The sequence below is a fragment of the Equus przewalskii genome, chromosome 9 (genome assembly GCF_037783145.1).
Source record: "Equus przewalskii isolate Varuska chromosome 9, EquPr2, whole genome shotgun sequence".
Classification (NCBI taxonomy): domain Eukaryota; kingdom Metazoa; phylum Chordata; class Mammalia; order Perissodactyla; family Equidae; genus Equus; species Equus przewalskii.
This window is the reverse complement of record NC_091839.1, coordinates 1203216-1484314: the sequence shown is the minus strand read 5'-3', so window position 1 is coordinate 1484314 and position 281099 is coordinate 1203216. Positions and strand designations below refer to the sequence as shown.

The 281099-nt window shown below is 53.7% G+C and overlaps 2 protein-coding genes and 8 long non-coding RNA genes across 24 annotated transcripts; 5 read left to right on the top strand and 5 right to left on the bottom strand.

The window, feature by feature from the left end:
- Positions 1-1882: 1882 nt before the first annotated feature.
- Positions 1883-6947, bottom strand: LOC139085415 (uncharacterized). The gene is made up of 2 exons (XR_011543671.1): positions 6376-6947; positions 1883-4046 (listed from the first exon to the last, which is right to left on the bottom strand). It is a non-coding gene; the product is annotated as an uncharacterized lncRNA (long non-coding RNA).
- A 14286-nt stretch (positions 6948-21233) lies between these two features.
- Positions 21234-30390, bottom strand: LOC139085414 (uncharacterized). 3 transcript variants are annotated; one of them, XR_011543668.1, is made up of 7 exons: positions 30119-30350; positions 24797-25067; positions 24383-24658; positions 23126-23960; positions 22618-22758; positions 21732-21987; positions 21234-21427 (listed from the first exon to the last, which is right to left on the bottom strand). It is a non-coding gene; the product is annotated as an uncharacterized lncRNA (long non-coding RNA). The 3 variants fall into 3 exon arrangements; XR_011543670.1 differs by having other exon boundaries at positions 24419-24658; XR_011543669.1 differs by lacking the exon at positions 22618-22758 and having other exon boundaries at positions 30119-30390.
- A 9009-nt stretch (positions 30391-39399) lies between these two features.
- On the bottom strand, positions 39400-48711 carry POP4 (POP4 homolog, ribonuclease P/MRP subunit). Of its 11 annotated transcripts, none has more exons than XM_070632462.1 (9): positions 47547-47975; positions 47135-47225; positions 46596-46792; positions 45876-45928; positions 44047-44270; positions 42690-42767; positions 42451-42512; positions 40749-40850; positions 39400-39902 (listed from the first exon to the last, which is right to left on the bottom strand). In XM_070632462.1, exons 5-9 carry the CDS (start codon positions 44205-44207, stop codon positions 39766-39768), a joined length of 540 nt encoding a protein of 179 aa, XP_070488563.1. In that variant the 5' UTR covers positions 44208-44270; positions 45876-45928; positions 46596-46792; positions 47135-47225; positions 47547-47975; the 3' UTR covers positions 39400-39765. The 11 variants fall into 11 exon arrangements, with proteins under 11 accessions (XP_070488563.1, XP_070488566.1, XP_070488562.1 ...); XM_070632465.1 differs by having other exon boundaries at positions 44409-45928; positions 47840-47973; XM_070632461.1 differs by having other exon boundaries at positions 47840-47973.
- On the top strand, positions 48465-50443 carry LOC139085410 (uncharacterized). Of its 2 annotated transcripts, XR_011543663.1 has the most exons (3): positions 48465-48604; positions 49021-49097; positions 49969-50443. It is a non-coding gene; the product is annotated as an uncharacterized lncRNA (long non-coding RNA). The 2 variants fall into 2 exon arrangements; XR_011543662.1 differs by lacking the exon at positions 48465-48604 and having other exon boundaries at positions 48746-49097.
- A 7336-nt stretch (positions 50444-57779) lies between these two features.
- LOC103556274 (uncharacterized) lies at positions 57780-65354 on the top strand. Its single transcript, XR_546152.2, has 3 exons — positions 57780-57916; positions 59791-59982; positions 64157-65354. It is a non-coding gene; the product is annotated as an uncharacterized lncRNA (long non-coding RNA).
- Positions 65355-78490: 13136 nt separating this feature from the next.
- VSTM2B (V-set and transmembrane domain containing 2B) lies at positions 78491-105248 on the bottom strand. Its single transcript, XM_008528299.2, has 6 exons — positions 105111-105248; positions 104069-104694; positions 103331-103515; positions 102346-102375; positions 100478-100958; positions 78491-79197 (listed from the first exon to the last, which is right to left on the bottom strand). The coding sequence occupies exons 2-6, from the start codon at positions 104148-104150 to the stop codon at positions 79109-79111; spliced, it is 867 nt and encodes a 288-aa protein (XP_008526521.2). The 5' UTR covers positions 104151-104694; positions 105111-105248; the 3' UTR covers positions 78491-79108.
- On the top strand, positions 105214-215109 carry LOC139085411 (uncharacterized). Of its 2 annotated transcripts, none has more exons than XR_011543665.1 (4): positions 105214-105336; positions 212983-213332; positions 213413-213550; positions 214257-215109. It is a non-coding gene; the product is annotated as an uncharacterized lncRNA (long non-coding RNA). The 2 variants fall into 2 exon arrangements; XR_011543664.1 differs by lacking the exon at positions 105214-105336 and adding an exon at positions 200824-201091 and having other exon boundaries at positions 214257-215095.
- LOC139085413 (uncharacterized) lies at positions 212509-215972 on the bottom strand. Its single transcript, XR_011543667.1, has 2 exons — positions 215808-215972; positions 212509-213436 (listed from the first exon to the last, which is right to left on the bottom strand). It is a non-coding gene; the product is annotated as an uncharacterized lncRNA (long non-coding RNA).
- A 256-nt stretch (positions 215973-216228) lies between these two features.
- Positions 216229-218263, top strand: LOC139085412 (uncharacterized). The gene is made up of 3 exons (XR_011543666.1): positions 216229-216524; positions 216824-216999; positions 217624-218263. It is a non-coding gene; the product is annotated as an uncharacterized lncRNA (long non-coding RNA).
- Positions 218264-255107: 36844 nt separating this feature from the next.
- Positions 255108-269268, top strand: LOC139085409 (uncharacterized). The gene is made up of 4 exons (XR_011543661.1): positions 255108-256703; positions 257079-257223; positions 263943-265868; positions 266179-269268. It is a non-coding gene; the product is annotated as an uncharacterized lncRNA (long non-coding RNA).
- Positions 269269-281099: the final 11831 nt, after the last annotated feature.

The following is a 281099-nucleotide window of genomic DNA, read 5'->3' as shown; positions in this document are numbered from 1 at the left end:
ACCCATGGAGAGACACTGACCCCTCCTGGAATTCCCCCTCGGCAGGCTGTGACGGCTCCCAGGGTTGTCCTGAGAGCCTGGTGTTACAGAAGTTACACAGAACTAAAACAGCCCGTTGGGACTGGCTCCCGCGTTACCTAAAGGCCCCTGTAGAGTGTGTGTGTGTGTGTGTGTGTGTGTGGTTGAAACTTTAAAATACTTGTTGTTGTAAAACAAGCAACAGACAGAACAACAAACCCGCAAATGTTTCATCCAATTAAATCACAAACTTTAAAAAAAGAAAGGGGGCCAGCCCGGTCGCATAGTGGTTAGGGTCATGTGCTCCACGTCGCTGGCCCGGGATTCGCCGGTTGAGACCTACACACTGCTCATCACGCCGTGGGGTGGCGGCATCCCACAGAGATGAACTAGGAGGGCTTACAGCTAGGATATGCGACTAGGTACTGGGGCTTTGGGGAGGAAAAAACAAAACAAGAGGAAGATTGGCAGCAGATGTCAGCTCAGGGCCATTATTCCTCACCAAAATAAATAAAGAAATAAAAATGAAACAAACAAACGAAACAGTACCCAGGGCTTACCTTGAAGTCCCTCCCTCACGTCTCCTTCCCTCCCCCAAGCCAGCCACTGTGGTCTCCTTAGCTGATTTGTCTCAGCTATCTAGGCTTTCTAAAAGCCTCGTGGTCAGTCTCAGGCGGGACTGAGGGCTCCGAGCACCTCGGAGCCCAGGGGGCTGTGCACGAAGTCAGACTGCCTTTGCAGCTTCCTCAAGGCAGAGGTCAGCCGAGGTCAGAGTGGGTGGATCAGTGCAGGAGGAATGTCTGAGGCAGTGCCAGCACGCGGCTCCCGATGGTGCTTTCCACATTGTGACCAGGGAGTGGCTTGGGATTATCTATTTCCTGTTTGAGAACGTGGGTCCCTTCTGGTTTTCATTCTCTGTTATTAAGACTGCCTTGAACCTCCTGTCCTCTCCCCCGCCCCTCCACAAGAGCATCACGGGCACATGGGGCCTCTGGCTACACTCAGTGTCAATCAGAAACAGGGTTTCGCCTGGCCGAAGGCTGTTTGATTATCTGGAGTCCAAACCTCCAGAGTCCGTTTACATTTTTCCTGAATTCATCATCTAAAGCACAGAATGGACTTTCCCAATGGGCAGTACTGCATCTAACTGAAACTCGGAAATTGTTTTCTTTTGGTTCGAGACGTTCCCTAGTTCTGAGCCCAGAGGGGAGCTTTCTTTTCAAGGTCGCTGCAGGTTGTTCACTGCACGAAGATGCTCAGCAGCGACGAGAGGGGCTGAAATCCAGCCTCCGCTCCACTTGCCCAGCCGTGTCCTGTGGCTGCGCCAGTCCAGAAGGGGCACAGTTTTTTCTTTTTTTAAAGATTTTATTTATTTCCTTTTTCTCCCCAAAGCCCCCCAGTACATAGTTGTATACTCTTAGTTGTCAGTCCTTCTAGTTGTGGCATGTGGGACGCCGCCTCAGCATGGCTCGATGAGCGGTGCCATGTCCGCACCCAGGATTCCATCTGGCGAAACACTGGGCCGCAGCAGCAGAGCGCGCGAACTCAACCACTCGGCCACGGGGCACAGTTTTTAAGTCGTCAGTCTACACGAGGAGCGTGCAGGTTCCAGAGACCCTCTTTCTACCCACTGCCCACAAAACAACCCCCTTTGACTAATCACAGGCGCTCTCATGGCACAGAGCGATCCTGAGGCTCGGACGGGCAGCGTGGGCTCTCGGGTCCCGTGGAGAACACCCTGGAGACGCTCCTCGTGAGATTCATGTTTAAAATTAATGGTCCTCCACTGTGGGTGCCTTTGCTCCCTGAGGGACATTTGACAATGTCTGGAGACTGTTGACACAAATAATCCATAACCAACCCGTAAATCAAAATTGTGGTGAGTTTATTATGAGCCAGATCTGAGGGCTAGCCCAGGGCTTTCCTTCCCCAAGGAAGGAAGGCCACCAAAGAAGTGGGGTGTACAGAGTGGTTATATACCATCTTGGAACAAAGAGCACACGTTCCATATGATAGGAATGTCCCTTTTACAGCAGTAAACGAGCTTGCCCAGCCGACACAGCTATTCACATAGCAGGAAGCTATGGACACAGCAGGTGGCAGGTCTGTTGTCTCAAGCTGGGTGGTCACAGGTGAGCATGGCAATCAATTCCTAGGCTAAAGAAAGATCCTTATCCTTAAGGAAATGCCAGTGTGGGGGAAGTTTCATCTTTATCTTCTCTCTTTTTTTTTTTTTGAGGAAGATTAGCCCCGAGCTACCTACTGACAATCCTCCTCTTTTTTCTGAGGAAGACCTGGCCCTGAGCTAACATCCGTGCCCATCTTCCTGTACTTTATATGTGGACACCTACCACAGCATGGTGTGCCAAGCGGTGCCATGTCCACACCTGGGATCCGAACCGGTGAAGCCCAGGCTGCTGAGAAGCAGAACATGTGAACTTAACCGCTGTGCCACCGGGCTGGCCCTGCATCTTTATCTTAAGGCCATTTGTTCTTGTCTTTGGGACATAGCAAATGCCTAAAGCAGATGTACAATACATGCTCAATGGCCACGTCAGGCCCTTTTGGAAAACAAGGTCAGGCCGAATTAGGTTTACACCAAATGGCTTCCTCGTCTACTCCAATATATCCTATTGCTTGCCATTTGTTTATCATCATCCCCCTTTTGATCTCTAATCTTTCGACAGAAAGTGTGGATGATCAAAATATTGTCCCTCGGTGCCAGGGTGGTTGCTGCCTGCCCTGGGTCCATCATGTCCCTCAGTGCTGGGCTTTCATCTCCTTTATATTTGCCCAGTTGTCCCCACTGGGGGGAAATAGTCAGATATAGTGGACAAGCATAGAGGTATATATATTAACACAGGAAGCATTTCATAGGTTATATCATTTTCAATTAATTTTAGATTGTTGCGCAAACATTGTACGTGTGCTTTTCTATAACTCCTTATGTTTACATTCTTCACAATTATAGAACAAGAACAGTAACAATGATAATAATTCAACATATTTGAAAACATTAGTTCAAAATGAGTTCTTAGGCATATCAGAAAAGGAAATTTGTCCAGGGTTGTAAGATCGATAGACCATCTCAAGTCACTGAGCAACTTTTACTCTAGTTTGTATGCCAGTCTTACAACACTGAGTAAAGAAAACAGCAATTAGTTTGAATGTTATTATTACTACAAGAATTCCAAGAAGTACTAGAGATAGGAATTGCAATCTGGATCTAGAAAAGCAACTGATCCTGGAAGGGAGCCAACCAAACAAATCAAGACCGGGTGTAGGATCGCATCAGGCATCCACCTGCTTCTTCATGTTCTTCCGCAGAGATGACACATGGGAAGATTCGTCCGGACAAAAGCAGAGCCTTCAGTTTGAGTGATTGCACATGTACTGCCTTGGGATGCAGTTAAATATCTAAAGCCATTCTATTTTGAAGGACAGCCCTTATTAAAGACATTCAGTATTTAAGAAGGCTATTTCTGCTTGACCATCCTTAAGGGCTTGTTGAGTAAATTTAGTCAGAGCTTCCGTATGTGATAATGACATCTTTCAACCCCAAAGAAGGAGCAAACATAGCCGCTTGGTGGCCATACCAGTGGAAGTGTGACTCCTTCCCTGCATCCAAGGGAAACTCAGGGTGCGGTGTTTTAGCCATCCAGGCAGTAGCCAAGCCCAGGAATTTGTCCCACATAACCACTGAGTTCCATTAGGAGCCACCCGATAAATGCCTGTCTGTTCCAAATCAATCACATTGCTTAAGTATGATAGTATTTTTAAACCTTAAATGGGCAATTATAAAATAATATACGGTTTAAGCATGACAAAGGTTTAAATGACAAGATATGAGGTCAGGAATACAGGCCTGGTCCGGAGTCTTGGGACAGCTGTCTACAGCAGACGCCGTCTTCTTCTCCTCCTGGTGTGGTCCTTTCCAACACGGCTGCAAACGGTCTTTTATTTGATGCCTCTTCTGATAAATAAATTCTCCAGGTTGTAGTCCATGATGCTTAAGGTCTGGGAGCTCTCTGTGAAAAGCATCGGCTACTAACCTTTCGTTTCTCTCTCTTTTACTCAAGTGTCTCAGTGAGACCTTGACAATAAGATATTTCCTTTAAGCAGAGTTGGTTCCTACACTTCTTTGTCTAATCGCACAGGCTGTCCTATTATTACTTCAAAAGGAGACAGCCGATGTTTTCCAAAAGTTGTAGATCTAAGATTAAGGAGCACTAACGGAAGAGCTTTAGGCTGTGAGAGAGTAAATGCTTCTGAAAGCTTTGCCAATTGAGGTTTGTTTTTAAAGATTGGCACCTGAGCTAACAACTGTTACCAGTCTTTTTTTTTATTCTGCTTTTTCTCCGCAGATCCCCCCAGTACATAGCTGTAAATTTTAATTGTGGGTCCTTCTAGTTGTGGCACGCGGGATGCCACCTCAGCATGGCCTGACAAGCGGTGCCATGTCCGCGCCCAAGATCCAAACTGGCGAAACCCTGGGCCGCCGAAGCGGAGCCTGCGAACTCAACCACTCGCCACGGGGCCAGTCCCTGGAAGGAAACCTTTTACTGCGTTAGCACAGTTAATAGAAAGTGGCAGGCATTCTGGAGGCCGGACAGCACATCCAGCTTGATAACATCCTCGCTGATCGTTTAAGTAAGACCCATTTGTAAACCAAATTCAATAATAGAATGCAGTCATGGTCTTCTCATCTTGTGACATTGAAAACAAGGTAGCGAGGTCAAAATAGTGAATAATATTTACCTCCACAATATAACCTAAGAAGCTTTATCATAATTTACTTGACAATGCTACCCCTGCAATTTAGCATCAAACAAGTCTAATTAGTATCCCTCCTTTATAGGAAGAGACAACAAATTTCTTTGAGAAGTCCCAGGGGCCCTCTGGAAATCCTCAAAGATGAAGGTCAAAATAAAGACTTCATTTAGGATATGAATTGTGAGGAGCCTGTCAAATATATCAAAAGTTTTTAAAACACTTGGTCAAACAACATCAAGTGTCTGCTGACCTGGTTGCTGTGACGCAATGCTGAGTTATCCATTCAGACAAAGTGACCACAGAAACAGTCTGCGGCAAACAGAGCATTAAAACACTCAAAGCCTTAACACAGAGACCTCATTTTTTGAACATAGGAAATTGCTTTAATAAAACATAGATTTTCTGTCTTTTAGGTAAACTTACTCAAAAGTAAAGAAAAATCTTTTATAACCTCTTTATCAAGAGTAGACTGACAGTTCAAGAAAATTATGCCTTTTAAGAGAGAAAGCCAAATTCTAATTCTTGTACCAGCTTACCGTTTATATTACAACTCATTTACTTAATTAGATTCATTTCTGTCCTAGCCAAGTTGACCATGTACAAAACTCCTCATGGTTTTTCTTCCATCAGCCTCTGTCACTTCCTTTTTACATTCAGAATTTGTCCCATACCTTTCTTTCTCCTCCTCGTACTTTGGGACAAATTTATCTTTCTGACAAAACAAAGAAAATATTTCCATTCTTTATATCTTCTTTACTAAAAATATGCATCTTTACGTCTTACTTTCTTGAATACAAATACATGTATTTTAAAATTTTGAGTAGCTTTAATCACATATCAGAATTTTTAATCCTTAGAAACCTTAGTTTCTAAGTAAAAACTAAGTAAGCAATTATAAACTTTCTTTTACATTAGCATTCTGTGGCCTGACAAATTTGTAAATACCTTTTATAATTTCTAAAAACGTTACTTCATAGTATAATCTTTTCAAAAAATACAAGATATATTTACTAATAGCCCTAAACACCTTTTAGCTTTTCTGTAATAAGAAGCCAAGAGTAGATAAACTTATGTTTAATAATTAATGTCTAACTTTTTATCTTATTTAGAGATGATCTAGATATTTAATGAATTTTTATCAATTAAAATAACCTAGCAAAACTTCAAAGTTTCAAGTTACCAAAGGGATTTTGGAAGCTATTTTAAGCACATACACTATAACATGCAATTATTGTTAAAAGTTCACCCAACACTCAACTTTTTCACATCTATTTAGTTACTTGTTCCCAATAATTATTTAGATTGCCTACAAGGCTGCATGAGACATTAGACAAAACATCATTGTAAGTTATTATTTTTGTTAACCAGTTTTGTAATAGAGATAACATCAGCTTATATGACCAAGAAACATAGAATAAAGGCCACATGTCTGCATTATTCCAATGCTGATAGCTTTGAGGAAATGCCTATTTTAATCAAACCAACAAACTTAAATTTTCATTTACCAAAGATTATTTCATATCACATTAACTTGAAAGACATTTGGGTTAGCTGTATTTAGAAAAAGTTTTTGTAAGCACTTACCTTAAGTCAGTTGAACTGAACTCTTTAGAAATCACACCCTCCAGGGGCGGGCCCAGGGCCAAGTGCTTCAGTTTACGTGCTCCACTTCAATGGCCTGGGGTTTTGCTGGTTCTGATCCTGGGTGCGGACATGGCACCGCTTGTCGTGCCACGTTGAGGCGGTGTCCCATGTGCCACAACTAGAAGGACCCACAACTGGAATATACACAACTATGTACTGGGGGGCTTTGAGGAGAAGAAGAAGGAAGAAAAAAAGAAAAGAAGATTGGCAACAGATGTTAGCTCAGGTGCCGATCTTTAAAAAAAAGAAAAAGAAATTAAACCATCCAGAGGTAAAATATCACACATTTATAACATACATATATAGACACACACATAAGCAACAGACAGACACAATGAAGATTTGTTTCAAAGATTTTCCTTAGATTTTTGGGCCAGAGTGTTTTCATAGCAGACTGCATCTGCAAAAACTTCTTTTCTCATTTTCTTTTTCTTTTTTTCAGTCTTAGGAATCTGGGATGGGAATATTCCCCCTTTTGTTAAGCAATTGCAAGTCACAGCATGAAGCCATCTGAAGTTCAGAGGGAGGATGCCATTCGGGAAGTGGACGGGCTATTTTTAGAAGCTCCATTTCCCGATTTTCTTTTTGTTTTGCTATAAAGTCCAAACGACTTCTAAGGACAGTGTAGTGGGTCAGAAGTGTGCTGCTTGTGAGTGTCACTCCCTGAAGAAAGGTCATAAACACTCTCTTATGTGTCTTGGTTTCTCCTGCTGGCAGGCTAAAACTGCTGTGGGGGCTTGGGGCTCCCGTGACCAACCCTGGAATGAGTGTCCCTGGGCGAGCCTGTTATTAATTACCATGAGTGATAGTGGAGTTCCCTATGGGACCGCTGCGCGTCATGAGGCCTTTGATCCTCCAGCACTCCCAATGACGTCCTCAGTCCCCTGAGAACGCCTTTCAGCCGGGAGGAGCAGTGTCCCTTCTCTTCAGAGCTGAACACTTTCAGGCTCTCATTTCTTTAACAAGCAATTTGTTCAGACTTTAGAAACACACTTCTCTCCAATTTAAAGCCACATTAAAAAGGTCAGCCTGCCCCATTCACTCCCAAGTTCCTCCTAGGCTCCCCTGGCCTAGGAAGTACCCCCTAGGTTCCTCTTGCCTAGGGTATGTACTGATACCCCCTTAAGACACCTAGTCTTAAGGTTTGAAACAGCTCATATAAACTCTTGGACTGTCAACTGAAAATAAGGAGGTCTGGGTGATGAGGATTTTTAGGCTGCTTAATTTTAAAACGGTTTATGATGAGGATTTTTAGGCTGGTTAATTTTAAAACTGCAGATGAGAACCAGGGTCCAAGGAGTGGAATTTGCTTGCCCTTTGATCAGAGACAGCTGCATTTGTGAAGGAAATCTCCATGCCTCCCTCTCTGTGCCAGGAGGAAGGGGGGATGGCCTTATCTCTGGAAACTCTTAAAGGGGAAGGCAAGAACTTAAGTTGTTTACTGTCTGGCAACCTCATGTAACTGACCCCCCACCCCAAAATCCTCCTTTGTCTTTAGCTGAAGATAATATTTGAGCGGTGACTTCTGCCATTTACTCAATCCGGTTTGATTCTTATCTAAAAGTTGTGGGACTGCCCAATGGCCGGACCCTACCGGCACTGGTACCATTTTAACTTTTTTTTCTTTGTCCCGTAAAGAGATAACTCACATACCTATGCCTTAAATTTGGCTCTAACCCTCAACTTGGGGCAGCAGCAGCAGCAACAGCCGCAGCAGTGGCTCCTCCTGCCCGTGGGTCCTGTCCCCACGCAGCAGCCTGACTGCCCATGGGTCTTGTCCCCATGCCGGCAGCAGAAGCTCTGACTGCCCATGGGTCCTGTCCTCATGCTATTCTATACTATTCTCTAAATAAAAGAGCACTACTGCCAGACCTTAAGAGTCTAAGAAATCTTTCTTTCGACTCCTCGGCTCACTGACCCGGCATCATGGGTTTCAGAGAACTCACCAGGGTCACCTGAAGAATGCAGTGATCTGGGGGGCTCAATGGGTCCCTATTGGTACCGAATGCCAGTTCATTGTAGATTCCAGGTGCTCTGCAGTGGGTTTCTCTGAAATCCTGCTGTGACTACGCCAGGAAATGTTGACACAAATAATCCGTAACTAATCTATAAATCAAAATTGAAGTGAGTTTATTATGAGCCAGATCTGAGGGCTAGCCCAGGGCCTTCCTTCCCCAAGAAAGGAAGGCCGCCAAAGAAGTGGGGTGTACAGAGTGGTTATATACCGTCTTGGAACAAACAGCACACGTTGCATGTGACAGGAATGTCCCTTTTACAGCAGTCACGAGCTTGCCTAGCGGACACAGCTATTCACCTACCAGGAAGCAGGTGTGCTGTCTCTATGGACACAGCAGGTGGCAGGTCTGTTGTCTCAAGCTGGGTGGTCACAGGTGAGCATGGCAATCAATTCCTAGGCTAAGGAAAGATCCTTATCCTTAAGGAAATGCCAGTGTGGGGGAAGTTGCATCTGTATCTTGAGGCCATTTGTTCTTGTCTTAAGGACATAGCAAATGCCTAAAGCAGATGTACAATACATGCTCAATGGCCTCGTCTGGCCCTTTTAGAAAAACAAGGTCAGGCCGAATTAGGTTTACACCAAATGGCTTCCTCGTATACTCCAATGTATCCTATTTCTTGCCATTTGTTTATCAAGACATTTTTGGTTGTTGCAACTCAGGGGGTGCTCCTGACTTCTCGTGGGCAGAGGCCAGGGATGCTGCTCAGCCTCCCACCGTGCACAGGACGGCCCCTCATTACAGAACACGATCTAGCCCAAAATGTCAGCAGTGCCGCTGCTGAGAAAGTCTGTCCAAAATGAACGTAACAAAGCCGTCGGGTAAAGCCGATTGTCCCATTCGAGGCTACCACGTGCCTGGCTTGACCCCAGCTCCAGAGAGACGGCAGCAACCGTCGTGATGACTGCGTCTGTGCTCACTTCCCTTCTGTTATGGCGCAGCTGTGGGGAAGGTCTTGCCTCCATGCCGGGGCACCTGGCAGGTCTGAAGGTGAAGCTGCCTACCTTGGGAGCTGACCTTCAGATGAGGCCAGAGGGCTGAGCTGGGGTCAGCCAGGGAAAGGGACGTCCTGCTGAGGAACCAGAGGGTAAGTGGGGCCTGGGCGGTGTGGGCTGGCTTCGGCTGGAGGCTTCAGGCACAGGGCAGGGCAGGGCAGGGGAAGTGGGGTCAGGAAGATGAGCCAGAGGGGCCAGAGCCAGGGCTGGGAGGCCAGCAGGAGGCCTAGACCCCAACACCAGTGTTGGTGTCAGGGACGCACAGAAACAGGTTTGAGCACTGCCCACAGCACCCCACAAACAAGGCCTGGCTTCTCAAGGCCCCCGAGCCTCCACTCACAGCCAAGAGGCCTGTAAGGCCAGAGCCCAGCTGGGAGAGCCAGGCAGTGACAGAGGGGCTGGGAGCAAGGCAGCGGGCCCAGGGGGCAGGAGGAGGTGCAGCCCAGGTCTTCTCAGAGCAAAGAGGAGTAGGCAGGGGGGCAGGGAGCGGGAGCGGGGGGCGGGGTGCAGGGGAGGCGGAGAAAGAAGGAGCCCTCGGGAAGCCAGAAGTGAGGAGGCTGGCAAAGCTGGGCCAGGGATGGGCAGTGCTGTGGGCACGCCTCCAGGGGGCCCTGACGCGGCTTGGCTCTGTGACCCAAGGCCAGCCACCCCTCTCAGGGCCTCCCGGTCTTCACCATAAAACAAGCATCATGAATAAACCAGCGAACTGAGTTTACTGTGTGGTAGCTGTCACCAGAAAGCTCGGAGAGTTCCCACAGTGTAGGGTCTCATTTTCCAGACGCGAGGCCTGTCGCTTGTCACAGCTGTGCGCTCTGTGGCCATGCTCTCGGTGGAACCTCAGCACTGGGCGCCCGTGCGCTGGCCAAGTGAGGTTAGTTCACGGTGGGTCACGCGGATAGGCTATTCTTCTGGAAATCAGCTATTCTTCTAGAACTCAAGGAAAGCTCCCTTTCCTCCTGAATTTCAAGCCCCCTTGCCTGCCAAGGTGAGGACAGGACTGGGTTTTGCAAGGTGGGAACCCCTGCCAGCTCCGGGCTCCTGGCGGCATTTGCTGTAGGATTTAAAGGCTGCAATAACTATTGAACACCCTATTACCAGCTGCCTAATTAATGTAAATGATCGTTACCGTCCGCTCCCCGAGGCTGATGGGCCTCCGAGGAGGCCCTGCCAGCCGCCCGGGCCCCATTGCAGACGCATTTATGGTGGCAGCCCCGTTCTGGCTTTGTTGAATGAAAGGTAAGTCGTGGCCCTAAATAATGAAGACAGAGGGCTAATGGACCCCGAGCAGCCGGGCAGCTCAGGATGCAGGCCCCCAATCAGAGGAGAGAGGCGCTCCCTCCCAGGTTCTCTCCTCTCAGACCCAAAGGCTCACCTGCTCCCTGCAACCCAAGTGGCCACATTCTCTAAGCCCTCCTGCAGGCAGCCAAAGGGGAGTGTCCCAGCCCCCAGCACGGAGAATAAAATGCTGAAATCCCTGCCTCCCTCCAGCCCCACCTCACCCCGTGCTCCCTCCTGTCCTGTGGCTCCAGGCTCTCGCGGCACCAGCTCATCCAGGCCTGCCTGGGACCGCCCTGGTTTTAGCACAGTTCCAGGCAAGCCGGGACAGTTAGTCATCCTACTCCAGCCCTACGTGGATGGTCCTTCCTGGTCAATGTCCGGCTTCTTTTAGCTCCTGGGGATGAGGGAGCAGACTAAACACCACCTCTCAGAGAGGCTTTCCCAGACCCCTACCTTAGCCAGTCTCCCCCAGCCCCAGTGCTGGGGAGCAGAGCTGCCTGCCCCTGGCCGCTGCCCCATCCTGTGGGAGAGGGCGGGGCCTGCAGCCACAGCGGGCTGCCGCAGGCCTGGGCGGGGCGCCTGGTATGCGAGGGCCGGCCTGGTGGGAAGAGCTGCCTCCAGCTCAGTGCGGCTCAAGCCTGCCTGCACACTAGGACCGCCTGGGCAGTTGTTCAAACAGCGCCCGAACTGAGACCTCCTCCCCAAAGTGAAACCAGAGTCCGGGAGCAGGGCCCTGGTATCTGTATGTTTTTCATCAGCGGCAGAAGAAAATCTGGGTTCAGACACATCCAAGCTGCGTGGCCTGGGGCTTGCTGTCCAGGAGTCGGGGCTTCGTCTAAAATAGCAAGACTTCCCGGTACGGTAAGAAATAGGGGGCCAGGCCCAAAGGAAGTTCAGGACTTGCTCTGCCCTGGCTTTTCCGCTGCTGGGTGGATAGGCCATGGGCTCCAAGACCCAGTCTGAGGCCTTGGGCAGCACACAGCAGGGCCTTGCCGTCCCGACCTGTCCCGGTCTCCAGATCACCACGGCCGCGCACACGGCTGGGCCTGGGGGACCGGCTGTGTCAGGACCTTCCCTGCTGCCCTGTGAACGCGCCTGCCCGCTGACCGTGGTGCTCGGAGGTCCTCCCCAGCGCCAGGCCGGCAGTGCAACCACCCCGCCAGAGACCCGCCCACCCGGCGCGTGTCCCGCCGGGCCCATGCGGGGCACTTTTCACCCATGTTTCCGGAAAGTTGTTTCCCGACGATGTTGATGAGTCTCGTAGTCGACGCGGTGGGTGGTGACCATCACTCCTTTTTTCTTTTTGATGAAATAGACTAGATTACAGTACAAAATACGGTATAAAATCGCACGCAGGTCAGGTCACCCTCTGCTCAGTTTGTTTCAGTTACGCGTGAAAATGGAGGACTCCGGCCCCAGGGAGCACCGGGTTCGGCTGCACCCGGGAGCTCGGCACCGCCGCCCAGGACAGGGACCAGGGAGAGTGCGCATCCAGGAGGGAGCTGGGCGGAGCGCTGAGGGCAGCCCGCGGGGCCAGGACTGTTAGGGGAGCAGGACCCCTGCCCAGGTTTCAGACCCGTTACCCTGCTCGGGTTCAGCCAGCCCTCCCAGGAGGCCCAGGGCTCCTCTGGCTCGGGAGCACTGAGGCAGGCGTGTCCTCTCCATGGTGTCCTGTGTGGACAGCTCTCTCTCTGAGCTGCCGCTCCAAGAGACACCGACTCTGGCATATGGCCGTTGGGTGCACCAGTTGGGACTATTTTGGATACAAGTAACAGAAAACTCAACCCAAACAGATTAAACAAAAGGAATTTATTGGGGGGCCGGCCCGGTGGCACAGCGGTTAAGTGCACGTTCCACTTCGGCAGCCCGGGGTTCGCTGCCTGGATCCTGGGCGCAGACATTCACACCACTTCTCAAGCCACACTGAGGCAGACATCCCACATATAAAGCAGAGGAAGATGGGCACCGATGTTAGCTCAGGGCCAGTCTTCCTCAGCAAAAAGAGGAGGATTGACGGCAGATGTTAGATAAGGGCTAATTTTCCTCAAAAGAAAAAGGGGGGATTTATTGGACCCCATAACTGAAGGTCAGAGTAGACTGCCTCAGGAATGGTGTGACCCAATGAAGCAACATCCTCGGGACCCTCCTCTTTGCTCTATGTCGCTTCCTTGGGCAGACAGTTTCCCCCTTTGTTGCTCAAGCCTTGCATTCTCTCAGTCTAGCCGAAGTCTAGCCAGAAAGAAAAGGAACGTTTCTTCCCGGTAGCCCTTCCTCCAGGCCCAGGATTCCTTCATCAGGCTTTGACCATTTGGATCAGGTCCTCACCCCCGCACTGAGGCGGGGCATGCAGGACACTGATTCACCCAGCCTGGGTCACGTGCTTCTGGCCTGGCAACACTTGGATTGAGTGGGAAGGACCTGGTTCCTCCTAAGGCATCAAGGTGCTGCTTTAAACAGAAGGGAGGATGCATGATGGTACAGTAATCACAGTAATAGATGCCCACTGCCCTGAGCGGGTGCAGTAAGCACAGTAATAGATGCCCATTGCCATGAAGGGTGAACTGAGCACAGTAATAGATGCCCACTGCCCTGAGTGGGTGAAGTAAGCACAGTAATAGATGCCCACTGCCCTGAGCTGGTGCAGGAAGCACAGTAATAGATGCCCACTGCCCTGAGAGGGTGCAGTAAGCACAATAATAGATGCCCACTGCCCTGAGCGGGTGAAGTAAGCAGAGTAACAGACACCCACGGCCCTGAGCAGGTGAAGGAAGCACAGTAATAGATGCCCACTGTCGTGAGCGGATGAAGCAAGCACAGTAATAGCCGCCCACTGCCCTGAGAGGGTGCAGTAAGCATAGTAATAGCCGCCCACTGCCATGAGAGGGTGCAGTAAGCATAGTAATAGCCGCCCACTGCCATGAGAGGGTGCAGTAAGCACAGTAATAGACACCCGCTGTCCTGAGCTGGTGAAGTAAGCACAGTAATAGACGCCGACTGCCATTAACGGGTGAAGTAAACACAGTAGTAGACACCCACTGCACTGAGCGGGTGCAGGAAGCACACTAATATATACCCACTGTCCTGAATGGGTGCATTAAGCCAGCAATAGATGCACACTGCCCTGAGCGGGTGACGTAAGCCCAGTAATAGATGCACACTGCCCTGAGTGGGTGAAGTAAGCCCAGTAATAGATGCACACTGCCCTGAGCGGGTGACGTAAGCCCAGTAATAGATGCACACTGCCCTGAGTGGGTGAAGTAAGCCCAGTAATAGATGAACACTGCCCTGAGTGGGTGCGCTGGACCCACTCTGTCTTCCACTGATATGACCACCTTGCCTCAGTCTTCCTTCCTCAATTAGGAATCGAAAGTGTCATCTGTCTGGCACATGGAAGCTCTAAATAAATTTACTATGAAAGCATTAAATGATACACAACATAGCCTTTTGCTGCTTGATTTAGAAGTATCCCAAATGCGTAAGGCAGTCCTCCAAAACCGAATGGCACTGGATATCTTGACAGCAGCACAAGGGGGCACTTGTGCCATTATAAAAACTGAATGTTGTGTTTATATTCCTGACTACCATCAAAATATCACTGGCTTCCTATCTGATGTGAACCATCAAATTAAGTCCATGTCTGACCCTACCCTATCTCTAAATGATTGGTTGAACTCTTGGTCAGGACCAGGTTTCTGGACTACTATGAAAACCTTATTCATTGGGTTAATCATATTGCTTGTATTTCTTATTATAATTTGTTGTCTATTTCGTTGTTTGTCTTCCTCAGTAGTGCTCTTTTTCTCATCTCCTGGACCACCTCTCGTCAAATGATTCTCTCATCTCCAGAGGCTCTGTATACCTTGTCAGCCTTGGACTCCACAGGCACAGCCTTCCAGTCTGCTGAGCCTCCTACCTGTACCCATGGCCCCGTTTAGGGACAGCTCTATGACCTTGTACAGCCAACAGCAAAATGCAAAACCTCCCATGCCCGTGAAGAAAATAAAACTACAAAAAGCAAACCAGCAAAACCAAACAGAACAATCCAGGCATAGAAATGGCTTTACAAGGGCCAGGGCAAAATATCACGCCAACAATTTTCCTGAAGGGACCACTAAGTTAAGACAAACGAGATTTCAGAAACGAGCCTTGTGGGCCGGCCCTGTGACTGAGTGGTTAAATTCGCGTGCTCCACTTCAATGGCCTGGGGTTTTGCTGGTTCTGATCCTGGGTGCGGACATGGCACCGCTTGTCGTGCCACGTTGAGGCGGTGTCCCATGTGCCACAACTAGAAGGACCCACAACTGGAATATACACAACTATGTACTGGGGGGCTTTGAGGAGAAGAAGAAGGAAGAAAAAAAGAAAAGAAGATTGGCAACAGATGTTAGCTCAGGTGCCGATCTTTAAAAAAAAGAAAAAGAAATTAAACCATCCAGAGGTAAAATATCACACATTTATAACATACATATATAGACACACACATAAGCAACAGACAGACACAATGAAGATTTGTTTCAAAGATTTTCCTTAGATTTTTGGGCCAGAGTGTTTTCATAGCAGACTGCATCTGCAAAAACTTCTTTTCTCATTTTCTTTTTCTTTTTTTCAGTCTTAGGAATCTGGGATGGGAATATTCCCCCTTTTGTTAAGCAATTGCAAGTCACAGCATGAAGCCATCTGAAGTTCAGAGGGAGGCTGCCATTCGGGAAGTGGACGGGCTATTTTTAGAAGCTCCATTTCCCGATTTTCTTTTTGTTTTGCTATAAAGTCCAAACGACTTCTAAGGACAGTGTAGTGGGTCGGAAGTGTGCTGCTTGTGAGTGTCACTCCCTGAAGAAAGGTCATAAACACTCTCTTATGTGTCTTGGTTTCTCCTGCTGGCAGGCTAAAACTGCTGTGGGGGCTTGGGGCTCCCGTGACCAACCCTGGAATGAGTGTCCCTGGGCGAGCCTGTTATTAATTACCATGAGTGATAGTGGAGTTCCCTATGGGACCGCTGCGCGTCATGAGGCCTTTGATCCTCCAGCACTCCCAATGACGTCCTCAGTCCCCTGAGAACGCCTTTCAGCCGGGAGGAGCAGTGTCCCTTCTCTTCAGAGCTGAACACTTTCAGGCTCTCATTTCTTTAACAAGCAATTTGTTCAGACTTTAGAAACACACTTCTCTCCAATTTAAAGCCACATTAAAAAGGTCAGCCTGCCCCATTCACTCCCAAGTTCCTCCTAGGCTCCCCTGGCCTAGGAAGTACCCCTTAGGTTCCTCTTGCCTAGGGTATGTACTGATACCCCCTTAAGACACCTAGTCTTAAGGTTTGAAACAGCTCATATAAACTCTTGGACTGTCAACTGAAAATAAGGAGGTCTGGGTGATGGGAAGGTGTGGCAGGATTTTTAGGCTGGTTAATTTTAAAACTGCAGATGAGAACCAGGGTCCAAGGAGTGGAATTTGCTTGCCCTTTGATCAGAGACAGCTGCATTTGTGAAGGAACTCTCCATGCCTCCCTCTCTGTGCCAGGAGGAAGGGGGGATGGCCTTATTTCTGGAAACTCTTAAAGGGGAAGGCAAGAACTTAAGTTGTTTACTGTCTGGCAACCTCATGTAACTGACCCCCCCACCCCAAAATCCTCCTTTGTCTTTAGCTGAAGATAATATTTGAGCGGTGACTTCTGCCATTTACTCAATCCGGTTTGATTCTTATCTAAAAGTTGTGGGACCGCCCAATGGGCGGACCCTACCGGCACTGGTACCATTTTAACTTTTTTTCCTTTGTCCCGTAAAGAGATAACTCACATACCTATGCCTTAAATTTGGCTCTAACCCTCAACTTGGGGCAGCAGCAGCAGCAACAGCCGCAGCAGTGGCTCCTCCTGCCCGTGGGTCCTGTACCAGAGGCTGCTGCCCTGGGTCCTGTCCCCTGCCGGCGCGATGCTCTGACCGCCCGTGGGTCCTGTCCCATGCTATTCTATACTATTCTCTAAATAAAAGAGCACTATTGCCAGATCTTAAGAGTCTAAGAAATCTTTCTTTCGACTCCTCGGCTCACTGACCCGGCATCATGGGTTTCAGAGAACTCACCAGGGTCACCTGAAGAATGCAGTGATCTGGGGGGCTCAATGGGTCCCTATTGGTACCGAATGCCAGTTCAGTGCAGATTCCAGGTGCTCTGCAGTGGGTTTCTCTGAAATCCTGCTGTGACTACGCCAGGAAATGTTGACACAAATAATCCGTAACTAATCTATAAATCAAAATTGAAGTGAGTTTATTATGAGCCAGATCTGAGGGCTAGCCCAGGGCCTTCCTTCCCCAAGAAAGGAAGGCCGCCAAAGAAGTGGGGTGTACAGTGTGGTTATATACCGTCTTGGAACAAAGAGCACACGTTGCATGTGACAGGAATGTCCCTTTTACAGCAGTCACGAGCTTGCCTATTGGACACAGCTATTCACCTACCAGGAAGCAGGTGTGCTGTCTCTATGGACACAGCAGGTGGCAGGTCTGTTGTCTCAAGCTGGGTGGTCACAGGTGAGCATGGCAATCAATTCCTAGGCTAAGGAAAGATCCTTATCCTTAAGGAAATGCCAGTGTGGGGGAAGTTGCGTCTTTATCTTGAGGCCATTTGTTCTTGTCTTAGGGACATAGAAAATGCCTAAAGCAGATGTACAATACATGCTCAATGGCCTTGTCTGGCCCTTTTAGAAAAACAAGGTCAGGCCGAATTAGGTTTACACCAAATGGCTTCCTCGTATACTCCAATGTATCCTATTTCTTGCCATTTGTTTATCAAGACATTTTTGGTTGTTGCAACTCAGGGGGTGCTCCTGACTTCTCGTGGGCAGAGGCCAGGGATGCTGCTCAGCCTCCCACCGTGCACAGGACGGCCCCTCATTACAGAACACGATCTAGCCCAAAATGTCAGCAGTGCCGCTGCTGAGAAAGTCTGTCCAAAATGAACGTAACAAAGCCGTCGGATAAAGCCGATTGTCCCATTCGAGGCTACCACGTGCCTGGCTTGACCCCAGCTCCAGAGAGATGGCAGCAACCGTCGTGATGACTGCGTCTGTGCTCACTTCCCTTCTGTTATGGCGCAGCTGTGGGGAAGGTCTTGCCTCCATGTTGGAGTCTTGGCCTGTGTCCATTCTCAGGTCGCAGAGTGCAGTGTGTGACCAGGGCCCTTCCTTACACTGGTCCCCTGCATGGAGGGGCCGCAGGGGCTGGGCAGGACCCTCAGGGGAAGTGGGCCTCTGGGGCGGGGGTGGCAAGGCCCAGCTCCTTCCGCCATGCTGGCTTTCCACCCTGGAGCCACCTTGCATACCCAGGTTTGGCGAATCAGGGAAAGCTGTGGTTTCCACATCGTCGCCCTTGAGGCAGCTCCTTCCTTGGCCCTGAGGCTTTGAAGACCAAAGGTCTGCCACTGGGTTTTGGAGTGGGTCTTTGACACTGGGGTCAACACCCAAGTCGTCATTCTTTCCCAATGTGCAGGCTGTCAGCTTCCTGGCTAGATGTGGTCTCTCTCTCACATCTCTGGATCTTTGTTGCTTCCTCTTCTGGAACACCCTTCCCTCTGAGTTTCACCTGGGAAATCCAGCCTTCAGGCCTCAGTTGGACCATCCCTGTCCCCGACCCCCACAAGGGCTCCCCAACTCCCACATTGAGTTGAGAGCACTTCCTCCTCTTCTTTCCTGCTCCCGCAGCATCCCTGCTGATCCCTGTGACTGCTCTGTTGCCCCACATCATGGGACTCTCTGTGATTCTGCCTCCCCAGAGCCTGAGGCCTGAGGACAAGGGGCTTGGGCTCAGTCCCCATGTGCACGCCCATGGTAGCCGCTCAATGCTTGTTTTTGTTGGTTTGAGTCTCCCCTCAGGAGCACAGGCTGGAGTTGGGGAGTGTAACAGGAGTGTTCTGATGCAATGAGGGTGACTTCTGCCTGAAGTTGCAGCCACAGTGGTTTCATTCATAAACTGTTTTCTTTACGAGGCATGTCTCTTGACTGTGGATGTCGCCATTGCATTAGAAAGTGTTTGCACGTGCCCACTGTTTATGGGGCCTCTTTCCCTTTGGAGTTTTACGATGGAGAATGAAGTTTAACCTTTGAATACATCTGTAACTGTGCTCATTTTACGTGCAGGTCCTCGTTCTCTGAGGACAACGCTATCAGAGAAAAACCCCTTAAAGTGAATCGACTCAAGATGGGGACACAATAAGAAAGAACAGAAAACAAAGGAAAAAGTGACTTGATCTTCAAAAATTAAACGAAATTATGGAAATGTTTGTCTTCCATTTAACAAAACATAGATTACACTCGCAACTACCCAGAGATTCTTAAAATGGACCAAGCGTGAGTCCTGTTGGTTTGGAGAAGGCATCCATTTTCAGACAAAATGTGTGACTTCTCGAAAGGACCGCCTTCTGTTTACATCTGCCTTATGTGGCTTGGTCATCAGAATCAGTTTTGCAAAATCATTTAATTATTTTGTCATTTTCTTAACCCATTGAGATTCAAATCATTCTCTTTTGAAGCCTGTCATGTGCCTGTCGTGTCATTAACCTGGTTGATTTTCTCTAACTGTTAACTGGTTTATTACATATATATTTTTTGATGAATTGTTCATTTAATCAAAATGAAACATCTTTTTAAAAGCATTTTACCTTGAATTCAATTTTTCAATGTTAACATCCTTACACTTGCCCCTCCTATTGGTAGTGTTTGCTGAATGATCTTTAGGCGCACAAATCTTGCCTAAGCAATCTTTTTCCATTGCTTTTTTTGATTTTTTTTCCTAGCATGAAAAGTACAATGAATTTCTCACCTAAAAGCCCCTTTCTTCATCCCCATTCTCCACTCTAGTCCCACAGAGGACAGCACCAAGGAGAGAAGACTCCTCCTAAACGCTCCCATCTTCAGGGGAGCCCAAAACAGATCTTGTGGCTTCTGAGGTCACATAGGTATGACCTCTGACCTGCAGGTCAGAGTTTTGGGCCCTTTAAAAACAGTGTTTGAACAGGGTCATCTTAGGGCACCTGCAGCTTTCAAGGAGTCGTAGCGATGCCAGGGGGCACCCGCGGGCCTTCTCTACCTGCTAGGCAGCGTGCCAAGAGCCGTTGCAGGTTCACGGGAGCCTTACAACATCCTGTCAAGCGAGTCCCAAGGTTACTCCCAAGATTTGTCTCATCTCACCCTAGAAAAGTCAGACTTGGAGAGTTGAAGGACTTTCCCGAGTCAGCCAGCTAGTGAGTGGCAGAGCTGGCACTGTATCCAGAGCTTCCTGACCCTGGAGCACCTGCCCTTGGCTGTTCCTGTGCGTCAATTCGTCTGTACCTTACCAGGATCCACCTCTGCTTCTCTCCGGCTGCTTCCTATGTTGTCATTCAGGTCTGTCTTTGTATGGAAGCCAGTTCAAATCCTTGGCCCAGGGATTCCTAGGCCTGACCTTTTTCCCTTCCCTTCCCCATTCTGCCTCATCCTTGTTAGTGTAACCCAAATACGACTGGGATCCCAAGTAGCTCAGTCTGTGGATGTTTTGTAGTCGAAGATAGAACCATAGCCACAAAGAAATCTAAAAGGCTTCCAGGCCTACACTCAGGCCCTTGAGGGAACACCACAGGAGAAAACACATTCTTCAGGTTCTGCAAATGTCTAAAACTCCTTCCTGTCTGTCACTGCTAATTTCATCCTCCTAGTAGACAGTGACAGCTCTCCAAGACTCCCTTTCTCTCCCACTCTTGTCGCCTGGTCCTCCAAATCCGCCTGGCTCTCAGCCAGGGCAGCTTGCCTCCTCTTTTCTTCTTCGTCTTTCCCCTCTCAGCTTTTTATTGTGTAGACCAACTTTACCTCTCTGTTGTCTTTAGTTTTCTCTTTCCTTTGTCTATTATCCAGACCCAGCACAGCCAAGGACAGGTCAGCATACCACCCAGAAAGCAAGAATCCTTTCCCCTGGTAAGCCAGAGAGAGAGAGAAGGTTGAAAATCCCGGACATTAATACCATCAGTCTCTGTAGCACCCGTGGGATGCACTGAGCTGCCTGGGAGTAGGGGCGCTTGACGCTCCTGTTGGGAGAGGAGAAAGTATCTCTGAGAGAGGTTTCCTTGTACCCTGCCCCTTGCTCCCCTGTGGAAACCTCCTAGTCCCTGTGTACAGGGACCCATTTATTGTGAAAGATGTTAGCATCCGGCCACCCATGGGTTCCCCCACGTGAGCAGGTGTGGCGAGGGGGAGTGAGGGCAGCTCGGGCCCTGACGTCTGCCCTGACAGCCAGAATCGGCGTTTTCATCTTCTCCAAGCAGCAGAGCAGCTCCTCTCCCTCCTGCCCGCAGACTTTTTATAATAGCAATAAGCCAACTCCGGGGAAGAGCATCTTGTGCGAGCTCCGGGGAGTAATCATCTAATCACATTCCGGGCTGATTTGAGGCACTCATCTGGACCAAATGCCTCCCCACGCCCTGGGAGCGGCTTTACGAGGCAGCAGCCAGGCCTCATCGAGCCTTATTGCTTAATTAAAAACAAATTCCCGAGTAATTTATTTTTTTGTTTTTTATTATTTTTTTATTTTTTGTCTTTCCATAAAACTTCCAGCCGCCCAGAGTGATGGAGAAGCCGGGGAATGGGGAGAGGAAGCTGAGATTTACAGCTCTGGCTGCTGCACTAGCCGCCTTGCGCTCGGGGCTGGTGCGAGATGGAAAGCCATCCTGGGGACCAGGCCCTGCCGGCTCCTAGAGAGTGAGGGACACAGGGGGAGGCACGTGGGCCGGCCGGCTGGGTTATTAAGTGTCATCATCCCTCAGCCTGACTTGGGGTTTTAGTGGGACTGCTCTGGGCTGTGACAGACCCTCCAAAATGCCACCACCCTAACGGGGGCCTTAATGTCCATGCCCAGGTCTGCTGGGGAAGCCCTCAGTGCCGCCCAGCCCATGCCCAGACCTGCAAAGTACATCCTGTGCCCCAGGGGAACCTGGCGGGGACCGGACACCCACCCTGCCCTGCTTCCTACTCCCAGGATGACTCCGGGCCACTCACTTTTTCTCTCTGGGTATCAGTTTCTCCAACTGAACAGGAACACAGGTCCCACCCTCTTCAGGAGTCAATGAAGGGATCAGAGTGGCAGTGGCGCTGGAACAGCTGGGGCGTCCCTCCCACTTGAGGGATGGAAGACAGGGCGGTGCCCGGACGGTTTTAAACAAGGAGACGAGGGTCCTGGCTTCCCAGCAGAGGCTTCGCGGGCAGAGGCATCTTTCGCTCCTTGGTACCAGGACTCGCCGGGAGGCAGAGAGGCCTGGACGTGGGAGAGAGCCAGCAGAAAGGAGTGTGTGTGCTCGCACATGCAGGAGTGCTGGGGGCACATGTGCGCCTGTGGGTGGGCGTGAGTGTCTGGGTGCCAGGACGTTTGTCTGTGGATGGAGAGCTGCACTAAAGGGTGTGTACTCCGGGCCAAGCTGCTGTGGCTAAAAGCCCAGCTCCACTTTGGGCAAGTGACTTAATCTCTCTGGGCCTCAGTTTTCGTATCTGCCAAATGGAAATAACATCAGCATTGACCTCATCGGGCTGGGTGGGGATTAAGTTAGGCAATGCGTGCAGAGCGCTCAGAGCGCGCCGGGCACGTGCTTCACAAGCGTGCCTGCAGCTAGGAGAACATGCACGTGACTTCTTGAAAACTACATGTAATACAAACTTCTCCAACTCAAGTCACATTTTCCTAAAGACTTTAATTTTAAAAATTAGGGATGAGATTTCTGGAGATAATTTTGTTCCTATGATAAAATAAAATCACCAAGAAAAAGCGGCAAATCTTTACATGACAAGTCATGATTTATGCAAGAATGACTGTGGCTTATACTGGGGCACAAAGCAGGGATAAATCATGCAGAGAAGTGAAAAGAAAATGGAGCTCTTTTCTCTTCCTTACAATTGTGATTGCCTGAAAAATTGCCTCCCGAGACTGCAGTTTCTGTAGAAGAGCTGAGCTCCAGAACCTTTTCCTCTCCTCACTTTCCTCTCCTCCCGCGCCCATCAGCACTTCAGAAATAAGAGCCGAGCTCTGGGAAGCCTGCAATCAGGAGTGGAGATCATGAGGCACTTGGGGAAGAGGCAGCCTTTCCCGGGAAATGTAAGGGGCACTCATTAGCGGCCGCAGAAAAACGTTCCTGAGAAGAGACTCTGCCAAGAGCGCTGCCACTGAAGGAAAGGCGATGCTGCAGATCGCAGTGGGCACGCAAGGCGCCCGGAACAGGGGGCCCCGGAGAGTGGCCTTTGGCAAGGCAGGCCGCTCGAGGGTCTCTGAAGTGGCCGCTCAGTTTTCCTTCTCTGAGAAGTTGGCAGGCTGGGCGGTGGCCTAGAATCCCCTTGCTGAATTTGTGGGGCTTTGTGGGGAGAGCAGTGGCTTCTGAGCCAGCCATCCAGGGTTCACACCCCACCCTTCCATCTTGCCAGCTGAGGGCCGCTTCCTGAGGCTCCTCGTGGATCTGGATGTTGAGAGCTGCCTCGCAGAGCTCTTGCTGGGATTTGAAGTGCTTACTTGGAGAGCACACGTGGTGACTTAAACAGTGTTGGTTCCACAGCAGACACTCCTGGGGCCCTGCCATAGCCTGCAAGTTGAAGTCCGACAGCCAGTCCCTGCATCTGTGTACCTGCCTCCTTCCTCCAACGCTCCGGAACACACCTGTGTCCACCTGCACGGCGGTCCAGTCATGCCAGGGGACCAACCTGCGGGGACAGCCCTCGCCCCCTGGCCTTGGTGGCTGGGCACCCCAACTCCCCCAGCCTTTGGGTGGGATAACTCTGAGGCGGGGTCTCTGCAGTCTCGCAGGCCCCCTGTGGGATTGGGCTTCACTGCCCACAGCTCCGACGCGCCTGAAACACGCCCCTGCTTGGCTGCCTGCCCTTTTCTGTCTTGTGTCCCCTCCCTGCTGCCAGTGTGTGTCCTTCCCCTACCAGATAGACCCCTTCCATTAACATCCTTGTCTCTGGCCTTTTCCTGGGTGAAGCCAGGGGAGACAGTGTCTTCCCCTGGTCATATCCCTCCCCTCCTAGCTGTTGGGTTGGCACACACTGGACATAACAGTCGTTTCACCTCCCCCCAGCCCAGCCGCCTTCTCCTGTAAACCAAGTACCAGCCCTGAACAGACATCTTTATCTACTGCGTTTGCCGGCCGGGTGTCCTCCTTTCTGGCAGAAACACTTGTTTTCTTTGGGGGACTGAACCTTTCTCTCTTCACTCCTTTGGTTCAGAGAGGACGAGCCCCGTCTTGGCTGCAGAAAGAGACCTGAGATGAGAGTCCGGACAAGCAGAGCACGGTTCCCCAGGCCAGGCCGATTGCTCAGGGCCACGAGCACGACTCGTGCTGGGCCAGTGAGAACCCAACTCGGGCCCTCTGCTGCGGCGTTGAGAAAGAGATATGCTGCCGCTGGGACGTTCAGGCTGGTCGAATGTGAACCAAATACTCCCCAGGATCCTTTGGCCAGAGCCTGAGTGAGGGTAAAGCTGACGTGGAAGGAAATACAGTTAGGAGATGAGAAAGGCAGATTCCTGACAACATCGTGGAGCCCCTGAGTCCAGCCATGCCTGAGGTTCCAATTGCCCCCATCCTTTCTGGTTACATGAACCAACATAGTCCCGCCCTCCCCTCCTGCCCTTGTTTTCCATAGGCCAATTTTGAGTTTGGTTTCTGTACCTCCAGCTGACCAACACGTCGTCCAAACCTGCTTACTTCTCTGGTCGGGAGGAGACGATGTGTGGCCTTGGTTGAGACTTTGCATCTTTCTTGGGTGGAGGTTCTTTACGGGTAAGTTGATTTAAAACTACTCCATCCAGGGGCCGGCCCCGTGGCCGAGTGGTTAAGTTCGCGCGCTCCGCTGCAGGCAGCCCAGTGTTTCGTCGGTTCGAATCCTGGGCACGGACATGGCACTGCTCATCAAACCACGCTGAGGCGACGTCCCACATGCCACAACTAGAAGGACCCACAAAGAAGAATATACAACTATGTACTGGGGGGCTTTGGGGAGAAAAAGGAAAAAAATAAAATTAAAAAAATAAATAAATAAAACTACTCCATCCAAAGGTGTCTGAGGAAGAAATCTATCCCCACCATGTATCAGTTAGGGTGTTTTCAACTGAAAGTAGAAAAAACTCCGACTGAAACTGGTTTAAACAAGAAGGGATTGTGTATCTCATGTAACAGGAAGTGGAGAAGAAGAGAGCTTGCAGAGCTGGTTGACCCGGTGGCCATGTCCTCAAGGACCCCAGTTCTCCCTGTTCCTCTGCCACAGGGTCTTCACGCTGGTGGCTTTCCCTCAGACTGGCGTCTGGTCTCAAGATGGCAGCTGAGCTCCAGGCTTCTCATCCCTCCACAGCACCACCTAGAGGAAGAAAAGGGACTTATCGGCTCTCTTTCTGTACCTCATTCCTAGAGACAGACACTCTCCGCTTACCCCCAGTAGAATTTTGTGACAGTCAGGATAAATTCGGTTACACAGAAATAACAAAAACTCTCAAAGTCTCAGTGACTTGAAACAACAAAGGTCTCTTTTTCACTTATGCTACATGCCATAGCTGGTCACTAAGGGGTCCTCCCATTCAAGTCGCTCAGGGACTCAGGCTGAGGGAGCAGCTGCCATCTTGAATGTTGTTGGTGACTGTGCCAAAGGGAAAGAGAGCTCTGGAGGGTCTGGCGCCAGCAGTTAAATGCTCTGGCTTAGAAGTGACACACATGGCTTCCTCTCATGACTCATTGGCCAAGGTTAGTTTTATGACCTCACGTAAAAATTCCCCTGCCAGTGGGAAATACCCGATAAATAGCTATTGGCTACTAACTAATAGCTGTTGGCAAGTAACTATTGCCATAACTGCTCTCATTGGCCAAGATAGGGCCACACACCTATTTCTAAACCATTTTCTAAATGCCTGTCAAGGAGAGCAGGATGACCACGATTGGCTTAGAGCAGTTGTTTGGATGGGGCTGGATTCCAGCCAGTCAACCCTAAGACCTCTGCCATCTGTGCCTGCATCCATAAATAGTGAGACGCACGCAGTGAGGGTGTTTCTGTTGGTATAAACTGGGGAGGTGGAGTGGCTGTGGGGAGATGTCTCAGCTCACATGGTGCTTTGTGTCCCCATGGAGTGACTCAAATCCAGGTTTTTTCCCAGGGCCAAAGCTTCTTCCAAAATGGACTTGGGTGCCTGACTGAAGTGGACTACAGATGGTGCTTGGGGTGACCCTGGGAATCTTCACAGGCAGGGATGGAGGCTCCTCCCGGCATTGGTCCCAGGTGCCATTCTTGTGCTTATCAGGATGTCTCAGAGCAGGCAGCTCAGGGGCTGTCCCTGCCAGGGTTCCATCAGAGGAGCAGAGCCACCGGGAGATTGCACATCATGAAGGATGTAGTATAGGGGTCTGACCTTATCCCATTGTGGGAGGTGGTCAAACCGTCTACACAAAGCCATTGCTTCTGTGTCTGGTCCTGGAGCCTGGAGCCTAGCGATTGGGAGGGGAAGATGGATCCAAGGTGGAGGACGCAAGGACAAACTGGGCCTGGCACCGCATCAGCCTCTCAGCTTCTGCCGGCCTCCAGGTTCACCCATGAGGGTGTCCTGCAGGAGCAGCCGGCAACCTTCTTCATGGCCCAGCACTGGAGAAGCCAAAGGAGGACCCAGCAGTTGCTGGAGGGGCTGTGGGCCTGGCTGCTGCCACATAACGCCAGTGAGCCAGCAGATCTGCCCAGTGGGAGCCCCAGAGATGCCTCCTATGTGCACCGACCTCCAGAGCACTGAGGAGACAGCCTCCACTGCCGCTCCGCCTGCCAACCTAGGGCAACATGTCCCTTGTGGCCCACACGTGCTAACTGAGAACTGTGCAGAGAGGCGAATGCTGGGAAAGGAAGTTCCAGTTCAGCTGAGTTGATGTGCTCCCCATCCATTGCAGGGACCCCTGGTTATGTGCTCCCTCCTTCAAGAGCTGAGGGCAGTGTGCATCTATTACTGGGCTTACTTCACCCGTTCAGGGCAGTGTGAACCTATCACTGGGCTTACTTCACCCGTTCAGGGCAGTGTGCACGTCTTACTGCCTTAATGCACCCATTCAGGACAGTGTGCATCTATTACTGGGCTTACTTCACCCATTCAGGGCAGTGTGCACGTATTACTGGGCTTACTTCACCCGTTCAGGGCAGTGTGCATCTATTACTGGGCTTACTTCACCCGCTCAGGGCAGTGTGCATCTATTACTGGGCTTACTTCACCCGCTCAGGGCAGTGTGCTTCTATTACTGGCTTAATGCACCCATTCAGGACAGTGGGTATATATTAGTGTGCTTCCTGCACCCGCTCAGTGCAGTGGGTGTCTACTACTGTGTTTACTTCACCCGTTAGTGGCAGTCAGCGTCTATTACTGTGCTTACTTCACCAGCTCAGGGCAGTGTGCATCTATTACTGGGCTTACTTCACCCGCTCAGGGCAGTGGGCATCTATTACTGTGCTTACTTCACCCGCTCAGGGCAGTGTGCATCTATTACTGGGCTTACTTCACCCCCTCAGGGCAGTGTGCATCTATTACTGGGCTTACTTCACCCACTCAGGGCAGTGTGCATCTATTACTGGGCTTACGTCACCCGCTCAGGGCAGTGTGCTTCTATTACTGGCTTAATGCACCCATTCAGGACAGTGGGTATATATTAGTGTGCTTCCTGCACCCGCTCAGTGCAGTGGGTGTCTACTACTGTGTTTACTTCACCCGTTAATGGCAGTCGGCATCTATTACTGTGCTTACTTCACCAGCTCAGGACAGGGGGTGTCTATTACTGTGCTTACTGCACCCTCTCATGGCAGTGGGCGGCTATTACTATGCTTACTGCAGCCTCTCATGGCAGTGGGCGGCTATTACTGTGCTTGCTTCATCGGCTCAGGACAGTGGGCATCCATTACTGTGCTTGCTTCATCCGCTCAGGACAGTGGGCATCTATTACTGTGCTTGCTTCATCCGCTCAGGGCAGTGGGCATCTATTACTGGGCTTACTTCACCCACTCAGGGCAGTGTTGATCTATTACTGGGCTTACTTCACCCGCTCAGGGCAGTGTGCATCTATTACTGGCTTAATGCACCCATTCAGGACAGTGGGTTTATATTAGTGTGCTTCCTGCACCCGCTCAGTGCAGTGGGTGTCTACTACTGTGTTCACTTCACCCGTTAATGGCAGTCGGCGTCTATTACTGTGCTTACTTCACCAGCTCAGGACAGGGGGTGTCTATTACTGTGCTTACTGCACCCTCTCAGGGCAGTGGGCGTCTATTACTGTGCTTGCTTCATCCGCTCACCACAGTGGGTGTCTATTACTGTGCTTACTTCACCTGCTCAGGGCCGTGGGTGTCTGTTACTGTGCTTTCTTCACCCGCTCAGGGCAGTGGGCATCTATTATTGTGCTTACTGCACCCTCTCAGGGCAGTGAGCGTGTATTACTGTGCTTCCTGCACCAGGTCAGGGCCGTGGCCATCTATTACTGTGCTTACTTCACCCACTCAGGGCAGTGGGCATCTATTACTGTGCTTACTTCACCCACTCAGGGCAGTGGGCATCTATTACTGTGCTCAGTTCACCCTTCATGGCAATGGGCATCTATTACTGTGCTTCCTGCACCAGCTCAGGGCAGTGGGCATCTATTACTGTGCTTACTTCACCCACTCAGGGCAGTGGGCATCTATTACTGTGCTCAGTTCACCCTTCATGGCAATGGGCATCTATTACTGTGCTTACTGCACCCGCTCAGGGCAGTGGGCATCTATTACTGTGATTACTGTACCATCATGCATCCTCCCTTCTGTTTAAAGCAGCACCTTGATGCCTTAGGAGGAACCAGGTCCTTCCCACTCAATCCAGGTGTTGCCAGGCCAGAAGCACGTGACCCAGGCTGGGTGAATCAGTGCCCTGCATGCCCCGCCTCAGTGCGGGGGTGAGGACCTGATCCAAATGGTCAAAGCCTGATGAAGGAATCCTGGGCCTGGAGGAAGGGCTACCGGGAAGAAACGTTCCTTTTCTTTCTGGCTAGACTTCGGCTAGACTGAGAGAATGCAAGGCTTGAGCAACAAAGGGGGAAACTGTCTGCCCAAGGAAGCGACATAGAGCAAAGAGGAGGGTCCCGAGGATGTTGCTTCATTGGGTCACACCATTCCTGAGGCAGTCTACTCTGACCTTCAGTTATGGGGTCCAATAAATCCCCCCTTTTTCTTTTGAGGAAAATTAGCCCTTATCTAACATCTGCCGTCAATCCTCCTCTTTTTGCTGAGGAAGACTGGCCCTGAGCTAACATCGGTGCCCATCTTCCTCTGCTTTATATGTGGGATGTCTGCCTCAGTGTGGCTTGAGAAGTGGTGTGAATGTCTGCGCCCAGGATCCAGGCAGCAAACCCCGGGCTGCCGAAGTGGAACGTGCACTTAACCGCTGTGCCACCGGGCCGGCCCCCCAATAAATTCCTTTTGTTTAATCTGTTTGGGTTGAGTTTTCTGTTACTTGTATCCAAAATAGTCCCAACTGGTGCACCCAACGGCCATATGCCAGAGTCGGTGTCTCTTGGAGCGGCAGCTCAGAGAGAGAGCTGTCCACACAGGACACCATGGAGAGGACACGCCTGCCTCAGTGCTCCCGAGCCAGAGGAGCCCTGGGCCTCCTGGGAGGGCTGGCTGAACCCGAGCAGGGTAACGGGTCTGAAACCTGGGCAGGGGTCCAGCTCCCCCAACAGTCCTGGCCCCGCGGGCTGCCCTCAGCGCTCCGCCCAGCTCCCTCCAGGATGCTCACTCTCCCTGGTCCCTGTCCTGGGCGGCGGTGCCGAGCTCCCGGGTGCAGCCGAACCCGGTGCTCCCTGGGGCCGGAGTCCTCCATTTTCACGCGTAACTGAAACAAACTGAGCAGAGGGTGACCTGACCTGCGTGCGATTTTATACCGTATTTTGTACTGTAATCTAGTCTATTTCATCAAAAAGAAAAAAGGAGTGATGGTCACCACCCACCGCGTCGACTACGAGACTCATCAACATCGTCGGGAAACAACTTTCCGGAAACATGGGTGAAAAGTGCCCTGCGTGGGCCCGGCGGGACACGCGCCGGGTGGGCGGGTCTCTGGCGGGGTGGTTGCACTGCCGGCCTGGCGCTGGGGAGGACCTCCGAGCACCACGGTCAGCGGGCAGGCGCGTTCACAGGGCAGCAGGGAAGGTCCTGACACAGCCGGTCCCCCAGGCCCAGCCGTGTGCGCGGCCGTGGTGATCTGGAGACCGGGGACAGGTCGGGACGGCAAGGCCCTGCTGTGTGCTGCCCAAGGCCTCAGACTGGGTCTTGGAGCCCATGGCCTATCCACCCAGCAGCGGAAAAGCCAGGGCAGAGCAAGTCCTGAACTTCCTTTGGGCCTGGCCCCCTATTTCTTACCGTACCGGGAAGTCTTGCTATTTTAGACGAAGCCCCGACTCCTGGACAGCAAGCCCCAGGCCACGCAGCTTGGATGTGTCTGAACCCAGATTTTCTTCTGCCGCTGATGAAAAACATACAGATACCAGGGCCCTGCTCCCGGACTCTGGTTTCACTTTGGGGAGGAGGTCTCAGTTCGGGCGCTGTTTGAACAACTGCCCAGGCGGTTCTAGTGTGCAGGCAGGCTTGAGCCGCACTGAGCTGGAGGCAGCTCTTCCCACCAGGCCGGCCCTCGCATACCAGGCGCCCCGCCCAGGCCTGCGGCAGCCCGCTGTGGCTGCAGGCCCCGCCCTCTCCCACAGGATGGGGCAGCGGCCAGGGGCAGGCAGCTCTGCTCCCCAGCACTGGGGCTGGGGGAGACTGGCTAAGGTAGGGGTCTGGGAAAGCCTCTCTGAGAGGTGGTGTTTAGTCTGCTCCCTCATCCCCAGGAGCTAAAAGAAGCCGGACATTGACCAGGAAGGACCATCCACGTAGGGCTGGAGTAGGATGACTAACTGTCCCGGCTTGCCTGGAACTGTGCTAAAACCAGGGCGGTCCCGGGCAGGCCTGGATGAGCTGGTGCCGCGAGAGCCTGGAGCCACAGGACAGGAGGGAGCACGGGGTGAGGTGGGGCTGGAGGGAGGCAGGGATTTCAGCATTTTATTCTCCGTGCTGGGGGCTGGGACACACCCCTTTGGCTCCCTGCAGGCGGGCCTAGAGAATGTGGCCACTTGGATTTCAGGGAGCAGGTGAGCCTTTGGGTCTGAGAGGAGAGAACCTGGGAGGGAGCGCCTCTCTCCTCTGATTGGGGGCCTGCATCCTGAGCTGCCCGGCTGCTCGGGGTCCATTAGCCCTGTCTTCATTATTTAGGGCCACGACTTACCTTTCATTCAACAAAGCCAGAACGGGGCTGCCACCATAAATGCGTCTGCAATGGGGCCTGGGCGGCTGGCAGGGGCTCCTCGGAGGCCCATCAGCCTCGGGGAGCGGACGGTAACGATCATTTACATTAATTAGGCAGCTGGATAATAGGGTATTCAATAGTTATTGCAGCCTTTAAATCCTACAGCAAATGCCGCCAGGAGCCCGGAGCTGGCAGGGGTTCCCACCTTGCAAAACCCAGTCCTGTCCTCACCTTGGCAGGCAAGGGGGCTTGAAATTCAGGAGGAAAGGGAGCTTTCCTTGAGTTCTAGAAGAATAGCTGATTTCCAGAAGAATAGCCTATCCGCGTGACCCACCGTGAACTAACCTCACTTGGCCAGCGCACGGGCGCCCAGTGCTGAGGTTCCACCGAGAGTATGGCCACAGAGCGCACAGCTGTGACAAGCAACAGGCCTCGCGTCTGGAAGATGAGACCCTACACTGTGGGAACTCTCCGAGCTTTCTGGTGACAGCTACCACACAGTAAACTCAGTTCGCTGGTTTATTCATGATGCTTGTTTTATGGTGAAGACCGGGAGGCCCTGAGAGGGGTGGCTGGCCTTGGGTCACAGAGCCAAGCCGCGTCAGGGCCCCCTGGAGGCGTGCCCACAGCACTGCCCATCCCAGGCCCAGCTTTGCCAGCCTCCTCACTTCTGGCTTCCCGAGGGCTCCTTCTTTCTCCGCCTCCCCTGCACCCCGCCCCCCGCTCCCGCTCCCTGCCCCCCTGCCTACTCCTCTTTGCTCTGAGAAGACCTGGGCTGCACCTCCTCCTGCCCCCTGGGCCCGCTGCCTTGCTCCCAGCCCCTCTGTCACTGCCTGGCTCTCCCAGCTGGGCTCTGGCCTTACAGGCCTCTTGGCTGTGAGTGGAGGCTCGGGGGCCTTGAGAAGCCAGGCCTTGTTTGTGGGGTGCTGTGGGCAGTGCTCAAACCTGTTTCTGTGCGTCCCTGACACCAGCACTGGTGTTGGGGTCTAGGCCTCCTGCTGGCCTCCCAGCCCTGGCTCTGGCCCCTCCGGCTCATCTTCCTGACCCCACTTCCCCTGCCCTGCCCTGCCCTGTGCCTGAAGCCTCCAGCCCAAGCCAGCCCACACCCCCCAGGTCCAACTTACCCTCTGGTTCCTCAGCAGGACGTCCCTTTCCCTGGCTGACCTCAGCTCAGCCCTCTGGCCTCATCTGAAGGTCAGCTCCCAAGGTAGGCAGCTTCACCTTCAGACCTGCCAGGTGCCCCGGCATGGGCCCCACCCAACCCTGCAGTCCCCATGGCCCCTGTCCCCAGCACTCACTGTCTATCTCCCCTGCTAGATTGGCAGCCTCATGTGGGTGGGGACCAGAAGGTCTGTGGCAACCACACCTAGTGACAGTGTGGCTGCCCTCTGGGTCCCTAGAGGTCCAGGGCAGAGAAAGAGCCAGTATTTTGAGAGGTGGGGGAAATGCTAACATTGTGAGTTTGGTGACATGCTGCATTTCTTAGGACTTCCGATTTCCTTGTTTTAATTCCGTGATTCTTGGGCAAGAGCTGTTAGGGTGACCCAGGCTTATGGTTCCGAACAAGGCTGCGTGGAAGATGCTGAGCCTTCAGACACTTATCAAGCGCCACTTACAGACTTATCCGCAGAAAGAACACGACCCTAAGTGCACAGTCCTGTGAGCTCTCAGCCAGCAAATGCGCTCGCGTTTCCAGCCCCCAGCCTGTGTGCAGAGTCACATCTCCTGTGGGCTGCGTGCCACACACAGCACGTCAGCCCAGATGGTGCGGTCCAGTCTCCTGGGGAAGGCGTTGCAGACAGACCCCCTCCCTCAGGAGGGCGCGCTCCCGGGGCTGGAACTGCCATTGCTGCTCCTGCCCGCAGAGGAGTTGACTCGTGTTTAGGGCGGGAGCGTGCTGGAATAAGCTGGAATAAGCCCTGAATTGTAGCGTGGTTTAAGTCCCCCAGGGTGGCCGGGTGCGAGGTGCCGACATGGGCGGCACATCAGGAAGCGATGTGCACACTGGTGGGCGCCTCCAGCACACCCCCGGCTTAGGGCCTGTGTGATTATGAGCAGCTCACAGTCAGACACTTTTGGGGAGACAAGGGCAGCTAAGGATGCTGTCCCTGTCCCCCACTGCAAGGCAAGCTTCCACTGAAGGGACGGGCAGGCGTGGCAGGCCATCTGCGATGTCGTGTCCCTCCCTCCCTGTCTTCTGGCAGAGGGGCCATTCAATTTGTGTGGATTCAGTGACCTACCACAACGCCACGCTCCCTGTGTTCACGTCCTTTGTGGTGGAACCTAAAGGTTAAGAGTGAGGTGGGCCTTGGACTCAGGTTTCCTGACGAAGTCTCCTGACTGGCTTCTTTAGCTCGGCCTCTCCCGGAGGGTCGCCAGCACCAACCCCCCAGTCCCCACGGCACTGGGGTCCATTGGGCAAAGCTGGAAAGGGCAGAGAAGGGCCGGCACGCTCGCTCTGTGTCACAGCTGTCTGGGGAGTGTAAGCTCATCCGGCTGAGTGGCCAAGAAGGGCAGGGCCCAGTGACGCCCGCAGGGCTGCCTGGGGCACTTGCCAGTCCGGAGGACAGGCAGGCTGTGGGCCTCAGGACACAGTGCTGCTCTGCTGTGCACAAGCCACGGCGATGGGGCTTGTCTGGGCCAAATGGGGGTCACTGGTCGGCGTCATGCCTGCTGTGCGTGCCAACCCTTATCCATCATTAGGGCCACACCCTTGGCTGATTGTTTTTTTTTTGTCAGACAACAAATATTTAACTGAACACATTATGTGCAGGCAGTGGTCTAGACTGCACAGAGGTGACAATGGTGACAATGGCCAAGAAGACAGGCCAAGTCCCGGCATGCGTTAGAACTGACATTCTATTGGAGGAAAATGACCAAGCAGATGAGATTCTGTTAGCTCCCAAGAGGCGCTGCTGGAATGGGGACGGGCATGCAATGGAGGGCCTGGGCTGAGGCCTCCAGAGCTGCGGTGGGAGGGGCTGCCCTGTGCTTGGTGGGGAGGGAGCGAGTGGCAGCTGCGGCTCTGCAGAAGCAAGGCGGTGCAGGCCGGGGAGGTGCTGGCTCAGGATGCGGGGCCCTTGATGACCCGGGTCGGGGACCAGCTGTAACTCTAAGTGCGCTGGGACGTCACGTGTGGGTTTTGAGCAGAAGACACGATCTGAGTCACGCTTCATACAGGTCACCTCGGCAGTGGCGGGCCACACATGATGGGGGGTGCAGGGGAGCAGGGGCTGCGGTGGCTGAGACGAGACGGTGGGAGGGTAGTGAGTATTGGAGTGGGACACAGTGAGAGGGCTGGAGGGGGAGCCAGCAGGACTCAGTGAAACTTGGGACGGGTGCGTGAACTCAGAGGACTCCAGGATGACCCCCGGTTCCTAGCTTAAGTGACTGACAGAGACACGGTTCACTGAGGTGGGCTGGAGGGGGAGGGGGCTTGTGGGGGAAAGGCAACAGCTCTACTTGCAGCCACATCAGGTCGGGACGCCATGAGATGTCCAGGTGGAGATGTCACCGGGCCTGTTTTCATCCCTCAACAAATATTCAGTGAGTGCCTATCAGGGGTCAGATGGTGCTTCTAGACACTGGGGGTGCAGCAGTGATCGCACAAAGCTGCTCCTCCAGGAGTTCACAGTGGGATGGAGGGAGGCAGACCATCAAGTTACAGATGCAGAATGGGGCTGGGGAGTCAGGCTGCCAACGCGATTTTGAGTCTTAAGCATATGTGAAGTTGTGGACGAGGCCACCTAGGGAGCGAACGTGGAAGAGCTCACAGACAGAGTTCAGGGCTAGTCCAGCACTCAGATGCTTGGGAGAGGAGGGCGATCCATGACAGACGCTGAGAAGGCGGCCACTGAGAAGGTGGCCCGGGAGGCAGGAGGAGACAGGCAGTGTGGGGCGACAGGAGTGTGTCGAGAGGCAGAGCATGGTTAACCGTGTCAAACGCTGATGAGAGGCCAGACAGGACAAAGGCAGGGAATTGACCACTGACCTGGGAAGACGTGCTCCGCTGGAGAGAGAGCCGTTCAGTGCAGTGGTGGGGCCAGCAGCATAACGATCCCCACTTCTCCCATCTCATCCCAGCCCTCCCTCCCGTCCCAGAAGGCACAGCCTGTCCTGGTCTGTTCCATCTCACTGGATCCATGCACCTGTGGGGTGCGGTGAGGGCCTCCGGGAGCGTCCTATTTCCTCTTCCATCTTCCTCCCTCGCCACGCCCTCTCCTCATCCAGGAGCTCAGTCTAAAGGACCAGGCCAGCTAACTTTCCCACGAGGGGTGTATGAAGGGGCAGGTCTGCGCTCCCGAGAGCTGCCTCCTGTGGCTGGACAGTCATGCCTTCTTTGGGCACAACTGACCAGGACACAGAATGGCTGAGCCCCACTTGGGGCCGTGTCCGTTCTGGATCCCTGCTGGGGATGCCAGCTCTACCACTTCTCTGTGCAGCCTAGATCTCTCTGTGTCAGTCTACTAAGCAATGCTCGTCCTTCACAGCTCAGGAAAAATTACCAAGAATGTTATTGACGCTAATTTTAATTTGTCTGGCACTCTTGTTAATGATGTCTATTTAAGACATCCATTAAAGGCCCATAAGGTTAATTAAATGGACAATTCCAATACAGTTCTATCAGAACCCCCTCTATTAAATTAATATTATAGACATTTAACAGATGTCTTAATTAGGCATTATAGCTAAGAAATGCAAACTAAATTAGAACTAAAGCCATTGTCCAGAAAGCAAGCTTTTTATCATAATTTATGACTTTTTGGGGGAATGTTCATGTTTACTCTTCAGAACCTCAGAGATCAGACATTTGACAATCTTTTCCAGCATCCAGAAAGCGGCATCCCGAGAGTCCCAAATCCTAAATCATAGTCCAGATGTCAGAGCTGGAAGAGACTTTAGACCCATCTGGAGCCCACGGTCCTCGCACACCATGAGTGGAGGAGCCAGCTGGGGTGTTGGAGAACCACGGCGCCTCCTCCCTGAGTCTGACTGCAGCCCAGGTCTGACCGCTTTCTACACGCATCCTGCTGACTCTGATCCAGGAAGTCCCAGAGTCCCACTTAGGACACCCTGCTCTAGTCTCACAGCCCCGCTTGACAGATGGACATTGAGGCCCCAAAAGACTCCAGGACTGGGTGACTGGACCAGCAGAATTCCACATCCTGCCCACGGGTTAGAACTTTTCTAGCAGCTCCTGCCATCTCTCCATTTCCACTAACGAGCTGGGCGTCTCCTATGGGTTTGCAACCAGCAGCCATGGCCCCGCAGCCCTTCCCCCCTTTCTCCTGCTGGCCCTGAGCCCAGGGGGCAGATGACTTCCTGGGTCCTCCAGGATGGCACTGCAGGCCCCTGCCCTGAGCCTGAGTGTAACCACACTCTTCACATCCCAGCCCTGCCCAGATCCAGAACCCCCTCCTCCAAGGAGTCTCCCTTGACCACTCTGCCCACCTGTGTGCACAGGTCCTCCCCCAACCAGACTTTGCCTGGCCCCACTGGAAGGGCAAGGGGAGTTCAGCTGGTTGCAGGAATGAAAGGGAACCTGGCAACCCCAGGGCTCCTGGTACTGGAGGGAGCAGCTGGACCTCAGTCCCTGTCTGAGCAATCATGGAACCCAGTGATGCTGAGAGCTCAGGGTCTAGCAGCTGGGCTGGTTGACCAGGCTAATGGTCCAAGCACCCCATACTGGGGTGTGGGAAGGCAAGGGCAGTGGCTGAGGATGGGGGCAAGACTGGGCACTAGAGCCTTTCTGGGGGGCCACAACAAGTCTGGGGGACAGCTCCATGGTTGTATGGACTGAATTATGTCCCCCTTTGAATTCCTGTGTTGAAGCCCTAACCCTCAATATGCCTGGACTTGGAGACAGGGTCTTTAAGGAGGTAATTACAGTTAAATGAGGTCACGAAGGTGGGGCCCTGATCCCATAGCACTGGTATCCTTACAAGAGGAGGAGAGACACCAGAGAGCTCTCTCCCCACAAGTGTGCACAGAGGAAGGCCACGTGAGGACACAGTGAGGTGGCCAAGGATAAAGCTCTCAGCTGACACCAACTCTGATGGCACCTGAATCTTGGATTTCCAGCCTCCAGAACGGTGAGAAATGCCCAGTGAGGAAGCCGCCCACTGGCAGTGTTGTGGCGCCAGCCCTGGCCACCAGCGCTCTGGCCACGACCTCGGCTGCCCTCCCTCCAGGTGCTTCGGCCTCCTCCCCCGGAGGCTCTGGCCCTGCCACTGTGTCCTCCAGAGTCGGACCCAGGGAATTAAGGGTCACAAGCCCACTAACTCTGCGAGACAGCAGGTCACTGGGCTGAGGTCTCCTGGTCCCATAGCCTCCTGTGCCCCGTCCGAGGTTGGCCACTCTGCTGCTCCATGAGCCTCTTGGGCCCAGGTTTCTCCAGTGCACGGTTTCCCCATGAGGCAGACTTAGCTGTGTCTCACACTTGCCTGCATGCCCAAGGGCCCAGCTATACTGGGGTCTTGCCCCTGGGCAGTGAAGACGGAAGTCCCACACTGCCTTCTAAGACAAGCCCCGAACCGCCGTGGGGACAGGGCCAGCCCTGACCCATCTCCCCTGGCATCCGGCCTTGTGCTGGGCAGCAGCTAGTGCAGCTTCATCAGGGGCACACTTAGAGCCAGTGCGCTGCCTGGCCTGGGCCTCCTCGTCCCTTCCTGCCCAGGGATGGCGTGGCCCTTGGGGCACAGCACCCAGTGACCGCAGGGTGGGCATCCTGGGAACAGGCAGGCAGGCAGGCACAGCAGCAGCTGCATGGCAGGCGAGCGTTCTTGCCCAGTCTCCTTGGGGAGCGGGAGAGAAGTCTACAGATTCAACAGCCACTCACGGAGACTTGAGTCTGCGCCAAGTGAAAAACAGATTTCACATGGCAAGTGGTACCAACAACTTTTCTGGAAAGCGACTGTATATTTACACAATATTGGCCGCCTTTTGCACTGCGGAGGGGTTGGCAAGAGCAGTGTGGTTAGAAGTTACAGCACCTATGCTGTTACCAATGTGGCACTTTCAGACGGCCGGAAGAACAGAAGCCACTTTACATGGAAGACAGATTTCCTCGGTGGGAACCACGCTATACACTTTAGAACAGTGTCCGCTCATCCTTGCGGGCATCCTCTAGTCAAAAGCCCGGCTCTGGAGCCAGACCATGGGCTTCAAATCCAGCTCTACTTCTCTCAGCTGGGGAGGTCCTGGGCAAAGGAGAGCTTTGAATGTGAGTCTCCTTGTAGCAAAACAAGTATGTCACACCCAGGGCTGTTGTTGGCCCCGGCTGCCCAGCCCAAAGCAGTGCTGGGACTCGAGCTCCGCACCACAGGCAGTGATGGATAGCCTGGGAGAGCATGGAATGAAGCCAGCTGACACCCGTCCTGGAGAGTGAGGGATACCTCACACACCGGGGGTGGGGTCGGGCTGCCAGGCCCAGTCCCTGTGAGACTCTGGGCTCATTCAGCCTTGGAAGCGCAGTGGCAGAGCTGGGCCTCCCGCCCTCCTGTCCTAAGTCAGGGTTACATTGCCCTTCTCCGCCACTGCGTTCCTCCTCCACGGCGGACTCCACCTGGGCAATACCAAGAAAGCCAAGCCTCTAGCACTGCGGCTTCTCCTGCTGGGAAGGAAAACCATGTGCACTGGCTGCCAGCTTGCCGCCAGGAACGCTCCTGCGCTCACCCTGCTGCTGGGCAAATACTCGCTTCTGAAAGGAAAGGGGCACTGGGTCCTTCTGAGCCCTGTGGCTCCTCTAACACCAGACGCTAGAGGCTGGCCCGGCCAGTCCTCACTCGGTCCCTGCCCACAAGGGCCTCACCCACTGGCCTGCAGGCACACCACCATGCAAGGTTGGGGCAGACGAAGCGCCAAGCCTTTCGGCTGCAAAAATGGAACGGAAATGTCAACTGAGCCCACTGCTGGGGACGCTGGCTCTTCCGGTTGGTGAGGCCTTGGCAAGTGTGGCGGTCTCCGCTTCCTCTCAGCCTACCTTCCGCTGGAGCCTCCCAGACTCAGAGCGAGAGGGCTGCTGCGGGTGAAGCCCCCGCCCGGGACAGTCACTAATAAGCACAGCCAGCCCTGGTATTGGCTTTTGTGCTCATCCCAGTGCCAATTCCCGGGGAGAGCGAGCCCCAGGTGACTTAGCAACTTCCCCGTTCCCTCCTCTTCAGCGTTCCTGAAACACCAACGCAAACCTTGGTCAGGGAGAGTTCACAGCAGGCCCGATCTAAGGGCATGTGTCAGAGACGCTCTGCACCACGGGACCATGGAACGCGGCAGCTGATGGCAGGCGTCACAGAGCACAGGGAACACAGTCCAGGCGCAGCCTCGGGGCTCCCCGTCCCTTCCCACTTGGCTGAGCCACAGGAATTGTTTACGCCCCCATGTGTATTTTATTATGACACAAACAACTGATTTAGCACAGGGCATTCAGACAACACAGAAAAGTAGGAAGAAGAACTAAAAACCAAACCACCCCACTGTTCAAGTCAACCCGTGTGAATGCCGGTGTTCTCTGCCAGCCCCTCCTCTCACGGGAGGCACACGGGCTCAGCGCCGGGGACATTTGCCCGCTGCTCCCCACGTCCTCACTCAGCACAGCGCGTTTCTCCCCAGTCAAGGGTCCTTCTCGCAGCTTTTAATTGGCTGGAGGTGCTCGACCAGCAGAACGGGCCTGAGCGTCTCTTCCCTGAAAGGCGGCTGTTCGGGTCACACACCAGCGCCTTTGGCAGCAGGTGCTCACAGGTCAACCGTCCCCTTCGCTTTGAACTTCTTCGCAGACCGCTCACTTGATCGAAGCTGGAATTTGCTCCCGTAAATGTAGGAAATGAAGCCGTCGATTTCCACAGTGAACACACAGTTTAGCTTGGGGATAACTGAACAAAAGCGGGAGAAAAAGATGAGAGAGAAAAAGACGAGGAAGGAAACCCTGGCAGTTGAGCTCACTTTCACGCAGAATATTATTCCTAAGATGTCTGTAACAGAAAATAAGCTGACAAGAAACAGGGGCCACAAAGGGGCCAGCGCAGGACCGCAGGCTGACTCTGCCGGGAGGCCAGTTCGATACCACTCGACGCCTGAATTTCAGGGTCAGAGGCTATGAACCAAACTCCCAGGAAAGTGCTAGAACGACTGTCCCACATAACTGTCAGGTGGACTCACAGCTCTGTGCTCAGTGGGGACACGTGGACACCACTTTCTGAGGTTTGAAACGAGAGCAGAATATACAGGGAAATGGGTGGAAGCAACAGGAAAAACCAAGCTTAAAAATGAAAGGAGCAAACCCTTCCGCTGTGCTTCTGCAGTCTCTGGATGCGTGCGCGAGGCAGGGGTGTGGGAACCTGGCAGCTGGCAGCCCAGCTCGGCTCTCCAGAGCCAGGAGTGCATCGAGCCGACGACGAGCCTGCACTGGCTTCCCCTGAAGCTGAGGGCTCCCCCACAAGGGCGAGGATCTCGGGACTCAGGGACAGGCACGACCGTAGCTTCCTTGCTGCTGTCTGTTTAGCGACATTCCTCTGGGCAGGTGGAGGGTCTGGGCTCAGCAGGCAGCCCTGCCCTCCCTGGCTATATGGGGCCGTGGGCAGCTGGGGGCAGGGTGGGTCTCTGCAGGCTCAGGCTGTAGGTCAGCAGGAGCCTGTAATCTGTGCGGACACGAGAGGCCAAGGCGAACCCTCAGAGCCGGGAGGCCACGGGCCCGTGTCCTGGGAGACACAGTGACATACCTTTCAGGCGGTCTTCTTTGGTGATGATTTTGAAAACGTGCTTTGTCTCCTGTAGAAGGATTCCTGTGACACCCACATAGGAGGGGCACTTGGATTTGGTGACTGTAGAGGAAAGGGGAAGCTCAAGGCTCGGGCCTCTGTGGTACCAGGGGCCCGCCTGTGGGGCCAGGGCTCTTGTCCCACCCTCACGCCCGTGGAGGGCGAGAGCACCAGAGGGGCAGGCCAGGCGGAGGGCCTCAGCTAGGCAGGGCCGCCTGCACGGGAAGCCAGGCTTCCCAGCGCCTGCCGCGGCTCTGCTGCCTCCGGGCGCTCTGACAAGGGGGCCTCTGGAGGGCCTGCAGCCCTGGGCCTGGGCAGGACTCTGGAGCCAAGGGGGTACATGTGTGTCCAGCACCACCAAGACCCCCAGTCAGGCGGCTCACTCACAGGATCTGAAGCAATACCCATCCAGCACTGTCTCCCCATAACCTCCCGGACTGTGGCCAGGGCGCATCCTGCCTGATGGTGCGCGGCAGCAAGATGGCAGCAGGTCCCTCCACCCTTGCCTACCCTGAGCTGGCCCCAGCACAGGCAGCAGACATTTGCTGAGCACCGCCTGTGCCTGGCACTGTCCTGGGTAGGTGCTGGGCACAGCGGGGGACAAGACAGTCCTGGGCCTGCTCTCACAGAGCTGATGTCCTAATGCAGAAGGGATGACGCGTGCCTAACCAGACAGTTCTACTTCCTGATAGTGGTGAGTGCTCTGGGGTAATGAGTACGGGGGTCACCTTTAGCAATGGCAGACACTCAGGGGAAGCATATGAGGCCTAGGGACCTGAACAATGAGTCAGTTTGTAAACACACAAAACGTTCTGGGCAGAGTGAAGGAGCACGCGCAAAGGCCTCCTAGTGTGTGAGCAGCAGAAAGCAGGCCAGCGTGCTTAGAGCTGGCGCCCAGGGAAGTCCGAGAGGCCCTTTGGACCACAGGAAGGAGGCAGAGGGCACAGAAGATGATTTCTATCACAAAACCTTCGCTCTGGCTGCCTGGTCACAGGAGGAACAGTGTGTCGGCAGGGAGAGAGTCTGGCGGCTTCTGCAGTAACCCAGGAGAGACGGTGGCAGTTTAGACGTGGAGTTAGGGCGTGCTGATGGATCGGAGGGGAGATTAGGAAGAAATGGGGATGCTCCAAGGTTTTTGGCCTGCACAACCAGGGTGAGCAGTGGTACTAGGAACTGAGATGGGGAAGACCGGGAAGGGCGACATGACGGGAGGCCTGGAGCTCGGTCTGGACGGGAAAGCCTGAGGCCTACTGGATGGTGGGTGGCCCTGTCCAGTGGACAGCCGGGTGACTGCAGGAGTTCCAGGGGAAGGTGTGTGCTGGAGATGACACCTTGGGAGCTGTCAGTCCTCAGCTGACATTTAAAACCACGGGATTGGATGGAAGGGACTTTCTGCTCACGATTCCGGGCCATGGGTGAGTGCCCGCAGCTGCTGTGCCCTCTGGGACACTAGCAGGGGTCCCTGTGCGGGGAAGGTACACAGAGGCCATTTAGAGCACCCCACAAGCGGCCAGAACTGGCTAAGATAGCCACAGTCACCTCCAACCCTACGTGCTGGTGACCTGAGGATGTCCACGTGGCAAGGACGGTGTCTAACGGAGACACAGCACCACGCTGCCCGAGTGATGGCCTGGGAGGCAGCATGTGCTCGCGGGCAACTCACCAGAAACAATGGCGCCGTGAAGATCTGCCTTCAACAGCTTGGCCTGAATCAGCTGTGGCTGCCTGCAAGGTAAACACAAGCCCTTACTGTGCACCACCACAGAGAGTTCTGGAAGACACACATGGGTCTACAAAGTTCTGCAGCCAGGCAAGGCAGGCCGTGGGCTCCTGAGGCTGCACTTACAGATCCTTAGACTCAGGTTCTGTCCCAAAGGGCAAGGCTTTGGAACTGCCACTCACGTGTCTGGCTTGAGACCATTGCACAGGTCCCGGATGTACTGTTTCCAGAGTTCATGGAGAGGGAGAAAAAGACTATACCTGTGTCAAAGTCAGAAAGAGGTAGAAAATTAGACACTGTGAGCTTGGCTTGATGCCAATGCCCATGACCTGGGGTCACTGGGGACTGGGGGCCACCCAGTTCTATTGTGGGTAACAAATCCATTACTTTCCCCGTCCAAACCTCAGCTTCCTCACTGGCTGAGCCCTCCTGAGGCTAAGTGTCTGCTAACGAGAAAAGGGAAGTGCTGCCTTTCTCTGACCTTTCATCCTTCCTGCCGGCAAGATGCAGCCGTGAGAGCTGGAGCTCAAGCAGACATCTTAGACCAGGAGGCAACATCTAAAGATGATGGAGCAGCAAGGTTGCACCCAGGGCCATACTGCCTGGGCCTCTGATGGCTGTGGAACCGCCTGCTACACCAGCCCAGGATCGTGTTCACTGGACGTCTGCTCATCTTCATGTCTAAGCCATTGTTATTTTCAGGTTTTCCGTTACAGGAGGCTGAACTTGGTAAGCCCTCAGTGAACAGGAGTTGCGACTGTCATACAGGTCCCTGTGTAAGGTAACAGGTCTGTCTAGAAGGTGAGTGAGGACCCCCGAGGCTTTCCACTGGAGCCATTACCACTTGTCCTGGCACCTCATAGGGAATCCACTTACCAACAGAGCTGTCGGTTAGAGAAATGAGGACCTCAAGCTCACAGCCCCCGGGGACTCTCCCGGCGGGGCCAGCAGCGAGGCAAGCCTGGCCAGGCGCTGCTTTCGTGAGGGGGCCACGGACCAAGGGACAGGCTCTACTCGCCTGTTGGGATGTGCAGGCTGCTTGGCTACAGATCTTGAAGCGAAAGTCGACAAACAGCCCTAAGACAGGCAAATGCAGAACTGCGGCCAAGGAGAGAGGGAGTGGCAGCCAGGGAGGAACAAGTCCTCCCACAGTGGTGCGTCCCTCTCAGAAACTTCCCAAACACGTGGGCAGCATGTTCTCTGGCAACAGATCGCCAGAGGGTCATTCTGTCCAGTGCTGCTAAAAGCTACAAACAGATACACATTAAAAATACCAGTTCCCCTTTTACTAAGAAAGCTGAAAAACAAACAGCCTGTTACCACAGGCAACTGACTCACGGATGGCCCGGGTCTTAGAAGCCAATGCTAGCACAGACACCAGTCAGCCCCGCCAGGCTTGCTGTTAAGAGCCCAACCCAACAGCCTGCATTGGTGAGGGTGGGCTGCCCCCTGGTGGCAGAAGCGGGAGCGGCTCCCCCAACCCACATCCAGACAGGAGGATGCTGCCGCCGGGCAGGCAGCAGGACAGGCCTGGCGTACCTCTGCTGCTCTGGTTTGATGTCAAAGAGCCGCAGCGCCCTCCTCTGCCTGGCAGAGAGGCCTCTGGACTTCCTCTTCCTCTCCTTCCGCTTGCGGCGAGTGCAGTACTCCAGAACCACGGCCTTGCGCTGCAGCTGGTCCTCGCGGGCCTGCTGGCTCATGCGGGGCGTGCTGCGCTTCAGGAAGGCCCTCACGAAGGCCCCGGCCCGCTGGGCTCCCGGATGCTGTGCGGGGACAGGGCGGCATGGCGCTCACTGCTCTGGCTGCGGCAGCCTGGGACCGCAGGCCCGCCCACACACTGCCGCGATGGGCTGCCCTCGCTGACCCTCCATCCATCCCTCGAGGCTCACACAGCCTCTCACCGGCTGAGTGTTCACTGGAGAGCCATCCAGATGTGCAAGTCACGTTCAAATGCCAATTCATGACTGCCACCCAGAGCAGCCGCGCAAACTCTGCCTTCCTTCCCTGCTTCTCTGAGGTTTCTCTGATGAGGATTAAAAAAACCAGCTTTATCTTTGGAAGAAAAGACTTCTCTCATCCTTGGAAAGGAGGAAAGCTTGACAAATGTATGACAAGGATATTTAATCAGTCGTGACCATCTGAAGACAAGCTCAGAGTAGAACCAAGCTATAGCCTGAAAGAAATGATCCCAGCACTAGGGAAAGTGGCAAACCCAGAGAGCCCCAGGCTATGCCGAGCCTCGGGGGAGGGAGTTTGACACTGCAGCCACGGGGCAATTCTCTTCACTTGGGTCTCCAGCCCTGTGGACGCAGCGTGGCTCCTCTCCAAGTCTGTTTCCACATCCCTCGGGGAAAGGAACTGTCACTGCATCTTGGCCCCCCACACTCACTCTCTCCCACACAGAGCACAGTGTCGCGTGGCTGTGACTGAGCACAGGCTCTGGGAGAGGACTTCTGGGCACAGCCACTCTCATAACTGTGTGTAATTCCTGAAAGGACTCTAAGCATCACTGCCTCTCAAGTTGGAATTCCACCACTTTATTCCTCACTGGGGTGCCTCTGCCCTCTGGCCTGCCACAGCTGGGGAGCACTGTCTACTGACACCCTGCCTCTCAGCTGGGCCCTTTCCTGGACCCTTGGTGCACTAACCAAGCTGAAGACACCTTGAGGCTAGTCTGTCAATGGAGATCAAGCTCTCCCTTCATGGGGAGTGGTGTAGGGAAAGGAAGATGTGAGGCACAGAATCTTCAAGGGAGCTCACAGTAAGGTAAGGAGCCTTCAGATGCTAACTAAACAGTCATTATCGTCATTATTATTACCCTGAGAGAACAATTACTTAATTCTTTTGAATACCTAAGTGGCCCCTCTTTCATGGAGAAGCCAAATAAAGGTAAATTGGTCTTTTAAAATTTTGATTTCAAGGTGCTCTCTCCTTCGAGTGAGTCCCCAGTGGAGCTTCCGCCAAACTGACACAGCAGGTCTGCAGCATCCACCTATGACCCAGAAACTCCAGCCAGGAAACGCCATCTGCCCGCCCTCTTCAGGAGTGGAGGGGGCACAGTGACAAGGTCAAATAATGCTGCCTACCAGACTGGTTTCAGGGGGCATAGCCTGGTGTCCCCTACACAGTGGGAGATGACACAGATCAAGAAGTCCCAGATAACCAAACCAGACTCTGGCAGAATGGAGGCCAGCACACAGAAACAGCCCATCAGAACAGCAGACCTTGACAAGAGCATAGCACGTCTACTGGGGAGATGAGAAGACAGACATAGGAAATGACGTCCAAGGCAGCACTAAAGGCTTCGCAGCCACCGAGCCATCTCTGTCGTCACCTGTCGCTCCCAGACCTCCTGCCAAGCACTGTACCTGAACATCCAACTCCTTTGCCTCTTTCTGAGAAAACGCATGGTAGATCACACCTGCAGGATTAAAAAAGCAAACAAAATGATCAATTCCTGTTGGGTATAAGACCCAAGACTTTTCTGACTATGAAAATAACTGCTTATTCAGAGACAGGAGAAGAGCCGGTGGTACAAAGGGCACAGCTTTAAAGCTTTCCTGGACGTCTCTTATCCTGCCCTCCGAGAAGTTCCAAGGGGGTGCTTTAAAACAGTGCTTCTCAAACTTCAATGTGTGCCAGACTCTCGGAGAGCTTAGTAAAATGTGGAGTCTTGAGCCCCACTCCCAGATCCTGTTTCTAACGAGCTCTCAGACGCTACTGCAGGTCAGCGGAGCACACTTGGAGTCACACTGGTTTCAATACCACAGGTTACGAGCTTGAGTTCTGTAAGCCTAATGATGTAACTCACTTAAAAGTTATATGATAGAGCTTTCTGGGATGCAGATGATTGGAAATATTACGTTTTGTTAACTGTAAGATGTTTAAAAAAGATTTTTCATGTTTTAATATCTATGAGATTGGGGTGTGTCACACAACTGATGCGCTGCGTCCACAGGGCTGGAGACCCAAGTGAAGAGGATTGCCCCGTGGCTGCAGTGTCAAAATCCCTCCCCCGAGGCTCGGCCTAAACTGATCAAATACAATATGTCATTCCTCAAACTCAAAATGATCAATGTGGTTTCAACCTTAAAAACTTCCACACTGGACTGGCTCCATGGCCGAGTGGTTAAGTTCATGCGCTCTGCTTTGGCGGCCCAGGGTTTCCCCCGTTCAGATCCTGGGCGTGGACATGGCAAGGCTCATCAGGCCACACTGAGGCGGCGTCCCACGTAGCACAACCAGAGGCACTCACAACTAGAATCTACAACTATGTACTGGGGGGCTTTGGGAATAATAATAATAATAAAAAAGGTTGGCAACAGTTGTTAGCTCAGGTGCCAATCTTAAAAAAAAAAAGCTTCCACATTCCTGTTTCTTATTTAATTCGTCTGAAGAAGAAAACCATTGCACTGGAGACAGAGCATAGGTGTGAACGGAATAAAAATGAGACAGAGGCCTGATTTAGGGGCCAAAAGACTAGAAATTTGGTTCACACTACATTTTATAAATTCCTGCCCAGCTCCCTTGTGCTTCCTTGAGTACACCTGAACAAGCAAACCAAAGTGGTTACAAGTTCTAAATACAGAGTCTGGTTCTCCCTCAAGTGGAAGACGGGGATTAAAACCTGTTTGCAGAGGGCAACTTGCAGGGCCTGGAACCCCAGGAATGACTGCTTCACTGTCACAGGTGCCTAGCGTTAGACTTGGAAGTCTTTTCTGTAACAAAACACATCTAATGGTTACTGAGCACTCATTACCTACCATGCACCCGATTAAAAGCTACACGTATTTTATCTCATTATACTTTCTGAACAATCCTTTAAAGGAGTTATTATTCCTATAATGCATATAAGCAAAGTGAAGTTCAGATACGCTGAAACAGCTGATCACATGGGAGTAGCAGAGGTGGAACTCGAAATCTTGACCTAAAGCCTCGTTTTAACGGTGTCTACACCCCTCTGCCTGGAACTGCCCAGTGTGCCTGCTTCCCTCCTTAGCACATGTCTCTTCCGCTCAACTCCCAAAGCATTGGGTTACCAGTGTCATTCCCCAGCGGGCTCCCCGCGCTTTACACCAGACGAGGGTCGTTACGAACAGCAGGCTGGGCAGGCACCATAATCAGAACCTCACAGAAGGGGAAACCAGGTCGGGAGGAGCAGGGCCCCGAGCACGGTCATCCAGAGAGGCAGCGGCCAAGCTCGGCCAAAGCCTCGGGCCCTCCTCCAGCACTCCCCACCAGTGAGCAGCCGCCCCGAGAAAACCCTCGGCTCGGACATCAGTCCGACTCAGAGACTGAGCCAGGCCAACGGGGACGCTGGGCTCAGCCTCACTTATTCAAGGAGGAACAACTCCCATGGCAGGCCGTTCGGACTCCGCAGCGCCCTTTCACCCGCCGCCCGGAGTCCCCGACCCTTCACATCCCGTCCCTCTCCGATTTCGTGGCCCTCAACCCCGCTTACTCTGCATTCTCAAGCCGCTTCCGGTGCGCTCTGATGACGTCTCCTTCAGGAGTCGCTCGCCCTGTACCTCGCTCCACCGTCTTCCGCAGCCTCGACTACCACAGCCTCTCTCGTCGGTCTGTGGTGGGGAGGTTCCTGGAGCCCGAGGCCGCACGGCACGCTAACCCGATAGCGGACGCGAGCCAACTTGCAGCTGGGGTCCCGAGCGCGCGGAGCTGGTAGACGGCGCCCCCACCATGACGTCACCGACGCGCGCCGCCCCAGGCTGGCGCATGCGCATGGGCGGACTCCGCCGGCCGGCGAGGCTCGGCGGTCGCCGGGCTGCGCGGCCCTTCAGCCTGCGTGTGTAGCCGGCGGGGAGAGGCGGAAGCCGAAGGGCTGACGCGGGCGTGTGGGAGGCTTGGGAAGGCCTGCAGCGGGGCGAGGCGAGCCGACTCGGAGAGACGCGAGGGCGGCCGGGGCCGGGACGGTGGTGGTGGCGGGAGTGGGGGTGCGGGTCCCTCGTCAGCGTCCCCGGGGGTGGCGAGGCCCTGGCGCTGGGGTGGAGGCCGGGCTTCTCGCTCGTCTGCGCCGCCGACTCGCTGTGTGGCCGCGCTGAAGGCCCTGCCCGGCCCTGGGCCCCGCTTCCCATCTGCTGTGAGTGGGCTTGGTTTTCTTGAGACCCAGAATGTTCGTTTCTGTCAGAGATAAAGGCACGGACTTGATTCTCCCTGCTGTGGGCGGGGCCAGGCCGGTGTGGCTGCGGGCCGGAGCCCGCGGATGCGCGCGCCCGCCACCGGGGGCCGGCCTGGGCAGGCTGCCGCGGGGAGCGGCCCCCCGTGCTCTTTCTCAGGGACCCGGAGCTGGGTCTGCAGGTCCTAGTTGAGAAGCATTGGTTTAAGTTTGCTTGCGTGGTGACCTTGAGCCATTTCGATTTGGGACGGGAGGCTGCAGGCCCTGAACTTGAGTGGCTGTGGGGTGGCATGCCCGGGTGAGCCTGAGGCCTTCACGGTGTGTGTGAATTACCATGAAAGTGGAAGCGCAGCGTTTAACGCCGTGTGTGGCACTTGCAGATGCCGGAGCGTAGTTAGGAGTCTCTGGGACTGAGTTTGAGAAACTGCACCCGGGGATCCACCATGTGAGCTACCAGGTGTGAATTTTTAAAATGGCTGCGTGAGACAGCAGGAGACGGGAAGAACCGAATTCAGGGCTCTAGACCGGGGGCCCTTTGGAGCAGGACCTGGTGATTGCGGAGAGAGGGGAGGAGGCAGACTCTGTCTGAGAGCTGCTCTCCTAGGTTGTCAGCCAGGACAACCTTAGCTCCCTTAGCTCCCGGTTGACCCTAACTCGAGGGGCCAGGGGGATGCCTGCCCATCTGCCCAAGAATTCCCTGATTAGTGGTGGGGGGGGGGGGGGGGAGGCGCTCCCAAGCTGCAGTTACTCCTAGTTCCCTGATCATTAACATCTTTGTAAAAAGCAAACAAGCCACTTTATTATCCTCGTTATTATTGTCTATGTATGCAGAGAGATACCTGTCCCTGTAGGTGTCGGTATTAGTGTGATGGTTGCTTATAATAGCAAAATATTGGGAACAACTTGATATTTGACAGCGGTGGATTAAATAGCTGAAGTATGTGCTAATTAATTACGTTAATTAAATGCATTACAATCACAGGGTAAACTTCAAAAGTTCAACTTCCTTGGCTTCATCCCTGAAGATTCTTATTTTGTAAGTGGGTGCCAAGAATCTGTATTTTAAAAAAGTGTTCCCAGGTGATTTTGTCTAGTAATTATGTTTGAGAACTATCGTGGGGTACACTTATATAACGTATATAATGGAATACCGTGTAGCCATTAAACAGATCACATACAATTTTTAAAAAGGTTACAAAATGTTAACAAATAAAACCAAATAAATACACAAAAAGGATTGGAAAGATGATTTTTTTTTCTTTTTGTCTATTTTCTAAATTTTATTCAGTGAAAGTAAGGCTTTCTTAAAATATTTTCCTTTTTTATAGCTATCAGTGACAAACTTTGCAACGTGGATGTGTGTGTTTTCCCACTAGTGACTGGAAGTTCCACGGAAGTCAAGGTATGGTGGCGGCGTTGGAGATGACTCCCTCCACCCCCGAGCACCTTATGACAAACTCCAAAAGAGACACAGAAAAAGGGAAGGAATGCTGCGGCGAACCCCCGGATGCTTTTAGGTTGGCCACTTAACATTTTGCTCTAGTTGTCCAGGTTTCTTTTGACTGCCGCTTTAAGACAGGCCGGCTGTTAGGGGAGCACGCAAGGGAAGTTTCATAGAGGACCACGGAAAGATTGAGCCTCCACCATTAAGTGCATATCTGAAAATTAGCACCCTCCTCCTAAGTAAACAACCAAATCTACAGAAACCATTCACCTAGTAGCCTCTGACAATACACTGGAAACATATTTTTCCTACACCCTTTTCCTCCACATTTGGATTAAAGAAAAACATGGTTTCTAGTAGATTTCCTGCCATTGCTTTAAGTTTAAGAAAAGGTAATGATCCTGAAGAAATGCCAGCGTGCCTGCAATGAGGACGTGGAAGGCTTTGTTTTCAGTAGAAGTTGTAAGCCTCCAAGATAAAAAAAGTCAGTCTATTATTTTATGTATTACACACATCCATACACATATACACATAGGGCTGTGTGTTATATATATATATATGTAGATAGAGGATGTTTTCTTCTGTTTCTTTTAAATGATTCTATCTGGTGCATTTGCGAGCGATGAGGCCGGTGCTGCTTTTCTACAAAGGAAAGCCTTGTCTGGAACGTGGGGTTGACAACAGGACCTGCTTCCAAGGGGGACTTGGAGCTCTCAGTGCGACGAGGCCCAGGTTAAAACGGGGCCTGGCGCAGGCAGCACGGTGTGAGAGAGGAGACCCATCGTCTGCATCCTCACAGAGCCGGCGCAGTCCCTGAGGCTCAAGATTGTGAACTTCCATGGCCTTGCTTTGCCCTTGATCCGTACGCTGGTCCAGACGTGTACTGGGAGGGGAACCGGGAGTGGTGGTGGTGGGGTCCCTGCACACAGTTGCCCCAGCAGTTGTACCTCAGGCTTATGAGTGCCACAGTAAACTGTCCACTCACACTGAAGACTAGACAGGGAGGTGCCAGGGCTGACACTGGCCGTTCCCACTGGGCAAGCCCTCTCCTGCTGGGTGAGTGGGTGCTCTGGCGACAAGAATCAAAGCACTTGTGCTTACGGGAGGACGACATGTCAGTCCCCCTGGTGAAGAGGCTTCACTGTGCTCTAAGTCCATTTAAGACCCATCATTTGGAATTCCAAACAGCAGAGACTTAACCCTGGGCATGTGTGGCCAAATAGCAGCTTCTGAAATCTAGGTTTCTCAGTCTTTCAACCTCCAAATATCACTGTTCAAGGTTACCTCGATTCCAAACGTCTAAAATACAACTACGTAGATTCTTCCAGTTCCCTGAAGAAGCTTCCCTCTGAGCTGGGGCCGCTGTGGAGAGCTGGGTTTGAGTTTTCATGGCAGTGTCTGAACAGGGGCCTCTGCAGGTCCTCAGAGATCTCCTCCCTGCATTGATGGTGCTTGAGGCCCTCGGAGCGTTTGCCGGGAAGTCCCTGCAGGCTGCACGCCCCGTGTGCATGCAGCTCGCGCTTCCCCCTCGCTTGTTCTGGCCTGCGCTCAGCTTTGGGGAAGCAGCCGTTGGCTCCAAGCCTGAGAGCTGTGTGTTTACATATGTGTGAGTCCATTCTGGTCCAAAGTACGGGAAAGTGAGGGGGAGAAGGAGCTGATAGAAAATCAGCCCGCGCTGGACCTGGGACAGGGCTGGAAAGCAAAGAGACCTGGTGTGTGGAGTTTGAACCCCAAAGCCCTGCCAGAGGTAGGGCCAGGCTTCCCCTTCAGGATGCTCGAAGCCAGAGGGGAGCTGAGGCTGTTTAGAGATCTGATTCAGTGAAGAGGCCAGGCCCTCAGCCCGGCTGCCTGACAGGAAAGGGGGCCCTCCTGGGAGGTGGGCAGACCTTTTGGCTTCCCCAGTCTCTTCTGTTCTTTAATACCCAACATCCAGCTTAAAACTTAACAAACAGTATATAAGACATGCAAAGAAGCAGGAACTGTGACCCACAATCAGGAGAAAAGAATGGTCACTGGAACACACCATAGATGGCCCAGGGGTTTGAATGGGAAGAGAAGGCGTTTAAAATGTTATAAATACAGCAAGTAACTTAGAGGAAAGGAGGGACAAAATGGATGAAAAGATGAGGAATTTCAGCAGAGGCTTGGAAAATTATAGAGCCTTCCAGTGTTCCTCGTGATGGCAGGTGCCTGCGTGTTCAAATGTCCCCCCTGAGACCTCACACACCCTTCCTTTTTGATCATCTGAGAGACAAATGTTTATCTCCTACAAGCCCCGAGGCCTCTCTGGGGCCCCCTGTCTTGCTTGTCAAGCGAAGGTCACCCTGGGGACTGTTCCTGGCCCCCTTGCAGCTCCTGTGCTGCCCGGTGCTGGAAGGGTCAGGTCCCGGGAAAGGTTCTCTGTGCGCCAGGTCCTGAGAGCCACTTCACGTGGCCGGGACTCCTCTGAGGGGCCTCGGGCATCTGAAGGGCTGGGGCGTGGAGGTGGCCAGCTGGAGAATGGCTCCAGGTCCAGGCTGCACTCTGCACCGTTCTCTATCTTGGTGCCACGTGAGCCCTTGTCAGTGAGGCTCCATCCCTGCCCGTCAGTTTGGTGACAAGGAGGCCTGGCCGCAATTTACCCGCAGTGCTGGTCTGCAGAGCAGTTGGGGCCTGGGGAGGGGCAGCAGCCCCCTTGTGAGCTTGGAGCAGCTCCTCTATTTTGGGTCTTTGGACTCAGCGGGGCCCCCCAGGAGCTTTGAGTGTATCAACAGAGGATGCAGCCCCAACACGCCCTGGAGGCCTGTTGATCTTTGCTTTTGGAGCAGTGACGGCTGTGAGGGAGGCCCCGCACTCCCCCCATAGGAGTCAGGAGGAGGGCGTCAGCCACCTGATACGGGATAGGGTGGTGGGAGGATGTGAGGGGCGGGTGGCAGGAGGTGCCAATGTCGGGGCGTACTTCAGATTCTTGACAAAGGTCGAGTCAGCTGTAAAATCTGTTTTCCGATACAGCGAGGTTCCTTGATGTCTGAAGAAGAGCTGGATTTAATATTAATTTGGCCATTTGGACTATGAGAGGTTATCCTGGCATTTATTATTTATTGGCTTACATTTTGTTTCTGGGGAGGTCTTGGAACATAAAAGCTGCTCCCGGTTTGCAGCAGGATATCCTGGTTTGTCATGAGATGGCAGCCTAACACAAGGATTGATGTGGTGGCATGCAGCTTCTTCCCTGAGTCTTGGAGTTATTTCCCTTCAAGCCTGTCAAAAATCCCGTTTTACAGCCGCTACAAAGAATCGCAGCCCTTGGTGCTGGAAACCACGCACATCCAGGGGCCGGGGTTATTTCTCTATAAACAGTGTAACTTGATTTTGATCAACACCCTCCCTGCCAGAAGGGACGCTCACAGAGTCAGGTGGTTTAAGTAAGATAGAGGTTAAAAGGAGAGAGAAATTATGAGACCCTGGGGAAGAGGCATGATCGTCGATGACATTCAGAAATTGATGGCGCGTCAACAAGGTGGAAGGAGAGGAGGCGAGGAGCAGCTCCGCTGGCAGGATTCTCGGGGAGACTGGCCTGATAGGGATGGGGCAGTTCATGATGAGGGAGGGGTTTCCACTCCTGTCGGCTCTGTTTGTTTTTGGAGGTGCCCTTTTCCCCTTTTCCCGTGAAATGATTTTCTGCCCGGTGACCTTGTTACTACCATGGGGAGAGACACTCATGCCACAGAGTAAATGATACAGCGTTGGGCAGTGGTGTATAGACGTGAGCTCGTGAATTTCATTGTGACAAGTGTCCTTTTTTGTGTTTATAGAGGTAGAAACTGAGACAAAGGGAAATGAAGTTACTTGACAAAATGACCACCAATTAAGCTGTATTTATTTTTTTGACATCAGAGGCTCTCTGGTGATATTTACTCATGACGTCTGGGTTAGGAACCACATGACTGTAGTTTTCCCCTCTCCTCATCAGGGAGCAGGAAGTGCTTGTGGAGGAGAGGGCAGCAGCAGCGGTGAACTGCCCTTGTTATTACAGCGCTGCCTGTCAGAATCGCCAGCGTCCGCAGCACTTGAAGCTGAGGGCAAGCAGAGCGTTTGTGAAAGGCACGAATGGCTAAATGTCCACTGAGAGGCACAGAGAGGGGCCGCCTCATGCTTAGGCAGAAGAAATGGCCCCATAAAATGCCCCTGTCCCCTCCCTGCGACAGTGTAGTCACAGGCAAGCTCCTGCCCCGGAACCGCAGCTCCTGGAATGCCAGCAAGGAGAGTCATGCTTCCAGGGAGAGCAGTCGCTGTCTCCAGAGTCTTATTTTGAAATGCAAATACCCTGGCGAGGGTAATAAATACCCTGCCATGTGACAAGGTGAGCCAAAACTGAAGAGGCGGGAGGGGCTGAGGTGGGCTGGGGAGCTCCCAGAGGAAATGAACAGCGAGGAGACTTGGGGCGACAACACTTGTGGTTGATGTCACCCTTTTGCCTTCACAATGAAAACCTGGACTTGGAATTTCCTCGGATGTGGACAGAGGCCCGAGAGCCTGACTCTGCTCGCCTGGGTGTCACTGGGGAGAAGCAGATTGCTGTCTGTCTTTATTCTCCTCCCTCCCCTCCACTGAGGGTCTCCATAAACCAGTGTGCAAAGACTGCTGGAGGGGCTGGTGTGGGGGCCCATGGTGCCAGCTGTTTCTGAAGAGTGGGCGCCTTGCTTCCCCAGCTGTGGCAGGTGCTCGGTTCTATTGGCCGAGGCTGGTAGCTGTATGAGGTGCCCGGCTTCCCCTCCCTCCCGGAGACACACCTGCTTCCCTTGAAAGCAGAGAGCACAAATCTTTCATTGTGCTTGAAAGGTTATCTGTTATTAATACAGAATTCCGAACAGAGAACCAGCCCTGAGGGATATGAGTGCTGCATGGGAGGAGGCACGTAAATTCGCTCTGATGCTGGGGAGGCCCTTCCTTTTTTTTTCCTTTTATTAGGTAATTGATCAGAAACATTGATCAGAAAAAATTATGCCTTGTTGACCGTATTCTTGGATGAAGATCAATGGCGTTAATTTTCAGTATATCAGTTCCCAATTGGGCACTAATGGAAGGGATGGAGTTGTATGATATGTCACTGAGCGGGACCCAGGACAACTGCGTTCTCAAAGGGCGTCCGGGAGATTTGATTTCGCCAACCTATTTAACAGATAATAAAGTGGGCAATCACACCTGGTAGAAAGACTCTGCAGACATAGGTTTAAAAGCTGTTCCTAGTCCTTTACTCCAAATGCTGTAGCGTGCTCCCTGAGCTGCCTTCCTGAGAGGGGAATGACACAGCAGAGCTTGGGGCGCCCCATGCCCCTTGTTCTCCAGGCGTGAGCCGCCTCCTTCCCCTCCAGCGTACCTTTCCTTTTCTACACCCCATATCTTGTCCTCAGTGGGAGAAAACTTTGAGTTGAAAGATGACAGTTGACTGTATCAGATATAGAGAAAGCCAGGAATAGTCTATCAGCAAAGGCTTCTGGGGTTTGCGTTTGAGTGTTGGCCTCTTGCCTTATTTTAATGTCATGGTTTTTTGTGTTTCTGTCTTCTTGAAGATGGACCTGAGTAATATTCGTCTTCATGAGAAATGCTGGTTGTGGTGTGAGGAAGGTGCAGAGTTTTTGGCTAGGAAGTGGATTGGAGAAGCATTGGCTCCCCGGCTTCTGGGAATCCCGAGGGTGGGAGCCTCTGCTGTGGAGCCGCTGTGTGGGCCTGTGGCGGACGAGGCCATGAAGAGGAGGAGATGCTGCCACGGAGGGGGCCAGCTGGAGTCACGGACTCTTGTCCAGCCTGGCCGTTGCTCTGGAGGCTTTTCTGCGCCCAGGTGTTTGCTGAAGCTTCTGGCTTCTCAGACTCCAAGCCAGGGCGGTTCCTCACCTGTGACAAGTCAGCCTTTACCGCGTCCGCCTGACGTTGAATGATAATGGAAGAATATGCTACAATTCTTGAGCGTGGGCGCCTTCGCATTTCCATTTTCCAACTGCTCATTTGATTCTAAACCACTTCAAGGGGAGTTTTCAGCAGAAATTGTTAGAATAACCACGTGTTATTTTTAGCGGGACCAGAAAGTCAAGAAATGGGGCTTAGATGAAATCAAAAGGGAATGTGGTCAGATGGTTGACCAGCTCGACCACCACAGTCCGCTGCGTGGTTGAGAGAAGGGGTGAGGAGGGGTCCTGGTTCCTTGAGATTTAACAAATGGAAGACCAGCCACCACTCCGGATAGTGTTGCCGTTTCCCACCCAGTGACAGGAAGCTGACCTAGCTGGTGTCCGAGGTTCCCTCGGCTTGAGGACTTGAGGCTCCATGAGTGCTGTAGGATAAATCAGTGGCTGCGAGTGTGTCCTGAGAGCTGTTGGGGTCAGGCCCCCAAGCTTCCTGCTGTCGACTGAACTGTGTCCCCCAGCTTCATATGCTGAAGCCCTAATCCCCAAGCTAAGGCCTTTGGGGATGTGCTTAGGTTTCGATGAGGCCTGAGGGTGCGCTCTTAGGATGGCGGTAATGCTCTTATAAGAAGAGACTAGAGAGCTCCTCCCTCTGTTTCGGCCATGGAGGACACAGGGAGAAAGCAGCCATCTGCACGCAGAGCTCTCGCCAGGACCCAAGCATGCTGGCGCCCTGAGCTCAGAACTCCAGCCTCCAGAACGGTGAGAAGATAAATGTCTGTTGTGTAAGGTGCCCCGTCTGTGGTATTTGTTATGGCAGCCTGAATGGATGACGCTGCCCAAGGAGGTGCGGCCTACCTTGTCTGCGGAGGAAGTGGTGAGCGGGTCAGGTGCTCTCTGTTGTGGGGGCTGGGCAGCCTGGTGAAGCGTGCCACAGCGGCCCTGAAGACCCGGGTGGCTCATGGCCACAGCATGTCTGCTGGGGTTCGGCACACCAGGGTCCTCCTCCTTCCTCTGTGTAGACTCTTACTTCACTCCTCCTGAGAAAAAAATGATCAGAGGAGTTTAACTTTTTCCTTAAGAGATTTCCGTATATCTTGGAAAAAAATACAAAACAACCCAATAAATAGCCCTTTATTGGAACACCCTCCTGTGCTCCCAGCGGCATTCTTCTCCAGCTGAAGACATATGTGAATTTCCTGCTCCAGAACCAGCAGGATAAACCCTGGAATTCCGGGTCTCCTGTCAGACTGTGCTGGGCCTGGGATCGCACCCTACTGCACATTAACTAGTTAGCCTGCCACAGTTCCGTGGGTGCTGGCAGAAGGCACAAGGGGCCTGGCTCAGAGAGCAAGGACTCCATTCTCACAGCAGTAGCAGGGGCCAGAGACGCAGCATTTTCTTGTACTGGTTCAAAGCAGAGGGCCAGGTGACACCCGCACATGCAGCGGGCTGTGTTATGGGACAGGAATGCTCCTGGTCCCTGAGTTGTTATAAGGGGCGGTCAGTGTGCCTGCCCTTCGCTGCCGAGGGAGAGCACATCTGTCTCTCTCTTCCGTGGCTGTCCGCCATGAAATATCCTTGAAAGGTAGTCCAGAGCAAAGGCCTCTGCTCACAAGATGTGCAGAATGGGAGAGACCATGAGGAACTGTCTCCCGACATCTCCATGACCTGTGTCCCACCTTATCTGTCATCACCCCTGCCTCACACTTTATGCTCAGTCATAGCAAACTGCTTGTCATCCCTGCTGCGTGGGCTGTTCATTCACGATACGTCCGCAGCTCCAATTGTCCTTTCTTCCTTCCCAGCCGCTTTTCGCTCATCCTTTAACAGTCAGCTTGAGTGCTGCCGGAGGAGTAGAGGGCGTGGCCCATTTCTCCTGAAGTCCTTCCTCGGTTCTCCAAGACTATATAGTCATGGCCACTCTAATGATTCCAGGTGAATTCAGATGTAAGTACGGCTAATTTTTCCATGCAAATACCTCCCCTAGCCAACTGCAAGCTCCCTGAGGACAGGGCCCTGCCGCGGATGCCTCGGCAGGGTGCAGGCAGGCAGTGGCACACGTTAATTCCTCATGGACCGGCGGGCTGTTCGAAGTCTGTGACTCGGCAGTGGCCATGCAGACGCATGCTGCTGAGCTGTGCTACAGTGAGGTCCTTTTGGGATATTGAGGTTGCCTGCTGGACGTAATTCCCTGAAATTGGCTGCATTGACTTGTGGACTCTTTTATAAGTAGCTGTTGTCTCTGCAAGAAGCAGCCCCCGAATCATACCAGGTGTGTTGGGATCTGGGTTCTGATGTGTTCTGTTAATTGAAGCAACTGCATTTCTCATTCTGACCTACGGAAGGGACTTGCTGGGAGGGGGAGGCACCTCTGTGCTCACGAGGTCTCTCCCACACAGAGAGGCGGAAGTACAAGTTCCTCCAGCAAATGTTTACTGAGCATTGACAGTGCACGGGCAAATTAGAGATGTGGAGAGGAAGGGGGCATTAATGAAAGCCTGGTCTCTGCCCTCTGGAAGCCTCCATCCAGCAGGGTGGGATCATGGCACTTAGTGAAGGCAAGTCATGCATGCGAGACAGATAACAAGGAGATGAGACTTCGCATGCGACTGGATGTGGAGCTACATCATTTATTACTGCATACCAAATTACCCCAAACTGAGTGGCTTAAAAGAACGTTTATTATCTTGTTTCTGTGAGTTAGAAATTTAAGAGTGGCTTAACTGAGGAGTTCTGGCTCAGGGCGTCTCATCTTGTAGCCCAGACATCAGCCAGGGCCTCAGTTCTCTGAAGGCTTGACTGGGGCTGGAGCATCTGTTCCTGAGAAAGGCCTGTCCACATGGCTGTGGGCCGGGGCCTTGGCTCCTCGCCACATCTGCCTTTCCATTGGGCTCTTTGAATTTCTTCACAAACTGGCAGCTGGTCTCTCCCAGAGTCGATGATCCAAGAGAGAGCAAAGCAGAAGCTGCAGTATCTTTTATGACCTACCCTTCAAAGAATGCATCATTTCTGCAGTATTCCATTGATTGCGTAGGCCAGTCCTACTCAATGTGAAAGGGGCAACAATACTAGGAGACAGGGATCATTGGGGACCGTTTTGAAGGCTGGCTAGTGTAGGATTGTCTCCTGCTAGTAAAGGGACCCAGCAGTGGAGAACAGAGCCCCCGGATTCCCTGTGTCTGTCTTTATTCCTGAACAAACTGACAGCCTCTGCGGGGACTACTTCTGGAAGCTCTGCCTCGGGCCCCAGGCAGCGGGAAGAGCTCTGAGTCTGGCCCTGGAGATGTTGCTGGTGCCTGCTTGTGAACACAGAGACGCCCCTGTTTCAGAGAGGTCTCCTGGCAGGGCGGCGGGGAAGCCATGCTCCGCGCGCTCCTCCTGAGCTGGCTCCCGAGGGAGTACTCTCTCTTCTTCGCTGTGCGCCTTTGGGGTGGAAGCTTCCTCCGCCCTCCGTCCAGGCTCTGGCTTGCCTCTCTCAAAAGGAAGCATTTGAATTGCTGACCCAGATTGGTCTCAGCTCAAGCAAGATGCATTTTCTCCCCGGGCCCAAGGCAGTCAGCCCCCAGATGAGGTTTATTTAATAAAAGAATTAGTTCCAGTTGAATTCTCGAGATGGCATTATGGGTTCATTTGAAGCAAAGTGGAAGGGGCAGGAAGCCCAAAGGTCGAGGAGAAGCTAATGGACGCTGTTTTCTGAGCATGCATGATGCACCATCTGAAAAATGCAATGTTTCCAGAATGACATTTTCATTTTCCACGCCTGTGGCTTGCTGTCACTCTCCTCCTCACACATACCCTACGAGGACTAAATTCTGTTTCAGATGCACATTTAGGCCATGGCTCCTTGTGTCTGTGTTTTCCATCCCCGGAGCAGACCTCCAGCACTGATGGCTTGGAGCGGGCCTCTTCAGAGCTCCTGTGGAGATCTAGCTGTTTCTGCCTCCTAGCATGCACCCCACTCCTGAGAATCGCTCACCTGATCTTCACTCTCAGCCCGTGAGCATTCAGCGAAGGTGAGTCCATCCTGGGCTCACCCAGTCCCCATGGTCCCTCTGGCCCTGGCGATTGGTTCCAAATGAGCATATGACCGAGGCCAGGCTGGTCAGAACCAGGATTCAGCTCTGGAAATTTTGTTGAACTTGTGGACTCGCTGCCATCAGCTTACCACCTTACGTAGCCACCTGTGCATCAGGCAACCTGGGAGACAGAGAAAAGAGGCCGGGCCTTGACATGTCTGTGCTCTGGAGCCAGCTCCAGCCAAACCCAGCCATACAGGTTCTCTTTTTGCCTAAACCAGTTTGGATGCCATATTCTGTCCATACGATATGCTGCTGCTTTGTGGAAGTCAAGTGTCCCACCGCTCCCACATGGAGCCTAGTGCCTGGGGTGCAGAAGCCGTGGGAATGGGTCTCTTAGTGTCTCGTACATGTCCACCATTTGAGGGACCCAAGGCAGTCCAAACTGGCCTCGGCACCATGCACAGATGCCCACCAGCTGGGGCTCAGGTCTCAGGATTGCAGGCTTGGGCTGGCAGAAATGAACCTGAGGCTTATGGTGGGGCTGTCGCAGTCTAGCTTGCTACCTGCTTGTGTCTTGTCAACCTCTCTTGGCAAACAGGGAGAGTGTACCTGCACTGCAGACTTGCTCTGTCTCTGATCTGCAGCCTTCTCTGCGTCAGCGCCCGTTCTTCCGGCCTGCTCGGAGCCAGACCCTTCCCCTCCCCACCTCCTGGGGTCTTGCTCTGTCAATTTTCTCAGGCTCTACCTGTCAATTGCCTTTTTCTCTTCAGACTATATACAGATTTCAGATCTGGACACTGAGCAGAAAGTGCCGCCACCGTTTTGGTCCTGCCCTCCCTTCTAGCTACTAATCTCCTTCCCTTCTCAGCCAAGCTTCTTGAAAGTGTGGTCTGTACCCTTTTCTCCCATCTCACTCACTCCCCGCCACCTCAGTGTCTGGTAGAGGAGACCAGTTTGCAGTATTGGCATGAACAGTGGAACCAGCGCACACGGAGCCACAGCACCGTGTGCTCACGGCGTGGCTGGCATGGTGCCTGTGTGTGCCCTCCTGACGTTGATGCCCGGGGTCCCTGAGGTGTTGGACAGTGTGGAGCCGTCAGTTTCTTAGAACTCTGAAGCTGTGGGTTCCAATCCTCATTCTCTGAGGTGTTTCCTTCTACTTCTCCGCGTCTTGGCCTCCTGGTGCCCCCCACGCCTGCGGGTTTTGTCTTTTATGTACTGGCCTTCTGCCACCAGCCCCCTCCAGCTCGCTCATGGCTTTAGTTACCAGCTCTGTGCACTTGCTCCCAGATATTTATCTCTGGACCCAACCTCTCCCATGGCTGACCACTGTCTGCTAGCTATTCCGCAGGAATCTCAAATTCAAGATGTCTGGAACGGACTTGTGCCTCTGGCCATGACAGAACAGGAGGGCTGAGTTTACCCTTCCATCACGAACACCTAAAAAACCAGACAAAATATATGTCACAGCTGTTCTCAGGCAGTGAACGATGGGCAGCCAGGGCGGTGGCCATGAGAGACGGAGACAACTGGGGTAAGGCCTGGCTCATCTGAGCTTCCTGCCTGGAGCGAGTCTCCAGGGAGGAGGGTCCTCACAGAGCCCCATGGCCTCCCTGCGACGGGGAGACCGGGTGGAGGATCTGGGGAGGCCAAGGCGGCTGGCACTGCAGGCAGACCACCAGAGGAGGGAGAGCAGGAGAGCTCCCTGGAGGCCCGCAGGCCCACTCGAGCCTTCGGCTGAGTGCCCATCGGTGCCTCGTGTGAGGGGACAAAGCTTGAGGCTGCTGAGAGGACCCCAGGGAAGGAGCAGAGAGAAGGGTCTCTGGAACTCACACGTTCCCAGTAGCTGAGTGGAGAAACCTTGCAATGCACAGGGCATCAGGAAAATACTCAGTACCCACAACTTAGGTAAAATGGACACATTTCTTGAAAGACCCAAATGACCAAAGCTTACTCAAGAAAGAAGTAGATAACTCAAATAGCCCTATATCTATTAAAGAAATTGAATTTCTAGTAAAAAATCTTCCTATAGGGTCCGGCCTGGTGGCATAGTGGTTAAGTTCGTGCTCTCTGCTTTGGCAGCAGAGGTTCTTGAAGGTTCCACAAGGTTCTTGGAGGTTCTCGATGGCATTGGATCTTGAAGTTTCGGATCCTGGACGCAGATGTAGCACTGCTCATCAAGCCACGCTGTGGCAGCATCCCCCATAAAACAGAGGAAGATGGGCACAGATGTTAGCTCAGGGCCAATCTTCCCCACAAAAACAAACAAAAAAACCCCCAAAACCTTCCTACAAAGAAAACTACAGCCTATGGTGGCTTTAGTGGGAAATTCTACTAATCATTTAAGGAAGAAATAATACCAATTATATCCAAACTCTTCTAGAAAATTGAAGATGAGGGAACACTTCCCAATTCATTCTCTGAGGCTAGTATTACCTTTAATGTCAAAACCAGAAAAAGACATTACAAGAAAAGAAGACTGCAAATTAAAATTTCTCATAAATATAGACGTGAAAATTTTTAACAAAATTTTAGCAAATTGGATCCAACAAAATACAAAGAATACATCGTGACCACTGGAGTTTATCCTAAGAATGCAAGAGTATTTTAATATTTGAAAATAAACCAATGTAGTTCATCTTTAACAGATAAAAAGGAAGGAAGATCTTATGATTATCTCAATAGGTGCAGACAAATTATTTGGCAAAATCCAACGTCCACTCATGATTAAAAATCCTCAGTAAAGTAGGGATAGAAATAATTTTCTCAACTTGATAAAAGGTTTCTATTCTCTAAGATCATACTTAATGGTGGAAGATGGAATGCTTTTGCCATAACGTCAGTAATAGGACAGGGATGTCCACTCTTGCCACGTCTGTTCACTCCTCTGCTGGATGTGCTAGTTAGTGCAGTAAGGCATGAAAAGAACAGCATACAATTAGTAAAGGAATAAGCAAAACCATCTTGATTTGCTGACCGCATCTTCACCTATGCAGAAATCTACATAATCTTCGCCTAAGAAACCTACAAAAAAGCTACAGGACTTATAAATGAGTTTAGTAAGGTTGTAAGAAAAAGATCAATATGCACAAATACATTGTATTTCTATATACTAGCAACAATCATAAATTTAAATTTAAAATAATACAATTTACATTAGCATCAAACGTTTGAAATACCTAGAGATAAATTTGGCAGAAGATGTGCAAGTCCTATAGACTAAAACCTACACAACACTCTCTGCCAAGAGAAATGTTGAAAACTTAAATAAATGTGGAGAGATATACCATGTTCAGGGATCAGAAGACTCAGTATTGTTAAGATGTCAATTCTCTTCAACTTGATCTAAAGATTCAACATAATCCCAATCAAAATTTTCTGGAGAAAGTGACATGCTAATTTTAAAATTTATATGGAAGTGCAAAGGTCCTAGAAATAGCTAAAATAATTTTGAAAAGGAAAACAAAATTGGAAGACTGGCACAACCAGAAAGGGAGCAGATAAGTGGCTAACTGTGCTTGGGGTTTAATGGCCAGGCCTGGATTTGGCAAATCTTCCATCCAAGGCTCGAGTTACTTCACGTTACAGACTGAGTGTAAAGCCCGCCATGATCCTCTGGGGTCACTCTCATTAACCCTAGGGACCTATCCCCAAGCATCTATGTGCTTTCTGCTAACTGACTACACCTGCAACTTTCCGTGGGCTGATTTGGGGCATCAGAGCCTCCTCTCCTGCTTGTAGAGAATATGACGTTTTCTCACCCCGACAGCCCACAGACGCGACCAACTGCTGCGGGAGGAGAAAAGCCCAGCATCCTTGCTTTGAGGCAGGTCCAACTCTGAGGAATCATTTATGCTCTGGAGCCTCCACGGGCTCAGGCTGAGTCTGAGACTTCAGGCGAAATGGAATCAACGCCTGTTTGCCTTCTCTTTTCTCCATCCTGCTTCCTCCCTTCTCCCTTAGTGGCTTCTTCAGCAGCACTTTTTCAACAAATCAATTGCCCCTAAGAGAAGCAAGGGTGGCTGAGCACCCAGCGAGTCTCACAGCCCCTTATTTATCTAAGTTTTTCTTTTAGAGACTAAGTCTAGGCTTCCTTTCGCGAAGAGGCCTCCTCAGCTTGTCTCCATCGCTGAGTGGCTCTGTTGACCTATCTTCTTGCCCTCTCTAGGCTTGTTCTCCTGCAGCCAGGAACGAAGCCATGTGCATCTGTGCATCCCTGGTGTTCACACAGCCCAGGGCGGGCATCCAGTAACTGCCAGACACACTGTTTCTAAACTGCACATCTCTTCACGAGGACCTGCTGCAAGGGTGGCGTGAGCTGTGACCCAGGGGTCTTTGCTCTCTGCCACCTCCCTGATGTGGAGAGAGCTGAGATGTCCAAGCAGACGGCTAGAGAGGGAGGCTGGACCCTTGCTGCTGTCCTCAGGCCAGTTTCCCAACTCTGGGCTTTGCATGAGAAGTTGAGTCTCCCAGCCCCCCAGGCATTACAGCTCCCAAATTACACACTCTATTGCTCTGCAATTAAGCAATAATGCAATTAAAACGAACGCAGCAAAGATGATGATCTGTGGGGTCCGTTGATGAAAATGCTTCATTTAAATATTGAGCTCAGTGCGGAGAAAGAATAAACATTCATATCTCTATTTTTTTTATTACATAAAAAGGAATTGGTCTCAAAACAGTTGTGAGTTTTATGAGTCATCACTTCTGTTCAGCCCTCAGCTTTCTGCTGTGAGATGCGCTGGAGGAATCTTTCCCTTGTGGTATCCACTTTGTTGTCTCCACCATGCAGTGGGGGTGGTTCTGCAGGCAGATCATGTCCCTTGCCACTTGTTTGGCCCCTCTGATGCTTTGCTATGACTTGTCTGGGGACCTGCTGACAGTTGCCTCGTACTTTCCACCCTCTTCCTTCTCCTAGGGCCGGGGAGCGGCTGCTGAGTCAGTTCAATGGAGGAGGGGCCATGGAGGCGGAGCTCCATCCCCGGAGCACAGGGTTTCCATGGCACGGCCCGAGGCTGGGTTTCCTGGCATTTCTTTGTCAAGTTGGGGAAAGTCAGCCCTGGAGGTTCCAGAATGACATGGCTCCTTGGCTCTGAAGTGTGACACAGACAGCACAGCGAGTGCTCCACAGAGCACTGCGTTCTGAGATGGAGGCCTTCTTATCTTTTTGGTTAAAATGGTCTTTCCTATTTGAAATGGTGTAATAACGGAGTTCTTTCCTTGGTGTTCTCGCTCACTAAATTCAGTTTCCCAAATTGCTTTGTATTAGGTTGAACCATGGGAAATGGCTAATATTCAACTGTTTTGACCTATAAAAAGTGCTGTTATTTGATCTTTTTGACCAATAAAATGGCAGTTGCAGATGGTTCAGTCTACTAATTTTACTGATTCATGAGAAACCAAACCTCTGGAACCGAGTGGCATCGTGGGAAGACCCTCCTGCTGGGCCCCGGGGGGTTCAGAGTTGAGCCTGGTTTCTATGCTTTTCGGCGACCGTGGTGACTCCCCTCGCCTGGACAGGGCTCAGCCCCTGGTCTGTGGAGTGGAACTCGGGACCCGTGTCCTCTGCGGCTCGTGGGGTCATGTGAGACGGTGGGTATTACATTGCCTCTGAAATGCCAAAGTGCCATGTGCGGGTTGGGTTGTGGGCTGCCCGCCGGGTGACTTGTGTCTGGAATCATATCCTCCACTTGGGCGCTGGGAGCAAAGTGTTCCTTCTTCAACCCCCAGTTTTTATCTCTTTGGGTTGAAGACACTTGGGGACAAGCTCAGGGGACTGGCCAAGGTAACCCGTGAGAGGCTAAATCTTGTATTTGCTGTGGCGACAGAACAATTGGGTTAAAAGTGCAAAAATCAATCTGTCAGTTACTTTGTCTCCAGAAGGTTATGCAACCAGTTTGGATCTTTTAAAGAAAGAAACTGACTTTTGAAAAAACCTGGAAATTCAGTTTTCTCTTTTCAGGGTGGCTTCGAGACCATGTTATTTATAAAATGTTTTGAAATTCTTAGAATAATATCAAAGAGGAAAAAAGTATCATTCTCCGACAAGATATTTCTAACTTGTAAACCTCATAAAGTGACTTTACTCAACATTCTACCTACGCAAAATCTCTGCTAACTACATTTTTGTAAAGGGCTTGACGCAGTGGTAAATGACGTTCCTATTATGGACGGGAAGGAGCTGCAAGATTCTCGGGTGACTCTAGGACCTCCAGGACAACGTACCTCAGTGTAGTTAGTCTTTGGAAATTGCAGGTGCTGTGGGGTCCCTGCCCGTATCCTGTCCCCCTTCCCACCTCGGTGCATGTCAGCCCCACTGCCAACAGCCAGCACCTGCATCTCTTTCCTGAGGGCTCCTTGTCACAGGGCACACCACCCCAGAAAGGCCAGGGCCGCAGCCGCTCCAGGAGCGGTTCTCAACAGAGACGGACAGGAGCTGGTGCATAAACCCCCAGGGGGGGATGACTCAGCTGTGGTCTCCAGGCTCCGAGAACTCCCCAGTGGAGCTGTTTCAATTCTCACGGTGGCACACAGCCTGGTAATCCCTCAGTGTTGGCTGCCTTCCCTTCCCTGTCTCCTTCCTTCTCCCCTCCAGATATTTCAGGATCTCTCAAACAAAAGACTTTTGCTCAAATCTTCATCTCAGGATCTGCGTCTGGGGCAACCCAAACTAGACAGTCGGGGATCTAGGTGTGGGGTGTGTGTGGTCCCACCATATTAACCAGAAGTACAGGACTATCCAGGACGTGCCATTCCTCGGGCATGTTGGATAACTCCTTAGTGTAATATTATATGTAATAATCGCAACTGTAAGAACTTACGCATTATTTCCAGAGATTTAGTTGTTTTAGCCAAACTGTAGTTTGCTTGTCTTCTTCTATTAGCAGCCCCCAACTTCCCTTTGGGGAGCACCCTTCTCCCAGCCCCGTCCTTAGGTCTAGTGAGAGGCTTATGACTCATGCCCAGCCAACGAGAGTGCCACGTCTCCCTGGCCTCTGTGATTGGCTCTCAGTTTGGTGCATAGCCCAAGCCAGACCAGTGAGAGGCAGCCCCAGGACTTTTGCTGGAGCTTTAAGGAAAGAGGTGGTCTCTTTCCACTGGCTGCTGAACTAGTGGGATGTGAGCCTGGAGCCGTGGGAGTCGTCACACGGAGGGGCCTGCTCAGGACCCAGTCAGCCCCAAGGACAGCAGAGCTGGGAGGTGGAGGGAGAATCGGGCCTGGTGATGGTGTTTGCATCCTAGATCCAGCCACACCTGTCTTTCCAGTCCCATGAGTTGTTTTTCTTACTTGCATTCAGACTGGTCCTCACCCTGCTGCTGACCTGGGCAGAGGGTTTCTCTGGGGGCACACAGGCTTCCCTTCTCAGAAACTGCTTTCCTGGTGGGGTCGTGGTACTGAGAAGAAAACTCCTGGCTCCGGTGCCAGGCCCCCCTGGAAGATCACCCTCCGTGAGGACCGTAGGCTGGCTCTGGTCTTCATCCTGGGCGTGGGTGTATTGGGAAACTTGCTGACAAATAAAAATGGCAAGCAATAGGATATATTGGAGTATATGAGGAAGACATTTGGTATAAACCTAATTCGGCCTGACTTTGTTTTTCCAAAAGGGCCTGACTGTGCCATTGAGCATGCATTCTATATCTGCTTAGACATTTTGAGATAAAGGTGCAACTTCCCTCCCCCTCCAACGTTGGCATCTCCTTAAAGATTAAGCATCTTTCTTTAGGCTGGGAACTGATTGCAGCGCTCATCTGTGACCACCCAGCCCGAGGCAACGGACCTGCCACCCCGTGGCGTTCACTGAGACAGCAGACCTACCTGCTGTTTCCATCAGTCGCTGTGCTGACAGAGCAGCCTCATGACTACTGTAAAAGGGACATTTCAATCATATGTGAAACATCCTCTTTGAGGGTATATAACCATCCTGTATACCCCCACTTCTTTGGAGTGCTCTGTTCCTTTGTGGAAAGACTCTCCCGGGTTATAATCCTCAGATTTAAGCTCAGAATAAACTCACCCAAATTTTCATTTATAGATTGGTTATGGATTATTTTCGTTGACATTGCCTTTGGTGGTCTTTTCCAGAAGAGAGGTGAGCAGAGTTTGGATGAAGGGTAGGACACAGCAGCAGTGTGAAACACCGGGTGACAGGTGTCAGGCCTGTGCTACTCCTGCAGTCTCACACTGGGAGCATGGTACCACGTGGTCCTCTTGGCCCCGTGGAGCTCACAGACAGACCCTGCTGCATTCAGCGGGTAGGGTCTCCCTCAACATTGTGTTGCTGCCCCAGATGGGCTCTGCCCTAGACCCCATGGGTGGTTTGGTCAGAGATGGTGGCCGTCTTCCAGCTGACCAGTGAGAAGCGGGGTCTGGTGTGGAAGGCAGCACGGCCACAGCTGGGAAGAGCAGTTGAAACAGGAGGGTCTGGTCCTTTTTGCCGCTGAGGCCACAGACATGGCAGGACAGGACAGACACAGATGGGGACGAGGGGTGGGAGAGGGAAGTGCACGGCCTGTGTGGGCCAGATCCCATCACAGCTGAGGGCGGGAGACACCAGGGCTGTAGGGAAACGAGATTTCCAGGAGGCTGGGGCGCCAGGATGGACGGCTGAAGACACCCTGGGGACTGGGCAAAAGGGACGATGCAGCAGGCCGCTTTGACACAGCCGGTTGATGCAACTGCCTGGAAATGCTGTGTCAAAATGTACAATCACTGTTTTTAGTTAATCAGTAATGTTCCCGTCCCGTCCCTGGCAGATGACGGGTGAGGCTCAGGACTGCGGTCCCATTTGATCTGATTGGATCATTACTTGGTGAAAAGAATTACACGGCTGAAAGTTTCATGGTTTGGTGTGTAGGCTGAGTTAAATGTCCCTGTGTAAAAAAAGCCCCATCCAAATGTCATTGACAACTCACTCCTTATTGTATCTCAACCAGCAAAAATCTTCCTTTGAATCTTTGCTGTGGAGCAAGAGGTTTCTCCTGTTGGGTGTGGGCGCTCCCTCAGCGAGACTGCAGAGGGCTGAGTGTGTTCTCCTGGGTTGGTACCGCAGTGCCTGCTACTCCAAGCACGGGCTGTGCACATGTCAGCACCACCTGAGGGCTTGCTAGAAACACAGACTCTCAGACCTTACCTCAGACCTGCATTTTAACAAGACCCTCTGGTGACTGGTGTGCCGAGACAAGTGTGAGAAGCACTGATATCATGGCGGTCCATTACAGGACATTCTCAGAGGACAGTGGCCCCTGTTCCCGCACCAGCAGCAGCGGGTGGAGCTGGCAGCCACCTCGGATAACACGACCCCACTCCTTGTCATATTCGATTGGATTGGGGCTTGTCCTATGGCCCAAGGTTGGCCAGTCAGAGCCCTTCTCTGGGAATTTGGATTAGGACTCTGTGCATGTGTGTGTGTGTGTGTAAGAGAGAGAGAGAGAGAGATGCACACCTTCTACTTGGACAGCTGGATGCACTCCACGTGTTCTCGGGAGTGGGTCATATTTCAGCAGCTGCAGAGCCCCGAGCAAAGGGAGCCAGTTGGTAGGGAGAGAAGACTGAAGCGCGTGTGTTTGACCACGGTCAGTGATGGCTTTTACGGTCTGGCTCCAGCCCCCTCCTGAAGCGCAGCTGCAGTTCCACCCTTGGGTTCCGTGAGGCTCCTCTGTATCCTGAGAAATCCCCCTTGTTGGCCTAGGGTGGCCTGAGTTTGCTTGTCTCACCCCAGCTAGTTTGTGGTGGCAGCGATGGAAGCTGCCTCTGGTTATCTTCAGTTGGGGAGAATCTCTTGGTGGGGGAAGGTGTTAGGGGTTCCTGGGAGGCAAGTGGCACCAAGGGGGCTGGGTGGGTGGGCAGCAGAGGCCACAGCCCGGGCGTGCAGCAAGGAAAGTCAGGTAAACACCTGACACTGGAGTGGCTGAGAGCTGCCCTCTCAAGCTGCGTCCCCACCCCCTCAGACTCGGTGGCTCCGAGGCCACCCTGAGGTGGGGAGGGGGGAGATCTCGCCACTGCAGCTCCCTCCCACCAATCTGCACACCCAGAGCATGGAAATCCCCAAGGAAACACCCCATTTATGCCCTGATGAAGGAGGAGTGGATGCTGGACAGCCCCAAACTGCAGAGCTCCGTGTCTTGCTCTGAGCCAGGGGCAAGGTCTTGTGTGGAGGCAATTTATTTGGAGGTGATTCCAGCAAGTGGGAGGCAAGGAACAGAGAGAGTGAGCCTGGAAGGAGGAAAGCCCATAAGGATGTGCTGTCTAGGTTGCTGCTGTGGGCAATGGCCTCAGTGGTACCCTGAGAAGCAGGCAGAATGAATGTCTTCCAGAATGATCCACTGAGCACGGAGACGCAGGGGCCTTCACCCACGGGATCCTTCAAGCGCCGCACCACCCAGCGTGCTTCCGCCTGGCCTGCTCTTGAGCTGCACAGGCTCTGCGGCTTGGAGGGAACCCCGGGTGGAAGAGCAGAGAACACAGGCTGCACCCTTGAGGTGGGGCCTCAGTCAGCGTCCAGAGTGCCCACCACAGCTGCGAGAGGTCAGGGGCTGAGGGCATGGCCCAAAGAGCGTCTGCTCCAGTCACAGCACACCCACAGGCCACACCTCCAGCTCCCGGTGCCACACAACCCAGATGCGGGGACATGTGGACGCCCCCACACTGAAAGGGCCGAAGGAAGATCTCAGGTGGCATTTGGGAATGATATTCCAGGGAAAATTCTCCTTTCACTTTCTACTAATGGCACAGATTGGGAACTTTATTTATAGTGACAAGCGAGGACAAGATCTCGGAACTCTCTCTGGTTTCCTGGACTTCCTTCTACCATTTCTATTTTGTAGAAAACACACAGAGTTGCATGCCAAACCCCATACGTCTCTAATATATAAAAATCAATTGCTGAAATATTTCCTGCCTGATAGATCATTTTCTTAGTCTCTGCCTCATAAAATTTAGGGGGGAAATGGAAAATTTCTCATTTGTTTGACTGATTTTCGTTTTCTACATGGTCAACAAATGCATCCTTTGGACCCAGAGCTGCCTGTACATTTATGAAATCTCCGCTCGGCACCGTCCCGGGTGCCGCTCCGTGCACAGGACGCCCGGCTCTGCCAAAGCGAGGAGCTGACATTTCTTTAGTTTTGTTTGACCAGAGTTTTCCTTGTTATTTTTGATTTGTGGTGTGCCTGGCTCCCCCCACCTCTGCCTCCATCATGACAGGCCCTCTGATTCACGCGGCAGGTCCGTCTCCCAGGCACCGCCTGCGTGGAGTGGACGCGCCGCTCCCAGTGGCTGACTCAGCTTTCGGCAGATGCCGCGTGTCACAGCCCTGTCCAGACAGCTCTCCCTGTTCACACACGGGCTCAGAGACTCACATGGGTGCCTTTGCCAGACAACCCGAGACTCACTGGTTCTTGTTTCCACATCTTGACACACCTCAGAGAGAAATGCAACAAGGTTGCCACTTCTGTGACAGCTGCTTGTGCAAAGGCACCGAGTTTTGCCCAAATGATGGTGGCTTCGGTGGTAGCGGAAGTCCCAATGTGTCTGTGTCTGTAGGGCTCTCCAAGCACCAGGGCGACTGAGGGAGGGCTCTTAAAGGCCCGATCAAATGCCACTTCTATTCAGTTCCACGAATGGGTGATGACCCCTGCTATGCCTCGTCACAATTAATTATTCCTCCCCCAGGTCCCTTTCTACCCCACTTCTGTGCTTGTCATGGTCCAACTTGAATTCCAGTTAACTGTCGGTGTGTTTATCCCTCCTGCTGGACCACCAGCTCCTCTAGGGGTGGGGGGCATTCTCCCATGGTCCTCCTTCTCCAATGCAGGGCTGTTGATGGAATAAGTCAATGTGTGTTTGTCAAATGAATAAAAGTGGCCAATGTCCAGCCTCTGCAGACCTTGTGGGTGCACAGCCCATAGGGCACCCACCCTGCCTCCCCTTCCTCTGAGTCCTGGTTGCCACCCCTCTTGTGCTTGGGCCGAACAGACCCATCTTTTGTGGTGGTGGGACGTGGTGGGTCCCCCAGTCCAGGAGGACCTCAGGCTCCCTCCCTAAGGGCTCCGCTCCACGCCCGCCAGCACAGGGCCGGGGCTGAGCAGCCGCACGTCCCCGGGGAGCCTCTGCAAATGCTCTTCTGAAAGCCGCTGGGAAGTTACATCTTTGTCAGTGAATCTTCCTTTTTGTGTATATGAAATTGTCTTTCCTTTAATTAAAAAATATTTTATTGCTTTTACCTTATTACAGAAGTAATAAATGTTCATCCCAGAAAAGGCGAGCCTCACAGCTGGGCACACGAAGCCCGGCCGCCCAGACGTGAACCTCCAGCCTCGATTCCTGTGTGTGCTTCTCTTCCTCTACAGCAAAACTGGGATTCAAATCCCATTTTAAACATGCTCCAGGAGCTTCTACTTAAAGGAATTCTAAAGCGATTCCTTTTGGGATGTGAATAATTCCCCTGGGATTCATTTGTGCTACTGGCTCAGGCAAAATCTGGAAGTCATAAAGTGTTTACGGTTGGGTGTGTCTGGGTCTGACAATCTTTGAAAATTTCTATCTCAGTTTCTGCCTCCATATCCGTCCATCCGTCCATCCATCATCTGTTAGCCTATCATATAGCTCCTAATTGAGTGTTGAGAGACTGACATGAAGAGACAGGCAGAGCAGCCAGGTGGGGTTGGTGAGCACCCTCCGCAGGGAGCCTCACGCAGGCAGTGCCACATATTTATGGCGTTCCCCGAGGTCTGGATTACACGGCAAAAGATTAACATCCTGCTGCACAAATTAAAAATACTCTATTATTTGCAGCATGGAGCGGACTAGCTGATCAGCATCTTCTCTTTGAACAACATAATTGAATGTCTCTCAGCCTGAACCCCTCGCTGTATTGATTTGAATTAATTACTTGTGCATTTGTAATCTCCTGGCTTCCCCAGCCCAGGGGTGCCCCACATTGCAACACTGCGTGGCTGCCTCCTCCCAGCCGTGCCCCCTCGTCTGGAAGCCTTTGACAGTTCTAAGGACAATTAATCAGTCAAATGGAGTCAGTTTTTGCTGATAAAGAAGAGTTTTCCCTGTAACACTGACACTCCATTTTATGGGAACGAACGGTGTTCTGCCTTAGTTAAAAGCACCGATCCATTAGGACCCAGTTCGGAGACGCTGTGGGAGGTGGTAGTGGTGGGATCAAATGTTTACCCTCGAGGGGCTTAGAGCTGGGCCAGTGTGCGGCGGTGGGGGGCTTGAACATGCCAAGCCTTTTGGTGATTAGGGAGCAGCAAACGTCCAGCAGCAGCCAGGGCATTGGTCTGTTACGCAGGTAAGAGTATGTCAATGGACCATGTTGTAGACACACCGCAGACCTTCTCCCAAAGCAAAATAGAAAATTTTGTATACTGTAATTTACTGGCAAAGAAAAGGCACAGAAAAATCAACATTTGCCAGGAAAGGAAAACTCAGGTTATCTGCAATCCAATTCAGCTTCTTCAAAAACCGGATCTATGTTATTCGACAACATCAGTTATCCGCTTTGGGAATAGGATTCTGGTTACCTGTAAGCTTCGTTTGCTCCAGCCCTCTTTGAGGAGCATTCTGAGTGGCTGCAACGCCTTCTGGCCCTGTAAGGCCGGTAAAGAGGCCACAGCTGTCAGAGGCTGCTGAGGGCCGAGGCGGGATGGAGACGGGCCAAGGACCTCCTGGGGGCACACTTGTTGCCCACAGGTGTTCGCAGATCGTGTTCCTGCATGAGGCAGGCTGGGTGGGGCGACGGGGCATGGGAGGGCACGTAAGGAAGTGGGGAGGCTGTGCTTTCATAGGGGACAGCTGCTGCTTGGCACCCACCAATTGTTACCACGTGAGAATGTGGGCCTTGTGTGGCCACATATTGTGATGTTTTTCAAGAGAAGCCAGAAGTTTGGATTTTCACTTGAGAGTTCTCGAAATTGTAAAGCAATAATAAAAATCCTCGTGTCTGCCAAACAAAAGATGTCTGTGAGGGAGATGTGGTTCAGGAACTGTGCTTTGCTACCTCTGGGTGGGAGACTGAGTTAGAGGTGAATTTGTCTTGGGGGCTGTGGAAAGGGAAAGTTGATATTTTGTTTTTGTTTTAATATAAACCTCTGGTAGGACTCGGCCTTTTTTTCTTCTTTTACTTTTCACTTTACCTGCACAGCAGGGATTAATCCCTGTCCTTGTTTATGATAGGCCCTCAACATTGATTAGGGTATGGCATCATTCATTCATTCACTTAAAATAATGCGGTAAGTACCCTAACCCAGCACTCAGTTTGAAAACTAAGACCTTGATAACTCCCTGCACCCGCTGTGGGCTCCTCCTTCACCTGGTCACTCTGCCTCCCCTCCACCAAGGTCACCATGGTCCTCTGTCCATATACGTCACTCCCTTACTTTCCTTTTCAGGTCATTTCATCTCATCTATGTTTTTTAAAGAGACCGTCCATCTATCCATCCATCCATCCTTTATCTATCTAGTGCTTTTAGTTGGGGTTTAACTTTATAAAAAGAATATTATACTGTATGTAATCCTTTGGGACTTACTTTTTTCAACTGATAGATGCTAGGATGTAATTCGTTCATTCTGACTCTTGTGCACTGTTCCATCATGAGAATATGTTACAGCATATCCGTCTGTCCCTTGTCTGTTTCCAGGCTACGTGAATGGGGCTGCCATGAACCTTTGTTTACATGCTCCCCGGCGCACGAGCAAGGCTTTTGCCACTTAGGAGTGGAACTGCTGGGCCGTGGGGTGTGTGAATGTGCCATTTTGAGAGTTAGTGCCAAAGCATTTTCCCATAAGGCCGCACGATTTACACTCCCACAATCAACACATAAGAGATCTTGTGACCCACATCCTCTCCAACACTTGGGATTGTCAGACTTTTTAGCCTCTGGCAGCTGAGTGGGCATCACTATCATGGCCTTGAATTGCGTTTCTCTGCTTGCCGTCGAGGCTGAGGCCTTGTCTATATTCACTGCCCATATTTCTGTGGTTCCCGTCGTCTGTCCATCCCCACCGCACCGTTCGTGCTTGTCTTCCTGGTCTCTAGGGGTTCTTTGCACACGCTTGACAGTAGCCGTTTGCTGCTTGCCTTGTGTATGTCTTTTCACTTTCTTTATGGTGAGAAACAAATGCTCTTGATCATAACATACTCCAATTATCCATCTTTTCTCTTATAGTTACCACTTTTTGGGTCTGATTTAAGTAATCCTCTCTGACTTCAAAATCTAAAAGATAACGTCCACATTTTCTAAGAGTATCACTTATCACTTCCTCCTTTCAAAAAAGTCACGTGCAAGGAACAAATCTGATTTTCATTGGGTTTTGGCCAGTTGGTGTCTAGTTAGTGGCTGGGTGTGAAGTCATGTTTTCTGACTTGAAATATACTTGTAGTGCTCCACAGGTCTTTGTCATTTTACAGGTGTCACCGCTAGTGTTGTTTCCAGACCTTATCTCATGTGCCTTCGGCCACAAAATGGGGCAGGCCCCCCGGATGTCATGGGTTTTCCGGGCATTCTGGGGCTCCTGGGACCAGGTGTAAAGTTCTTATCGGTTGGTGAAGGCAGGGGGTGCTGAGGGGGCAGCAGCGCGCTGTGCGTCCAGGTTGGCTGAATGACCCCCGGTGGCGCTGGGTCACTCCACTGCTGAATCCTCCCCTGGCAGGAGGCAGGAGCACCTGAAAGCAGCATGCTGCTGAGCAGATGTGCCCAGGCACGCAGGGAGCACATGCGCCGGCTCTCCACTCCTTATGCAGGAAAAGCAGGCATTGCACCCTGCGCAGCGCCGGCGAACGTCTAGCGGGGGATGGGTCTGTGTGGGGGAAGCAGTGCAAAGATGAGCAGGCACTGTAGCCCTGCTGCCAGTGCCAGAGCCCTTTAGCCACAGGCTCAGCTCACAACGGCAGGGTTGGTTCCATTCCAGCCGAGGCCAGCTGTGGGCCAGTCCGACTGAGCTCTTTTTTCTGGGTCAGAGTGGTGACTAGCAACGTGGGGTTGAAAGAGAACCAAAACTCAGAATGCCACTGCCTCTGGTCACATCATCTCCCGTCAACCTCTGAGAATTCCTGTCCTTCCCCCATGGCTACGTACGAAACGCTGCCTGCTGCCTGGAGGAGGCATGGGTCAGCCACAAGAGGTGCTGTCAACCAGGGCAGCCCCTCTGTCACCTGTAGATTGCAGGGGCTGCTCTGCTGGGTCTGGGGAGTGACCCCTCTCCCCCGCCTCCCTCTCCTGCTCGCTTCCACCCTCTCGCTCAGCCTCCAGGTGGGGTGACGTGTGCCCTGCCATCACCTTCCTCCTCTTCCCTCTGCCTCCTCACCCTCCTTTGAGTGTTAGTTGCAATGCGGACCCACAGTTCCACAGTCCCTTCAAGCCCACCAAGTGGCCCTCAGAGCCTAGGACCAGAGCTCCTGAGCCATCCACAGTGTGCTCTTCTCAAATTGAAATATTCATCTTTGCCCTCGGACCCCAGCCCCTGTCTGCCCCGGACGGGAATCAAAATCCAAAAAAAAGGTGTCTTATTGAGGTGGTAGGTCCAATCCCACGGTTTCTATTTTTGGTGGGTGCCTGCCCCTCCTGGTTTGTATGCAGCTGGTAAAATTCAATGCAGGCTGCCCATTCTTTGTCTTCATCTTGGACCCCAGAGAGCAGGCACCCAGATCCCCATCAACCTACTTTGTGGATCCGCGGGTACACACTTCACTTCTCCTTCCTTTGAGTGCAGAGCACTGAACCAGCAGGGATGCTGGTCTGTGAGGGTCCCAGGGTCAGAGAGACTTGCTTTTGCCTTCTGTGGACCCCAAGTTCTCCTCAGCCTTAGTCTGACTTCCATTTGCTTCTCTGTGGGGGGGGGGGCGTCATCCAGCCTTATCCACGACTTCCTTCCCAGAGGTCCTTGGTCCCCAAGGGGAGACCTCAGGGCTCGGCTCATTCCTCTGCGGGCGAGGTGCTGCCTCTCTGTGCAGAACAAGGGCAGCCCCGGAGAGCAGTTCCCCAAAGCATACCTGTCGTCTCTCCCCTGTGGGCATCAGCAGGGCCAGCTGCTCCGGGCAGGAACCTGGCTGATGGTGCGTATGCAGAGGCGTCGGGTTTTGACGAGGGGAAATGGCACCCAGCTCCCGGTCCCTGGAGTGATCTGGCACCACGTCAGCTCATCACTGACACGTCGTTTCCATTCCACCTGGCGTGTGGGAAGTGCCCTTTTCTTTTCAAGCGCAGAGGGCCCATATTTAACGTGACATTAGTCCACTACAGTATTGAGTTGACTATAAAAAGAGATGATCCTTCTGGACAGAATCACTATCCACAGGACAAAATGATTAAATTTACAGCTGGCTTGTTGCTGATCAATATAAATGAAATGTGAAACAACTGAATGTGTCCACCGGAAGCAGCCGGCCACAGTGTCTCCTCTCAGGCAGCCCAGGACGGCAGCTCCACGCCGGGGTCTCTGCACACGTGGAATTGTCCAAACACACTTTTCTTTTCTCTTTCCCCTCAGATAAATAGGGCAGCCCCTTGCTGTGTCCGTGGGATAGGCTGGATGATGCTGCCATGACAGCCAAGCGCAGAGCTCGGTGGCTTGAAACAGCACGAGCTGGTTCCTCATCCACTGTGTTCCCGCGCTGGCAGCAGGGGAGGCTCCGCCCTCTACGGAGACTCGAGGACCCAGGCTGGCACAGGACTTAGCATCTTGAACGTTGCCAGTCGTCATGTCAGGGGAAAAGAGCGCTTTGGAGGGTCTTGCACTTGCAACCAAATGCCTGGGGCTGAGAGTCATGCACACGCCTTCCGTTCACAACACTCTGGCCAAAGCTGCTCACACGGCCCCACCAGCCACAGCACGCCCGGGGGCTGGTCCTGACCACGCACCAGCTGGCCGGGAGGGGGAGGAATCCGATGAGCAATGTCAATGACAAGCACACTTGCTTAAAAACTGGCTAGATTTTAAATGAATCCATGGGATTTGGTGATTTAACGCAATGCTGTTGCCGAATGAAGAAGAGCCCCCAACCCATGTCTATTTCTTCATGACTTGTGGAACCTGCCCCAAACACTGGCCTTTCAGAGGCTCAGAGCAATCTCTAGATGCACACAGAAAGAGTGCGGAGTGCCCCATCTTCCCCCCAAATTCCCTCCTCAAATAGCAGCGAATCCAAGAGCAGTGAATACATTCCGATGTCTGATCTCCAAGAGGGCAAAGGCACTGCACGATTACTTTACACCGAAAGGGGAAAGCGTGCTTCTTGCCTTATGCCACACCTCCTCCCAGTGACCTCCTTCCCTTCAGGACCCAGGCTGGTGGCCCCTCTCACTCCTGGCCCCATGAGGTGCCCTGTCCCCAGAGGAGGCTGGGCAAGTGCCCCTGTCTGCCCAGTGTGGCCTCTCCTGTGCCCTGGGCTGCGCCCAGCCATGGGTGCAGGTGGCATCAGAGAACAGGAGGCCACGGCCTTCGGGCTGCACTGGGCACAAGGCTGAACATGCACACATGCCTGTAGAAAGATTATGTCAAAGTCGTTTTTATTCAACTGTTATCCAGCAATATACAATTCAGTTTATAAACAAGTGTCTGACCTTGTTTCCAATCTTTATTTAAAAATAAATATTATTGACAGTGAATCTTAATTATGATAAGATGTCTCTTTTTTTAATCAAAATGTCTCAAAAGAAATAATTTACTTTAATAAAAAAAAGGAAAGCTCCCAAAGAAAAAAGTAAATAAAAAAAATTCCTACACACAACAATCTACTAAAAATATTTTGCTTTGTCAGAAAGGCTTTGACTCGACATTTTCAGAGTCCCCTAAACATAAGCGCTCAACAGTTCGTGCAAAATGAAGACCTGGAGGGAAGTTCAGAAAAGGGACATACACTGAAGCAGCGGCGTCACCGAGTCCGTGCACGCCGCGGGGTCCAGACTCCAGCTTATTTGGAAACTAGATGCATTAGTTTAGGTGTTCTACATTTGTGTAACTTCCCCAAAAATATGATTCATTTATTTTTCACATGGAGTTTCTCATGCTTCTCTCAGTCTGTCTGTGTCCATCTGGTGACTCTGTCCTCACCCCGGGGCGGGGCAGGTGTGGGCGGCCGGGGGACAGGTGTGCGGGCGGCCGTGTCCGTCAGTGCCCCACCAGAAGGCCGAGGAGCTGATGCAGAGCTAACAGCAGCAGGGACAGGAGTGGGTCCGGGGCGTAGCTGGGGCCGGTGCCTGCAGGGGACGAGAAACCGCATGGTTAACGCCTCCTTCACGAAACCTTGAAAACCTCACAGCTGCCTGCGGGCGGACCAGGGAGGGAGAATTCCCACGCCTGCCCGGGCCTCTGGACCTCAGCACCCTGCTGGTGTGTGGTGGCTGCTTCCTTGTAACGATAAAGCATTTGGCTGCTGCCATTTGTGATTTACACCACGTTTTTTGTTATTTGTAAATTGTTGTTTACACACGTTTAGGAGCCTACTGTGGTCAGACACAAGGTGCCCTTGGCCCGGAGGGGACCAGGCTGGATTGCAGGTCTAAAGTCCAAGCCACGATTTTAGTTGACTAAAAAGACAGTATGCTCCCTCTCTATCCTCCTGGCCCCAATACTACGCTGCAAAGTGCCCTCCGCACTTAAGGCCCAGCTTTCCCCCTCCTCCAGGAAGACCCCATGACTGCACAGGACTCCAACTCCTCCAGCTCCTGCTGGCGCTGCACAGCTTAGCATTCACAAATGCTCAGCTTAGGCATCCTGATGTTTCTGTGCCTGAGTCTTCTTTCCACCCACTGTCAGTCCAGCCCTTGGGGAAGGTGGGGAGCTCAGAAATCCCTGGCTGCTGGAGGTGGCTGGGCTAGGATGCCTGAGGAGAGCAAGCACTATTCTGGTGGGAGGTCACTACGACCTCCTTCTCCAACACAGCCACTAACCTGGGGCCTGGCTTGCCACTGGATGGTCACACTTGTCCCTCCATCCCGCCTCAGCTGGGCTGCCCGACCAGAGCCCCATCTGCCTGTCATCAGGGTCTCCACCTGTTGCAAGGCCTCCTGTGCAGCTGGGGAGAGCCACCCATGAATGCAGGCTTCTCACCTGGAAGGTGACATGCTCCCTCCAGGGTCATTGACAGGAGCCCGTGCAGAAGTGCTGCACACGCCTCACGGTGCTGTCCAAATCCCAGGGGGACTGCTCACTTGCTTAGAGCCGGGCTGCATTAATGGAAGCGGTGCCCAGCCCCTCCCTGCTCACCCGCACCACCTGGAGGCCTCTCTCCTTCCTTCACCCAACCCAGCCGGCTGGGCTGGACCTCTGCCCCGGGAGGAAGCCCCTCACTGTGCCAAGCAGATGGTGCCGAGGCTGAGGCCACCTCCACTTAGCTGCCCTCGGGAGCTGCTGGCAGGCCGGTGGATCTGTGGCTTTCCTGACAAGACTGGGCCTGGACCCACAAACTCCTCCTCTCTCCAGGTGGAAGGGCCTTTAGGCTTGTCTATGCGAGGCGTTCCCCCATCTTGAGTCATTCTCGCTCTGGTGATAACTATCTGTGTCACGTGTTTACCTCGCAGGCCCAGTCTCCCCTCTGTAAAAGGAGGGGTTGGACAAATGACCCAGGGGCCAGTCCAGCTTGAGACGCCAGGATTCCATCTGCCCTTTTTGGGAAACACAGGCTGTGTCTGAACATCTGGACGCAACAGGGGCGGATGCCAGCCTCTGCACGTGGCGCTGAGCCCGCAGAGAGGCACGAGGACTGACAGTCCAAAAGGCGCTAAGCTTCCCCTTGGGACATGGGTTTTTCACACAGCTGTCGCTCCCGGCCTCCTTGCAGCTCCGCCCCAGCTGACATCCTCTTGCCGGCCGTCAGCGGGAAGACCAGGGTGCGGTGGCGACTCCAGAGACTTGGGCCCTCTGTGCTGCTCCTTGCTGTCACGCATCCCTGGGGAGGACGAGGGAGGCGGCGCTGGCGGGGTTGGAGGATGGCCAGGTGCCTGGGTGGGATTCACTGAGGCTCAGGGCACGGAGAATGGGGATGCACTGCCTCGGGGACACGGGGCTCACGTGGCCAGACTGGCTGCGGGCCTGCCCCGTCTCCTGGCCCAGATCTTCATGCTCCTCAAACCCTGACGCTCAGGCGGTGCGGGCGAGAGAGAACAGCCACCCGAGGCCTCTGGGAGCGGAGGTACGTGTGCAGTGGAGCTCCAGACGCAGCAGGCGCGCAGGGCAGGAGGGAAGCAAGGGGGCCAGAGCCCGCCCAGGCGGGCACCACGGCACTGTGGGTGGAGGAGGCACCAGGAGGTTTAATTTGCCTCCAAATACTGCCAACTGGTCTTCACCACTATTATAGCTTTACCCACTCGCATTTAAAAGTTTTACAACTGCACAAGATTTTCAAAAGATTGAAACAACCAGCCTGCCACTCTGGCTGGGCCAGAGTTGGGGCAGCAGGGGCTGGAGGGCTGGAGTGGTGGCTCCTGGAGGCTGATGCCTGGGGACGGTAGACACCAGGGTCTGGGGTGTGTTTGCTGGTGGAATTCTGTCAGGGACAACCAGGGTTAGCTCCTGGGTGGCACCTCATCCTCTCCCTGGCCCAGCATTGCCATAGAGGGGACCCAGGGAGGCCGTGTGGGGTGGCAGGCTGGCACCCAGGAGACAGGCTTCCAGGCTAGCCCTGTTGCCAGCTTGCTGTGTGACCCTGGCAACACCTTTCACCTCTCTGGGTCTTGAGTTATGCTCCATAAAATGGGGATGTGCAGGTGATTGGCTCCATAAAATTAATATGTGCACAGCACATCTCACCGGGTTGGGGTCCAGATTAAGCAAGATCATAGTGGCAGATTGTAAAAATGGCCACAAATGCCCCTCCCCCTTGTCTCCTGCTCCCAGCACCCACACCCTGTGATGGTGCCCTCCCACACCAATTCTGGGCTTGGCCACGTAGCTTGCTTTGGCCAATGCAGATTATCAAGTGAAGTAAGCAGAGGCTGGCCAGGCGCTTGCAGCCTGAGGCTCGCCCTTTCCTTGTGGTTCTTGGAACCTGCAGCTGTGTGGCCAGGACTGGGCAGCCTGCTGCAGGAGAAGAGCCCAGTGATGTCCCAGCTGAGGTCCCCCTAGAGCAACCAGCCCTCACTGAATGGGCAGCTGATCACAGATGCGTGAGCCCAACTAGAGACCAGCAGCAGAGCTGCCCAACCGACCCACAGAGTTGTGAGCTAAACGAACGGTTGTGGAGTAGCTCCAGGGCCACTGAGCTTTAGGGCCCTTTGTCACGCAGCAAGGCCAACTGATAGAATCATATACACAAAAGTGCCTCCCACAGAGGCCAGTGCCACGCAGGCAGACGTTACAGGGAGGGGCAACATAGAGACTCTGCCGAAGAGGATGGGAAAACCACTTTTGGGGACTGTCCTTCTCTCAAGAGGAGCATTTTCCAAGCTAGAACAGGCAAGGCAAACTAGCTCTCCAATACTCTGTCTCAAGGCAGACAGACATCCCTGGGTCTTTGGAGAGAAGGACCCAGATTTTGGAACTTCCTGCTACCTCACTCACCGGATCTCCAAACACTCTCTTTCGGTTTCCCAAATGAATTGGCAGAGTGAGGAAGACAGGCTCCCAGGCTGGTCCTGGGGGAAGGGGTCTGTAGGCCAGAACGAGTTAGAATCCAGGAGTCTGGCAGCCCAGTGTCCCCTTCCAGGCGCTGTCTCCTTGGAGGGAGAGTGACAATTGTCTAGCACTTGGTGGTGGGCCCCCTCAGCATCTGCCACCCCAGTCCCTGTCCTCGTGGCTTACTGGAGCGAGCCAGACTGCCCACTGCTGTCTGGGGCTCACCTTGACCCTCCAGGACAGGGGCCGAGAGGGTGCCTCTGACTCAGCCGAGGTAGGATCTCCTATCTGGGCCTCCAGCCCCCTTTATTATGCGCCTGGAGACGCCCGTGGTCCCAGGGACATGGAGGCTGCTATGTCAACGGTGCTAACAATCCGTCTCTTTCTGTACTTCCTCCTTTCCTAAGGAGTAACAGGAACGGCACTGGAACACGCAGAGGTTTATTTGTCACCATTAAGCCGGAAAACAGGCTGCTGGAGAGGTGACGGAAGCCCTCTGACGGAACAGGAGCGAGTTCGCTCTTTATATTAGGCAAGGCTCGCGGCTTTGCTCGTCACGCCTAAGGGGTCAAAGCCGCCGTGGCTTGGTGACGTTCACTCGCATTGGGCTGGTGGTGAGCGGGTGAGACGGGCCGCAGCCCCGGGAGAGGCTCCCACGGAGCCCAGAGGCGCGCCCAGCCCCATGGGCACAGCGGAGGCAGCGGCCGGGCGGCTGCTGCCTGGGGGAGCCCGCCTCTCCTTTCCCAGCAGGGGCAGACTCCCAAAGGCCCTGCCCAGAAACGGCGCGGACGCTCCGACACCTCGACGCCTCGCGATGCAGGTGGAGGAGGACGCTTCGCTTGGCCGTCCTCGGGGACCCTTGATCTGTCCACACTGGCCGGAGGCCAAGCTCGTGAGTGGCGGGTGGCGGGCGTGGCGGCTGGTCACCCGATCTGGCCTGGCCTCCCACAGGCGTGCGAGCCCCAAGAGGCCGGCGGCAGGATCACGGTGAGCTGCTCCCCAGCTGAGCAGCGAGGAGAGCCGGCCGAGGCAGCCGCTGTTCTGCCACCTGCCTGCCCGCCCTCTAGGACCACGGCCGGCTCCCTCGGCTCCCTGCTGGGGTCCGCAGCACCTGTGTGCTGGCATGGAGAGGAGAGGCCACAGCCCCACCCTGTGCAGGGCTGAGGAGCGCAGACCTGGCTGCTCCATGGCCATTGCAGGCCTGCTGGGGGCCTGGGCCCTGCAGCCAGGGGGCGGCCTGGGTCAGGGGTTTGCAAACAGGGCCCCTCGGAGTCCGGGGGTATCTGTGGTGTTGCTCAGAGGCTGCTTTTTTTCTTTTTCTTTTTTGCTATAGCTTAAAAATTAAAATTTACTCCCGGTTTGAGAAGAGTGAGTAAAATTCAGGTACTCTGAGGCCTGTTCCACCACAGACAGCTTGCGGGCCGGGCGGAGTCGGAGGGTCAGCGTGCAGGGCGATGCCGCAATGCCTGGCCTGCCTCCCGCTGCACTAGGACACGCACACGTGGTGTGCAGGTGGCCAGAGACCCCTCCCGGGCCCAGCGGCCAGGGCGCTGCCCAGCGAGCACGGCTGTGCTAACACAAGGACTCTGCCGAGGGTCTGAAGCACGGGCCCCCGTGTCCAGCACCGATGGCCCCTCACATGTGTCCTGCATCGTGCGCGGTCCTGATGGTCTTTCGAACAGGGCTCCTTTCTGGGAAGGTGAGACCCCCGCGGTGAGTCCGGAGGGCCTGCAACCGGGCGCCAGCTCGACCCTGCTCCCTCTGGCTGCGTCTGAGAACAGAGGAGCGGGCCGGCCCCAGCGACGACCACTGCACCTGCCCGGCCTGTAGGGCTGGGCCCGGAGACCCATTCAGCCATGGGGACGGGCAGCCGTCTGCCTGGGGTGCTGGGAGTGGCCTGGCTCTCACCCCAGTTCCCATCATTGGGCGGGCCCTGGCCTGTCCAGCTCCCCTCTGGGCCCACGCCGTGACCAAGCCCCGGCCGAGGGAGAAGGTCCCTGTTGGAGCGTCCTGGGGTCATGGTGCAAGTTTCTCTCGGGTGTGCAGGTGCTTGTGGCGCTGAGTGCAGAGGACATGTGGGAGTGCTCCTGGCCACAGTCACGCACCTGCCTCTGTCTGCTGGGGAGCCGTGCACGATCTGAAGCACCAGGCTGGAGCCGAGGGCAGTGCGGGGCACTCCTGGCCCTCACTCTGCTTCACCATTTCCCCACGTTCTCACCCCTGCCTCGCTGGACACAAAATACCATCTCCTACAGCACCCGGAGGCAACGGAACGGCGCCAAGGGCCCCTCGAGGACTCCCTCTGGTCTGCAGAAGGGTCTGGCTCGGGGCACAGAGTCTTACAAACTGGAACTTACAGTCCACCGTGTGGAACTTGGGAGACTTCCGCATAAAAGCACAGGGGCCAAGACCCAGCAACCCGGACCTGCTTTTCCTCCGAGCTACAGGCCAGCAGCTAGCTGCTCTGCTCAGCAGGGATCTCCCGCCCATGGCTCCCTCCTGACTCCAAGCCGGGCCCAGGGTGCCTGCCAGTTACCTCCCAGGCCCTTGCGTAGTCGGGCCTCCCTATGCCCAGCCCTCCTCATTCATCTCCATCACCTGACCTGGCCCCCCGTGGCTGGGAATTTGCGGCCTCTGAGCCAGCCCTGGAGTAGGACCCAGGCCAGGCTCTCGTCCCACCTTCGACCCTATGCTGCTGTGTGACGATGGGGGCAGGCCCTTCTCGCTCTGACATTCCTGGCTTCCTGATGGCATTGTGCCTGCCCCACCCTGGCTCTCTGCCCTCCCCTGGACGCAGCACCGGGCAGGCCAGGCGGCCCGGCTGCAGCTGAGTGGGAAGATGTCACCTTGCAAGAAGGCTGCTTCCCTTGTTGACGTTTTAATTAAAGCCTCTTCATGGATATTTATTCAAAGGGAGTCAGAGAGGAATAATCGAGCACTAACGAAATTGGAGAGAATTAATTTCTGCCATAAAATTAATGTGTGCTGGTAACTAGGGCAAAAACTAGGAGCACCCAATGCCGTTGGGTTAGAAAGGAAACAGATATTTGGAAGAAAAGTTGAGTGGGAGACGAGGGGTGAGGGGCAGATGGGATGTGGGTCCCTCGGTCCTGTGCTGATCCACTGGCCTGTCCTGCTCGGCCTGGGCAGTGTGTCCCCCAGGGGTGACGCCCACGCGGCAGCCTCAGGGTCAGGCTGTGCAGGAGCCGAGGCAGGGGTCGCCCGGCCGGCCGTTTTAGCCATTCCTTGCCACACCCTCTCCCCCCACGCCCGGTTCAGGCCTCTGCTCTGTCGGGTCGCAGCAGTGACCTCCTAGGGCGCTTTCCTGCCTCCGTTGCCCCCCCGGGGCCCACCCCCCTCCACACGCCCCTGGTGCACTCTCCCCAAGATGCAGGACCTCCGATGGGCCTCCTCTGGCCACAGGTGGGGCTCTCCGTAACCCTCCCCACGACCTCCCCCTCACCGCTCCCCTGCCGGCAGCCCTACGCCCACCGCACCTCCAAGCACCTCCAGCTCAACCTGCAGAACCGCCAGCCCCTCCTTTTTCTCTGTCTAGGTCTGACCTGTGCCTCGAGCCTGGAACAAGGGCTGCCTCCTCCAGGAAGCCCTCCCTCAGCACACAGGCTCAGAGGGCTCGGCACACGTGTCTGTGCTGTTCATGTGGCCCTTCGCCTCTGCTCCCTTCTCCCCGTCCCATAAACACCTTTCTCATAGCGTGTCCTACCTCTCCGGCCACCTCAGTGGAAGCCCAGGCGCCAGAGGGCTGGCTGCAGGCCTCCTGCTCTTCTCTGGCCCCAGCCATCGGCCCCACCCACACCAGGAATGGTGGCCTGGTGCTGGAGCTGATGGCCCCAGCCTGGCTCAAGCAGACAGAGCATTTAGGATAATAGGAGTGAAGCTGGCTGGCTCCTCCTGGGACTGGCACTCTCACCGGCACGTCACACTAAACGCAGTCCTCGTAACTGCAGGAGTTACTGTTTTAACCTATTTTACAGATGGGGAAGGCGATCCAGAGAGATGAAGTCACTTGCCCAAGGGCTAGCGTTGCCAGATGAAACACAGGACGCCCAGCTAAGTCTGAATCTCAGAGAAACACTGGATAATTGTAAGTAAGTGTAGATCCCAAATATTGCACAGCACACGCTTATACTAAAACGTTATTGGTTGTTCATCTGAAATTCAACTTTAAATGGGTGTCCTCTACTTTTATTTGCTAAACCTGGCGGCCCTACCAAGGCCACGCTAAGATCCGGGCTTGAACCCAGACAGTCTGGCTTGCGTCCCCGCGCCTCGCACGCCCCTCTCAGGGCAAAGAGCAGGCGCTCTCCTTCCCGGGGCCTCGCCTGCCCCCGCCCCAGGCTGCTTCCACGGGGAGAGCACGGGGATGAGGGTTCCGTCTGTGTTTTAACCTTCACCATGGCCTTTTGACGTGGCCAACTGTGTCGCTAGCTGCTTTCCAGCCTCCTAGTTCTTTGGAAATGAGGTCCTGCCCCAAATGACCCTTTAATGGTGTCATGATGAAAATGGTGAATGGGCCTCTCCCTGTGGTCAGGTGGCTGGTGTTGGCAGGGCCAGGGGCAGCCCGACCGCAGTGAGCATTCATGCGCTCCCCAGGTGGGGATGGGAGTCCTCACTCAGTGCCGGGCCCAGTCCTCTTGGGGGGATCCCCCATGGCCTTCCCAGATTTTCTAAGCTTTGAGGCTACCGGTGCTAATAGGCACGTGGTTCTCAGTTCTTGAGAATTCTCTCCATTAACTCTCTCAGTGGCCTCAGGAGGTAGAAACCACTTTCCCCTTTCACAGGTGAGACCCAGAGAGGTTAAGTGACTTGTCTAAGGTTGCACAGCTGATAGGCGGCAGAGAACTTATCTGCAGTGACTCCCTGGTCCCTGTGAATCGAGTCCAGGCTCCTTAGCCTGCTGGAAGCTCCTCCTGACCCCATCCCGTGGACAGTTCTGCCTTGCCTGCCCCCACACTGCTTCAGGTGCTCCCAGCTCCAGGCGAATGGGGCTGCCACAGGGAGACAGCGTGTGTCCATGCTTTCCTGCCCCGAGGCCTTTGCTCATGCTGTCCCCTTTATTAGATGGTCTTTCCTTGTCCTCTCTGCTACCCAGAGCCCACCCATCCTCCTCAGCTCAGAGGCCCATGCAAAGTGACATCCAAGACAGCTCCCCTCCGTCTGCTTCTCCCCCCATCGCCCCAGGCCCCCCACCCTGTCCTTTAACCTCCTTCTCACACACCAGCTCTCACCTGACCCGCTCCCCAAGTCCACTAACCACAAGCAGCCAGGCACCACCCAGCCGGAGGCCAGAGTGCCCTTTCCAAATGGCCCCCTGCCCCCTACTGCTCCATCTCCCCTGGCCCCGCCCCCCGTGCCCCCCACCCCTCCAGCTCCATCAGCATCCACACTGCTGTCCCTGTGCCCTCCCACTCACCCCAGGGCTCCCTCAGACTCTGTGTCTTCTGTGACTTGGTCCTGAGGCCCGTTTTGTCCTACAGGCTCCACAGGGAGTTCCAGACCCTCTGGGGTGTGTCTGCGCCACGGGTAGTCTACCTTCTGACCTGTCTCCTCTGCCGGGCACAGCCCGTCGCCCAGCACCTTGCCTGCACCTTGCAATCCTCATCTACTATTTGTTGAATGACTGAATGGCAGTCTTTCCAGGTGTCCCCAGTTGGTCTAAGCATCCACGAGGCACCAGACAGCGGCCAGATGCGTTGCATGTGGCGTCTCAGCTTTAATCTCCGGCACAAGCTGGAGGCTGGTCCTGTCACAGTGACCTGACCTTTCACCTGCCCAAGACCCAGTGCACACGTCCCTTTGTCTTTTTCTCAAACGCATTTCACCATTTTCCCTCTACTTCCCCTTTGTTCTAATTTCTTCATTAAACGCTTTTTGTTCTCATGTCACATGAGCTGTGTAAGCCGCTTCAAACTCTCCTTCTCTTAGAAGGTCACATGTATGTAGATATTTTATATAAAATATATTTGTATACTTCAGATAATTTGTATATTTATATATTTGGGTAGATATATAAATTTTTGAACTCTATCAGTTGCTTTCAAATCTTTCAAAGCAGTAGAACTTCCTTCTCAAGCTAATTGCTGCATGGAGCCCCGATATCCCAATCCATCAGAAGCACGACTGCTCTGGTTGAAGCTGGGGGCAGGGCTGGCGGCCCAGGGTTCCCGGGGACACAGTTTGGGAACCACTCACCGGAGGCTGGCCAGGGCCCCTTCCAGATCTAAAACTCACGGACTGGCCGATGCTGAGTGCTGGTGCGCCCATTACACAGATGCAGGGTGGGAGGCCTGTCAGGGCTGCAAATGAGTGGACCCTGCCCCTGCCCGGGGCATCCTAGCCCCGTTGAAATGCCACCTCTCCCTTCCGCTGTCCTCCCCAGGGCCCAGCACGCAGCGGGCACTCAGCGCCTGCTCAGTGAAGGCTGTTCAGTGTGTGGGTCCTGGCCTGGCCGGGAAAAGGCAGGGAGGACAGACCTGAGGCCCGGGGGCCAGCGGGGAGGGGCTGCAGGCCCCTGAGGCCAGCGCGGCTGGGACACAAGAGCGGTTCTTTCCTCCAGGTCCCTCCTCGACAGCTCCTGGATATTTCTTTCTGTTTCACACTGAGGACTTTTCTTTAGAAATACAATTTTACCGAAAAGGTTAACACATTTTAATTGCCCAGGGATTGTGCTCTGAAAATTCTGTAACACGTGCTCATTAAATAAAACTAGCACCGAGAGCTGCCCAGGATATGTCACGCATTAAAATATGACTCTGTGGACTAGAACGCGTCATAAATTATTGCCTTGTGTATTTTTGATACATTAGTCTTTAATGAGAATACAGTTACTCGCTCGCTCACCCAGATTCGATTTTTTAAATGCTTGGAGAAATGCATCTCCCCTAAGCTTTACACAGACGACAGTTATCAAGTGCTGGCCAGGCTGCACCCACTAGAGTGCCCAGGGTCCAGCAGGTGAAGGGGTCCCCCACTCTCGCCCCTCACCATCTGAAGGCTGAGTTAGGGGAGCTGGGGCAGGCTGGGAAGTGGCCGTGTCCACTTGCCCCGCCCGTTCTCTATCGTGTCCTGGCGACTGCAGGCGGAAGCATGCACTAGCATGGAATTCTCGGCCTACCGGGTCTGTGCCATGCCACCGCCTGGGACCTCTCTCCTGTGGCCTCCTTCCTGGAAGGTGTAGACTGAGTGTGCCGTGTTCAGGTGTGCAGAATGCCAACCCTAGGCACGTCTGCAGCCCCATCCCACTCATCCTGCAAGGCCCAACTTGCGTCCCACATGCACCCATCTTCCCATCCACGTTTCACCCACATATCCACTCATCCTTCCTTCTGTTCTCCATTCACTCATCCATTCACCCATTCACTTCTTTCCTTCCACCCATACATCACCTACCTTTTTCCACAGATTCCCAACCCACTCACCCTTCCATCCACGCACCCACCCACACGTCCACTCACCCTTCCATCCACGCACCCACCCACATGTCCACTCACCCTTCCATCTACCCACCCACCCACACGTCTGCTCACCCTTCCATCCACGCACCCACCCACACGTCCACTCACCCTTCCATCCACCCACCCACCCACATGTCCACTCACCCTTCCATCTACCCACCCACCCACACGTCTGCTCACCCTTTCATCTACCCACCCACCCACCCACATGTCCACTCACCCTTCCCACACGTCCACTCATCTTTCCCTCCACTAATTTCCTATACCCTCATCCATCCAGTCACACATCCTTCTCTTCATTCACCCACCAGCTACTTGTTTTTCTACCCATCCGTCCACCCCACCCCTCATGCATCCAAATAGTCCAAGCCCTATCATCTCTTGGCTGGATCATTGCCTCTAAAGTGGCCTCCCCACATCCACTCTGCCCCCACCTCTCCAATCTCCACGATCCACCCAGAATGTCATTTCCAAAAGAATCATGCCCCATCACCTACTTGCTCCCTATCCCACTGCCCTTAGGACAGAGCAAAGCTCCCATCCTTGTCATAAGGCCTTACAAAGGTTGACCCTTGAACTCCTCTTGCTTTAATTTCCCCTGCTGCTTCTCCCGCTTTCTCTGCCCCAGCCAAAGGAACTCTTCCTTGGGACTTCATATGCCCCTCTTCCTTCCTGCCACAGGATCTTTGCACATGCTGTCATCTACTCTCTCTCTTCACAGAGCCAACTCTTAACTATCTTACAGATTACAGCTCAAGTGTCACTCCCTCAGGAGCCCTTCCCTGACCAGATCAAGTCCCCTATTCTTTTCTTTTCTTTTCTTTTTTTTTGGTGAGGAAGACTGGCCCTGAGCTAACATCTGTTGCCAATCGTCCTCTTTTTTTTTTTTTTTCCTTCCCAAAGCCCCAGTACATAGTTGTATATCCTAGTTGTAAGTCCTTCTAGTTCTTCTCTGTGGGATGCTGCCACAGCATGGTTTGATGAGTGGCATATAGGTCTGTGCCCAGAATCTGAACCTGCGAACCCTGGGATGCTGAAGTGGAGTGCGCAAACTTAACCACTACGCCACTGGCCCAGCCCCAAGTCCCCTATTCTTAGCTGCCATAGCCCATGGGTCTCTCCTTTACTGTACCCACCATGGCTGCGGATTTCCGCTCACCATGTGACTATTTGATCAACGTCTGTCTCTCCCTCTGTCAAACTCAGGGCCTCCCAGGTCTTATTTACACTGTGTCCCCAGTGCTCAGCACAGTTCCTGCATGGAACAGACGCTCCGTGGACACTTGTGAATGAATCCATGAACAAACCAGCGCCAGGCCCAAGGAATGCGGGTTAGTGGGGACAGGGACATGAGGAAGAGCTGGGCCTGCCTCCAGGCACCCGGCCAGGCACTGACTCCAGGACGGGAAGGAAGTGCTGGGAGCCCTGGGGCAGCGATGGCCCTTCTGGGAGCTCGGGACGGGTGAGGCCCTTGGGCTGGGGGTCGGGGAAGCCTTCCTCCCTCTGTGAAGCCATCTCCCCACCAGCCCCCCGCCCCCTTTCTGAGTCCTGAGTTCACTCCCAGAGCACTTCTCGCTTGGTGTAGCCACCACGGCCAGACTGGGAGCTCCTCCCTGAGGCAGGGCTGGGCACCTGACGCTCTGGGCAGCCTCCTGCCCTTGGCCCTGGACAGACCAGACAGACTTGGCAAGGAACCCCCACCCCAGCTCAGAATGAGCCACGAGAGGATATCAGCTCCCCTCCCCTGGGTTTATCAAAGATCTTCCCCTGGGTCCAGTGGCATTTGTGTGGGAATCGATGGCAATAAAAGTCGTTATAAGGAGACTGACATGGCAGCGGGCCCTGCCCGGCTTAAAGAACACGGCGACTTCCCCCAGAAGAGCTGACGGGCAGGGGCCGGGGCAGTGGAGGGAGGGGCTCTCTGTCTTTGGAGCCTTCCATCAAACATCGGGGGAGCTCCTTCTCCCGGCCTGCAGTGGGCTCTCTGTGCTGGGAGGGAGGCGGGCCGCAGGGGGTGTGGAGGGTGCGCTGGGCAGGATGGGTCCTGCCTCCTGCCTCTGCATGCAGCCTGCTCAGGCTCCCAGCACCTCCCCACGGCGGTCTCCTCCTGCCTCCTCCCCATCAGGCTCTGGGTGCCAAGCAGCACTTTACTGGTGGCCATCAGGAACGGTGAGCTGCAGCGAGGGCACCCGGGCAGGTGTGAACACAAAAAGCAAAGTACAGGGGCATGTGTGGAGGGCAGGTGCACGTCTGAGCTCCATCACTTCCCGGGCCCATCTGTGCGGGGCACCGGCTTCCCCAAACAGGCGGCTCTGTCTCGTGCGGTGAGAGTCCTAGGGAGGGTGACACAAGCACCTCCTCTCTGGTCCAGCCAGCCCTGGAGGCTCTTTGGCTACTTGCCCATCACTGAGGGAGCCTTGTTCTTTCTGCTCCCTTCTCCCATGGAGACACCCGTGTCTAGCGCTGCAAACATAAGCGTCTCCTCAGAACTCGGCTTCCTTGCCGTCCAGAGGGCCCACTCCCTCCCCTCACAATGGCCTCCCCACTGAGGGCAGCCTGTGCAACAGGGAAGCGAGGCCAGGCAAGACACAGGCGCACAGCAGGCCCACAGCAGGCCCACGGCAGGTGCACAGATGTGGTGGTGTAATTTGTGGGTGGAACACGAGAAACCAGAATGAACTCGTGCTTGCTCCTGACTCACAAAAATAGCCCCCCAGGCAAGCATGAAGCTGTAGCATCATCCCATTTCCTACTCCCTCCCCCCCTCCCCCCCACCCCCCACCCCCGCCGAAATGGCATGGAGAGAGAGGACGACAATAGCAACTGGTGGAGCCACTTGCAATCTGCAGTACTTTCTGTTCTGAAGCTCCATCAGCTTCCTCCCCTCCCCTTTAGCTCCTGACGCTCATAGCACATGCCGGAGGGAGAACGGTCTCAGGGTGGAGCCTCAGATCGGAGCACCCTGTCCAGACACCGGGCCTCGTGAAATGATGCTGGGCAGTCAATGCCATTCCCACGAATGACGCCGACAACCACACATCTATTGATGGGGAGCAGGAAGCGATGGATCAGGATCCAACTCAAGTGGAAAACGAGAAGTGCAGTAATTATAGAGGGTAAGGAGACTAAGGTACACACAGTCACTCTAGGGTGCCCGGGGCTCTGAAAAGCCCAGAAGAGGGAGAATGTGTTGGCATTCAAACCCTGGCTCGCCGACAAGCCAGCCAGCTGAACAGAGAGAAGCACTGGAACAGTCGGAGGCAGAAGGGGACAGCTGGGACAGGCGACGAGTGTGACTTCCTCGTGAACTCCTCTCAGCCTCCGGGGGGTCCTCTTTGTCTCTTCCACCAGAATGGGCAGCTCCCGCCAGGACGGCCTGGCCTGGGTCGTTTCCCAGCCTTGCCCCTTAACAGACACCAGGTGTCCAGCTGGGTGACTCAGGAGGGGCTCTGTTCACAGTTGGCTTCCATGGACACGAGTGCTCTGAGCCCCATGGCAGCCGTTCTGGCCTGTAAGGGGGTCACTTCTGTGGGCGAGGGTGAGTGGGTGGGTGGTGGGTGTGTTAAAAGCTTCTGAAACGTGCACTTTGTCTCTTTTGTGCAGACACCAGGCCTCCGAAACACTCCCCTTGAACCATAAGACCAGCAGCTAGTCCAAGGTAGTTTTGATATTTCAGCCCACAGAGTGGCAGTGACGGAACGGAGCAGCCACTAACTTCCAGAAACAGCTTGCCCGGGACTGCCTGCTCAGGGACCAGCTCCACAAGGCCCACATCGCAATAGCCGTCTCATGGAGGGCACGGGCGGGAGAGGTGGCGACTGACGGCCCGATTGCCGAGCAGCTCCCGCAGCCGCTTCCCTGGCTTGCGGCTCACGAGCAGTGACTCCTAACGCAGAGGCGGCCAGCCTGGGTAATCCAACTTGGTACTTACAGCACGCCTTTCCCGAGGGCCCCAAAGCCACCAATGAGTGGGCTAATCTCCCCAGGAAGCCCGTCGAGGGAAGGAGGTCCGTCATCCTCCAACGGAGTAGGCAGGGATCAAGAGCAGAGGCTGGGCCTGCTAGCTGGCAGCCTGAAACTCCCCTGCAGCCCTCACATAAGGCGGAGTGGAGCTGCTCACTGCTCTGGATATGAGTTTCCAAGAGATGCCTGGGAACGGTCCACAAAGCACGGGCAAGTAAAAAAGATGATACTTTTTTTCTGTGCTGGAAAGGTGTCTTAAAACTATGCCGGCACCTCGCATAAAGCTCAGGGCCTTAGCCCTCAGCCAGGCCCGCGCCGCGGTCGACATGGGGCAGAACTGATCAATATCACATTACAAAGCACGTGACCTTGATCAGCCCCATGGACGCCTGGGGAATCCTTAGTACTCAGAGCTTTAAAAATGTGCAGCTGGTGTATTTAACGACAGGCTCCTGGGTGGCTCGGCTCCTGGTGACACTTAGAGAGGCTGGCTCTCTGCTCTTCTCATGGGGGCTGCCCCCCAGCTGGGGCAAGGGTCTGCGCTCCAGGGAGGGGCTGTTTGATGGAGCGGGGCAGGAGGAATCATGGAGAACTGCAGACAGGATGGAAACCTGGGAGACGTGCCCCTGACACACAATAGTGTTTAGGAAGAGGCAAGTATTATTATTTGTCATTATTACGATCCATAGCACAGCTGTTTCATCCTTAATTTGGGGTCCCCTGAAGCTGAGAGAATGGCTGTGCAGAGCTGACTGCCCACTCAGTGGTGGACAAAGGCCATTCCACTTGGTGTGACTTTCTCAATCCACAGGGCTCGGGGTGGGGAGGGCAGGCGAGGCCTCCAGAAGCTTTCCCAGGATTGTCCTAAGCAGGAGGTCAAAGCTCACGTGCCTCTTTCAAGCATGAAATCACACACCGCCTTCAGGAAGCCTCCTCAGCTGGATCAGGGCTACCCCCTCGGGACGCCCGCTCCCACAAACAGCCGTGTCCTGCAGTTACCTGGCGCCCTTGGTGCCCCGAGCTGGGTCCTGGCTGCCATTGCTGGCTCCCACTCACGGCAAGCACGTGCCTGACTGACGGGGGAGACGAGACCATGGAGCCGATACCCACACGCGTGCTGCTTCAGGGGTGGTGTGGGCGTCTGCTGCCAGCGGCGGGGCACAGCCACTGCCTTCAGGAAACCCTTTAGCTCTTTCTTTTGGGATGCCCGGAGACCCTCGCCTTCTCTTCTCTGGGACAACTTTTGCCAGATTCGTTTTATCCTTAATTATGATCCTCACGTTACACCAGAGCTGGAGGGAAGACTGGATTATTGAGGCAATGGTTTTTGTGTCTTCATGGATCTGGGGACATGGGAAGACCAGGTGACCTCTGCCTGGCCCTGCTGGCCGGTGCAGAGCCTCTCCCCACAGCGTGGAGCCTCTCCCGGTCACATGGCACCATTTCCCCGAGCTGTGTCGTCCAGGGGGCATGGGTCGAGAGCGGTGCCTTCACCTTGCCCACAGCCTCCTTCCAGCACGGTTTACAGTTGCCGTGGCGACGCCCAAGGATGCTCCCCTTGATGGCTTCCAGCAGTAACAGCCTCTCCAGAGCCGTCACATCTATAGCCTCGGATGTCATTCTCTCATTACTAATTGAAATATTGCGAGTCAGTGCTCCGTGTGGGCACCAGGCAGCTGGCTCTCTGTAGGGACCAGGGTGCCTCTCCTGGGGGCTGCAGCCTGAGGCCAACCAGAGGTTCATGTGCCATGGGTCTGAACCCCAGGTGTTTGCAGAGGGACCTCTCACCAACATGCAGGCCACTCAGTCACAAACTGTATTGTTTTAGGCCACATTCATCTTCACCATGGTGCCTTTCCTCGTAGAAGTGTTAGTCGGGAAGATATTCTGTTTTGTTTTCTCTCTTTTTTTTCTCTAGAAACGGCAACCAGCAACAAAGTGTTCATGAAAAATAGGTCAGCATTCGGATTAATTAGGAGCCAGATTTACAAACGTGGCTAAGCAGGGGCCAGTCTCCTGAGCCCGCTCTGCTGTGCTAATCCAGCCGTGTTATTTTTAAGCACAAATATCAAAATGTCTCTTGACAAATGAAACGTGAAACGAATGAGGTCTTGCACATAAACTTTTAGTGCGAATATGTATTTGGCTGCGCTGGGCACATATGGGCACAGGAAGGGCTTTCCAGCCCGGTGTGCAGGAGCTGGAGGATGGGCTCTGAGTAAGCCCACCCTTTCCTGGCGTTCCCAAAGCTGCTCCCTTGAAAAACAGAGCAGCACAGCACTGTCCAGGACTTCTGACTTTGTTCCAGGAGCAATCGCTTAACGGGTCTGGGGAGGCGGGTTGGGACCATCTCCAAAGCGGCCCATCTGAAACAGCAGAGTGTCCTCTTGACCCAGGCCGGGGATGAGCCTCTCTCACTGGAAGCTCAGCTCTGGGTTTGCCCCGGAGTTGTGGTGGGTGGGATCCTCCTTCCTCCCTCTGGGAGCCGGGTTTTCCCTTTGTCGCCCCAGACCCACCAGCCACCTTTCTCCACTCTGCTCCGAGCCTCTGGAGGGTGGCCTCTACGGGCCGCATCGCCTGGGCACCCTTGCCCAGCTCCCAGGAGGGCTTGGCAGATGGGAGGCTCTGACCGGACACTGGAGGGCAAGAGAAGAGTGCGGCCTTGCTGGGCCGCTGTGGGCGGCTGTGCCCCTCGACAGAGGCCGCAGGGCCTGTCAGCCAGGCCTTTCCACCCAGCTGGCGTCTCCGGGTTCTGTAAATGCTCCCTCCTCTTGCCCTCGGGCCAGGGGTGCTGATGGCTCCACTGCTGCCAGCCCTGGGGGCCGGCGTTCATCTTTGCTGGCTGCCCACCGTCACCCACACCTTTAAAAATACTCTCCATCGGCTTTCCCCCATGACCCTGTTTGAACGTGCCGTCTACTTTGCCAGCATCCTGACATATACACCCTGCAAACGCTCTTGCCTGTTAACCAAGGGGCAGCAGTCCTCCCTGGTCCCCTCCCCTAAGATGCTGAGAACTGTGAGCTGGGGAGGCCGAGCCTGAGGCCACCGCTTCGAGCTCCCTCTCGGGCTCAGGGGTTGGCAGCCTGAGTGAGCAGCGGGTCTGCTGCATCCCAGGGAGGCTCAGCAGGACCGAGCGCTGCTCACCGACACAGGCCTGTAGAGGGTTATCACTGCCTGCCGCCCCAAACACGGTCTGCAGGCATCACCCCACCGATAGCCCACAGCCTGGGGCCCCGGGTGGTGGGGTGAGATGGGACATTTAAGACAGCCTGGGTCCCTCCTTGGGATCAAGCCTATTCGGGTATGTCTGTGGACGAGTGGCCATCCAGCCCACTTCTCCCTGCCCAGGGTGGACCCAGAGGCTCTCAGCACAGCGCCTCTCCCAGAGCCACCTGGAGAGTGGAGGACACGGGAGGTGGAGAGAAACTGCAGGTTCTTTCGGAGATGGGTCTGCATGGTTCCTGGCCTGTTCAGTAGCTGCTAAGGGATTTGGGGTGACAGAGACCTTAGGGGCCACCATCCCCCTTAGCGGCACTGCCAGCCCTGGTGGGAGCCCAGCCAACTATGCTTTCTGGAGGGAAAGGAATACTGCCTCCCACTCTAGGGCAGGCAGGGGAGTCCCCTGGCCTGGGCCGCTGCCCTGGGCTATGCGGCCTTAACCTGCGGCCCCGTGGCTGGCGGGCACCCAAGGCCCCAGCTGCTGGGAGGTCCTGGGCACCGTGCCATGAGAACCCAGCTGACTGAAGGACCTCAGATCTTCCCGGAGGAAGGGCGCTGTGGGCGCCACCTTCCACGGAGGTGTGCCCTGCTGGGGGGATGAGTGGCCCTGGAGCCCTCTTGTGGCCAGCCCGGAGACCAGAGACCTGACCAGCGACTCCAGGCAGTCACATCAGCCTCGATTGGTCTCAGGGTAAGCGGCTTTGGCCAAGGAGAGAGGGAAATGAAAGCAGGAGCGAGCTAGTGATCTTGGCCTCATTAACATTTTGCGAGCACACCAAGTCCACGCTCAAAGACCTCTTTCACAGGGCGCTTCTTTGACCAAAGCCTTTAACTGTCCCTGTTGGCTCCGCTTGGCATTCAAGTCCCTCCGCAGGTTGGCCTCCAACTGACAACCACTCAGCTTTATCTCTCCCACCCCTCATCTCTGGCCAGAGCATGTAATGGCCACGGTGATAACAACAAACATTTATACAGCAATTTCCATCCTGAGCTCCCTCTGAGGTCAGACATTACCGTGTCTATTTTATAGACGAAGAAATACATTCAGAGATGTTAAGCCAGTTGCCTAAAGTCACACAGCTAGTAAATGGTGGAGGCATAGCTCACATCTGGGCTTCTGCCTTCCAAATCTTCTGCTTTGATGCTCTACTCACAGTCTGTGGAACACCCCAGAGGACTGCTCCAGCCTGAGACACACGTGTTTACTTGCTGGGGTCCAAGGGGATGGGGCAGAAAGGTCTTTTCTTCACCATCCAGCATCAACTAAGCCAATCACCCTTGAGGTCAATAAGCACTGTGCTACTACACCCTTTGTGTGCTGCACAGCGGCGGCCAGCTCCCCAAGCTTCGCACTCCCTGCCCCCGTGAAGAGACGAGGGTGGGGTCTCAGCTGCCAAGCCGAGGACTGTATTTCCCAGCCTGCCTTGCATCTGTGTTGGACCGTGTGACTGAGCTCTGCCGAAAGGAGGGGGGTGGAAGTGATATTTGCCACTTCAAGGCCTGGCCCTTAAAAACCTCCTTTGCCATTCTCTACCCAGGCTTTTCTGTGAGAGATTTGAGCCCTACCAAAGTGATGCGCGCAGCTACTTGCTCAGTCTTCCAAGAACGACAGATACTCAGAACCACTCGAAGGGTGTAAGAGAGAGGTGACCTCATCGTGCACTCTGCAGGCCTCAGTGTGGGCCTGGGGCTCAGTTCTCAGGGAACCGGGTGAGCAGGGCTTCCGGTCCCTCTTCCCTCATCTGTTGGCTGTGTGTCGATGCCCAGAGGGACCGTGGAAGCCACTTGCTGAAGACGGGAGAGTCTCCGGCAGCCTAGGTCCCTGAATGACTGCACGGAACAGAGCAGCCCCACCCCCACCAGCTCCAGAACAGGACCTGATGTGAACCAGAAATAATCCATTTGAACTGTGTGAAGCCATTGGCATTGGGAGGTTTTGTCACAGCAGCTAGTGTTATCTTAAATCAACCCGGCGATAGAAAGTTCCAAGTTGGGTGGCGAGCTTGGGGCTGTTCGGAGAGAGGCTCTCCTCAGGTCTCAGCCAACCCACCTTCCCACAGAACCGGGGGCGAGTCTTGTGGGTCACTCCGTGGAGCCAGAGGGGGCAGGCCTCCAGACGCAGCAGCCGCTGAGCCGCGTGGAGGAGGCCCCCAGAGAGGGTGCGACTGAGTGAGACACACCTGACCGCCCTCCAGACAGACTGGCCAGGCTCAGCTGTCCGAGGGCTGGGGAATCAGCCAGATGCAGGCCAGGATGCCCGCCACCTCGGGCTCAGCGGAAGGGCCCAGGAGCCTGCTTCCTAACAAGCTCTGAGGCTGGTGGCAGGTGACCTGCACCTCGACAGCCACGAGAACAGGATGTGACAGTGTGCTCCAGCCCTAGGGAGGTACACGCCACCGCCCCAGAAGGCCCCTCCCCGTGCTGCAAGGCTAGTAGACGCTCTCCGCTGGACTGTGCCTCACACAAGATGGAGGGCTGGGGTCCAGAGAGGGAGTGACTCGCCTAAAATCACACACAGACAGTGAGCGCTGGAGCTGAGCCCATCTCTGAGGCGCGTTTCTGAGCTGGCAGGGGGCGGGGGTACCTTGGGAGGAGGGACACACTGGCATCAGTCCCTTCCACCCTCCATAAACCCCCACTACTGCTAAGCGGCCCCTCTTCCCAGAGCTGCCTGCCTGGCAGTCAGTCCATTTTGCTGACCTCTGTTCTCTGACTCCACTGTCCATCCTGTGTCCCTGCCTCTGCCCCAGCCCTCCTGGAGCTGAGCCACACAGCCAGGCCCACTCGCTCCGGCTTAGACAAAGCCTGTCTGTGCCATTGAGTCAGGCAGTACTTACACCGCCTGAGTCAACCACCTCCCCTCCTCCCACTGTACCCGGGGTGCGAATGCCCCACCCTCCAGGCGCTGAGGGGTCCAGGAGAAAACAAGGCACACCACTGTGGGAGCACAGCCCGCAAGGTCCAGTTTTCCAAACTCAAGAGAGAGCTCCCCACACTCCAGCCTCCTGCGCACCCGGAGGTCGCCGGCAGGGCAGCCCCCATTCATCAACACGTCGTCGACGCTTCAAGAGGGCAACAGTAAAGACCGGAAAACAGCAGGAAGAAAGCCCAAGGGAGGCTGCGGGAAAGGCGCCCCGCGCGCCCTCAAGTTAACGCGGACGACCATGCGTGCAAACCCCCCGCCCCCCGAGCTGGCGGCCCAGGCAGGAGCCAGCCGGCGCGCTCCCTCCCGCAGCGCCCCCGGCCCCGCGCGCGCCGCCCTTACCCGAGCCGTGCCTCTGGCGCAGAAGGACCGCCCGGCTGGGCGGCAGCGACGCTGATGAAGCTGCGGCTGCGGCCGCGACGGTGGTGGCGGCTGCGTGGGCCGCGGAGGCGGCGGCGGCTTCGGGGACGCCAGGACCCCGGGCGGCGGGAGGGCTCGCGGGAGGCGGGCTCTTGTCGCCGCGGCCAGGCTCGGAGGTGGCGCGGCCCGCGGCTCCGGTGGCGCCCCCGTGGTTGGCGTTGGCGGCGCTGGCGGGGCCGTGGCGGCGCGGCCCGCTGCTCTGAATGTGGGACACGGCCTCGGCGGCCTGCATGTTGGGCGGCGCGAAGCGCGAGAGCACGCGCAGCAGCGCCTGGGCCTTGTGCTCCTGCGTGTCGTCGTCGCTGTAGTCCGACACGCGGCACTCGTACACGCCCTCGTCCTGCCGCCGCACGGCCGACAGCCGCAGCCGGTGCGAGATGTCATTGCCCTGGACGCGCACCGTCTGCAAGAGAGCGGGGGCTGGGGTCAGAGGCCCGGATGGGCAGGCCGGCCACCGGCTGTCCTGGCCAGCAGTGCAGCCGCGCCCACCCTTACCATTGCGCCCCCAAGTGAAGCACCCCAAAACTTCTTGGACCCGGGTTTGCCCATTATCACGACCCAGTTTTCCTTTCCCCCTGTGTCTCCCCAGTGGCATGGGGATCCCAACTCTGATTGGACCCTGGATCTCCCTGCACATTGCATTGTGTCCCCAGTTCCCCATCATCTTAACGAAAGGCTTCATATTGCCTTGCCCTGGCCGCACAAACATACGCTTGGCATCTTCCCACTGCTCTCCCTTCAGAGCCGCAGGACCGCCCCACCTTCCTTCCTCGGGCACCTTGGAGAAACTTCAGGCTTGGCCTCCTGCAGCTGACCATCCCGCTCTTTCCTGCAGCAACGCGCTACAACTGCCAGCACCGGCTCCGAGGCACGGCCCTCGCACTAACGTCCCTTTATTCTAGAGTCTGCCGGGCCTGGGTGGTGTCCGAAAAAAAGCCGTCCTGCCTTCAAACTACACAAATACCTGCTCCCGGGCCCCGCCCTTCACCCCCCCTCCTCCCCCAGCAGGCGACGCTGCGGCGGCGGCCAGACCCCGGCCTCACTCCTTAGGAACCTGCCTTTCGGCGCGGCAGCCTGAAGCTCCCGACAAAGCGCTCCTCCCACGCGGCCCAGCCGACTCGGGGCAGCCACGGCTCTGGGGCCCTAATCAAGCACCCACGGCACCCTCACCTCTGAACCGAACCACGAGGAGGCCCTGGTCATCTCCGGGCCCTGACAATTCCACGCTCCAGCTGGGAAAGGCTGAGTGCCTCTCCTCCCCCAGTTACGAACCTCGCGACCCCGGGCCGCAGCCTGGCAAGGCTGCCCCGCTTCCCTCTCCGCCAGCCTGCAACACCCAGCACCGCGACGCTGCACGCACGCCAGGGAGAGGCTGCCGCGGAGGGCGCCGCCTGGGCGCCGGGCGTGTGTGGCGCGGGGGAGGGGCCCACGACCCAGAGCCCCGGTGGCTGCCAGGGCGGGAGGCGCGCGCTCCAGCTGCCGGGAGACCTGCCAGTAGAGGAGAGGCACGGCGGCGCGCGGGGCCTGGACGCGCCCTCCAGACGAAGGAGAGTTTTACAGGGGAGCCCAGAGCGGAGGAAGGAGATTCAGGGCTGCGACCCTTGGTTTACACAAAAGAGAACCCAATCCTGCTACCGGCGACAGATGGCGCCCCGACACGCCAAGCAGCCCACAATGCTCGGCTGCGAGCAGGGCCCTACGCCGCCGAGCCTTTCTAAAAGGGAGGAAGCTGCGGGGCGCGAAGCGGCCAGAAGGGGTCTCCCGCGGCCCGCGCTGGGCTCCACACTTACGCTGATTTTAGTTGCATCCTTATTTGCTACCTAAAATGCAAAGAGGGAGAGAGAGAGACAGAAACATTAGGCTGTCGGCCTTCAAGCTCGGGGAACTCAGATGCAGCCCCGGCAAGGGGACCCACCACGAGCCGGCTAGGAGTCGAAACCGCTCAAGATGTGGCCGGGGCTGAGGGCACGAAGGACATCAGGATTTCCAGGAGTTTTACCGGGAAGGAAGCAGGGCTTGGAGCTAGCAAGAGGCCTGGCCAAGGAGGGGCTGCCCTAGCACATCTGCCGGCCAGAGGGGAGGCTGGATTGCCACCGGGGTGGGAAGGTAGGCCCATCTCCCTCCCGCGGAGTGCCCTCATTCACTGCTGTGTTTGTCCAAACTTGGTAAAAACCTAGATGGAGAGGCCGGTGGACAGAACACAGTGGGAGACGCGAGCAGTAACTCCGGGTGGGACCCTGGGTTGAGGGGAGGTAGGTGTGTGTGCATGTGTCACTGCATCCGTAAGAGTCTGTGGTTTGAGAGGCAGAGCGGCAGTGGGGTCCTCGCTCTGTGGCGGCTGGAGGTGACCTGCGGCTTCTCTACACCGTGCTCTGCCCCCCTCTGGAACCCAGCCCAGAGGAGCTTAATTCCTTGGCCCTGTGCCCTGGGGACCTCAGAGTGGCAGAGGGCAGGGGAAGCCTGGCCAACCAAGTGGTCTTCCTTCCCCACCCAGCACCCATCAACTCTGGACCCACAGCCAGTAAGCAAGAGCAGCAGAACTGGATGCGGTGTGGCTTTTTAGGGGCTGGGCATGGAGTTCGCGGAGGCTTCAGGAAAAGGGAATGAATCCACAGGATTTGGGGGTAACACTGCTGTTGTTGGAGATGCTGTGGGGATGGGGAGGGTAGGAGATGGGCTGCGCCACAGGGCGGCGCCCTGCCTCCTCGCAGGGGTTACCCCAGCCGCTGGGGCCTGAACCGCAGGAGCCACGGCGCCGCGTGGGCGGCCGGTTACCTTGCTCCGGGCGCCGGGCACGCTGAGCGCCAGCTCGTGCAGCAGCTCCCGGGGAGGCTCCTTGAGGTACCACCACTGAATCTCCAGCGAATACGAGGTGGCTCCGCTGGCCCGGAACGCGCAGGGCATTTCGATGTCGTCTCCCTCCCGTACTGTCACATCTTTGGGGACTTCAGTAAATGTAGCTGGGGGCGGGGGAAGAGAGAGGCGTGACCATCTGCGGGGCGGGGGCCTGGGGCAACCCGAGGCGAGACAGTCCGTCCCTGGCTCGCTGGCCTTGTGCTTCCCACCCACCAGATTCATGCGTGGCCCGGGCGCTAGCAAAGTTCGGTGGAGCAGCTGCCGGGCCGCAGCAGAGACCGGCTACGGCTGCAGGCTTCTTCCCTCTGGATCGGGCGGGGCAGCAGGGATCGCTTACGCTTCTCCCCGGCGCCGGGCTGCGCTACGAGAGTCAGGCTGGGGCACGCCAACTCCCGCGCCCCGCAAGCCGCCTTTCCGTAGCCGGAGCCCCGGTCCGGCTTCGAGTGACCCGGGCGCGGACGCCGCTGCTGCGGCGACGCTTCGCTGCTCTCCTCCCCCTACCCCTCTGGGCCCGGGCTGCACACCGGGATTGCTGGAGACCGTAAAGCCTTCCCCTTCTCTTCCTTCTCCTCCTCCGCGGCGACTGGGCGGGCTGGTTCCGGCGGCCTGGCAAGGACCCCCCCGAACCTCCCGCGGCAGCAAAGTTCCCGCGCTCACCGTCGGCCACGAAGAGCAGCAGGGCGTGCAGCAGCAGCGGCGGCAGGTATCCGAGGGCACCGAGCCGGTTCCGCTGTTCCATCTCCCGCGGGGGGCGCGGCGGCGGCGGGGGCCTGGGCGCGGAGAGGCGGCGGCGGTGGCGGCAGCGTGGGCTCAGATCCTGCTCGGGCTCCGGCTAGGACGCCTCCGAACCTGCCATGGCCCTGCGCGGCGCCCCCTCCCCCGGCTGCCGGCGGCCGCCAATCAGCCCCGCTCCCTCGCCGCCTTGCCCAGCGCGGCTCCGGCGGGGGGCGCTGCGCCGGGTGCGCAGAACGCGAGGTCCCGCCGGGAGGCGACTGGCAATCGGTCCGTGCCTCTCTCTATTCGGCCGTCCACCGGACGGTGGGGAACCGCGGTTCAGTCTCTGCCCGGCGGGCCGGGCAGGGGTTGGGCCGCGCCGGGACCCATCCCTGGCCAAGGGAGGGAGCGCCTCGGAGCCGCGAGCTTCTGCCTCCTGGTTTCTTTCTGGTTTGATTCCTGACTGCCACCTCCTCCGGCTCCCGCCGAGCTCTCCTGCCACCGCCCCCGCGGGTGCCTCCGCGGCTCTTTCCGCAAGGCGAGTGGGCGCTCAGCCGCGGCGCGCAGACCTGGCGTCCGACCCAGCGCAGCGCGGGGAGAGCGGGTCCAGCGCGGCGGACCCAGAGCCAGCGAGAGGCGGGGAGAGGGGGAGGGGGAGGGGAAGGGGAAAGGGAGGGAGCGGTCAGTGGCTGGGCGCCGAGCTGCCTCCACCGCTGCATCACCCCCGCCCTCCCCTCCCCTTCCAGATTCGGCATCGTCCCCGCCCCAGAGCGCGCCCCTCACCCCCCCGCGGGGGGTCGCTTGCAGGGACCACAGTCTCTCTGGTTGGAACGCAGCCCTGCCCTGTACCCTTTTTGGCTGAGAGTCCTCCCACCCAAACTATCCCTGGCTTCTTCCCAATCTCCATCGCCCAAGACGGCCGCTTATCCCTGCATCCCGGGTGTCCCGCGGCCCTCTCCGCAGACCCTCGCCCTCAACTCCTTACCCCGCTTTGGGCAAAGAGCTGCACCGCTCTTTGTCCCAGGCCCAGGCCATGGCGGGTGGATGGGCACCGGGGGCCCGGGAGAAGGGCGGAGCGCTGTGCCGGGCCGGCGACGAGGCCGGTGACGGCGGCGACGCCAGGAGTCTGCAGTGTGCGAGCGAGAAGTGAGCGCAGAGCGCCCGGCGAGCAGGTGCCTGTGGCGGGGAGAGCGCACGAGCGAGCAGCAGCCGTGAGTGACGGCAGAGGCGGCGGGGGTGGGGTGGGGAGCGCCCGGCACGACTCAGGGCCCCGGAGGTTCCCGGACTGGGGTGGGATTCCTGTGCCTCGATTGCTGCCCCCTGCGCCCCAACTCGTTCTTCGCCGGTCGCGGCCCTCGCTTTACCAGGTGCAAGGGGGCTCCTGAGGCGGCCGAAGGCAAAGGTTGGGTCCACAGGCGCGTCCTGGAGCCCATCCCCTGCATCCCCCACCTTGTACCTCCTCTAGCCTTTACCCCGGAGCCTGCTGGCTCCCCAGCTCTCTGCGCGAGAGAGAAGTCTGGTCCCCAGAGGGAAACGTGGGCACGCAGTTGCAGGGGCAGTCCCACAGCTCGGCGTGGGTCTCTCCTGCTTCCCTTCCCCATGGGAGCTCCCAGTTGGCCAATTACAGTATCTCTGTTTCTGTGTTCCTGCCCCTAACCTCTGGGCTCTGACCTGAGGTTGGGGCAAGGGCACCCTGGAGTCTGCTTTCCCTGCTCACGAGCCTCCTAGAGAATCCAGCAGAGGGTTGGCGTGAGCTGAGGAGAAGGAAGCAGGGAGGGCAAATACTGGCCAGCAGCCCCAGCCTCCGAGGGAGGAAGCCAGGCCCTTCCTAAGCTTTGTCCTGACGGGCCAGGTCCTGGACTGGGCCCTTTGCCTTTCCTGGGGGTGGGGTTTCAGTGTCCTCCTCTGTGGTCCAGGGGTCATTCCCACCTCCTCAGCCCACTATTGCTCATCTGTTGAATCCTGGTTGTCAAAGTCTCTGGCCAGGAAGAAAGGCAGGAATGTCTCGGGCCTTCGTCCTCTTCCTTCAGTTTCTCCCCTGGGCCCACCGGAGCAGTTGCCAGTTGTCTTCTGTTGTTTCAACCCCCAGACCAGGAGCTTTCTCTGAGAAATGCCACTGTCCTTTAGAAACTGCCCTGGACAGCGGGGTGTAAGACCCCGCGTGCCCACTGCTGTCCTGGGCTTCGGAAGGGAGGGGGCAGACTTGCGCTGCGCTCTGCAGAGCCAGGATCTGGGCGGGATTCCAGGAAAGCGGATTCTCCTGGGGACAGATTCTGAGCGGGGTTCGGATGGCAGGAGCTAGCAGGCTGTGTGGGGGCCTGCCTGGAGAGGCACCGTCCCCTGCCCTGCTGTGGACGTGAGGAGCACTCAGGGATGCACGGCGAGAGTCTCTGCAGCTGGGGAGAGGTCCACCTCGGCTACCTTTGGGCGAGTGGCTCTGCTGACCCCTCCCACTGTGGGCAGTGAGGTGCTTCCTGCCTGGTGCATGAGTTGGTGTTGCTATTTCCAAGAACAGTGGCTGTACTTTCCCACGTGCTTTTCACGTCCCGGCACAGACTACACACTTTGTATGCGTTAATTTTCCACATGACAACCGAGTGAGCCTTCTCACACTCTTCCTCTGCTCAAAACCCTGCAGTGGCTCCCTTTTCACTCAGGATAAATACCAGTGGCCTTGTAATGGCTGGCAAGGTCAAACTGTCCACGTTGTCCCTCCACCCCGCCCTGTTCTCATCCAGTGTTTCTCTCCTTTTGCTGATCATACTCCTCTAGCCGGACTGGCCTCCTTCCTACAATGCAACACACCGGGTGTGCTCCCACCCCAGGGCCTTTGCACCAGCTGTGTCATCTGACTGGGATGCTCCTCCCCCACTAACTCCTTCACGTTCTTCTGATTTTTGTTGAGAAGTCGCCTTCTCAACGAGGCCCACTGGGATCCCCGTTTTAACACTGCACTCTGCATTCCCCCAGCATTCCTGGCCCTGCCCCTGCTCCCCCTTTTCTCCTTTCCTTCCAACATGTGGTACAGTATCTTTATTTATTGCGTGTCTTGTTTGTGGTCTGTGGACTGCTTGGGTGGGTCTCCTTGACTGCTTTGTTCGCTGGTGTGTCTCTGGCACCTGGAGCAGAGTCTGGCTTACAGTAGGAGCTCAATAAAGATTTGTGGAGTGAATGAATGAGCTCATCGAACCCCGTAACTGTGCTGTGGGGTAGACACTGTTGTTGCACCCCAGTTTAGAGATGAGTGGGCTGAAGCTCAGAGAGCTTGAGGAACTAGCCTGGGGTCACAAAGCTAGGAAGTGACTACGTGAGGCTTCAGCCCAGGTCTGTCTCACTCTGGAGTCAGAGTTCTTAACCAAACACCCTGATTGTCCCTCCTCCAGGGGAGACTCTGCTCCTTGGGCCTGGAGTTGGCGTGGCAGGCAAGGCTTGGCTGCCACGGCCCGGGAGGCTGAGCTGGCACCCTGGCTTCTTCCCCGTGGCTGGGGGCGTGCCGCTGCCCTGCGTGGGGAAGGCCTGTCTGCTCTTCTGTCCTGTCCCGCAGACCTCGAGGCCCACAGCTGCACCTTCCTTCGCTGCGGCTCTGACTCCCAGGGGCCTGACCCAGGCTTCGGGCTGGGGAGTGTGGGAGCTGGGAGCGTGTCGGGAGGGGCGCCTGGCTTCTGCTCTGCGGAGCTTTCCGTGGTGCAGCACCGCGACTTCTGCCACCCACCCGGATGGCAGGAGGCTCAGTGAGAGGCCAGGCTGCGACCCCCGCCTGGACCTGCCCTGCCCATCGGGTCGCTCCTGCAGGGAAGCTGGTCCTGCTGCTGCGTCATGGTGGGACATGGTCTCGCGTGTGTGCCCTCTGAGGAGGGCATCTGTGATGGAGCATGTGTGCTGCTTCCCCAAAGGGACACGGCCATGTGGTCCCACCGTCTGCCAGTGTCCCTTGGGCTCCCACAAAGATGCCCTGTCTGGAGGGAATGTTGGTTGTGTAGGGTGAGCTGGTTTTGTGCTGCTGTGAGAGCATTTCAGATCCGCCACATCTGGGTCCCCAGTGCCCAGCAGCAGCAGGACGGACAAGACACCCTTTGGGACTTTCCCTCCCTCTCTGCATCCGCAGGCTCTGAAATGCCTGTGAGCTGGCTGTGTACAGACACCTGGAGGTGACCCCTCCTGTAACGTGGCCGTGGTCTACCTGGCCCACCCCTCGCCATGCCTGGGGCTCACGCGGCCCCTCGGCCCTCTCACGCACCCACCCTTAGCACTCTGTGACTTGGCTGCGAGCTGGGGTGTGCGGCGTTTGTCAACACCGTTTTGTGGACGAATTCACTAGACTCTCAAAGGCTCTTCAGAAAGCGCTATTCAGAAAGGCTGCCCAGCCCCTCGTGAAAGCACCCTTAGATTACAGCCGAAGTGAGCGCTTCTCCTGGAACTCACTTTCAACATTTTATTTTACTGCTCTGGGCCTTTTGGAGTTTTGATTTTGATATTCTCGTCTCGGCTGACCTTTCCTGTCCTCGCTGTGCCACGCACAGCAACATTGATTTGGGGTAATGTATTTTGACTTTAAGACGCAGGCCATCCATAAACTTTTCTATCAATAATCCCAGCTCACTCTGTGTACCTGACAGCTTAAAGGAAAACATCAGATTTATGGGGCCTTTTATTTTTGGCCAATTTCGTCATCCACTTGCCCTCAGTGCCAGGGGATAAGGGCCTGAAGTCCAGCCCAGGAGGACCTCCGTTCAAGGGCACACGTCAGGTCAGCTGCTCTGGGGTGGGGCGGGGCAGCGGAGGCGTGTCCCTCTCTGTGTCCTGGGTGACAGCGGTGGGAGGTGGTGGGGGGTGGAGAACCAGTGACTGAGTGCCCTTCAGACATGGGGGAGTGTGTGGAAAAGCTTGCAGTCTGGGAGGGTCCCCGTGGGCCCTCCCCCGCCACGTTCAAGCCCAGCCCCCACATTGCACAGAGACAGGCGAGGGCCTCTGCTCTCCCCAGGCCTCAGGGCCAGCAGGGAGGCCGTCCATCCCTGCCGTGTGCACTTGGCAAAGCAGGCCTGGCTGGCTGTCAGCCTAGGCTAGGCTGGCAGCAGTTGGGGACCACTAGCTCTCAGGCCCCAGGGTCTGGCCCTCCTTGCTGTGTTGGTGTCACCACTCTGGGTCCCCTGAGCCTGGGGCTGCTTATTTGCTTGTCAGAGACAGGATTGATGGAGAGATGCCACGAGAGGGACAAGGCCCAGGGTTTGAGCAGAGGAAGAGTGTGAGAAGGATCACTCGGTCGTCTTGTGGAGCCTGTCTCACCTCAAGCATTTATGCGGTCAACATGTCGTCAGAACTCGATCACATGTTTGTCAGGTTTGCATGTCTGTGGGCACCAAGTTTACCATGTGCTGGGTGCTGGGGAACCACAGTGTCCAGCCCACGGGGAATCTGCATTCCAGCCCAAGATGGGACAGAGACTCGCCCGCAAGGAGGAGACAGAGACACGGCCCCATCATGAGCCACTGATGCAAACCCGCGGCCTGGAGCCGCACATGGACATGCGTGGGGGCCTGCAGGTCACAGGAGGGGCCCGCAGTGCTCAGCCAGGTGAAGGCCCTGGAGAGGGCGTGTGCTTCAGGGAGAAGGTGCGGCAGGTGTGAAGGCCAGGGGTGGGGACGGTGGGGGCTGGAGGGTGGGAGGCGCACAGTGTGGGGGAGGATGGGCAGGCAGGCAGGTGGGCTAGGGCACGTGGGGCCTTGGAGCCATGGCAAGGGCTTCTGTGCCTGGCAGAGCGGGGCTCAGAGCTGAAAAGGACCTGGCCCTGGTCGTGGGCTCAGAGTCTAACAGGGAAGCAGCTTAAGCAGAGAGTGGAAGTCGGGAGACCTTCGGGGAGTGTGGGGTGGGTCCCACATGGGAAGACTCCTGAACGCGAGTCCTGAGCGCAGAGCACAGCTTAGACTGGCTAGCGGGATGGGGTCAGAGTGTGTCAGTGTCGCAAACGAGTAGCTGCCTGTGTGAGCGTGTGGAGGCAGGAGATTGGGGACTTGGCTGGGACAAAGAGAGGAGCCAGTGTGACGGTCGTTGAGTGGAGCCGAGGGAAGGTGCCGGGGAGGAGGTCTGTCCTGATGGCAGCGTGAGGTGCAGGTGGGAGCAGAGAAGCTGGCGTCCCCTCGAGGGACAGGGCTGGGAGCTGGGAGCAGGGCTGAGGCGGTTGGCACTGACCCTCCTTATTTGGACCCAGCTCCGAGGAGAGGCCTGTGGATGAGTCCTCCCCCTCACCTCTCTCTTCTCTTCTCCCCCTTTGCACTTGAGACTGGCGCTGACAAACAGCAGCTCACGGCGCGCTGGAAGACGCCAGGGTTTCAGGTGAGCCCTGAGGTGCCTGAGTCCCAGGGGCAGAGGGCCTCGACCCCCCTTCCTGGTTCCTTGGCCTGCCTGAGGTGCCTTGGACCTCTGTGTTTGGATGAGAAAGCTCCTGAGCCTCAGTTTCCCCAACTGCAACTTGGGATTTTAATTCCTGCCTTGCTCCCTCATTCTCTCTGCCTTCCATGGAGACGCCCAAAGGTGCTGGGCCAGCACTGGCAGGAATAGCAGAAGGGCAGGATCCGTGAGCTCCGGACACTGCCTCCGACGAGCATCATCAGAGCAGGATCCTGCCTCGTGGCCTGGGCTCTCCATGGCTCGATGGAAAATTAAGCCAGAGGCAAAACAGAACAAAACAAAGCCGGGCAAGGTGGTGTCCAGGGCTGTGCAGCCAGATGGGCTTGGATTCAGGTCCTAGTCTCACCTTGGCCTCTTGGAGCCTCAGTTCCCCATCTGTAAACAGGATGTGCTCGCTGTGCCAACAGCAGAGGGTGCCTGGGAGGCCTGGCTTGGAGATGAAGTGTTTACAGCAGACTGCTCAGTACCTGGGCTGGAGTCCTAGCAGCAGGTGCATGTTTTAATGCACGAGCTCATGGCTTGGTGTCATCAGGATGAAGGATGCCTGTGTGCGTGGGAGGGGTGATTTATTGGGGGGAGGTGACCAGTGGAGCTGAGTGTCCCTAATGGATTTTATTACAGCCTGTGTACGTTATTTATTTAATCATTTGCCGAAGTAAATCTTACAGGCCCATAGAGAGTTTATTTTTTTGTTTTTAATAATGTTAATACACTGGGGGTTTTATTTCCCACTAGATCTATTAGTTTAATTTAGTCGAGGACAGACTGTATACTTACCCAAAGATTGCTTTGACATTATGGAGAATTAAGAGGCTGGGCCAGGCGGATGCGAGCAGATCGATCCGTTTGAGATAAAACTCCATTTCCCACGTGCCTTCTGGCCTGTGATGGTGAGGGCGTGACTGGGAAACACGGAGCCAGCTGCTGACCCCGGGGCTGGCCGGAGCGTCAGGCGCCGGTTCCCATGCTGTCTCCACTCCCGTGGCGAGACGTTGTTTGATGGTTCCAGGGGAGATGCTTTCGGGGGCCAGGGGCATCTGTGGTGGTCTCCCAGTGTCCATGACCCACCAGCCTTCTGAAGAGTCAGCTGCATGTGGTCAGGGGACCAAGGCCAGCACAGTGCTCCCAGGGCTGTTGCGGGGTCAAGTGGGCTGATGTCCAGGAGGTGGCTTTGTGAATTGTCATGGGGTGGACTCACGTCAATGCTTATGGTCCTGTGTCCCCTACATTTCTGGGTGGCAAGAGCTGCTCAGGAGATGCCAGTGGGGCTGACAGATGGCTCCATTTCCAGGACCCTGGGGTCTTGGCATCCTTTCACATCTTTCTAGGCCACCACGTAGAAGTTTCTGGAGGCACTGTAGCTCACAACGGGCTCCCAGGCACGTGGCAGCTTCCCCTCCATGCCCACGGGGTTCTGGACTTGGATCTGCTTCTCATGCTTGGCTTTGAAGGGGGAGGGGGAGAGCAGGGGCTCTCCATCCACTGTCACTGTCCTGGGCTGAAGTGGCCCCTGCAGATGTGGGGGAAGCTCACCTCTGGTGCACCTGGGAGCCCCAAGGCTGGGCTCAGGAGGCTGCAGATGTGGGGGAAGCTCACCTCTGGTGTACCTGGGAGCCCCAAGGCTGGGCTCAGGAGGCTGCAGATGTGTGGGAGGCTCACCTCTGGTGCACCTGGGAGCCCCAAGGCTGGGCTCAGGAGGCTGCCTGGAGTCCCCTTTCATCCGCTCGTGATCCTGACCTGCCAGCCCTGCTCCAGCCCTGGGGTTTGCGCACCTGCCTGTTCACCTCACTCTTTGGACTGATTCCAGCCAGCTGGACTCTTCCTCCAGGAAGCCTTCCTTATAGTCTCTTCCTCCCTCCGCATTTGGCTGTCGTGGTGTTTTGTCCCCATCCCCAGAGCGGCCTCATGCCTGGGTTAGGCTCTCCTTTCAGGAAGCCCTTCCTTCTTTCCTCTCACAGGCTGGCTCCCGGGAGGTGCTGGTGGCCAGCGGGCTCTGTGCTGAGAAGTGCTGGGAGGCTCGGAGGAAAGCGTGCTGTCGTGGATCTGTGACGCGGCCTCTGGCACGGCGGCGGAGAGGGAAGAGGCAGGATTCGCCCCCTCTGGAGTGGCCTCTGGGTTCTCTGAGCTCTGACAGAGCTGCTTCCTCTTGCCTTCCCCTTGAGGCCAGCATGCGTCAGTCTGTGTCTGCGATGCCAGTGTCCGGGAGTGGATGGGGAGGCTCTCTGGCTCCCCCTCACTGCACACATATGGGGCAGGGACTGGTGCCTGTGGAGGGGGCCTGGGGCCTGGCAGCACCTTATTTCAGCCTGCCTCCCTGCTCTGCCCAGGTGGGGTACCTGTAGAAAGAGAACGCTGGCCTGTACCTGCCTGGACACCTTGCCCGGCCTGTGGCAGGTGATCAGTGGTGCTGGGTGGCAGGAAGCCAAGGCAATTGCTGGGCTCCTGGTGAGTTTCAGGCCAGGCCGTTTTCAGAGAACCTCTGTCTTTGCTGGTTTTGTCATGGGTGGGGCCCCTCTCTGTGGGGCTGCGGTAGGTACAACATCCACGAGGAGGGGACAGGCATAAGCTCCGGGTGTCACATCATCTTTGACTTTGGAGCCATAGAGCGTCTGGTCTGGGAGCCCCTGGAGGTCATCTTGTCTTCCTTGCTGGGGTGTCCCTGGGCAGACACACAGACAGGGTCCAAAAGGGGTGGGGTCCATCACGCTGGGGCTCCTGCCCTGGCCTGAGCATGCCTGGCCATCCAGGCCCCTGCCCCTTGGTGCTGCAGGGCCTGGGAGAGGCTCCTGGGCACCGTGGTGACCTTGACGCCCGACTTGCCCCTCGAGTTCCTCCTGCCGGTAGCCTGGCAGCTGCCAGTGCCGCACGGTTTGTGAAATGTCAGTGCTTTAATATCAATTCTGGAGGTTTTATTGCCTTCCCCCCCATTTTCCGATGGGATTTTGATCCAATCAAGACCGATCCACAGCGATGGCAGATTTGTGTTCCCGTCCGAAGTTGACAAAGGTCACCCTGCCTGGGGAGCGGGGCCGCTGTGGCTGCGCAGTGCGTGACTGCTCTCCCGCCCTGGCTCCGGGTCGGCTGCGCTTTCCCCCAGGAGAGCGGTGTCCGTGGGTGCGGCCGGCGCTGCTCCTCCTGGGCCTGTCACTGGGCCAAGGGCCCTGGGGCTTTAGGCTCGGGCAGTCGCCAGCCACAGAATACCCTGGTTTTGTCTGCAAAACGTCTTTGATGCTTCAGACTCAAATTAATTTTTCATAGTAATGTTTCAAAATGTCATTTTTCCCTTTAAAAAAAAAGCCGTTGAATGAGACTCTCTGTTTGGGAGGAGGCCAGAGGTCAGGAGAGTCACATTGGGCCACGCCAGCCTGTGCCCTATCCTCCTGTCTCTGGCTCAGCTCCCTGCCTTCCCCAGAGGGTGGAACACCCTCTAGGAGGAACTCGAAAGGGGCAGGAACACCTGCTTGTCCAGGTGGGGGCTGGCAAGGGTGGAGAGTGGGTGCAAGAATTTTGGTCAAGTTTTGATCTTGCCCCATGGCACTTTACAGACATGATATTCCGAGACCCAACCCAGCTTGGCAAGCCTTTAGAGAGTGCCTGCGGTGTGTGTGGCACCGAGAGGGCTCAGCGGGGTGGAGGGGAGAGGCAAGCCTAGACAGAGAGGACAGGTACTGGTGGGCCGGGTGTGTGGAGCTCCCGGGGGGGCGGGCAGGGGCAGGGGTTTGGGAGGACGGACCCCACAGGATCGGAGCAGTGCCCGCTATTGGCCTTTGTCCAGGTAGGAGGGGTCTGGCATACAGCTCTCCCCACACCTGCATCCCCGTCTCTAACCCTGGGGAGGGACTGGGAGGTGGCCACCCCAGGCCCCATCCTCAAGCACTACCAACCCCTATCATTTGTGTGTGTCCCCTCACATATCCTGCAGCCTCTCTCCTCGAGGACAATCTGGTGCAGACATACTCTCCAAAAGGGCCCCAACCTTCTACCCCAACCCTTTCTTCCAGGGATGGGGCCCCGGGGGTGTGCCCTCAGGACACAGGTGGCGGGCAGGCGCAGAGTGTTTATGTGTGCATGCACATGTGTGTGCAGACGGCATGTTCGTGTACAGATGGTGTGCCTACCGCACGTGTGCAGATGGGGTGCGTGTGCACAGACAGCGTTTGTTTGCGTGGACAATGAGTGACAGGTGGTGTGAGCAGACAGTATAGGTGTATGTAAAGGGTGTGCATAGGCCCAGTGTGGGCATAGACAGTGTGGGTGTGTATGCACGTGGAGTGTGTGTGCAGGCTGGTGTGTACACACCAAGGCAGGGTGTCAATTACAGCCAGGTGATCAGGTCTGGTGAGCCTCCTATGGGCATGCAAACAGGAAACAAGAGGCTCCGCCCTCCCTCTCCTCCCCTTCCACCCCCTCCTTCTCTCCCTCCTAGCCTCTCCTCCTGTGCCCCCCACCCCCGACCCCGCTCCTGTCCTTCCTCCACTCTCTCTCTCTCTCTCAAATGGCACGCAGTCCCTCCTGGAAGTGCCTCCCTGCCTGCCTCCTCCCTCTCAGCCAGTCCTCCTCCTGCCTGGCTGCTCTTGTTGGGAGAGTGGGTGGGGACTCTGGGAAGGCTCCGGGGGGTCAGAAGGACCTGTCCTTTAGGCCTTGCCCCAGCTGCAGAAGAGGCCAACCTGCCCATGTGCCTGCGCCCCCTCGCCCTCCTGCTGCCAGAAGGAAGGCTGCAGCAGAGAGGCCTGAGGCCCAGCATGGACATTCGCAGGCCCGGGGGACCAAGCAGACACGCCGAGGGGTGAAGGCTGGTCCCAGAGACGCTGGGGAGTGGTGGGGACTGGGGCGGCCCTCTGCCACGCCCTGCCTGGGTAGACACTGCTCCATGCAGGCGCTGTGTGGCCTGATGTTCCAATGTTTCAGATGAAGCTGGAATTCCCAGTTTTTATGAAAAATCTAATTTTAAAATGATGGTACCACTACAAAAGTAAACCCTACGGGGTCTGTGGGCTAGGTTGGGCCTGTGGGGTCTGTTTGCCACGTCACTGGCCCCAGCCTTGGCCGAGCAGGACCCTCTGGGTGCGGCCCTCCCTCCCCCCCGGGTTGTCTGAACCCCAGGAGACACTGACATAGGGTTGGGGAGCCCCTCATTCCGGCTGTGGGGACACCTGTGAGACCTGAGCTCCCCACGAGGACGCCTCCGTGGAGTTCTCAGACTTGCTGGAGTTTGCTGTCCGTTTCAAGTTCAGGCGAGGGTGTTATTCCCCCATCTGGGTCTTTTTCAGACCTCTCACCTGTGCCGGCACTGGGGCGTGGAGCCCGGGAGCCTCTGGGTGGTGCCGGCCTCGGGGAGTGTCTGTGCGCGGCCCTAAGGGAGGTGGGCTGTGTGGCTGTTGTCCTTAGGCCCCGTGCCCTCGTCACCTGCACAGCAGCCGTGTCTAGAGTTCCTCTCCCTTGCACAGGTGAGGAAGCCGGGCTCAGCCACAGGAGAGCCAGCTCAGGCCGCAGGTGCTGTGCTGCCTGCTTTGTCCTAGGCTTGCTGGTCCCCGGCTGATGAGGGTGGGTGGCTAGTCTCATTCCCGGCCTTCCCACAGAGGCCACGCCGTGCCTCTCGTCCTCTCCTTGGGGACAGGTCTGTGTCCGTGCTTACTGCCCAGCCGTCCTCAGCCTGGCCCCGCCCTGTTCCTTCACTGCCATAGCTCCCAATGAGCTACCCCAGTGCCTGGATGTCCTCAAGGGCATCCTTGTTCTTAGTCCTCATCCAGACCTTCTAGCATGTTCAGCGCGGTTGGACATGCTCTTCCTCCCGAAGCATTAGCTCTCGGCTTCTGCCACCCCGTCTCTCGGCTGCCCTCCTGCCATGCTGGCTGTGCCACCTGTCTCCTTGTCGGCTCACCGTCTTTGCCAGGCCGCAGAGTGTTGGGGTCTTCGCAGCTCGGTCCCAGGCCCCTTTCTCTAGCTTCAGATGGAGGTGGTCCTGTCTTCGTGGGCGTCCACGTGAGGCACATCGTTTTGCTCACCGCCTGCTCCACTGTGAATCTGGCGTTCTCTCTGTCTCAGTAGCTGCCGGCCACCCTGCAGCCCCGCTGAGGCTCCCTGATGCCTCTCTCTCCCTCTCCCCGGTGGCCCATTACTGCCACCTGTGATTTCGCCCTTAGGACGTGTCTCAGATCTGTCCGCTTCTCTCCACCTCCTCAGCCGCCATGCCATCCTGGCCTCCATCACCTCCTGCTGGCCGTGGCCAAGGCCCCTGCAGCCCCGGAGGCCCCTGCCTTCACCGCCCTATGAAAGACACCCTGTGAACAGCGCTCGGGTCTCTGTGCTGAAGGGCGATCCTTCTGGCTCATTCCTTCAGGGCTCCGTGGCTGCCGGCCTCCATCAGTCCTGGGATGTGCTGTCACCCAGGGCCATGAGATACCCACAAGCCTCTCTGTCAGGGTGTACAGTGTGCTCTCTTCTCCTCCTCATTATCCTTGTCACCATTTGTTGAGTCCCTACTGTGTGCCCAACAGAGAGTAGATCTGCGTAAACATCTCCTGAACTGCTAAATGCACGAAGGCACGGACGCGTGGGCAGACCCTGTGAGAGTGCATGTCACTCCCATCTGCCGATGGAAAGTCCGAGTTCTGAGCAATTTAGTAACGTAATCAAAGGACACAGCCTGGAACCGGTGGGGCCGAGGCAAAGCCTGTCCCACAGCCAGCAGGGGCCTCCAGGTGGAGCTGCCCAGGGTCCCCACCCAGCCCAGCGGGGGTCTCCTCTGTCTTCCTTCCCTGTCAGAGGATTTCCCCTCTTAGCGACTCAAGTTGGGGACTGTGTAGACGCTGCTACTGGGTTAGTCAGTGCAGACTCTGGTGAGTAACTGGGTAATTATTTCCAAAAATATTGACTTGTAATGTGAAGAAAGCTCTTCTCCATGCCACCCGTCAGCAGAAAATTGCCTTTGGTATTAACATTTCACCAACTGCATAATGTGAATTGATGTAAATGCATAATTAGAAATAATAGCCTGGGAAAATTCACTCTTATTTATAAAATTGGGCTTGTTAAATTAAAATGGAAGCTAACAGCTTCCATCTCACTCTTACAACATGTCGGAGGCTGTGCCTGCCTGGTTCTGCAGAACCCTCCATCAGCGGGTAGGGGCGTGTCCGTGGCTCAGTGGGGAGACCTTGGAGAGGGGACACTCGGTGAGCAGGCATGGACGCCACCTGTCCAAAAGGTGGCTCTCTAGCAACACGCACAGGCCTCTCGAAGACGTCTTAATCAACAGGCAACCAATGGCAACCCCTCGGGGAAGAGGGCTGGGGCCAGTTTCCTCAGCCCTCCTTCTTGTGGAATGGGGACCAGCACATCTGCCCCACCCGAGTCCCAGGGACGTGGTGGGGGCTGGGTACGATGCTGTGCTGTGCTGGGGCATCGAGGCACAGGAACGTGCTCTGCAAACGCTAAGAGTTTGCCGAGGGCAGGGAGAAGAGAAACTTCATCATCATCATCATCATCATCATCATCATCACCATCGATATTCATTCATTCATTCAACAAGCACTCATTAAGCATCTACTACTCCATGCCAGTCCCTGTGCCAGATGGTGGAGGTATAGAGGTGAGGAAGATACAGTTTCTGATCTCTTGGAGTTCACCATCTAGGTGGGAGGGACAGGCTTTTAAATATGTCTTCATTATCCATGGCATCTGCATTGGTTTTTAAGTTTGGTTGCAGGTGTCAGAAAAACAGTTCACACTATCTAAAACAAATAAAAAAGAAGTCTGTTGACTCACATAACTGGAAATGGATTTCAGGCAGGGCTTGATCCAGGGATTCAAATGAATTAATCAAGACTCTTGTTCTGTCTGTTTTTCTCCCTAGGTTCTTTCTCTGCATGTTGGCCTCATTCTCTCTACTCTTGCAGGTGCCCGCACCTCCACATTGTGGGGAAGGGTAACACTGGCATTCTGTTCACATTTATGATGAATGGCTGATTTTTTGAAGTTTGCCCTACAGCTCCTTCCATATGGACATAACCCTCCCCACATACCCCATCCTTATTAGGTGACTGGGGCTGACCCCATTCCCCAGCTTTGGAGATGGAAATGTGACCCAGACCTTGAAAATCAGAACTCTCTAGCCTGTGACCACAGTAATAAGTCCAAGGATGCATGGGGCCCTGGCTGGACATAAGTCCATGTCGTAAGGAGGAGTCTGGCCAAGTCACCAAGAAGGCAGCACTCTTTGGTCCCCAGAATGGCGGGCTGTGAGGATAGCCAGAGCCATCTTTGCACCACCTGGGGAGAAGCTAGAGCTGGGACCCCAAGAGACGACCTTGTGGTGTTGCTCGTGTCCTTGGTGCAGCCATGCCTGAGGCAGGTGCCCCACACTCCTCAGTTCCGTGGCCAGGACCCCGTTTTTGTTTTCACACTGCAGTCGGAGCTCTGTTTCCTGTCAGTTACTACGGGAAGAGTCTGGGCTCTTTATGCCCGAATAAAAACCACTCATCAGATAGCAGCCATCACTGCTTCTAAGGCTCAGCTTAAACGAGCTGCCCTTCCAGAAGCACTTGCTGACGTGCTCGCAGTCCCATCTTCCAACCCTGCTGTCGTGCTGTCTGTCCCTCTTCCGTGGCTCAGGCTGTGCCCTCCTGACGTCGGGTCCTGTTCTCTGCAGTTGAGCCCAGAGGGCCTGGCACTCGTGGAGGCCGTCGTCCTGTCTTCTCCAGGCCTGGAAGCTGTGGTGAAGTCAAGGGGAGGGGCTGCCCGGGGCTGCCCTGGGGAGCGGGGTGAGGGCGAGAGTGGTGGAGAAATGCGTGGTTCTTATTTCCGACACTAAGGCCCAGGGAGGAGGGGCTGCCTTAGGTCTTTCTGGTCTGTTTTCAGAGGAGGGCTCCGAGGGCCTCAGACTGTGAGGTGCCTGTGGGCTCCGGGGGCGGGGGCTATCTTCGCCTCACCCTGGCACCTCCTCTTGGGTGCCTTCCGGGGACTGGGGAACTGCGCGCGGGTGGCTGTCCATCTTGTCTACCTGCCCAGCAGGTGCGGGGCCCGCAGCAGCCCACCCAGCCCCCCGTGCTGTGTCTGGTGTCCCCTTCATGTGGGGCCTGGCCGTCCCGGGGATGGTGCACTCCTTCCTCGAGCTGCCCCTCTGCAATGGTCACAGGAAAGACTCGCCAGCTCCCTCCTTCTCAGAGAGACCTGAGGCCCGTGGAGAGGCTGGCCTGGGGTCGCACAGAGGTCAGTGGCAGAGGCCAGGCCTCAGGCTCTGGTCAGGGTGTGCACCCAGCTGGGAAGCTTGCTCGGGACCCCGTGCCTTCCCCTCCTGGCCCCACCCGGCCCACTGCAGGGCACAGTGGGGACCCTGAGAAGGGTGTTGACAGCCGGGGCCTCCCCTGGCCCCTCCCCTCCTGCTCCTCTCCCTTCCCCAGGGGACACAGGTTCCCTTTTCATGTGGAAGAAAGCTGCCCGCTTGTCTCCAGGAACAGCTGGGCCTCGTCCCTTCAGCTGCCGCGGGCCGGACAATCCCGGCTGTGTCCCCGGGAGCCAGGGGCCAACGGAAGCGTCCTGGCTCTGGCCCAGGAGCTGTGGGGGGCGTTGGGGCCGCGAGGCTGAGGGTGGGACCCTTGGGGAGCTCATTTCTCCAGGCCTGTTTTCCCTCACAGCCTGGCTGGTGGGACCCACACTGGCCGAGGAGCCGGCCTGAGCCTCGGAAAGGGGATGCTGAAGGTGCGTCTAGCTGGGGCTGCCGCCTTCCTCGCTGATCTCCTTGCTCCCGGGGAGGCGAGCAGAGGTGAAAACAGCTCTGGAGATGCTCCCCCTTTAGCTGCCTCCCCGGAGCTCGGGGCCCCATGGCTCGAGGCTCTTCCACGGAGTGGGAAGGAGAAGGGTGGGGGATGCTGGGTCAGGGGTGAGTTCCCCATCTGGCCTCGGTGGTGACGGTTATTTCTGGCTCTTCCAGCCTCAGCTCTGCGGGGCTGGGCAGTGTCTCCCACTGTGCTGTCACCAGGGGCAGAGGCCTCCAAAGTGCTGCTCAAGGCCCCCTGTCCCCCACCCCAGGCTAGCCTTGTCTCCCTCGGCAGGGAGCGCTCTGTCCCCAGTGCCTCCCGTAGGTGGAGGGCTTCTGCACCCGGTCTTATTACAAGTACTCTGCAAACAGCACCTCACTCCACAATGGTCAAGTAACCTGCCCATGTCCCACCCAGGCTTTCTCACTCCACAGCCTACCCAGAACCAATAGGCTCTCCAGCTTCTTGGGTACCTTGGCTCCAGCTGCTGTTTCTTCTGCCTGGAAAGCTGTTTTCCTTTATTCAAAGCGCAACCAACAACGATTTATTGAGTTCTTTTTTGTTGAGTGCCATTGAGTCCATTCCAACTTCCAGTGCCCCTGTGTCCAGCAGAGGGGAACCTTGCCTGGTCTTTCTGTGCCATCCTCTCACCTTCCAGCGCTCTCTCAGATGATGCTCCACTGCTATTCACAGGGTTCTCATGGCCAATTTTTCAGAAGTGGGTGGCCAGGTCCTTCTTCCTAGTCTGTCTTAGTCTGGAAGCTCTGCTGAAACCCATCCACCATGGGTGACGCTGCTGGGATTTGAAATAGCGGTGGCATAGCTTTCACGTTGGCACAGCAACATGCAACCACCACAGTGTGAAAAATGACAGACAGTTGGCGTGGTTCCTGACCAAAAACAAACCCGGGCCACAGCGGTGAGAGTGCCAAGTCTTGACCACTGGACCACCGGGGCTGGCTATTGAGCACTTACCCTGTGCTTATTCAGGGTCTTACATTCTAGAAGGGAGGCAGGTAAACGTTCGAATACAGCGGAAGAAAAATTAAGTGGATCGTGCTCCCTGCCAGGTAGAGTTACGGAGGAGGGCGTGCCTGGGTACGAGGGTGCCCTACAGCAGGGAGGTCGGGAGGCTGCCCTGAGGACCTGCAATCTCAATGACGAGATGGGGACCAGCGACGCAGAAGCCAGAGAAGGTCATGCTGGGCAAGGAGAAGCGCAGGGCAAAGGTCCTGAGGTGGGACTGAGTCTGGTCGCCAGAGGGATGGCGAGTGGTGGGTCTGGAGCTTCAGGTGTGGGCATGGAAGGGGGGACACATGAACACCCAGGGGTGCTTCCCGGGAATGAGGGAGAACCAGCAGGTGGCTCTGTGTCTCTAGACTCAGCTGGCCTGTCTGGGCACTGGGTCCATCACAGCCCTGTTCCCAGGTATCAAAGCTGGAGAGCCATCATGGCGACAGGCAGACATCTCTACTCAAGCAGCTGGGGGACCGTTGTAGAAGAGAGTGGACCTCTGAGACGTGGTCCCTGCGACGAGAATTGGATCTATTGTGGGAGAGGGGTTCTAGGCGTGTTTAACGGTCACAGCTATTCAGAGATGAGAAGAGTCACCGTGAGAGGTGGTGAGCTGCTCATCGCTGGCAGAGTCCAAGGGGAGCTATGCTTGGAGTCAGAGTCTGGTGGCACACTGACCCTGGTGACGGAGCACAGGGGTCTTGGCTACTGGAGGGGGTGGGGCTAGCTGACATGGGGGTCTCCCAGAGCGGTCTCTGTGTTGCTGGGTGTGGAAGCACGTCGGTGCTGGAGAAAGGTGCGCGCTCCCGCAGACTTGGCCTTTGGGCGGTCTGGGCAAGACTGCAGAGTTGACTCCCAGCTCGGGGCTGGAATGTGCCCCGGGCTGGACAAATTTTGTCACTTGATTGATTTCTTCCTGGCCCTAGAGGCAAGTGAAGGGAAGATTCTTGATTTGAGGAGACCAAATTAGGAACAGATGTCTTTTCAAGCTATTAATAGGTGGCCGGGGAACAAGGGGCCTCATTTTTAAATGCGCCCACGGCGGGCCTGGTGCCGCTGCCCACTGGAATGTTTTGCGTCGGGGTATTTCATAGTCTTGGTGGTGGAGAGTCGTTTCTGGGAGTGGCCAAGCCCCCGATGCTCCCTTGGGTCCTGAGGCAGAGGGTCTAAATTTCACCTCTTCTCCCAAACTGTTCCACTTCCTAGTAAGGCCCAGAACACCCATGATTCTGATAAATGGGTACAGCACAGAAGGATTTTTCCAGAGGGGGCAGTGGGACACACAGGATGTGCACTAATTGGCCCAAGTCATCTTTGTATTCTTCTGCATAGAAGTCCGGGGTCTGGCTTTCAGGCAAATGAATATAAACCATCGTGGAAGCTGTTAGTAGCGTTATTCACAATCACAATTGTTGAAAATTAAAATTGTCGGTTGCTCTGTGTGTGTGCTTGCTTCTCTCAATTGCAATTTAAAAACTAATACCACTTAGCTCATTAAAAATAATACTGGTGAGGAAAATGGCTTTTCTTTTAAAAAATCCCCAACATTTTGCCATAACGTGTTCCTCGGAAGAAAGTAAATTATGATGCAGACAAGAAAATTATCCAGCTTGATTCAGCGCGGTGGACTGAGTCTGTGTCCCCGTTCTGCTGCGTGAATAGCCTGGGAGGGGGTTTCTATTCTGGGGCAAAGGTCACTTCTGAGCCGTCAACTTGGGTGTGCAGCTTCGCACACTCACAGTGGGCAGGCAGGAGCCCGCAGGGGCGCCTGGCTCCCCTTGGTAGCTTGTGGTCCTTTATGCCTGTGGCCTGGGCTCATCCTTGGGGGACCGAGCCCTGCCCGGTGTCTGCCCTCTCCCAGTCACCTGCGGCTTATCTTGGCCCCACAGAAGTGCCTGCGTGGAGAGGGCAGCAGGAGTGTGGCCCACATCCCTGTCACTCATGGTTTCCCTGAGCACAGCAGCTTCTGACTGTAGGTGCCTGCGACTCTGCCACATGTCCCTCTCGCCATGCAGCAGGCGCCTGGAGATACGTGGGAGCTGAGGCCCCCAGGAGCAGCGTTCAACAGTGACCAATGGGAGCTGATGAACGAGCGCCCCAGCTCCCTCACCTTTTGGGTGGCACACCCCTGAGGAGTGGTCTGCACAGTGTCCAGGGGTCCTGGTGGGCTGGCTGCAGCAGGCACTGGCTCACAACTGCATCCTGCATGATTCTTGCGCACTCCCTTATAGAAATACTGGAGCTTAACCCTGTCTCAGGGTCTGCTCCAGGGTGATCAGAGTGCCAGAGAGAATGGAGGACACCTTGTAGGGTAGGGCCGGGGGCCTGACGGGGCCTGACTGCAGCCCAGCCTGCCGCTGCGTGGCTGCGTGGCCGCGTGCCTGGGGGGGAGTGCCCTCAGCCCATTGCCAGGCTGGGCCGAGCCTGGTGGCGTGACTGGCATGAAGGACAAGCTGCCCGCAGGCTTCTGCTGCTGCCCTCGCATTGCAGGGCCGGCGTGCTGCACAGACTGGACCCTGTCTCCCACACTCACGTGCTGAAGCTCCGGCTCCCCAATGCCTGCTGCAACGGTATTCGGAGATGGGTCTTTAGGAGGCAATAAGGTTAAGTGAGGTCATAAGGGTGGGATCCTAATCCAGTAGGACTGGTGTCCTTATAAGAAGAGGAAGAGAGCTCTCCGCCGTCCCGTGCACAGAATAAAGGCCTGTGGGCACACGAGAAGGCGGCCGCCTGCACCGAGGGAAGAGGCCTCAGCATGCAGCTGCCTTGCCGGCACCCTGACCTTGGACATCTGCCCTCCAGAACTGGGAGAAAGTAAATGTCTGTGTCCAAGGAGCCCCGTCGGTGGCATTTTGTTACGGCAGCTGTAGCTGACCATACACAGGCTCAGTGGGGTGACGGTGTGTTTCTCTGAGGCCAAAGCCTTGAGGGCCCCATTCGGACCACAGCTTTCTGGGGAGGGGAGCCTGTGCCCGACCACCCTCTCTCCCCTGCCCAGCAGCCACGAAAAGCCCCCACTCAGATATTTTAATATGTGAGTTGAGGAACAGCCTCACTAGGGTCGGCTCTTGCCAGTAGAGGAGCCCCCCCATGGAGATGGCTCCTGAATGCGCTGCGCAGGTCCACGTCCCACGTGGGCATCCTTCACTTGGCTCGAATGGTACCCTCGCCTCTTCTGCTACAGCAGCATCCTTCCTTTTTGGGAACGTCTCTCTTTAGTCAACCATGCAGTTCCTGGAGCGAGGGTGGCGCTGCTGCCAGTGGGGGCTGTGTGACCCAGCTAGCAAGTCAGCAGGAACTTTCAATTCAGAGCCAAGAGAAGACTCTCCCCCACCCCCGCCCCATCCCTGGGGAGGCTGGAACTTGTGAGTGCGGGAGCTGTGGCTGCCGTGTCCAGCTGCACGGAGGAAGCACGTCTAGAGGATGCTGCTCACGTGGGAAAAGCCAGGGACGAGAGATGGAGGGAGAGCGCTGAGGATCCCAGTGGTCCCTGAGGCCCTGCTGGACTCCCTGGGTTCCTGGGGTTTGGCTACTGAGCCCACAGACCTTCCCTCTTTGCCTGATCTGGCTTGGATTGTTTCTGTCACTTGTCACCAAGAGTCCTGGCTGTCATACCCACATTAAGACATCTTTGTCCAACCACCGAGGCCCCTTGCTCATTGGACCCTGATGGCTAACTGCAGCTGTGCTGCAGCCGGTCCTTTGACAGATCTGCTCCGATTCAGCCATTCCATGAATGTCTCTTATCCCGACCCTCTCTGCCTGGGGCGGTTCCCAGTGCCATCGGGAGACCCAGGTCCTCAGGAAGCCAGGCTGGAGAGAGAAAGAGCAGGGCTAGAGGCGTGGGCCCTCGACTGCCGTGGGACACAGAACAGAGGAGATGGCGGACAAGCTGTGGGCCAGCCGTCCACCGCGCCCTCGCAGCACCGTCTGGGCGGAGGCCCTGACCTGGGCCCTGGGGAGGTGGGCACAGTGGGGAGCTCTGCGAGCTGGTCGGCAGACACCGCGGTGGCCAAAGGCAGCCAGAGAGCACAGAGCTGCCCAGTGTGGCTGTGGCGATGGGCCCCGGCAGGGCTGAGGACAACCTTGGGCCGGAACCCTCTAGACTTCAAATCTGCCCCTTGCTCCCCATTCACACACATCTCGCTGTTGGACCTCCGGTCCTCATGGGAGTTTGGGCCATGGGGTCACCATGGAGACAAGAGGTACACGAGTAGCCGCGGTGCCTGGTAGGAAGGGAGGCCATCCGAGAGGCTCGGAGGTTGTCAGGGGCCCCAGAGCCAGAGTGGCCACAGGATCCTGGGATCATACACGCCCGCCCGGACAGCCCAGCTCTGCCCTGTGCTCCGCAGGCAGCCAGCCGAGGGCTGACTCAGCGCGCCCCACAGCCTGGGCTTCCGGAGCCAGCTTGGCCATTTCCCAAGCCCAGCGGCTGGTTCTCTGGTGAGTCGGTGGAGGCTCCGGGTCGTGTGTGACTGCCCCGTCTGCCGAGGTCCCAGAGCTGACATCTGATTGTGCATCTGCTGAGCCAGCCTTCTAAGAACATCTGGTCCCTGTGCACCTTCGGAGGCCATCTTCTGCAGTCCCCTGCCTCTGACAGGCGGATGCTTCTGGGCTAATGGGCATTTGCACTGACTGGCTTCACCGGTGACTTGTTCCCCAGCTCCACGTTCTTACTGAGGAAGTCCCTCCTGCTCTCTGACCACATGCCAGCCTGCTGCAGAGTGTGACAACTGTGTCACAAACTTGTGTTTGGGCTGAGGATTCTGAAGAAGGAAGAGGGATGCAGAAATGGCCTACTCGCTGAATTTTGTTTTTTAACAATCAAACGAGGATTTCTCTTGACCAGAAACGGATCTTTTCATTTCCCATCTGTCTCCGCCTCTGTGGGGACTGCCGCTGGGAACCTGCCTGCGTCAGGCCTCTGTGATGTCTGGGGTTGCCGGCAGCTCCTGGAGACTGACGGCATTGATTTTGCATTTGTTATACCTGCCTGTCTCTCACAAAACAGTAACATCAGCTTTGGGCAGGGAACTCCTGAAAATACCAGGCACAATTTGATCTGCGACTTTGAGAAATATTTGGTGACATATTAGGCACGGGGGAGGTTGTAGAGAAGGGACTGTTTTTCAAGCAACTGGAGAATTTTGGAGAATTACCAAATTTTTGCTTTTTTTTTTTTTAAAGATTGGCACTGAGCTAACATCTGTTCCCAATCTTCTTTTTTATTTTTCTTCTTCTTCTTCTCCCCAAAGCCCCCTGGTATGTGGTTGTGTATTTTTAGTTGTAGGTCCTTCTGGTTGTGCTATGTGGGACACCGCCTCAGCGTGGCCTGAGGAGCGGTGCCATGTCCGCGCCTAGGATCGGAACCCCACGAAACCATGGGCCGCCGAAGCAGAGTGTGCGAACTTAAGCACTCGGCCACGGGCGGCCCCTTTGCTCCTTTCTGCGTGTCATCTTCTTGCCTCTTTCTGCACCTGATGTTCTGGTGACTTCGCTGTGTTTAGTAACTTCAGTGTGAGAGGAAGAGGTCAACGTGCTTCCATGCAGCAGCACAGGAAGGAAGCTCCCCGTGACCTCGGGCACGTCACTGCCCTGGCGGCCTCGGCTTCCCCACTGGTGGGACGGAGCGCGAGCCCTTCCCCCGATCTCGGCGTCCACAGGCGTGACCCACTGATTTCTGAGGGCGAGCTGTCCAGCTGTGTCTCTCCGGGTGGACGTCGACTGTCCCTGGACGTCTTTGACCTTGGGCACTTGGGTGGCCCTCCTTCTCAAGCAAATGGAGAACCAGGGGGATCCTAGAGCCTTCTGTTCAGGCCTCACAGGGCCCCAGGGCTGGTTGGTGGGGAGGGGGCACTGTTTGCATGGTCCCCAGTCCCAGCCCCATGGAGTGTCACATCTAGCTCTCGGCCGTGGCGGTGGGTTCTAGATTGCCATAAAATGGGTGGTGATGCTCATCTTCCTTGAGGACCCCAAGGGACAGCCCATTTGAAGGCACAGGTAGGGACTGGGTTGGACGCAGGCACCGCAGCAACTCGGGAGACGAGAGGGCTGCGTGCTGCCCTGGGCTACTGTCCCCAAGACGCTCCGCTGCGCTTCACCATAGTTCTGCTCAGGGAAACTGAAAACGCCAGCCGTGGCGCAGACCCGACAGTCGGAAGGTCAGCGGTCCTAACAAGCCCCCCCACCCCCCACCCCCGGGCCTCTTCTTCCCTCGTCAGGGGCGTGATGGGAAAGATGGGGAGGCCCGTGGGCAGGGACCCGGCCTGCCTAAGTCCCTGGAGCCTCCAGAGCCAGGCGCAGCTCCAGGCGCGCAGAACTGCTTCCTGTGCTCCCTCATTCGTGCGTTCCCACGGTGCTGAACTCCTGGCTGCCGGGGTCTGGGCTGAGGGTGCTGAGCGCTCGGTCACGTTCAGCCCTTCCCTCGAGTTCGAAGTTGGTGGAGCAGAGGTGGCCCCACGACGCACCGAGGAAGCCGGGCAAGGCGGGGACACCAGCAGGGCTCGGCGGCTCGCGGGATGGGATGTGGGCTGTGGCCTCTCACATGCATCCCCGCCTTGTTTTCTGGGACCCTTGGAGTGCTCCAGCTCCTCCATCCTCCCCTCGGCAGCCTTCGGGGCTGACCACAGCCAGCCCTCCCGCAGGACCCTCTTCCCTGGGGAGTCAGCCTGGAGCTTTCTCAAAGTCCCCTTGAACGGATGCTTGGCCTCACCACTCCTGCTCTGCACCCCGGAGTTTCCCTCCTGGAGTGAGCGGGAGAGCTGAGCTGTAGCCCTCCCTTGTAGGTCTTCTGAAGCAGAGGCAGGCATGGAGGGTGAGGACAGGCACAGGAGTCTCTGCAGGATGGGGCTGGCGAACAGGTGGGCGGGGGCCTCCGTCACTGAGAATGTGGCCTGCGGCACTCAGTTCCACCCTCGGGTTGGCTCAGTGGGCCTTGCTGCTTGTAACTACTTTACTTGACAATCAGCCTTGGTAATAGGATGTGCAACAGATCCTCAGTCAGGAATGTTGGCAGGAGCTTCACAGGGAAACAGTTGTAGCATAAAGGGATTCCCAAATCCCAACTAGAGGGCCTTCAGAGGCTGCTTTGTTGGGATGCTTGCAGTTGCAGGTGATAGAAACCATTATATACCTGGATTGAGCAAAGAAGGCAATTTATTGATTCAATAACGAAAAGGCTCAGGCTTCAGGCATGGCTTGATCCAGGTGTTCAACCTCTCTCTATTTCTGTGTGTGTGTCTGCTTTCCTCTGTCTGAACTCAATCCCCTTGAAGTCTCCCCCATGGGGATGCCCACTTGTCTATGTGCTGTCATCTGACCGTGTTAACGGCTCAGGCAGAGACGCCCCCTTTCCCAGTGTCTACCAGTGGTTCTAGGAGTGAGTGCCATCAACCAGTTTGAGTCATGTTTCTGTCCCTGAACTCTCTCTCTTTCTTTCCATTAAGAATAATGACTTTATTGGTTTTATAAAAATAATGAGTGATCATAAACAATTCAAGCAAAAGAAAGAAGCAAAAATAAAAAAGAGAAAAAGAAAAAGAAAGAGGAGAGCTACTTGCAGTCCAGCATCTCCGTCCAGACATAATTGTTAGAGCTGGGTGTCGGTCATTCCAGATGCCCCTCTAGGAGTGTATACAGACACATAAATGGAAACAGTTTGGTAAAATGGAATTATTTCACACATGCTATTAAAAATAAAATTGACAAATTTTGCTTGAATTTAACAGCAGCAATGAAAACCCCGTAGTGAAATTGAAACAATGGTTGACCTTCAGAGCAATGTTTCTTCACCTCAAAAAACCATCATTCTCAGAAGAGTCCCTAAGATTAAAAAAAAAAAAAGACTATGCAAAACAATATGAGGTGGGAGTCTTTTTATTTTAAGGATGTTTCAATTCTAGGCAATTTCAACTGTCTCCGAACTCTGAAAGATGAGGAAGTTAGCAGGTTTTTTTCCTGAAGATTCTCTGCCCATTTTTGTTCACTAGATTATTCTTTTACCTCGTGTAAGTGTATAACATTTAGATTCTGTTCTGCAGTATTTCTTTCTTCTCTATTTTATTGTATTCAATGCTTCCCATTTTTTCTGTGACTTTTCCATTTCAAAGTCCATTTTTTTCTATTTTGATGCTCTATTGTATTGTGAAATAGATCTTTTTCTTTCCAAGGATCGTGGGTGCTGTGTTGCCTGCGTTCTCCATGCTAGAGAATGCCTGTCTCTTGATTTTTATATTTCAAGGACAAAAATGAAACATACACGGTTTTGCCTTTAAAACCGCCTTTCCTCAGGCTTCGCTCTAGAGGGTTCCAGCGTTGAGGATTCCACCCCACCCAGTCTGTCCATGCTTTCCCCTAATACCATGACTTCTCCAGTTTCCTGTTCTTTTTGATAGACTGTGTGTGGATTTAACTATGAATTCGATTTTTATTTACTTTTATTTATCTATTTATTTTTTGTGAGGAAGACTGTCACTGAGCTAACATCTGTGCCAATCTTCCTCTATCTTGTATGTGGGATGCCGCCACAGCACGGCTTGATGAACAGGGCATAGGTCCAGGCCTGGGATCTGAATCTGTGAACCAGGCCGCCGAAGCAGAGCGTGCAAACTTAACCGCTCTGCCACCGGGCCGGCCCCTCAATTAGCTTCTTAGAGAGAGGTTCCTGGGTGCTGTGCACCCCGAGTTCTTTCATGTTCTTTGATAATGTTTGTCTGTTGCTCTTTTGCTAGAACGACAAATTGAATAGTCACAACATTTTAGGGTCATCTTTTCACTGCAGTTGGTGGACATTTCTCTCTTATCTACTGGATTGAAAATCGCTGAGGAAAAGTCTGAACCCAGAATGATTTCATGAATCTCCCTCCCCTGCAAAACGCCTTTCTTCTTCCTCTGTGAATGCATGAGGAATTATTTTCTTTATTAACCATTATGTTTCTTGATAGCTATCATCTTAAAAAATTTCTTTCCTGAACACGTTGTGCCTTTTGGCTGTAAAAATAAAGTTCTTCATCTTGAGGAAAACTTTGTGTATTATATCTTTGAATATCTCTGATTTTTTCGCTCGTGTTTTCAGGCCATTCAGGAAGGAAATGGGTGTGAGTAAAGTGGAAAAGTTCTCAAGCTCATTTTACAGGGCGAGTTTATTGCAGGCACCAGCGTCAGACAAAGGCAGCAAAAGGAACCTGGTTGAGCCTCACTTACAAATGCAAGTGACCTACAGAATCTTGGTGTGTCAACTCAAGAGCGAGAGTTAGAAGAAACACATGGCGTTGTTAACTCTGGCTCGTCCCAGCACCAAGGGCTCTTCAGCTCCACAAAGTGTCCTCCTGTCCTTCCTCCAGGGCAGACCGAATCGTGGGAGTCTCTAACAGGGCTGGAGCAGCACGCGGTGTAATTCAACACCCAGTCCTGATTCGAGAAAAAAGACCAGGAGCTGCCATGGTGGACATCTTAGTTACTGTCCATTTGGGCGGCAGCCTCGATCAGTCACAGTGGCTGAAAGAGAAATTTGGAGGGTGACCAGCTGTTCTGGTCTGCCCGGGCTGTGGACTTTCAGTGCTAAAACCGGCAAACCAGGACAGTGGTCACCATATACAGAGAGTGTTGGCAGCAGCTCAAGCAACAGAAGAAGAGAAGAATGATTAAGCTCTTCTGCAGAAGGAAATGACACTCTTTTTGGTTCTAGAGAGAGAGGGGAGATAAAAGAGAGGAGCAGAGAACAGGAAGAAAGAGGCAGGAGGTGGAGCGTGTGGGCAAGACCACCCTGAGGTGCGGGTGGGACCTGTAGGAATGGGTACCTGAAGCTGAGTGAGAAGCTGTGTTTTCACAGTGGGGCCTCTGTGCCCCATTTCCGCCTCCTCCCTGTGGGGGAGGCTGGTGGTGCCCCTGCCAGCTCTGATTGTGGGGCTGCCGCCCCTGCCTGTGGCTGTTGGGAGTGTCGGCTGCTGCCCCCTTTCTGGGGAACTGCCCCAAGCTAGCTGGTTACATCCGCCTGCTCCCCACAGCCAGTGGCTGGCTGAATGACAAGGACAGTGCAGGAGGCAGCCCCTCCCGGCTGCCAGGGAGCCAGGCCTAAGACGACCCCCACAGCAGGAAGTGGCACCTTTGCAGGTGGCTGTGTGTGAGCTGAGGACGGCAGCTGTCCCAGTGGAGTCAGCACGGGAGAAGCAGAGACCGTGCAGGGAGCAGGCCGTGTGGCAGAGGCGACCACGGGGACCTGCAGGGGATCTGCAGGGTCCTGGGGAGGGCATTTCAGAGTGTGGAGCTGGGGTCTGGGCCAGGCTCACCCGGACCTCAGGGCATGGGGGCGCTCTGCCTTCATTTGTGTTACAGAGATGAGCACATGCAGGTTCAACAGGGTTAAGGAGCTTGTCCAAACTCTCCTCGTAAAAGACAGAGCCGAGATTAGAAGCCCGGGCCACGGGAGGCGATGCTGGAGGCATTAACCCTTGGGCAGAACCGCTGGCTGTGTGAGTTTGGGCTAGTTCCTTCCCCTCTCTGAGCCTCAGTTTCCCCAAGGAGACTGTGGGACCAGCGGATCTCCAGGGGCACTTCCACTTCCTGACTCAGTACTGGAGGCCAAGTTGTGCTTGCTGGGATGGGTGAGGGACCTGGAGTTCCATATCCCACAGTAGGTGGGTTGGTTTATGTCTAAAGTGAAGGGTGAGCTGAGAGGTTAGGACCCACAGGCAGGCATGGCCCAACGTGCGCCTTTTCCTTTAAGAACAGCATCTGCTTTTAAGCAGGTTACGCTTCTGTGGCCTGTTTGCATCCTTCTTTGCTTAGAAAGCAAAGTCTTTCTTCAAAGCTAAGCTTCCTCCTAGGCCTATGGGATTAGCACATACTCCAGATTGATGGGGTCCAAATTAATGCAGTTTATTGTCATGGCTTTCAAAAGCTGTGGCCGACTTATACAGCTACTGTTTTTTTCCCCAGACCAAAATTTAGGACACTTGGACCAAGAAAGGATACTTTTCTCAATTGCACATTTAAATACATGAGATTTCTTACAAAGCTATGGAAAGCAGAGCTCATTGAATCAATCACTGCTGTCAGATAGAATGAAATGAGACGAGGTCAGGACTCCTCGGCAAACTCCGGGTGTGCGGTCGTCATGCTGACCTCGGTGATGAAACAGGGATGCCCCAGTATCTTCAGCTGGATGATGTCTGAGACGCTCCAGAAGGTCCAGCACTCCCCAGGCTTCAGGAAAGTAAGATTGTATGCACTTTCCAACGTGGCTGGGTCCCCTCCACTTGCAACCATGTGAGTGCTGCACGCAGGGCTTCTGTGAACCAAATGCGAAGCACCTGATGGGTCCCAAACCCACCAACTCTTTCCAGGCGTGTTGAACGGGAGCTGGTTGGGAATTCCAGCCTGGGTCATGTTGGGCATCTCCCCATCATCCATGAAGGTGTGGTGGACTGACGCCCAAGAGAAGCCCACTGAGGAACTGGGGATCTTCAGACTCATTTCCCACTGTTTCTGGGCTCAGCCGGCATCAGAAAGCGGTCTCAGAAACCCCAGCTCCACAAGAGGCCCCGTCCCTCCCCTCACGGCACTCCCCAGGAAATGGTTTTTTTTATGGCGCCATTTATCTCTGAACAATTACATGATTACATTTGTGAATGTAACCCTGTAGGGCATTATTCTAATTATAGTCCACAATCCCCTTCAGCAGCTTTCAGAGAAATAATTTGTGCAACGAAATGGGGCTCTTCAGGCTGCAAAAAGGGCCGGGGTTACGGGGCACGTGGCGGTGTCTGCCTCCCGGAAGCCATGCGTCCTTGCTCCTGCTGAGGAAGGACAGCCGAGGGTCCAGGCAGTGGAAGCCACTCCTCAGGGAGCATCCAGCTCGGTGCACGTCTAAAGTGCGGGTCCCCCAACAACCTCGCTGAGCCCCTTTTCTCCCGCCAACTTTGCTCAGCTCCTAATGGCTTATTACCCATTCTTTAAAAGTAGTTTTGGGTGAATTTTATGGTATGTAAATTACACCTCAATAAAGCTGCTAAAAATGTTACTAAGTTAATTATAATCAAATACAGAAATGTATGTATCATACAAGTAATCATTGCTGTGGGCCCGGGAAAGGTCACGAGAGACGAGAGTGACTCGGGGAAGGTTGGAGGGGGACACTGGATGACTCCAGGACTTGACTGGCAGAAGTGTCCAGAGAGAACGCTGGGAGCCACTTGTCCATAACGAGCTAAGCTGTTTCTTCCCTCCCCCCTCCCCTCTGTTCCTCCTCCCTCCCACTCTCCCTCCGGCCCCCTCCCGCTTCTCCCCTCCTTCCCCATCACTCTTACCTTTTGGGCCGTGTCTGTTGATAGGGGTGGAATCTCACCAGTCACACTAAAGTTTTATAGTTTATTCTTTGACGTGTACTTACTTTGGGCTCAACGCAGTAGCAGGCTTCCTGGAGGGTCCTGTGAGCCCCAGTTTCCGGCCTCTGTCCCCTGGGAGTCCATAGGCTGCTGGCAGAAGCCCTGAAGCCCCAGGAGACGTGTGCTCTTCAATCATGCGACCGTGGCCACAGGTGCCAGGGAGCAGTCTTGCTCTGTGGGGCAGGGCTGGCATATATCGTGTTCTCCCAAAGTCACTCGTTTTGGACTTTCTATAGAACCTGAGTCAGAATTTCTGCCATCATCATGGTCTTTTCTGCTTATAGGCATTTTGGTAAAAAATATAACTTTAATATTTAATCATTATTAATTACTAGTATGAATTCACCTCATCAAAATCAATTCACTTTTTCAACTAATCTGTGCTGGTCATCAAGAGCCACACATGTATGGTGTTTTAGCTTTTGAGTCTGATAGCTGGAGCCACCATGGAGAGAAGAGAAAGTGCAAGCGCCGGTCGGGGTCTTCCTGCGTCTGCCTGGCTGGACTTGGCTGCGGGGGGTCGGCCTGAACACAGGGCAATGATGTGCAACCACCGGTTCTGGTCTGGCCTTCACATTGAAGCTGTGCTGCTTTTTACACAGAAAACAGTGTTTATCTAAGGAAGCATCCTGCAGCGTTTATTTCAACAGATTCTATTAGTAAAATGGTCTACAAAAGGCTCTCAGGCATCCACGCTGCGTTATTTTACGCAGACCGTCCATGTGTGAGCTAAGTGGGAGCCTGGGCGTCCCTCCTTCCTGAGTTGGACAGAAGGCTGCTTATCGAAGCCTGTTCTTTTCTCCTACTTTCTTATGCTACGTTTTATCTACGTTTCTAATGTATTGAGTTGAATGCTCAGTTCGTTTATTTTTATTCTTGTTCAGTAATGAAATCAACCAAGGCTATCAATTTTCCTCTGAGCCTACTTTTGGATGGATCCCATAAGCTTTGTTGTGACGATATGAAGGGCTCATTGTTGTTCTTTTCTAAGTAGCATGCAAATTCTATTTAATGCAACAGTTTTATAGCAGAGTTTTAAGCTTTTAAAATTTTAAAAAACTCCAAAGGATTGTTTTAAAAATTAAACATTTATTATTCACTTCCAGTTTTACTGTGTTGTCCATCCTTTATCCTTGCAGTCCTGTGTGGGAAAAGAGCTCAGGAGTCAGAGTCCTGGGTTCGAGTGCTGGCGCCAGCTGCCCCTCACTGTGGTGGCCATTTGTGGAGTGGGAATGGGAGCTTAAATGTGGCTGGGCTGCGGGGTGGATGGCGAGAATGTCCCCGTCCCCATTTGAATGGTTCCTTCTCTGCCCCCCTCCATACCTCTCTGGGGGCTGCCTCTTCCATCCTGCAGGCGAAATGATGCTCGTTCCCAAGGGGGCCTGGAGGGTGACACACACCTCTAAGAAATGGTGCACAGACAGTGCATTTCAGGCACATTTGAGCGGTTGATGGCCCTTCCGGCTGCACCTCTCAAACCCCACCAGGCAGGAGGCTTTCCACTGGTCTCTGGCTTCGGGGATTCTGCTCTGGTCACAGTAGCTGGGCCAAGAGCTCCAGGCTGCTCCTAGGAAGCCCACCCTGCAGATGGGAGCTGGGCAGGACTTCCAGTCCGGCAGCCCCTGCACTGATGGGAGCATGTGATGTGAAAAGGGATGCAGCCAGTGAGCATCTGGGAGGGGCAGGAACCTGGGTTCCCAGTGCCCAGGTCCATGGGCTCAAACCATACGTACTGCTTCTCCCAGGCCCCCCGAGCACCCAGGCTCCAGGGAGAGCAGGAGAGAACTGCTCAGCAAATGCTGGGTCCAGGAGAGGCCTCCCCTTCTGCCTGGCTTCTCTTGGGGGCATGTGAGAGCCAGCACTGGTAGCACTAGGTAGGTCAGAGCCCGTTGGTGGCCCCTGGTAAGCTGGAGAGCTCAGCTGACATAATGGGCAGGCTGCAGCCGGTGGATGTAAGGCCAGGGGAGAGGCCAGGAGCCCCTGGAGCCCATGCCTACCAGGCTCAGATGAGGCTCCCCTGCCTGTGGCCTGGGGCTCCCACCCACTCACTCCCAGGCCAGACCCCACATGAGGCCCCTACCTCTCCTCCCACAGCCCAGAGGCAGAAGCCTGGTGTGGCGTCAGCTCTGCTGGGAGGCCCTGGACCTCCACCTTGTCATCTGCAAAGTGGCCTGGATGGACCCCATCTCCTTCCATGGGATCGAATGCCGGCTGGCTGAGGGTGGTCTTTGGGAAGGGTTGGGTGCAGCCTCGGGGGCTCTGAGGTGGAGGCGAGGCCTGCTGCTGCCTGTCCTCCTCACTCCAGCATCCCTCCTGACCCACGGAGAGCCCCCGGCGGTCTCAAAGGAAAGTGTCCTGCCCCTCGGTCGCTGCCGGGCAGCCTGACACAGCACTTCAGCGAATCAGGTGGGGTCAGACGGACCTGGCTTGTGATCTCGAGTGAGTTCCTTACCCTCTCTCAGCCTCAGTTTCCTCACCTGGAAAGTGGTGGTAACAGCCACGCCTCCTGCAGAGCGTCCACGTGGGCAGTAAGCGACGCCTGCAGGAGGTTCGGCCAGCGCTGGGCATGTAGACAGCCTCTGTCGGGAAATGGAGTCGCGTGGCTCCCAGGCCCGGTGCAGGCCCTGCGTGCTGCCCACCGGGGCCAGAGGGCGGCCTCTGGACTTGCTCTTCCTCCAGATGTCGTGAGGATGTGAGGAGTATTGTGGGGAGCACAGCGGGAAGGGAACAGGCTGGTGGGAATTGTTTGAGTATATTTTTAACCAGAGCTGCTTTTCCATTTTTGAGCCATTTCCACAAATCCCTCCCGGCACCAAGCTCTCTCTGCGCATCTCTCCTGGTCACGTCCGGCCTGCAGGAAGGCCTGGAACGTAAGCCTGTGTGCCGCGGTGCCAGTCCGCGAAGCACCCTGACTCGAAACTGTTCCCGCCCTCCTCCTGGCCCCGCGTGCCCGGGGGACTGATCAGGCTTCCCGTCCGCACGAGGAGCAGCCGCTCCGTGAGAGGGCCCCGGGCTGGTCCCGAGCCCCGCGGGGCCAGCGGGCCCGCGAGCAGAGGCGCCAAGGCGTCCTTACACTCTGCCCTCCCGGCCGCTCCCGGCCAGTGCGCTCCGTGCAGGCAGAGGCGGATGGCTAGGCAGAGCGCCGCGGCCCTGAGCCCGCACCTCGCTTTAGAATAATTGCAGCCTGGCAAGAGTCGCGTGCAGGCGGAGGCCCCGTGTGTCCTTCGCCCAGTCTCCTCCATGGCCTCTTTCACGTAACTGCAGCACAGTCTCAAAACCCGGAAATCCGCCCTGGGGCAATGCGTGTGTATGGTCCCTTGTCATTGTTACAAGTGCTTCTAACTAGGCCTCCGGGGTCTGCGACCTGGCCGTCTCCCTGGCCGGCTGGGAGAGAATTCCAGACCCCAGGCCACTATGCCTGCATTTCGGGGCACTGAGAGGGGCACCCGGAGGTGCAGGCCTCCCTGTTCCCGGGAGCAGTTGGCCCGGAGCCCCAGCGAGAACCGAGTGACCGGCGCCGGTGGGGTCTGGCCCCTGCTCTGCATGCGCTGTTGGACGGATGTGAGAACAGCAAGGTGCTGCGCTGGAGCACAGAGGACGGAGAGCCAGCGGGGCGGGTGTCAGCAGCCTGGGCTCCGTCTGGGCCACCTTTGCTGGTGGCCCCGCCAGAGCCTCAGCTTCCTCACCAGGAACATGGGCTGCATCGCTCCCCTGACCACTCCCGGGCTTCATCGGCACGGATGTGACTCGTTTGTGTGCGCGGACGGTTTTTCCTTGTTCCCTCCCCTTTCCGGACTCTGGGTGCTGTCCTACCCCACTGAGGCTTGGGGAATAACAGCAGGAGCCCCGGCAGCTGATGACAGAGCTCCAGGCCCAGAGGCAGAGAAGGGGCCTTTTAGGCCACGTGGTACGGAGGAGTGCCCCGCGGCTGTGGGGAGGGCCCGGGCCCGCGCCCCTACCCCTTAGGGTCTGCACCCCAGTCCTGACGGGGAGGGCCAGGCTCAGCTGAGACGGGCTGACACTGCTCTTCAGGGACTGGAGCCCAGAGGAGCTGTGTTGTGAAGAGGTTGTGAAGGGTGGGGGTGGGGGCGGATCATGGTAGGAGGTGGTGGGGTGGGCAGGGAGCAGAGGCCGGCTTCTCTCCTTGCTGAGGTCAGTGGCTGCACTTTGGGTGCTGAGGGGCGGAGGACCCTGGCTGGGGTGGCTGCAGGGGTGGGACTGTAGAAGGGGCTGGAGGAGGCCCTCTGGGGTCTCCAACCCCATGGAGAACGGGGCAGGTCACTGGAGGTGGCTGGTGTGATTGACAGAAGCTGCGCTCTGCTGTGACCACGTGAGGGGCCAGGATGGGGCCGGGCGCGCCGTCCTGCTGCTCCCGGGGATGCAGATTTGGGGATCTCTGTTCTTTCTCCCAGGACTTTACGGACGTGTGAAGAAGAGGCGGCCCGGGCCTGGGCGGGCGGCGCATCTCCCATGAGGGGCGTGGCCGCAGAGGCCATGCCTTTTCTGCTCTCACGTGGTGCCGGAGTCTTCACAGCTCACAGCTCGGGCTCCAGTCCTTAGGTGGGCTTTTCCGGGTCAGGCCTCAGGGAGTGGCCTGGGTCCTGCTCAGGGGTGGCTGTTTTGTCTGGACAAGCTCTCAAATGGATCTCTTAGGATTTTTCTTCTTCCCTCTAATGATCTTTTCTGGAATCAAAGGGAGTGTAGAGGACGGGTGGCACGGGGGACTCCACAGGGTTTGGAATCAGAAAGCCCACTGAGGCTGTGGATAGGCTGTGTGACTTGGGGAAGTTACTTCACCTTTCTGCACGTGTTTCCTCAGTTTTAAAATAGGGATTGCAATGCCAGGAAAAGCCTGGCATCGAGGGAGAGCTTAATCAATATTGTGGTTATTGTTGAGTGCGCGGTCAAGACTCGAGGGAGGACTGTGGGCCCAGGGTCCCACAGAGGATGACGAAGTGATGCTGCAGCCAGGGCTGGTGTCCTAGGCTGGGCCTGTTCTGCAAGAAGGGTGACGAGGCGCCCCACTCTGTAGCACTGACTGCCTGCCAGGTAAGCCTCGCACACCTGACTTCCTCATCCCGGGACCCTGGCTCTGCAGCTTTGCCCCACTTCCTTGGCGTGTCCCTGAGGAGATCAAGTGTGGCTGGGCCCCGCGTCCTCCCGCTCACTTGGGAGAGTGGGCAGTCCCGGGAGGCAGGAGACCGGCCTCTCCTCCGTGGAGAAGGGCAAAGCCCTTGGAACTAATTCCTCTTCTTTGTGTGCTTTCTGTCCATCACGGACCCCATGGGGTTGCTCAAGGCCTGTCTAGCTCTGGAGGCCCTTTCTAAGGAGGAGCAGGGCCGGTGAGTTCCTGGGGTGTCTGGGCAATGTCCGGAGCCCACTTGGGGTTGGGTCTCCCGTGGGACTCTTCTGGGACCCGGGAGTGTGCACTGGACCGGTTCTGCTTGGTTCCAGGGCGGACACTCCTGCTGTTTGGTGGGTGTGCTCCTTTCTTGGTGCTTTCCGCTGGGTGTACTGCAGGGTTTAGATTCAGAGGGCACGAACTGGCCATGGGCTCAGAGGGAGAGAGGCCGAAGGGATCGGCTGGTTTTCTGTAAGGAGGCGGAGGGCGGTGGTCTCTAAGAGGGGGCTTGAGAGCTAGCCCATCCTTTTTCAGTCCTAGTTCTGTCCTTTATCAGCTGAGTGGCCCTGGGCAAGTTACTTAGGCTGTCCAGCTTCAGTGTCCTTATCTGCAAGCCGTCTGTCTTCACTGGGGGCCTCTGAAAGCAGAGGCTGAGTGAAGAACTTGGGGGCAGGAAGCAGGAGTGAGGGAGTGGAGAGGGGTGAGGTGGAGGAAGAGGAAAAGGGAGTGAGCAGTGGGCAGCAGGGACTCGCTCTTGCTGGGGACCCTCTGAGGGAGCATGCAGAGTGTGCCTCTCAATTGTCCTTCCAGCGGTGGCAGATTGTGGCATCTCTCTGCTCATTGCTGTCCCCTGTGGGCGGAGGGTTGCCTCCGGGGGCCCCCACTTCTGGCCATCTGCCCTGGTCTTGGCCCTGCTCTGACACCTGCAAGGGCATCAAAACTCCAGCGGCACTCCATTGTCAGGTTGATCACTTTAGTCACTGGCAGTAAGCGCTGATAAGTGAGCGTCGCCTTCTGTTATGGTAATTGTGGCCATGATTGTGTTACTCAGACCTGCCACTAGCCAGCCCACAGATGCATGGTAGCCCAGAGCCCAAATCCAACCTGCAGACTTGTTTAATTTGGTCCAGAGAGATCTAGATACTTTTAAAATTACTTACCACTGTTAAAAATTTGATTGCTTTCAAATAAAAATTGGGAGTTCCAGTTTTTCTGGAAAAATCGGCAGCTCTGACACAGGGCCCTCATTCTCGTGTCAGAACGCAGCCCCCCTACCCACGGTGTTTCTCTCCTTGGCCTGTCGCTGGTGCCTGAATCCCGCCACTGAGTACCAGGTCTGTGGCGTTCCCTCCGCCCCACTGATGCCCCAAGTTGGGGCGATCCTTTTAGAGGAGCACGTGCTCTCCAGGCTTCGGCCCCCGTTACCCTGGGACTGTCCCCTAGGGATGTGCCCGCCTGGCCCTGAAGGGCTGAGCGAGGAGTGGAGGGAGAGACCGCTAGGGTTGGTTCAGGATGACATGACAGCCCTCTGGGTATCAACCTCTGTTGAGAACAGGGCTTTGTCCAACCAGTGGGCCCCAGAGCTTCAGGAGAGCAGCCTTCGACCTGGTCGGCTGTGGTGCTGCCCTGCATGGCTCCCCGTCCCATGCAGGTGAGTAACGTTTCCTGCTGCTTTTAGATGATCTCGCGTCTGGTGGGCAGACCTGTTTCAGGGGTGCGTTCTCTGACCCAGGGTAGTCGGGCAGGCAGAAGGAGCTGCCCCATGGAGAGAGGGATGAAGTCACCTGATGTGGGAGCTGGGCTCAGGCTGGGGCTTGGCAGGTCCAGGAGGCCCGGGGAGGAAGTCAGGAGACCGGCCAGAAGGCTCCACCCCACCTCTCCTTCCTCTCGGGAGCTGACCGTCAGGCTGGTGTGCAGAATCCTGCAGGACTTCCCAGAGCTGTTTCCGATTTGGGGGAATAGCCGCCCCGTGGGTTGCCTCCTGCCTGTATCTTACCAGGGCCCCTGCTGGCCTCTAAGGACTGTGTGTTCTTCCGGGTAGTGGTTGAAATGACTAGTGTGGAGCTTGGCTGCAGCAGATCCTGTGCAGAACAGGAGTTAAGAGCCATTGGAAGAGTGACGGGAGAAGACACTGGGATCTCTCCCATCCATTTAGCCCTCTCCGAGGTACTTAAACATCTCGCTTGTTAACATTCGGGGCCCGATAGTTAAGTGTGGGTGGTGGGAGGAGGGGTGGGCTCTCACTTACAAGGACCCCCTTGGGATGGGAGGACTGGTGTCAGGAGGTGAAGGCCCCCCCCGACCCCGTCCCTGCACTTGTGGCTGCTCTCTGGGTGGGTTTAGAGTTTGCGGGAATGCTCCACCCCTCTCCAAACTATTTCTCTCCTTAGCTTGTTCCTGGTGCCTAATATTTCACCATTAGGGTCCTGGGTGGCCTCGTCTGTTGCCTCTACTGTACCTGTTAGCTGGGCAGCCCTGTCCAAGCTCATTAACTTCTCTGAGCCCCAGTTTTCCCACTGTGAAATGAAGACAACACTGGAAAGACAGAGTGGTTTTGAGGGATGAATGTAAAAGCCACTGGGATAAACTTTGTAAGCTGCTGAGCACGGTGCCCACATGAGGCCCAGGGGATCGTGCCCACGGCCTGGGAGCTTCAGGGGATCACAGCCACATCTTCAAGGGCAGGAAGACAACCTGCCCTGCGATAACTTGGCTCTGGGGACAGGGACCTCGATTGTCAAGAGTGATTTTCAAAGATCTTCAGAGAGAACAGCAAAGCTGGCTTTCATCTCTTGTTGCAGGCCCTGTCCCCTGGGAGGCTGGCACAGGGCTCCATCTGGAGGCCTCACCCCCGAGCCCCAGGGGTGATACTGATAGTGAAATTTAAATTCAGTTGTGGCCTTATCAGCTCCCCCAGAAACCTGTCTTGGACAAGCTGCTCTGGGAGCCGGGCTCAATGTCCAAAATGCCCAGGTGTCTTCCACAGTCCAGCCTGTGAAATCGCCACAGCCTAGCAAGGTGCTTTTCAAAGGGCATCAGCGTTTCTGTCGAGCTTCTCTACATCATGCATGCTTCCTGGGGATGATTCAGAAGATGGAAAAAAGCGGCAAGAAAAGAATAAAGTCTCCTACACGCTTAAAGACATAGTTGCTGTAAACATTTTGGTGAACTTCCATTCATTCTTTTCCTTCTTTTCTTCCTCATCTCTTCCTTTTTTTTTTCTTATTTTTGTTATAAAATAATTCAAACAGAAAGAGACAAAATACAGGGGAAAATATAGCAATGATGCCTGTTCTCCTTACCATTCATCTTTCTCTCTCCTCCTTTCCCCTTTGCCTTCTTTCTTTCTCGAGGAAAGTGGTTACAGATGAGTCAAAGACCTTTTATATACATTCCCCAGGGCCACCCCTGGAGTGAGGTGTGTCTTCCTTACCAGGTTCTGCGCTGCTGCCTGGGGTGCATGCACACGTGCATGGTTGTCGTGTGTGCTCTCAGTCTATGGAAACGGGGTTGTACAGTACATTACCTATCTGCTGCTTTATTTTTTCTTACTCAATATTGTGTTTCTGAGATTTATCCCTATTGACATGAATGCATTCAGCTGATTCATTTTAATGATGGAGTTATATTCTGTTGTCTGAATGTGCCCCAATGATTGATCCATTCTCCTACTGGTGGACTTCACGTGGCAGCCGCCAGCATCCGTGAGCACATCTTGAGCGCACACGCCAGCTTCCTCTTCAGTACATGCCCAGAAGGGGGATCCTGAGCCGATGGGTACCTGCACTTTCATCTTCGTTTGCTTTTGCCAAATTGTTTTTGAAAGTAATTACATCAATTTTAATTCCCACCAACGACTTGTGAATGTTTTTATTTCCCTCAGCCTCAAGCATCACTAGTTATTGCTGGATTCTAGAATTCCAGCCAATCTGGTGATACACTCTGATGTGGAATAATTGCATCTTATTGTTTTGATTTGAATTCTTTCTGACTGGTGAAATTAAGCAGCATTTCATATGCTTATGGGCCATTAAGATTTCATCTCTTACGAATTTGACCATTAAACTACTTGTTTCTAATTGCCTTGTAGGAGTATTTTATATATTCTTGATACTAATATGATGTTGACTATATGTGTTAGAATATACACTCTTAGATTATGATTTATTTAAAAAATTTGTTAATAGTGTCTTTGACACACAGACTTTTAAATTTTAATGTAATCACATTTATTTTCTTTTGATGGTGTATGCTCTTGGTATTGTGTTTAAGAATTCCATCTCTAAACCTATTTACATTTTCACATTTATAATTTTATAATTCCTAGGTTGCATTTTTGTAAATAGTGAAATGTAGGTATAGATGTAGGTATATATACATGTGTCTCTCTCTCTCTATGTATGTGTGTGTGTATATATATATATATATATATATTTGTTTTCGAGTATTGTCTTTATCTGGTTTTGGTATTAAAGTTATAGTAGCCATATAAAATGAGTTGGATAGTTTTACTTTTTCTGTTCACTGAAATAGGTTTTTATCTTTTTATTTTTAATAAGGTGGGGTGGTATGTTTAGGCTCTAGGAAAGATTTGCCTATAAAGTAATTTGAGCTTGCTGTGTATTTAGAAAGGAGATGTTTGCCTGGTGATACGTTCAATTTATTCAAGGGTCTTTGTCCATTCAATTTTTCCATTCGTTCTTGAGTCAGTATTAGCAATTTGTATTTTTTCAAAAACTGTCTCTATCAATTATATTTTCAACTTTGCTAGTATAAAGTTATTCCTATTATCTTATGATGAAAAGCATCTTTACTTCATCTGTAATTTTCTCTCTCCTTCATTCCCAATATTATTTTTTAAAATTGTTCTGATTTATTTTTAATTTATCAAAGGTAAAATTCACCCTTTTCGGTGTCCAGTTCTACGAGTTTTGACACATGGAACTACCACCACATCAAGATATGGAAAAGGGCCGTCACCCTCCGAATTCCCTCCTACTGTCCCTTTGTCGTCAGTTTCTTTCCCTGCCCCAGCCCCTGATAACCATCCTTACAATTTTGCCTTTTTCAAAATGTTGTGTAAATGGAGTCATACGGTGTGAAGCTTTTGGAGTCTGGTTTCTTCTACTCGGTATAATGTCTTTGAGATTCTTCTCCATTATTGTATGTAGCGAGAGTTTGTTCCTTTCTGTTGTCGGAGAGCATTCCATACCATCTACCACAACATACCAGTGTGTTTATCCATTCCAGTTGAAGACGTTTGTGTTGTTTCCAGTTTTTTGGTGATTATGAATAGAGTTGCTGTACACATTTATGTACAGATGTTATGTGAACATAGTTTTCATTATTCTTGGTTAAATACCCTAGCCAGAACTGATGTATCAGATGGTAAGTGCATGTTTAATTTTGTAAGAAACTGCCTGATGTTTGTCAAAAGTGGCTATACTGATTTGCATTTCTTCGTGTGTGTGTTGGATTTTATTTTATTATTCTTATTTTATTGAGGTCGCATTGGTTTATAGCATTATGTAAACTTCAGGTGTCCATCGTGATACTTCGGCTTCTGTGTAGACTGCATCACGTTCACCACCGAAAGTCTGGTTTCCATCTGTCACCACATACACGTGCCCCTTTCCCCTCTCGCCCTCCCCACCCCCTTCCCCCGTGATAACCACCCATCTGTTCTCCATAGCTATGTGTTTCTTTATCTTCTGCATGTGAGTGAAGTCACATGGTGCTTGTCTGTCTCCATCTGACTTATTTCGATTAGCGTAATGCTCTCAATGTCCCTCAGTGTTGTCCCAACCATTGCGTTTCTACCAGCAAGGTTGGAAAGCCTCTGTTGCTCTGTGCCCTGGACTGCACTTGGTGGTGCCAGTTGGTTTTCTTTGTAAAATTTTAGCCATTTTAACAGGTAGGTAGTACTTTCTTACTGTGGTTTTAAGTTGCATTCCCCTAATGACTAATGATGTTGAGAACCTTTAAATGTGTTTATTTTCTAACTTGTTTATTTTTCTTGTATTCATCTTCTTTGGCAAAGTGCCTTTTCAAATCTCTTGCTCACTTTGTGTTGAATGATTTTTCTATTGTTGAGTTTTGACATTCTTTATATATTCTGGATACAAGTCTTTCATCAGATATGTGATCTGCAAATATCTTCTCCCAGTCTGTGGCTTTTCATTTCATTCTGTCAGTAGTGTCCTTCATAGAGCAAAGGTTTTTTGATTTTGCTAAAGTTCAATTAGCCTTTGTTTTTGCTTGTATTTTTGGTGATGTATCTAAGAACACTTTTCCTAATGCAAGGTCACAAAGATTTCCTCTTTTCTCTTTCTAGAAGTTTTGTAGTTTTATGTTTATGCCTATAATACATTTTGAGTTAATATTTGTATAAAGTGGGAGGTATGGGTTGAAGTTCTTTCTCTTTTTTGCTTATGTCTATCCAATTTTTCATCATTTGTCGAAAACATTTTTTCTCCATTGAATTGCCTTTGTACTTTTGTAAAAAATCAGTTGGCTGCAGTTGCCTGGGTCTATTTCCAGACTCCATTCTGTTCCTTAGATCTGTATGTCTATCTTTACACGTCACGCTGTCTTTATACTATCGCTCTGCCTCCAACTTTGTTGTTATATTTCAAACTTTTTTTGGTTGTTCTATTTCCTTTGCCTTTCCAAATAAATTTTAGAGACAGTTTTTCAATATCTACAAAAATTCCTACTGGGGTTTTGATTGGGATTGCGTTGAATCTATGGATCATTTCAGTAACGAGACGCTGATTCCCAAACACAAATTTCTCGCTGCGTTTGCTCAGGTCTCCTTTTCCTTTCTTCTGTCAGTGTGTTGTAGTTTTTAGCATACAGGTCCTGCGTGGCTTTTGTCAAATTTACACCTAGATGTTCCAGTTTTTTGGTATGTGGTCTAAATGCATGGTACTGTTTTTAAAAATTCTTTTGGAAGTCCTATTGTTCATTGCTAATATGTGGAAACACAGTCGATTTTTATATATCGATCTTGTATCCTGTGACCTTGCTAAACTCATTATTAGTCATAGGAGGTATTTTTGTAGATTCCTTAGGATTTTCTGCGTGGGCCTCATGTTGTTTGTGGAAAAAGGGATATTTCTTTCTTCTTTTGTGATATGGGTGTCTTTTATTTCCTTCTCTTGCCTTATAGTACTATTTGGGTCTTCCAGTATGACGCTGAATAAAAGTGATGAGGATACACATCCTGGCCTTCTTTCTTATCCTTGGGGGAAGGCGTTCTGTCTTTCATCATTACGTTTGATGTTAGCTGTCGTTTTTGTGTCGTTGTCCTTCATCAGGTTAGGGAAATTTCCTTAAATTCCTAGTTTCTTGAGAACTTGAATTACCAATGGTTGAATTTTGTCAAGTGCTTCTTTGGTACGTATTACGATGATTACGTGCTATTTCTTTCTTAGTTGGTTAATATGGTGATTTACATGGATTGCAAAGTTGAACTAACCTTGTGTTTCTAGCATAAACCTCACGAGATCATGATTCTTTCAAAGTATTATTGGAATTGGTTTGCTAATATTTTCTTAAGAATTTTTGCATCCATATTCATGAGAGATATTGGTCTGTAGTTTATTTATTTATCTGTTTCTTTATTTTTCTCATAATATCTTTTGTCAGATTTGGAAGCAAGGTAATGTGGGCCTCACAAAATGAATTGGGAAATATTAATTCCTTTTATATGTTCTAAAATAAATTGGGTAGAGTTGTTATTCTCTCTCCCTTAAGTGTTTGCACAGAATGTAGTTGGGCCTTTTTTCCCCTTAAATCCAAGCTGACAATCTCTGTCTTTTACTTGCTATGCTTAGATCATTTACGTTTAATGTAATTATTGATATGTTTGGATTTAGGTCTAACATTTTCTGTTTATTTCTGTGTGTCCTCTCTACTTTTTGTTCCTCTCTTCTTCCTGTCCTGCTTGCTTTTGGATTATTTGGATTTTTTTCGTATTTCATTTTAATTAATCTGTAGGCTTTTTTTTTTTCATGATCTTGCTGGGATTGTCAGCTTTTCAAAGTGCTCGGGTGGCTTGTTTTTTGTGTTGCTTCCAGAGTTGTGGGTGTAATCGGTGGGAGAGGTGGGACATACTGGGCTTGGTCAGTCATGGCTGCTGAGTGCTGCCTCGTCACAGCACAGCTGTGCTGTGGGATATACTGGGCTTGGTCAGTCTTGGCTGCTGAATGCTGCCTTGTCACAGCACAGCTGTGCTGTGGGATATACTGGGCTTGGTCAGTCTTGGCTGCTGAGTGCTGCCTCGTCACAGCACAGTTGTGCTGTGGGATATTCTTCATCTGTTTCCATAGACACCTATCTGCATTCTTGTTTTTTTAAAACAATTGGCTTTTTGTTGTATTGAGCATCTCTCTTCGTAGTGTTGTTTGTTTTTCTCCAAAGTGAAATTCTGTACAAGTCTCTGTCGGCGCCCTTACCAGATGCCCTTGTCTCCTGCTCGCTGGCTCAGCATGCCCATCCCCCGGCTTCTGCTACTTTGCTGTTAAAGGCTTGGAAGACTTGAGATCTTCCAAGGACTGCTGTTGGGCACTGGAGCCACCTGCTGGCACGGAGAGCTGGGAGAGCCTGAGGTTTGCGTCCCTCTCCTCAGGCAGCCTTTAGCTAAGGAGCCGCTAGCGTGGGAATATAAAGTCTGAACTCCTTTGCCCCAAGACAGAGCAAATCTTCCCCTTCCTCATTGTGCTTGCCCGCTGCCTTACTGCTTTTTTCCTTAAAAGACTGCTCACACCTGATCCTTACCTCAGACGACTTTCTTTCTTTTACTTTTTTGAGTTTACTCTTCTTCTTGAGTTGTGTGGCTAATTCATTTATTTTCATCTCCCTTTATTTTTTATGTAAATGAATTTATCAAGAACTGTATTAAATTTATCCCACAGCTCTTGTTTCATTTAGTCTATAATTAAAATTATTTTAATTTTGTGGGGATTTGTACTTTTAACACATGAGTAATTTACAAATGTCGTTTACCAATGGTCTATATTTTTGTTCAAAAGGTCTTTTAGTTGTCAATTTCTAGTTTAATTGCATTGGGGTCTGAGAATATTTGTTGATCTTCGATTCTGAAATTGGTTGAGACTTCTGTGGTGTTCTTCTGCAAGGTTGGTTACTTGTAAATAGTCCTATTTTCTGGAAAATAATGCATACTTTCTACTCGACTGCATGGTTCTTTACATCTGTTAGATCGAGCGTGGTACAGTGTTGTAGAAGTTTCTGTGTCCTTAGTCATTTTTGTCTGCGGGACCAGGGTTTGATACGGTGAGGTGGAATCTCCCATGATGCTTACAGATTTGTCAGTTTCTTCTTGTAATTCTGCCAGCTTTGCTTCATGTATTTTGGGGGCTGTGCTGCTGTGAGGTACATACAATTCATGACTCGTATGTCTTCCTGGTGAGTGTCCTCCTTTTACAATTACATAGTGTTATCTTTTCCTGTAAGTGCCTTGCTCTTAGGTTCGATTTTGCCTGCTACTAGCATTGCTATTCCTGTTTTGTTGTTGTGCCAGGAATGCCCTTTTTGTGCCTCTATTTTTGGCTATTTCTGGATTGTTTGTATTAGTGCAGAGGCACCACGGCACTAGGTTAAGAAAATTATAGTTCATTATACCCTGTCTTCTAAGGAGTAGCTTAAATCTGTTTATATTTATTGTGAATACTGATATGATCTTTTTGGACTTATTTTTACTTTCTTATTTTGCATGTTTTCTTTGGCATAGTTTTTCTTTTCTCCAACCCTTTCTGCTTTACATTTGATTACTAAAACTTTTGTTATTTTCCTCTGTTGATTTGGAAATTATAGATTTTATTTATTCTTTAAATGGTTATTCTTAGTTTTTCTTAAACATACTTTTGAAATTTAAATTGTGTAAAATTGCAAAACACAAAACAAGACAATCATCAGTATTCCCACCACCAGAAATTTATCACTTAATATCTTGGCATATTTGCTTCCAGGAAATCATTCTATTACTTTTACAAAAATGAAACATGCTTAGTGCAAAGATTTCAAACAAGACAGGAGTGTACAATAAAGAAAGTTAAAAAAAAAAAGAAGACAGCTAAATCCTGCTACCTTAGGCAAACAGAATTCCAGACCCTTGTCTCTGCATGTGTACAGATACACAGTAATGTCACTATAGTGATGAATATTTACCTTTATAAAAATGTGACCATCTCTGGATGTGCTTTCAAAATATAAAGTATTATATTGAATTTTACTAGAACTTAGAAGCAAATGTAACTGAAGTGAAACTGGGGGAATTTTGAACTTCAAATATCTTTTAAAAAATGTAAACAAAATTATTTCCTAGAAGATCCCTTAAAAGTAGATTTGTGAAAGCGGACGGACTTCCCTCCGGGAGGAGGTGGAGATAGGCGAAAACTCTCTGACCCCGACTGAACAGCCTAGTACCTGCAAGCGGCTTTCTTCCAACGGACGCCCCCAGAAGATCAACACACACCTAGGGCAGGAGCGAGCACTCACCAGAGGAGCGACGGTGGAAACCGGTGACCAGAACCCTACCTAAACCCCCTGCAATTATTCCTAAATGCAGAGGGAAACTCTAGAGTTACACACCTGAGCCTGCGGGGAGAGTCTCGCCCTGCCATTGGCGGGGAGATCCCGCCTGGTGTCCACGGCGCCCAGAGGGTCCCAGAGAGAATCACAGAGGGCGTGGCAGCCCCCCGGCTGCCACTGCCTGCACGGCGGGGCAAGGGATTGCCGGAGATCTCGGAGAGGACTGGGGCTGGTTGAATCTCCAGAGGCCAGCTCTGCGCCCCGGAGGGGAAGCTCCAGAGTTCCGCCCGGGCAGCAGACAAAACTCTCTGTCTGCCATTAGCGGAGGGGCTACGCCCAGCATTCACAACTCCGGGAAAGTCCAGGAGAGAATCCCAGAGGGCGCGGTGACCCCCAGCTGCCGTTGCCTGCCCAGCAGGGCAAGGGATTGCCAGAGATCTCGGAGAGGACTGGGGCTGGGTGGAGCTCCAGAGGCCGCCTCCGCGGCCTGGGGGGGAAACTCCAGAGTTCCGCCAGGGCAGCAGACAAAACTCTCTGTCTGCCATTAGCGGAGGGGCTACGCCCAGCATCCACAACACCGGGAGGGTCCTGGAGAGGAGAATATCAGGCAGGGCAGCAGCTAACCAGCTACCACTGAAATCAGGATCTCTGGCTATCCCCTAGTCAGGGCAAAGGGCTCCCCGAGTTCCTGGGGAACAGGACTTGGGCTGGGTGGAGTTCCAGCGACCCGGCTCTGTAGCCTAGGGGGAAACCCTACAGGCTCACAGAAGCCTCAGCGAAAGCCTCTGCACAGCACTAGTAGAGAGCACCCATCCGGCAGCCACAAGGCTGGAAGACCCCGGGACAAAAGTAGCATAGCTAGGTGAGCTAACCACAGACTGTAGGAGATGCCAATAGCTCTGCTGCGACCCATAGTGGACAAGTGAGATTTTGTGGGTGCCGACAGTGACGGAGTGGCAAATATAAGTGATCCTACCCCTGGGTGCTGGAAAAGCCCATAGCACCGTTGCAGACCCCAAGGAGGGAGCACGTCTAGGTGGGCTGCAACAGTAGGCACCAGCAGCCTGAAGCCCCCATGTGACGGCCCCCACGGCAGAAGAGGGAATCCAAAGGACCACTGTGACTACGAGGAGGGGCCCAGGCCCAGTTAGCAACTGCGGATAGGGTTCCTGGTTGGTGCAGTATAAACAGCTGCACCCCCACCACACCAGCAGAAACATGTGGAAGGAGCAACTAATCTCTATCTCTATGTGGAGGCACAAATCTACAACATCAAGCAATATGAAAAAATATATTAAATCTCCAGAACAGAAGGAAAATAACAAATACACAGAAAACAATCCCAAAGAAAATGAAATATATAACCTAAATGAAGATGACTTCAAAACAGCCATCATTAAAATACTCAATGAGTTAAGAGAGAATTCAGATAGACAACTCAACGAGTTCAGGAGCTATGTCACAAAAGAGTTTGATACGATAAAGAAGAACCAAACAGAAATACTGGAAATGAAGAACACAATAGAGGAGATTAAGAAAAACCTAGATGCACTGAACAGTAGGGCTGATAATATGGAGGAAAGAATTAGCAATTTGGAAGATGGGAATATAGAAATGCTGCAGGCAGAGGAGGAGAGAGAAGTAAGACTAAAAAGAAATGAAGAAACCCTCTGAGAATTATCAGACACAATTAGGAGATGCAACGTAAGGATTATAGGTATACCAGAGGGAGAAGAGAAGGAGAAAGGGGCAGAAGGCCTATTCAAAGAAATAATGGCTGAGAACTTCCCAAATCTGGTGAGAGAGATGGATCTTCAGGTGACAGAAGCCAATAGATCTCCAAACTTTATCAATGCAAGAAGACCAACCCCACGGCATATAGTAGTGAAGCTAGCAAAAGTCAACGACAAGGAGAAAATACTAAGGACAGCCAGGCAAAAGAAACTAACCTACAAAGGAACCCCCATCAGGCTATCAGCAGATTTCTCAGCAGAAACTTAACAGGCTAGAAGAGAGTGGAATGATATATTCAAAAATCTGAAGGACAAAAATCTACAGCCAAGAATTCTCTACCCAGCGAAAATATCCTTCAAATACGATGGAGAAATAAAAACTTTCCCAGATAGACAAAAATTAAGGGAGTTCATTGCCACAAAACCTCCTCTTCAGGAAATCCCCAGGAAAACCCTCATTCCTGAAAAATCAAAAAAAGGAAAGGGGCTACAAAACCAAGAGCAGAGGAGATAAGTAGAAGGACAACAACAGAGAGTAGCAGCTCTACATCAGAACAGATTAAACCATGGGACGAGAAACAAAGGAAACTGAAGAAAACCGGAAAACAAGACACAAAATGGTAGTGGTAGGCCCCCACATCTCAATAATCACTCTAAATGTAAATGGATTGAACTCCCCAATCAAAAGACACAGAGTGGCAGGATGGATCAAAGAACAAGATCCAAAAATATGCTGCCTCCAGGAAACACACCTCAGCCCCAAAGACAAACACAGACTCAGAGTGAAGGGATGGAGAACAATACTCCAAGCTAATAATGAACAAAAGAAAGCAGGTGTCGCTATACTAATATCAGACAAGGTAGACTTCAAAGCAAAACAGATAAAGAAAGACAAAGAGGGACAGTATATAATGATAAAAGGGACTCTCCACCAAGAAGACATAACACTTATAAATATATACGCACCCAACACAGGAGCACCAAAATTTGTAAAGCAACTCTTAACAGAACTAAAAGAAGACATCAACAACAATACAATAATAGTAGGGGACCTCAACACACCATTAACACCAATGGATAGAACATCCAGACAGAAAATCAACAAGCAAATAATAGAATTAAATGAAAAATTAGACCAGATGGACTTAATAGATATATATAGAACACTTCATCCAAAAACAGCAGGTTACACATTCTTCTCAAGTGCACATGGAGCATTCTCAAGGATTGACCATATTTTGGGAAACAAAGCAAACATCAATAAATACAAGAGAGTTGAAATAATATCAAGCATCTTTTCTGATCATAATGCTATGAAACTAGAAATCAACTACAAGAAAAAAGCAGAGAAAGGTGCAAAAATGTGGAGACTAAACAACACGCTTCTGAACAAACAATGGATTATTGAAGAAATTAAAGAAGAAATCAAATATTATCTGGAGACAAATGAAAATGAGAACACTACATACCAAATCATTTGGGATGCAGCAAAAGCAGTCCTAAGAGGGAAATTCATCGCAATACAGGCTCACCTCACTAAACAAGAAAAAGCTCACGTAAGCAACCTCAAACGACACCTAACAGAACTAGAAAAAGAAGAACAAACAAAGCCCAGAGTCAGTAGAAGGAGGGAAATAATAAAAATAAGAGCAGAAATAAATGATATTGAAACAAAAAAGACAGTAGAAAGGATCAATGAAACAAAGAGTTGGTTCTTCGAAAAAATTAACAAAATCGACAAACCTTTAGCCAGACTCACCAAGAAAAGAAGAGAGAAATCTCAAATAAATAAAATTAGGAATGAGAGAGGAGAAATCACAACAGATACCAATGAAATACAAGGGATCATAAGAGAATACTATGAAAAACTATATGCCAACAAATTGAACAACTTGGAAGAAATGGACAACTTCCTAGACTCCTACAACCTCCCCAAACTGAATCAGGAAGAAATGGAGAATCTGAATAGGCCAATCACAAGTAAGGAAATAGAAACAGCAATCAAAAACCTCCCCAAAAGTAAGAGTCCAGGACCAGACGGCTTCTCTGGAGAATTCTACCAAACATTCAAAGAAGACTTAATACCTATTCTTCTCAAACTGTTCCAGAAAATTGAGAAAGATGGAGTACTCCCTAACACATTCTATGAAGCCAACATCACTCTGATCCCCAAACCTGACAAGGACAACACAAAGAAGGAGAACTACAGGCCGATATCACTGATGAACATAGATGCAAAAATCCTCAACAAAATTTTGGCAAACCGAATACAGCAATACATCAAAAAGATTATACACCATGATCAAGTGGGATTTATACCAGGGACACAGGGATGGTTCAACATCCGCAAGTCAATCAGCGTGATACACTACATCAACAAAATGAAAAACAAAAACCACATGATCATCTCAATAGATGCAGAGAAAGCATTCAACAAGATCCAACACCCATTTATGATAAAAACCCTCAGTAAAATGGGTATAGAAGGAAAGTACCTCAACATAATAAAGGCCATATATGACAAACCCACAGCCAGCATCATGCTCAATGGACAAAAACTGAAAGCCATCCCTCTGAGGACAGGAACAAGACAAGGGTGCCCACTTTCACCACTCCTATTCAACATAGTACTGGAGGTGTTGGCCAGAGCAATTCGGCAGGAAAAAGAAATAAAAGGAATCCAAATAGGCAATGAAGAAGTAAAACTCTCGCTGTTTGCAGATGACATGATCTTATATATAGAAAACCCCAAAGAATCCATAGAAAAACTATTAGAAATAATCAACAACTACAGCAATCTAGCAGGGTATAAAATCAACATACATAAATCAGTAGCATTTCTATACACTAACAATGAACTAACAGAAAAAGAACTCAAGAACTCAATCCCATTCACAATCGCAACGAAAAGAATAAAATACCTTGGGATAAACTTAACCAAGGAAGTGCAGGATCTATACAATGAAAACTACAAGACTTTCTTGAAAGAAATTGACAACGACATAAAGAGATGGAAAGATATTCCATGCACGTGGATTGGAAGAATAAACATAGTTAAAATGTCCATACTACCTAAAGCAATATACAGGTTCAATGCTATCCCAATCAGAATCCCAAGAACATTCTTCACAGAAATTGAACAAAGAATCCTAAAATACATATGGGGCAACAAAAGACCGCGAATTGCTAAAGCAATCCTGAGCAAGAAAAACAAAGCCGGCGGAATCACAATCCCCGATTTCAAAACATACTACAAAGCTACAGTGATCAAAACAGCATGGTACTGGTACAAAAACAGGTCCACAGATCAATGGAACAGAATTGAAAGCCCAGAGATAAAACCACGCATCTATGGACAGCTAATCTTCGACAAAGGAGCAGAGGGCCTACAATGGAGAAAAGAAAGTCTCTTCAACAAATGGTGCTGGGAAAACTGGACAGCCACATGCAAAAGACTGAAATTTCACCACACACCAAAATAAACTCAAAATGGATCAAAGACCTAAAGATTAGGCCTGAAACAATAAGTCTTCTAGAAGAGAATATAGGCAGTACACTCTTTGACATCAGCTTCAAAAGAATCTTTTCGGACACTATAACTCCTCAGTTGAGGGAAACAATAGAAAGAATAAACAAATGGGACTTCATCAGACTAAAGAGCTTCTTCAAGGCAAGGGAAAACAGGATTGAAACAAAAAAACAGCTCACTAATTGGGAAAAAATATTTACAAGCCACTTATCCGACAAAGGGTTAATCTCCATAATATACAAAGAACTCACACGGCTTAACAACAAAAAAACAAACAACCCGATCAAAAAATGGGCAGAGGACATGAACAGACATTTCTCAAAAGAAGATATAAATATGGCCAATAGACACATGAAAAGATGTTCATCATCGCTAATCATCAGGGAAATGCAAATCAAAACTACACTAAGATATCACCTTACACCCGTTAGATTGGCAAAAACATCCAAAACCAAGAGCGACAAATGTTGGAGAGGTTGTGGAGAAAAAGGAACCCTCATACACTGTTGGTGGGAATGCAAACTGGTACAGCCACTATGGAAAACAGTATGGAGATTTCTCAAAAAGTTAAAAATAGAAATACCCTATGACCCAGCCATCCCATTACTGGGTATCTATCCTAAGAACCTGAAATCAGAAATCCCAAGAGCCCCTTGCACCCCTATGTTCATCGCAGCATTATTTACAATAGCCAAGACATGGAACCAGCCTACATGCCCAGAAACTGATGATTGGATAAAGAAGATATGGTATATATACACAATGGACTACTACTCAGCCATAAAAAAAGACAAAATTGGCCCATTCGCAGCAACGTGGATGGACCTCGAGGGTATTATGTTAAGCGAAATAAGCCAGTCAGAGAAAGACGAACTCTATATGACTCCACTCATAGGTGGAAGTTAACATATTGACAAGGAGATCTGATCGGTGGTTACCAGGGAAAAGCGGGGGTGGGGGGAGGGCACAAAGGGGGAAGTGGTGTACCCACAACATGACTAACAAAAATGTACAACTGAAATCTCACAAGGTTGTGATCTATCATAACATTAATAAAAAAAAAATAAGTGTAATTTACCCACTTGAAAATCATTAAAAAAATGTGTATTCATGCAATGGAATATTATTCAGCAATAAAAAGAATGAAATATAGATACATACTACAATATGGATGAACCTTGAAAATATGCTGAGAGAAAATAGTCACAAAAGAACACCTACTGTATGATTCAATTTACAAGAAATGTCCAAAATAGGTAAATACAGAGAGACTGAAAATAGATTACTAGCTGCCTATGGCTGGGGGTGGTAGATGAGGAGTGAATGTCAATGTTTATTGGGTTTCTTTTTGGAAGATAAAAATGTTCTAAAATTGATTGTGATGATGGTTGAAAACTCTGTGAATGTATTAAAAACCATAAATTGTACACATTAAAAAAAAAAAGTAGATTTGAAAAACGTCAGGAGTTTGTAGTCATTATTTCTAAAAAGTTTGTTTCAAAGTTTCAGGTTAGGCCATTGTCTCCCTTCTTTGGAAGACGGGACACGCACGTTGCCCTCCTGTCCTCGAGAGCCGGCGGCCACAGCGGGACTTTCATCGCATCCGCAGGAATTAATGTCACACTTCCTTCTGCAATCCCTTAGTTGCTTAGCATTTGTTCTATGTTTAGATAAATTCTCTGCTCATCCCTAGTTATTTTGCCCCAATGTCTTAATTCCTGAGTTTGTGTTTATTATTATCGTCACTAATATTATTGATCTATTAATTGGCTGGATTAATTGTGAATAGCTCTTTTTTACCCCAATAAAAGGCCCATGTGCCCTGAAGTACTGGGTGTTTTGGAGCGGCTGCTTTGCCTTTGCACAGGGACGGCTTTGGCTGGCGTCGCGGGGGTGTCCACTTCTGCTTGTGTCCGAGCTCTGAGACGTGCGCCCTCTCTCCTGGCTCTGAGGGTGACTGCGGATAGGCCGCGTCCGCCCGCCCCGCCAGTGTGGGTGGTTCTGCTCTTTCTTCTCGGATGTGTGAAGCTTTCTCTCTTAACTTTGAAGTTTGATAACTTAATTAGAGTGGGCTGTGTCTTTATGTTGAGATTTCTGTATCAGATTTTCCTAAAATACATTGCGCTATTTTTTGTTTTGTTTTGTTTTGTTTTTGGCAGGTTCAGTTACTTTTTTCAAGGTTGGGAAAATTTCTTGCATTATATCTGTGAATACATATTTTGTTCCATTTGTTGAGTTTTCTTCTTCAGGAACACCGATTATTCCTAAGATAAGCTGTCTGTCTCTTTTTATAGTCAGTATCTCTCTAACGGTTTTGCTTTCTTTGTTTTTTTATATGCATTCATTTTTATCACCCTAAGTCTTTCCTCTCTGTCAGTAATTAGATAATCAATGGTGTCTGTTCTGTTTCTCTGTAATGATGCTTTTTGGGTTCTGATTTTGTTTCCAAGCTTTCCAATCTCTTTTTCCACGTCATTCTGTAGCTCTCTCATCTTTCTTTGAATTTTAATTTTATTGAATTCATGTTTCTGTTGAATTTTCCTCTAACTTCAAGCAGTGGTGGGCTCTTTCCTTCTGTTCCCTGGGTGACGTGTTGTCTCGTTTGGACTCCTTGTATCCTCTGTGCTGTGTGCTCACCTCCCTCCTTTCTCTCTTGTGCGTGTGTGGCGTCCACGCGAGCATCTCATCTTGTTCACGCACAGGGTCTGCCCAGGCCTTCTCTCTGTTCTCATCACTGTGCCTGAGGACCGCAGGTCTTTCTCTCTTGGCTGCAGGTGGGCTGCGTATTTGCTTTCTGTCCACTGTTGGAAGTGATGGTAGATGGTAGGGGAGGGGAGCACCCCTCTGGGTGGGATACGGGCTTGGTTGGAATAACTGGGCTCTTCCACCTCTCCTGGGGGGTTATTCCATGCCCTGGGACTTGCTGCACCTGTGTGGGAATGTTACCATTCCTGGGGGGATGCCCCAGGGCTTTGGGACGTCCCCCGACCCAGTAGGTGGCCCTGGGGCCTTCACTCCCATCAGAGAGCATCAGCCCTGGTGTTCACTCTCCCAATCCCCTATTTCTCTTCAGAAACCATTTCCACTTCTCTAGAATGAGAAAAAGAAAAGATAAATAAAGATAAAGATGCCTTCTTAGGTCAGGTCTGTAGAAAGAGCCCCCGAGATGAAGACTGTCATCTAGGAGTCTGGCAGGGAGGGAGGAGGGCAGGAAGGGAGGAAGCCTGTGAGGGCTCGGGCGCAGCTCTGGGAGGCTGGCCCCAGCCCGGGCCTGCAGGGGGCTCTGGAGTGGAAGCTATGCCCCGGACTCGCCCAGACTCGGGCCCAGGAGATGGGGAACAGGTGCCCAAAGATCGTCAGAAGGGATTTGGGGGCAATACAGCATTATCCCGACTCCCACATCCTCTCAAGTCTCACAATTTCACTCCATCCAGTCCTGGGTTCCTTGAGCGAGGGATGGGTTTCAGTTTCTGGGGAAAAAGAACTGAGAATAAGAGGGAAAGTGGGACGAGCTATGACTTTCACTGCTCCAGTTGGTTCTGAGGCCGTAACTGATACTCAGCGTGTCCCTCATCAAGCTTCTGGGTGACCCTCCTGCTCCAGGCGGCTCACCTGGTGGAGTGGCCCTGATCCCCGTCCCCTGAGGGGTCTGAGCTGTATCCTCTCAGGCTCTGTTCCTGTAATCACCACTCCTGATGACCATATGTGAGCACCAAGAGATGCCCCAATGGGTCGCCTGCCTGTGTCCCAAACATCCTTTTCCTGTTTCTAGGTGTATCATTAACCTCATCTCCTCTTGGTGGTCCCTGCCATAGGACAACTCCTTTCTTTTCCTGCTGGTATGAGGAGCCCCAAGTGACCAGGTGGTGGCTATACTTTAAGTTTCCTGGGACTCTTACTGTGTCCTCTGGTGAAACTATCTATCTCTTCAGGGAACCGGGGCTCTAAAGTCAGGCCGGAGCGGGTCCTGGGGCGTGATGAATAGCAGGGCCATGCTCGCCTCAACCTCTTGGTTCTTGGACCATATATCATGTCTGCTGAAGACAGAACACCCCATAATGGCCTTCGATTCAAGGGACATTCTGCGTCTTGAGGACTGTGTTTCAACCTTACACGGTGTCACCTCCAAACTAGGGCTTCAGGCTGGCAGCTTCCAGGTGATAGAGTATGCGGCAGGCCCGGTGGGTCTTGTGCATGTCTGACCTCCTTTCTCATAAAGTGGGTCCCCTGGTGCCAGGTGATGGTATGTGGAATTCAGTGACAATAAATTACACACTGTTTGCTTTGGACAGCAACACCACGGGCAGAAAAGGCAAACCCATCCCGGAAATATTTATTAGTCTCTCACAGGATGAGTCACTGCTCTGTGCAGGGTGGAAGGAGTTGGCTGTGATTAACTGGCCACCAGTGTTTTCATGGTCTCCTAGAGGACGATACTGTGTTAAAGGCGTCTGCTGAGTGGCTGAACATTCATGGGCAGCATTGGGATGGCTGCTGATGCTGGCTGGCACTGCCTGTGCAGGAGCCTGTCCACCTGGTGGTCCGTTGCCTCCCCAGCAGTGGGTGCTCCCTGTGGGCACTGATGAGTGATACAAAGATACACACACTTGTGCCCTGAGTTCTAGCCACAGGACTCTTGCTGAGGTCTCCTTGTGCCTGGTTTTCTAATTGTTCTCTTTCCAGACCCTGACCAATCAGCAAAACACTGCACGCGGTGCAGGAGCCCAGGTATGTCCTTACCCGGGCTGCTGCTCTCTCCGCGCAGTCAATGACCGCATGCACTGCCTGAACTTTCTGGGCCGCCCCTACGAGCAGTTGTAGTGTACCAGAAGTCCACTTTGATCTTGCATCACCACGCTGGGTGGACCCATCCCGTGAACCAGATCCAGGTTCCCTCCTCTGTCAGCTGGTTAAAGAGATCACTTCCCATGCCAACTGAGGCCACAGGTGTGAGTTGAGTTAGATGTGTTGGCATAACAGGCTGTGACATGGTCTGGGTCATCAGTTTGTACAGCTTGCTAGTGTCCTTGGGCCTGCTTGTGCCTGGTCCTCGACATGTAACTCCCACATTGATGCATTGCTACCTCCCAATGTTAGGACCTGTGGCTTCAGAGAGCACCCAGCTTGGTGTGGGCAGTTCTGGTTGCAGCCATTTGAGGCTCACGGTCAGAGGCCCAGTCTCGACATGGCTTTCGCATTCCAGGAGCTGGTTTTTGAAGTCTATTTGCCTGCAGCAGACAGCATGGCCTGTTCCAACACCTTAGGAGGCTGTGCTGTGACTCTCCCGGTGGGGCTGTCCAGAGACTGCACCCCGCACCTTTATTTACCATGATATTGCCAGCTCCTAAGTCACCCGGGTGGCAGATCTGCTGACACCACGTTCTGGACCTGCGGCAGAGCCTGCTCTTCCTCCAGACCCTACTTGAAACCCTTGATAAGTGGGTCAGAGCAGTACTCCCAGTGCAGTCCGTGCTGCTTCAGAACCTGAGGGGCTCACCAAGTGGGGGCCTCTGCTCAGTGGTCGAGGGTGAACGGGGGCAAATGTGCCTGAGCCCATGGGACCCGTGGAACAAGCACTGGAACCTGTAGTTTATCTTCCAGCTTCTGCAGGACGGTTGTGGCTGGTGTGATGTTCCGTGAGATGTCCAGATGTCCAAGGTCACCTTGGGCTGTCCTGTGACAGAGAACAGGAGAGTTAACAGCCCCGGGAAAGACCACGGATATATACTGTCGTCTGACCCACGTGAATGAAAACTGCTGCTGATTCTTATTCCCGATGGGGATTTAAAAAAAAAACAAACGAATTCGCTAGATGAGTAGCTACATTCTACATAGCAGAGGCTCTGTTCTGTTCTAGGTAAAGACACGTGTCTGGCACAGGAGCTTGTTGGGGTGCAGCTTGGTTAAACTGGAGGTGGCTCTCCATCACCCAGCGTGACTCACTGTGGGTTTTGCAGACTCCAGACTTCTGGATTAAGTAGGGGACATAATGGGCTGTCTGCCACTGCATCCTGTAAGCCTTTGAGAACGGCACTCATTTCTGCCTTCACTGCCAGGACGTGGTATTGTTTCCGAGTGGTTGGGTCAGGATCAGAGCCTGGCATTTGCCCTTTCCTGCCATCCTAGCTGCTAAGTATGTCTGTGCTGATTATGCATGCAGGGGCTGAGGAAATGACCACCTGGTGGGTCTCTGGACCTGTCGGACCCCCTGCGAGAAGGAGTCATGCATCCCTTGCCCTCAGGTATCTCTACTTTAATGGCGGGGGGTGATGATTGCGCTTTGAGTCCCTGGTGTCAATGTCAGCTGAGACGCTGTGTCCAACAGCATACCAAGGGTGTGGTCTCCCCCTTTCCCAGTACTGTTCCTGAGGGCTGGGCCGTCACTGTTGTTTATACCGCCTGCGGCATGGCTGGGCTTTCCTCAGTTGAAGGGCTCTGAGTCTGAGAAGTGACATGACCTTGTGGTTGCCCAGTGGTGTGGTTTATCTCCATTTTCTGCTGATTTTTATCCATTCCTGGTCAATACCAGTGTCAGCCACCTGTATGTGTCGCCCCTAGATACATCGTGGTCTACTGGGCATCACCACACATCCCTATAGGTCGAAGTCCCCTGGTTGCCATCCGGACCTTGCTTTCTCCCTGCCTCTGATGATCGAGTGCTGCTCCGTGGCCTCTGCCATTCCAGAATCCTTTTGTCCTTAGTGACTCTAGAGAGCTCAGATCCATGACAAGATCTCTTATCAGCGTGGCTTACAGAAGAAGGCCGCCACTGAGCTTCTGAGCCATGCGCACGCCTCCCCTCCCTGCCACACCCCAGCTCCTTCCCAGCTCCTGAGTGGAGGAGGGTCCCTGTGGGTCCTCTCACGGAACATAGTCACACGGTGAGGACTCAGATCTTATGTACCAGATCCGCGCTAACATGCCCACTTCCTGAGATCACAAATCTGGATCCCGATCTCACACTCTAACCGGGCTGCTCTCATACTGCAGTCTACGTTAGGTGAGCCATTTTCCCCAGTGTTCTGCGCGCCGTTCCAGAAGGTATTAGGACTGGCTCCCAGAACCTGATACAGTGGTACATCTCTTCCCCTGCCTTGTAATCTGTGTCCCTTCCCCACCCAGCGTGGGTTCGGCACCCCTCAGATCCACTTCCAGGCCGGCCCTCCTGGTGCCCGTGGGTTCCTACTGTCAGGTCCTGCCTCAGCCTTGGTGCGTGATCCCTCTTCTCTTTTGCAGGGCCCGCGTGTCCCAAGTCGGGCCCTGCTGAGACTCGGCCCTGGTTACTGTTCTAGTGGCCAGGCGGGGAGGTGGGGGCAGGTCTTGAGCGGGGAAGTGGGTATCTTGCAAGAGATTTGTTGCTGGGGAGGCCTCTAAATAGATTTCAGGCAGGAAGTCTGCTGTCTTCTACAAAGGAATAGTGGACCGCTTCTGCAGGGAGAGAGGGTTCAGGGGAGTCTGGGGGTTCAGTGTTCCCAGTGTCCACTCAGATGCCCGTCCTGCGTCTCGGGGGTCCCCGGGTCTTGATTTAGGCTCTGGCGTTTCTCTGCTCTTACAGGCAGCTCCTAGGCCTGCTCTCAGCATGGTCTGCTTGCCGGCTGTAGGCGGGCTGATCTGTTTAAAGGTTGCCACGGAGGCCTTCTGACTGTCACACCACACCTTCCGTTGGTAATTAATTGGCTGACCTGAGTCTGTCGTTTCTCTCTTCAATGCATCGATAACGTTTGGCAACACCCAACCAGTTCTACGGATCTTTAATTGCTACTTCCTCCTTATAGCTCAGATTCTGGACATGTCAATCTCCTATGCCTCCCCTTTCAGCTGACAGCAGTCCTCACACTTTTCCCAGCCACCTGTCATGAATTAGGGCACAGCTCCTGCCTGCATGCTCACACATGGCTCTCAGTGTCCCCGCCTCGTGCGGGACCCCACCACCCCTCCCAAGGTGAACCCCGAGGCTTCAGCCCTTGGAGCTCTGCCCCCTTGTGTTTGTGTGTGGCTGTCAAATGCTACTTTGTGTCTCTTTTTCTTTTATCGAGGCAACATTGGTTTATAACATTATGTAAATTTCAGGTGTGCATCATTGTATTTTGATTTCTGTGTAGACTACATCATGTTCACCCGTCACCACACATGTGCCCTGTCACCCCTTTCGCCCTCCTCCCTCCCCGCTTCCCCTCCGGTAACCACCAAACCGACCTCTGCCTCTCTGCGTGTTGTTGTTGTGGTTTTTACCTTCTACTTACGAGTGAGATCATGCGGTGTTTGACTTTCTCCGTCTGACCTGCTTTGTGTTTCTAATTCTAATTCTCTGTCGTTGCACTGTGTGTCTTGTTCTGAAGATAGCTGTGTATTTTACAGGTTTTGGGATTATACTCTACCCATCATAACAGGCAGTGTTTGAAGCAGGGCAGCCTCCAAACAGGAGTTTACAACCCAGTCCTGAGGGGAGGCTTGGGTGGTCTTTTTCTATCTTTATATTTTTAAATAGTTGATGTCTCTAAGTACGTAAGTCCTAATCGTGCCTTTCTGGTGTGTGGCTTTGCCATTACTGTGGGTGGCTGATTTACTGTGACACGTTTTGAGCGCCCGCTGCGCTCCAGGCACGTGCTGCGCATCTGCTCCGTTCCGGTGCCGCATCTCAGGCTCATTTCATTTTCCGGATGAGAAGGTGGAGGCCCAGGTGAGCCAGGAAATGGCTGCGGAGGGTAGCAGAGCAGGGGTGCCCCGCCCGCCTCCCGCGCTCACTGGCTCTCTCCTATACGACGCCCAGGGCGCCTGGCTGGCGCTGGCGTTTCCAGGTGGGCGGCTGCTGATTCACCACGGGCACTGGGTGCCTGAGTCCCCAGGAGGCCTGGGTGCCGCCCGGCCAGGAGCGTGCAGCAGGACTGCTGGGAGCGCACCAGCGCCCCCCGAGAGAGCAGGCCGGGCCTTTGGGGCTCCGGGGCAGTGTTTGCATGGGACTGGGACGAAGTCTGCAGGTGATGTCAGCAGGTGTCCACGGAGGCCCCGCGGAGAGCTCTCCGCGCTACATTAGAGGCCACATCACTGACGATGGGATTAGCATCCGGGATTTCTCAAGTGGGACTCCTGCAGGTTTGCCTGGAGCTGTCGAGGCAGAGTGCCCGGCCCGCGGTGGCCCTCTCGCTGTGGGAGCCGAGCGCTTTCCCTGCAGCTGTCCGGCAGGAGACGGCTCACCCAGTGCCTCACCTTGCCACCCAGGGTGGTGGGCGGCTGGACCCCCCGCCCGTGTAAACTCAGGGGTGACCGAGCTGGGCGCTGCCGGCCACCCTTGACTGCCCGTCACTGCTCTCCTGGCGGTGGCTCTTCTAACTGTCCTGAGCATGGCGCTTGAGTATGAGAGGACTCGCAGCTGGGGGCCAGCCTGTCTTCAGGGAGGGGATGGGGCGCTGGGCCCTGCTCTGAGGTGGGCCAGGGCAACGTCGAGCCGCAGCTAGAAATCCAGAGGCCCCATACCTGTGTTGGGAGTGAGAACGAGGGGAGGGCTGTCAGCGCCCAGTGGGGGCCTGTCGGCCTCAGGACTGGACTGGAGGAGGCAATGCCATCTCTAGCTTCTAATATAGAGCGTGAGGTTCTGAGGTTAGCTGACGTGCGGTCTTCGTAACCGAGTAAAGAGAGGACAGAAGGTTCCTCAGCTGAAGGGAGCCTTTCCCTCTGGGCGGGTGTCGGGGGTGGTGGTTTGCTGATGTCCAGACACCTAGACCTCAGGAGGTCAGGACAACCCTGGGGACCAGGGACCCCAGCTCCACTCAAGGTCCAGGTGGGAGCCTTGGGGCATGTCCAGAGACGGCTTTGCCCAGGATGTCCTGGCCCAGCCCTACACGGCAAGGACTGGGCTGAGCCTTGAGCGCTTCAAGACCAGTCCTAACAAAGCAGGCACACTCCAGAGGTATGGCATAGAGAGGCTCTGGGCTGACCACATTTTCCAGTTAGACAGGCCTGGGCATAAACCTACCTCTGCCACTTCCTAGCTCTGTGACTTTGGGCAACTTCCTTAGCCTCTCTGAGTCTCAATGTCCTCAATTGTAAAATGGAGGCAGTAATAGTGGTGGTCTTAAGACGTAACGGCAAGGATTAACTGAAATAATAGATGTGACATTCTCAGCCTCGCGTCGGACACCGGAAGTACCCAATCCTCGCCAGTGGCTGGTGTCTTATATTGTCTCACTGGCTCCTTGAGGTCTTTATATCGTGGCATGACTATTGCATCTCCCCTCTTGTCTGCCGGGAGGGGCGTTGTCTCTCTGCAGATCTGCCGTCTCCTTGCTGAGGGCAGCTGTGGAGAGAACGGCTCTTAAAACTGCCCCTGGGGAGTCTCAGTTGGCTCGGCCAGTTTCCCTCCCACTGTCAGGGAGTAAGGCTCTCTGAATAAGCACTCGCCTCTCGGCTGTGCTGACTGCCTGGGTGATTCGTGGATGCTGTTTTTTCTCACTAGTTGGCATTATAAGATGCTTAAAGGGGGCACGAGCTGGGAAGTGCTGGCGAGTCGTTAACCAGTGGCTGTGTTCTCCCGCCCTGCAGTGACTTGGGCCTGTGTAGCGATGTGTAGCAATGACCAAGGCCTCTCAAAGATCACGCAGGGAGCAGAGATGGCAGCGGAAGGGTGCTTGGGTCAAGCACACCCCCACAGGGGTCATCCTTGGCAAGCTTGAGAAACAAAGGGCTCTGAAGCTGGAGACGCCGGGTGAGAGGACGTTGCTAGCAGCTGGTCAGCATTCTGTGACTATGGCCAACAAGCCAGCTCACCTGGGACTTGATGCTGACACCAAGGGATGGCACATTTCAGCGTGGATCCCTGGTGCTGAGTCAGCTAAGGGGCCATCCGTTGACTAAGTGGAAGATGCCAGGTCAGATCTGGTTTCCTGTGCTAAGATTCCCTCAGGAAGCTGCCCTGGATCTTGGTAATGACTCTGTGTCAAGGATCGGGGCATAACACACTTCTTAGGACACTACCATGGGTTGCTGTGTCAGAGGTCTTACAGACCTGGGGGGCTTCTGCCATAAGACTCATTGTGCCTCTGTACCAAGAGGTGATGGGTGTCCCCACGTTGTCCCATCTGGCCACTGCTGCCCATTAGCAGGCCTCCATTTGGAGAGCCGGGGTGCTGGAGGGTTAGAGGGTAGGGTCTAGCTGTGCTCCTGAGGAAGCAGCACAACCCTCCTGGGGAGCTCCTTGGGATCATCTGGAGATGCCCGGGGGGACCAGAACCTTGGAGATGCGAGTCCAGCAGCGGTCCAGCGTCCGTGGGGAAGCCCAGACCCCGTGCCGTCCAGCTTGGTCGTAAGGGTTGGTGCTGGGCGGCCTCTAGCAGGATGCTCATCTGGAAGAAGGCCTGGAGTGTCTCAGGAGGCGGCCAGCACAGGCACAGTCCTGCTCTGACCGTTGGAACTGCAGGACAGGACCTGCTCATGTCCCATCTTAGGTCACCGAACACTGGGGGTTTCTGAAACACCGCCTGGGAGGTGGAACAGCAGCCCAGAGCATGAAGGCCAGGGAGGGTCAGCTACACCACAGGTATAACCCTCAGCTGCCTGCTCCCCCTGAGGCCCGAGGCGGAGAGAGAGTGAGAGAGCTCATGTGAGTGAGACCGGGGAGCAGCTGGGAAACTTTGAGCAGGCCTACTGCCCATCTTTGATTCCTTGCGCAGCGAGGGGTCTCTGTCTATCCCTTTCCCGGGCTACCCCTGGGTCCTCACGGCTCCTTCTTTCCAAGGTTAGCTGCTCCTGAGTCAGGCCCATTCCTTGGAGCCTGAGGGAGGAGGTGCTACCCACAGAGAGGGAGCCTTGGCCTGAGGGTCTCCAGGCTGTGAGTGTCAGAGCACAGCTTCAGAAACTGTGTCCAGCTGAGCAGAACAGGCTGGGAGGGGATCAGACAGGCAGACAAGCTTCTCATCGTGGCTGCGGATTCTGAGTCCCTGGGCTTCCCGAGAAGAGAGGCGGCGTCCCTCAGGCAGGTGTACTGCTCTGCGGACGGCCCCCCCCGTCCATCCCCGGCGTCAGCTGCAGGAGCGATTCTGTGTTTTGTGAAGGGAATTCTTCAGTTCTGGTCGCAGGCATTTACTGAAACAGGAGCTGCTCCATCATTCTCGTTTAATTGAAACTGAGTGAATGAGTGAATCTGGGGTAGTTGAGGCCTTGTCATTGTTCCGTTCATTCCGCACACATAGACGGGCGAGCCCCACTGCCAGAGGCACCAGGCGCCTGTGCTGGTGGGGGGCGGGCCGCGGCAGGATCCTCTGATGCGCCCCCCCAGTCCTCGGGCAGCTGCCTCGCTGGGGTTGGCAAAATAACTGCGGAGTCTCTGCAGTCTCCAGTGCATACGTGCGCTTACTCTATGGCTCCTGTCTTGGGGTGACGCTCAGCAAGTCAGCGCAAATGTCAGAGCCACTGCCTGGGGAGGGGTGGGACAGAAGTGTCTGTCTGGGCGAAGGATGGCTTGGCAGCTGGGAGCTCCAGCGTGGGAAGGGCTGGCCAGGGTCATCACCCGTTCTTAGGGTGCACTAGTGAGAAGCCCTGGGGAGCAGCGTTCAGCTTCAGGGCAGGCCTGCTGGGGCTGGGTTCTTTGTACCACTGGGGCCTTCCTAAACCTTGGCGCGGAACTGCAGGGTGGATGCGGGCAGACTGGTCGGAGGCCTCCTGGAAGGAGGAGCTGAGCCCTTATGGAGGCAGCAGGCAGACATTCGAAGCTGGGAGGCCACCTGGAGCCTCATTCCACTTGTCCTCTAATAAATAAAATTGCCTGCCATTTATTGAGCCCTGACCGTATGCTAGGCTAAGCACATCACATGCACTGTCTCATTTAATTTTTCCAGTAACGCCATGAAGCAGATACTGCTACTAACCCCGTTTTATAGATGAGGAAACTGAGGCATAAGGAGGCTCGGGAGCAGGGAAGCCAGAGGCCTTCCGCCACACCTGCTGACTCCTCAGACTGTGTGCCGAGCCTGGGCGTTCTGCTGTCCCCAGGAGCCTCTGCTGCCTGTGAGCCGCACACAGTGGAGGGGCGGGGATGGGGCAGAGCCACACAGAACTCCAGGATCCCGGAAGGCTTGGATCATGCGCTTCAGGACCTTTGTGCAGGCAGGAACCGTCAGCACCCCTGACCAACCTTCCACCAGTTTCCAGACGTGCTCAGAGTGGGGCTTCACCCATCCTCACCCTCCCACCCTGCACCTCGGTGGGGTTCTCAAAGCAGAATGTGAGCAGGGCAGCAGACACCTGGGGGGGCCCTGATTAAAATTCTCCTGGCCAGAATCTCCAGGGGCGCAATCAAGGAGGCAGCCATTGCAGCAAACTCCTCCGGTGGCCCCTTTGCCTGCGGACCTTTGGGAACCAGCACCCAGGCACAGCGGGTGGTGACTTGCTCACAGAAGGACCCAGACAGTGCGCCGCACACAGTGGAGTGAGATAACCCAGGTCACATTTTGAGGACGGCAAAGATTCCTTAACTAGAGCACAAAAAGCACTAGCTATAAAAATAAAAGATCGATAAATTAAACTTCATTAAAATTAGGAACTTCTCTTCATTAAAGGACACTCTAAAGAAAGTGAAACAGCAAGCCACAGACAGGGGGGAGATATTCACAATACACGTATTTGACAGAGGACTTGCTGTCTGGGATGTATAAAGAATGCCTACAAATCAAGGAAAGGAGAGACAATTCAATAAGAAAATGGGCAAAAGATTTGAATGAGCACTTTACAAAAGAAGATATACAAATGGCCAATAAGTACATAAAAAGATGCTCAGCATCATTAGTCATCAGAGAAATGCAAACTAAGGCCACGATGAGGTACCACCTCACACCCACCAGAAGGGCTAAGATTAAAAACACTGACGGTACCAGGTATTGGCGAGGACGTGGAGCAACCGGAACAGACATTGCAAGTGGGAATGGAAACAGTGCAACCATTCTGGAAAACTGTTAGGCATTTTCTCCTAAAGCTGAACATGTGCATTCCTCTGACCCGTCATGTGCACTCCTGGGCATATCCCAAAGAGTGTGAATGATGGTGTGTACCATGATCGTTCGTAGAAGCTTTCCTCACAATAGTGGCAAACTGGAAACCACCCAGGTGCTCATCAGCAGGTGAGTGGGTGACACGTTGAGCACAGCCACACAGTGAAACTCTGCTCAGAGACAGAGCAACGGCGAGATGCGCCTCAGCATAGAAGAGACTCAGAAACAGGATGTTGGGCAAAAAAGCCAGTAAATGCCTTCAGGAACTCCTTGACGGTGATAGAAGTTAGAATAGCGCGGTTCCTTTGGCAGGGCTCCGTGACTGGAGGGGGCAGGATGGAACCTTCCAGGTGTGTTGATCTGGTGGTGGTTACGTGGTGTATATGTAGTTACAATTAATCAAGCTGGACACTGAGATACTTTGCTGAGTGTATGTTGTACCTCGAAACAATTAACAAGGAGACAAATTTCTACTCAAAGACATGGTCCTGTGACCTCTTGCGCAGTGAACAGGGGTCACCCCGCCTCCCTGTGGATGTCCCCAGCCCGGCTCAGAGTCCCTGGAGCTCTCTTCTGACATCCTGGGAGCACGCTGGGTAGCCCGTTCCCATTCCCCGGGAGCAGCCCCTGGGAGCCCCTTACTCCAGCCTCGGTTTTAGACTGCTCTGGCAGAGTGGTGCATGGCACCAGGTCCTGGAGGGCTTCGAGAACTCTGTCCCGACCTGCTGTGCTAGCAGCTCTAGGAGCCTGGAGCTTCCTGTCTGGAGGCCTCCCGTGGCTGGGTGGTGGTGGCACAGGCTGTCAGGCTCCCGCTCCTCGCTGTGCTCTCCAGAGGGGAGTTGGGACCCCGGCATGTCTTTGTCCTGTCCTTCAGAGCAGGGAGTCCAGGACTTCAGGTCACAGCGTGGTCCTCTGGGAGCACCATCCACTTCCTCCTGCTGGACAGCAGGCAGCCTTGAGGGCACTTGGGCAGGGCCCTGAGCCTTTCAGGTCCACAGGCCATTCACTGCAGGTGGCGGGGGTCTGTACACAGCCTGGGCCCCCCGGAGCAGGACGCAGCCCGATGTGGCACCCACTGTGAACCTCCTCCCACCTCAGCTTATTGAGCTCCCTGTGGGGGCAGTCAGGACAGGAACAAGTGCACCCAATTTCGGGCAAGGACACTGAGGCCCAGAGAGTGACGGCTCAGGCTTCAGCTGCTCCATGGCAGCGATGGGACCAGGGCGTGGTCTCCCATCCCAGGTGCTGGGTCCCTCCTGCCACACTGTGCGCCCTCTTCCTCTTCAGAGCCACTGGGTGGGGACAGCACAGGACCATGGGCCGTCCCTGGTCTCCTCCTGCTGCCGGGGGACTTTCTGAGTCACTCTGATGTCTCCTGAGCCATGAGGCCCATCATCCACAGGGGCCTCCGGTGGCTTTGCGATGGGTCTCCCTGCCTGCCTTTCCTCACAGGACACTAGTCTTGGGGCCCTGGGTACTCAAGGGGAGGAGCAGATACTGTCTGCACTTGGGGAGGCTATGCTCTAATGCACGTTCTAAAAGCATGAACAAGGGATAGCATACCTAAAGAAAATAACTCAGATCCTAGGGTCTACCATGAAGGAAATAATCAGAGAATAACGGTGGGGAGGGGGCTAGGTTAGACAAGGAGGTCAGGACAGACCTTTGTGAGAAGTGAAATTTCAGCTGAGACCTCATTGATGGGAAAAGCTTAGGAAGAGTTCTAAGCAGATAGAACAGCACATGCAAAGGTCCTGAGGTAGAATGGAGCTTGAAGATTTTGTGGCACAGAAAGACTAATATGGCTGGGCCATGGAAATGAGGGGGAGAGGGAGAGACCAGGTGGGGCAGTAGGAGGGATAAAGTCACACTAGGCCTTGTGGCTCATGAGAGGGAGAGTATGCTTTACCCTCATTATGGCAGAAATCCACAGGAAGGCTTTCAGCGGGGAGAGACATGGGTTAACTCGCCTTTATGAATGATCATCCCGGCTGCTGCCTGGAGAACGCACCGGAGGCACACCTGGAGCCTGGACTGTTGCATAGCCCCCCTCCCTGCAGCTTGCAGTGGTCTCAGAAAGGACTAGAGTGCCTGGAGCCTGGGATGACAGCAGTGCTGCTGGAGAGAAGAGGGCAGCTTCTTGTCTCCTCCCAGCAGCACTCCTGTCCCCGTCCAGTGCTCCTCCCTTCCCGCCGTCAGTCCTCTGCAGTCCTACGCACCATCTCTACTTGGTCCTTGAGCACCTTCCCTGGGCGGGGCCTTGGCTGGACGCTGGGGCCCAGACGCGTGGGGAGCCCTGCCAGAGGGTGAGCCTCAGCACCCCCTGCACCAGGCCGCGGGCCTCTCGGGCCCAGCTCTCCTGCTAGTTGCATAACGTGTTGTCGGAGGAGACAGTGCTGAAATCACAATGGAGAAGCCGCCGTGACAGCCTCCTCAATCAGTAATCAAGGTCCTCGGCTCGGCGGGGGAGCAGCTCTGTACGCTAGTCTATTTCATCGTACACCAATTCCAGTGGTGCATTAATTACAGCGGCTGAATCGTAATTAACTAATCACCATGTCACTCCTTCTCCGTTAGGAACAACCTCATTAATTCCAGCTGCAAGGCTGCTGGTGTCTTTCGCCATCCACCTCTCACTCTCTCTCTCTTTTTGGCTGCTTTTGACTTATAATCAAATATGAAATTCATGCATTTTTTAATAAGTTCTCGGCTGTTTTTGCCACTGAAAAATTCATGGCATTACGCAGCCCTTTAAATAATGTTTACTCATTATGCATTTCTTGTGACATGTTTGGTTCTGTCTGCACTTGGTGACAAGCTGTCGGTGCCGCACTGGAGGGTGGGGGCCGTCCGGGCGGTGGAGCCGTCGCTGGGCTCAGGCGGCAGCAGGTCAATGGCATTTGCACGCTCAGTGTTTACTGAGGCCACTCTCTGCCACTTGCCCGTTTTCCACGCGTGCTTGTCACTTCCCACCTCCACGCTCTTGCGTGTGCCGTGTCCCCTCTGGTAGTGTCGTCTTCCTCCATTTCTGCTTGACCGTGAGCAGGACATCTAGGTCCACATTGAAGGCTGTGTCTCCCACATTGCCCTCCCCGCCCAGCGGTCCTCCTTTTGAAACCTTGTCACGCTCCCCAGGGGTGTGTGTGGTGGGCTTCCACACTCTTTTCCACAGTCCGCGTCCCGGGCCCATGCTCGTTTCCGGGCCTGGAGGGAGCCCTTCAGTGGCTCGGAGGTGGTGGAGCGTCCAGGCCATTGCACGGCCGCCTGCGGGGCCTGAGCTTCTCACTCTGTTTCAGAGCTGAGAGCTGAGAGAGAGGTTGGTCCAAAGTCACAACACGTCACGGATGAAGGAGGCCGGGGCCCAGGTACCCTGATTTCCAGGTGACAGAAGAGTGTGACCCAGTGTCCCTGGGCAGCCATTCCTTCTGAGACACAAGGCCCCTGCCTGAGGTTGAGGGCACTTCCTCTTGGTCCCGTCCAGTCAGTGGCGGACTCCCGCGTCTCACCCCTGCCCTGCCAGCTCTGATGTTCGGTGCTCCTTCTGCCCAGCTTTTTGCTTCATCAGCTCCATGTGTTCGTTTAGTCTCAATGTAAATGCCACCCCTCTGAGAAGCCCTCCCTGACCACCCCTCCTGACAGGCTCTCTCATGCCTCTGTTCCACTTCGGCCAGGTTTATTCTTTACCTGACCTCGCCTTTTCATTGACTTGGTCAGTGGCCGGGGTCTGTCTTCCCTCCGAGAACATAAGCCACATCAGGGGGAACCACGTCTTCCTTCCTGACCGTTGAGCCCCCAGGATCTGCAGGAGCCTCTGCACCCCAAGTGCCTTGCTGGGGCTTATGGCTAGATAAGGACCAAACCCTCAATGGGACCCACCGGTGACATGCTGCGCGGTCTCGCCGAGGGCTCTCGGGCCATTTCCCCCGTGTCGGAGCCGGGCCTTCCCCCAGAGCACTGATTAACATCCCGGTCAGAAATATACCGCCAACCGCATGTGGGATTGCAAGTTTTCTGGTAGCTCTATTTTAAAAAAGTAGAAAGAAACAGGTGAAATGAATTTTCAAAATATATTTCCCTTAACCCAATATAGTAAAAATGTTATTGTTTCACCATTTAATCAACATATCAACATAAATAACTATGAGTGAGATATTTTACCTTCTTTTTCTGTCTGAAGTCTCTGGAACCCGATGGGTGTTTTGCCTTCCCGCACGTCTCAGTCTGAACCGGCCATGCTTCAGCTGCTCACTCGCCACACGTGGGGACAGCACGGGGATTTACTAGATGGGGGGGAGGGCATCCCCAGCAGCGGGGTCAGTGTGATGGAAGGTGCGGAGGTGGGGAGGACAGGGGCTGGCGACCACAGAGGACGGTCGTGGCGGAGGGGGCGGGGGTAGCCAGGGCACCGTGGGAGCCTCGTCTCCTCGTGTGGAAATGGGCAGCTTGTAGGAGGGGCTGGGCCTCTGATGTCTGAGGTCTCCTCCAGCTCTGAAATGTGGGGCTGGGGTGATGTGAGGAACTCATTAGGGTGGAACTGGGAGTTTGGTGCTAATCAGCCAACACCATAGGTCACATCCTTTCACCCCTGTGGTCCATCCTGCCTGACATGGCTCAGGGGCCCAAATGTGGGTGGGAGAGTGGCTGGATCAATGCACATCTTCTAGGACAGTGACACAAGCCAGTGCGGAGCACAGCTTGGGATCGGGTGAGGGGAGGGCCCAGGTCCTGAACTGAGCCTCCGGGACAAGATCGGAGCCACCCTCCCGGCATGGGAGCACTTCCTGGTGGAGGAGGCCAGTCAGGAGAGATAGGAAAGGGAACTGGCCCTTAGGAGCCCATCCTGTGGGTTGGCGCTGGCCAGTGTGGTTTCACTTTCGGGCCACCAGGTCAGGGGTGGATACTGTGTCCACTGTACAGATGAGGAGACTGAGGCTGAGTGAGGAGGCCTGCCCGGGGTCAGACAGCGGAAGGGGAGAAGTCAGACTCCAGTTTGTCCAACTTCACAGCAGGTCATGGACCCCGACACCCTTGACAGCATGACCACCCGGGGGCAGGGATGGGAAAATTTAAGAAGCCGTCCTCGTACTAGGTCACGCAAGTCACAGAGGAGGCCTGCAGGCAGAGCTGCGAGTGCAGAGGGCCAGGAAGAAGGCAGCACCCTGGGGTGGGGTGGAGGGGACACTGCAGGCCAGGAAGAATGCAGAGCCCTGGTGTAGGGTGGAGGGGACGCTGAAGGCCAGGAAGAATGCAGAGCCCTGGTGTAGGGTGGAGGGGACGCTGTAGGCCAGGAAGAATGCAGAGCCCTGGTGTGGGGTGGAGGGGATGCTGCAGGGCAGGAAGAATGCAGAGCACTGGGGTGGGGTGGAGGGGACGCTGTAGGCCAGGAAGAATGCAGAGCCCTGGTGTAGGGTGGAGGGGACGCTGCAGGGCAGGAAGAATGCAGAGCCCTGGGGTGGGGTGGAGGGGACGCTGTAGGCCAGGAAGAATGCAGAGCCCTGGGGTGGGGTGGAGGGGACGCTGCAGGGCAGGAAGAATGCAGAGCCCTGGGGTGGGGTGGAGGGGATGCTGAAGGCCAGGGAGAATGCAGAGTCCTGGGGTGGGGTGGAGGGGATGCTGAAGGCCAGGGAGAATGCAGAGTCCTGGTGTGGGGTGGAGGGGACGCTGAAGGGCAGGAAGAATGCAGAGCCCTGGGGTGGGGTGGAGGGGTCACTGCAGGGCAGGAAGAATGCAGAGCCCTGGTGTAGGGTGGAGGGGATGCTGAAGGCCAGAGAGAATGCAGAGCCCTGGTGTGGGGTGGAGGGGTCACTGCAGGGCAGGAAGAATGCAGAGCCCTGGTGTAGGGTGGAGGGGACGCTGCAGGCCAGGAAGAATGCAGAGCCCTGGGGTGGGGTGGAGGGGACGCTGCAGGCCAGGAAGAATGCAGAGCCCTGGTGTAGGGTGGAGGGGACGCTGCAGGGCAGGAAGAATGCAGAGCCCTGGGGTGGGGTGGAGGGGACGCTGCAGGGCAGGAAGAATGCAGAGCCCTGGGGTGGGGTGGAGGGGACGCTGCAGGGCAGGAAGAATGCAGAGCCCTGGGGTGGGGTGGAGGGGATGCTGCAGGGCAGGAAGAATGCAGAGCCCTGGGGTGGGGTGGAGGGGGCAGAGAGCTCCCAGCTGGGAATCGGGTCTGTGTCCTGCAAAGCACTGAGCCCCCTCATGCAGAAGGATTCCGAGGGACTGGTTTGTGCATGTCTGATGGGCTGCAGGGCTTGCAGTGGCCCCAGCGGCTGGGGTCAGGCAGGCGCAGAGGGTACAGTGCCAGATGTGGCACTCCCCCAGGGTCCGGAGCATGTGTTGATGGAGACAGCCATCGGGGTGGTAGACAGTGTGGGCCTCATGACATATCCCAGGCTCCACTGAGGCTGGGCTCTGGGGCTCTCGGATCCCATCCTAAGGAAGAATTAGAACCTTGGCCTGCACCAGGACCTTGGCCATGGGCTGGCCTGTCCAGAGGTTAAGGCCAATGGCTGTGGACCTCCAGGCCCTCCTGCCGTGAAGGCAGCAAGGCCCCCTTGCTCTGCAGGGGAGCTGGAGCCTACTGCTCTGTGCAACTCTCAGCCTCCCCCCCTTGCCCGCCTCTCTCAGCAGGCCCAGAGACGGGGAGGGCACGTCCCTGGCCCCAGCCAGGATTCTTGAAGGCCTGTGCCCTGGGACATTTGACCCTGTCCTCAGCTTCCCCTGCCAGCATCTGGTCAGGAGGCATATGGCTGCCCCCATAGGACATCGTTCCTCTCCAGAGAAAGGGATGGGGGCACGGCAAACCCCCTGATTGACTTGTAGAACCTAGGAGCCTGGCCGTGCCACGAGGGCTCAGAGCCACCCACAGCGCCCTGGAATGACAGGAGGCCTGGAATGACAGGAGGGCACGAGCCCCTGGAAGTGAGCTGCCGTCAGCAGACTGTGTCTGGGCCTGTGCCTGGCTGGGGGCTGGGAGGCCCGGTCTCGACATGGTGCCTGGGGGTGGAGGTGGGTATGAGGCCAGGTCCTTGTGCTGTCCAGCCTGGAGTTCTCAGCCAGCACAGGTGCTCAGTGACAAATAAATGACAAGCAATAGGATATATTGGAGTATATGAGGAAGCCATTGGGTGTAAACCTAATTCGGCCTGACTTTGTTTTTCCAAAAGGGCCTGACATGGCCATCGAGCATGCATTGTATATCTGCTTTAAACATTTCCTATGGCAAGAACAAATGGTCTTAAGATAAAGGTGCAACTTCTCCCACACTGGCATTTCCTTAAGGATAAGCATCTTTCCCTAGACTAGGGATTGATTGCTGCACCCACCCTGTGACCACCCAGCTCACCTGTGACCACCCAGCTCGAGACAGCAGACCTGCCACCCTGCTGTGTCCACCGAGACAGCAGACCTGCCTGCTGTGTCCATCAATCGCTGTGCCGACAGAGCAGTCTCGCGACTATTGTAAAAGGGACATTTCAATCCTATGCGAAACATCCTCTTTGGGGGTATATAACCACTTTGTGTACCTGACTTCTTTGGTGCCCTTCCTTCCTTCTTTCGGGAAGGAAGGCTCTGAGCTATAGTCCTCACATTTTGGCTCAGGATAAACTCACCCAAATTTTCATTTATAGATTGGTTATGGATTATGTGTGTCGACATCACCATCGGTGGCCCGCTGTGTGAGAAGCGAGGGACACAGCCCATCCCCAAGGAGCTCCCAGGGCAGAGGGGCAGAGAGGCTGTGGGAGGAGGTGCCCAGTGCTGGGGGCCGATCACAGGAGCTTTCTGGAGGCGGCATCGAGTCAGCCCGTGAAGCAGAGAGCTTTGAGGAAGTGGAAGAGTTCTGACGGGGAGTCCCGGGCGGCCCCGGCTCTCTTCCTGCTGTGGACACCCCGAGGTTCTTCCTCAAGGCCCCACCATCCCTGAGCTCCATCCCACAGAGGTGGTGAACTTGCCATGTCCCACCACACAGGCCGGCAAGGATGATAACCTTAAACACTAGATGTGGAAGAGTTTTGTAAATGGCAAAGGTCTTGTAGAGTGAGTGATGGGAGCAGGCTGGTGAACCTGGCTGTGGGCTGGTAAATTCTCTGCTAATTTGCAAATCTGGGTGATTGTCTACATTTGTGTTCTGAAGGGACCAAACTCAGACTCTTTCGACTGGCTCACAGGAGGCACAGCAGCCTCCAGTCCTGAACTGCACATCTGGGGCGTGAGTGAGATGCTCAGACGCTGACAACAGATGTGTGCACAGGGCGCGGCGTCGAGGGCATCTCCACGTACAGCCCTGTTTGCGTGAGGACGTGCACTTGCAAGAAGTGTACTCGAGACAAAATGCCTGGATGACGCACCGTCAGCTTTAGCAGTGTCCCTGGGGGTGTCGGGCTGACAGTTACAGGCCGTTTATGGTGACACCACTAGACAAGTGGGCAAACATCGCTGCACTTAATTTGCAAGGAATGGACCTGCTGTCGAGGACGCAAACCCAGCAGGTTCCTGGAAGGATGATTATGTGAGGACAGCATCTTATCGGCAATGAGGTGAGGCATTAAATGACTCTGCCGCACACTGAAAAGCAAAAAGAAAGAAAAAAAATCCCTTAAAACAAATTTTGTAGTAGTGGGAATAGAAAGGAAACAATTAAGATTCTGCTGTAATTTTTGTAATAATATGTCTAGTCCAGTTAATGACGAGAGATGTTCACTGCGGACGATCCTGGATGTTAACATGCATCCAGGGTTCTACGGAGCCGCCTCTCAGCCGCTGAAGTCTCTTAATTACTGACACACGGTATTCTGGGAAGTCCGAGGACTCACTCAACAGGCTCAGCTGTGTCGGCAACTGGAGTGGTTACCATTTGCGTCTGCCTCTGCTGGCTCAGCTTATTCATTCCCTTGATGTCAGATTTGGGGCTGTGGGGTGGCGGGCGAGTGTGGGGGAGCAGGCAGCCTGGGGCTGTTGGGCGGAGGGTCAGGAACCAGTTCTTGGGCCGGGCTGCCCTGGGCAATGGGAGCCAGCCTTGCTGCTTCGACATTTTCCAAAGTGGGTTCCTTGCACCTGGCATCTGAGCCGTGCTCTGAGAATACTCCAAGGTCATCTAAGTCCAGGAAGCACTGCATGCAATGGCTCCCTGGAACGTCAGATACACAGCATGCAGCAAAGGCCCTGAGAAGTCCTGTGGCAGACACCTCTTCATCCTAATGCAGTCTACTCTTTGCCAAGGTTTCTGGATGGCAGAATCACACAGCCCCTTCCACCCACCCTGGCACGTGTGGGGACATTCTGCAGAACTGGGGGCTCTGAGGCACTAACTTTGGGCTTCCCTAGGGCTCCTGGCATTTGTTCGAGCCTGCAGTGCGTACCTGCCCCAGCCCTCAGAGGACTCGCTGCCCGCTGGCTTTCTCATTCCAGCCTGGGATACAGAAACACTTGAGCCAGAGGTTGGGCTCCGGCAACACCTCACCGTTGACCTCTGTGCCACCACCAAGTTTGGGTGGGCCCATCTGCACTGTGGGATAGTGGGGTGGAGTTCCCACAGCCCTGCTCCCCCAGCCCAGCTGAGTAATCTCGGAGGGTGGGGTCTGATGAGGATTTTAGGCTGGTTATTTTTAAAACTACAGATGAGAAGCAGGCTCCGAGGACTGGAATTTTGCTTGCCCTTTTGAGAGACATTTGTGTTTGTGAAGGAAGGGGGGAGGACCTTGTAGGGACCTGAAATTGGCCACCCCAGGATATGTCTCTTTGGCATCGGGATTGTTTTGGGCTGATTGCTTTTGATAAACTGGGACAGGGAAGGAGGCTCTGGGGAATGGAACTTGCCGTTGTTGGGACACATTTACATTTGTAAGGTAAATCTCTATCTGTAAAAGGTGCCTCCCTTTCTGTACCAGGAAGAAGAGAGATGACCTTATCCCTAGAAACTCTTAATGGGGAAGGCAAGAACTTAAGTTGGTTGCTGTCTGGCCATCTCATGTAACTGATTTAGGGTGGTGGCTTCTGACCTTTACTTAATCCGATTTGATTCTTGTCAAAAAGTCATGGGATCATCCAACGACCAGACCCCACCTGCACTGATACCATTTTAACTTTTTTTCATGTTTTTTCCTTCGTCTTCGTAAAGAGATGACTCACTTACCTATGCCTTAAATTTAGCCCTGACCCTCAACTCGGGGCAGCAGCAGGAGCTCTGACTGCCCGTGGGTCCTGTCCCCACGCACCAGCTCTGCCTGCCCATAGGTCCTGTCCCCATGCCAGCGGGTGCAGCAGAAGCAGCGGCAGCAGAAGCTCTGACTGCCCATGGGTCCTGTCCCCATGCTATTCTATTCTCTAAATAAAAGAGCACTACTGCCAGATCTTAAGAGTCTAAGAAATCTTTCTTTCGACTCCTCGGCTCACCGACCCCGCATCAGGGTCGCTCTCTGCCAGCTCCTTCCTGTGCCCTGCACCGGCCAGCTGCATGCAGCCTGCTAGCTCTGGGACGCCTTCTGGACCACGCTCTGCTAATGCATCTGTGCCTCACCTTCTCCTTAAGGCCACATAAACATCTGTCCTGCCTATTCCCCATCGAATTGTCTCTTCTAGAAACAGACCCTGATCTTCCACTAGGAACTCCCCTCTTCCCCTCTCAGCCCATGTCTTTCTTGTGGGTCCGACCCCACCATCTGGGGCCACGCAGCCCAGGGCTGCCCCATCCGTGCGCCACCTTCCTGGCCATGGTGACTTGCTGAGGATGGGCTGCAGGACAGCCTGCCTCCGGCTGGGCTTCCCCAGAAGCAGACTCTGAGATGAGAATGTCAGCCAAGGAGCTGGCTTTGGACTTGATCCAGGAAGTGCTGGGGGGAAGAGACACGAGCCAGTGAGGGACAAGGCCCGAAAGCAGGTTACTGCTGGGGGGATGGGCTGCTGGGCACTCTGGGCAGGGCTGCGGAACACGCCTCACAGGGTCCTGCCTGAAGGGAGGGAAGCTAGGTACCGTGGGGGATCAGAATTGGCCACCCAAAATGTGTCTCTTTGCCTTGATTATCTTTAAGGACAAAAATCTCTGAAAGAAACTTCGACCTTCCCGCTAACTGCCTAGAAGAATTTAAGATAGAGACCTATTCCAGGAAGGAGCTAATACCGTAGTATGACTACAGTATGATGTAAACTAGCTGGGATAGATAGAAAGGCCCCGGAAGCCCATTTTTATCAAAGTTCTCTCTCGAGTCACATTGTCTATGGATGGCCCAGCAAACATTTGTTTATCAAACATTTGCGTTTCCATCTCCATGTAAATTGCCTTCCTCCCCTTGAGTCCCAGGCCACTACCCCCAACACCCTCCTTTGTCTTTAGCTGAAGACGGTATTTAAGGGGGCAGTTTTAGCCATTCTGGAGAGTTACTCAGTTTTCCTGGGTTTCTGCCACGTATACGTCTTACTAAACTTTGATTCTCTCCCGTCATCCTGTCTCATGTCAGCTTGGTTCTTAGAGCAGCGAGAAGGACCTGGGGGGGGAGAGGAAGTGTCTTCCTCCCCTACAGTACGTATCCACCAGCTCCAGGCTTTGCTGGATGGGGGCTGCTCCTGGCCACATTCACTCCAGTGCCCTCTGCTCTGTTCTGCTCTGAGCACTGGCGTAGATCGCTCCTGAGGCCAGAGACTGCTCTTGGGCGGAGCCAGGGGCCAGCATCGGCCGCATGGAGAAGGCCCAGTGAGGGGTGTGGGCGTGGTGTCCACTGGCCTCCCCCCTTCCCCTCCGCCGCTGGGCCTCCTCTGCATAGTCCTGTCCCGCAGCACCCAGCCAACCTGTGCCACTTTCTGTCCTGCCCGCGTCCCCTTTCTGTCTTCTCGGGGTATACTCTGGATTTCTTTCGCCCTCTATGAACTGCTTTTTGCAACCAACACTTCTGACACCAGATGTGTGGGGTCTTTCCCTACCCCAACCAATTCTCCACCTCTCCAGACACCGACTGGGTGTCCTACAATTCTCTTCCATTCTGACACTGACTACCTGGAGTTAGTGCAGACCCGCCGGCTAAGGGCTCAGCTCACAAGACTGACCCCCATTTCTGAGGTCAGTCCCAAGGCCTAGGCCACCCCTCTTCTGATGGACCAGCTATAAATCGGGGGTTCCCACGACCCCCTCCTTGGGTTTGAAAATATGCTAGACCGGCTCACAGTACTGAGGAAGGCGCTTCACTTTCTGGTTTATTATAAGGGATGCAACTCGGGAACAGTGGGTGGAAGGGACGCCGAGGGCCGGAGCTCCCACACTCTGGGACTGCGCCACCTCCCTGCCTGGCTGCGTTCACCACCCGAGGGGCTCTCAAACCCGCGGTTCAGGAGTCTTTATGGAGGGCCCGTTATGGAGGCGTGACTGGTTAAATCACTGGGGGTTGGTGACTCACTCAGTCTCCAGCCCATCTCCCCTCCCAGGAAGTTGGAAGAAAGAGCTGACATTTTCAACCTTCCGACCAAGGCCTGGTCTTTCCCGTCCAGCCCCGTCCTGCAGCTGTCTAGGGGCCCCAGCCACCAGCTCTCATTAGCATCCAAAGACATTCTTATCATGCCTGACATTCCAAGAGTTTTAGGAGCTGTGTGCCAGCAACCTGGGACTATTTCTTACTGGTGTCACACCCTCCTTCTCCACCAAGTTCACTTCCGGCCTCTTTTGCGCTGAAGAGACCACTGTCGGTGAGCGTATTTGCGTCACCTGAGAAGGGCATCTCCTGGCGGTGGGATCCCGGAGAAGGGGCGGCTGGGCTTCTCCCCGGGGGGTGGTCTGCAGCACAGGCACACTGTCGATTCTGCCATCTCCACAGGTGGGCCCTCTAGACAGGGGCACACAGCCTGAGTAGGAGTAATTGGAGATACTGTAGCTGTTTACACAATAAGCACTATTTTGTTTTATTTTGTGCTACATTTTGCCCTAAGTCTAGAAAACACAGTGCTAAAACCCCCCCAAAACAGAGATCGCAGTCTCCCTCACATCTCGAGTTTTGCTGAAGATTAGAAACGTTGCTTCTCCAATCTGCTTCTGAAATTGCTTTGGAAATGCTATCAACAAGACCAAAACGCACAGGCAGTAAGTAGTTAGAAAAGCAAATAACCATTTGCCTAAAACCGTCAGATGACCCTGCAATCTGTGACTAGCACACGGTCTGTCCCCTGAGTCCTGTGTCTCTTGGGAAGTGAATGCTGCCTCTCTCAGCCGCACCCTGAAAGCGATGCCCGAGGCCGCAGGCCTGCTCCGTTTCTGCATGCCGGAGCTGTGGAGGCTGAGAGGGGCTCGGGTGTGCTGGCAGGCTCCGTGAAGGCAGGGGAGCTGGAGCAGGGCCCAGCCAGGTCTCGGGGGAGGCTCTGGAGAGTGAGCCTCTGAGAGCACAGGGCAGCGCCTGACGTGGCCTCCCACGGCTGTGCGATCAGGGCGCGGCCTTGGGTCCCTCCTCTGTATGCGCCCAGTGGGCACTGCTGTCCGTGGCCCTGGGGAGGGTCAGCTAAGGCCTCAGCCCAGCACTGGGCAGGGGTTGCTGCCAGGCCTTCCTGATGGTAGGAGCTGCAAACCAGGAGAGGGAGGCTGGGGGCCCGTGTCGGGAGGAAACCAGGCCAGGGCCCTACAGGAAGGCCCTCCTGCTCCCCCAGAGCCTGGCCTCCGCCTCTGCCTCAGGCGCAGCCATGTTTGACATGGCCCCTCAGAGGCCTCCCCAGCGCTGGCTCTGCCCTCTGGCTGTCTGTCTCTCCAGCTCCACCTGTCAGAGTCCTCCCTATCTTTCAAGCCAAGCTCAAAGGCCCCCTTCCAAGGGGCAGCAGGGCAGGAGAGGTAGGAGCCTGCACTCTGGGGCTAGAATGCCTGGGTCCACATCCAGGTTCTGCCACTCACCAGCTGTGTGACCTTGGACAAGTCACTTACCCTCTCTGTGCTTCTATTTTCTTATCTGTAAAATGAGGATAATAGCACCCACCTCACAGGGTTGTTGTAAGGACTAAATGAGTTAACACATGGAGTGTACTTAGAGCAGTGGCTGACACAGAGAAGATCTACATAACAATGACGACGACAACAACAGCAACAAGTGACAGCTATTTTAGGAAATGTCTCTGATGCATGAAACTGACTTAATGTCTCCCCTTCTGGAGTGGTCATCACTGTGTCCTTCCAGAAGGCCAGCAGAGAGCCCTCACACGGCAGGTGCTCAGGACTCGCTGGATGAAGCTGGAAACTGAAAGCATATTAAGGGAACTTGGCGTCAGAGGTGAGGACGCCCTCCTTCCGCTTTCCTTCCCCGCCTGGCCGCACGTCCCTGCAAAGCTCTCTGGGGAGGGTTAAAGGAAGGATGGAGCAGACATGGACAGCGGGTGGGCAGCTGCCCAGGCTGCGGCTGGGAGGACCTGAGCTGGTATCCACTGCCCCTCTGGGCCGCCCCTCTGCCCTGGCATCCATTACTGAGGAGCAGAGTGTCTCTCTCTGAGGCCCTGGGGCCACCTGCCCTTTGCTCCATGCTTCCTCTGTGCCAGGGGATGAAGGCCACTGTGAAAGAGCAGGGAGGCCTCATGGTCACTGAGCAGAGAGTGCACAACACGTGTGGGCTGACCGGAGCAAGGCACTGAGACCGCGTCCGAGCCTTCCTTAGTGCTCTATGCTTACATGCCTCAGGGCCTTTGTACCTGCTGTTTCCTGTGCTTGGAATGGTGCATCCCCAGAGCTTCCTGGGACTGGTTTCCTCTCAACTTTTCCATCTCTGCTCATGTGTCACCTTCTCCAAGAGGCTTTTCTTGACCGCCAGAGCTGAAGTAGCAACCCCGCCGCCTGCCACGCTCCACTCACTGACTATTGCATGCTCACCGTTCTCTCCTCTCGCTCCCCTCCTCCAGCAGGCAGTGGCTTTGGGAGGTTGTCCCCTGTCCAGTCCCCAGCACAGGGTAGATGTCTAGTGAGCAGTTGTGGAATTAATCACTTAATGAACACAAGTGGGACCAAGCACTCTGGGGACCCGCTGACTGAGCTGGAGAGCGCCAGCGGCCCAGCAGCCTTGCAGGCTCTTGGGACTGAAGCCCTGGACCGCTGAGCCGTGCTGCTCTGCTCTCCACCCGAGGTGGGGGCGGCCGGCCGCTGTGCACTCGGAGCTAGGCAGGCCTCAGGGCCCCGCCCGGTCCACACTGCCCCTGGGGCCACCTCCCCGCCACCTTGCCTGGCGCCTGACAGAGTGGTGGCTCAGGCCACCCTGTGCCAGTGCTGCTGAAGGGCTGGAGTGGTGACCAGGCAGGGTGGGGGGGGTGCTGTTGTCCCCGGGCTGCTGACCCCCTTCCTGCTGGTCATGGGTGCTGTCAGGCTTCATTCTCCTGGGAGATAGGCCTCCACGATGGGGGCCTCCCCCCAGGCCTGACTTCGCTGAGGCAGTGTCTCTGGAGGACCGGCCAGGGCCTTCCTGGGAGTGATGGGCAGCAGGTCCCGGCCGGTGCGGGGGAACGGGCTGCTCTGGGCTCCTGGGAGCACAGCTAAGAGGCCTCTAGACCTTGCCCAGTGTCCGGGGGCTGAGAGCCGCTGAGAGAGCAGGAGGAACAGGAGGGCTGTGGCAGGGGGCTGCGGGGGGCAAGGGTGCCTAGCTCTGTGGCGGGAGGGGTTCTTGGCCTTTAGAGAGAGTGAGGGGCACAAGGTGACATGGTGAGAGGCAGGGCCGCTGAGGGGCAGGCATCAGTGTCTCCTCTTGGGCCAATGCCCCCAAGACCTGAACCATCGACCTCTCACGGCAGTTCAGGCCCCACGGCTCTTCTCAACGCACAGGCACAGGACAGGGTCCCCACAAGCCCACAGGCATTCCTTCCTTCTTGCCGGAGCAGGGCCGGGGGTGATTAGGGGGCGCCTCAGGCACCAGGGGCTGTGACCTCCAGGGTCAAAGGGCACATGGAGGGTTCTAGGCAGAGGGTGGTTAGGGGTCAGGGAGGCCAGGAGGAGGCACTGGCCAGGCAGGAGGGGCCGGGCAGCCCAGAGCTGTGTGCCCCTCCTGGCCGCGTCTCTGCCCGCTGCGGGCTCCTTGACAGCGAGCCTGCTCCCAGGAGGCTTCGGGCAGAGCCAGGCAGGAGACTCCGGGATGCTGCGATGCAGCTCCCCACGTCCTCCAGGGCTTGGCCGGCACAGCCCTCTTCTGTCTGGGCCTGCAGCGCCTCCCCCAGCAGCCCCTGCCTACTTGGAGTCGGGGGGCGGGCAGGGTTGGGTCATCAGAGGCTTGTGACTTAAGAGTCTAGCCAAGGTCCCTGGGGCAATTTAGAACGGGTCATCAAGCCTGCTTCAGGGGTCACAAGCAGGTGGCCCAGGGTCTGCACGGCCCTCTGAGTTTGGGTGGTTCCCACAGGGCGAGCAGCACAACAGTTTAACGCCTCATCTCACCTCTGAGAAGACGGCCTTCTCCTGTACCCATTCTTCCAGAAGCATCCTCCACAGGAGGTACACTTCTCAAAAATTAAGTGCCCGTGACGTATGCCTATTTCTTGAGTGATGTCACCATAAACAGCCTATGACACTCACCCAAGGGCACTGCCAACACTGCCTGTGTCATTGTGGCCTTTGGTCTTGTTGAGTACACAGACCTCACTGCTCCCTATTGTCCTACACCAGCCTGCCGCCATCATTTAGGGAACTTGACAGAGCTCTGTGAAGGCGCTGGAGTTTGAGACCTTTCTAAACCAAAATGTTTCACCAAAAGGAAAGGGCAACATTTTCTCCCAGGATTTTTGATTGGGGTAATATATTTTGAATATATACTTCGCAACAAATTACCCCGTTCCTCTTGAAAAAATTATTTATATAGATATAGCTTCACTCCTCTGAAAAGCATTTTTCAGGTGGCAGGAGGTCTCTGCAGAGCTCTGGACCTGGGCCTGGAGGGAGGGAACCGGGACCCAGACAGAATGCTTCTGATCTGCGGGGGGGCTCTGCGGCTGACTCTCCCTGGTCCACCTCCCCCGGGCACAGGGAGAAATGTAACCCTGCCTCGCAGTCGACTGGCGTCCTGTGCCTGTGTTCTCTCCTGTGAGGTCAGAAGGGGCCACCGGGCAGGTGTGTCCATGGGGGGAGGTGCGCGTCCTGTTTGGAGATTGGTGCCCCCGCCCCAATTGCACATAGTGTGACCATCCTCGTCCCCAAGGCCCAGCACCGTTAATGAAGGAGAGGAAGGCAGCTGAACGCTAAACAGAGAGGGCGTGCAGGTCGGGGGACGTTTGGGGCAGGGGCTTCCCAACGGGACCTGCGGGTCACCATCCTCCAGGCCACACCCACTACCCCCGCAGCCGCCCTCTTGGGGAGGTGGGGCGCCCAGGGCCTGGTTCTTGGAACACTGGTGGGGCCGGGTGTGACCACGCAGGGCAAGCTCCTGGACGAGCCTGGGCCGCGGAGGGCCTGGGGGCGCTGCGGCCATGGTCACGGCTGTGGCCCCGCACTCTGGGTGGAGCGGCCCGCGGGGAGGCAGGAGCCCGCGGGGCGGGGCAGGCTGCGTGGCACAGTCGAGGGGAGCGCACTGGGGGCCTGAGTCTGTCCTCCGCCACCTCCAGTCCGCGGTAACCCTCCGAGGCCTGTGATGGCGTCATCACAGTGTCCGCCTCTGGCGTTGCTGGGAGGTTAACTGGGCAAACAAGGGTAAAAGCAAGGCCTCCACGGGGCGGGGTGGGCCGCGGAGGCCCCCTGGGAGAGGGCTGCAGAGAAGCCGGGGTGGGATGTGAAGGAACCAGGCTCCAGGTGGGTGGCCGGGCGAGCAGCAGGTGCAGAGAGCGAAGTGCACGATGTGCATGCCCTTGCTCACATGTGTGTGCATGTGTGTGTGTGCACGTATATGCCCATAGGGGAACTCTGGAGCGTGGAGCAGGATGCCGTTTCAGGGGAGGGAGGGGGGAAGGAGGTGGGGCAGAGGTTGCCCCATGGCCTCGGGGCCTGCTCTCCTCTGCTAGCCTCTGGCTCCTTGTGCGGGAGAGCAGGGCTCTGTGGGAGCCCAGGTGTCCCCACGGATGGCAATGGGAAGCAGGGCACTGTGTCATCTCCACAATAGACTGGCCGTGGTGCCATCCCAGGTCAGCTGCCCCTTCTTGAGCTGTGGGGTCAGGAGGCTGGCACCTGTCAGCGCTGGGGAGCCCTGTGCCAGGCCTGGTGGGCAGGGCCAGTGGGGTACAGGAGGCTGCTGCTCCTGGAGCGCAGTCAGGTAGGAGGCCATGGTGGGCTCTCCCACGCCATTGAAAGTCACATCCTTGGGGCGGTGAGTGTGTACGTGTGTGTGTGTATGTAAGGGAGAAAATCTAATTTTAAGAAATTGGCAACCAATTCCAGCAATTAAAAATAAGATACACAGAACAAAGAGCACCCATCCATGGGCTAGATCTGGGTTGGCACTGCCTGTCTGTGACCCCAGTCCAGAAGGACATGGGGCCAGTTGCAGCCAGGGCTGCAGCAGGGCCTGTGGGCTGGTCTGAGAGGCCTCCTGGAGGAAGTGCCTTGCTGGCTGGGCGGCCCTGCAAATGACATGTGACTCTGGGGACAGCGCTGGGAGGCCCGGGCGGTGGGCCCTCTCCCTGTGGCAGTCAGTGGTCAGCTCGGGCCCTGACTGGCTGGCCCGGCAGGTTTCAGTGCCCTTATCTCTCTGGTGGGGGCCTGGGGCCAACAGGCCCTGGTCCAGGAGGCTGAGTGGAGGAGACCTCTATACGTGGCTGCCGTCTGAGCAGGTGTCCCCACAATGCCCACTGCCCTGTCCTTGCCCTGCCCCGGGAGCCACCCCAGCCTCGAGTGCAGCTGCTGCTCCGCTCAGCCCAGCCAGGTGCTGGACGGTGCCCGTGCCTTCCTGCACGTCAGGAAGTGGGGCCCAGGGTGCATGCTGAGCCCAGCCAGGCGCTGGGACGGCACCCGTGCCTTCCCGCACGTCAGGAAGTGGGGCCCAGAGGGCATGCTGAGCCCAGCCAGGCACTCTGGGTGCAGCAGAGGGCCTGACCAGCCTCTATCCCGCGGGTGATGTGCCCCATGGTCCTGGGGGCGCTGGTCCAGGATTAGCCAGCGCCCCCTCCACCTCAGGGGAGGCCACATGAGAGCCAGCCTCCAAGGACCCAGGTCTGAGGGGAGGCCCTCAGCTGCACCCCCCCGCCTCAGCGCGCCTCATGCAGTTCCTTGCTCAGACAGCCGTTCCTGGCCACAAAACCAGAGTTTTGGGAGACCAGGGAACCCCCGCCTCCCTTCAGAAGTGGGGACTGAGGCCTCCTGCTCCCATTGTCTGAGCAACTGCAGCACTGGCACAGGTAGCTGGAAGAGCCGGAAATGTCCGGATTTATAAAGAAGTGATTAAAACGATCGCGGTGTGGGGGCGGGACCCCTAGCCATGAGAAGGGCTGCGTCTGCGGGTCCTCTCGTGCTTTTGGGGAGCACAGGCAGGAAGCCACATCCGTGTGTGTAGGGGGGAAGTCCATCAATCTGAGAGGACATCGAGAGCAGGCATTAGAAGACTGGATGGCGGTTTTCATATGGGGGGTAGGAAATCGTCGGGCTGGCGTTCATAATCCCCGACGCCGGGCGCTGTGAGTGGCGGGCTGGCTGGGCCCGGAGCCCCGCTCTCCTCTGCCCCGTTCCACTTGCCCTTTTCTGCTGAGCTCGTGTCTGCACTGCACACGAACCTCCGTTACGGAGGTTTATAACTCGGTCATAAAGCCTGGCTCCAGGGCTAGGAAGGGGCACAGAAGGTCTCCGTGTGATCACGTCCGCCTCCTCCACTGGGGACTCAGAAAGGGGATCTACTGGGCTGAAAAGACAGCTAACATGTTCTGAGTGGAGAGGAGAGTAAGTGAGGGGAGGTGAGTGGATTTGAGTGTGCGTGCATGCATGTGCGCATGCGTGAGTGCATGTGGATGACTGCATACATGTGTCATCATCTCTGTGTATCCATGTGTGAGAGTACATGTGTATATGTGTGCACGTGTGTATATGTGAATTGTGAGCATGTGTGTGCACATATGAGTGTGTGTGGGTGTGTGAGCAGGCACACGAGAGCATGCATGTGACAGCATGTGTGTATATATAAATGTGTGCACGCACACATAGTCACGGGTGTTAGAGTGTGCACGTGTGAGAAAGTGCATGTATGCGTGAGAGCACGTATGTGTATGTGAACGTGTGCATGCATGTGAGTGTGTGTGCATGTGTCTGTGAGCGTGTATATGCACGCATGTCCTCCAGCATGTGGGAGGGGTTATCAGGGTATGTAGATTTTTAATATTCCTGTGGCTTTTTCAGCTAAAAGGAACAGGTGCTCGCTCGGAGTCTCACTCTTTCTTCGGAAAGGAGGAGGCCGCAGACTGGGAGAGCTGCCAGGTCCTGATGGGGTTTAGACTCAGAGCACACGGGAACTGAGGAGCCGGGACGGTCACCGCTGCCCATGCCAGGCTGTCCCCGTGTGTCGGGCACTGTGCTGACCATGTGGAAAGCCCAGCCTGTCCCACGCTCCCAGTTCTGTGAGGGTGGGGCTGGTATTATCTGAGGTCCACAAGGGAGGAAACAGAGGTTCAGAGAGGTCAAGCCACTTCCTCATGGCCGCACAGCGGGGAAGGGGGGGAGCCTGGGCAGAGCTGCTTTGGCACCTGTGCCATGATCACCATGCCCTCCTGCCCTCTGGGTTTGGAAGGCGCCTGGGGACTGCCCAGGGCAATATGACTGTCTTACCAGTAGGAAGAGATGGTAAGATTGTCTGAGATGAAAACGCCTTGTTGAGCTTTCCTGCTGGGACTAGCACCCAGCCCCAGCCCCAGGGCCCTTCCCTGCTGTGCTGTTGGCCCGAAGCAGGAGGGTGAGGGCGTCAGGGAGCAGCCTGGGTTCCCTAACAATGGTGGAGCCCAAGGGAACCAGCTGAGCAGCAGGGACAGCCGGCTGGGCTCCAGCTGCTCCTCCTCCCTCTCCTTCCCGCTGGCGGTGCGGCTCTCCTAGTGCCCACCGCCTCTGAGAGCTCCCTGTGTGAGCTTGAAGGGCTGGCCGGCCTGTCCTCTGGGTTCAGTGGGAAGTTGCGGGAAGGAGCTTGGCTGGTCTGCTCAGTCACAGGGCTTCCTGGATGGCTGATGGGGAGACCCCAAAGGAACCCCTTGTTTGGAGCGGCAGTAACTTCGAGACCAAGGGAGGAGTGGGGACAGATGAATGTGCTGGCCCCCAGGAGTGCACATTTCTGTAGAGTGCTCAGGCACTCAGGGCCGTGCATGCACAGGCTCGGGCACACGTGCGCACAGTTGCACACCCTGGCCTGTCCCAGCTCGGCAGGAGGACCCTGGACGTTCCCTGGCGTTGGACTAGCCGTCCAGGAAAGACCACACACATGAAAGGAGGAGGGGGAGGCCTTTGGGAGGTGCTGGGAAGAGAGAGTCCATGGGTGGGGGACTGGACGTTCCTTATGGAGAGAGAAAGGCCTGGGTGTGTGAGCCCTGGGGCAAGGAGAAGGAGGTTCTGAGCTGGCACAGGCAGCCCTGCAGGGCTCAGGGCCAGTGAGCTGCCACCAGTGGCTGCTGTGGCCCTGCTGTGGCCCAGAGAGTGTGCTTGAAAGACTATGGGGTTGTTTCCTGAGGAATCAGCTTCTGGTGACAGGGAAGTGACTCAGTGTGTCCATAGATCTGATCCTTGCTGGGCTTTTATCCTGGGGTTGGGGAGGTGAGGCCCAGAGAAGGCGAGGGCTGAGCTGAGGTCACACAGCCGGTGAGGGCCTGAGTGGGGTTCAGAAACCAGATATTCTGACTCCACAGCCCATGTCCCTCCCCTTCGTGGTGGCTTGAGCTTCTTCCAGGGTTGGCTGTCCTTGGGGAGGACCCTGACCCTGGTGAGAAGACCCCAGGCTGTGCTCACTACCTCCTTCTGCTGCTCACCAGGGCAAGACAGAGATGTCACAGCAGGACGCCACTGGCCTCACAGTGGCAGATGGGGCCTCGCTTCCTGCCTCCTCCTTTGCTGGCTGACATGCGCTGGGCCTTTTACAATCAAAGAAATCTAGGAAAAGCTGCTCACCGTATGTCCCCTCTGGAGAGCTGCAGACAGCTGAACGTGCTGAAGGTCCTGAGAAAGAACTTGAACTTGAGGCTGGAACACCCACCAGCAGGCCACGTCCTGACGAGTCGGCAGGCCCATGCTGAGGTCCCGCGTGTGCCAGGCGCTGTGCTGTCACAGGGTTGGAGGAGGATGGGGAGGGCCAGCGCCCCCCTGGACCATTAGTTACTCGCACCTGAGGAGGCCTGTGGTGCGCTCACTCCTGCCGGGTCCCGGGGCTGCCAGCTCTGCCGTCTCCATCCTGGTGGTTGGGAGGGTCCTCCCTTTGGGGTTGGGTGGAATCAGGACAGGCTGCAGGGCAGTGGGGCTCTCCTGCCGTCTCGGGCCCAGCGTGTGGCTCGGCAGCTGCAGCCTCAGCAAACTGCGCACCGCCTGTCCGCTCGGAGACTCGGGAAGAGAAGACACACTGGAGACCTGCCGCCTGTCCCACTGCAGCCAGGGCGGGGCTGGTGACCCCAAGTGGCCAAGACTGAGGGCTTGTGTGCAGGTGGTTTATTGTGGGGACGTGATCCCGGGGAATGGGAGTGGCCCACTGGGAAGGGTAAACCGCTGTGGACGACTGGGGCTCTTTTCTCCTGGGGACCCGCTGAGGCGTGTGTGGAACACACGTGGGAGTTGCCCGCCTGAGACACAAGAGGAGGGAAGATTTATCTGCCGGTGCGTTGTCAGGATTGCTGGGATCTTAACTCCCCCGCACTTCAAGGGTGGGCATGCACCCAAATGGCCGAGGGGTTTCCCGGCCCCCCGCAGGTGGCAGAAGCAGAGGGCCCGAGAGCAGAGAGCAAGTGACAGGGAGCCATGGAGGCAGGCGCTGCCAGCCTCTCCTGCCCGCAGCTGAGAGACTGGGCAGGGCCATGCCCAAGATATCACTGGGGTTTTTGATGCCTGGAACTCTCTCTTCTTGATAGCACACTTTGAAATGTGGGGTCCGTGAAAGCTCCACTGGGCCCCTGGGAGACTGGTCCAGGGACCACGCATGGCATGGCAAACCTGGCTTTGTTGTGATGCGTCCGTGACATCTCCCTTCACTCATTCACTCACTCACCCATTCATTCATTCAGCAAACTCTTACAGAGCGCCTTCTGTGGGCCAGGCTCCAGGCTGTGCTGCAGGACAAGGCAAGCAGCCCTTGTCCTTGTCCTAGCTCTTGAGAGCCTCATGGTCTAAGGCAGAGGCCAGCAAACTCATCTGGAAAGGGGCAGGTGGTAAACACGTGGCCTTGTGGGCCACGTCGTCGGTCGATGTTGTGGCAGGAAAGCAGCCACAGGCGGTATGGGAACGAATGGGCGTGGCTGTGTTCCCATAATGAGTGACAGTCTTCACCAAAATGAGTGACAGGCTGGACTGGGCCTGTGAGCCAGGGTGCTGACCTGCGGTCAGTGTCTGTGGAGACACACGGCCCAAGGTTCAGAAAGCCCAGAAGATAGTGCCATTAATCCACCCAGGGAAATCACGAAAGGCTTCACAGAAGAGCTGTCACGAGAGCCAGGTCTTGAAGGATGAGTAGGAGTTTGCTGGATGGAAAAGTAGGGGAGAGGCTCTCTGGACAGAGGCAGCTGGGCCTGAGAAAGCGCCTGTGTGCATGGTTCTGAAACGAGTCTCCCGGTAAGTCATGGGGTGTGAAAGCTGAATGTCGCAAGAGGAAAGTGACACTCACAATTAATGGAAATGAAGGCAAGATTCTCCAGGAAGTATTTTTCAGATAAGACAAGCAATGGGCAGTTTTAACAGCACAGCGGGGTGGGAGGGGAAAACCACCTCTTCTTTCTGTGTTGGAACCTCTCCCCTGGGCCTAACCCCCGGAGCGCTGGGGCCTCTGATGCACGTGCAGGGCTGGTCTGGAGGGTCTGCCCTAGACAGGGGTGGCAGGGCCCTCAGAACCCGACTCCGCTTTGCTGCCTGCCTCGGGCACCCTAATGGGCATGGCCACTCAGGCTGGTGTCAGGGACAAAGATTCTTTGCTCCGTCAGACTTTAGTCAGGCTCCTGAAACTTCTCCAGGCCCATCTGTGCATTTCCTTGTAAAATCCAGTTTTAGCAAGAACTCCCCACCCTCGATATCTGATCAGGTCCTCATGCCCCTTCCCCGAGGGGAGGTCTGACCCCTGGCCTGCCTTCTGCAAGAACCCTTTTAGGTCAGCTCAGCCAGAGTCCCCCTTGATGTTTCCTCTTAGTAATTTTCCATCCACTGACCCCCACCTGCTCCTTGGCTGTAAACCCCACCTTCTCGTGTGTGTTTGGAGTGGAGCCCCATCTCTCTCCCCATTGTAAAAAACTCTTACACTGTCACATTCGTCCCGAATAAAGTGTGCCTTACCCTCTTTGACAATGGGCATTAAATATTTTTTTATTTAGCATCAGCGAGGGCCCTGCAGGGCCCCCAGGGCTGGAATCATCTGGAGTGTGTGCCCCCAGGGAGGCCACGTGGGGGTGGTCGGTGGGAGGGTTGGCCTGGACAGCGCACGTCGTCAGCAGAGCGTGCTGGGAGGGGCACTCTGCCGGCCGGCCTGCCTGCCCAGCTCCAGGGTCTCCAGCCACGTGTGGGTCCCGCCCCTCAGGGCTCCCTGGCCCTGTGGCACCTGGAGGGCTGGGGCTGCCCTCTGTGGCTGAGGGCCAGGAGCTCTCCCCTGACCTCGTGCAGAGGAGGGTCAGCATTTCCCCTGCTCCTCAAGGAAGCCAGCTGGGCCAGTGAAGGGGCTGCCAGACGCCTGGCGAGGTGGCCCCCACCTGCAGGGCTGGCGCCGAGGTCTGTGGACAGGAGCTCCTTGCCTGTGGATTGCCGGTTTCTGAATTCTGAATCGCTGTTCTGGATTTTTACTGAAACCCCCTCTCTCCCCACCTCCCAAGGAGGTGGGTTTGGAGTGTGCGGTTGGTGAAGGGGGCAGGCCGGCGTCTGCGGGCACAAAGCTGCTGCAGAGCGAAGGCCACCCAGCCTGCTCGAGTGCAACTCTCAGTGCTCTTGCCCGTGCAGCAGGGGCGGCTGGCCGGCGCTGAGGTCCTGAGCGGGCTGGGCAGGGCGCACTCAGTCCCTGCGGTCATTTGCAGGTCGGCTAGGTGGCTTCGTTAGTCTTCACCTTTGATCTTCTTCCATGCCTGGGCCCTCAGCGGGGTCCCCAGGGCCACCATGGCTCTGCCTCACGTGTGTCTTCCCTGCCAGCTGGCCTGGACTTGTTCTCCGGGCGAAGGCAGAGTGTGTCTTGACGGGCGCACTGTCACAAGGCCAGGCTGGACAGGAGACTTCGGCTCCTGATGGGTCAGAAGGCAAGGGGCCTGCAGGCAGGGAGGGATGAGGAACTGTGGCCATTTTTGTAGTCAGTCTACCGCAGGTGAAACTGCTATGCAGCAGACACTGGGGGCTGAGCTGCTTCCTGGATGAGGCTGTGTGGGCAGTGTAGACAGAACCTTCCGTTGGAATTGCCATCCTCTTCTCAAGGTCTTGCTGAGCCTGCCCTCTCATGGCATAGTCTTCACAGGCCCTGGCTTGCGGAGAACTTGCCTGGACCCCAGGAATCTTCTGGAAAGGAGATGTTGGCAGGAGGCAGCTTCCGTTTCCTCTTCCTCTCCCCAGCCTCTGCTGTGGGGTCCGCTGTGGGGCTTTCCCATCCAGGCTGCCTTGGCTTTGTCTGGTGAGTAGATTCTCCCCACACCTGCCGGGAGGCGCTGCCACGTGCGAGGCCCTCCCTCTGGCTGGGCACGGGTGTGTGCTTTGCACACATCACCTGGCTCAATTCTCATGGCAATCCTGGGAGGGCGTCCTCATTAGCCGCTTGTTCAAATGAGGAACTGGGACTCAGAGAGGTTAAGCAACTTGCCCGAGTTCTCCCAGCTGGTGCGTGGCAGAGTGAGGGATCAAATTCAGCTTGGACCGACCATTGAACACAGCACAATTTCTTCCCCCATCCCACAGATTGGAAGACCAAGACCCTCCCAGTCAAGTGACAGACTCCCCCTTCTCCAGCCCTGCAGTGGTCTGGCAGATCAATGCTCAAGTTTCTTATTTTTTCCCTTCAAGTTTCCATCTGTTCACGCAGCAACCGAATTTATGCGTGTTCAGGCACCATCTGTGACTGCAGCCCCGTTTCCAAATCTGAAACACTTTTCCTTTTTGTCCTTAGCATGCGTGGTGGTGTGGTGGTCCTCAATAAATAACTCATCTTGGCTTGCCAAAGTTCCAGGGGCCTCCATGGTAATTTTTCTCCAAGGAGGGAGGGGGGAGGCATGGTTTTTGCTAAACTGGAATTTTGTTTTTCTGACGTGGGCTATTTCTCCTGGTTGACATTTCAGTGGGCTCCTATCTGCTGGCTGCATTTCAAGCTGTCTCTTTGTTGACAGCAGACGTTGCACACCATGGCTAAGCTCCTGCACGCGTGTGTGTGCGTGTGTGTCAGTGTGCACCTGCGTGCCCACATTTCATGTCTTTGAAAGCTCTTCCTCTCATCGCCCCTCACCTGGAGACCACCGTGGCCACAGTCACACGACGAGGGCCTTGGGGAGAGACTGTCTGGCTTGAAGGATGGAGGAAGTGGTGGCTCTGTGGGCTTTGCAGCTTCCAGAATCTTCCCAGAGTTCTGAGAGGCCAGGAGCGGGGTCTTCGCTTCCTTCAACTCAGTGGCCCCAGAAATGTTTCATTTCAGAGTCCAAGAATTGAACTTAGAAACCTCTCTGTCTCCCCAATCGTTTCCTGAACTGTCTAATAATTTTCTGACTATACCATAGCCAGGTTAATTTCCTTCATTTTTTAGCTCTTTTCTTATGATGTCCTGTTCCAAAAGCTTCTGTGGATAATGTCCTTCATCAGCATGACATTCAAGGCTGGTCCCCTCCAGCCCCTGCTAGGTCCTCTTGATGCCTTTGTGTGCCCCAAATCTCTGCCTGCTGGGGCCTCCCCATCTTCTCAAACCCTGCCTGCTCTCTCCTGTCCCTGAGAATCCAAACTGTGGCATTCTCTCTGAGAGCTGGTCCTGGGTGACTCCTCTCGTGTCAGTGGCTGATGTGTGCTGGGTGCCTGAGGAAGCCCGGGCGCAGAGTCGAGTGAGCACGTGGCTTGGCGAGCTCGCCTTCCCGGCAGGTGGGGATTACACATAGGGAAGAGGCTATGGTGTCCAGACCCTGAGCTGTGAGGTGGGGCATGAGATTCCTTCCTCAGAGGCGTGAGTAGATCAAATGCCACAGTCCCCACAGAGAGCTCGTGGGCGAGCGTTCTCTGTGCTGCCTTCTGGACTGGGGACCAAACGGAGGGGACAGGACACAAAGAAAGCCACACAGAGGCTTTTCAGCACGGTGACCTTCTGCAGGTGTCAGCTCCAGAGGGCACGGAGGACTGCCCCTTGGAGGGGAGGGGACACTTTGACATCCCCAGGTGATTCCTGGTGTGGGTGAGCTGCAAACTCCAGCTGATCAAGATAGAGCTTTTCTGTGAGAAAAATTCCTTATATTGCACAACTTTCTAAAAAGTTATTTTTATATTAGTAAGTGTTATAAATATTATTATATTTATGTTTTTAAAAGTATGCTTTTTGGTGAGGAAGATTGGCCCTGAGCTAACCTCTGTTACCAATTTTCTTCTTTATTTTTTTTCCTCTCCCCAAAGCCTCAGTACATAGCTGTATAGTCTAGCTGTACGTCCTTCTGGTTCTGCTATGTGGGACACCACTTTATGTGGCTTGATGAGCGGTGCGAGGTCTATGCCTGGGATCGGAACCAGTGAAACCCTGGGCCGCCGAAGTGGAGCACGTGAACTTAACCGCTCAGCCACGGGCCGGGCCCTCTGAATATTATTAACTACCTGAGTCACACAGACAGTGTGTATTACTTCTCACCCTGAGTCCTCCTTCCTAAGGCAACTGCTCTGCCTTCGGGATCTCCTTCCCACCTTCTCGCAGCCGCTGTGGTTTTGATGTCGTGTATGTGCTCCCCCTCAAGCTGGGACCCCTGGGGGACTAGTGGGCACTCACTGGGGGTCCACGCTCTGCCAGACCGCATGCTAACCGATCCACGTGGACCATTTCATCCTGTTCTCACGACATCTCCTGGAGGCAGCCTCATCTTCTGGATGGCAGACCTGAGGCTTCGGGAGACAGGCGATCTGCTCAAGAGCACACAGCTGGTCCAGGGTGCTCAAAGACCCCAGGGCAGGTCCCCCTGCTCCTCCCAACACCCTGCCGATGGCTGGGGGACATAGACTTCCCTGCGATCCGTTTCAGACGGACGAGGAAGCTCAGGGTAGAAAGATGAGCTGACTGGCCCGATATCTGACTGCTCACCAAATTCCGTGAGCTCTGAATCAGAAGCTTCCCAGATTCCCCTTTCCTCCAACGCACTCTTGGCAGGAAACATACCCCCTTCCCCGGCCCTTCTCCAAGCTTTGGCCTGGCATTCAAGGCTCCTTATACAGAGCAGCAGAGTGCAAAGTCTAAGGGCACTAGCTATAAAATCAGAGAGACCTGGGTGAGGAGGGCTCCCAGCTCTGTGACTCTGGGCAGGGCCGTTCTTGCTGCCTGGAATACTTCACTCCCATCCTGCCCTTGGAGGCAAACTCCTGCTTGTCTTCGGAGGCCCAGATGTCAGGCATCTCTTCCTCTGGGAAGCCTCCGAGATTTCTTCAGGCATTCCATCCTGTATGTTCCATGGGCCCCAGGCATGGCCCGTGCTCCTCTCTCCGGCGTGCTCCCATGGTCAGAGGCTGTGTCTTGGCCTTCTAGGGGCCCATAGGGTAGGCTGCAGCAAACGCTGATCACCGTCTTGTAGCGGCAGGAGCCCCCCAACCCCCGCCCACTTGCCCACAGTGGGGTTCATCTGCAGATCCCAGCACCCCTTCCGCCAGCCCTCAGCACAGACACCCGCCTGCCCTCCAGCCAACCCTCTCCTGCGGCAGCGGACCGGAGAGCATCAGATGTTCCTGCCCACCACCGGCCAGGCCCTGCAGGGGCACGACTCAGGGAGGAAGGTCAAGACATGTAATTTCTTTTAATTGGAAACGAATGAGCCGTGGTCCCCCAGCTGGTCAGTGTTGTCGGCCATGCCCTGCCAGCTGGAGGCTCAGCTGTGGCTGTCTGTGGAGGGGCTGCCTGCTAGGTGCTGTCCGGCCTCCAGTGCCTGGGAGGCCCATCTGCCAGGCCCGCAGCCGGGCCATTGGGTGGGGCCTCTGCCGCCGAGAAAGAGCAGGGCTGGGCCCCAGGGTAGGACAGGCTGTGGTGCTGTCCCTGCCCTTCCGTCTCCCTTCTGTCATTGCCCCGTGCCTTGTGCTGGTCCCTTCCTGGAGCCCCTCCTCGGTCTGATGGCCAGACCTTCATAATATGGACTCAGGCATCTCACTGTGGCCCCCCTTGCAGGGCGACAATGCTCCGAGGGCCGCCTTTGGCCCCATGTCTCCCTTGCTGAACCACAGCAGTGCACACAGGATCCAGAGACCCCCACCACTCACAGGACAAAGGGGGAAGTGCCCGCATCTGCAGGAGCCTGCCCCTTGGAGCGAGACATCCGGCCCTGTCCTGGTGGGGCTGAGCCACCTTGGGTATGTCGTCCCCCTTCCCTGAGTCTCAGATCTCTTATTCACCATGTGGGGACAACAGTAACAGTTGTCTGGCTTGTCGTGAGCAACATAATGATCTAACACAAGTGGGGAAGGCTTCCGCAGTCAGTTGGTACCCAGGACGCGCGCCCACCGTGTCCTGAGCGGGGCCTGTGAGGCCAGCGCGCTGTGCATTGTTCCTGCTGGCGGCCTGATATCGTACCGGGGACAGTCAACAAGGAACCCCCGACACGATTCCCCACGTCAGGCCACGTCCACATGGGGCCGGGAGGGGCCAGTACAGCGCTGTCGGGACAGGGGGCGGGGGAGGCGCTCAGGGAGTGGCCCGTCATGGCCTCACGGGGCAGGTTCACGTCTTCCAAATGGGTTTCCAGCGTCTCCCCAGGGCACGCTGTCTGGGTCCTTTCCCGGTGGTGGGACGGGTGGTAACAGGTTCTGGACATCACTGGGCCGTGAGGTGGGGCCCAGCCTGCCACACCACTGCCTGATGGGGAGGGGAGGGGCCTCGGGACAGGGCCCAGCACTCTCTACTCTGCCGGCGTCTCCTGCCCCCCAGGAAGTGACATCTCATAGCCCCAGAACCTGAAGATTTCAGAATCTAGGACGTTGGTCCTCAGACGGCCCCAGGAGGATCAGGTCCAGCCCTCTGGGGGTTTTTGAGAGGAAGAGACAGGGTTTCAGATCCAGGGGAAGTGGAGTTGGTCTCATCTTCTCATTGAGCCTCGGTTTACCCCTGAGTATGATGAGGGGGTTGGGCCAGATGGTTGCTAAGAACCTCTTCATCTGTGACATGCTTATGTTCATAAAAAGCACTATTAAAAAAAAGAAAGAAAGGAACATGATAAAGCCTCGTCATTATCATTTTCCAAGTTTTCTGTGTGTTTTTTCATCAGAAGACAAAATATGATTAGACGGTGTGTTGGGCTAATTGTTCCCCAAACAGAATTTACACATTTGAGTATGTTGGCGAGGGAAGCAAAGGGAAGGAGGCGGTGGGGAGCCGGGGCTGACTCCTCCCCGGGAGGGGTCTGCTGGGGGCCTGGGGCCGGGCGCTGCCTGGGTAGCAGGTGCCCTGCGTGGGCTATGCTTTCCCTGGGTCTGGATGGCTGAAGGTCGAGGTTGTGGGTCCCATGGTTCCATTCCAGCATTCATTCATTCACACTCCTTCATCTAGAGACGTGAGCGGAGCTCAGCCCAAGCTGGGCCCAGAGCTGGGTGCTGGGGACACGGTGGTTGGGGGACAGCTGTGGTCCCTGCCCCTGCAGAGCCCATGGGCTAGCTGGAGAGACAGGCACGACACCAGGAAATTGCAGCTCCATGAGGGGGTGCTGGGATGGGAGGGGCTTCATGGGGCAGGGGAGGCTCAGGGGAGGGGTGGGGGGGCAGGGTAGGCTAGCCCCCAAGCACTGGGTGAGGGGTGAGGGAGGTGCCAGGCCGTGAGGAGAGGCACCAGCACTTTGGGAACAGAGGGGGCGTGTGTGGAGGCCAGGGCAGGAGCAGCTGTCCCCGGGGGCTGTGAGCGCATGTCAGGCCCTGGTATCAGGCGCTGAGAGCGGTGGGGTGAGTTGTGGGCGGGCTGGAGAGGCGGCAGGCGCAGGCCAGCTCCCGCCTGTGCTGGGTGAGAAGTGTGGGGCCAGGAGCGATGGAAGCACCTCTGGGTTGTGTTTAGGGCTTTGGGCCCTCCCCTGATGGGCTGTCAGGACAGCAGAGGATGTATACCCCGCCACTGGCCCCAGGGAGGGCCACCCGCTGTCTACCTTAGGCCAAGTTGCACCCCAAATTCTCATGTTTCATAATTAGAGGCCAGATTGTGGAAGAGGCTGGCTGGTGCTCCTAGGAGTGACCTGGCCCTGAGGACAGAGCTGTGGGTGCCACGGAGAGCCTTGAGTCCAACTCCCTGGGTATGAATGGGGAAAATGAAGCCTAGGCAGATGAGAGGGGTGGAGAATTGTGGCCGTCACCCAGTGATGTGGCAACAGAACCCATGGCCATGGTCTCTGGGCTCACGGTGTCCCCTTTCCTCAGAGCACTGGACAGTGACCAGCACCCTCTGATGTGGCATGGCTGCTGCAGGCGGCTGTGACAGAGCGTGCTGAGAAAGGGGAGTGCCACCCTCTCTGGTCCCAGGTACAGGAAATGGACACGGGCCGCAGCTGCAGGAGCTGCCGACGACAGGTGCTGCACCAGAGGAGGCAGAGGCGAGCGGCAGGTGCCCTCAGGCCCCTCGGTGTGGGGGTGGGGAGGGGGGAGGGGGGAGCAAGCCCAGGAGAGAGGCTTGGGATGGATGGTAAGGCCTCGGAACAGCCGACTGAACAGCTGAGCCAGGGGAGCTCGGAGACGGGGAAGTGCCTGGAAGGGGCAGGGGCTGTCTGCCAGGCTGGGCTGTCGCCCTCCCGTTGATGCTGTCCCACCACCCCGCAGGGGCTGACATGAAGGAGGGCCAACAGATGCACTCAAATATGGTTTGGTTCAAAGAATGAGCTAATTAGGCATTTATGCCCATGGTCGCGAGTCCAGAGTTTCCTCCCTTTTTGGCATGTAATCCAGGAACATTATCGGAGAGGGTTTCCAGAGGAGCATCCAGGAAGCTGGGAAGCGATAGAACAGATGGTCCCATTGTGAAATCTGGCCTTTCCCTCCCGCCTTGTGGGTAAGCGTGGCATGATTAGACCCAGCGGGGCTCACTTGGGTGCCTCACCAGGCAGAGCACGGGGCCCCTCGCAGCCTGGGGCCTCCCAGAAGTTCAGGCTGGACGGGCCTGTGCCATTGTAGGATGGGGCATCCGGGGCCCAACGTCACATAATGGACAGCCGCTCAGTGACTTCTGCACCACAAACAGCAGCCTCCTGGCCCCTCCACAGGCAAGAGTCCTCTGCCCAGGCCCACGGCCCTGCCACTGCCCAGGACCGGGGGATGGAGTGTCCGGCTTGCTATCTTCAGACAGGTAAGGCTCACAGCAGAGTATCTGGTCCCAGGCTCAGGGAGGGCGGGAGCCATGGCCTCGGGTCTAGAGGATTCCCAGGGGCCCTGGGTCTGACCCAGCCCCCATTTGCTTCCCTGCTCGCTGGCTGCTGTCTCCGTTCTGGTCTCTCTCCTCCGCCCCCATTGCCGCCTCCCCTCTTTCTGCCTCTCTCCCTCGCTCCCTCTCTTTTGCCTTGTCTGTCTTTCTGCTCTTCTCCAGAGGGAGTTTCAGGCCAATTAAGGCCCATCTTCTCTCTGAAGCTTTCCTCCACCTCCTAGCCTGGCATCCAAGCCGTCTGCCTTTCGCCCTCCGTCCTCCTCCCGTCCAGCCCTGGGGCCCTCATGCTCCACTCCCAAAGGCTCCAGCCACCGTGCCGTTTCTGCTTTCAGCCTTTGCTCACTGCCACCCCACGCCCTCCACCCAGAATGCTCCCTGCCACCATCACCTGTCCAGTCCTCCCACCACCGCAGCCCACCCCTTGCTTCCTGGCCCCTTGGGCAGGCGCAGTGCTCAAGGCTGCTCAGGGCGGGGCTTGCGGTGCCTGCCCACCTGTCCCTGCCTCACCAGAGAAGAACAGTAATTCCCTACACAAAGACGCTCCCCGACGAGGCGGGGCTTGGGTGCCACCGTTAAAATAATGCCTGCTGCCTTTGCACACAGACCGCACAAGCCCAGAGGCAAGCGCTCAGCGTGCCTTGGCCTAGAGCTGAGGGGCTCCGGGGAGTTGCGCTGGCTGATATGGGAGCATGTCAAGGGTGAGCCTCGTTCCCTCTGCTGCGGCTCACCACCGACCCTGTGCTGCTCAGGGGACCCCAGCCCCTCACATGATACGCTCTGTCCCTGCCACGTGGCCCACTGTGCAGGGCCTCCGTCAGCTTGGAGTCCGCAGAGACCACTCTGGCTTTCCGTGCCTGGGGTCTCTGCACGAATGACATAGCACTCAAGCAACCGCCAACATGAATTTCAGCTGCCCTGGAGGGGGCCAGCCGCTCTCTGAGGCGCCTTCAAGGGCCTGGCGGAGGCTGTGTGGCTGCACCGGGCACCTGGGGCCTTTGACTGGGAGCTCTGCAGGTGCGTCCTACCATCAAATAAGACCTGTCTGGCCATCTTGCAACGTGGTGGCAGACAGACAGAGCTCCGTTTTATTTACATCGACATTCAAGGATGCAGGATGCTGAGCGCCAGGGGCAGCACGGTCATCACTGGGCCAGCCTTGCTGAGATCTTGCTGAGACCTGCCAGCGGCCAGGGAAGCAGATCCTGGGAGGCTGCTGGGCTGCAGGAGTCTCCCCCTGCAGCTTGGGGTGGAGGGGCAGCCTGGAGGGCTCCCAGGCCGTGCTCTGCTTCGCAGGGCAGCTCGTGTCCTCCGGGGGCCACGGGTTCCTGTTGTTGCCTGGTGCCCTACAGGGCCTGCGGTGTAGGTGGGGATGTTTAGCTGCCCCTCTGGTTCTGGGGATTATGGGGCTGGACGGGAAGGTGGTGTCGCCATTTACCCACCTGTTCAGGGCTGCTGGCCTCCTGCACACAGCAGAGGGACTGAGGCCTGGAGTGGGCAAGGGTCCAGCCAGCAAGCTGGGAGAGCTGGACTGGATGGATGGTGGCCTGGTGACTGCTCAGCAAGGGTGCCACACTGGAACGCTTGCTATTTTTCTAGAATTAGCCATGGGGTGGCTGGGAGTGTGAGGATGAACAGATCTGAGGATGGGCGAGCAGGGCTGTGGCCATTCAGTCTGTCACTGGACTTGCACACTGTCTGCTGGAGGGGCCAGCGCACAGGCGGAAGGAGTGGGGGAGGGGCCTGATGGGCACTGGGGGCCACTGATCAGGCCTCCTGACACCCAGTGCTGAGGGCCGCACCAGGGGGCAGGTGTTTAGGGGCCCAGGTGGGCAGTCAGGGGCCTGCTCTGCATCCTGCCTCTGTGCTCTCCACAGCCAGGCCTTGGCCAAGCTGCTTGTCTGCGCCAGCCCCCTCCTGACCTGTGACCTGGCAGCGCCAATAATTGTGTCTGAGAGAGCGTGAGGGCAGTGCCTGGCGCACAGGGAGCCGCCCTAACTGGCCATTGTTCCCGTTATTAACATATCATGGAGGGTCCTGCTGGGGAGCGAGGGAGCTGTGATTGTGGTGACAGCAGCTCGCACTGGGAGACTGGTGACCTGCCTTGGCCTGTCTCCACCCTTAGCACAGGAGGAGGAACACTGCCTGCAGCTTGACTGGAGTGGGTTAGAGTGTAAACCCTTCCTGCTGGGCTGGGCTGGGCGCTCTCGGAAAGGGCCACTCTGGAGCTGTCTGGAGGTGAGAGACCATCCTGGGAGGAAGAGCGAGGTGCCCCCCCAGGGCCTCCCTGATAGGGCGTGACAGGCTCACGTGCTGGGCCAGGCAGCTTCTGGAACCTCTTCCCCTGGGGGTGGGGGGAGGCAGGGGGAGGCCTGAGGAGGGCAGGCTCCTCTTTGGCCCAGAGCTGCCCCCGCCTGGGCTCGTTGGTGGGGTGAGGCTGTCAGAGGCCCCTCTCAGCCAGGAGGAGGAGGGTTGGCAAGCTGGCCAGTTCAGAGCAAAGTGTCTTGGGAAATCCGGGAGAGCTGAGTCCCCCAGTGAGAACAGGCAGGCGCTCAGCCAGCAGGATCTGTATTCAGGCCGCACAGCCCTTAGACACTCCATCTTAGCATTTCTGAATTAACCTACTTTATCTTGCAGGACGGGGGAAAGTGGAAGGAGAGTCTGATAGCGCAGGCCGACAGCGGCCCTGGAAGGCTTCTCCCTTGAGGCCCGCGCTCTGGCGGCAGCGACACGGCCTGAGGATGAGCACGCACGGAGGGGGCTGGCTCGGCCTCGGCGCCCAGTGGGTGCGGCGGAGCAGGGCAGGATGCCGGCCTCAGCACTCTGCCTCCCGTTCCAGGCTGTGTGGCAGCCCAGTGGGCAGGGGGCTTCCCCACGGTGGGCCTGGAACCCAGAGAGGTTAGGCAAGCTGTGCAAGGCCAGCGGAGGGATGCCGGCTTTCAGAGTCGCGGCTGCCCCCTTTCCCCTCAGGGCTCTGTGTGTGAGGCAGTGAATCACCCGCGGGACGCGGAAGGAGCAGCGTGCGCTCCTGTTTCTGTCTCCCAGGGTGAGGGACACGCTCCCCTCCTCCCCTTCATCTCCCGGGACGGGTTTGCTGCGTGGGAGGAAGAGCGTGGGCTCAGTTTATGGCGTGGTTTTGCTGGGATTGTCTCCTGCTGGCGAGAGGAGCCGGCGGCAGGCGTGGATTTCTGCTCGCCCTGTGTCCGGAGGCCAGGCCAACTTCCGACGACTGCTTGTACGGATAACATGGCTGCTGTGGCGAGGCCATGGGGCTGTCCTGTGGGACGGGTCTCTTGTCCGTCGGTTCCCCGCACCCCCCGCCCCCAGTCCCGGTCCCAACTGACAGCTCCTTGAGGGCGGGGCCTGTGTCTGATTCATCCTAACCCCAGGCCAAGCCCTCAGCGTGCGGCAGACCTGACCCCCATAGCTCCTTGGCATGCGCCGTCCCACGCCCACCCGGTCCTCTCTCCCGCGGGCCTTGTCCTAGTAGGTGTGGGCTTGGCCTGCAGGGTGCAGGGCAGCCCATGAGTGCTGGGGAGGCAGTGCCCCAGGAGCCAAGGATGGACTGGAGCCGGTCTGCGCGCCCTCCAGCCTGCTCCCCGACAGGGGTCAACTAGGACCCGTTCTGACCATCTCTCTGGCAGCCCTCAGCAGCAAGCCACTTATCACCACACTGCTCTGGCTGTCGTCCCCTCCTGTCTGCGTCCCCACTCCCACGGCAGTGCTTCCCAGGGTCACCTCCCACATGACCTGCTTGCGTCCCAATCCTCAACCTCGGGGTCTGGTCTGTGGAAGCTGCTGAATGCTGGGGATGAATGCACAACTCCATGGATGGGCATCATGCAGAAGCCCGCTCTGGGGGCAGGTGAAGGAGGTCCCGTCCTGACCACGAGGTGCTCTGCGGCCTGGGAGGCTCCCTAGCCGGCTCTCGCGGATGGTTGCGCACAGATGCAGAGGAGTCTTCTCGCCATTCCCAGCAGCCATAGCGTTTGGCTGCAACTGGTCTCCATCTCTTCTCCCCACTCTCTCCTTTCCTCCCTTCTTTCCTCTTTCCTTCCTTCCTTTTCCCTTCCCGTCTTCCTTCATTCCTTTCTCTTAAAGAACAAGGAAAGAAAAGGACCATAGCAATACATTTTGAGAGGGTCTAGATTCTGGTGCTGCACGACAGGGTTCTGTCTGGAGTCCTGTGGCTCTTCAGGGCTTTGTCTGACCAACAGCTTCCCTGATTGTACCCGGATTCACGGCTGTGCAGGTCCTAACCCAGGTGCTGGGACCAGTGAACAGAACGCTTGTGGGGGTGGGCAGAGCCTGGGGCTTGGGCCTGAGGCCTCAGCAAAGCACGTGGGCCTCTGGAGCCTGCCTGTTTCTCCTCCACCCCCAAAGCTTCCTTTCTCCCATGTGCATGTCCTCCACACCTGGATGGTGCTGGAGACCTCACGGCTGGAGGTCTTGGCGCACAAGGGTCTGTTCACGTTTCATTCCCAGAGGCTGGCACCGCGTCTGCCTGTGCTGGGTGCTCAGCAAGTGGGTTCCCCTGGGCGATGTGTGCACACTTCCTGGGGGAACTCCAGCTCCCTCTTTTCTGGGAGAATCATTTGTCCCAGAGAAAAAGTGCACTCTCTGACGACAGCCCGAGGGGCCAAATGGGACTTATATATGGCTGCAGCCTGTCAGGGGTCAGCAGCCTGGTGTAGATCTCCCTAAGCCCGTCAGGGAAGCCGTGCATAATTAAATATCATTAAATGGACTCAGACGCGTCCAACTTCATCACCACTTGTTGAACCTGAGTAATTGCCTTGGCTTGGCAGGAGGAGGCGGTCCCAGGGGAGAGGCTGCCAGGGCCCTGCCTTGGCGCAGCCCTCGCTGGTGCTTCTGGCCTGAACACTCCACAGGTGGGAGAGGGCCCCAGACAGGTCCTGGGAAGGCTGCGGGCCTGGGAGCTTCCTCCTCCCAGCCTCTGGGCCTGCGGGCTGGGTAATGGCTACCTCGCTACAGCTCCCAGGAAGCCTGGCTGAGGTGGGCTCCGAACCCAGGCTGAGCCGCCTCCCAAGCCCACAGCCTGTTAGGGCTCCCATGGTCTCCAGATGGGGAGGGTGGAGAGACTGATTGAGGCCCCCACAGATGTGCAGGGCTTGGAGTCCACCAGCCCCCCAGCTTTGCAGGAAGCAAGAACTGGCCAGACCACTCCAGGGTGTGCAGACAGGGGGCCCTGCTGTCCTGAGGGAGCGCCTGGCCCCCAGGCCACAGTGTGGGGCCACAGGCAGGCACCGGGGACTGGAGGATGGCAGGACTCCCTTCTTCCCCGGCTAAAGGAGCAGGCAGCACTGTGCTGACAGGGCCTGCGTGGGAGAGGTGTTGAAACTTACGAGTATCTCCTCCGGATGCCTCCAATTCCACCGTCTGAGATGCAGTCCTGGGGGTTAGTTGCGTTCTTGTTCAGGTTTCACATAAAACGCCCGTCTCCCAGGGCACGTGCAGAGTGTAGTGCTGTCTTATCTCTCCCTCCATGGTGTGTCCCTCCCGGGGCAGACACTGACTTTTCATCTCAGCACCAGGGTGCCCAGGGCCTGGTTGCTCCAGGATGCTTGTTGAATGAATGAGTGATTGGCACATTCAGGGCCCGTGGGACTCGGGTTCATGGGTCACGGAGGGAGGAGGGCGCTGGCACAGGCTCCCTGACTTCACAGAGCCCCTGTGGGCTGAAACAACTTGGCTTCCACCCCGACCCCTTTGGAGGGAGAAACAGTGATCACAGACCAATGCTTCCGCTTCCAGTGTGCTCTTCCACTTTCTGGGGTCATTTCCATCCCTTCCTCATTCTAGGAATTGTCCGGTGCAGAGGAGTGTGTGGGCTGCTCCAGGGCAGGACACACACAGGTGCCAACAGGGGTGCAGGGAGTGGACACGTAGGCAGGCAGCAGACTTGGGGTAAAATGCTGGTGCTCCGAGAGCCCACAGTGAAGGCTCGGCTTTACAAGAAGCTGCGTGAAAGTCATGATTGCTATTTCAGTGGTCAGATCTTGGGGTGCAGAAGACAGTGGTCAGAAGGTCAAAGGGCACATTCTATGGCCTCGCTTCCCCTTCCACCTACCAACGGGCCGCCCCAGACCTGTTCCCCCGTCCCTGGGGAGGTGAGAGGAGGAAGCTGCAGACTCGGGGACTCTGAGTCCTCGGCCACCCTGGCCCATCCACACCCTGCAGAGACTCCCTAGGCTTCTCAGCCAGGAGAGCCTTCCCCTCCCCCGGGCATTTCTCTCTCCGTTCCCCGCTTCAGGTGGGTGCAGCACATCCCAGGTTGGCGCCTGCTGTGTGCAGGCTCTGGAGCATGGCTCCACCTTGGTGCTCACCTGTTTCTTGCATCTATGTGGCTGGAACTAAGTGATTTTGTCTGCAAAATCCTGCAGAAATTCCAAGAGAAAGGCAGGGAGACAGGCCAAAGGAGAGAGTCCTGTGGAAGCGGGGGAGCCTGCCTGCAGGCTGTTCCAGACGTCCCTGCGGCCCGGTCCAGGAGCTGTGCTTGCTCGCACAGGAGCACCCAAGGCTGCAGCCGCAGGAACCACGGAGGCCTGGGGACATGCAGGGAGCACCGCCCAGGTCTGGGGAAGGGGAGGAGGCAGGAGGGGTGCCAGGTGGCTCTGGGCCAGTCCCATGGCTGCCCCTCCAGGGAAGGCAGCTGCAAGGGCCCGAAGCTTCTGTCTTGAGGCTCAGGATTGCTTGTGTGTGTGTGTGAGAGAGAGTCGTGAGTGCTTGTACCTGTGTGTGTGTCCACGTGTCTGTGCTTATTCCTGTGTGTGTTTCTGCATGAATCTGTGTTGCCTGCTCCCAAAAGACTGAGGGCAGCCGCTCCCATGTCCCCCAGGAAGTTGTCTTTCTCCCCTCAGCCTTGCTAATTTATCTTTCCCACCAACCAACTCTAGCCCTGACCTATAGGGGGAGGCGTATCCCATGGGGGCTCTTCTGTCCCCCTGGGAGGCCCGACACTCCGTTCCGCAGAAGCCAGTCTTGTTAGCCGAGGGTGGGTAGCCTCTGAAAGGCCAGAGGCGGGAGTGGAGGTCCTGGGTGCCAGACCCTAGTCAGCCCCCTGCCTCTCCCCTGCTGACCCTCCTGACCCTGTGGAATGCGGGCTGTGAGGACCAGATCCAAGACGACAAAGGTTAAGCCCCAGAACCAAGTCAGGAACAGAGAGGATCCTCTGGAATGTGTGTTTGGTCCTTTCAGCGACAGCACACAAATGTCTCGAGCTTGTCCTGGTGAAGAATAAATCCTGAGTGCTTTTATAGTTGCATCTGGGGTCAGAGACAAAAGTTGGAGCGGACCCAGGTTCTGGGAAATTCAGCCTGCACGGAAGAGCATGCCACATGGCCCCACTTTATTATTGTTGTTATTAATAGTAGTAATAACAGCAATTATTAACGATAATAGCTACAGCAACGCTGACATTTGCTGAGGGCTTACTGTGCGTCAGTCACGGAGCCATGTGAGTCACCGTGATCCACTATTTCCTCTCGTCCTTGTGACATCCCCGTTTTATCAATGAGAAAATGGAGCTACCCTCAGGAGCCAGCGTGTGCTGCGGCGGCACAGCACGGGCCTGGCGGTCAGGTTTGCCGTTTAGGCTGAGTTGTGCCACCAACGCATCCCGTGAACCAGGCCGGTCGTTTTGGCCGGTTCTCCCCGAGCGCCCCTCCCTGCCCGGGTGCAGATGGCCCCCGCCCACCGGGAGGCCCAGGCCCGGGGCGCTGCTCGCGTGCCAGCTGCTCGCCAGGCGGGCGGGCCAGCGCGGCGGGAGGTGGCGTTTATCCTCACTGGCCTTGTCTCCCAAATGCGGATGGGTGGTGTTCCCTCTGGCGGCTCTAAACCCGGCTGAGCGCGGGCGTGCCCCTGGAGCTGAGGAGCGGCAGGTGCTGGGGTCACGCCGCGTTTGCGGAGGGCGTGGCGCTGCCGCGTGAGGTCACAGGAGGCTGAGGCCTGAGGGACGTTGTCGTCGGCCTGCCCGCCTTTGGAAATCGAGATCGGGGTGAAATTCCCAATCTGTCGCAAGCCTTTCCTGTTTTGTTCGTGCAGGCTCAGGGTGGAAGCCGTGCTCGCGGAGGGGCCGCTGGGACCCGCTCGGTTCCCTGCGGGGATGCGCGGGCCGCCCCGGCTGCCCGTGGACGCGCCGCTCCGCTCAGGATGCGCAGCCACGTGCTCCGGGCAGGGCGCTCGTTTGAGCTGAGAAGGCAGCCTGAGAACTGGCGCCCTGTGGTGGCACGGGGACCGCGTCCGCTCCGACCCCAATGACCTCGTGGGTTGGGTCTCCCTCTCTCCTCGCTGGGTCCCTTTCTCTGCTTTTCTTTCAGAAGCTGGCTTCTCTCTTCTGCTTGTCGGTTCCTGTCTGTGTGTCTGTCTGTCCCCTGGTGTCCAGCCTCAGCATCTCGGGTTCCAAGTGGCCTTTGCGGGTTTGGGGGGTGGGGGCGGGGCGGCAGCAGGCTGACAGGAGAGACTCACCCTGCGCCTGCCAGCTCTGCAGTAAATGTGTGTGGGGTGGAGGACCCCGCCTGCCCCGGGCTGACCTTCTCAGGCCCAGGCCCAGTGAGGGTGTCCTGCTCCCCTGTCCCCAGCAGAGGAGCCCGCAGGACGTCTTAACCCTGGAGAAGCTATGTGGCTGGCTTTCAATCTCCTAAAAGCCTCTCGTAAACTTCTGGGCTGCAGGGCAACCCGCAGGGGCTCAGCGGGACCCACCTGGTGCAGTGGCGGTTTGCCGGTGATGCATCTTTTGCGGTAGGAGCTATAAATCCCCACTGAAAGATGAGAAATTAAGGCCTGGAGAGGCGAAGCGGTTTCCTCAAGGTCGTCCCTCTAACAAGTGCTGGGCTGCTCGTGCGGTCCGGGCCTGCCCGGCTCCAGCTCCGAGTGAGCCCACTTAGTCGCATGCCAGGGGCCTCTGCGGCACGGGCCAGTAGGAGGCCAGATTAATCGCTATGACAAATGATCTCCAAACCTCTGTGGCTGAACACAATAAAAAGTCACTCACGACTTCCAGAACAAACGACCATGAGTGTCCTGGTCAGGTGGCTCTCCTGGGCGCTGTCCTCCCAGCGGTGACTCGGGGACCCGGGCTCCTTCCACACTGTGGCTCTGCCATCACCTCGGGCCTCGGGTTCCTCCGCTGGATTCTGTCTGTCTACCAGCAGACGAGGGAAGAGTGGAGGGCTCTGTGTGGCCTTTCCTTGGCCTGGGCCTGGCGGTAGGGCCCACGTCTACCACACTCCATTGGCCAGAATTCAGACACCAGCTACGAAGAAAGCTGGGAACTACAGTGTCGTTTTGCGCCCAGGAAGGAAAGAAGTGGTTTGGCAAACAACCAGCCAGTCTCTCTTGTACGAGGCTCCAGTCTGTGTTTCCAGTCTCAGCTCCTATGACTTCTTGGCCACCATCTGCTAAGAGGATTGTATGATTTGTTCACAATTTTTCTTTCTCTAACCATCATTGCGTGGCTCATCCTGGGCAGGTGTACTTCCCGGCCCTGCTGACTTTGGGACCAGCCATGTGACTTGCTGTAACCCGTGGAGTATGGGCAGACGCAGGGTGTGTCTGTGCACTGGGGTGCTTTCACTGTGGCCGTGTGGTTCGGCTTGGCCTCTTGCACGCCTGCGTTGCACCTTGAGAAGGGTATGTTGCTCCTATGGCCTGGATCCTGGCAGGAGAGGCATGTGAGCAGACCTGAACTGGACCCACAGGCTGGAGCAGAGATGCTCAGCCAACTTGCAAACCTGTGAGCAGGAAACAAAAGCTTATGGTTGTAGGCTGCTGCTGCTTTGGGGTTGTTTGTTACACAGCACTCTTGTGTCCTAGCTGACCCGTATAGCTTACTGCCATGATGGAGAGATGCCCACATACCCTGAGCCACCCCACTCTCCCACGCTCCATGATGACTTGCTGCTGGCCCTCCTTAAAAGCCTTTCTTCTTGATCCCTCCAGAGGCCAGGCCAGGGGCAGACCCTTCCACAGAGCGTCTCTTACTGTCCCCAGTCCTTGGGCATTCAGGAGAGGCAGAGGCTACTGGCTCCTCAGTTCAGTTTTTGTCCACAGTTTTCCTGGTCATCCTGTTTTCCCCACCGCCTGGAGAGTGGTGCTTTTGAAGGCAGGAGCCACGCTAATTCCCTCTTTCCTCTAGCCACTGCTCCTGTGTCCCCCACACAGTTGACAGTCAGACAGTGTTTGCTAAACTGGATTGATTTGCATGTCTGTCCCTGTTAATGGGAGGTCCGTAGGGCACATCGAGTGCTGGCAGGCGTCCCTGAGAGTGCCGGCCGTGCTTGGTGCTCAGATGATGGGTCTGCCACTGCCTATGTGGACGAGGGGCTGCGCCGCCTCCCGCGCTCTCGGCTGGAGGCCTAGGCTCAGCACGGGGCCATCCCTCTCCCTCCCCGAGCCCTTGGTGTCCGAAGCCTGGGTCAGGAGGGAAAGCGGCAGCCTCACACCTTGGCCCGCACATGCCTTGGGGAAGCCAGTGGACTTCGTCAGCAACGGCCCCGGCTGCCAGCATAATCTGTCTGTGGTCCTCAGAGCACCGTCTGCAGCTCGGGTCCTGCCCTGCACTGGAGGGAGATCGTTTGCATCATGATGCTTGGGGATGCTCAGTGTTGGTGTCTGTGAGCCAGGTGACAGGGCCATCTCTGGGTTAGTCGTGCTCCTCCCAAAGTGGGTGGCGGGTGAGTCTTGGACAGGCCTGTACAGTAGTGGCCACCCCGGCCGCACCAGGCCCTGCCCAGCTAAAGCTGTGGGTGTGTGCGTGTACCGGCCGTGTGGACCAAAGCTGGGTCACTGCCCTGGCAGGCGCGAGGTCGGGGCAGTAGCACAGTTAAGCCTCGTCTGCTCTGCATCCTCCTAAAGTCAGGGCTCGCTTGTTTTCTCTGTGCAAAGAAAGAGATGAGCAACACAAACAGCTGCAGTGGGGGATTCTGGTTGCATTAATTGTCTACTGCTGTGTAGCAAATTACCCCAAGGTTAATGGCATAAAAAACAATGAATGTTTCTTATCCTCGAGGTTTCTGTGGGTCAAGAATTCAGTGTGGCTTGGCCAGCTGGTTCTGGCTCAGGTCTCTCACGAGGTCGTCGTCCTCTGAAGCCTCCGCAGTGGCTCACCCGCAGCACTGGCTGGTGCTGGAGCTGGCAGGAGGTCTCGGTTCTAGCCCCCCAGTCTGCTGCTGTGTCCTCCCGACCTCAGATCAAGCGACCCAAGGGAACGAGAGAGAGCCAGGCAGACGCTACCCTATTTATGACCAGGCCTTGGCCATCGTACAGCGAGCGGTACCTCTACCACATTCTGTCCCTTAGAAGTGAGTCACAAAGGACGGCCCACATTTGTGGAGAGGAGTTAGACTTCACTTTTTTTTTTTTTTTTTTGTGGAAGATTAGCGCTGAGCTGACATCTACACCAATCCTCCTCTTTTTGCTGGGGAAGATTGGCCCTGAGCTAATATCCACACCAATCCTTCTCTTTTTGCTGAGGAAGATTAGCCCTGAGCTAACATCTGTGCCTATCTTCCTCTACTTTATATGTGGGGCATCTGCCACAGCATGGCTTGACACGTGGTGCTAGGTCCACACCTGGGATCTGCTGGTGAACCCTGGGCTGCCCAAATGGAACGTGTAAACTTAACTGCTGCACCAGCAGGCGAGCCCTTAGACTTCACTTTTTGAAGGAAGGAGGTCAAAGTATTTGTGAATAGATTTAAAAACCACCATACAGATGAAAAAAAGAACAAATAGCCTTCAGGGTCTGCGCTCTTCCATCCTAACCTGTTACACCTTCTCCTTTTCTGTCTCTAATCTAGAACAGAGGGGCCCCAGGCCCAGACGGAGCCTTGGGCAGCAAAGGACAGCCCATTGACACGGACCAGCTGAGGCAGGAAAGGGACAAGACACTCGAGAGAGCGTCTCCACAGCAAGTACGGGGTTGAGGGACCCAGCAAGGCCGTGCCGGGCAGAGCTGCTGGACGAGGTGTGTGTGTGAGTGAGCTGGAGGTGGTTGGCAGGAAAAGCACCCGTCCCGGCTGAGCCCATGCTCCTGGGGCTGCGGGGTCAAGGAGACAGTGCACAGCTGGCCGGGCCTTCAGGATCCTGGAGGTGCTCGGGGCCGGCGCCTTCAGTCAACACTCCAGGACACCGGGTCCCGGGGAAGCAGGTGCGTATTCGAGGTCACAGGTGCAATGGAGGGGGTGGGATCCCCGCTGTGTCTTCACCCCCACATCACTGCCTTTGCAGTGAATTGCCTGTCAGGAGCCACGCCTGGCAAAGATGGAAAAGGAAAAGGCTGTTATCGACGGAGCAGGAGGGGTCCAGGCTGGAGGCTGGAGGGAAGTCACCACGGGCCCGGACGGTCAGGACGGCTTCCTCCTTCCAGTAAGAGGATGCATGAGGAACATGCCTAAGGGGGAAGGGGCGGTGGGACAGTGGAAGTCAGTAGAATAAGTCAGTCCACACAAGACAGACTGATGAGCTGACTTTCTAAAGCAAAAAAAAAAAAAAAAAAAAAAGCAGTAAATACAAAAGAAATACTGGCCCTGGAAACAAACCATGCCTGTTTACTGGACTAAGGCACACACAGATGTGCTGTGTAAATGGCAGTGAAATATGCTAATAGACAAGCCTGGCGTTAATCACGGGGCCAATGATTCTCGCTGTGCTGCCATCGAGTGAGCGTTTTCTAGAGCGTCCTGTGCTCTCTGCTGGCCGGGGGCTGGGGGAGGGCCCCAGACCTCGCGCTGTGCCTGGCCCAAGTGGTGACAAACTCGGAGTCTTCCGGGAGGCAGCAGATGACCAAGTGGAAAGCAGTGCAGAATTGTTCAAGTGGCGGCAGCTCGGTTCCTGCCTTGATGGGTTTTCCCGGGAATCTGCCGTGGGCGGTGGCAATCTTCGGAATGACAGGGGCCAGAGGCAGGACCTGCCCAGGCTGGTCTAATCGGAAAGGGCACTGGTGGGACGGATGCAGGGGTAGCTCGGGACCCTGTGGGGCTGGGCGTACAGCCAGCCTCACGAGGTGGGACTGAGCAAGGCAGCTGCTGCCCCCGCCTTTCCTTCTCTCTTTCCTCTGCTTCTCTCCCTGCAGTCTGGCCTTCTCTGCTCCACCTCTCCAAGGTGGGACATGCTGTGTCAGCCCTGTGTGCTCCCAGGCCCCGCACCAGCAGCCCAGTCCCTGCTCCAGACTCACGGGAGGATCTGATTGGCTCGGCCCCTCCCTGGCGTGTGATCTCCAGTGTGCAGTCAGCCGGGACCAGGGGGCACGTCCCTGCATCCTGGGCTTTCCCAGGTCCCATCTCTGCTTTGGCACTGTTCCCAGACAACGTGTGGAGCAGACACCCTAGGATGGGGCTACTGCCGGCGCCTGTGGTTGATGGAACTCTCGAATGCAGTGTCTCCCCAGCTGAGCCAGGCAGCTTCCCCTTCTGCATTCTCCACGCCTGCGCACTGACTGCGCCCGTGGAGGAGGGCCCTGCTCCCTGGATCTCCCCCTGCCAGGGCTGCAGGAGACTCCCTGGAGGCGTGTGGTCGGGGTGGGCTGTGAGAACCCTGAGGCACCCCGCTGAGCTGCGGGCGTCAAGCCTCTGTCTTCCCGGGTTTGCTTCTCCCTCTTTTCCAGTCTAGTTAGAACATTTGCTGAGTGTCTGCCGTGTGCAACAAGCTCAGGAAAGAGAGGATCGGGTGAGACGGATCAGTGGAGGGGGCAGGTCCCAGCGACGCAGGCAGGGCCGGGCCCACCGCCTCAGTCCCTCCTCCTGGCCTGTGAGGTAGCCCCCCAGGCTGCTTTGCCCCATACTCCGGGGTGTGGGAAGTTTCCGCGTCATGGCCCCCCGCAGGACGGCTTCCCTCCCCCTCTCCCTTGCCCCCCAGGGCTTTGTAAGAGTCACATGGGACAGTGTGCATGAAAGCTCTAATTAAGAGTAAAGGATTACATGAGTGTATTTTTCAGTCAAAACCATAAAAGAAACCTTCCCTAAGGTTGGCCCAAGTGCTCCTGCTGATGTGGGAGGAAGCTGGGTCTGGGGGCTGCATCCTCCTCCCTGGCACGGAGTACGTGCGAGCTTTCGGGGTGCTGAGGAAGGTGGGCCTTGAGGACCGGGCTGAGAGAGCTGGCTTTGATCCTGTTGGCAGGGCTGTGTTGACAACAGTCTTCTGGGAGGGGACCAGCCCACGCAGAGCTGGGGTCCCACGTCCTTTCTCGGGGCTCTGAGTCAGTTCTCAGGACACCGTGTGGCGGCTCCCAGTGGGCGTGCCGGTTGTGCATCCGAGTGTGCTGCAAGGTGTATGCTGCTCTCACGGCCCCTCTCCCCTCCACGGGCCGCAGTCCTGGACACGCTGGGAGAGCTTCTCCTGGCAGCAGGGCGGGGGGCTGTGCAGCCTCCCCCGCCGAGTGGCTTTGCCGCATCCTTGCACACTCCTCCCCCAGACCCCACGCTTCACACCGCCTCCGCCTCTCGGCTCTCCTCCTCTCTTCCTCATTCAGGGCGCTGGGTTTTGGTGCTTGTTGCCCGCAGCGGCAAAGAGCAAGGAATGACAGGTACCGCCAAGACTACTTGGCTGTTTAAGCAATCAAAGTTTATTGATAAAGGGAAAAAGAACGAGGAGCAGGAACAAAGGGGAACAACAAATCGGTACTCACAACATCCACACCGCAATCCGCCGGGGAAGTCCCAATAGTCTGTATGGCAGGTGGGATGCCGATTGTCCGGGTCTGAGGCACAGCATCCTCTCCTCAGCGAGACTCCCAATTGTTCTATGCTGTGACTCCCTTTTATCCTGAGGTTCTTCCTCTGGGTTCTGACTCAGGGTTTCAGACATTTGGATAATTTGAGTTATTTCTTCTTGTTCCCACAGATGGGATGCTTCTCTCTTTTTTGTTCCCATGGATGGGATGTTTCTAAAGTCCCATCAGGTGCCCGTCGGGGTGGCCAGCCCAGACAGGGAACATGACGCAGGACATATTCTTTGTAACTTGTGCCTTAGAGTCAGGGCTGAAGTGGCCGTCTTTGGCCCCGAGCCCAGACACATTCCTTCACGTAGGGCGCAGGCCCAGTGTCCTTGGAAGGCGGGGAGGTCAATGAACTCTGCATAGTGCTGGAACCTGGTCTGAGGTCCATCTCAGGCCCCTGAGTTCTGAGTTCACCTGGACCCCCTCCCCAGCATCGGGACCTCTGGACGAGATCCCTGAGAATCATCAGATCGTACTGACAACGGCTGCCCAGATGCTGGCTCGGTGGAATCTTGGGTCCACGTCGGCCCCTTGTCTGTGCTGTTAGTCCGCTCCCGCGCCCTCCTGCCGTGGTGAGGGCGTTCAGAGCCCCCCATCTACTGCAACAGCCATCAGGGGATAGAAACGGTAATAATGCCCTTTGTTCAGCTCCTCTTGTATGTCGGCACTGAGTTAGCTGCCTGATCTCGTTTAGTCCTCGGAACAACCTGACGAGGTAGATGTTATTATCATCTCCTTTGTCCAGAGGCACAGAGCGCTGACTTCACCGTCCAGGTTCTCAGAGCTCCGAAGTGGCAGAGCCGGGGTTCAACGCAGATCTGACAGACTGCAGGGCCCCCAGCTCTCAGCCAGGCTGCTGGGTTAGGAGATTGGGACTGGAGCCTTTGAGGATGCTGCTGTTGAAAGAAATTTTAATTTTATTGCAGAGGCTTTGCCCCTCAACTAGTCCCCTGACCTCTCACGAGGGACAGCACTGGACCTGGTTACTCACAATGTCTGTTAACCGTGAAGTCTTTCCTGTGAGGTTGGGAGCTCCTCGAGAGAAGGTGGCATGTCTTACTCATGTTCCCGTCCTCAGAACCAAACATGGTGTCTGTAACTGGTAAGTGTTAATACAGCAGGGATGGGTGCCCAGCCCAAGCCAGGCCAGCTTCTTATGGAGCCAAGGTAGGGAGGGGAAGCTTTCCCTACGGCTGGAGCTGCTCATCTGGAGGCTGATGGCCTGGGGCTGCTGGTCGGCCTCTTGCAGCCACACAGAGCGAGCCTTCCTGAGAACGACGTCACTGCGGGAAGCCATTCACGGGGAGAGGTAGGTTCCCAGTGACGACATCAGGCACCTGGATGTCATTGACTTGAAGCTGAGATGAGCCTCTCTTTAGTTTCATAAGCCAATGTATTCCCACTTTAGTCTGAGCCAGATGAACTGGGCCTCTGTTATTTGCCACCAACATCCTGACTACTCCAGGGATCGTCCATCGGTGCGTTAGCTGAGCAGGCACTCGGCCAGGCCCCGGAGAGGCCAACCCCGCCTCCCGCTGCAGTCGCATTCCTCCCGGCCAGCTCCAGGGCTAGCAGGGCTCGCCCGTTTCCACACTGTCACTCATGCGGCCCTGGGCCCAGTGCTCCCATGAAAGATGGGTCTGGACCTGTCATCAGATTGCACATTGTCCCCTGCGCCTGGTTATGAAGTCTTTGGCAAATCAGTTCTTTATGGCCTTTTAATCAGGAGGAGATAAACAGGAGAAGGAGCTCAAAGAAATTCTTCACAGAAGACTCCAAGCACTGTTCGTCCAGGAGGCCGTGGCTGCCCCCGTGCAAAGGTTCCGGGAGGCTGGGAGCCCCAGATCACAGGAGCGAAGGTCTGGGCTCTCAGGGGGCCGAGAAGGAGTGTGTGAGGGGAAGGGAGGAAGAAAACCGAGCATCTTCGTTCCACGGCTAAGCCCGCCCGGGGCGGGTGGGGAGCGACATGGGCCTGGGACTGGAGTCTGCAGAGCTGACCCTGGGCCTCCAGCTGCCTCCCTGACACAGTCACTCACGCTGGGCACCTGCTGCCCCCTTGCCAGAGTGGGGCTCTTGGTCCACGGTCGCAGGCCTCCTGCCTCTGAAAGTTTGCAACGGTAAGACTGCTCTCGGGTCCTCATCGGTGGTGCGGTCTGTGTCGACGGGCGCCCTGACCTGCGGGGAAATGCGGAAAACAGGCCCGCGTGGTTTTTCATAAAGCTATATTTATTCAATTGAAAGGACTTCCTTTTATTCTGTGATGGCACCTTTCCCACTCCTCTGGCCTCGCATAGTCCTTCCTGTGGTGAAATGATGGTGATTATAAAGAGTTGTTTACTTGGCAAAATAAAAAGCTTTCAATCGCACGTCCACCCGCCAGTGGTCTGCCTTCCTGACACTGCACAGCACTGTTGGCAGGACGCGGCTTTGCTCGGATCACCCCGGGGACCCCAGCAGGCTGTCACCGCGCACACTTCTCTCTCTCCTGTGCGGTGGCATACGGGACACCCCAGCCTCCCAGGGCAGGTGTCTGGTGAGGAGAGAAGGTTTCCTGGAGACCCGCAGGTGAGAGGGCCTTTTCTTGTATGTGTAGCTCACAATACCCTTTGGTGACTCTGAGGCAGCGTGTAGGCAGGAATTAAGCCCCATCTCACAAATGAGGGGAGTCACCCTCGGAGAAGGTAAGCTGCATGCTCAGAGTCCCTCGATGGCTGTCAGAGGCTGGTGCCTCAGCCACGTGGCACCCGGAGGACGTCGTCGTGCGGACAAGAGCAAAGGTCTTGACCCCCCAGTGCTGAGGTTCTGCCTCTGCCACTGGCCAGTTCGTGGTCCTGGCCGAGGTCTTCCTCCTCTGGCTGGTTTCCGCTCCCGTCACATGGGATAATGGTGATGGAGGTCACGTGTGCAGAGCACCCGGGCACAGAGCAGCTCCCATAAGGTTAGCTCTTGCTGCCACCCCCGTGTAGAAGTGACACAGGGAGGGTGGTGGTCATTTCCACTGTCACCAAATATGCCAGCTTTCTGCCCCTGGGCACGGGTGGGTGCACTCCCAGCCCCTGTGGGTGGGTGGGACCTCGGGACTGGTCCTGGCTGGTGGCGAGTTGTGGAGGAGGTGATGTGTGTCATCTCTGGGTGGAGCAGCAGTGCCTCTGCGTCTGTCATCGTGGAATCATGTGTCAAGGTGGGGCTTCCATCAGCCTGAGCAAGGACTGGCGTCCTCCTGGCTGACCCATAACGGGCAGGCAAGAAAAGAGGAGTGACTTGGTTGTGCTAAGCCCTGAGGATGTTGGGGCTGTCTGTTACTGCAGCTTGTCCCGGCCCGCCCTGACTGTGGGTGACGAGATTCCATGGGGACCCGGGCTCTGGTGAGACTCGTGCACAGGAGAAGTCAGGTACAGCTGAGAGGGGCCTCTTCCACTCTCCTGAGCTCTGAGATGCCCCTGCGTCCTTGAGGAGCCACCAAGGATCCTCACGGCTACTGCGGGGCTGGCTCTGGGCTTGGCATCCTCGCGCAGGGAGGTTCCACTTGCTGGCCTACCTGCACGTCCCATGGCCACAGACCCGTGTGGGAGTCACTGGGGGGACTCTTCCTGCAGCTCCGAGTGTCAGGGGCCAGTTGCCTCCCTGGAGTTTCCTGCCAGTGGAAAACAGGAAAACCCACCAGGGGCCATCAGTGGAACGTGCTGTTATTAAGACAATAAAATGAGACGATGGGAAAGAGAGAGAGCTTAGGGAAGGCTGCTGTAGATGGATGGCTGGGGAAGGGCTCTCCGAGGAGGTGACATTGAGTGGGGACTCGCAGGATGAGAAAGAGCCAGCCAGGGGGACAGCACACCAGGCAGGGGGTGGGGGTAAACATTGCCTGTGCAAATTGTGCTGCATCAGTTCACTAGAGTAGATAGTGGGTGAGTACCCACTGTGTGTCAGGCCTGTGCCGGCTGCTAGGGAGACATCCCTCATTGCTGTCACCAGAGGACAGGGCCGTGACCCTCAGGGAGTTCACAGACGGGGGCTGCGCAGACATAGACCCAACCACATGACGATCTTGGCTTACCTGTCAAGCACCTTACTTGCACTATGCAGCTGTCCTTGTGGCAGCCCTCACAAGTGGCACCTGGTTACCTCCATTACCCAGAGAAGGAGGTGAGGGCCAGGGGTTAAGGACGGACACACGCCCACTAAGTGGCGATGCTGGGACTGAACCCAGGTGGCTGGCTCTGAGCTCCTACCCCTCCCGCTAGGCCGTATTGCCTTCCCCACCAGTGCAGACACGGGCCTGTAAGTGCTGGGAGGAGTGACGCATTGTGGGCTGCAGGCTGCGGTGGAGGAGAGCCCCACACAGACGGCCCCTGGGCGCTGGGCTGGGGGACGCAGGCCAGGGAACCCCAGATGGCATTTCTGCAGGAAGCAGAGTCCCACTGCCGTGGGGCCAGCCCAGGGCCGCCCTGGGTAGGGAATGTTGGTGCCCTTAAGAATCAGGCTTTTCTTCCCTGGGGAGCATTGGAGGGACGGGCAGCCGAAAGCACAGAAGGGACTGAGGGTCCTGAGGCCCCAGCCCTCCCTGACTGTGTGCCCAGTTGGTCCTCTCAATATCCTCAACCAAATCCCCATACGACCTGCTTCAGCCCCCGCTGGGGATGGCCCTTCCAGCGTAGATGTGCTCACCAGCACTGGATAAGTCAGCGTGACACAGGGACCATTTGGAGGCAAAATCTCCGTAACTCTCCACCATAAACACCATCAGCCTCGTTGGTAAATGTTAACTTCTGCAAATAAACTCAGGTGGGTTTCCTCTCTGCCTGGAGAGAGAGGGGTCCGGGTCATCCTCCTGTCCTTCCGTCCTGGCCTGGGGCTGCATGGCATGGCTTCAGGCCCCTCCTCTGGCTAATTTATTCTTTCAGAAAGAAGTGGGTTCTCAGTGTGTCTCCATGTGAAAGTCATTCTCCCTGCGGTGGGCAGAGCCAGGAGGCTCTACGGGTGGAAGTTGGGGCCCGGAGGATGCTGTCCTCCTCAGGTGCCACCTTCAGAGTGACACACTCTGTGCCCACTGCTGCCAGCCTGGAAACTAGGTGTGCTGAGAAGGAGGGAGGTGGGAGCAGAAAGAAAGTGGCGCGCGGCCGGGGAAGGGCAGGAGATGAGGGCCTCAGGACCATCTGTAACTGGCGATGGGGAGCATTAGGAGTGGGAGCAGCGTATGCCGATTTGGGCCAGAGTGGAAGGGCCGAGGGGCAGACACCCCCCTGGGAGTTGGCCTGTGCCCTGGGCAGCCTCTGGAGCCCTGCCTGCAAAGGGACGAGCTTTAGGTTGAGATCTCCTTACTCCTCCCTCCCAATACCGCCCCCTCCTCCTGGAGCCCTGAGGACAAAGCACTGTCCTTGGATCCCTTTCTTGCCCCTCACTGTGGACAAGACCCAACAATGAGCCCTCCGGGCCTGAGCTTCATGGATCTTGAGGAGATCATGGTGAAGTGAGAGGCCGACGGGAAAGGGCCGTGGGCCACAGCCGAGGCCGCGATGAGCACACTCATCTCTGTCTGGATGCTCTCCACGGCCAGTGGGACCTCCATCATCACACTCGGTTCTCAGACGGCCCTGCTGACACCCACTCTCCCCATGAGAAACAAACTAGGGCAGAAGGAATTTTAGGGAGATTCAGATCCCCACGCCCAGAAAGATGCCAGCCCTCGCCTCTTTCTGTCACATTTTTCCTCTCCCCAGGGGGCCTCCCGCCTCTCGTGGGGGCTCCGGGGCTGGGTGAGCTGCTTTATGCTTAACTGTCAGGTGCTACTCTCGGGCAGGTGGTTGGGACCGTTTGCAGAGACCTCGCCAACTGGAGCAGCTTGTGGCACTGTTGGGTATATTGCGTTGGTGCCCGTTTCGGCAGCCTTGGGCTTGTGCTGTTAGAGCCGATGGACGATACGACACGTGATGGAGCTGCGTCCAAACTGCTCCCCCCCCCAGGGAATCTAGGGTGGCCCAGCCTCAAACGTGCCTCCAACTCCCCCCTCTTCCAGTTAACCGCGTTCTGAGAGAGTCTCTGTGGTGTACTGTCCGTTCTGCGTTTAACGTTTATGTGATGGCAGCTGTTGGGAAATCAAAAGCGTCTGTGGTGCTGCCGGCCTGTGGAAGTCACACTGGGGTGCTCTCGCCCCGGGTCGGCTTTTTGCAAAAGGAGGTGCCGGCCTCATCCTCATAGGAGGTTTTGTGGCCCGTCTGCGCCTCAGCTGGGAATTCACCCTGCTGCCCACACGTGCCCTCAGGTTTGAGGTCCTGAAGTTTCATGCGACTGCTTTGATTCTGAGGGCTGAAAAGCGATGTCTGAGCGAACACGCCAGAAGGAGAGGGGGAGCGCGGCCACAGCGTGGGGCGGTGGTGGCGCACTGACGGCAGGACGAGGGGAGACCACTGGCTTTAGCCAGGACACTGGCCTGCTGACCTGGCCTCCCAGCCTCATTGTGGGGCCTGCCAGACCTCTGGCCATCCTGGGTTTCTCCTCCGCCGTCTTCCCACTCCCTCCTTCCCTCCTGGCATCCTCTCTTGTCCTGAACGCAGCTGATTCCTTCCCACCAGCGTTCCCTCTGTCTGCATGGCGCTGGCCCTGTCCTCTGCACTGCTCGCTCTTTCTCATCCTCCCCATCTCGACTCAGAGTCACCAACCCCGAAAGGCCCTGCCTCAACCTGTCTCTAAGGGCCCCCCTTCTTTACCCTCCCTACTTCCTTGCTCCCCATCCGTGGACCCCTGTCTGTAGCGGCCTGTTTGTTGGTTTTCTCGCATATTTACCATATGTGGCCCTGTAAGGAGGTGGCTTGGCCAAGGCAGCCTCTTGGTGGGCCTCCGTCCAACACGCTGGGTGGCAAGACTGTCATTGCCTGGAAGGCCAGCCTAGGACCCCTGGAGTCTGGAGAACAGAACCCTGCAGGGTCAGAGAGCAGGGGTCATGGCTGGTGCTGGAGAGACCCTGGCTGTGGGACCTGTTCCCGGGCCCCTCTCCTGTCTGACACCCACAGCAGCAGCGGTTAGCGGGGCCCTGGGGGTCTCCACACTCCCCTGGCGGTGGTCTCACCTGACGCTTCCCTGATGGGTTTCAGTGGAATGTGGAAGAACTTTAAAATGTTTGACAGTTAAGTATTTTTTAATGTATTGGGGAAAAAATATATATATGTGACTCAGAAATTAAGCCTCTGATTTCATGAGTATTGCTTAAGATGAAGCTGAAGTGTTTTAGTTTTTTTAAAAACATGCCTAATTCAAGCAGACGTCTAAAGCAGGAGTCTGGACACTGCGGCTTGCAGACCAATCTGGCCCGCTGCTTGTTTTTGTCTATAAAGTTTTATTGGGACACAGCCATGCTCATTGGTTTACAAGGCTGCTTTAGTGCTATCGTGACAGAGTCAAATAGTTGTGACAGTGACTATATGGCCTGCAAAGGCTAAAATATTTACTATCTAGCCCTTACAGAAAAAGTACATAGTTGGCCAAAGTCCCTGGGATTTGTGAGGCCCAGAGAGTCTTAGAGCCAGGACACGGGCTTCAGTGGGTCAGCGAGAGCTGAGCCTACAGTCTCGTCTCCGTGCCCCTCTGCCTTTGGAGACGAAGCCTCTTGCCTGAGTCCCAGTGGCATGGCAGGGCCACGCGGCACCCACCCCATGAATGTTCTTCCCTGTGGGGCTCAAAGGCTCTCTCTGGCTCCCTGCTAAAGGCCGAGCCAGGGGTAGATTTATCAGGTGGCTTGAGACTTCCAAGGTGGAGCTAGCCTCTTGCAAAGGGAAAAGTGGAGAGACGAGACGTGCAGGAAAGTGACCATGACGCCTGTGGCTGGACCCAGGGTTCAAACCCAGGTGAGGCCGTGTCAGGGCACACTCCGAGTTCCTGCCCACTGTTCTGTGCCTTATGAAGAAGACTGAGGCTCAGTTAACAATTCAATGATTAACCAAAACCACAGCAGAACGACTTTGTGGATATCCAGGGAGACCGCTTCTCAGAGAGGAGGTTCCTGAGCCCCAGGAGAAGAGTCCGGAACAGGCCTTGAGGGAGACTGGGAGGAAAGGAGGAGGCCACTGTGATTAAGGCGAGGGGGCCCACAGCCTCTCACGTGAATTAATCAGACTCGGAGCAGAGGGCTGTTTGAAAGAATAACATCGTAAAGCTCCCAGACTGGTCGGTATAATTTCCCCTGGCGCCCAGCGTGCGTGAATAACACACAGTCAAACAGAAGAGTAATCAGATTTGAAATATTCCTTTAATAATGCATTTGCCAGATCAAATATTAAAAATAGAAGACGGAGAAAAGGAGCAGCCGTCTTCCCAGTGGCATGGGTTCCATAAATATCACTTCATTAAGCTGTCAGTGTATTTCAAAGGGATGGCCCTAAAACCGGGCCCAGGTTCCAGCCTGCTTGTTGTGACGAGGCAGAGCCTTTGGGCTGTCCCTGTGCGCCCACTGTCATGGCGAGGGGCCATCAGTCAGCAGCCGGAGCAGTCCAGACATCTGCCCAAAGGACGTGTTTATTTATTGGAGTCAAGACTCTTCCATTGGTGCTCCAGTGGCTTCCATCCCAGGCAAACAGCGGGGAATTAATAATGATGATGCTTGACTTTCCCAAGACCTTCCTTGGCAGAGCTTGTACCATCCTGCTGGCATCTCTCTGAGGACGGAGCTAGCATGAGAAGACAGAGGTGCTGTGGCCATCGCAGATCTGTGGCCTGAAGGAGGCGGCTCAGTGGGAGCCCAGGCTCCTGCCGGCCTTGGGCTTTGACAGGGTGGGGGATGAAGGGATCGGCGAGGTCTTGACTCCTTGGTGAGGGTTAGCAAAGCATTTAGAGGGTTACACTATATTTGTGTCTCTACTCAACTTGAGGCCACAAATATTTACTGTTGGGTCCAAGGCCCCATCCAACAAGGAGGAAGAATAATTGCTTAAAATCCAGTTGTCAGACATAATTCTTTGAATGTCAGTGAGATTCACTGCCTTGGCTAAGGCTTTCTGTGCCTATCGCAAAGATGCTGAATTTCCACGAGTATGTTTGGATTGTATGTCAAGGATCCAGGGTTAGTTAACTCTTAAACATGCAGATGCAGAGTCTAACTCTAGTTGATCGGTGATGAGCCTCCACTGTCACGTGTATGAAGAACCTGATTCCTAAGTTCGTGAAAACTTTCCTTTCCACGTCATGTCTGTCCTTTGCCAAAACACTGACTTTGGAAAACAGAGCTAAAAAAGATTAAAGGGTTGAATTTAGTCCAATCATTATCTCATTTGCTCTTCAAGAGTCAAATAACTGGTTGAGCCAGTTATGCATTTTTTTAAAAGTAATGATTTTGTAAACATATGTTAAGTGCCTACTATGTGCTAGGTACCATGTTAGGTGTTTTAGTGACTCAGCAAATCCCAAGATGCATCAGGCCTGGACCTTAACCAGACGATTCGCCCTGGTGGGATGGGGGGGACCTCCTGTCCTTGGCCTCTTCCTTCTGTCTACCATGCTTCTTATCTGCTTACGTTTACACATTACTCTGAAATGCCTTTCACATTCGTGTTCTGCTTCCCCAGCTGCCTTCCCTTCCAGCTCCAGGATTTTGAGAGACCGGATGGGCACAGACCTAGGCAATTGATGCTCTTGGAAGACAAGACACCCTCCCCCGTACCTACTTCCCACCCAGGACCACCCAGATAGCACTGGTCAGCCTGCCACAGGGCTTGCCTTTGCACCATTGCGTTGCCATCCCTTTGCCCCTGGAAACCTTTGGGGGAATTGCCTTCTGAAGCTGTGGGGGATGCCTAGCGCCTCCTGTGGCTCCACACGGGAGTGCTTCTCACCAGGTACAGGCAACGCGATGTTCTCCCTTCACTGCGCCCCAGGGGCTAGGTCCTACCTGCACCTCCTCATCCAGAAGGGCTGCCCCGGGTGTCCCACCCCATAATTCTCCCCCTGTGGTAGCAGATGCGTTCCCACCCCTGTGTCTCCCCTTTGGCCTGCACCATTCGCATGCACACCACGATTCCACCGCAAACCCCGTGACTCCGCCTGAGGCTGTTCTCTGGCGGCAGGAACCTGCCTTGCTGCCCCAATGCAGGGCAGCCTGGAGGTGCCTGGGAGTCCCCACCTCCAGGAGCAGCCCTCAGCCGGTGCCCCAGCTTCTGTGTCCTGGAGGGACCATGCTCTGCACAGTCTCCCGAGGTCCCCAACAGGACTGAGCTCCAGTTGCCCATAGCAGTAACCTGCCACTCATGGCAGCACAACCTCTGTTGGCTTCCTCCTCCTCCCTGTCGCTCCCAAGCCACTGTCTGAGGCTCCCAGGATCGCCTCCCAGTGAACAGGAGTCTTCAGCCTCCGCGTCTGTGGAAGCCAGCCTGAGTCACTGGTCCCAGGAACTCACCACACACGGATTTCTGCAAGGGCCCTCGTGCACACCACACGTGCTGTGCTTGGATCACACCGTGGGTCAGGATTGCCAGTGCTCAGGGACTAGCCATTCTTCAGGGCTTGTGTCTGACAAGGACTCCTCCTGGAAGCCCTGTGCACTCCCAAGCGGATTCCACCGCCTCCGCCTCTGTCCTCGGGTCACACAACGTGTGTCCCCAGAGTAGGGGCTATCTGTTCTGTTCTGCTCTGCTCTGGGGTCACTTATATGTCACTCAGCCTCCTCACCACCCCAACCCCCAGGCCTGGGAGCTGTCTGCACTTAAGACCAGAGACCACCCCCTCAGAAGCCTGGAGCGGCCAGTCAGATAACACCACTGAGTCCAGGGGCCAGGAGTCCAGCACAGGTAAGAGTGGGGCCTGGGATGAACTCGAGAGCAAGTCCCACCAGAATTTCATTTGAAGGGAAAGAACAAACTGCCTGCTAAACGCGGAACATCTGTGGGCCGGACGCTGAATTGAAGGAAGATCCCTTTCACCTGGGCGGGGGCGGAGGTCTCGCCTTTCTCATCACAGCCCCATGGCCCAGGATGCAGCACTGCCTAGAGAGGGGGTGTTGTATAAGCTCCTTCATAACACAGAGGGAGTGGCGGGGCATGGGTGGGGAGGGAGCCGTGCCGACAGTACCACTGTTCAGGACAGTCCCTCCCGGGTCTGGCTGCCCAGAGAGGGCATGTTCTCACCTGCTCTCAGGCAACTCCGTCTCCGGGGTCTTCCTCGACCAGCACAGGGAGCGAAGAGCTCCAGCCACCTGGGTTTTTCTCTTCCCTTCGCGATGGAGGCGCTGGTGACTGGGGCATTTCTGGGTCCACACCCGACCTGGCTCACGACCTGTATCTAGGCTGACCAGACTCCCGTGGGCCCTGTACCTGGGCCTGCGGGAGCACGAGAAGGCTCTCCCTGGGACACAGGGAAGTCTGTTCAGCCTCTCTCATCCACTTTCAGAATTTCTCGTGTCTGATGCTACTGGCACAATTATCGACTGAATATTTTTCCTTAAGTAGGCTTCGTGTTCTCTCCCTCTCCCCATGTGCTGGAGCCTAACTGAGACTTTCTCCTTGATGCAAATGCAAGGACTGAAAGAGCTTTGAAAAGGGAGCGGCTTCTTCCTCTCCCTCTGATGGTCCATGTTTTTTAAAGTCCTTTTATTGCGTAAATCATCCCCATTCAGACCCCAGTTTAGTTCAGGCACCCACAGGGATTTTCACCACGGCCCCGCCCCCTCAGGGAACCTGCCTGACATAGGAGGGGTCAGGACCAGGGTGGAGGTCGTAGGAAGCTGGGCTCGATTTGGGAGATGGGCTCGGGGGTCCCAACTGAAGCAGGGTTTTCCTCCTTTCCTCACCTTCTGGGATCTAGTCTGGAGTTGTGGGGGGCCCCGACTTTCATAGAAGCGCAGCCACAGCGAGCTCAGTGGAGTGCAGGGACAGCACCACACTCCTCAGGGCTGTGGGAGCTGAGGATGGAGCCCTGCGGCCCTGAGGCCATGAGTGGACAGAGAGAGGTGGGCAGGGGCCACCACACCAGAGAAGAGTGTCTCTACCTCGCCAGAGTTGCTGGCAGGTGCCAAGCTCCAGCCCAGGTACACGGGACCCCTGACCCTGCTCTGTTGGCAGGCAGGGGAGGGGAGGGTTCGGCACCCTGGGGTGCTTTGCCGGCAATCTGGAGAGAGAATGAGTGCACATGTGTAGGCAGCTCTCTCATCTCTGGGGGCTCCAGTGACGCCCATCCTGGGGCTGTCTTGGTCGCTTTGCTCAGTCCAGTATCAGGGTCTTTTTTCCCCGTTGTAGGGTCTGCAGCCTGCGGGATGTGGACTCACAGATGGGCAATGTGTCCCTAGGTCTGGATTGACCAGAAAAGCTGCTCCCTGGCCTCGGTGTGGGGAGGAGACACCACTCGTGCTCCTGGAGCCTCCTTCCCAGAGGAGGGCACCAACCCGGGGGCACTGACAGCTCTGAGGGAGCACCACCCCACGCCAAACTCAATGGAGGGACCAGGCTGCTATCTGGGGCCACCGTAGAGGGAATTGCCTGCCTGCCACCTACCTAAGGGATGGGCTCCCTTCCTCTGCTGGGACCTCCATGGGCCTATCGTGCCCACAATCCATGAGCCGTGGCCCCCAGGCATTGCCAGGAAGCAGTCTACGTGAAAGGACGACGTGTCTAATTTTGCAGCTACGTGGAGGATTTGTCACACAGAACCATCCGTTCAATCTAGACCATCACTAAAAGCACTCCGGATAATAAATCTTCATTTTGTATTAACTGGAGAGGCAGCCGCCTTCTCAGAATGGCTGTTCCCGCGTAATCATGATAAATGGAGAATCCTGGACAGGTGAGTTTTAATAGGCATACAAATGCACTCAGATTAATTAGATTACATTTTTTAAAAACTTTTCTCTTTTGCTCCATAAATCTAAATGGGGGCCTCTAAAAGATAATAGCCATCCACACACTAAAACACATTATGACATCATAAAAGATTATTGGTGCGCATATGCGGTTGGACATTATGGTGGATGCGGCAGGATGGCCCACAAACCAGCCAGAGTCGTGCTGAAGTGCGTGTTTCCCAACACGGTTAATGGACTTCTGGTCAGAGTGTGCAGGCGAGGAGATCGAAGGAACTCAGTGCATATTTCTCCTTCTGAGTGGACCTCTTAAATTGCCATATTTCCCTCCCAGCCCTTCCAGAAGCAGGTTAGATTCCTGCTATACCAGGACGCCCTAGTCACACCTTCCTGCTGGGGAAGAGAAGTAGAGGGCGCTGTTTGCCAGCCAAGGGGTGTCGGGGAGACCAGGTCCATCAGACAAGTCTTCAGATTGAGGGGCTCGGCGGCCACCTGTAAATCCCACTGCCTTTTCTCCATCTCACCCGAGGTTCTTAGGCTTTCTGTGGCGAGAAGAGAAATGTGCCACCATGAGGAAAGCACACATTGGCCTTTATGAAGTTGAACATTTGGAAATAGCTAAAAGGCAGACAAAGGTAGTGAGGCAAGAGAAGAGTTATTAGGAGGTGAATTTGTCATGGTCCTACTGCCTACCAACTGAGTAAGGACCTGCACTCCTCTGATGCCATCTCACTGGGCTGTCACCCTCCTTTGAAGCCGGCATTGCTACCCTGTGGAAACAAAGGGGGGAAATGGGGCTCAGTGAGGGGGACCACCTGTCAGATGGAGTGAATAAAGTACAGGACACCCAGTTAAGTTGGAATTTTAGATAAACAAAATAATATGTGTTGATTAAAGTAATTCATAACCAATCTATAAATGAAATTTGGATGAGTTTATTCTGAGCCAGATGTGAGGACTAGCTTAGCCCGGGGCCTGCCTTTCCCAAGGAAGGAAGGGCGCCAAAGTAGTGGGGTGCACAGAGTGGTTATGTACCCTCAAAGAGCATGTTTCACACATGATTGAAATGTCCCTTTTACAATAGTCACGAGACTGCCCTGTTGTTACAACAACCGATGGGCACAGCAGGGTGGCAGGTCTGCTGTCTCGAGCTGGGTGGTCACAGGTGAGCTGGGTGGTCAGAGGTGAGCGCAGCAATCAGTTCCTAGCCTAAGGAAAGATGCTTCTCCTTAGGAAATGCCAGTGTGGGGGAAGTTGCACCTTTATCGTTCTTGCCTTTGGGACACAGCAAATGCCTAAAGCAGATGTACAAGGCATGCTCAACGGCCACGTCAGACCCTTTTGGAAAACAAGCTCAGGCTGAATTAGGTTTACACCACACGGCTTCCTCATATATTCCAATATATCCTATTGCTTGCCATTTATTTGTCATATATAATTGAGATAAATTGTCCGTTAAGTCTGTCCAAAAACTTTTTTTCATCTGAAATTCAAATTTAACTGGGCATCCTGTGTCTTACCCAGCAATTCTAGGCCAAGGTCAATGTCACATAACCATCAATTGGCAACGTCAGGACTTAAACACACTCTGATATGGTGGTTTTGACCTACACTTCCTGCCCGATCCATCACCAAATTACACTTCAGGGCGACTCTCTCCATCCAAACTGGTACTGTGGCATCAACAACTCCCATGGGCCGTACTTGTTGGCTGAGCTCACTGTGGAATAGTGACAAGGTCTCAGATCGCAACATGGCTGCAGCTGCCAAACCAAATTCTGTGCTGTCTCCTGGGGGTTTGGTGGAGGAAAAGCGACCTGCACATATGCCACCAACTGAGACAGGGCCCGTCCTGCTGAGGGAGGCAGTGAGGAGAAGGGGTGGTTTGGGGCATGCTGGAGGTATGAGGGCGGCGGTGTCCCCATGTCCCTGTCCGTGTCGGGGTGACTGGAGGCCTGGATAAGTGGGCTGCCCTGTGTCTGGCACGCTGCTTTGAGTCACCTCCCACTCGCCTGCCAGTGTTTCCTGTCCTGGTGTATAAATCTATATTTCTCTGCTGTCTTTCCTTTCAAGCCACTCTAATCACCAGCAAATAGACTGCGTGCATCAGTCTGGAGCACAAACAATATTTGTTTCCCTTGTCTGAGCCATCCCACCTCTTCTGGTTTCGACAGCACCTGCAAAGGACAGACGTCCTCCTACAGGGACCTGTAGAGTTTCCTTCACATTGTCTCTGATCTGTGGCTCTTGCAGCGGAGGGAACCATCCCCCACTGTTCACATTTCAACCCGGGCAGCAGAGGGCGCTCTAAAGCCCGGCCTCCCGTCAGTGACTGTGTATATTTAAAGGCTGTAATTAAGGGGCCGTCAGTCAGAATTCCCATCACAGGTCCCAGCCTTGAAGTGGGTAACTTGGACTCTCTAGCTCACAGCATGTTTTGAAATCTGACATTTGGATACCCGGCTTGGGAAGAGTCTCCATTTGAAAACAGTAAATAGACGGGAATTCCAAAGTCAGTCCACACTTTGGGACAGGCAGGGACGAGCGTTTTAGATGGAGGAACAGCCTAAGTCCGTTCCATGATCAGACGTTGATCACATATCTCCTGTGTCCTGAGCTCTGAGGACAGGCGCTATTGAAGAAGGAACTGCCCTTGGCCAGAAGAAGCTCGCCACCCAGTGGAGGACAGTGACTCCCAGTCGGATGGACTGCCACACCACGTGGCAAAGCATGAGTGAGGAATGGAGGAATGGGATGCTGGGGTTCAAGAGAGGAGAGTGATGTGGTGGGTTGGAGAGTAGGGTTTGTGACCAGGGAAGCTGTGGAGGGCACTGGGACCAAGTCAGGAGGGAATTTGTGTGCTGGGCTAAGGGGCTGGCACTCCATCCTGAAGCCAAGGGTGGAGGGCAGGTTCAGCATTAGGATGGGAGGGAAGAGTAATATAGATGTGCAGAGCCTTGTTTTAGAAAAATTGTCCCCAAATTCCCAACCTGGACTGTCTGGCTGGTTGCATCCATGCCCTCTGTCATCAGGGGGCAGTGGGGTTGAACAGGGGGCAGGGACACAAGCCAGGAGCCTGTCACAACTGTCCAGGGCAGAGGTGATAAATGGCCACCCAAGACTGAGCCCAGCTTGTGGAATGTTTGCCCAGTGTCCATCCACTGGTAACGGATAATCAAAATATGCTGTAGCCACACACGGGAGTGCTATTCAACAGCAACAATGAAAAAGGAGTGAAATACTGATGCACGCCACAACACGAATGAACCTTGGAAAGCTTATGTTGCGTGAGAGAAACCAGACTCAAGAGTCTGTGTATTGGATGATCCCATTGATGGGAAACGTCCAGAGTAGGCGAATCTACAGAGACAGAAAGTGGACTAGTGGTTGCCTGGGACGGGTGCAGGGAGAGGAATGAGGGGTGACTGCTAATGGGTACAAGGTTCCTTGTTGGGGGGATGACTAGATTTTAATGGTTTCACAACTGTTTTGTACTTTTTAAGTAGGTGAATGATATGGAATCTAAATTGTATCTCAATAAAGACGTTTAAAAATCAAATTGAATCACTTGCCAGCATTTAAAAATTACCGTATTTGATATAGAAAATCCAGACATTGTTTGCCTTAAAAGGAGAGAGAGAGACAGAGAGGAGGAGAGTGATCTGACGGCCCTGGCAGTCGTAGATCTGGGCCCCACGCGGCCGCCACAGTGGAACTGCGCAGCGAGGGCTCTCTCTCGTTTACCACAGTCCCCACCACGCCCGCTTATCACCCCAGGACTAGCTCCTGTGCCTGTTTGAATTTGTGACGCCCTAGTTAAGGCAAGAGTAAAACGCAAAATGTTTAGCATCAATATTTTGGTCCTACTTTGGGCCAAAGACAGTGAATGAGCTGCTGTGAACAAAACGAACAAGACCATTGCTCTCAGAGGGCAACGTGATACAAAACCAGAATCAGCGGAAGGAGTTTATTTCCTCAAAGTAACCGACTGAGCGGTTTGAACAGCTGTTCTCCAATCCGGGAACTGAGCTCCTCTTTCCCTCTCTGCTGGTCTCTGCACACACCACCCACGGTGTTTCGAACTTGGAACATCCGAGCAAGGACTCGCAGGGCTCTGGGAATTTACTCCACTGTCTTGTCAGAAGAAGGTAAAACTAGGAAGGAATTCTCCTGCTGCAGAGTTTTCCCCACGACTCCTGTGAATACACAAGAATTCCATTATAGGCTCTCGCTCTCTCTTCATAGGTTAGGGGGAAAGGGAAGGTGGTGTTAACCAAGGAAAGCAAAAGATGCAAGTTAGGGGAACTCGCTTACTAGGTCATTCCTTCAGCAGACATTGACTGAGTGTCCACCGTGGGTAGTGTACTAGGGGACTTTTAAATCCAATTCGGTGCCCAAACATGAGATGTAGTGTCTTTGTCCTCCACCCATCAAGGAGCACACAACAGTCTCCCATCTCCCCCCTCCCTCCTTTGGTTCTTCTTTCTTCCTTCCCTCCTTCCTTCCTTCCTTCCCCACCTCCATTCATACAGTCACTCATAGTGCCCACTGTGTGCCAGGCACTGTGAGAATTGCTAGGGAAATAGTAGCGAGCAAAACACATAAGAATCCTTTCCTTTGTCAAATTTAAATTCTAATGGGGGAAACAACAGTGAGTAAGGTAAATAGGCACATTATATAGTATGTCAGATAATGATGACAGTTTCCGTGTGTTTATTGAGATATAGTTGATATACCATAAAATCAACCATTTAAAAATGTTCAATTCCCTGGTTTTTAGTATAATTACAAAGTTGTGTGAACTTCACCACTCTTTAATTCCGGAACATTTGCATCATGCCCCAAAGAGATCCCTCGGCAGCTTCTAGTGTCCTCTTTGTCTCCATGGATTTGCCTTTGCTGGATAAGCGGGATCATGCAATGTTTATTTTTCTGTGTATGCCTTCTTTGACTTAGCATGATGTTTTCACAGTTTCTCCATGTTGTAGCAGTCAGTCCTTCATTCCTCTTTACGGCTGAATAATATTGCATTGAATGGATAACCACATTGTGTTTATTCATTCATCAGTTGATGGACATTTGGGTTGTTTCCACTTTCTGGTGATTACGAATAATAACTCATGTGAACATTCATGTACAAGTTTTTGTGTGAATAGTTTTGGGGCATATATCTAGGAGTGGAATTGCTGGGTCATATGATAATTCTATATTTAACATTCTGAGGAATGCCAAACTTTTCCAAAGTGACCACACCATTTACATTCCCACCAGCAACGTATGAGGGTTCCAATTACTCCACATGCTTGCCAACACTTGTTATTGTCTGCTTTGATGTACATGTGTATCCACGCATTGCCATCCTAGTGGGTGTGAAGTGGTATCTCATTTGGTTTTGACTTATATTTATCAACCATTTGCATGTCTTCTTTGGTGAAATGCCCGTTAAAATGCTTTAACTATTTTAAAATTAGGTTGTCTTTTTTTTCTTCCAGGAGAAGAGTTGCCTCGAGCTAACATCTGTTGCCAGTCTTCCTCCTTTTTTCTTCTCCACCCCCAAAGCCCCAGTACACAGTTGTGTAGACTTGTAAGTCCTTCTGGTTCTTCTTTGTGAGCTGCTGCCACAGCAGGGCTGCTGGCAGGAAAGTGGTGTGGTTCTGTGCCTGGGAACCAAACCCAGGCCACCAAAACACCCTGGTGCTTAGATCCATTTGGTCTAAGAGATCATCCAAATCCAATGTTTCCTTATTTAGTTTCTGTCTGGATAATCTAGCCATTGTTGAAAGTGGGGTATTGAAGTCCCCGACTAATATTGTATTGTGTCCTATTTCTCCTTTCAGATGTGTTAGTATTTACTTAATATATTTAGATGTGTTGATATTGGGTGCATATATATTTACAGCTATATCTTCTAAATGAATTGACCCCTTTATCATCATATAATGACCTCCCTTGTTTCTTGTTACCATTTTTGGCTTAAAGTCTGTTTTGTCTAAATATAGTTACCTCTGCTCTCTTTTGTTTTACATTTTCATGAAATATCTTTTCCCATCCCTTCTCTTTGAGCCTGTGTGTGTCCTTGAAGCTGAAGTGCGCCTTTTGTAGGCAGCTTATAGTTGAGTCTTGTTTTTCAATCCATTCAGCCACTCTATGCTTTTGGATTGAGGAATTCAATCCATTTACATTTAAAGTATTTATTGATAGGCAAGGACTTACTAATACCATCTTGCTAATTGTTTTCTGGTTGTTTTGTAGTCCCCTTATTCCTGTCTTCTGCTTTTGTTGTCTTTGTGGATTGCTGATTTTCTGTAGCAGTAGCTTTGATTACCTTTTCCTTGTCTTTTGTGTATCTACTGTAGATTTTTGCTCTGTGATATTCTGAGGCTTACATAAACACCTTATAAAGACAGCAGTCTGTTTTAAGCTGATAACAACTTAACTTTAATCACATATAAAACTCCACCCCTTACTCCCCCTCCCATAATTTATGTTTCGATGTCACAATTTACCTCCTTTTATATTACGTACCCATTAACAAGTTATTGGAGCTAAAGTTGTTTTAAATCCTTTTGTTCTTTAAACCTTCACAGTGGAATTAAGTGATTAACATGCCACCATTTTACATTATTACAGCATTCTGAATTTGACTATATGCTTACCTTTACCAGTATGTTTTACATTTTCGTATGTTATCACATTACTGTTAGTGCCTTTTCATTTCAGCTTGAAGAACTCCTTTCAGCATTTCTTGTAAGGCAGGTCTAGCAATGAACTCCCTCAGCTTTTGTTTGTCTGAGAAAGCCTTTATTTCCCCTTCATTTCTGAAGGATGCCTTTGCTGGGTAAAATAGTCTTTGTTGGCAGGTTCTTCTCCTTCAGAATTTTGGTTATATCATCCCACTCTTTCCTGGCCTACAAGGATTCTGCTGAGAAGTATGCTGATAGCCTTAGGGGGGTTCCCTTCTATGTGAGACATTTTTTCTCGTACCGCTTTTTAAAATTCTCTCTTTGTCTTTGGTTTTACACAGTTTTGTTATAATATGTCTTGGATAAGATCATTTTTGATTAAAATTTTGGGGTGACCTATTAGCTTCATGAATTTGGATGTCTAAATCTCTCCCCAGATTTAGGAAGTTCTCTGCCATTGTTTCTTTAAATAAGCTTTCTGCTCCTTTCTCCCTCTCTTCTCATTCTGGGATTCCAATAATATGTAGATTGTTTCTTTTAATGTTATTCCATAATTCACACAGGTTTTCTTCACTCTTTTTCATTCTTTTTTCTTTTTGCTCCTCTGACTGGATGATTTCAAATGATCTGTCTTCTAGTTCACTAATTCTTTCTTCTGCTTGATTGAGTCTGCTGTTGAAGCTCCCTATTGCATTCTTCAATTAGTCATTGCATTATTCTACGACTGTAGGATTTCTGTTTGTTTTTAATGGTTTATATTTCCTTGTTGAATTTCTCATTTTGTTCATGCATTGTTTTCCTAATTTTATTTAGTTGTCATCTGTGTTTTCTTTTAATTCCTGAATGTCTTTAAGAGGATTGTTTTGAATTCTTTGTCAGATACTTCATAGATCTCCATTTCTTTAGGCTCAGTATTGGAGTCTGATCAGTTTCCTTTGCAAGCAAACTCCTTCACCAGTCAGCCTGTCTGGAGATTCTGTATGGGCCATCTGGTTGTGTCCTGGGATTGGCTTGCTGCTGGAGTACTTGAGTAGCCTGGTGCTGGGGTGAGTCAAAAACCTGGATCCATGGTAGTCAGTCTGGTGCTGGGCCCGGCTGGGACCTTGGGTTCATGGGTGTTACCTTGGAGCCTGGTTTGTGGGTTCTAATTGGGAGCCTCAATCCAAAGAAGCTGCCTGGAGCTGTGGGAGTCTGCTGGGGCTAGTGAGCCACTTCAGGCTGCTAGAGCAGGCCCATGCTGGGGTGAGACAGGACCCTGGGTTCATAGGAGACTGAAGGGAGCTGGTTCCTTGGGACTTTCATGAGGAAGGGGGAGCCAGTAATTGCCAGGATGAGCTGGGGGCCTGAGTTTGCAGAGTAGGCGGGTACTGGGGTGAGCTGAGGTCTGGATTCACAGGTGCCTGCCAGGAGCCTGTTGCTAGTGATGCTACTTTGGGATACTAGCATGGACAGGCATTGGGGTGAGCTTGGGGCCTGGATTCACAGGAGCCTACAGGGAGCCATCTAGGTCCATGGGAGTCATCCTAGTGCTGGAGTGGGCTGATAGGCCCACAGTGAAATTTACTCTCCTTTTTCCATGAGGAAGGTGTCTCTCTCCATGCTGGACTGCCAGGCTTAGGGTAGGGGTAATGGGCGTAGTCTGAAGCTATCTTTCCTACCCTCCTCAATGTGTCTTTTCTTATTTCTGTGCTTCATTCAGGTGCTGTAATCTCTCACCTGTAATCCTCGGCTCTTTTGAAGGTATTTTTGTGTACAGATAGTTGTTCAATGAATGTTTCTCAGGGGGATTGAGTGGTAGAAATTCTTGTGGTACCATTTAACTGATGTCCTATGTGCTATTGAATTTTGTTTGCTCATATTTTGTTGAGAATTTTGCATCTCTATTCATAAGGGATAATTGTCCGTAGTTTTCTTTTCTTGTGATGTCTTTGTCTGGTTTTGGTATCAGAGCATTACTGGGTTCACAGAATAAATTGCAAAAGTGTTCCCTCCTCTTCTATTTTTGGGAGAGTCATTGAAGGATTGATAATTCTTTTACTGTTTTGCAGAATTCACCAGTAATGCCATCTGATCATGAGATTTTCTTTGTGGGAATATTTGTAGTTACTAGTTAAATCTCTTTGGTTCAGGAGGCAAACTCAAGTTTTCCATTTCTTTTTTTAAAAAAATTATTTTATTGAGGTCACATTGGCTTATCACGTTGTGTAAATTTCAGGTGTACATTTTTCTATTTCAGTTTCTGTATAAAGTTCATCATGTTCACCACAAATAGTCTAGGTTTTCCTCCATCACCATACATATGTCCCTGTTTACTCTTTTGCCCTTCCTCCACCCCCTTGCCCTCTGGTAACCACCAATCTGTTCTCCTTAGCTCTGTGTTTGTTTATCTTCCACATATGAGTGAAGTCACAGAGTAATTGTCTTTCTCCATCTGACTTATTTCACTTAGCATAATACCATCAAGATCCATCCATGTTATTGCAAATGGCCAGATTTCATCTTATGACTGAGTACTGTTCTGTTGTATATATATACCACGTCTTCTTTATCCATTAATCTGACGATAGGCACTTAGGTTGCTTCCAGTCTTGGCTATTGTGAATAATGCTGCAATGAACGTAGGGGTGCATGTGTCTTTTCAAATTAGTGTTTTCATGTTCTTTGGATAAATACCCATAAGTGAAATGGCTGGATCATGTGGCATTTCTATTTTTAATATTTGAGAAATCTTCATACTGTTTTCCATAGTGGCTGCACCAATTTGCATTCCCGCCAGCAGTATACGAATGTCTGTTTTTCTCCACATCCTCTCTAGCACTTGTTATTTCTTGTCTTTTTATTGATAACCAATCTAATGGGTGTAAGCTGATATCTCATTGTAGTTTTGATTTGCATTCCCCTAACAATTAGTGATGTCGAACATCTTTTCATGTGCCTATTGGCCATCTGTATATCTTCTTTGGAAAAACGTCTGTTCATATCCTCTTCCCATTTTTTGATCAGGTTGTTTGTTGTTGAGTTGTATCAATTCTTTATTTTGGATATTAACTGCTTATTGGATATATGATTTGCAAATATTCTCCCCCGGTTGGTGGGTTGTCTTTTCATTTTGTTGATGGTTTCGTTTGCTTTGCAGAAGATTTCAGTTTGATGTAGCCCCATTTGCTTGTTTTTTCTTTTGCTTTCCTTGCCTGAGGAGACATGATTTTCAGAAAGATACTGCTCAGACCAATGTCAAAGAGTGTACTGCCTACGTTTTCTTCTCAGAGTTTTATGGTTTCAAGTCTTACGTTCCAGTGTTTATCTATTTTGAGTTAATTTTTGTGTATGGAGTATGATATGGTCTACTTTCATTCTTTTGTACGTGGCTGTCCAGTTCTCCCAACATCATTTGTTGAAGAAATTTTCTGTTCTTCATTCTGTGTTCTCGGTTCCTTTGTCAAAAATTAGCTCTCAAAAGATATGTGGGTTTATTTCTGGGCTCTTGATTCTGTTCCATTCATCTGATCCATTGTCTGTTTTTGTGCCAGTACCATGCTGTTTGGATGACGATAGCTTTGTAGTATATTTTGAAATCAAGGATTGTGATACCTCCAGCTTTGCTCTTTTTTCTCAGGATTGCTTTGGCTATTTGGGGTCTTTTGTTGTTCCATGTAAATTTTAGGATTCTTTGTTCTATTTCTATGAAAAATGTAATTGGGATTCTGATTGGGATTGCATGGAATCTGTGGATTGCTTTATGTAATATGGACATTTTAACTATGTTAATTATTCCAATGCATAAGCATGCAATATCTTTCCATTTCTTTATGTCTTCTTCAATTTCTTTCTATAATGTCTTATGGTTTTCAGTGTATAGGTCTTTTATCTCTTTGGTTAAATTTATTCCAAGACATTTTATTCTTTTTGTGATCGTAAAGGGGAATCTATTCTTGATTTCTTTTTCTGCTAGTTCATTGTAAGTGTATAGAAATGTGACTGATTTTTGTATGTTGATTTTGCATCCAGCAACTTTACTGTATTTGTTAATTATTTCTAATAGTTTTTTGGTGGATTCTTTAGGGTTTTCTTAATGTGTAGAATTATGTCATCCAAAAATAGTGATAGTTTTACTTCTTCCTTTCCACTTTGGACACTTTTATGTCTTTTTCTTGCCTAATTGCTCTGGCTAGGACTTCCAATACTATGTTGAATAAGAATGGAGAGAGTGGGCATCCTCGTTTTGTTCCTGTTCTCAGAGGGATGACTTTCAGCTTTTCACCATTGAGCATGATGTTGACTTCAGTTTGTTGTAAATGGCATTATTATGTTGAGATATTTTCCTTCTATACCCATTTTATTGAGAGATTTTTTTTTTTATCATGAATGGATCTGCATCTTGTCAAATGCTCTCTCTGCATCTATTAGATGATCATGTGATTTTTAGTCTTCATTTTGTTAATGTGGTGTATCACATTGATTGATTTGTGGATGTTGAACCATTGCTGCATTCCTGGAATAAATCCCATTTGATTGTGCTGTGTAATCTTTCTAACGTTTCATATTTAGTTTGCCAATATTTTGCTGAGAAGTTTTGCATTAGCATTCATCAGCAATATTGGCCTGTATTTTCTGTTTTGTATTGTCCTTGTCTAGTTTTGATATCAGGCTAATATTTGCCTTGTAAAATGAGCTAGGATGCATATTATCATCTTCAATGTTTTAGAAAAGTTTGAGAAGGATAGGTATTAAATCTTCTTTGAATATTTGTTAGAATTTGCCAGAGAATCTGTCTAGTCCTCCACTTTTGTTTTTTGGGAGGTTTTTGATTATGGTTTCAATTTCTTTTCTTATGATGGATCTATATAGATTCTCTATTTCATCTTGATTCAGTTTTGGGATGTTGTATGATCCTAAGAATTTATCTATTTCTTCTGGGTTATCCAATTTATTGGTGTATAGATTTTCATAGTATTCTCCTATAATCTTTTATATTTCTCTGGTGTCTGTTGTAATTTAATTTTTCATTTCTGATTTTATTTCTGCTCAGATTTTTGTTATTTGTTTCCTTTTACTGACTTTAGGCTTTGTTTGTTCTTTTCTTCCTGGTTCTTTTAGGTGTAGTATTAGATTGTTTATTTGAGATTTTTCTTGTATCTTGAGATAGGCCTGCATTGATGTATACTTCCCTCATAGTACTGCTTTTGCTGCACTTCATAGGTTTTGGTATGTTGTGTTTTCATTTTCGTTTGTTCTCAGTTTTTAAAAAAATTTATCTTTTGATTTCTTCATTGATTCATTAGTTGTTCAGTAGCATGTTGTTTAGTCTCCACATATTTGTGACTTTTCTAGCATTCTTCTTGTGGTTGATCTCTAGTTTCATACCATTGTGGTTGGAAAAGATGTTTGATATGATTTCAATCTTCTTAGATTTATTGAGACTTGTTTTTTTCCCAGCATATGGTCAATCTTTGAGAATGTTCCATGTGCATGCAAGAAGAATGTATTTTCTGCTTTTTTTTGGTGGAATGTTTCATATATATATATATACAGAGAGAGTCCTCTTGGTCTAGTGTTTCATTTAAGGCCAATGTTTCCTTGTTGAATCTGTCTGGATGGTTTATCCATTGATGTTAGTGGGATCTTAAAGTCCCTTACTATTATTGTTTTGCTGTCAATTTCTCCTTTTAGGTCTGTTAATAGTTGCTTTATATACTTTGGTGCTCCTATGTTCGGTGCCTATATATTAATGAGGGTTGTGTCTTCTTGGTGTAATGTCCTTTTTATCAATATATAATGTCTATTTTTGTCTCATCCTTTTTGGCTTAAATTCTGGTTAGTCTGATATAAGTATGGCTACATCTGCTGTCTTTTGTTTGCCATTTTCTTGGAATATCATCTTCTATCCTTTCACTCTGAGCCTGTGTTTGTCTTTAGAGCTGAGATGGGTCTCCTAGAGGCAGTGTATTGTTGGGTCTTGTTTTTTAATCCATCCAGCCACTCTGTGTCTTTTGATTGGTGAATTCGATCCATTTACATTTAGAGTGATATATGAGGGCTTAATACAGCCATTTTATCATTTGTTTTCTGGTTGTCCTATATTTTCATTTCCCCCCCTTGTGTTTCTGTCTGTCATTTCAATTTGGTGGTTTTCTGTGATGTGTTTCTCACTTTTCTCTTTTTTTTTAATGTTTTGTGACTCTGCTTGGAGTTTTTGTTTTGTGGTTGCCATAAGGTCTATAGAAGATCTCATAGATGACATATTTCTGCTGGTAGCATCTTATCTCCATTATCCTATGAAGGTTCTGTCCTTTTCTTCTTTCCTTTTCATGTTTTTGTTGTCACAAATTGTCCTTTTCTTAATTGTGAGTTAGTTACCAAATTGAAGTGCTTGTAGTTATTTTTTATGGTTTCTCTCTCTTTAGCCTTTATATTATAATTAATTGTTTTAATTAAGTGTTTACTAACCTATTCTGATATAGAGTTGCAATCTTCTGATTCTTTCTGTCTATTTATCACTTTGCTCAAAGCTTTGTATACCTTTGCATTTTTGTCTCAGGCAGGAGGGCTCCTGTCAACATTTCTTGTAAGGCAGGTCTAGTGGCAATGAACTCCTTTGCTTTTGTTTGTCTGGGAAAGCCTTATTTCACCTTCATAGCTGAAGGATAACTTTGCTGGATAGAGTATTCTGGGCTGATGATTTTTATCTTTTAATATTTTGAATACATAATTCCACCTCTCCTAACCCATAGAGTTTCTGTTGAGAAATCCACTGATAGCCTAATGAGGGTTCCTTTGTAAGTTATTTTCTTCTTTCTAGCTGCCTTCGATATTCTTTCTTTGTCATTGACTTTTGAGTTTTAAGGTAATGTGCCATGGAGAAGGTCTTTTTGTGGTCTATTAGCTTCCTGTACTTGTATATCCAGTTCCTTCACCTGGTTTGAGAAGTTCTCAGCTATTATTTCTTTAAATAAGCTCTCTGCTCTTTTCTCCCTCGCCTCTCCTTTTGGGATACTCATTATCCTTATGTTGCTTTTCCTAATTGAGTCAGATGCTTCTCATAGAATTTCTCTATCTTTTAAAATTCTTTGTTCTCTCCCCTCTTCCCCCTGAATCATTTCTAGATTTCTATCTTCAAGCTCATTAATTCTCTCTTCCATATAGTCTGTTCTATTTCCAATGTTTTCTACTTTATCATTCATGTCATTAATTGTGTTCTTCATCTCCAGAATTTGTTCTTTTTAAGACTTTCAATCACTTTGGTGAACTACTCCTTCTGTTGATTAATTTTATTCCTGAGCTCAATGAACTGTCATTCTGAGTCTTCGTGTAACTTGTTGAGTTTCTTCATGACAGCTGCTTTGAATTCTCTGTCATTTAGGTTGTAATCTTCTGTGACTTCAAGTTTGGTTTCTGGGGCATTGTCATCTTCTTTCTCTTCTGCTGTATTACTGTAGTTCTCATGGTGCCTGATGAGTTGATCCTCTGCAGGTGCATTTCTGGTATTAAACACCTTTCTTACTTGTGTAATGCTTTGGTTACTTTGGTTCTGAGCTACTTCTGGTTGTGTCTGAAAACCTGAACTTTCCACCCTCCACTGCTTCTGCCAGAGGCATGATCAGTGACCTCCTTGTGCTGCTTGTGACTTGGAGGTTGCTGTGACTTGCTTACATTGTTGCTGCACTCATTAGTGTCACCACCAGAATTACCAGCCTCCAAGCACCTCTGTTGCTTCTGGGGTCACCTGGGTCTTGTGTGCCCCCACTGGCTCTCTGTGAACTTGGGTGCTGCTGCCGGTGCACCACTTGCACTGCTGCTCCTGAGTTGTCTGGGGGTGATAGCAGCACTTCTGCTGGGGGTGCTGGGTTCATGGGTGTTGCTACCACTGCCAGGGGCTCAGGGTCTTGTATGCAGCCCCCGCTGCTGCTAGGACCAGTGTTGGGGGTGTGCCACTGGAGTGTGTGTCTTTGGTACTGCTGTGGTTCTTTAAGCCTTAAGTCACAGGTGCTATTGGTATGGGAGGTGTAGGGGCTAAATTGCAAGTGCTGCTGCATTTCCTGAAGCCCCTGGTTTCAGGTAACATCTACCATTGCTTGGGGAGAGGTAGGGGTTGAGCTGTGAGGCTGGTGCTGGTCCTGCAGGCTCTGATCTGTGGCACTGGTATGCTTTTAGAAACCTCAGGTCATGGCCAGCACCGCTGCTGGGGGTGCAGCCCCCAATTCTGTAATGGCCAGTGTCAGAGTTGCCACTGCCAGGGGGAGGAGAGTGGGCTGGGTCACTGGCACCACCACGTATCCTGAAGCCTCAGGTTGCAGGTGCCACCCGCCACTGCTGGGGGAGTCATAGGGGCTGAGCTGCGAGTGTGTTTGCTGCTCCTGCAGCCTCTGGTCTCCAGTACTGGTGTGCTTTTTGAAACCTGAGGTCTTAGATGGTGCTGCCACTGCCAAGGTTATCCACATATTGGGTTGCGCCCCGGTTGCTGCAAGGGACGGTGTTGGAGGTTCTGTCACCAGGGAAGGAGGAGGGGGCGGGGTCACAGGTATCGCTAGTTCTCAGAGTCTCTGGTGGCAGGCCTACAGTGATTCCTGGTGCCTCCGGGAGTGTGGCTGCCTGGATTCCCAGGGCCTCTGTTTCTGGGGTTATCTCAGTTCCTGGGGTCTCTGTTCACAAACACAGCCACAGATCTTGGAATCTCCAGTCTTGGGAGCTGCCATCACTGCTCCCCTAGTTCCACTGCCACTAGGAGGTCCAGTCCACCCACCTTCAGATATGTGGATGTATGGGTGTCTCCGTCATTCTTGTGTGCTGTGCAGAGAGTCACTTGTTGGTCAATGGATGTCTGGCTGGTTGTAAATTAGAGGGGAGAGATGAATAGAACAACTCAGTCTGCCATGATGCTGATGTCACCCCTAATCTCGAATTTTTTATTAATATATGATGTCCTTTGTCTCCTATAAGCTTTTTTGATTTAAAGTCTATCTTGTCTGATGTTAGTATAGTCACTCTTTCTCTCTTTTGTAATTATTTGCATGGAATATCTTTGCCCATCGTTTCACTTTCAACTTGTCTGTGTCTTGGGTCTCAAGTGAGTCTCTTGTAGAAAGGACATAGCTGAATAATGTGCTTTTATCCATTCTCTCAATCTCTGCCATTTTATTGGAAGTGTACATTTAAAGTAATTACTAATAAGCAGAAACTTACTTCTATCATTGTGCTATTTGTTTTCTATATGCCATAGGGCTTTTTGGTCCTCATTTCCTGCATTCCTGTCTTCTTTTGTGTTTAGTTGATTTTTGTTGTATAATGTTTAAATTCCTTCTTAATTACCTTTTGTGTATATTTTATAGTTATTTTCTTTGTGGTTACAATGAAGATTACATTTAATGTCCTAAAGTTATAACATTCTGGTTTGAATTCACAGCAGCTTAACTTCAGTAACATATGAGAAATTCCCCTCCTTTACAGCTCCATCCCCGCCTCTTTCACTTGTTGATGTTGCAAAGTTACATCTTTATACACTGTGTGCTCTATTACAGAGAAAATCACAGGACCCAGTGGTGCCACTTGTGCTAAAGCCCGTGATACCAACCCAAGACTGAATATCTAACCTAATTTCAGTTTTGACCTCCCCCAGAAATGTAGTCTTAACCAACTAGTCTGGAATTTTGTGGTAAGTACCAATGAGGTAATCCATCGTGGGGGCCCTCTCTATCCCCCAGAGGAAGAAGAGGCAATCTGCATGATACAACCCTTGCTGTTCCCTTCCCCACAAAGAGAAGACGTCTTGGCCCAAAACAAACCTTTCTTTTTTCTTGCTAATAACTCCTTACCCCACCATCTTTCCTCTAAAAACCTTGCATTTTGGGTAACTCCTTTGAGTATCTTGCTACTTGCTAAATGGGATGCTGCCCAATTCATGAATAACTTGATAAAACCAATTAGATCCTCAGATTTACTTGGTTGAATTTTGTTTTTTAGCAGTTCTAATACATAAACTAATAATTGAAAAAATACTTCAGTCTCTTGAATTGTGTAGGCAACATTATTTGGAGTTGCAAACAAAAGTTACAGTGATACTAACTTTTACACTAATAATTTTTTTCTTTAAATGTATTAGTCTCTTAAATGATGTAGAAAACAAAAAGCACAGTTACAAACCACTGTTACAACAATACTAGCTTTTATAATGTCTCCTGTGTTTACCTGTGTTGAGATCTTTATTTCTCTGTGCAGCTTTGAGGTGCCATCTGGCATCCCATCATTTCACCCGCAGGACTCCCTTGGGCATTTCTTGCAGCACGGATGGAGTGGTCCCAACTCCCTCAGTTGTTGTTTATCTGGGAATGTCTTGATTTCTCTCTTACTTTTGAAGGATAGTTTTGCCCAATATAGGATCCTTGGTTGACAGGTTTTTAATTTTTTTCTCTTTTTTTTTGAAGAAGATCAGCCCTGAGCTAACTGCTGCCAATCCTCCTCTTTTCACCAAGGAAGACTAGCCCTGAGCTAACATCTGTGCTCATCTTCCTCTACTTTTTTATATGAGGGACGTCTACCACAGCATGGCGTGCCAAGCAGTGCCATGTCCGCACCTGGGATCCGAACCAGTGAACCCCAGCCCACCGAAGCAGAACATGTGCACTCAACCACTGTGCCACCTGGCCAGCGCCAGGTTTTTAAATTTTTGAGCACTTTGAATATATCTGCTCACTGTCTTCTGGTCTCTGAAGTTTCTTATGAGAAATATGCACATAATCTTATTGAAATTTTTTTGTATGTGATAATTTGCTTCTCTCTCGCTACTTTCAAGATTTACTTTTTGTTTTTGACTCTTGGAAGCTTGATTACAGTGTGTCTCTGTGTGGATTTCTTTGAGTTCATCTTACTTGGAGTTCATTGAACTTCTTGGCCATTTATATTCATGTCTTTCATCAAACTTAGGAAGTTTTCAGCCATTATTTTTTCAAGTAATCTTTCTGCCCCTTTCTCTCTCTCTTCTTCTGGAACACCCATGATGCATATGTTGGTCTGCCTGATGGTGTCCCACAGGTCCCTTAGGCTGTATTTGCTTTTCTTCATTTTTTTCTTTCTGTTCCTCAGCCTCTATAATTTCCACTGTCTTATCTTTCAGTTCACTGATTCTTTCTTCTGCTAGCTCAAATCTGCCTTAGAATCCTTTTGGTGAATTTTTCATCGAAGTTGTTGTACTTTTCAGCTCCAGAATTTGTTTTTGGTTTCCTTTTAGATTTTCTATCTCTTTGTTGATATTTACATTTTGTTCACACATAATTTTCTTGACTTTCTCCACATCTTCCTTTAGTTCTTTGAGCATCTTTAAGACAATCGTTTTAAAGTTTTTGTCTAATATATCTGCCATTAAGTCTTTTTCAGAGACAGATTCTGTTGAATTATCTTTTCTCCTTTGAGTGGGCCATACTTCCCTGTTTGTTTGAGTCTTGTGATTTTTCATTGAACACTGAACATTTGAATCTAATAATGTGGTGACTATGGAAATCAGATTCTCTCCCTTCCCCAGGGTTTGCTTTTCTTGTCACTGCTTTTGTTTTGATTGTTTTGTAGACTGTCTCTGTGCCTAGGATCAGCCTGAGGTATAAACTTAATGTCTTCTTCTGAGTCTTTTCCGTGGCAGTCACTTATTTTCCCCTGCACATGTATTTGTGTTTGAACGTCCTGGTCTTTAATGTCTGGATCCTAAAGGGGGAAAAGCAAAAAATGAAGGAGGTAAGAAAGGATACTAGCCTTGTAAGTCTCCTGGAAGTCACTTCAGCTGGAGGAGGGAGGCCTTGCAAAAACGGGGGAAGGTGCAACCACAAAGGCTGCCCGCCTCTTTGCCTGTGCCTCCATGGTCGGAAGCAAGAATCAGTCATCAGATCACCATTCCATGATGTTTGGAGAACAGAGTCCTTTTTTGCCGCCCTGTCTTCTGCAGTCTGTGTGCAAGCTGCTCCAGGAACACGTGCACAGCTGCCTACCTTGTGGCTGGGGGTGGAGAATGGGTAGCTGCTACTGTGATAAGAGGTGAAATTGCCCAAATTAACTTCAACTTGGAATTTGCAAGCCTTCAGCATACTCCAGAGTTCCAAAATAGTACATTGGACAGATCCTGCCAGTACAATTGTTTTTTGGGTCATAACTTCTTTGAATATTCTTTCTGCCCCTTTCTCTCTCTCTTTTCTCCTTTGGGACTCCCATTATGCATATATTAGCACTCTTGATGGTGCCCCAGCCGTGTCTGAGGCTCATTCATTATTCCACTTTTCTTTTCTCTCTATTCCTCAGACTGGATAATCTTAACTGATCAATTTTCAAGTTTGCTGATTCTTTCTTCTGTCTGCTCAAATCTGTTGTTTTTCATTTAGTTATTGTACTTTTAAGATTTATATTTAATTCATTTTTTATAGTTTCTGTCCTTTATTGATATTCAATATTTGGTGAAACATCGTTCTCATATTTTCCCTTAGTTGTTTAGACATGGTTTCCTTGAGCTCTTTCAAATATTTAAAATAACTGATTTAGAATCTTTGTCTTAAGTCCAATGTCTGGGCTTCCTCAAGGATAGTTTCTGTTGATTGCTTTTTTTCCTGTGTATGGGCCAAATTTCTTGTTTTTTAATTTTTTTTTTGTTGAAAACTGGCCTTGCAAATAATATAGTGTGGCAACTTTGTCAATAAGATTTCCTCCTCTCCCAGAGTTTGTTCTTATTGCTGCTTGTTGAAGTTGTTGTTGCTTGTTTGTTTAGTGACTTTTTGAAACTAATATTGTAAAGACTGTATTCTTTGTTGTGTGTGGCCACTGCAGTCTCTACTCAGTTAGCTTAGTGGTGGCCTAGTTATTGGATAGAAATTTCCTTAAACACCTGGAAAGAATGAACTTCCCAGTCTACACTGGAGCATGTCTTGAGCAATCAGCCAGGCAACTGACAACTCTGCTTTAGCTTCCACCCCCTTTTTGTGCAGAGCCTCAAGGTTCACCAGAGGTGAGAACTTTGGGACTTTTCAAGATCTCCCAGAGCATGTGCACAGCCCTGGGATACGTGTGGTCCTCTAGTTTCCAGGAGTATGTCAGAGACTTTCAAAGCTCTTGTGAACATCTCATTCCCCAGCTTGTCCTTCTAAGATTTTTGGTTAGTCTATTGTTTGCTCCAACTCTAATCCACCACTTCAGGCAGCTGGAAAGTTAAAACACTTGCCTCTAAATTGTTTTCAACAAATGTTGCTGTGGGGAAAGATTTTCTACACTGGAAATGTCTCAAATCAGGTCAAATACAGGTGGCCTTTCAAGTGGAACCAGCCAAGGAACCATAAGAAGGACCAAATAATGATAGTTTTGGAGAATGAGGCATTGAAAGAGCTCTAGTTCTGCTTTTCTTCCTCCTGTGTCTGCCAAGCTGCACTGGGAGTGTGGGCCATGAATTTTCAAGCTTACCACCGAGCTGGAGAGCAGGACATGAGATTAGGGCAAGTTAAAATGCCATAAAATTTGCTCTTCTTACTGGACAAGAAAAGTTGAGGAAGGCTTGAAAGTGGCGCGGTAGGAGGCAAGGGGATGTCTCTGGGGTAATGTTTTAGATAGGCATGCCAAGAACTCCAGGCACACCTATCTGGGATGTGGCCTCCTGGGATGTTAGAGAAACTGTGAGGAGGCCAATGAGTCTGGGGTAAGCAGGATGCTCCTTATTCCTTTTGTCTCTCTGGGCTTAACCCAGGGCCTGGAACCCTGTGGGCATCTGTGGAGCATGTTCATACTGTGTGAGATGAGACTCAGCCACAAGAGTTGGCTGATGCAAGCTTGGATGTAAATGGCCCAGAAATCTGTAGGAAACCTAGACCAGGCTGAAAGAGGGAAGGAAGGCTCTCTGGAAGTGGTGGCTATCGTCCTGAGGGTCATTCTCCAAGTCATGGGCTTTGTCCATGCCTCACCTACGGAAGGGACGAATGTGTGTGCATTTTTCCAGATGATCTGCTTTCTAGAACAGACAGCTAAAACTCCCCCTCCAAGCCTTATCTTTAGAGAACTCTATAATGATCTAACCTCTAGCTCTTCGCTGACCTCTGAGCTTTCAAAGTCTCCTCCTGGAAGCCATGATGCTCATCCTCCTACCTCATGTGCCTTCAACCCAAGCATTCTGGGTGCTCTCACCATAACCTGGGTAAAGGTCAGGGCCTGGCATTAAGCTTCTACTAACTAAAAAGAAACTTCTAGATGAGTTCACAGTGCTTGGAGCAATGGAGGTAGGGTAAGAGAAAGCTCCCTGAATAAGGCAATGGGGCAGCAAGAAACTACGGCCCTGAGCATGGCAGGCTTAGCTAAGGTCAGATGATGTCTCAGAAGCGGATTTGGGCTTGAACCCGAGTCTTCAGGTTCTTCAGGCAGTATCTTCCTTCCCTACCAGGACAATGCTCAACAATGAATTTATTTCAAGAAGCAACAAAGCCCCAGCTCTGCGCATCCCCAGGCCTCTCAGACAGGCGGCTGTATCGCAGGCCTCAATTCTTGAGGACAGTGTGGGTTAGACTTTCCCTTTCAGCGCTGTCCCTACACCTGGCCTGGGTGGGTGGGTGGGGAGGCAGAAGAGCAGCGTAAATGGAGTGAGCAATTCCACTCACAATTCCACTCGGTGTGGGAGGCACCGGAGCAAACACGAGACGAAGCGAGGCTCTGCATCCCTCATCACTCTGATTCTGCACACACCTCTCGGCGCACAAGCCCCCTGCCGAGCCGGGAGTGACTCTTGCATTCAAATTTTTGCATTTTCTATACAAAGTGACTTCTAAACACAAACCAACATTCTGGTGATTCGCTGAAGGAGCAGAATCTATTCCGACATCTGCTGGAAGTTTTCGAAGGTCATTTTGACAGCAATTTTCATGTTCTGTGACGACTTTAGCCCCTCACTGCTATGTAAAATGTAATTCCATGGCAGTTGCTTGACTCAGCCTCGGCCTCTGTACTCCCCTTGTCTTATCTAGGAAGCCTGAGGACTCGCACCGCATCTAAGATAACTGATGAGAGAGAGGCTGATTGGCTCACACCCTCCCTCCGCCTCGGCAGTCCCCTCCTCCTCTTCGTCCCTAGAGGCAAATACAGCCAAATGTGAATGCGTGAACGGCTGCTGACTGGTAATGTTACTTACATCTAACTTCTTTTTGGTCATTAATCCTGCAAATATGTCTCTTTTTATGTGGCTGCAATTACCAATTCGCTGCTTGTCATAACAGTCATTAGGAGTGGAAAATATTGTCAAATGACTTACAGAGAAAGTAACCTGGGAACTTCAGTGTTTTTCTCCATGGCGTCAGGACCAAGTATTGGCTGAGCCCTGGTGCCTGCAGGACCTAGGTGTGGTCAGGGGGCTGGTTGTGGGGAGGCAATAAACACTTAAGAGAATTAATAGTGTTTTAAGATTTTATTTATTTTTAAAGACAGTGGCTTCCTTGTGGGTAGAATAAGAGAGTCAGAGGAGATCAGTCATTTCCAACTCTGAGCCCACGGGCTGACTCCTCCTCCACTGCAAAAGGGGAAAAACAAGGACAGGTAGTGCTTATGTTTATAAGGCTAAGTTTACTTGCTACGAGGGACTTTATTCCAAGATTATATTCTGGTGGTTAGTGGTAATAGATGGCAACTTAAAAAATGTCTTTGATTAGCAAAATAAAAGAGGCTAGCAACTTGATGCCAGTTTCTCAATTACTCCAATCCTCGCCCCTGCCGCTCTTGTCTCCAACGTGGGGCCCAGGGATCTTACCATTTTTGTGCGGGGAGTTTGTATTCACCCTTCAAGACTCAAATAGAGTGTCACTTCCTCCTAGAAGGCTTCCCTGATGACTCTCACTCAAATTCACCCTGCAAGGGTGCCTGATCTTCTATGTTGCCACAACTCTGAGTACATATTTCTGCTGTGGCGCCTGGGAGTTAGGGTTGTAGTTTCTGTTGCATTTCTGTTTCCCTCAGGAGATAGGGAAGACTTGAAGGAGGTGAGGTGGTGGTCTGTTTCTTCTTTATTTTTATAGCCTGGGGTCTCCCTACTGGGAGTGACACAGGAATCGGGGGCTCAGCAGAACACAGATGGAAGCGAAATGAGGGCAACTGAAGACGTTATGCTAGGGACCATCCACAAAGGTGTAGGCTGGGTGTAGAGCAGCCACAAGGCATAGAAGAGGAGCCTGCATCTGGGAAGGTCACCACATCAGGAGGATGGTGTGGACAGGGCTCCTGACAGGAACTGAGACCCATCCAGGAACAGAGCCAGGCCACGGTGACAAGCAGGGAGAGAGACAAAGGACAGTGCCCAGCCTTTCCCTCCTCCCTCCAGGCTCCTGCAAGGACTTCCCCTTGGATGGAACCCAGCTAGGAGGCAGGGGCAGGGAGTCTGTTGGTATTGTCCGTGCAGGATGACCTCAGCAGGCACATGGCAAGAAGAAAAGGGTGGACAGTGAGCCTGAGGGGCAGACAGAAGACCTCCAGCACAGGAGTGCGCAGCAAGTGTGTTTGGAATAAATGACTCTTTCTGCACGGGTCATTGGACCATGCAAATATTTATGCTTAGAGTGAGGTGACAATGTTGATGATGATGGTGACAATGAGAACCATGATGGTGCTGGCGATGTGGATGATCATGATGACAGCAGTGGTAGTGAGGCTGCTGCTGCTGCTGCTGGTGATGATGATGACAAATAGCTAACGTTTATTGAATACTTGACACGTACTTCCACATGCTAGGGGCTGAGCTAAACACTTTACATACTTCACCTCAATTACTTCTCATGACCCTATGAGATGGGCGTTATTATTATTATTCCCTTGTTAGAGATAGGGAGATGGAGGCTCAGAAAGAGCAAGTGACTCGTGAGTGGCCACACATCTTGGATGGGCAGGAGCTGGTGTCCCAGCTTAGGCGTCTGACTCCAGAGCCAAGGTGATCGCCGTGCACAACACTGCCTCACTTTCAGATTGCTCGTATGTGCGCACCATCTCCATTACCCTGTTCTGGAATCTTCAGTGCATTTCCATTTCCCAAGATCTCAAATCCTGAGTCTGGATTTCCAGGCCCCCCCATTTTCTGGTCCCTTTCCAGTCTTACCTTCTGATATTTCTACCCACAAAGCACACTCACCTCAGGAAGGGCAAGACTGTCCTACACATCCCCACCTCTGTGTTGTTCATGCAATTCCCTTTGCCTGGAAGTCATTCTCGCCCCTTCCTCCACTCCCCTAGCTCAACATCCTGCCTACCCTCTAAGATTCATCCAAGTTACTTCCTCCATCCAGAACCTTCCTTGACACCCCTCTCTCCCCGCCTCCTTTCCTTCCTGCCCCGAGGTAGAAACAACCTCTAGTTTCTCTGAGCCTCCACAAGGAAGGGTCTGGAAGTTTATTAAATGACCTCTCACCTTCCACCTTGCGTTATGATGACTCAAATTCTTGCTTTTCCTGCTCGGCTAAGCCTGGTTCCCTGAGATGGATTACATTTTGTTCATCTCTCTCTACTACCTGCTTGTAGTCAGTGCCCCCAAAATGTTTTTTTCTCCCAAGGCCCCCTTACATAGTTGTATATGGTAGTCGTACATCCTTCTAGTTCTTCTATGTGGGATGCCGCCTCACATGGTGTGATGAGTGATTTGTGGTTCTGCGCCCAGGATCTGAACTGCCGAACCCTGGGCCACCAAAGCAGAGCATGTGAACTTAATCACTACACCACCAGGTCAGCCCCCCAATAAATATTTTGTGCATATATCTAACAAAGAATATAACCTGAAAACCTTCTTGCTTATTGACTGTCTTCAGATCATAGTGAAAGTTGTCGCTTCATCTACTCATGAATCCATTCCTCCACCCATCCACCCATCCACCCATCCATCCATCCACCCATCCATCCACCCATCCACCCATCCATCCATCCATCCACCCATCCACCCATCCACCCATCCATCCATCCATCCACCCACCCATCCACCCATCCATCCACCCATCCATCCATCCCTTCCTCATTCCCTCCCTCCATTCAGCCATGTCTCCATCTCTCCATTCATCCACTAAACATAATATGATAAAAGCTGGGTAGACCAACAGAGAAACAGCAAGCCCCCTTTGTGTTGGTTGGCTGTGGAGGTCGACTGAGGGATCTCGTCTGGAGACCAAGAGACACAAAATGTGGGAAGTAAAAGTGCTTGGGTTCAGATAAGGCTGGGATACAGTTTTTCTTTTACAAAGAAGCTGGGGACCTTGGGTGAGTTTCTTAACCATTCTGAGCCTCTAATTCCTGATCTGTAAAATAGACAGAAAATTCCAGTGTAATGCAAGGACCCAGACAGCCCAGGACTGAAGCAAGGTCTCATTTTGAAGAAGCACAGCTCAGACAGAGACAGAAACCTTTGCTCCCACTTTTCCAAAAGCTTTCAAGGGGTCCGATTACATTTCCAGCCAGCTCTTAATAAAAATCCCCCTTTCCTTCTCTCCTCCTGGAACTGTGGGTGCGCTCACCCTTTCTTACTTTAAAGACTTCCCCCTGCTCTCCGCGTGGTCCCCTACTGTTCCCTTGACACTGTCCTCTCTGGCCCTGTGGAGGGCTCCTTGATATGCTGGACACGTCCCAGGGCCCTTTCTGCAGGATCACACTCGCTGGGGAATGAAGATCTTTTTCCTCTGCCTGGTTTCCTCTCAGTGTCCACCTCACCGCCTTCTCCTTTCTCAGCTAAAATGCCTTTTACGCCAGCCCACCCACCTGCCGGGGTAAGTGCAAGCATCACAGATCATGTGAAAAGAGCACACAGCACAGGGCCGGCACCCAGCAGACCTCACACGCTGTAGCCCTTATAGGTCTGGAGAAAATGAGGTGGGCTTCCTGGAAGAGGTGCACCCTGACAGCGGCTGGAAGATGGGGAAGTGCTTCGGGGGCCTTTCTGACGGGCTGCCTGCTGCCCCTGTGAGTGGCGCTGGGGCCTCAAGGCTCTCTACATGAATCTGCTTTCACAAAGACAGCTAGATTTCTTCAAAAAAGTCTTTTGGTTAACAAAATTAAAGAGGTAATATATTCTTACGATTCAAAAATGAACACTCTGTAAAGGCACACGTGAAGAAGCCTTGCTCCTAGTCCTGTCCTGGCCACCCCCTCTGAAGCCTCTGCCTCCACGGCGTCGCTTCCATTAGTTCCTTGAGAGTGTGTCCAGTGCTCTGCGCATTTAGAGAGGAAGTAATGCCTGCGCACAGCAGAAATCCAGGCACGAGATAATGGTGTGCCGTGGCGAAGGGTCCCTCCCACCCCAATCCTCTGTCCCCTTCACAGAGGGACCCACCCTGACCCTTTCTCCTCTGTCTACTTCCAGACGTGCCCCATGCAAAACCAGGCACATAGAGATAGATACGCTTACGGACACGTCTGTGTGCTCCTCACACGAGTAGTGGCACACTGCACGCTCTGTTCTGCTTACTGCCTTTTTCTACTTCACAATATATCTTGGGAAGCATTTCTTGTCAGTTTATACAAAAATCTGGCTTATTCCCTCTTTGGGCTCTCTACCCTTCCTTGATCTGGGTATTACATGATTTATTTTATTTATTTTGTTTTTTACTGAGGTCACATTTGTTTACAACACTTATATCAATTTCAGGTGTACATCATTATGTTCAGCCTTCTGTATAGACTGCATTGCGTTCCCCACCAAAGGTCTAGTCGCCATCTGTCCCCATACACCGGTGCCCCTTACCCCTCCCCCTTCACTCGCACCCCTTCCCCTCTGGTAACCACCAGTCTGCTCTCAGTACCTGTGCTTGTTTATCTTCCACATGTGAGTGAAATCATACGGTATTTGTCTTTCTCCGTCTGACTTATTTCACTTAGCATAATTTCTATGATTTATTAAACATTAAAGCATATTAAGAATCCTATCAACACATTCTCAGGCTGTCTCCAATGTTCGCTTATAAACATTACAGCCATGAATATCCCTGCACGTATGTCCCCTTCACATGTGTAAAAGAAATTGAATAAAAGTCATTAAAGTGAAATTCAGGAGTCAGAGGTTTTGATAGTTTAGATTCTGAGAGATTCTGCCAAATAAGGCCCTGTATCAGTCAGCATAAGCTGGCCCGTGCTGTGGTGACAAACACTCAAATCCCCCTGGTTTAAGGTCACAGAGGCTCATTTCTCATGAATGCTTCTTGTCATCATGGATGCTGGGGACGTGCTCTGCGTCGTCCTCTCGCTGAGACCCAGTGGCCAGCACAGTGGAGGGACCTTACAGGAAACCTGCTGAATCGCACTTGTCTTAAAGTTTCTGTCCAGAAGTGACATCTTTATATTCTACTGGTCAAAACAAGTCACGTGGGGCGGATCAGTGCAACCCCACTGTGTGCCGGGAAGAGGAGCCAGCAGCCCTGGTCACCAGCACCCTCTGCTGAGACCACCCCACTTCACCCAGCCCTGACAGCGAGTGAGGATGCTTGGTCCCACATCCTCGCCGACACAGTGTCTCAGCAAATGTTCTGATTTTGGCTTGTCCGACAGGTGAAAAATCTTATCTCGTGAGATTTAATTTCACAGTTTATTTAGTGTATTCTTCCTTCTTTTGTTCAAACACAACCCTAAACTCGTTCATCTTTGGAGAGACAGGTAAGCTGGGCGTGGTGCTCTGGGAAATCCAGTTACTCCGTGAATCTGTCTTTGCTCCGATGTTGGCTGCCTCTGCCCACCAGGAGCGCTGGACTGCGCGGGGTGCCGAGGACACGGGCACCCGGAGGGAGACGAGCGATGCCACTCTCGAGACCCCCGCCGTGCGCTGCCGAGAAGTGTGCTGCGGGCCATGGGCTTCTGCAGCTCTGCGTCCACGTGTGGCATTTGCATCAGGGGTCTGCTTTTGCTCTTGTCCCACAAGGTGACTTGTTCTTGCTGACACTCAGAGAAGAGGGTGAAAGTCCAGAAATCTGACATGTAACTCTCCTGTTGTGCCCTGGCCGACAGACCTGCCCCCGGATCTCACACTGGCCCCCACACGTTCTGCAGGGGCCTCCCTCCCTTCCTCCGGAGACGGCTCTTGTGGCCCCGGGTCAATAACGGGCCCTGGAGGAGGGGAGACAGGACCGATGCCTTTGAAACTAAAGGGATCCATCACACGAAGGGATTTTTTTTTTTCCTTTTTCTCCCCAAAGCCCCCCGGTACATAGTTGTGTATTCTTCGTTGTGGGTTCTTCTAGTTGTGGCATGTGGGACGCTGCCTCAGCGTGGTCCGATGAGCAGTGCCATGTCCGCGCCCAGGATTCGAACCAACGAAACACCAGGCCACCTGCAGCGGAGCGCACGAACTTAACCACTCGGCCACGGGTCCAGCCCCACGAAGGGATGTTTTTTAACCGCTTTGAGGTACGATTGACATATAAAAGGCTGTGCACAGTTAACGAGTACAGCTTGATGGATTTGGAGATAAGCATACATCTGTGAAACCATCACCACAATCTATGCTACAAACATATCCAGCACCTCCACAGTTTCCTCCCACTTTCTTATTTATCACCATTATTTTGTGATAAGAACATTTAAGATAAGATCTATCCTCTTAGCAAAATTTTCAGTATACAATACATACGTGAAGGGGTTCTTGATGGTAGGGACAAAAAAGAAGTGAAGGTGAGATCACGGGGGGTGTGTGTGTGAGCTGTGTGCGTGTGTGTGTGTTGGGACGACGTGCTTGGAGACAAGCAGCACGTGTGGCCTCGATGAATATTTTTTTGTTCCCAGTGACACATCGAGGTCACCGGTGCCGGCTTCGTCGTCCCAGCACAAGGCAGGCAGCAACGGAGGACGCTGCTCTTCATCTGAGAGCTCGTAAGAGTCAGGAAAACAAGAATTGACAGAAGCCTCCAACTTTACCTCGAGATGACACGTGAGTTATATTCCAGTGTTCTTCTTTGTTTCCAAAGACCTTTGCTGGAAGGGCCGGGTGATTGAGCAGAGTGGCTGAGGAGGGGGAGGAGGCAGGGCTCCCAGAGGCCGCGGTCCCGGGCTGGGGATTAGTGAATGCCACTGCCATCGCCGTGTGGGCTGGCAGCCTGGCAGGGGCAGGGAGCCTGGAGAAGCATCCTGTCCTGTTCAGACCAAGGGTGCTTCTAGGGTTATTTGTTTTTAGTTTGGGCTTAAAATCAGCACGACCTACATACTTTTGGAAGGGAATCGGAGCAGGAAGAGTGCGGTATTCCCAGATGGAGTTTGGTGGCTGCGGGTGAAATCCAGCTTGCAGGTATGTTATTTTGGCTCTCACAAAGCATTTCACAAGTTTTAAAATTAGTTGCCAAAAAATTGCAGGAGGTGTCACATAAAAATCAGCATTCCTGGCTTCTACTAAAAAACCGGGAATTTCTGTCAATATTGAGCCTTAGTCCCACGTGGCAGCCTGCTGCTAGTGCTCAGTGGCTGCTTCTCCCTCAGAGGGTGCGGGACATGCACTCTACAGTTTGCCGCAGTCTTCACCCCTCCCTATTGTTTACACTCTGCCATCTTCACCCTTTGTGGTACCACTTGGCTGCAGGCGTGAGAACTTTCGTCCTCTGTCATAAGCAGTGGCATAGGTCACAGTTATTTTAGGAGCAACAGACACCCCATGAAGTTAATTAATTGCAGCCCATTGGGACAGACCCTCAAGTAGGACACCAAGCCCTGTGAATGAGGATTCCACTACAGTGAGAGGCTTGATTTCCTGGGAGTGGCCCAGGGCTACGGCCCGGAAATCCTGTCATAGCACCTCTAGCCGCTCAGAGCCCAGGTCGTTTTGTTAGTTCAGAGGTAAACGAGGCAGATTCATTATCTTCGCTTTACAGATGAAGAAGCTGAGGCCCAGAGAGGTTAAGTTACTCACCTCAGGCCACCCAGCAAGGTGATGACGGCTGCTTGTGGGTCTGAGTCCAGGCTTCTGTCTTCTTCTCTCTCATTAAACTGAATGTGTGCAAAAGGCATACACCCGAATTCTGCCGTAGTGGCCCACGATTCGACTCTATTGTCATGGAAGCCTCTGCCTTTTGCCAGTTTGGTGCCTCTGGGCGTGATGCGGGTGGATCTCAGGTGCAGGCATTGTCTAATTCTCCTCCTTCTCCCTCTCCTCCGCTCCTCGCTCTGCAACTCTCTCTCTCCTTACCTGCGGAGAGAGAATGGCAATGCCGGTAGCTGGTAAGGGCAAGGGAATCGTGGTTCATTACCAATGAAGATAAGTTATTTCAGCACGCACGTTCTGGGTCTTTGAATGGAGACTTCCTCCACGGATCTTCAGACATGCCTTCTTGTTCTGTTGGCAAAGAGGGTGAAGCTGGGTGCCCTACACAACACGCCTGGCCACAGCATCTCTTCTGAGGACACATGTGGTGTGATCAGGTGGGGCTGGAGGGGGTCTCGTTTCCTGAAAGCTGAGTCCATATTCCATGACCTTCATATGTCTCTTTAGCAGAGAGAGAGAGAGAGATTGGATGGGGGGCGGGGAGAGTGACTGGGAGAGGTTGGGAGCACGCATGTAAGCCCCTTTGCACACCTGCTGTGCTGGCATTGGGCTGGGTGCTGGTCAGGGCGGGGAAGGCAGGCGCTGGGTCTCGGGCCGGGGAGCAGGGCTCCCAGAGGGAGACTCAGGCTTCCTGGCGTTCAGAGCTGTAGCAGCTCAGAAAAGGGAGAGGTTGGGAGATGAGCTGTGGATGTAACAGGACTGATGCAGCCTAGAAAGTTGAGTTTACAGTGGACAAACAGCAGGAGCAGAAGCCTGGAGCAGGACTCGGTCAAAATGCTTTGCCTGCATTTGCCAGGATCTGAGCTTGAGAGCTGAGCGGGCTCAAGCAAGGAGATTGTACTGGTTCACGTTAAGTGGAAAACCCAGAGTGTGTGGCTTGGGAACAGCTGGGTCCAGGTACTCAAAGGGTGTCACAGACTCCCTCCCAATGCTTTCCTTCAGGCCATCTTCACCTCCAGGAGGTGTCCCCTCGGGGCACCCCTCCGTACCACTCAGGAGAAATGCACTTTCCTTTCTAATGGTTCCAGAAGTCTGAGGGCCAGAGCCCATTGGCTCTAATGGTCCACTCAGGCCATCTGTCCATCCTGAACCAGTGACCTTGGCCGGGGGAATGTGGTGCCTGGCTGGACCAGGCCTGGCCGTGTGCCGCTGTGGAGCCCGCGGGGGAGTCAGACTCCTCAGACTGTGTGGGATGAGCATGGAGAGGTGGTTCTTCATCAGAGAACCTGTTACCAGAAGAAGGGCTGGCTTTGCTGGGCCACGGCAGACCATGGACATCTCGTAGCCTCAAGGAAGGAGGTGTGAAGGGAGGGCACACTCATGGCAGAGAGGGGTGGACTGTGAGGTGGGCAGGTACCTGGAGGTGGGGTGGGGTCTGTGGAGGGGCTTGGGGGCCAAGGTGAACAGGATAATGGATTCTGACAAGGCACCAGATTCGTTAGGTGCCATCTCCCCCTTTCATTCTCTCCATGAGCACAAAAATGATCAAGTCTTTAATTGTACCCTGCCAGGAATACCGTCCCTTAATGAGTTCTTATGATGGCCTCTGAAAGCTGTGGCCATGTGCCCAGCTGCCATAGAACCTTCCTCCTACTACTGACATGGGAACTCTTCTTTCCCTATGGCTTTCTAAAATGGGCGTGAAAACCACCCTTGGGACAGGTCCATCTACCACCCTCACAGAGGACAGGGAGGAGCCCCACTTTCCTGCAACAATAGGTCTGTGATGCCTCTTTCCTTGCTGTGTGACCTTGGGCACTTCCCTTAACCACTCTGAGCTTTGGTTTCCTTGTTTGTGAAATGAGAATAACCACAATGCCTAACTTGTAGGGCTATGGCAATGGCTAATGTAATGTGTGCACGATGCCTGGTGTGTAGTTGGTGGTCAGTGGATAGTAACTGTGTTTGTCCTGTACTGTTACGGATGTTGGGAGGAGGGATGTTTCAGCTGAGTGGTGCTTTGGCTAAGAGGAAGGAACTCTGTTGGACCTGGGGTGCTCCTTTTCCTGTTGCCTGTGCTCTTCGTCGGGGAGCCCCGCTGTGGTCCAGCTTGCACGCTCCGGCTCCCTTGTCCCAGGGCATCTTGGAATCAGCATCCTCTCAGGCCCTCACCTCGAACCCGGGGAGGGAGCTGTCCCAGGTGCTGACACAAGCCAGCCCCGTGCAGCTCACTGGAGCAGAGGCCACAGAAGCAAGCTACGCATGCGCCCTCTGACGGGGCCATTTTGCTAGTGCTGGACTCTGTTGAGAACTCAGCTGAGTGACCCCACTGTGCTGAGTCAGCAGAGAGGAACAATATATGTCTGCCAGGCCTCTGGCAGTGATGACCTCCCTTTTAGCTTGGGCTCTCTGCCCAAACACCAGCTCTGTGGCTCTGGGGTATGTGGCCTCCGGGACAGGAAAGGCCACCTGGAGCAATGTCATCTATCCCTGTGCTTGGGGCCAAGGTGGAGGTTCGCTTCTCTTAGCCTCAGTGGTGTCCAGGCCTCTTAGAAGTCCCCAGACATCCCAAGAGGACCCCTAAGTGAACCTGAACTTTCTCGACCTCCCATTCCCTCCCCTCCACCACCCTGTGCCAGGTTGGCTTTCTCATCCTTTTGAGTTTCTACCTCTGAAATGAGCCCTACAGTGTCTCCTCCTTGCAGTGAGCACTGAGCCTGTGGTGTGACAAGAGTTCCCGGTCTCTGCTCTCCCAGCAGCTCCGCTCCCCTCCTGGAGCTCACACCGGGCCCCTTTCCTTCCTCCAGGAAGCCTGCCTCTCATGGGGCTCATCCCCAGAGACTTTACACTAGCCAGTGTCTCCAGAAGGATTTCCCCGAGGATATCTCCTCCTCTGGCAGCTATTCTTGCTGATTTCTTACTGTCTGGAGCTCAGCTCTGGGATGGGCACCAGGGAGGGAGCCAGGAAGAGCAGGGCAGGTCCTGCCAGTCTTACCAGGCACGAGTAATTAGTGAGGAAATTCATCATGAATTTGCATTGAATTTGAATATGTATTTGCATCTACTTTGCCAAGGATGTGAAGTTGGATCCCCAGGCAGTTTTCAGACTCAACATTTCAAGGCTGTCACCCCGAGGCTTGTGATTTCCTTTCTCTCTCCTCTGTCTTCTCACACACTGATATTGACTCTGAGGTTCCCACTATGAAAGCAAAGCAGAGAAGGAGACGGTGCTGAGAGGGTGTGCGAGTGAGGAGAAGGAGGGCCTGCCATCACTCCCCATCCAGGGGTCCAGCTTGGGGAACTTGCTCCGATTCCTTGGGACCGGGGCTTGGAGCTCTTCAGCCGCTTGCATCTGTACTGTTAACAGCAGTTCTCGGGATGGCATTTGCCGAGTAGCGTGTGCCAGGCCCTGCCCTCAGGTTGCTCGCGGTCTTGGGGGAGAGACCGACTTCCGACAAGATAATGCTGGCTGGGTCTGTGCTGGAAACCTCTGCTGGCCCCCGGCCTGCTTGGGGGCAGCAGCTGTGCGTCCATCACCAGTCCTGATTATTCAGCCACGAGCCCTGTGAGAGGTGGGCCGTGCCTGCCCTCCAGAGACCACTGCACACAGACAGACACCTCCACAGCATCATCAGACCACATGGTGAGAACGCACATTCCACTTGCCGCAGCGCAGGCTCAGCCCACCCTCCCCAGACAACTTTTGTCCTCATCCTCATCCGGCCTTTCCTTGACCCCAGAACTACCTTGCCCAAGTCGTGTCACATTAACGTTTACAAAACGAAGTTTGCACTCCACAATGGGATGTTCAAACCCACTGGCGACCCAGGCCCACTCTGTTTCCCATCCTGCTTTGCACGGTTCATCACGGAGCCTGGGTTAATCACGCACCTCACCCCTCTCTTACAGCACGTGCTGTGCCCTCCACTCGGAACGTGTCTCTCCTCCACTCCCCTCTCTGCTTGTGCAACAAAGCCTTGCCCAGGTCAAGCATCTCCTGGTCTCAAAGCATTTCCTGATCCTTCAGCTCATAATCCAGCATCAGTCACACTCCTTGGGCACTGTCTTAGATCCTGGAATAAGGACTTGAGAGCAGGTAGTTTATTTTGGAGGCAATCCCAGGAAGTAGGGAAAGTGAGATGGGGTGTGTGTCAAGGAGCAGGTGGCCTCTGTGGGCACCGAGGGCTCACCTTCTAGATGCACCGGAGAAGCTGTGCAGAATGTCCGGTGGGAAGACCAGGAGCGGAGGCTCTGTGCCCAGCGACTGAGGCTGCCCCCCGGGATGAAGCCTCCCCTGGGGGAGCCACGTGCAGTGAGTAGTCCTCTGTGGATTCAGAGAACCATAGTCCTCAGTTGACCTGGGACGCTGGCCAGCGCAGGGCGTCGTCCACGACAGCTGTGCTGAAATCCGGTGGCCGAGGGGATGCACAGTGTGTCCCGGCGTAGGGATGGGCTTTCTTTGCGAAGGATGTTTACTCTGCTGGCGTCCTGGAGATGGAGACCTGGCCCGATCCCCCGCTGTGCGCTCCAGCACCCCGCCATGCAGGCCTCCCGGGCATCAGCCTGTGGGGGCCCTGGAGGAACAACATCAAACGTCTCATGTCCGCTCCAGCTGGGTGTTTGTGCCCCCGCGCCGCCGCACACACAGTTGCCAGCCGCCTACATGTTGTCTCGTGTCTTCCTCCACTGCCACCCAGCTCTGGGGCGGGGACCACCGCCAGCTTCTCCTATTCTGGCACGCTCCTGCACTTCATGGCTGCTACCGTTCCTCCTTTTGCTTCTTTCAAAAAGGATTGGATGCAGCTTGTAACATTTTTGGAAAAAAATGTGTAAAACTCACTTTTCAGAAATACCGGTCAAAAATCAATTAGGGGAAGAAGAGGGATGGATGTAACAAACCCCTGAACTGAATTATTTACTGCTGTCTAGCTCTGCCTTGTGAGGTCTCAGCCAGCTGATAGCCAGGGTGAGAGAAGAAGCAGGTTAACGAAATACTTCTCTTAGAAATAGGAGGGAGCAAACAAGCTCAAGCAGAGCTACTTACTGTGGGCTGCCAATGAGCAGGAGGAAGAATTCAGAGCCTGGGCCCAGAGGAAGGGCTATAGGATAAATTGTACATCTGATCACTGCTATGCAAAGAGAGAATGCCTTCCAAGTGGCTGATCCTTGGGAAGATATTAATCAAGTTAAAACACTGAATTACAACTGGTTAGAACCCCAGCTAATACAGGCCAGCCGGCTTGCATTTCTGTCATTTAGCCTGGGAGCAGAAATATTAAATTTCCACAGAAACTGGGCTAGGAAAATGAGAGAATGAAACAATATGGCTGTAATACAAAAGGGAGCAGTGGGGACTGTGGCAAACTCAAGAACTTAAAGGGGCAGCCCCTACTCAGCCACAGCTGACTGGTGTCATGTGGAGATGCAGCTTTAGTGGAGAGAATTAAATTTTTTGAAAGATGTTGGAAATCTGAAATTGTGTGACGTCTCCCAATTTTTAAACATTGACAACTAAATGAAAACATTACTGAGTGAGTCAGCCATCGGCCTGTGGCCACCAGTGTGTGGTGATTGAGCTGAGAATGAAGAGGATGGTGAGGAGTCGAGGGGTCTCTAAGCCTTTGCTCACGGAGTCGGAATTCTCTAATGACCTTTGGGTAATGTCTGATCTCTTACAGGAAGGGCGACTGACTCATTCAGGATCTTCTCTGCAAAACCTGGACTTGAGCTGGTCACTGTTTTTCGGTTCTCCTTGCACACCGTGTAAAGCCTGGCTGTACCAGCATCTGCCACGTGGGCCTGCCTGCCCTGGGGTCACCCTCCTCTCCCCAGCCTAGAATGCAAGCCCACCATGGTGGGATGTTGCTCCACTCACCACCCGGAACATGCAAGGTGCTCAAAAAATATTTGCTTAATATCAGCATGAAATACTCTCTCTGCCCCGTGCTGTGCCAGACACAGGGGTTTTTCTGGAGTCAGTGCTCTAAGAGGGCCTGTATTGAGTCAGTGCAGGAAGTTTTGTCTGAATAAAGCAAAGGAGGCTTCTCAGGGGTGCCTGAGAAGGAGCTCTGGGGCGGGAAAATCGAGCCCCAGAGCCTTCCAGATGCCCAAGAAATCCACTGATCTTTGCAAAAATTACCACCTTTCCCCAAGTTGCCTTTGCGCGGGCTGCTGAGGCTGAGAATTCTGCGGCATCCTGCAGTGGAGGAGATGTCTCTGCTTAATGGACCTCGGTGTCACTACAGCCATTCCTGCTACTGAGCCAAGTTTCCCGGCTCCTCCCGGCACTGCCTGCCCCCAGCACACACACCTGTGGTGTCTCCTCCAGGCCTCTGGATTAATTCTTTGCAGGTATAAATCGACAATTATTATGCCTCCCTTAGTCATCTCTCCTCTGGGCTGTACAAATTTAGTTCTCCTGATAGCAATGAATCACGGGACAGCGTTCATTTGCATTATGTGCCAGGTCTTTCAATCAAACTCTGTTTTTATAACACCTCATTGTGAGTCGTCTCTCTGCTCTGAATGTTAACTTCAAAGATCTGATGACACAGAGTCTGTGTCCCGCCAACTCCCGTGTGAGGTCTCAGTACCTGGTGTGGGGAGGGGCAGGCCATGCTCCCGTCCACCTCGCACTGCACCGAAGTGGGGAAGCGGATCAAGACTCACTCGTGAGCTGACAAAAATTGATAATAATGAGCCAATTTACATGGAAGAGACTCATTACCAAGCTAGTTACCAACACGTTGGGCTGCTGGATTTCTGCCAATAAATTGGAGCTCCTGCAGTGAGCGATTTTTCACCAGCTTGTAGGAAATCTCTCCAGCTTAAAAATACTTCAGGGAAATCATCTTTACAATCTAAAGAGAACAGCAAGCCTACGGTTGCCTTTGTCTGTGTGTGTGGGGGTGCATCCTGGGCTGCTGAAGACATCACACACACGTCTTCACCAAGCAGCATGGACACGTGGTGGTGACTGCTCTCCAGAAAGCCCCAAAATGACTGCTGCATTTTCAATGCCACCATCCAGGCGATGCAACTGTAACTCACGTGGAGGTGAAATGCTCATGATTTGGGGTCTGTGGTGCAACGTTCAGCCCTTGGCCTCCAGAAGGACCATGCGGCAGCATCTAACTATGTGAAGTGGGCAGCGAGGGGGAGGCAGGGTAATCGAATTTTGACCCAAGTGGAAAAATATCTTCACCACTTTGGTTTTCATTACTTGGAAATTTCCATCAGTAGACGTCTTCGTCCATTCAGGTTGTTATAATAAAGTCCCGCAGACTGGCTGGCTCATCAAGGACAAAAATGTATTTCTCATGGTCTGGAGGCTGAGGCCGGAGACCAGGTGCCAGATGGTTGGACCTGCTTCCTGGTTCTTAGGTTGCCGCCTCCTCTCTGTCCTTCCATGTCAGAAGGGGCGAGGCAGCTTTCTGGGGTCTCTTTTAGAAGGGCACTAACCCCATTCATGAGGGTGGGGCCTGCCAAAGGCCCCACCTCTTAGTATCCTCACCTTAGGGATTAGGATTTCAACATATGATTTGGGGAGACAAAGCATTCAGTCCACAATGGAAGGCCGGGGAGCTGGCTGCGGACGGCCACAGGTGAGCTGGTTCGTTCCCTTCTGCACGTCGTCTCACTGTCTCACCGTGTGTGACACAGTTTCAAGGAGCCAGAATCCGAGTGCTGGGATTGCAGCCTGGGGAGCTGGTTCAGATGAGAGCTGCCCGTTTGTGCCCCCCCACCCTGCCCCACTAAGCACTTTTTCATAGAGCTGGATCTTTACATGCATGAGGGAGGAGTGAGTCTGCAGTGATGAGACAGAGGTCACGTCCTTCCTGCATTGGAGGGTAAAGTGTCCTGGGTCATGTTGTCTATAAATAGCCCCCTTAACTGACTGCCGCTTTCTTTCAGGAATGAGACTCCTGTCACATGGGAGTCCAGCTCTCTCTCCTGTGAAGGTGTTGGGAGTGGAGCTCATGCCATGGATGTCGGTCTGAACTGAAGTGACAGGCACCTGTTTGCTGCTGGCAGGCACCATGGCCTTCTGGCCACAGCAGGGACCTCTTTGCCTCACCCAGGGGGGACATCCAGGACTGCCATCAGCTGCTCTCCTGGTGAGGACTCCTTACCTTGCACTATGGTTTGGTTTGCGTGTGTCTCTTCCCAGGCTGTCAGCTCCTTAGAGACAAGGCTCTTTCTGACATTTGTCCACTCCCTCTCTGTGCACGACTGGCATATAATCAGTGTTCAACATACGCCTGGCGACTCGAAGTTAGATGTGTGCGATGTGGAGCCTGATGGTCCCGGGGGTACTCCCAATTTCTCCGTTTCCTTTGCAGCACCTGGGTAAATGCTGGAACTCCTCTGTGCTTCAGTTTCTTTATCCATAAGCTGAAAGCAATCATGCCTTCCTTCCAGGGTCTGTCAGGACAACAGGAGGTGACATGCTGGCACAGTGCCGGCCACTTGGAAAGCACCAAATGCACATTAGCCATCATGCTTTTGGTTGCCCCAAGTCCACCCCATGGTCGGGGATGGAGGCAAGATTCTTGCTGGGGAGCATGGCCGGGGGCCCTGTTTGGCTGCCTCTGTTGTGTATTCTCTAGTGATGGACATCGGCTAGAAAGACGCATGTGGGGGTCCAAGTGACATCTGTCAGAAGCCCAAGAAGCTCCACCAAAAACCAGAGGGTCAGTCCTGATCAAACAGCATCCAGAGGCAGCTCTTCCTTAATCCACAGCACCCCGAAGGAAGAGCAGAAAAGAGGCGACTACCCGGGCGATTGGAACAGAATCAGCAACGGCACGCCAGGCCAAGGACGCTTCCAAGCAGCAGCCTGGCCTGGCCAGGGGGACCCCAGGGGTGAGTGATTTGGCATCGGCTCTGGCCTCTCGCCTCTGGGTCGGCCCTGCTGCGTGACTGTGACCAGCCTGTACGATGCCTCTGGCTCTGGCTCAGGGTCCTGTGCCACCTCGGGCGAGTCCGCTGCCCTTCCCACTGCTCAGCCTCCTGTGAAATGGGAACGAAAACTGCTGCCTCGCAGGGCCCTTGTCAGGTCACAAGCCACAGGGCTGGAAGGGCTGCCGGAGCTCTGTGCAGCTGGCCGCGCGCCCTGGGCAAGCCCTGGGCAGGCCCCGGGCCTCTGCTTTAGCCCTCGCACTGTCACCTGGAGACACTGCAGAGGCTGGTGAAATGAGCAGCGTGAAGCACTTAGCACTGGCGCAGCCTAAGTCCCTGATAAGAGAGCTTCTGTTCCAATTAGAACCACTCCACCTGACTGGCCGAGTCCATCCGGGCCCGGCAGTGCCATCAGGCTGAGAGCCGCGCAGCGCTGAGTGGTCAGACCTGGGCCCCGCGCTCTTAGCTCTCTGCAGACCTGCCGTCCCGGAGAGCTCTGACCAGACTCACACGACGGAGCCCCGGGGCTTGGGGTGTCCGGGTGCAGATGGGCTGCAGGCCAGGCAGGGGCTGAGACCCACTCCTCTCCCTGAAAAGACGGCGGGTGCTGTTCCGCTGTCCTCACGGGTGAACAGGTGGAGGTTCGCAGCTGGGCTCATGAGTCAGGGTGGTGGTGAGCTGACTGGAACGTGGCTGTGGGGCCCTGCCACAGCCAGTTGTGGCGGTCAGTCCGGGCCCTCGTGCAGGAGTGGTCTCCCTCTTGCTGAGCCCAGCACCTCCTGCTGCCTCACCCAGCCTTCCAGGGAGGGGCTGGGGGTCTCTTAGCTCATCCTTGGAGCTCACTGTGCTCCTGCTGTCACCTCCCAGGGGGCTCGTTCTCAAGTCCTCACAGGGCTTAGTGGCCTGGGCCTTGGAGCAGGCCCCACTTTAGCCATTTCCTGCAGATACGTGACATGCAGGCTGCTGTGTGTCAGCCTCTCCTGATCCAGCAGCCTCACCCTCCACGTGAACACAGCAGGCTCTGGCCCAGGCTCCCTCATGCAACTGTGGCTTCATTCACGGCTCTCGTCCCCGTCGCGTGCGGCTGGGTGCAACTCGCTGCATCTGCGCTGACATCAGGGTTCAGAGCCCCCAGGGGTGGTTTGTACGAGGCCTTTTGTAGGGCAGCTTGGAGGACCTGTTTGTGTTTCTGGATTAACAGCAAAGCAAAAGAGGAGTGGGGCTAAATCCTGACGGATCCCTCATCATCCAGACGCTCACCAGGCTCTGGGGAATGTGTAGCAGATAAATATATGTAACTTCTCTTAAAAGGTCTCCTCTCTGCTCCCTCGGAGGTTCTGTGTCTTCGGAACAGGGCAAGGGCCTCCTTGGTGTGTAACCTCTAACCCTGGAAAGGCACGAGAGCTGCCCAGTCAGCAGTTTCCAGCATCTGCCGCCACGAGCACCAGGGCTTGGGCCCCCCCTCGCTCCAGACATGAAGGAAATCACAGATGGAGGGGGAGAGAAACTGAAAAGAAAGGCTTCGCTGCAGCACCATTCACAACAGCCAAGATACGGAAACAACCTCAGCGTCTGTCAGTGGACGAATGGATAAAGAAGATGTGGTGTACACCCAATGGAATGCTACTCAGCCAGGAGAAAGAAGGAAATCCTGCCATGTGTGACAGCATGGATGGGCCTGGAGGGCACTATGCTAAGTGGGATAAGTCAGAGAAAGACAAGGGCTGTATGATCTCACTTACACGTGGAATCTCAAGAAAAGCCTAACTCATAAACACAGAGTAGAATGGTGCTTACCAGAGGCTGGGGGGCAGGGAGAATGGGGAGATGCTGGCCAGAGGGTACCGACTCGCAGCTGGAGGATGAATCAGTTCTGGGGTCTAGCGTACAGGACGGCGACCGCAGTTAAGTATCATACACTTGCAGGTTGCTAAGAGAGTAGGTCTTAAACGTTCTCACCACAAAAAAGAAACCGCAATCCCGTGCGGTGATGGAGGTGTTAGCTAATGACAGTGGTGATCATGCTGCAATATTAACGCGTGTACACTCTGAACTTACCCACTGGTGTGTCAACTATATCTCAATAAAACTGGGAAAAAAGAACTCCTTGATGAGGTCATAAAAATCATCAATTTTATTGACAAGAAAGAGAAAACCTTCAGAGCTGCTGCGGGCCCTCTGGGAGGCGACACCTCTTTGGAGAGGAGGTGCTGAAGGTGGAGGGAGTGAGAGAGGGGTGGGGTGGTCTTCCGTCTCCAGGGCGGTGATCTTAGTCCTAGTCTGGAATCTTCCTCCCAACCCACTGGGACTCCTCTCGCTTCCCGGGATCCGGGTGCCCCCATCTGCACCATGTGGGAGTTAGGACTGATGCTCGAATGCTCCCCGTGCCCCTGTGGCACACGCCAGCTCAGTCTGGACAGGTGGCTTTGGTGACCACAGTCTTCTGTCTTTGGCCATTCCTGGGACCTTTAGACTTGTGAGGGCATCAGGGCTGGCCAGCAAATGGCCTCAGTGAAGGTAAGCATCGCGCGGCAAGGAGCAGAGCAGAGGGAGGAGGCTGGACATGGGAGGAAGGAGCACATGAGATGACCATCGAATTTCCCCAGGTGGAACCGTTAAGCCCCTCAGTTTCCTCCTGCAAGACAGACCCCCCAAGCATCTGGGGAGTGTGCAACAGATACACATGCTTAATTCGTCCTACACAAGACACAGCGGGTGCCCCCCTTTCCCCTCCCCCAAGATCCTTAGGCTCTGGCAAGGCTTCGAGCACAGTGCCTCCAGGGTCCAGGGACCCAACATTTGTTTAAATCAGTGCTTCCGTGTTCCTGTCACTCTGAGCCTTTCAGCAGAGCCACACGTTTACTCGTCTTGGAGGATGAGAAAGAGTAATAGCTGCTAAAGGGAGTAGTTTGGACACATAAATGTCAGAAAATTGGCACTTTTCATCCTGAAATCTACTGGTTCTGAGGCCACAGACGGTGTTCATTTAGTTAATTAACCAGAAGAGCATCGCAGTGTCGCCGCACAGCTATTCCACTGCTGTCACGGGCCAGAGACAAAGGCCATCGGCCAGTGTCTGTGGCCCCCCAGCCCGGGCCTGCTGCAGGAAGGGGTCTGTCCCCCTGGACTTGGACCAGTGGGGGCAAACCGTGCTTCCCTGGTCCCTGAGGCCCCAGGGGAGGCAGAGGCCCCACCCCACGCAGAGCGGCGGCTGGGGCCTGCAGGCCCCTGCCCGGAACTCCAGGCCTGCTCTCTGGGAGTCACCTCCCCTGTTTACTGCACACATCTGTCCCTCTGGGGAGACGGCTTAAACACAATATGTCACCTTTAACTGTGTGCTAATTGAGCAATGCTGTGGGGTTTCTTCATGATCCATGCCACATGCAACTGCTCCTTTAGAGAGAGAGCCAAAAAGGGACGTTTTCTAGGAAGGCTGTCAAGTGCAAGTTGCTTTCTTCAAAATCAGGGTAGCTGCCTATGAAATGGGAGGGGGAAAACAAAGTTCACCAAATCAGCGAAAAGCAGGAAGAATGAGTTGTTAATGGAAAGCAGTTTTCCTTCTGATTCCGACAACGGAAAGGCCTGGAGCCCTGCACGCTCTACTCGCAGCGGCCTTCCGAGGCCTGTCCCAGTGCTGCTCTTCCAAGCGTGCTGTCAGCCGAGATCAGGGCTTCATCACCGTGAGAGAGACTCCCGGTTTTTAAAAGATCCTGGGCTCCATGCCTGACCTGATCACCCTGTCTCTGAGGGCTGAGGCTCTGCCTGCGGTGACAGAGTGAGGTGGGGATGCACCACATCTCGGGAGGTGTGACGTCGGCACTGGTCCATGAGACGGCCGCTCACTTCAGAGAAAGACGCCCCTCTAGATCTGCCCTGAGGCCCAGAGAGGAGGAGCTGCTGGCCTCCAGGAGCCCGACTGGGCGCTCATCCATGGGGACCAGAAGCAGGCTCCCTTAGCACCAACTGCCCCCATCCAGCTTCTCCACCCCACCTGCCAGTCAGAGCTCCGAGAGAGCATAGGCTGGAGCTCAGGGGGAGAATTCCTGGGCTGCAGTCCCTGGGGACACTCCCCAGGTGGGCAGCTCTGAGGGCTGCCTGGAGACGGGAGCCTGGTCATTGGCAGGGGACAGGAGAGCGCATGTTGGGGGAGCTCAGGCTTGGAGGCCAGGCAGGGTCTGCGGGGGAGGGTTCAGCTCGGCTGATTCCTGTGACCCACGCAGGGGAGTTCTCGGAGACTGCAGAGCAGCTCGGGGTGCTCAACGACATTGTCCTCTGGACACTGGGAGGCCGCTGGGGCCTGTGCAGGGCGGCGGCCTGAGATCTGTGGTGGCTCCGGATGGCAGACTGTCTCATTCATTGTAGGGGTCAGATCCCAAGCCGAGGACTGCAACTCCACCAGCAAATAGTGCTGAGGGGGCCAGGCCAGCTTCCAGGATGCCCTGCGTCCCTGTTCAGTTCCTGCTACGGCTCAGCCTCATGGGGAATGGGACTCAAATTCTCCAGGCCTAGCTGCCCTCGGACTCCACTTGCTTCTTACTGGAAGACAGTGATTTTGATTTTCAGCTGCACCACTGGCCTAGGTGCTTCGCCTCACTGAGCTGAGGTCTCTCCTGAGAGCGGGCCAGACGATGCCTCCCTCGTGGGGCTGTTAGGGGAAGTGAGGGCACCCTGTTGGGGCAAGGAGCACAGCAGCTGCTCCGGGAACACCAAACCCTCCCATCCCTGATCCTTTCAAACCAAGACTTCAGTTTTCTCACTTTAATTGACTCAGCATATCACTCAACATACTTCACTTAAATTAAAAAAAAAATAAAAACTTACGTAATCGCCAGCCTAAGTGGTTGCATTAGCCTGTTATTCTGTCATCTTTTTCCAATAAACAGATTATCTTCCATCCATTTCTGTGGATGGATCTGGGGGATTTGCAATGTGCAAAGCAGGTGGATTGATCGGTTATTGATCAAGAGTGAATTATGACCCCTTCAGATAAAACGCTTCCCATAAACACCATCCAGTAGCTGCTGCCATCAGGCTGTCTCAGGGCTCCGGCAGGCCGATAATCAATACTTAATATTAGTATTAGCATCACAGATGGCTTTATTGAGAGGCTCTTCAGGCGTGTTGAGGTGGGCTCCCCCACTGACCTCATGAGGGAACAACAGCGATCCGTCCAGGTTCAGGTGCCACCTGCACGAGGCTGCGGCGTGGTGGGGGGATGGTGGCCCGGGTATGTCCCAGCTCTGTCCCTTGCAGATTTATGTTACTCTTGCCCTTTTGGTCTCAATTTTTCGTCTGTAAAATGGGATTTCTACTATTTATTCTGCTTCCTTCCCAGGGCTTTTGCATCTCTGGGAACAGGAACAGAAGGGTAAGTGTTTCTGGAATGCGGAAGCCCATTAAAGCGGCTTGTTGCCCCGTCCTTCCCCTCCCACCCCAGAAACTCTACAACACGCCCTATTTTTCCTGAAGGTTGGAATGGCTTCCAGACAGCTCTTTCTGCTTCCTGATTCTTCCTCCTATGCTCCCCCCATTGCAGAAAACACACACACACATGCACACCCGACCCCCCACTCACACAAGTCCGTTCAACAAGGCTGTCAAGCTCATGTTCCTACAGCAGAGTTCTGGCCACGCCCTTCTCTCACTCCACAGCCTCAAGGCTCCCTTTGCCCACAGGGTCAAGTCCAGGCTCTCCTGTTGGGCCTCAGCTTTCCCGGTGGAGCTGCGTCTCACTGTGCCTCCTGTCTGTGTCGCAGTCTCACTGCAGTAGCTCGGGCCTCCTCCAGCTGCGCCCATTTGTCCTGCGTTCTGGGTACTGAGTGAGGTCAACACCGAGCCTTACGTCTCTGTGGCTCCATCTTCTAAAAGCTGCCCTTGTGTCCTCTGCCCACTGCCTGGACACAGTGACACAGCAGTCGTAGTTGCTGAATTAAGAGCAATTCAGCTGAGTTGAGAGTAAGGTTTCCTTTACATACATAACTGAGACGAAGATGTTCACCCAATGAGCTGTACAATCAGGGCAGCACGTGGCTTGGCAGGTGGAGTGGTTGGTGATTCCAGAAAGGTCAGCTGTGACTCTGGGACAAGGCTGCCCGGTGGACAAAGGGAACTTGGTGGAGCTGCTCTGCGACGCTCTCGGATTCCGCTTCTGCCTCTCCATGCATCCTCTGGCGCAGCCTCCCCTGCACCCTACAGCAGGCGTCTTGTTTTCCCGACTGCTCAGAAGTCATTGCTCCTACTTTGGTGGCTTTTCTTGGAGCTCACACGTCCCTCACTCTTAGTCCCGGTGGGTGGCAGGGCTGACCCCTGACACAGAGTGTCTCCTTGACCAAACTCTGCTCGGCTTCCTCTGAGCGCCCTGGATGAGACCTGGGCCCCGGCGTGGGCTTCCCTGCTCCTGTTTGTGTGTCCACCCTCAGCAAGAATCCGTCTGGGTTGGTTAGCCAGAATCTTCCACCTTTGATGTCTAATTGGGTTCCTCACCCTCCAACTTCTGCCAGGAGATGTCTGACCCCCTGGCCTGCCCTCAGCAAGAATCTTGTTGGGTGAGTGTAGCCAGAATCTCCCCACCCCTGATGTTTCCTCTTAGTAATTTTCCATCCACTGCCCCCTAGCTGCTCTTTCGTAATAAATTCCCACTTGTCCCTGTTGTATTTAGAGTTGAGCCCGATCTCTCTCTCTCTACCCCCAAACCCCACTGCTGTGGTCCTACACCTATCGCTTTGGTCCTGGGTAAAGTAAGTTCTTTAATAAGTGTCATGAGTAATTTTTTGTTTAGCCCTCCTCTCTGTCCCTTGACCCCAGTCTAGCCACCAGGACACTGAATTCCCCGGGATGCAGTGACTGATTTGAGGATGGTTAGGTAGTTCACAGGGGTCCATGTGAGCCTTGGGCTGAAGTGTCTGGGAGGGGAGGGCCTCCTTTGATTGGTAAGACGTGAGCCTACACCACTCTCCCACCAGACAAGAAGGCTCTGCTGGAGAAGAAACCGCGGGGAAGCGCGGAGCAGAGAGGTGGAGGCCGACCACGCCCCGAGACCTGGTTGAGCCTCCGGACCCCTGCTCACCAGAAGCTACTCCCGGCCTTTCCAGTCCTGCTTGCTGGTGGCCCCTCCTGCTCTCCTTCCAGGTAAGCCGTATTGAGATGGCTTGTTTCAGATGAACAGAGAGCGTCCTGGTGCTAGTTTTCTCTGTAGGTGCCACCTCCTGAGAAACCGAGGAAGAGGGAGGGATCACGCAAGCCCACCACATGTGAGGGCTGAGCTCGGCATCCCTCCAGGTCCTCTGAGCCAGAGCGCGTGCCCGGGCCCCGCCTCTGCAAAGGCTCTTCCACAGAGCGATGGTTCCCTGATGTCGGAATCTCAGGCCTCTGCCGTGCAGGGAGACCCCGGTTGCCTCACACCCCCTGTCCATGCACCTCTTAGGAGAACAGCTCTGTTCCCAGGAGGTCATGAGGACACCGTAGCTGTGGCACCGGCCTGGGGCAGAGCTGTGACCAGGGCCCTTCGCTCCAGGAGATGAGCCCTTCACATTCCTCTGCTAAGGACTCTTGATTTCCCTTGGAAGCAGCTTCTTTCCACTCACTTACCACGGGAGGTTGTCTCACGCAGACGCCCCCGAGCGTGGAGGCTGCCCCTGGTGCCTCATCCCAGCAGCTGGGGCTGAGTCAGCCTCGGGTCCTCGTCCTCCCAGGAAAGGAGACTCGTCAGGGTGCACTGCGGGCTGTTGGGGGGGGGGATCTCGGGATGCTGGCGTCTCCCCCTCGTTTCTGGGCACAGACTTGATCCAAAGGAGAGAGCAGCCAGGCTTGACGCCCAGTCGGCGAGATGCCTCACTGTCGGCCGTCCTGTTTCCTGCCTGCAGCAAACTGCCACTGCAGTCATGGTCCTACTGGGGAGGGGCCACTCATCTGGGTGATGAGGAGAGAACCATTACAGAAGGACAAGCTATCTACTAATTTTGAAGAATTTGTAGGAAAAAAAGTAATATCTTCACTCTCTACTTCTCCCTCGTTCCCCACTTGTGTGAAGTTGCTGGAGGGGCTAAAGGGGAGGCCGTGGGTGTGTCCCATGGCTTTGGGTCCGTGCATCCAGATGGCCTGAGATGCGCTGACCGGACCCTGGGCTGCAGGCCAGTGGAGGAGCGAGGGGCAGGGCGTGGGATCCTGTTGCGCAGTTTCTGGCACAACCAAAGGACTCAGCACTTGCCGTAAGAACGAGGGCCCAGCGACGTGGCGGATGCTCGGGTTCTGCAGAAGTGGGGCCTGACATGGGGGTCTTGTGCAGGGGCCTTGCTGAGGGACTGCTTGCGAAGAAACCAGTGCGTGAGCGAGGGAAGCAGAACGGGGCGGGGAAACGCCCAGCGAGATGTGGGTGCAGCTGCAGGCTCCGCATGCCTGGCCTCCCGGTGCTCAGGAGTGACGCGCACCGCAGAGCCCTCTGCACCTCGAGGCCGGCAGGCTGCCTTTCATAGCCCCTATTTTTGACTGCACGCCACCCTGGGCGTGGCCGACGGTCTCCCAGGCATCTCTGGGCAAGGTGGATTCTCTGGAAAAGGGGTAAGCTGTGAGCCATTTGCAGCCGCACTCACAGCAGCAAGCAGCCGGGGGACAAGCACCCGGTCTGGGAGAGAAGAGCTAGGAGGACCCACAGCATTTCCTGCAGTGGCTTTGGCGTCAGACTGCCTGAGTTAGAATCTTCCACTTCCTTTTTTTTTCTTTTAAGAGTTTTACAATCTGATGTCTCTTTCTCTCTTTCTTTTTTTTTTGGTAAGGAAGATTGGCCCTGGCCTAACATCTGTTGCCAACCTTCCTTGTTTTTTTTCTCCCCAAAGCTCCAGTACATAGTTGTAGGTCAATCCAGTTCCTCTATATGGGACGCCGCCTCAGCATGGCTTGATGAGCTCTGTGTAGGTGTGCGTCCAGGATCAGAACCCACGAACCCTGGGCCACCAAAGAGGAGTGCACGAACTTAACCACTCGGCCATGGGGCTGGTCCGCCGAATTCTCCACTTCTAAGTTGTGCCACCTGTTAAGAGAGAAACTGAAGCATATTAAAAAATGTAAGAGTTTATTTGAGCAAAAATCCATTCAAATCAGGCAGAGTCCATCCACAGGCAGAAAGGAGCTCCGAGGAGACGTACGTAATGAAAGACTTCTACAGCTAGAGGGGAGGCTGTGCCAGGCAAAGTGGCAGGCTGGTTACGGCAAGTTCCTTTCCCTTAGCCGGCAGGGGTCTGTCAGGCAGCACCTACCTGGTGCTGATCAGGCCGCTCCTGCCCGACTGGCTCAAGGTTCCAGTTTTGGGCAAGCCGAGACTGGAATTAGGTGAAGTCTCGCTTTGGTGATGTGGGGCTGTGGCTCCGTTTTGGGTCTGCTGACTTGCCTTTAACACAGCTTAAGCTCTCCCTGCCTCAGGTTCCCCATCTGTGAAACGGGGCGTTACAACGCCAAGATTTGGAGCAGCGCTGGCCGTCGGGGTGGCGGCTGCGCTGATTGTCAGCACAGCGCCGGGCGAGCTGCGTGTCCTCCCCCGGAGCCCCCTGAGGCAGAGCGGCTTGCAGCCCCGGGGGGGGGGGGGGGCGGGGGGCAGGAGGCAGCGGGGGCGGGAGGAGCTGGGCCGCTAGTGTGTCTCCTGCCGCCCCCAGGCCCAGGCTGTGGGGACAGCGGCCTCCCCAGCTGCAGTGTTCACTCTCTTCCAAAGGAGCCTGTGGAAGTTCAGCCCGCTTGGGTTGCGGACAGAAACTGCCTCTAAACCCTCTGAGTTGACTCCTCCTTCCTCCTCTCTCAGTGCCACCGTTGTCCCAGGGAAAGGGTGCAGGAGCAGCGCGGCTGTCAGCCCCATTCCTCTGCGGGTTTGTAACCTGCCGCCTCTGCTTAAACCCACATGGCACTTGTCACTCTTCTGTTGCTTTCTTGCCCAGAGGGCTCCATCCGACCCCGCACGTTTGCCTTTTTGTCTGTGTGAGAGGGCTGTATGAGCACTGTGTGTGTGTGGGGGGTGCGTTGGTATTTTTGCGGGGGCCTTCTCCCTCCCAGGCAGACTTCCCCTCCAGCCCGTCGGCTCCTCTGCTGCTGCCTCACTCGGGGGCCGGATGGAAGGGCGGGGTTGCTGTTCCTTCCTCGGCCTCATCCCTGGGAGAATGGGCTGACGTGTTTCCACCTGAGACAAGCGCACCTGGCTCTTTGTGAGGCGTCTGTGTTCTGACTGCTGGCTACATCTGTCCTTTCATTCATTTATGCAACCAATACTAATTAATGCCTGCCGCTAATTAGAGCCTACCCAGGGTATGTGCTGTGGGCCCTGCTGCCAGCAATTCAGACAGGACGCCTGCGCTCCTGGAGCCCGCCCTCTCCTGGGCCGTGTGAATAGTGTCTGAGGTCAGCACCCGGGACAACGCGAGCACAGGATGGTGCCAGGTTGGGAGACAGGCTCACAAGGCTGATGATGTCCGAGCTGGCTCTCAAACAGAAATTGTCTGAGAAGGTGGGGGAGGGGATCCAGGTGGGCCCAACTCTAGGCACTAAGAAAGGGTGCGGCATTCGAGGAGCTGCTGGTGTTTGCATGGCTGGAGCATTAGGTACCACTAGGGGTGGCAAGTGGTGGTGGTTGGGGGTGTGGAAGTTAAATAGGAACCAGACGGAGAAGGTCCTGTGAGCTGTGCTAAGGATGGTGAACTTTGCCCTTTGCCTAGCAAAGGACATGTGAGTGACAAAGGACAGCTCTGTGGTACACGGTGGAGATGAAGTGGATGGAGGAAGCCTGGAGGAGGGGCCTGCTGAGATCACCAGTGATGGCAGTTATCTAAGAGAGAGGCAGAGAGGATGCTGGAAAAAGGAGAAAGGGCGATCCTGTACCTGACTGGTTAGGGAGAAGGGAGGGGAAAGGTGAGGGATAAAACTTAGAGCTTTCTGCATTAGGTGTTGGTGGAAGGTGGTGTTGCCGTATAAATTAGACACTCCAGCTGAGGAGTGCTGTGTGTAGCCAGTATACAGCAAGCAAGTATTTCTTGAATCCATGAACATGTTATTGTAGAGACAGACCCTCCCAATTAATCTAGAAATTCAATGCAATTCCAATAAAAAATCCAACAAAGAATTTTATGGAATTTGTCAAAATCACTTCTAAATTTTATTTAGAAGAATTGAAGCCCTAGAATAATCATGATAATTCTAAAAACAAGGAGAAAAGGGGTGGCACTTTTTCTATTGGATGTCAAGACGTACGACGAAGTTATAATGAGCATTAGAGTGTGGTACTGCCTCGAAGGTCAGTCTCTCAGCAGAGCGGATGAGCAGCCACGCTCACTCACTTCCATGTCGTTTACGACAGCTTTCACCCTGCAACGGCGGGGATGAGCTTTGTGGCAGAGGCCCTGTGGCTGGCAAAGCCTACAGTATTTACTATTTGGCCCTATATAGAAAATATTGCTGGGGGCCAGCTCCGTGGCCGAGTGGTTAAGTTCGCGTGCTCTGCTGCAGCGGCCCAGGGTTCGGATCCTGGGCGTGGACATGGCACTGCTCGTCAGGCCACACTGAGGCGGTGTCCCACATCCCACAACTAGAAGGATGTGCAGCTAAGATATACAGCTGTGTATGGGGGGGTTTGGGGAGATAAAGCAGGAAAAAAAAAAAAAAGATTGGCAGCAGTTGTTAGCCCAGGTGCCAATCTTTAAAAAAAAAAGAAAATATTGCTGATCTCCAGCCTAGAAACAGACTCAAGCGTTTACAAGAACCTGAGGTGTGATGGACACGGTGTGATGGGTCCGGGCAGGGGGGCCTTCCAATAAATGGTGCTCAGACGTTAGCTTTCCTATAGGAAGAGAATTAAAATTAGATCCTTACCTCATTCCATAAACAAATGCCAGATGGATTAAGCGCCCAAATGTGAAAAGCAGAGCTTTATAACCCTGAGAAGGTAACAGAGGATCAGGTCCTGATCAGCTCAGGGTAGAGAGAGGTTTTCCAGATCAGGCACAAAAAGCACAGCTGGTAAAGGAAACGATTGTTATGTGACAACTGCTACTGTTACTACTACTGCTACACACTCACACACATGCAACACACGCACGCAATACACCCACACACGTGCACACACACACACATGCACACACACACACGCACAATCTGTTTGGCAAGAGACACCATGAAGCAAGTTTTGTGGCCAGAGCAGAGGAGAGAATTGCCATGCGGATGGGGGAGTGGTGCCCAGCACACGTCAAGAAGTCGTGTGTGTGAATTTCCTTGTCAAAGCACCAACAAGCAAACAGAAAAGTGGGGAAAGGTCAAGAGCAGGAGTTTCAGCAAAGAGAAACCATCCATGGCCAAAGATAAATGAAAACTGCTCACCACATTACTCATCAGAGGAACGCAAAGTAAAGCCAGTTGTGTACTGGTTCACACCCATCCAGCTGGCACAACTCGGGAAGTCTGATGATGCATGCCGCGTGTGGGGAAGAGGGGAAGCAGGGAAAGCCTCCACAGCTGGTGGGGGCAGAAGGGCGCGGCCACACTGGGCAACATCTGATTGAACTGAGAACCCGCTGTGTCCCAGAGCGTCTCCCACCCACGTGCACAGGGCATTCCTTGCAGCATTGTTTGTAATGGTGACAAATAGGAACCACCCAATGGCCCTGACTACGAGAATGGATCACCAAGCAGGTATATTCAAGCACTGGGCTCCCATCGAGCAGTCATGGTAGACAGTGTCTGGCTTGAAAAATCAATGCTGACAGAAGAAGCAAGTTGAGAAATAAGCTGTGATAGCATTTGTGTAAATTAAAAGACTCACGAGGCAGTGTATTTGTTGTGTAACTGTATCTATCTATTTGTCCATTCATCCATACAGCCCTTTAAAATTAAGATGGGGTATCTCTCATTGTCTTCAACCAAAATAAAATTAAAATAGCTACAAAAATATAAGAGTGGCTTCAGGGGAAAGCATTTTAATGAAAACTGCAAAGTTCTATTTCTTTCACAAAAAGTTATTTTTAGCAAAATCGAGAGCACGTTTCCCTTTGTTAATCATGGATGGCCGGCACATGGTTGTTTATTTTGTCCTCTTGATACATTTGGATTTCTGAAATTGAAAGAAAGACAGAGTCAAGAGTCATGAAGCTGTCAGGAGGTGGCGGGCCCTCATGGGGCCTGAACTGCCGGCTTAGATCTGGTGCAGGTGGGGTCCCAGCTTGGGCATCTTCTGTTCTGTGGCCGCCTTTCCATGTCTCAAATTCAGCATGCTGCACCTGACCTCGGGGAGCTTGGAGTGACTATCTGGGGAGACCAGGCAGACTCCAGGGAACCCAGAAGACATCAGGCAGGAGGGCCTGCGGGGTGAGGCGTGTGGCCCAGGTGCTCAGCCAGGAGACCGGCCTTCTGTGGGTGACGCTCACCTCTGCACCTCTGCCCCATGCCTATGCTCCCCACACCTCCCCACACAACTCCTGCATATGCTTAACGGTGGGTCAGTGTCCTCTCCTCCAGGAAGCCCTCCCTGTCCCCAGTCGGGGTGATGGGGCCTCCTCTGCCCTGGCAGCGCCCCGTGCACCGCTCTGGCTCTGCCTTCAGTACACTCTTGCATTTGTCTTTTAGTCAGAGTACTGGGTCTCTTCAGAGCATGGGCAACGGAAGCTCCACATTCCCCAGACCTCACACAACACCAGGCTTACAACGTACGCTCCATGTCTGCTTTAGGTGATGTGAACAAAAGAGGGGCAGGGGTTTGGATGGATTGGGGGCTCAGGACAGCCAAAGGCACAAGAGCCAAAGCGATCAGCACACAGTCTGCGGGCCAGACGACAGGATGCTCTGGCCGGTCCAAGGGCCAGGACACTCAGCTGAGGCCTCCAAGGGACTATCAGGTCACTTAGCCAGAAAGTCCCGTAGCCCCAGGCTCCTCTGCATAAGGGACTCAATAAGGGTATGTGGACCAGGTCTGT

What these genes read in the sequence shown, in the direction of transcription:
- VSTM2B (XM_008528299.2), bottom strand. Translation starts at nt 104,150, where the DNA reads ATGGAACAGCGGAACCGGCTCGGTGCCCTCGGATACCTGCCGCCGCTG. An exon ending in GCTGCTCTTCGTGGCCGACG is followed by an intron (nt 103,516 to 104,068) that starts GTGAGCGCGGGA and finishes CCCCGCCCCCAG; the next exon opens with CTACATTTACTGAAGTCCCC. An exon ending in AGGATGCAACTAAAATCAGC is followed by an intron (nt 100,959 to 102,345) that starts GTAAGTGTGGAG and finishes GCTCTCTTGCAG; the next exon opens with ACGGTGCGCGTCCAGGGCAA.
- POP4 (XM_070632457.1), bottom strand. An exon ending in ATCAAACCAGAGCAGCAGAG is followed by an intron (nt 42,768 to 44,046) that starts GTACGCCAGGCC and finishes ACTTTGACACAG; the next exon opens with GTATAGTCTTTTTCTCCCTC. An exon ending in CAAAGAAGACCGCCTGAAAG is followed by an intron (nt 39,903 to 40,748) that starts GTATGTCACTGT and finishes GCTTTTGTTCAG; the next exon opens with TTATCCCCAAGCTAAACTGT.